This window comes from Rhea pennata, chromosome 20, assembly GCF_028389875.1.
Source record: "Rhea pennata isolate bPtePen1 chromosome 20, bPtePen1.pri, whole genome shotgun sequence".
NCBI classification, from domain to species: Eukaryota; Metazoa; Chordata; class Aves; order Rheiformes; family Rheidae; genus Rhea; species Rhea pennata.
In genome coordinates, this window is record NC_084682.1 from 6,722,815 (window position 1) to 7,002,581 (window position 279,767).

At 51.3% G+C, this 279,767-nt stretch overlaps 9 protein-coding genes across 16 annotated transcripts; 4 read left to right on the plus strand and 5 right to left on the minus strand.

Annotated features, from left to right (window-relative positions):
• Positions 1–2,631: 2,631 nt before the first annotated feature.
• On the minus strand, positions 2,632–5,482 carry MRPS17 (mitochondrial ribosomal protein S17). 2 transcript variants are annotated; one of them, XM_062592458.1, is made up of 3 exons: positions 5,426–5,482; positions 4,374–4,520; positions 2,632–3,051 (listed from the first exon to the last, which is right to left on the minus strand). In XM_062592458.1, exons 2-3 carry the CDS (start codon positions 4,494–4,496, stop codon positions 2,761–2,763), a joined length of 414 nt encoding a protein of 137 aa, XP_062448442.1. In that variant the 5' UTR covers positions 4,497–4,520; positions 5,426–5,482; the 3' UTR covers positions 2,632–2,760. The 2 variants fall into 2 exon arrangements, with proteins under 2 accessions (XP_062448442.1, XP_062448441.1); XM_062592457.1 differs by lacking the exon at positions 5,426–5,482 and adding an exon at positions 4,886–5,262.
• Positions 5,483–5,676: 194 nt separating this feature from the next.
• On the plus strand, positions 5,677–33,251 carry LOC134149406 (merlin-like). Of its 6 annotated transcripts, XM_062592497.1 has the most exons (22): positions 5,677–5,930; positions 6,356–6,411; positions 6,822–6,979; positions 10,042–10,281; positions 11,332–11,458; positions 11,774–11,888; positions 13,857–13,982; positions 14,359–14,481; positions 19,302–19,385; positions 19,994–20,062; positions 20,278–20,360; positions 21,589–21,664; positions 22,110–22,247; positions 24,018–24,092; positions 24,869–24,982; positions 25,435–25,557; positions 26,152–26,369; positions 27,273–27,375; positions 28,184–28,311; positions 28,906–29,056; positions 29,756–29,965; positions 31,025–33,251. In XM_062592497.1, exons 5-22 carry the CDS (start codon positions 11,361–11,363, stop codon positions 31,058–31,060), a joined length of 2,070 nt encoding a protein of 689 aa, XP_062448481.1. In that variant the 5' UTR covers positions 5,677–5,930; positions 6,356–6,411; positions 6,822–6,979; positions 10,042–10,281; positions 11,332–11,360; the 3' UTR covers positions 31,061–33,251. The 6 variants fall into 6 exon arrangements, with proteins under 6 accessions (XP_062448481.1, XP_062448480.1, XP_062448484.1 ...); XM_062592496.1 differs by having other exon boundaries at positions 5,677–6,411; XM_062592500.1 differs by having other exon boundaries at positions 5,677–6,411; positions 10,042–10,239.
• An 11,742-nt stretch (positions 33,252–44,993) lies between these two features.
• On the plus strand, positions 44,994–45,792 carry LOC134149453 (C-C motif chemokine 3-like). The gene is made up of 3 exons (XM_062592600.1): positions 44,994–45,127; positions 45,440–45,548; positions 45,698–45,792. Exons 1-3 carry the CDS (start codon positions 45,055–45,057, stop codon positions 45,789–45,791), a joined length of 276 nt encoding a protein of 91 aa, XP_062448584.1. The 5' UTR covers positions 44,994–45,054; the 3' UTR covers position 45,792.
• A 648-nt stretch (positions 45,793–46,440) lies between these two features.
• LOC134149592 (PHD finger protein 7-like) lies at positions 46,441–57,835 on the plus strand. The gene is made up of 9 exons (XM_062592829.1): positions 46,441–46,468; positions 46,621–46,712; positions 46,790–46,891; positions 47,208–47,332; positions 47,428–47,590; positions 47,682–47,788; positions 47,872–47,985; positions 48,094–48,212; positions 57,792–57,835. Exons 1-9 carry the CDS (start codon positions 46,441–46,443, stop codon positions 57,833–57,835), a joined length of 894 nt encoding a protein of 297 aa, XP_062448813.1.
• On the minus strand, positions 48,912–49,709 carry LOC134149494 (C-C motif chemokine 3-like). The gene is made up of 3 exons (XM_062592651.1): positions 49,576–49,709; positions 49,155–49,263; positions 48,912–49,005 (listed from the first exon to the last, which is right to left on the minus strand). The coding sequence occupies exons 1-3, from the start codon at positions 49,646–49,648 to the stop codon at positions 48,912–48,914; spliced, it is 276 nt and encodes a 91-aa protein (XP_062448635.1). The 5' UTR covers positions 49,649–49,709.
• LOC134149535 (C-C motif chemokine 13-like) lies at positions 52,695–54,710 on the minus strand. The gene is made up of 3 exons (XM_062592730.1): positions 53,883–54,710; positions 53,425–53,542; positions 52,695–52,986 (listed from the first exon to the last, which is right to left on the minus strand). The coding sequence occupies exons 1-3, from the start codon at positions 53,953–53,955 to the stop codon at positions 52,884–52,886; spliced, it is 294 nt and encodes a 97-aa protein (XP_062448714.1). The 5' UTR covers positions 53,956–54,710; the 3' UTR covers positions 52,695–52,883.
• Positions 54,789–55,652, minus strand: LOC134149534 (C-C motif chemokine 4-like). Its single transcript, XM_062592729.1, has 3 exons — positions 55,498–55,652; positions 55,239–55,353; positions 54,789–55,118 (listed from the first exon to the last, which is right to left on the minus strand). Exons 1-3 carry the CDS (start codon positions 55,598–55,600, stop codon positions 55,013–55,015), a joined length of 324 nt encoding a protein of 107 aa, XP_062448713.1. The 5' UTR covers positions 55,601–55,652; the 3' UTR covers positions 54,789–55,012.
• A 17,770-nt stretch (positions 57,836–75,605) lies between the features above and the next one.
• On the plus strand, positions 75,606–105,553 carry TMEM132E (transmembrane protein 132E). Of its 2 annotated transcripts, XM_062592373.1 has the most exons (10): positions 75,606–75,681; positions 89,713–89,790; positions 90,883–91,780; positions 92,059–92,199; positions 96,878–97,070; positions 97,404–97,547; positions 101,892–102,097; positions 102,827–103,106; positions 103,218–103,409; positions 104,011–105,553. In XM_062592373.1, exons 2-10 carry the CDS (start codon positions 89,775–89,777, stop codon positions 105,046–105,048), a joined length of 3,108 nt encoding a protein of 1,035 aa, XP_062448357.1. In that variant the 5' UTR covers positions 75,606–75,681; positions 89,713–89,774; the 3' UTR covers positions 105,049–105,553. The 2 variants fall into 2 exon arrangements, with proteins under 2 accessions (XP_062448357.1, XP_062448355.1); XM_062592371.1 differs by lacking the exon at positions 89,713–89,790 and having other exon boundaries at positions 75,610–75,681.
• Positions 105,554–117,273: 11,720 nt separating this feature from the next.
• LOC134149593 (PHD finger protein 7-like) lies at positions 117,274–184,677 on the minus strand. The gene is made up of 10 exons (XM_062592831.1): positions 184,596–184,677; positions 119,959–120,081; positions 119,506–119,597; positions 119,314–119,415; positions 118,940–119,064; positions 118,580–118,742; positions 118,391–118,497; positions 118,141–118,254; positions 117,630–117,748; positions 117,274–117,452 (listed from the first exon to the last, which is right to left on the minus strand). The coding sequence occupies exons 1-10, from the start codon at positions 184,675–184,677 to the stop codon at positions 117,274–117,276; spliced, it is 1,206 nt and encodes a 401-aa protein (XP_062448815.1).
• Positions 184,678–279,767: the final 95,090 nt, after the last annotated feature.

Sequence of the window (279,767 nt, forward strand, 5' to 3'; positions counted from 1 at the left end):
TCCCTCCGCTGCTCCCCACGGTTCTAACCCCCCGGCACAACACGCGTAAGGCACCCCTCCCGCCTTCGGGAAGGCTGGAGCATTCTTCAGCACTACTCGGGCTGGAAGAGAGCAACGCTCCCGGGTGCCCAAAGCAGCCGGCGTTTTCCCTTGCCCACCCGGCACGCAAGGGCACTGCCACCTCTGAAATCCTTCAGCTATAGTATCCAACCCCGTTGAAATTACCGGTTTAAACTCACTCCCGAACTTGCAGAAAGTTTTCACAAGCTAAAAAGATACACTAAGGGTGATGTCCCGTGCAAACCACTTACCAAGAAAGATTCCAGATGATGTTTTCTGAATCACATGCAAAAACTAGTTTCTTACTCCTCAAATTTTCACCCACATACAGTTGAACTGTTCCCTCTTAACCTGTTCCTGCCAGAGTAGTACTTAGCTTAGCTAAACGAGGTGGTGTGCTAATAATCGCTAATAATCAAATCATCAAATAACACAAACTTTCTTAAACTAAGCACTTTTGAAAGACATTACTAAAGGAACAATTAACACAGCAAGTAAGTTTATGAACAAGCCTTAAGTTTCTACATAGCGCATCTAAATGAGGTTTATAAAATTTCATTATGCAAATCCCACTGTCAGTCATTATCAGCACACACTGCAAGATGAATGGACACATGCAGTGTTCACATCAGTAAAATACAAAAATCTGTGGTGCATCTTTCAAGACCTTTTTAAGACTGACATTTAAAAATTTACTGCATGTGTATTTAATCACATTTTGATTTGAAGGCATGTTAAGATCACAATTAGAGGTAGCTAAAAGTTATTAATCAAGAAGAAAACTCCTGTATTTTGTGTTCCTTAGTTAACAGGACACTCACTTGTAAGTACTGTTCAGATTCCTTTACTGACTGCCTGGATGCAATTTAAATTTGTATTTTCTGCTGCCCAGGGCAGTGCTCTAGCCTAGAACTGATTTCTCTCAATCTTTATTAGGGATGAAATTCCACATGGTGGATTCACTTGAACAGCAGGAGTCCAGATTTTCTTCCATTTCAATGAGGGCCTTAATCAGCCAGCTAAAGTTACAAAACAAACAATTTACATAAACTTAAACCATTTCAAAGGCAGTTCGATAAGAGTTACCTGAAGTCATACACTTAAGATGTCTCAAAGCTGAAGACCAAGTTCACATTATTAAGTAGATAAGTTTCCATCAAGGTCTTACACCTCAGCTTATTGATCTCACTGAGAAATATGGTAGATATTAGTTGAGGACTGTGAGAAAAATAGTCTACCATCCAAAAAGGTAATATTTTGGTTCAGAAACACTGAAGCTTCCTTATCTCATTCTTCCTAGTCCAAATTATCTGAGTTCAATCTGACTTTGCCAGCAGTTTGGGGACAGCCGAAATTGCCATTTTGGGCATGTGAAGGAAACCAAAATAATTTACAGTACGCTAGGACAGTGATAAAGAACTTATAGCTTACACGTAGAGTGGTTCAGTTTCAAAAAAACTGAAATACTTCAAGTCATCAGCAGAAGAATTCTGTTCAGAAATTCTTTGTTCAGCTTATCTTGAGCAAAGAGCAATGACATAGGCAAGCACACACCTCTTCACACAGGATTCCTCAAAGCTTTGATATACCCACTCTCTTCCATTCAGGAGGGTGGTATTCCATCCCTGCAAATGCTGTGTTTTGATGCAAATTCCCTTTAGATCTAAATACAAAACCAAAGTTAGCTACAAAAGGCTACTGTAACAGTAGCATACTCTCAGTTTATGTCTGGGAAGACAGGACACATGATCCCCAGAGCTGTAGGAGGATAAAGTAGTATCTAATCATGAATTTCTATGGCCTTCCTGTTTTACATTACAGCATTCAGCAAATCAGTACCAGTCTATCTCCCCATGTGTTGCTTTAACTAGTTCTTCTGATGAGACTAAGTATAAGCATATTTACTTTCATTTTTTTAGCTTTATATTCTCATCACCTTCTACTTCTTGCTGGCAGTTCAAAGTTCCATCTCCCCCCAAACTGAATACTTTGGGCAAGTTACTCAGCTGCAAAGCAAGCATTTTTTTCTGAAATAAGAACATTTATCCAGCAGTTTGAGAGCTAATAGCCCTAAAGAAAGTTCTTAATTTTCCAGCCCTCACTGGGGCAGCTTAGCAAATTCGATATAGATTTCTTCCTGCAAAGGGAACTATGCCAAGCTACCCAAAGTTTATAACAGCAGTAAAGTGAGAATATTTAAAGGCAAGTGATTGTGTTTTTCTTAAAAATACAGCCATATGGTTTAAATGACTAGGAGGAAGTAAGGACACACATAGGTAGCTGGCTTTAAATTTTTTACACTTCCTTTCAAAAGTTTTAATAGCATTGTTTTAAGTATAAGCCTATGGACAAAAAAAAAAGATTGTCTGCCGTAGAGAACAATCAAATTCAGACCCTCCCCTTCCCCACAACTTAAACATTATATAGTTATATTCTTCTAAGTGAACAGCTGGCTTCTGAGACTATTAAGAGCTCCGGCAAAACTACATGCAAGAAGTAGTAGTGTTAACAACTGACACTTTCTCCATGTTTTCATTTAGAAACTTGAGGTGCTCAATCTATAACGTCCAGTTTTGGAAGCAACTATGTTTACTATTTATTGTGACTCCAAAGATCATTGAAACATTTTACATATGACAACAGGGCCCCAGACACCACTCACAGATCAGCTGAAAAGCCCCCCACATAAATGTTTTCTTTCTATTTGTCTGTTGAACGAACTTTAAGTTCCTGTAGTTTTTCACTTAAATAGGTAGTATCTGCCTCTGTCAGATTTTCTGAATCTGACAGATTTTCAAGGAACCTGGTTCCTGCACAGGGCTTTCCCGTTATTGGATCTATGACATTTCCAACCTTGAAAACAATTTCAGCCAGTTCGTGTTTTACATGCTTGCTCCTCCGCTCAGGCAAAGCTTTTAGAAGAACAATGTCTCCAACAACACACTGCTGCAATGGATCATGGGCAAAATACGTTTTTCGCTTGTTAAAGAACTGTGGAAGGAAGAGTAAACCTTGGCATTAGGTTTCAAAATAAAGCAATGATAAATATATTTTTAATACAAAATGAACTAGCTTTCTCTAATGAGAACTACAGTTTCGTATAATTATTTGCCTTTAGTTTTCTGATGAGCTCAAGTTTGGATTGTGAAGCGCAACCATGCACAGTGTTGTCTTTTCAAAGAAAGCACAGTATTACCACCCTCTCCTGGCTTGTATTTATGGCCAATAAGAGTTTGTGGAAAAGGAGGTGAGAAAGCAAAACTACAAAAAGCTGCCGGCAGTGAGCATGGGGATACAGGAAAAGATAAGCTCTTCACTTAACACAGACACTCTTTTCTAGCATCACCACTTTCCATTGGCTTTCTCAGCTTACAGTTCTTGTTTTGCCATTTTAGCCTTCTCTCTCTCTCCCCTTAGGATGCTCCACTTCCACACTGCTTCAGCTTGACTCTTCCAAGCTGAATAATCCAACTTTCCTGAACAGTTTATACTTCAGGAACAAGTATCAATTCTTACCCATTCTAACATTCTTAAAACTTATCAGTCCTAGGTAGTGTTGCAAAGCTTGTCATTTTTTTTCAATTTTTCTTGCTCAATTCATTTTTTAATGTAATGATACAGTATTTATTCTTATTGATACCACAGGATTCAGAATCTCTTCTTTAAGGAGAAAATCAACAGGTTCTTTGACTGGATAAAGCATTGGACTGGGATTCACGAGACCTATTATGCCAGGACTCAAAACCTTACTCTACCCCTAGCCTTCTGGTCTCCAAGGAGAAGTTATTTCACCCACCTGTGCTATACCCACCTCATCTAAAATTGGGAAAACATTAATTTTAACCTCTCTGCTTTAGATGCATTGACAAGAAGTTATAAGTGCAAGGCTCTTCTAGCACACTACAATATAGATTAAAATACTAAGTATGCTCATAATTATGCATACTGGAAAACAGCTAAAAAATATACTGGGAAAGTGTCTAGGTAATGTCAAATTTCGAAGATAAGCCATACTCCAAATTAATATTAAAAAAATTATCAATCTAAACATGAAACAAAGCCTTCTTTCCCAACCCAGATCAGAGTTCATTAAAAAGCACTCCAAAGAAACATTTAGCAGATTTTCTGTATTGGAAGTGACTGATAATACACTTTTCATCTTTTACAGTCACCCCCACAGCCAAATCATTATACAAGTCCCTCAGTGAGTTACATTATAAAGAGCTATTTAAAATTCCAAGAGTCAAATTAAACCTTCTCCCACATAGAATACAAAAATTATTTTTTAAAACATACTGTTAATCAGCTTTTACCTTTAATAAGTAAGGATCTAGCACAAGCCTTGTCACTCTCACTTTGGCAGTCTTCTGCATTTTGGTTCCTATTACTTTCCCCACTATCCATTTTGCATGGACAGCTCCACGTGGTACAGACATTGTTTAGATATGATCATCCAGTGCCTGGTAACAAGCAAGCAGATATGTTATTTTCACACACACACAAATCAGTATCAAAGTTACAATTTTCATTTCAAACTAAGAATTTAATCATATTTTTTGGGGGGGGGGGAATAAAAAGGCTGGATACAAACAGTTCAAACTTTCAAATACTGCACTACTTCAGTCTTGCAGTAATGGTATTATGAGAAGGGATATGAATATACTGCTATTACGAGGAAAAGTTACTTCAGCATGGCAATGACAATGGAAATAATAGTTTAAGATCTTTTTCCATATGGTCCACAAGATTTGTTTAAACCACAATGACTTTGTCACATACAAAAGACAAACATTTAGCTGCTGAAGTTTGTACAAATTGAACTCACACTCCAACAGTTGGTGTTATACATCAGCTCCTAGTGCAACTAGAGTTAACCAGACTGCAAAATGAAAGGGATTCGTAAAGCAGTCTATACTGACTTTGAAAAGTCACTTGCTTGTGTGCATACCACAACTACTAGTTTAGACACTGAAACCTAAATTAATGAAATATTCAATTTCTCTGATCTAACATTTATGCAACCACTTTTGAGTTAGCTCCTCCTATACAAAGAATTACAATAGTACTCTACTAATTTTGCCTAAAAAGGCAGTTTCCTCTATCAGCCTTGCAAGATTCGCAGTCAAAAGGAGGGATCTGGAAGCGCCCTCGCACTAGGGCTAATGGACAGCGGAGGGGCGAAGCGGCGGCCGCGAAGCGCCGGGGTCCAGCACCTTCAGGAAAGGGAAACCAAACAGGTCCGGGGCCTCCGCAGCCCTCTCCTCCCCCCGGCCCCGGCCCCGGCCCCGGCCCCGGCCCCGGCCCCGGCCCCGGCCCCGGCCCCGGCCCCGGCCCCGGCCCCGGCCCCGGCCCCGGCCCCTCTCACCGCCGCCGCGGCGCCTCACGGGCCTTAGCGAGCCGGAGGCGGAAGGGGCGGAGCCTCGGGCGGAAGGGCCGCGCGGCGGAGGGGCGGTGTCATGGCGGGGAAGGGGGCGGTGTCATGGCGGGAGGGTTTAAAGGCGCAGGCAGCCGCCTACGGTCGGGGCTGCTGCTGCGTCCCCTGCCCGCGTGGGGGGGGCGCGGGGGAGGCGTGGGGGCGCCTTGCCACCCGCGTCTCGTCCCCCCGTGGGCGGGCGGCGGCGCTTCTCCCCACAGCGGGCTGAGGGGCCCTGACTGGGCCCGCAGCTGGGGCCCGGGGCACACTGGGCCCCTTCCCTCAGGCCTCGCCCGAGCCTGCGGGGCGGCCGTGGCGCGCGTGGTGCGGTGCCTTCCCCCCCTTCCCCGTGCCGGTAACGGGTGCGAGCGCCGTGGGGCCCTCTCGCGGGGCAGCCCGCGGGGGGGGAGCCGCTTTTGCGCCTCGAATGAGGAAGGGGGTAAAGCTGTGGGGAAAGGTGACTTTTTTGTGGGTGGCTGTGTGTTTTCACAGGAATTCGTGCTCTTCTGCCCACAGTTAGATCAAGGATGTGTAAATGGGCTAAATCTGGGGGGATTTCATGTGAACCTACTGAAATTATAGCGTGTCAGAAATGGGAGGAGAACAGGCCTGTTGTCCTTGCTTACCCACCCTCTGGTAGAAATTCGGTTTAAATCTGTGTCTAAAATCAGCACCTAGGGAAATCTCTGGGTTGAATAATGGCAATAAGGGCCTTGGCTCGGCCATTGCACTCAAGCTAATGTGCTGCTAGCAGCTCCTGGAGGGTGCTGTTGCACTTTGCGCCTGTGACTTCAGCCTGGGGCTAGCTTTACATCTTTTTAACTTGTTTTCACTCACCTTTTTTTTTCACTTGCAAATATTTTGGTGCTGCCCGTTTTTCAGGCTCGTTTTCTTTAGGCGTTACTGTCCCATTGTCTGTCACCACAGGAAGAAGGCAGGTAGGAATTGTGTTTATTTAATAGGACAACACTGCAATTTTGCTATTTGAGGTGACTGGGTACGATGAGAACAAACTATTTGTATTGCTGGACACACTGTTGAAACAGTTTATCAAATACTGCCAAAGAGATTGTTTGAGAGTTCATTATCAGTTCTTAGAAATATGCAAGTCAGGGGTCGTGGTCTTGTTCCTGAAACCTGCGCTTCTTTTAGCGTCTTGCTGCTTGAATTGCAGTGGAGAGAAGTTGGGAGGAGTCTTGCCGGCACAGGCAGGAAACGGTTAAGAGTCCTTCGTATCACCTGGGGAAGCAATTCTTTGATTTTTCAGAGGGCGCTAACATGCTGTGGTTCATAGGAAACAAAGGAAAGGGGATCAACTATAAAAGTTGTTCTTGAATTTTATTTTCAGTGGCAGAACTTGTGAGGGGTGAACGTTGATGTCTGCTGAGAAATATGGAATTTTGGATCAAAAGAGATTTTATTTTCCTATGCTGGTTCAGAAAAGGATCTGGGAAGTAAGTCTGATTCCAACTGGTGACTTTAGGTAACTTCTTCTTAGTTTGAGAGGTAAGAAAAAATATTTATATCGCTGACCCATTTTAAAACAATGAATTAATTGCTTCAGTTGTTATTTAGGCAGGGCAGGGAACACAGGCAGAAGTATGAGTCAATGACTGTAAACAAGCTTACTTTTCTCCTTTATTGTCTGTATTAAGTTTAGTTGCATTAACTTCTGAGTTTAAGTATAGAAACTCAGGAGATAAAAGAAACATGACAAGGAAGGGGATCTTAGGAGTAGGAGTTACATTAAATATTTCAGTGATGAAAGGACTTTCAAATTGTAGCAGTGTCTCTGCTAATGTACTTTGTACTTGATGCATCATGTATCTGCTGTTGGTGCCACTTAAAGTGCTTCCTAAACCTTGTTTCATTAAACCACGCTGCACCCACAGGATTTATACGTTTCGGCTCAGGTAAGGACTCTTCTGGTGGGTGGACTGCCCCTGTGCGTGTACTGAACATTAACCTGGAAAGATAGACTGCTTTGGGGGCTATTAGAGAAGGGACTTTCAATTTCCACCACTTTCTAGCCTGTCCACTGCTAGGACTAAGGTTCACCTTAAAAAGTGATGCTGGCTTTGTGCATGTGTGTCAGAGTTAGAGCAGAGGTGCTTTTTTTCACTTGAGTTCGGCTCACTGAAGTGTGACTGGATGGTAGTGCCTCATGCACAATTGTTACTGAAAGTAAGTGTCCTATAGAGGAAAACATTTATATCCTATGCAGAACTCTGCGAACCATCAATTTACCTTGGAAATACTAAACTGAAAACAAATCATACTCTCGCTCTTGGGAAGGCTAATTACAGCTTGCTAGTCAAGGTATTTCTCAGTGTCTCAGCATCTGTGATGTACTGAAATCTGGAGGACTTATGGAGCTAGTGGGGGGTGCTGTTTTCATTTTCTTTCAGATTATACTTTCAAGTTAACAGTAGAAGTAAGTGATATCTAGTATGTGTTGTTTCCCAATTCGATAAGCTGTATGGTGCAGTGGTGTAGTACTGCTGCCCATCTAGTGCTGTTATGTAGATAAGCATCAGTCTTGGCAAGAAATGCCTTGCCAGTTCTTCTTGCTGTTGCCCGATGTTCCTGGGTTCCCTTGTACCCCCACATTTTGCTCTGATGCTGGTTTCCCCTTGTCAGGAAGGGCGCAGATTGTAATCCAGTAGGAGCTGGAGAATGTTAGTTCTTTCATCTAATGCGGACACACAGAGAGGCAGTCTTAGTACTGTACAGTTCCTGCAGGTTACATTCCTCATTTCTGCATTCTGATTACCCCATTGAGTAAAGCTCTTATCTGTCTCTTAGTTTTCATTAGGTGCTGAGGAAGCTGTGGACATTCACAGCTTCTAAACTATCAAGTCCCAGATTCTGGCTGCACAGGAATCTCTTTTCACCCCACCCTGTTTTGGATTAACATGTTATTTAGTAAGGTTATGATAACGTGCTGTGAGCTATTCCATTTTGCTGCCTCTGGATCTTGAGCTTATAGCCCTCTGGCAACTGCATAAATAAATCACGAACTCAATCACAGAACCTGTATCTTGAAACAAGTTGCATATGATTCACAGTTCAAAGCTGTTGTTATTAGCAAGAGATCTTGATAGTGTATCACTTTGCATTTAAATCAAAGATTGCAAACCTGAATTGCCTTATTCTGCAAGAATGTTCTTATTTGAAAAGTTATTTTTCTAAATATTTATGTGCTTTTGCTTATGTTATCAGTAGCTGGCATTCATTTAAACTCAGTGAGAATCTTTTTTATTTCTCTCCTAGTATTGCTGATTAAAATGGAGTATACCTTTCTTGGGAAAATATAATATTTGAAAATGTGTTTTTACTGTGAGACAGAATGTACTTTTCCATGGAATGGAAATTCTGGAAAGGAAAAAAAAAGTGCTATTGGCAATCTTGAACAAATTATATTGTCATTTCAACTGTGTTATACAGAGGGGGAAAAACTTCAAAGTAAAAATGAAGGGCTTTAGAGTTTTTTGTACCCATTTTCTCAAAATGACATTCTCTTGAAATAGTTCAGTTTTATCTGTTCAGCATTTTCCAAAACTCTTTGAGAGCATTCTATACTGTCCCTAACTCTAAGTTCTTGTATAATTGAATTGGCTAGTTCAAATTACATATTAAGAATAAACTCTGAACCTTTTTCCTTTTTGTCTTCAGCTTTTTTTTTTTTTTTTTTTTCCTCTGAGGAGAACTAATAGAAAGGTTTGTATCCAGTATTTCATAGTGGTTCATACTTTTAATACCTTAACTGCTGTATCCAATGGCACACTCTCTTTCAGTAACACTGCAGATATTGAGGAAAACTGGACAGGAAAGGCCTTTGGAATGTAATAGGTGAAAAATAATTTTACCATCAGCTTTGCAGCTTGCAGATCAGAGACTAAAAATTTATTGGAATAATTATGCTGCTGTTTTGGATACCTTCACGTGATACTCTGACACTCAAGGTTATTGCAATTACATTACACCATGCTACTATGGTGACTTGGATGCTTTCAAAATATTCATTTTCCTTTAATTTAAAATACCTTACGCAAATATGTGAATATTTAAATATATAAAAATGAGTATAGCATATACCGATAGAAAGGACCTGAGCTCTACTAAGCCATATGCCCTGAAATAGTCTCTAAATTATAGAGAAAAGGCACTCTGACGAGATCTGTGTTTTGCACTTCCCTAAAAATGTTTCCCAAAGACAAGGGGGTACTCTGGCAGTGAAGGTACTTGGTAGTGCTCTGGATATGTCTCCCTGAATCAAATTTTGCTAGGGTCTCAGAAGGGTCCTGGTGCAGGAGCAGGTACCCTCACATCATTCCTGATAGAGGTTTGTCTAACTCGTTCAGAAAGATGGAAACTGCATCCTCAGCTTTTTCCAGCATCGTAGTATCTTATTGATAGGATTTTTTCTCAATATGTAACCTTGCTGCAGTTTAAGCCTGTTATTTCTTGACCTGACTGTTGTGGTCATAGAGAGTGGACATTATCTTCATGTCTCATCATGCTTGTTCCTTCTCTATACTAACCAGTTCTTTCATTTTACCTCACAGACTGGGGTTTTTTAGCCCTTGAATCTCTCCTTTGGACTCACTCCAGTTAGCCCATTATCTTTCTGGAAGTGTGTTGCCCCAAACTGGACACAAGACTTCAGCAGAAGCTTTACCAGGGACTACTGGAGGGAGCGGACATCTGGCTGGTCTCAGTGCTGTCAGAAAGATGACTTTTCTCCTGAGCTTCTCCGTCTCACTGTGAATTGTCTCAAATATTTGTTCTGATACCCATGTGATTTGGTAACTAACTCATATGTTCTCTGCCTCAACTTCCCTACAAGTCAAAAATTCATACACATTTTTTCTCTTAGGTATTTGGGGTTTTTAGATGAGGGGGCAAATGCAAAGTAAGTGGAAAATACTCAGTATGCTTATGTGCCATTTTAAGACTCAGTGGAAGAAAGACAAGATATTTTATAAAATCTTGAAAGATTTGGACAAGTGGAACTTTTCAATTTAAACTGGAACTTTTATTTTGGGGTTTCTTAAGAAGAGATTGGAAGTCTGCCATGTTATAGTAGCTTTATTTTGTAGGAAACCAAGAATGCCTTAGTCTCCTTGTAGCCTTTATAGCTCACTGATATTAACTAGGCTGTGCAAATCTGAACTATTAATTTTATGAAAGAAAAACAAGAAAATTTTACAGCTTTATTTCCTATGCTCAAAAGTAAACATCTGAGAAGTGCGTAGTGCAAATTCACAGTACATCATTTAGCCCTAGCTTGCAGTGTTTGATTTGACTGGTATCCTCAAAACCCTCTGGCAATGGAACAAATGTGTTTTCATGCATTTTATTTTTGAAGGCATGCGGTCAATTGCATTTTAAAATATAAACTTTTTGAAGGAATATTTGGTAGGCCTATGAAGAACTTAATTTCACATTACAAGAAGTCCACTGGAAAAATCAGCTTTTTAAAATAGCTTTCATCATTGTGAGCTAGTATGCTCAAGACAGCAGCATAAACTTTGCTTAATTTCACTAGCATTTGTATTATTGTAGGGAGTTAAGATCCTATGATGTGGATAAATGCAACAGATTAGTTGCTCAGGGCGTCATAACTGATGGAAAAGGGTTGACGTAAGGATGATACCATATTTTTTTGCTATATAATGCAGCTGTCTGCCATATGTTTTACAAACGGTGCTTCCACTGATGCATTTGTTGCAGAGAGACTGCAGGAGGAATTTTGCTTGGATATGGGAAGGGGATGAGGAATGCCATGTTTATGTTGCCGTGACTCAAAATCCAAGTGTTACCTATGTGAAACTGTGCCTATTTATCTGTTACAGAGTTTCAGAGCAAGACACTGCTGAATTGCATGGATGTTGATTGTATGGATCACAAGGGCTGGATTGGAGGATCCCTAGATGTCCTCAGGCGTAGTGAGAGGCAGACCCCTGGATCTTGCAATATAAGGTCTGAATGAAACTCATTCTAGTACTGTGGAATTCCAGTGCTTATACAGATATGAGACAAAAAACAAGAATTATTTTTTGGAACAACTGTTTTTAAAGAGTAGATCCCCATGCTAAACTATATATATATATAAAAAAAATTTTAGATCCTTTTTTGTTTATGGTCAGAGCATCTTTTTGGATGCTCTAACATGTATAAAGACAGCTCATAGTGAAGGATGACTTTATACAAGTTTGGACTTATCCTACCTTAGAACTTAGCCAAGAAAATGTTGTTATATTTCCAGCCCTAAATGTAAGACGTGTTCAATTTCAGGTGTGGCTATCATAAGCTAAAAAATATGTCTATCCGAGGCCTGAAGAAGAAACAACCGAAGACTTTTAAAGTCAAAATCGTAACAGTGGATGCTGAAATGGAGTTCAGTTGTGAGGTAAGAGTCCTCAGCAGAATGCTAGAAAGAGATGGAGACTGCCCTTTGTATTAGCAAGATATAAGAGATATTCCAAAGATATTTCAAAATTCTGTAAAAAGCCACAGGTGGAGTTGAGGTGCTAGACAGTAGTTGTGAATAAAGGAATGGAATCACTAAAGGCTGAAGAGAGTAGTGGGTTAGGGGAGCAATTCCTTGCTCTGCTCGCTAACTTCCATATTTAGCTACAAAGTCTGTGAAAAATATCACTTCAGTTTGGTAGTACTAGCCTAAGTTATGTGAAGGCAGTACACTATTAGTGCCCCCCCCCCCAAAAAAAAAAAAGCCTGCATCTATCTTGGAATGGGTAAAAGTTTAAATTCTGTTTGCCTTAAAATCGATCCATTATTTTTATAAAAATGTGTCACACTATCACAGCACGTGATGCAGGGCTTCTTGTTTGTAAGTGTGCCTATTTCCACGTCGGTTTTTTAAGTGGCACGATTCTTAAGACACCCTCAATGAGGAAAATCTTATCAGAATTCATTGAAATATGTTGCTTGTAAAGTAATTTACCAAATGATACTTCCATGATTTCCATGGGAAATTTCTTCAAATATGAGTTTACCATTTGTAAACTCCAGTTTATTTCTTCAGCTAGAATGACTCTGGTTTTCTCTGAGCTGAGGAGAAAAATGATCCATGTGAATGGAGAAGCTAGCTCCTCTTCTATTAGTTATGGCTATCTAGTAAATTAGGTAGAGAAATCATGTCTGCAGAAAAATGTGGAAGAATACAAACATACCAACTGATCAATTGCTAAATGATTTGGGCTGTTCAGGAGACAGAGCTGTGTGGCTGATGAATTCCTGATCATTCAACAGAAGCAAAAAGATGTATTATTTTGAGAAAAGGAGCTGGAAAACTGAGGTCCAGTGAGACTGACAGCTTTAATGAGAGATGACTATCTCGTGAGGGGTTTAGTATTTCATTAAGTCCTGCAGCGACAGAATGTTAGTCATAGGCAGTGCATTTCTGTTCCTTATTGATCTAGAATACCTGAAGGCAGAGTCATGAAAATAACGGATTTGGAAATACGTTTTTGATATATTCCTTCCTGTGTTATCCCTCACTTCTCAAATATTGCTGTTTTCCTGAGATGATTTCCTACTTCCCATCCAAATACTGCCTAGAAATTCATTTTTTTGCTATTAAGTTTCTCAGTGGCTGCCCATGCGATTAGACAAAATCATGTTTTAACACGTAGCCAAATAGAAGAAACAGATGTGCAACCTCTTCTATGAAAAATGAGACATAGTGTGTGTGTGTGTGTGTGAAATTCAGGACCTTTAATCAAAATCTGTTCTCTATGGAGCTGAGCTAGTAAATTACTCTCATTCTGTATCTACCCCATCAGATTAGATCACTATTTTTTTTTCTGGATACAAAAAAATCCTGACTGTACTGTACACTAAATTTTGCTTCTAGAAGACAGACTCCTGTTCATTTAAATCAAAGTAGCATAAAGGCTTGGCTTAACACCAGTAAAATAACTGAGGTATGCAAAAGATGGATTTGCTTTATGATCGTTTGACACTTTTACTGTGCCCTGGCACTCCTTTAATTTCCCCAGGCCTCCTCTCCAGTCTTTCCAATTTGTATAGGCTGTTGAATAAGACTTTACAAATATTAATAAAGCCTTGCCACATACTTAGGAGATTATGATCCTGATTCCCTGTGCTTGTGAAAGTGCTTGATGCTGTGGTAAATGACTACAGCTGCTTTGTGAATGTGAGTGTGGAGGAGAGGAAGAAGAGACAGAACACCATAATTACTGCTCCTTTGCTGTAGACAATGGTGGGTATATTTCACTGAAAAGCTAAAGGTGAGATAAAGTAGTTCGCAGAGAAAGGCAAATGGTAGCCTGCTTTCCTTGCCTAAAATGTAGCAAATTCAAGACAAAATCCATTTTTGCTTACTTTCTTCTAGATGAAGTGGAAAGGAAAGGACTTGTTTGATCTGGTGTGCCGAGCACTTGGTTTAAGAGAGACTTGGTTCTTTGGATTGCAGTACACAATAAAAGGAATGTGCACCTGGTTAAAGATGGACAAAAAGGTATAGAAAATGAAGCGTGTGTGGGGAACACAACCTGGCAATTTCTACTTCTAAAAGAGTTGCTTTTTTTGGCTCAGGAGCTAAAGGAAGGTGTGTTAAATGACAACCCATAATTCTAGATGGTATCTCTTTTAAGGCTAAAGAATTTCATTGTTATACTGTCTGACTCTTTGTATAACATTTGGCCTGGAGTGTCACACTGATCACTGTTATATGGGCTAATTGTTTTTACATTAAAGCTAAACATTTGCCCTTCCTACTAATATTTGAAGAGGCTGCTTTAAGTGGATTATCAGCTGCTTTCTGATTTTTCTCTAGAATATTATTTGGAGACATTTCTGTATTTTTCTTGCTGATTTTATTTTTATTTAAATAGGTTTTAGATCAAGAAATCCCCAAAGAAGATCCCATTAGCTTTCACTTTTTGGCTAAATTCTACCCAGAGAAGGTAGAAGAGGAACTGTTACAGGAGATTACCCAGCATTTATTCTTCCTTCAGGTCAGGAACAGCTTTTTTTAACCACGAGTTCCTTATGTGTTCATCCTACTCCTTTTGTATTGCCTTTGATCTTGTTGACAGATGTTAGTCTCAGAATGACTCTGTCCACTTTAGCCATGTGAGATGTCCCTGTAAATATCTCATTTTCTAAAATACAAACATCTCTCCTGAATACTGTGGTTTTATGTGATATTAAATTGAATGTTGTTTTTGTTCTCTTGATTGCTTTACTTGCTGTGTTTGTGCTAGGAATAGCAGTCAAATTGGTGGGACCTGTAGCTTCATGTTTGCTCCTAACAGTCTATATTAAAAAAATATATCCATGCAAAGTTAGCACTGCTTGAAGAACCTTCTCTTCTGAAGCTAGTGGAAGAAGAAAAAAGTAGCAAAAATGAGTATTTTTGGAGATTTTTTTAAATTTTTTTAATTTTTTAATGCATTTTATGCCCTGGGCCTGACATTGATCAAAAGAACAGATCTGTTAAGCCAATTCATTCTGGGTTCCTCTTCAAATCTGAAACATTTTTAAGTAAAAAAAAAAAAACAAAAAAAAAAAAAAAAAAAAACTCCCCAAAACCCCCCAAATTTTGCTCTGCTTCATTAATTTAACATTTGAAACTGGGAATGGAATCCTCTTCTCCCTGTATCTGTAATTTGTTATATCTAGGCACTTAAAATATGTTTTCAAAGCTTGTTGGGATGGCATGGTACAGCTTTTACAAATTCTACAGTGATTTAGCACATAATTATGAAAGACAGGAGCACTGATTATTAGGTTACTTGAGTACAGGTGGATATGCAGAGGGACATTAATTTGCCAAGGTTCCCATTTTTTACTCAGGTTTGGAGTATGAGTCACGGAGATGAGTCAGCAAGGCTGGTCATAATCCATTTTGAATTTTGGGACAAGACTTTATATAGGTTTGGAACTACTCTCCCACTTTAAATCAAACAGTACTTCTTGTTGTGTTGTATTTCTGTGCGCTAACAGTTCTTCTCCATAGCCACGCTCGTTACCGATCCTGTGAGACAACACAGTGCAGTATTTGTGGGAGCTAGTTTCATGCTCGGAGGACAAGAAATTTCAGATTGATTTAATTTATTCTTTCCTTTATTTCTACTGTTGCCCAGACATGAAGGCTTTTTCCTCATATAATTAGAACACTGTGATCTACTTCTATCTTTTTGTATTTGTCACCAGCATTGTATTTTCTGAGGTCTATGAAAATTTCTGTCTTATGTTAGATTTTAGGTCATCAGTGTACCACTTCAGGGTTAACATAATGTGATGTAGGTGAGTTTGTTTGTTTTTAACGCCAAACTTCCTGGGTCATCAGTCTGGCCTCAGGCAGGTTCACTTACCCCAACTGTATTTTTTCTGCTAAACTTTACATATTTGCTCTTATTAGCTGTTTGTCTGATAACTGGACTAGCAGCAAATGTCTGTAATTTTTCTGAAGCAATTTAAATGAGACTGCATTTCTCAAGGTTTCTGCCCTAATTGATCCAGTGCTGAGATGTGTAAAAGTGAAGCTATCATTGCATCAGCCTGAAGAGTTTTCCTGAGCCTTGGACAGCTGTTACCTGCTCTGGCCTCAGCTAAGTTGGACGAAGAGAGGTCTTGAGAGTGTCACTGTTCTCTTAGACCTGCTGGTAAAATCTCTTGTGTAACCATTCCCTAACCCAGTTCTGTCAAAATGTACAGGATTAAAAAAGACCTGTTATTAGATGGATGAGCTATGTGCAGGAGTGACTACTCAAGCAATTATGGTGGCAGTTGTGAAGGTGGAGAAGACGGAAGGAACAGTGATAAGCAGCTGGGGACAATAGTTTTTCCCATATCAGCTGCAGCTGGAACAGGACCTGTGACTGCAGCCTAGCCCTGAAAACTCTGAAGCTCCTAAAAATAGTCCATGTGGTTACTGGGAGATCTTGCTGTGTATGACTGTAGAAGGCACGATCACTAGGAGACAAGGACTCAACCTGTCCTTCAGGAATCTGCATTTTGGATTGTAGGGATAAAAGATCATGTAGTTTGGTGTCTGTCCTGAAACATAGGTGTGTTCATCTAGTAAGTTCCAAAGGGGGTTGCAGATGGTCCCTTGTTGGTCAGCTGCCTGTTCCAACATCCATGCTAATCCAGCTTCTTTCTTGAGTTGCTGCAGAATCCTCTGCAAGTTGCAGCTTTCTGAGGGGTTACTTCTTTCTGGTAGTTTTCAGCAGTACATGTCTGTGCAAGCATACTGGATATATGGAGGAAAATTGGTCTGCATCTGTAAATGAGCACAATGAATACACTCATTCCCTGAGGAGGATGTTAGTGAAGTAATGAGAAAATGCTGTTGTTCCAAGGGTTAATATATGAGCTAGAACTTCATCCAGAACCCTTAACCACTTGGCAATTTGTTTCTTAAGCTAATTTTGGAAAGGAATGAGAGGGGCAGAACTCTTCCTCATCTTTCTTTTAATCCTGTTTTTTTGCCTTTGCTTTTCTTTTCTCCTTGAACCTGCCTTGACTGGCAGATACACAATTAGCAAATTCTTCTCATTCCACAGTTGAAAAACAAGACAGAAACAAATTTGAACTTGCCAAGTTTCCTGACTATAAGGACTTAAGATCACACCTGGATACTAATAGGAAAAACATGTACAGACATCTGGATGCTTACAGTTTTCAGTTCTACTGACTATTCAGACCTTTACATATTAATGTGGCATACCAGCTTTTTGCCAAACATGAATAAACTTAAGACTAAAGCTAATTTTTTTTTTCTGTTTAAAGATTAAATAATTTTCTCTTTTATAAAGGAGCATAAGAAAACATCCTTATAAGATTTTATTTAAAAACTCAGGCACATATATATGGGATTTATCTTAAGTTTTTCCTCAATTCTGAAAGATATCATTTGTACCATGGAATATGAAAGCTGCAGCTTTCCAATTTGGAAGAAAAATCTTTTCATTTTTTCCATTTTACAGCTTAGTTTTCCCTACACTACAACTCAAGTTCATATACTGTGCTCACCAGAGGCTAAATTTAAAAGAAAAACTCTTTCGGTTCATTTCAGTTCACAGTGCCTACAGTTCCAACTTGTATTTGTAGATAGTTCAGCATTATCTCAAGTAATTTCTTTCTTCCATTTTGAAAATGTTTAAGACTGCATTATGCAAATCTTTCTTATCTTGTGCTTGTTAATAGGCTAAATTCATTATATTTGAGGCAAGTTGTGAATATGATTTAGTGGGGTTTTTCTTCTTTCCTCTTAGTTTTTTGAGGTAGAAAACCCAGCAGGTATAAAGTCAAGCAACCTCTTATACTATTACACCTCTAATCACGGTAGCACCAGAGATTATTAAAGTTAAATGGTAAAGAGTCTTTTAACTTCTTTTATTCTCTGCTTTTGTTTTTAAGCCTCTACATTTTTTGTTGTACTTGGACCACAATATTTGAATAGATTCAGTGCTCTATTAGGCAGTTTCCCTTTGTGGGCTCTCCTTCATTCTCCAATACTGCAACACTGGCTTGTGAACATTGCAGGTCTGTTCTCATTGAGGGTTTACTTTCTGGACAGCTTGTAAACATCCTAATGTTTTCATCATAATGTCTCTATCCTTGGAGATATTCAAAACTCAGCTGGACAGGGCCCTGAGCAACCTGATCGGGTTGGACCTGCTTTGACTGGATGATCTCCAGTGGTTCCTTCCAGAAATTCAGTATTTTACATGTTGTAAAGGTAACTGTTTTTCAACAAAACTGCATTTTTTTTTTGTTGTATAGGCTTTTAGTACCCTTCTAAGTAGTAGGTCAGATCACTGTTTTGTGTAGCCTGTTTAGCACCATTGAATACAAGAGATTATGGTGATTTGCAGTAGCTAAGGAGCTCACCTGCCTTTTTTTAATGTTGAAGGCAAAATTGCTATAGTTTCATTCTGGGGTATGAGTTGGTAATAAGAGGGAGCATGAGAAAGGGTGTTTCACTATATTTGTTTGAAGGTAGTATGAAAAAAAAACCCTAATGATAAGACTAAAAGTTTTTCCTGATTTATGGAAAAGACATGTTTTTATTCTAAGCTGGAAATAATTTGGTTGAGAATGTAACAACTGATTGTTGTCTTTTCACTGAGTTGTCTTACTGAAATTAAAATATTTCTTTAGCTTTCGTGCTTATTTCCAGAACTATAATTTACAATCAGAATTTAGTATAACAGGTCTGTTTACATCCTTTAGCAGCATACAGAAGCCAGAAAATGCAGGTAAGTTTGTTTTGCCAAACTGGAATAAAGATTCTTTCACTGAGAGCTAGAATGAAGCCTCTGCTCTCTGCAAGGAGCATTTACAAGAAAGTACTTGCAGTAGTTTTTAGATAACATCTGATAATATTTTGCACTTATAAATCACCTTTATTCAAGGTGCAGTGCAAACATTAGGAAAACCTAGCTATCATAAATTAGACATGAAGGGCTATTTCAAAGCAAGGAGAAAAGAAAAACAGTGAAATGAAGTGCAGACAATAAAATTCATCTTCTGTAGCACATTCTTTTTCAGGATTCCGTATTTAAGAGTAGGGAGATAGCTGACTGGCATTTTTATGAACCTAAATTAAGATATTTTAGCTTTCAAAATTTTGGCTTTTCATTCAATATAACCTTAAGTAAAGATTTTCTGTGTATAAATGCTGCTTTATTGTTGCTGTTATTAACTCCTGATGACGATTGCCAAGTCATTAGTTTGGGCATGTCCAGTTTCATTTCAAGCCTGACATAAGTCCTGACTTTGAGCTCCTTCTGTAACTTGCTCCCATTTATTTCTTGATTTTTAGGTTAAGAAACAGATACTGGATGAGGAAATTTATTGTTCTCCAGAGGCAACAGTTTTACTGGCTTCTTATGCTGTTCAGGCCAAGGTTTGTGAATAATGGTACTCTTTACTTTTTTTAAATACATTTGCATTGTGTTAAGTAAAATGTGCAAAAGTGCTAAACTTTGTTAAAGAAATAGGTCATCTAGGAAGGTATAGGTACAGGCGTTAATAAGCATTGCATGCCATTATGAGCCACTGCAAGGATTCTGAGAAGAAGCTTGCTTGCTGTTTTACACAGTTCTGGAGACCTCTTTGGACCTAACCTTTTCATGAGGTTTCTCCTGGTTAATTTTCCTGTTCTGAAAAATGTCCTTGCGTACAGCAGGTGCTGATACCTTGAGCTCACACTTAGCTGCCTAACTCATGGTAGGACATAATGATTTAGGTATCTGTCAGGATAAAGTGAACTGATTGTCACCTGGAGCCAAACTCATACAACAGCTGAAGGCAAACACAAGCTCTTGGCAGGGATGGCCATCTGCAGCAGGCCTGCTGCAATAGAGGTAGATGAGCTTACATCCCTGAACTTAGCCCATAGCTCAGAGGGTGTGAAATGTCAGGAACTGGCATGAAACAAAAGCTATGCAGCCAGGAAGTTCTTCAGCATTCTACATCTAGTAAGCTGAAGTATCTTTTCTTTTCTTGGGACAGTATGGTGACTACGATCCGAATTTTCATGAGCCAGGCTTTCTAGCCCATGATGAACTTTTACCCAAAAGGGTAAGTCTTTGTTATGTATAAAAACAAATCTTTGAATCAACTCTTTAATGCATCACAGATACTGCTGTGGGATTAACCAGAGCATTAGAAACTTTGTGTTTGCCCTGAACTTGGCAAAATGCTGTGAACTGCATTGCTATATTTACATTCACTGAGAGAGGCAGCACATGTATTTGTATGTTCAAGGCAAAACAAACTTCTTCCCTTCTCTGTAGGTCCTCAGGCAGTATCAGTTGACGGCAGAGATGTGGGAAGAAAAGATTACTGCTTGGTATGCTGAGCACAGGGGTATTGCCAGGTATTGATATGATCTCATTCTTTGAAAATCCCATATATTTCAATAACCATTTTTTTTTGCTGTCTTCAGTAAAATTTGGCTTTTGTAAGTGAGGAAAGAGACACTGGGCTCCAAGTCATGCTTCTAATAGGTTCCTTTATTTCTAAGTTGGGGGGGCACACTCCTCATTCTGGGTACAAAGTGTCGTCTTGTGTAGGGCACCAAGTGCTTGTAAGTTGGACTTGCTTTGAAGTGGGCAGAGAAGCTGAGGGCTTGTGCTGAAGTTCATGACCTAGCCTATCTAGAATAGGGAGTCCTGTCCTGGCAGATTCTTGGTATGCCAGCAGAAAAGTTCCTGAGCACTAGGCTGACATTGTTAGTGCTAAGAGATTAGTCTTTTAAGGGAATCAGTTAAGTACCTGGAGTTGCTGGTGTCTGCCCTGAACTTTCTAGAACTGTATCAGGCTTTTCTAACCCTAGAACAAAGGAGGAATCTGATTATTTTATACCTTATGAAAGTCATGGCTCAGCAAGGTGTCAGTGCACTTAGCAAGGAACCAAAACAGTAGACATGGCATAGCAGTTCCAGGACTATGAATTTAGTGCCTTCCCATGCGGACATTCAGCTACTTCTAACACATTCAGCATGCCTGGAAATTCAACTAAAGAAGTAGGAGTTGTTGGCACCCAGAGGCAGCCTTTCCCAATCCTTCAGTTTGTCTTTGGCTGTTGTAGATGCTTCTTAGCTCTATGTTTTCTGAATATTTTCCTCAAGACCTGCTGGTGTCTTGCTTTGGAGGGAGAGCAACAGTGAGTGGAGAGGTTCTCACCTTTTGGAATCTGCCCAAACCACTGTTTAGAACTTGTTCAAGATTTATTTCTCAATGAACTCTACTTCCTAAAGAAAGTCTTCTATGATGTGAAGAAAAGGGGAGAGGAGGTTTCCAAGAGATGGTAATGATGGGGTGGCAAACCTAACCCACAAGGATAAGATTGGACTGGAATTTTAATGAAGATTGCACTATACATGATTCATGAGATCAAAATAGGCAAAGATTTACTGTTTTTTTTTTCTGTAGAGGTGCTGTTTCTATCACCCTGCTTACGTTGTTGAGAGCAAGGCAGCAAAATTAAAGAAAGTGCCAAGAACTATATTGTCTGTTCTTTTCTAAGTGGGGAATGTAGAATCGGCTAGGAGGGGAAAGGTTGGATAAAAATTTCCGAGTGTAATCACATTATTATTCTCTAGGGATGAGGCTGAGATGAACTACCTGAAAATTGCCCAAGATTTGGAAATGTATGGTGTCAATTACTTTCCCATTGCTGTAAGTGTTTTCTTTTAGCAATTTGCAACTGCTGTTGAGTATGATAGTGTCATTTTAAATTCCTCTAGGGAGCTTAGAGCTGGGACTCCTGGGTTCTGCTTTTCTCTGCCACTAGCAGGCTGTGTAACGATCACCCTGACACAGTTTACTTGCCTGCTAAATGAGTTAGTGAATAAAACAGTAATCTAAAATCTGTCAAAGCTCTTGGGTGGCTCTGGGTATGTAATAGCAGGAAGGGAGAGAAACAGTTTGAGCTGTTTCAATCAACCTAGAGGACTAGATCTGTTAGCTGGCAGTGACCACGTTGGTACTTCTGTAGAACAGATTATGAATGTTCTAAAAATACAAATACATATCAATATCTTAAAATAACTGGTTCTTTTCAGTGGTTCAGTGTCACTGTGAATACTCTTTACTGACACCTGCTGTGTGCTTTTTTGTTTAGCAAAATAAAAACCATACAGATCTCTTACTTGGAGTTGATGCCAAAGGTATTCATATCTACAGCATTAATAACAGGTTCTCTCCGAATAAGTCATTTGAGTGGAGCGCTATCAGAAACATTTCCTATAGTGAGAAAGAGGTATGATAGATCTAATATATTTTTTTATATGCAAAGGGTGTGGACCTGGGATTCTTGGAACAGGCTGATAGCTGTCTCTGTTTAAACAGTTTGGGGGGGAAAAAAACCTAGGGAGGTTTGTTACCAAACTAAAACTGGCAGACCTGCCTTTCAGATGTGCTGTATAACCTCAGTTTACGTAGGAGCCAAAGGCTGCTCTGAATTTTCCATACTTGTGCCATCTACTGTTCTGATTTCTTCCCTGCTGCTTGACCTCTACTAAGAGATCAATGCACTTGTTTTGCAGAAGATCTATGTTGCAAACACCACTATGGCTGGCTTCAGTCATCTCAGCAGGGATTAGATGGTCCGTAAGAACTTCAGTTTCATTTGCAGAAGCTATATTTGTAGATGATGTTTGAAGTACACTGGCAAGAGATATGCAGAGGGACATCTCTGGTTTTATGTCTGAATTCTACAAGTTTTATCAGTGCATGATTTCAGTCTTCAGCACAGCCCCACTATTACATAAATTTCACTCTGATTTCAGAGCCCATCTTCTACTCGTAAAAAGTAGAGCAGGGAGTTGGTGAAGTTGTGAGCCCTTTCAGATGAAAGGGATGTGGCTACATGGAAGGCTATAATCAGAAAAACAAAACCAGAAAAATGTTGGTACTGGAATACCTGGAAACTAGCAACCAAAGGACAGCACAGCCTGTTCCTTTCTTTCTGTGGGTCTTAAACAAATAATAAACCCAGCCAACCAAAGCCCCCTTGAGAGTTAGATTTACTGTCCAGAGTTAAATGTACATATATTGAATCAGGCAGGGCAATCTACAGGAGCGTTCTACCTTCAAATGGTTTTCTTTCCTTACATAACATTAAGCTTCCCTGCTGGTCAGTGAATAAACTGCTTTAATTCACAATTGGGAAGTTGGACAGCCCTGTATTAAAACTCTGCTGTTTTCAAAGACATTCACAGCCCTGCTTCTTGCCAGACAAACACATTCAACTGATTGTTGCCTACTGGGTGAAATGAGCTACAGTATGTTATGATGTTGATGCCTCAGATGGCCTGAAATTATATATTGCATTGCAAATGAATTATAAGAATAGAGTGCTAACCTGTGAGTCTTAAAGAAAGCTATTTTTTATTATGCAGCTGAACTGAGCTCAGCATAAGAAGTGAAACACTGAGCATTGACCTGGCAGTATGCAAGCCCTTCATGTCCTCTAAAAACATCTTGGGAGATAGGACTGAAAATTTGAGAAAATGGGAACTCCATGAGGCTATCTGATAGGAAGAGACACGAATGCTTTGGGCCTTTATGATGCATTTTATTTGCACCTGACATTATTTGAATTCAGAGAGGTATTTAACATCTCCCTGACTTTAAGAATATGACATCTTCTGGGGATTAATAATGTATTCTGCTTTCCTAAAAACCAGTGACTGTTCCAGTGTTCTCAGTAGTTTCCAGTGTACAGGTGGTAATATGAAAACCACCACCCAAACTGCTACCAGGTGTGGGTCTGTGGGAAGCATTGTCTTCTGACTTGGCCTACTACAAAAGCAGATGAGGAATGTCTGTAATAGAGAACAGCCCTGGTTCTGATTCTCTTGGGCAAAACACTTCTGCCTCGCTCTATCCATATATCTAATATAGGTTTGTAATTTCCTGGAGAGATGCAGAGAAGGACTAAAATTTGCATTAGTATTAATACTTTAATCTTTATTTTTCCTACTTTTTCCTGTGCTTCATTTCTTTTTTTTTCCTCTTGTCTGTACAGTTAACTATTAAACCTCTTGACAAAAAAGCAGAAGTCTTCAAATTCTTTTCCTCACAACTCAAAGTAAACAAATTGGTAAGTGTGCTGCTTTCCTCCTTTAAAACAGAGCCTTTTAATACTGAGTGATATGTGAGTAAGGACTCTTGTTTGCCTGTGAAGCCTGTGTAGAGGCTGGGAACCCTGAGTTTCAACGTGTTTCCCTGTTCTGTCTGGGAAATCAGGGAGCACTTGTTTGTCCTACCCTGTTTGGGTAGATGATGAGTGGAAAGTGAGAGGTGAAAGAAGGCTGAAGTTGCAAAGAGATCTGAATTTTCTTTGCGGTCTGAAAGGTTGGGAGGTGGCATCATATGGAAAGGTGCGAAGTCACTGCGGCATCTGCCTGTCTGACTGTGGGTTCCTAACTAGGTACCACTTCCTGTTTTCCAAGAGAAGCAACAGGAAGGGATGTAATCGACTGAAGTGTATCATCACTAACTGCTTCCTAACCCCACCGCTGGGGTTGGGTCATTTTTCAGTGTGCTTGTAGAGGGACCATTGGAGGTGACTGTTCTCATAACTACCTCCTGTGTATTTCTAGCCTAAATCAATTGCCTTTCCTTTTCCAGGAAATTAGAACCAGAGAAGGGTGAAGGACAAAGAATCCCTCTTCCTATTAGGAACTTTTCTAAACCATTACATACCTGGCTATGAGCCTGCCCTGAGTGTTGCTCTTTTCAGAAGGCAAAGAACTGCCAGCACTTGTGCTGAAGTCAGTGTCAGCTTTTGTCCTGTGAGACCTCCATGGGGCTCATAGCCCTCTGACTGGAGTACAAGTGTATCTCAGTCGTGTTTGGTTTGTTTTTCCCATGCAGATTTTGCAGCTGTGCATTGGAAACCATGACCTGTTTATGAGGAGAAGAAAAGTGGACTCAATAGAGATCCAGCAAATGAAAGCACAGGCCAGAGAAGAAAAAGCTAGAAAAAAGGTAGACCTCTGCTCCTCTGCTGCTGAAAATACTGTTTATTATTCCAGCTGGTGCTCTTGCTGTCCATGCATTCATCAATACGTGTATGGGAGGTGAGAAAGTGCAGCAGGAGCATGTGTGGGAACAACTTGTGTGTGTTTGTAGCATCCGAGAAAATAAGTGAAGTTTGTGATCGCTTCTTCAGTTCCACTTCAGTTCAGTTCCACAAAGATCTGGGGTACATGGCAGACCAATCCAGGTCTTTTCCCCAACAGTCTGAAATAACTAGTGTTACTAGTTAGTGGAGTTCAGTGCTGTTGAGAGCAGGTTGCTTCAGCATTGTCTCTGGTGGACTTCAGTCTACCAGTCAGAGAGCAGTCAGTTCCTCATTACTTGTTTGCTGTGAGTCCACTTGGCTGCCTCAGGATTCTGCTGCAAACTCACAAACTTTGTATTGCTCATTCTCTTTCCAGATGGAGAATCAAAGGTTGGCCAGGGAAAAGCAGCTCCGAGAAGAAGCTGAGCGAGCCAAAGAGGAGCTGGAAAGGCGTCTTTTCCAGCTGGAAGATGAAGCCAGGCAAGCCAATGAGGCCCTGGTGAGTAGCATACTAGTCTGAATGTTCCTGTGTTTGAAGGGCTGTCTTGGTTTAGAAGGTTTTTTTTCTTATGGCTCCCATAAGACAGCAGAAGCTGTGGTTTAGGTGAGGCAGGAGAGTTTTTACCAAGTGGGAGGGGGACATGTTGGAATACCTGGGAGAAGTCTGGTCTGCCTAGCCTCCATTTGCTGTGAACTGTTCTGTTTTCCCTGTATTTGGTTCACAGTGCTTTCCTCAGGCAAAGAGGAAGGAATGCATGCAGCATTAGGAGCTGAAGTTGGGAGAAAGGGCATGGTGCATATGGCCCTGACAGCTGAAGGGGGCAACTTTTGTCAGCATTTGGTTAATGTCTTTATTCAACACTGAACCAAATGTCTCTCCTTGCTTTATAGAGGTAAGAGGCAGGAAGGAAGATAGGCAATTCAGGAGCAGAGGGGAAAGGACAGATCCTATAATTATGTTTACTTTGATTTTTATTTTAAAGATTAACATTTTTATCCCTTGATCTCCTGGGGAAAGATGTCATCATCTTGACTGCAGGAGTGATTTTATAAATGCTAGACAGAACATCTAAGAAGAACTGTTTGCTCTTAGCTCCGATCCCAGGAAGCAGCAGAGTTGCTGGCTGAGAAAGCTCAGATTGCAGAAGAAGAGGCCAAATTGCTTGCCCAGAATGCTGCAGAGGCTGAGCAAGAGCGACAGAGGCTGGAGATCACAGCTCTGAAAACCAAGGAAGAGAAACGCCTGATGGAACAAAAGATGAGGGAGGCAGAGCTGATAGCAGTGAAGCTGGTGAAGGAATCTGACCGGAGGTTGGATTTGCTTGGGTGGGATTATCTGGGCCCTACTGAGATGCCTGAGTGGAGAAGGTGCTGCTCTTTGCAGAGCTCAGCCCAGGAGGGAAGGATTTTTCCCAAGCAATGCTTTGGAGTGGCTACATTTTCTTGTGTATTGTTTGTTGCACCTTGTACTGGTGGTTGTGATTCAGATCAATAAGAGTTTACAGAAGATCTGACAGTTTCAGAGATTTTTGTCATTAATGATCCACAAATACTGTGCTGAAGCATTTTCTATTTAGCATTATCAAAAGAGCACTGACTACCTAGCTAGCTAAGTTTAACAGTCTCTGTACACTGGGAATTGAGACTTTCATTAGTGCCAAGGTGTGTTTTCTTACAGACTTTTAAAATCATTGAGAAGCATAAACCACGTATGCTCCTATGGAATATAAGATATGTATAGACATATCTGTATGTGGGAGTTTGCATGTTCTGTAACTGTTGCCTAAAGATGCTGAGCAGACCAGTGTCAACACAGGATGTTTAACCTTGCTATTGAGAGCCTTTTGTTTGTTTTAGGATACTGCCAAAAAACTTGCCAAAGTAAAGAGCAGATATATTGTGCCTCTCCCCTTCTCAGGGAGGATCTCTGATAGCCTGGGGAATCTATATCAGCGGGATATATCCAAGCCCATGGAAATTAGGTGTAGGAAAAAAACATTAATTCAGCCAGTTCATGCAGGATTGTCCTTGAGAATGTGTTGTGCTGTGTCCAGTTTTTTTCCCCCATGTGATCATCCTACCACAAATGTTATTGGGGAGGAGAATCAGAGTAATGGACTTTGTTTTCCAGAAACTAGTGGGGTACATAGCTCAAATCCATGTGTTGCTTTATGCTCAAAATCCACCATCCATATCAGGATATTTGTCTTACAGAGCCAAGGAAGCAGAGCATCTGAAGCAAGACCTGCATGAAGCCAGAGAGGCTGAACGGAAAGCAAAGCAGAAACTCTTAGACATAACCAGGCTTAATTATCCTGTAAGTTTCTGTTCTGGTGGGCATCACTTCATCTCAAGGAATAACTGTCTGTTGTGTTTTTTTTTTTTTTTGTTTTTTTTTTTTTTTTTTTTGATCTGTAGCCCCAGTCAGACTAGGTAGTGGCATTCCTCAATCTGTGAAACAAATACACCTATTGAGACCAAATGGTGCTTGAGCATGGTGTAACCAGTTTGGAAATTGTATATGTTCATGTCAGTGCATCAGAACCATAAAGAGAATGGTTTAAATAAACAACAAAACAACAAAGCAAAAACAAACAAAAAACCCCAAACCCACACAGACTGGGACTAGTATCAGGATTTAGGGGGCAGGGATTGTTTTCCCAGCATTTGTGGCTTGTACTGACTCCATGTGACTGTTCCAGTGGGGCAATGTTTTGTGGGGGGGGGGGGTTGTATTGAACCAGCTGTGTTAGCCTGGCATGTGAAGAGCCCATGAGTCTGCTCAGGCAAAAGAGAAAGCTGTCTCCAGCAAGAAGGGGATGTCAAGGCTGCTGCTTCAACTACCTCTTCTACTCTACTTCTGCTAGGAATAGATGTCCATTCTCTGCAATAGATAAGGAACGTTGCAGCCAGGATATTTCTCTACTTTTGGATCTATGAGTCGTGGACTTCAGCTGTTCATCTGGGGGCACTCAGAGGGGGAGGGCTGCAGTAGCCTCTGTGCAGCTCAGAATCCATGGGGACCTTATGAAATGGCTCAGCATTGCCGTTCTTGCAGAAGCTGGGGAAGTAACCAAAAAACCAAGCAATCAAATCATTGTCAGTGCTTGTGTTGCTTCTTTCAGCACATGGTCAAGTACCCACAATACTCACCAACTGACAGCCGAGATACCAACTTTGAAAAAGGGTCCATAAAGCTGGATTTGAAAGACATCGACCTCAAGAGACTGTCCTTTGAGATAGAAAGAGAGAGGTATCAGTATGCTCATGGTATAAATAAATGGGAATATGTTAATATTGGGAAGTACAGAAAATCTCTGGGATTTGCAGTTTACCCTTCTAACAATTCAGGATGGCCTCCTACTTGTACATGTGGCTGGAGGCCTTCTACTGAGCTGATGCAGTTTGTGTAAGACTAGCTCTTTGCACCCTCTATAATGCTCTCTAAGACAAAAAGTGTCTGGACTTGTTGTGGCTTGATGCCACAAGAATGCATTTTCTCTGTGCAAAGTGCTATGCTTGAGTAATAGCATATGAGAGCATAGAAGCTTCCCTCTGGTGTTGAGGGACAGTATTGCTTTGCTGGTCTAGAAGGCAATTCTTGGTAAAGACTTGGAAAGTGTGTGAATACTGAGGGATGGGGCAGCAAATCCTTTTTTCTAGCGGGCCAGGGGAAGTCAGGTCAACAGGTGTCAGATTTGATTTTTTTTTTTTTTCCCCTCCTGTCAAAACGGCAAAATGAAGCAAAGAATTATCTCTCTCCTCCTTCCCTGCATACCTGTTCTTGAGCTCTGTCATGTTAACAAGCTTTTTTTTTTTTTTTTTGTCTCCAATGTGTGGACTGCAGGTTAGACTACATAGAAAAAAGCAAAAAATTTGAAGATCGCTTGAAAGAACTGAAGTCTGAAATTCATGCTTTGAAATTAGAAGAAAAACAGTCTGGGCTTTACTGTCATTGGAATGAAGTACTGGGATCCTTGGATCGCTCCTTAGGAAATGTGTGTACCCTAAACACAGGTTTTAGATATAGAAGCAAAATCAGAAAATGCAAGTTGATTGTATAAAATAAAGTGTCAGATTCTATTTGCAGCATGAACCATAAATGTTCTGAATATGTATGCTGAACGTAATTGCTATATTTCAGTTTAATGCAGATTCTTCAGTACTTTTGATAGTAGAATATTACAAGAGGCAATGAAAGCTTGCATGAAAATCTGGGAAGCTTTTCCAGGGTGGGATATGAGTATCACAAGCAAAATAATCATATTTTGCAGATCATGAAGTCATAGTAAGGGTTCAAGGTCTCAGAACAAACTAAGTATTTGTAACTTAATATACTTAAATGTAGCTTCTCCTAGTTTACTTTGCGTTATTATGCATGTGTTTTGGGGTTGCTATTTATCTGTTGCAACAATCTTGTTCTCTTCAGGAGTGAAGAACTAAAACAGATTTTGTTTGTAAGCTTCTTGTTGTTCTTTATAAACATTCCAGCCTGTGCAAGAATAGGATTGACTTTGGTTTTCAAGACTGCTCCACATCTAGCTAAAATGGCTATGAATTGTTTTAGAAACAGAAGGGAAGCTTGGAAAAAAGATGAAGAAAAACTTCATTCTTTGGCTATGCATCTAATATTCTTTTTGACTTAATGTTGATGTAGTGAGAGTATTTAAGTTTCCATGTGTTCTGTTCTCTTAAAGACCCCGTCATGGATGAAAACCTTTGAAAGTAGAGATTCATTGGATGTAAATCTTCAAAGACCTTTCCCTGCTTACTCGTTAAATACTACAAGCAGCTGGCCTTGTACCAACAAAATTCAACACACAGTGCCAGTGGAAAAGTCATCTTTTCAATCAAATTCCTTGATTGCTAACAGTGTGGGCACAGGAACCAGAAAACAGATTGTAAAGGTAATGAGATTCATAAGTAAATTTCCAAATGTTGACTAAAAGTTCGGAGTTCAAAGAAGTGAAGAATGGCTGGCCTTAGGGAAGTGTTTTGTCCAGCTCTATCACAGCCTCTCAAATGCCAAACAAGCATAGCTGTTAGACAAGTTTGGAGACGATGCACTGGATCACCATCCAGGGCTGTTTAGAACTTAAGGCCACCTGTTTTTTTGTTTCTTTTTTTTCACTTATGATCTAAGTTGCAATGCAAAGCTGTAAGCCTCACAATATTAAACAGGTGCCCATGTGTAGTAGAAAGATTTGTGTTAAATTATTTGTATCAACTAGGCTTGGAAAGGAGAATGTACTGTCGATATCAAGAGCTTAAAACAAACTGTGCCTAACTTCTCATTTTAAGGTAACAAGTGCATAGATTTCCTAGATTTTGTACAGTTCAATTCTAAAGTAATGTGTGATTCCTGTCAGTGAATCCTACAGAGCTAGTAAACTGGGGCTTTTTTTTTTTTTAAAAAATCTACTTTTAAACTTCACTAGTTACAGTGGAGAATCAAGTATGTATTTGAGAAGGATTGCAAGGATATGCAGCTCTTGAACAGTTAGAAGGAAATTAACTTTTTCTAGGCAGTGGTGATTGTGCAAGGTATTAAGTATAAAGGAAGCTTGATGTACTTTTTGCTATTCTATACGAACAGAATGGAGCTATCCTCCTTATCTGTATCACAAGGGTTTTCAGGAGCAGTTAGAGGCTCTAGGATGTAACTTTCAAGACTGGAACCTTCAGGGCTCAGAACTATAAGGGACTGAGCTCAGTGCAGCAGCAGGTGAAAAAACAGCTCTTCCTAGTGCAGGTAACAGAAGCAACTGTTTTAAGACCAACGTTATCCAGATAGCAGAGGTAAGACAATTTTTTTTTTCAAGAAGGAGAAAAAAAATCCTCAAGCTATTGCAGGGTGTCTGGCAAAAGACCCAGAATCAGAGGTAGAGGAAGAACTGGACAAAAGGGACTCCTTTTAGGTAGGAGTTAGGATGGAACTGATTTTTTCCTATTTGATTTGCACATAGGTTCAGCAGCATGACTCGGATGTGATCTACATTTGAAGCCTCTTGTTTCCTTACCAGACTGGTAGAACCTGGTGACAATCTGTTTGGCTGCTGCAAGGTGCACCTGTATGAGGACACTTGCACAACGTTGTGTGCTGGCAGGCAATGGCATAAAATGGTGTGTGGTTCTGTAGTTAGTGTGTTGCTATTCAGCTTTGAAACTGGCAGCGTGAGCTGGAAGCCCTACAACTGCCAGGGTAAAATAGCTAGTCTTTGGGTATAGCTGCAAAGAAACCACCCTGGAAGAGCATTGTGTTTACTTTTTATGCACTTTTGGAGAAATACTTTGTACTTAACTAAACCCTCCTCTCCCCCAGTATCTTTTCATGCTGACTATCAGTACAGTACAGTACTTGTGTAGAAAGGAGGCTAGGCAGCTAGTGTCTGGGGGAGATATTTGGGATGAGGAAAAGAAAATTCATATATGAGCCTGGTGCTTATCCACACAATAGATGAATTCAGTTTTCAGCCCTTTCCGTGGGGCATGACTCACAGAGCTGTTGAACGTTTTAGTGTTTATCTGCCAAATATTTTCCTTTTCCTCCCAAAACGTTTTTCTAATCACCTAATTGATTTGCATTTCCCTGCGAGAAATCTCAGCTTGTAATTCCAGGCATAGAGGTGGACATCTTCAAATACGTCTCATATTCCTGGGGGAATCCTTTGTTTGGAATGCACAGCTTCTGTTTCTTTCTACAGTTTCTGTCAGTATCAAACACTCTGTTGCTTGCTGCTCCAGTGAACTTTGCATACATTAACTTGTTTCCCAGTTCTGCGCAACACAGCTCCCAAATTAGACAAAGACAAAAGATGCTATTAGTGTCTGCTAAAGTTTGACTTGTTTCTGAGAGGTGCATGCAAGAAAATGTCTGCCTCTTTAGTGAAACCTACCTGCGTGTTCTGGTTTTGTGTTAATTGTCTTTCACCAATAAATAGTCAGTCTGAGGACTTCTGGGGAAGTAGATGATACATGGCTGTAGCTACAGTAGTAGCACAGTTGAGCGTGTGAGTTGTGATGTAAAAATGGATGTTAATATTCTTAAGCATCTAGTCCTAAAAGCGAAGATTAACGAAGATTAAAAAAATACATTTAATAAAAAGCTTCAATTTCTACATGCTAGTAGCTGCTTTGAGCTGAATAGCGTGTCAATACTGAAACAACATTAACAAGGCAAGTTTTGAACAAATGTGCGAATCTCCTGGGTACACATCTGCAACACTCTGAGAACACATTGTGGGAGAGCATCTGTAGCCAGCTCAGTCCTTGGACTTTTAACTGTCATGATAGTTAGGTGGCAAGATGCACATTACAGCTATTTGCTATACTGTCTTGTTTTGTTATCCCAGCCTTGAGAGTACTTGCTACCTCTGGTAGGCAGAAGGAGGGGAGTGTTAATTCTGTTCATGGCTCTTTTTCTGCTATATGACAGATTTGCAGAAAATTGACTATTCCATGCATGATTTCTGATCTGTCTGGGAAAGGCCTTTTGTGTGAGATGGAGACAAAGAGGGAAGAGGCTCAGTGCTGGGCTGGTTGCATTGACCAGAGCTTGACAGTGGTGAGGTAAGAAATGGTCCTAGAGGGGAAAAAAGCACACAGTAGCTCTGAAACTGGCATCCTCAGATTTTGAGGGAGGGAGGACAGATGTGCTGGGTTCTCCCTGTGTTCTCTTCCTGTTCCTTCTTTGTTGGTCTTGCCATAAATAACCAAGCTTGTGCCCTTATTCTGCTGCATGTGCTGGGGCTTCCCCTCACTGTCACATCTGAGCTGAGTCATGAGCAGTGTAGAGAAGAGAATTGCTCCACATTCATATTCAATTGATTCATTTCCTTGGCCTCAATTGGGAAAATCTTGTATGTCACAATGAAAACCAGAAGAGGCCCTCTTCTGTAGGGACATGCTGCTGTGAGCTTCACCATGAAGCCTGTCTGCACAAGCTGCCTTTGCCTTGCTGGTTCAGAGGGGTTCTTGCTCTGCATTGCTCTCCTGCAGCAGAGGACAATGCTCCTATTATATCCCTGATAGGTGGTGTTTGAAAGGTAACATGAAGGTGGGAGGCATTGGGATCTGCTGGAGAAATGCTTGTGGAACCTCAGGTGCACTGGGCTGTTGCTGGGAGGGAGCCTGCAGAGAAGTGCACCCAGGAATTAGGTTGCTTAATTCTAAAATAAATATTTGTAGCAATTATTTTCTGTAAGTCATTTCTTCTGATACGCTTGTTCTTTCAGTACTTGCACAATTAACTACTTTTCTCCTTAGCACAGCTGCACTGCCTGTTTTAAGAATGTGATGCTTTACCTGAAGTAAATGTGAGAAGCATGAGCCCTGAATTCCCCCCAAAGCAAGAAAGAGAACACATTATTCCAATCAATAACTGCAAGATATGTCATCCTAAAGAGCATGGTATTTATGTGAGGGTGCTCTCAGCCTCTTTGAATGTTTGAGGCCCAAGTACACTGGCTGTGGCGAAGGCCTGTGGGCTTGCAGGCAGCAGTCAGCAGATGGTGCTGCAATGCAGCTTTGCTCTGCAAGTCTGGCTGTGCTCCACAGCAGCTCGGAAAGGCTTAGCTGGGAAACCTGGGGTTACTCTTTGAGAATCTCTACTGATTTATGTGCTCTCACACTAGCCTCAGCTTGCTGATATTCTCTTCCTGGAGTTTAACCTGACACAATTTTTGATGGGGATTCAACATGTGTAAACTCCATAGTCTGAGAAGTGATTATTACACAAACAGCTTAGTCCCATGGGTATGAGCTTGCTCTCTGTGTTACAGAGGGAGCCTGTAATAGTCCTGACACATCATTGTCATCACCAGACTGAAAATAGCCCTCGGAGTGGATTTCATCAATGGCTGCCAGAAGCAATAAGACCCTACAGGTCTGGTGCTATTTGATATTTTCATTAATGCCATTTGAATCAAGCACAGGCCTGTTAAATTTGCAGAGGATGATGGGACGGTAGGGTGTAGTCTAAAGAGAAGATAAGGGAGGCCTGAAAACAGTCTGCAACTACGTAAACTGCTACTACGAAGCAGAAAGGCCAAATTCCTCCTGTGTGTCCATACGGGATAAGTTCTGATGTTCTAGTATCAGGCTGTAGCAAAAATCGGAAGACAAAACATTGCAGCAGCGAGGAAGTACTGGTAGATGGTCTGGAAAGGGAGGAAGTCTGCCATGGGGTGACACAGTGAGTGCTGATCTTTGGGGGGGGGGAAGTTGAACTCTTCCCCTGCCCCAGTTTCTATGTTTCTCTGAAAAAACACTTGCTCTAACTCAGAGAGGCTCTCCCTCCCCTCCTAAACGCCTTAGAGGGCAACTGCATTTTCTTGCTCAGCCAGCTACTCCTGATCTGAGTTGTAGGAGTGAGCAAAGGGAGTTTAATTTGTTAGGCTTTGCCCGCCAGACCCAGCGTCACAGAACCAGAGCTGTATCCAGCTCCTGGCTCATAGGCTAAAGCATTGCTATGCACCCAGTGCTGCCTCTCTGCCTGCCCTTGTCCCAGGGTCTGATCCTCTAAGACTACCACGCAGAGGCATCTCAGCATCCTCAGAGCAGCATCTCCACTCTAGGGCCCTGCCTGCTGGAGATGAGCTGGTCCTTGTTCACGTGGCCTGCATCTAGGATTAACCCTGACCGCGGAGATGGGTGCTGCGGTGCGGGTGATTGACTCCTGAGTCATCTGCTCCCTTGACCTTTTCCTCCCTGTACTGCTGTTTCTGAGGAGCCCAGTCACCAGCGGTGTGATGAGTTCACATCCTTCCTTTGCTGCTCGTGGCTGTAGAATTGCTCTCGAGCAAGCTGCCTCCTCCTCTTCCTTGCAAGTGTGCTGCTGTGCTGGCATCTCATTTCAGTGGCCAACATCTTATTGCTACCTTGCTTCTCTCTTGCCCTGTGCACTCTGAGCCAGGAGGGTCCAGTGTTGTCTCTTGTGGCCGGGCTTTTTATTCTCTGTCACTGGCAGTAGCCACCAACTTCTGCAAGAACATCCCTGGCACTCCTGTACAAACTTAAGGAGGCAAAGGGGCATGAGGCATGCTAGCCCTGCGTGCACCCCTAAGTCGCCCTTACCGTGTGAGCTCCCAGCCTGCCCCTCTTAGTGATGGGGACTGTGGTGGAGACAGCACTGGTGTGGAGACAACTGGAATATGTTACTGGTGCAAAAATCACAGATAAGATGGCAGCGGGAACCCAGACAGCCCAAAATCTAGGCTCTTAGACCAGTGTTGTATTGCGGTGGCCCAGCTTCTCACATAGGTGCTTGGTGATCTCAGGACACAAAACTCATGAAAGTGGGACCTTGCAGACTGGGGTCTGCTGTGCACATACTTCCCCAGGGGCCCGGGGTTGGAGCGCACAGGATGGGATAATACTACCCTAGAAAAAAAACGCATTTTTGCCTTTGTGGGCAGCAATTTCAGGAGTGTCTCTGATTCTAAACTCACAAAAAGAGAGCTGGAGCCCACCTCGAATCTGGAGAAATAGCTCTGTTAGGCAGAGGGTCTTGCCCTGTTAAAACAGTAGGATCATACCCTGGCAGGAGGCTTCCAGGAAGGAGCTGTCTTTTAAGGTTTACAATGTTGCCTGTGGTTGCTATTGCTCTAGGCTTGGCCACAAGAGCAAAACTCAGATGTGATAGCTTCTTATCTGCCAGGCCGTAAACCTCTGTGCCTGGAGACTCACGGAAGTAAAAATCAGCTGGAAAGCATAAGAGCTTATCCAAAGACAGAGGCTTCGTGACTGAGCTGAGCAGGGGGATGCTGTGGCTGCTGGGGTTCATGGGCTGGGGCAGATAGACACGCGAGCCCCAGAAGGACTGTTAAATAATCTTGCCTAAAGTGTGATTCAGTCCTGCACCCTGTGGTGGAAAGGAGCAAGAGGAAAGGACAGAAACTGGCCCCAGAAATAGTATTGTACCAGTAAATTCAGAAGGGAGATTCTAGAAAAAAAGAGGAAGTTAATAGAAAAAGCCTGAAAATTTCAAACAATCTTATAAAATTCTTTTGACTTAGCAGAGAGGCTGCCCAGGAGGTTCTGAGGGGGTTGCAGGAGGTGAGCAGAACCAGGTATGCAGTGGAAAACGAAAAGAGAGGAATAAAACCATCCAGTGGACCTAGAGGAGATCTGATGCAATCATGTGTTGCTGCAAAGGTGACCCTGCTCCCAGGAAGCTAGCCGCGAGGATGGTGAGCCCACAAAACAAAATGCCTGTCTTATGGCAGCAGGAGCTGCAAATGGTCATGAGTATTTAGGGGGCAGAAGTGACTGGACTGCAGGAGGCCCTACCTTAGCCCTGTACCCCTGGAGCAGGGAAAAGAGGAGCTGTTAGATATGGGAGTGTGCGCAGAGGATATTCTGGAGGAAATCTGTAAGAAAAAGAGGTCTTATTCAGTCATTCTAAGCCAAACAGTTAAACTGAGTGGGCCAGAAGGATTTCAGAGTGAAACAGTTAATTGCTCACCAAAACCCCACAACCACTGAAACCACCTCCAGTCCTGGAGGGGAACAAGTGAATCAAGCAATTGCCCTGGGAACAGTAGAGCAGGCAGCTGCCTTCTGCCCGGGTCAAATGCGTTTGTACAGCATTGTGGAATATTTCATTCCAAAAGAGCATTAGTGACACGTTTTAAAACAGGACTCTAAAATGTCTCTGTGAACAGGCTGTTTTCAAGACAAACCAGCCCAAATTCAGAAGGAAATCACATCTTTAAGCTGGCAGGCTTCTTAGGCTTGCTGGTTGGACAGTAGGACTAAAGTCCATCTTAACAGCAGTTGTTTTCTATCTGCCCTACTTGGTCTGGAAGCCTGAATAAGAAACCTACTGCTTTCTTGTGGAAATCCTATTTCCCACCTATTTGTATTCACAACCAGTTTTTAGCTATATATCCTTATACCAGCAGTGACCATTAGCTGAAATAGCTCTTTCCCACTCTTAGTTTTCATCTCCATGTTGTATACACATTGATAAGTCACGGCCCCTCTCATTTTCCTAATCCCCACAAAGCCGGGCTCTTTGCTGCTGCCTCCTCTCGCATTGTATGACGCTGGGGTCTCATCACAACCCTGTGATTTGTAGCACAGGTCTTCCTCTGCCCCAGACATTTCTAGCTGATGGACTCCCACAGTACAATGACTCTTCTTGTTATCTGTTGTCCCCAGTGGTACTATCTGCACTACTGGGTCAAATCTCTTCTTCAGTCCTCCATTACTCCAGTCCTCAAGGTCATTATAACCTGTGTGTGATATTCCAGGCTCTTCTAGATTGATGATAGCATCTCATTTTGCATCATCAGCGAATTTCCTTTGCATTCTCTTACTTTTTGTGCCAAGATCGTTAATGTAAATGTTAAGCCAAATCATTTTTTGAGGCAGAAACTCAAAGAACTGTGCTGGTAGACTCCCCTCAGTCTCACACTTCCCCTTTCAGCTGAAGCAATTACCATGCCTCTTTCAGGCAGCTCTTCACCCACTTTACATTTCATATGCCAGTCACATTTTCTCCAGCTTAGCTAATAATTTACAGTGTGGCACCATTTCAAGTGTCTTACTGAAGCCCATACAAGTGAGATCTACTCCATTTCCTTGGTTGCAAATATCTGTGAACTTATAAAAGGAAGCTATTAGGTTATTGCTGGCCTGCATCAGGACCAATATTGCATGATGTACTGTGGGTGTTCTGTACTTTGTGTGATGCCCTGAGGGTCTGGAGAGGGGGGTTTAGTGGGGGGCAAATGACTGTAAAACACAAGATCATTTAAATTAATCAGAATTGGAGAAGACTAGAGTTTAACTAAGTTAGATGACTGTGCAACATGCTAGCAGATGACATTCACTGTTGGCAAATGCACTCAGGAGTCATTTGAAATACTAATTTATATTTCTAGGATCAAATGAATTACAGCTACTAGGGAAGGAAGGTGGCCTGGGGTAATGTTTTAAATCGAGTTTAAGCCAGATTTTAAAGTTATCTGAGCTCCTGGGTATTTGGCCCATGTGACTTGGAAGTCGCTGTTTCATTCCTCTTCAGTGACATTCAAGTCTCCTAAATGCCATTTGCTTTGGAAAATGAGACTTAGCATCTCCTGATCTTTGACACTGCAAATCCAAGGATTAAGCAGAATATTGGCGGACATGAAGGATGGGACAGAAACTAGTTCTCCAAATGCCATAATGTTTTCATAGAAACCAGCCGGATGATATCCTCCAGGTGCCACATTCACCTCTGATCATTTTGACTCAGAGAAGGATAGAGGTGACACAGAAGACTTTGAGCTAGGTGATAAAAGTATTTAGCGACTTAGAGATGAAAGATGGAAAAGAGTGGGGCAAATCAGATGAAGAGAGCTTAAAAATAAACATTCAGCATTGATTATTTACCCTTGCTTGCAGGAGAAGAACAAAGGAACATCCATGTGATTTAAAGACAGAATCCATCCATTTAAAGGGAGAAACCATTTACTAGAGAGAAATATTTTGACACAAGACATAATTAGCATGTGAAACTTTGGCAGAAGGTCTCACCAAAGGCAAAAAGTGGAGGAGAAGAAAGACACAAGCAATTGCATGGCTATGAGATAACTCCAGTTAAGTAAGTTTAGATATTTTTTAAAATTATTTTTAGCCTGTCTTTATGGAAATAGGGCTTATGCAATCTGCTGTCTGGTGCAGGAAGTAATGATTGTGTCTACAAACTCTCAGTTGAAATCACTGCAAGCAAGCAACGTTTTTTTAAGGTTCTAATGAAGTGTTCACATGGACAGGCACAGATTTTGGCAGAGGCAGTAGCTGAAGCCTGCCAGCTCTGCCAAACTATGCAAAAGAGCTGCAAGTCAGTACACTTGGGAGACTAGAGTCTGTGCACCCTCATAAAGCCAAAGCAAGCCCTCATGAGAATTAGCCCCCAGGGATTTCTTCCAACTGAGGGCTGGGTGGAGACAGGGCTGCAGGTGCAAGTTATGAGGCTTGGGAGAGAAATGGCAGGATCTGGATGTGTGATGTAGGTGCTGACTGGGGGGGCTGGGACATAGCAAAGTGGGGTTCACAGTGTAATGAGAGGATGCCCACAGGCAGAGTGGAGAATACTGGCAAATGAACTTCTAAAATTTTTTTTTTTTTTTTTTTTTTTTTTTTTTTTTTGCTGTGCCTTGTGCTCTGAACCCTATTGTAGCTGGAGGGATACAGTCATACTGGCTGTGGGAAGCAGGGTTCTTCTCATGCAATTTTTTAAAAATTTATTTATTCTATTTTTTTAAGTGATGTATCTCCTTGTCTTAAGGAGTAGGGGATGCTTGTGGCTGGGGACTTGGAGTTGATGTGGAGAATCTGGGGGACAAAGTCTCAGTGGAAGATTCAGCAGCTATGAAGATGGTATAGGGACTGTTGGGGGAAGCCAAGGTTGCAGCGCTGTTTGAGAGCGATGTTTCTCAGGAGTGGTCTCCAAGCCCCTCAGACATGGAGCTGAAGGTAACCTGCTCTGTGTGTTCCCATGGTTTGGTAACTGTGCTGGCTGGATGGGTGGTGTCAGACACATCTGTCTGCAGGGTGAATTCACTCTTCTTTTGTTGGACCTCACCTGATGCTTTTCCATAGATGGGGGGGTATTGCCTGCAAAGGGTGATTGCCCATGAATGCCTGCACATACGGGCATACTGCAGTCTCCTGCATGGGGAAGAGGTTATTTTTTATTCCTTCTGCAATCTTACCTTCTCTTTAATTGTAAAAGTCACTCAAGTGGAGGGAAAACAGCTCTATCATTGGCTCAGGATCACAGGAAGATTCCTGCCTTTGGCTATGTGTCTTTTTGTGAGACGTGGCTCAGGATCCGTTCAGGGTGTTAGGACGATCAGGGATCAGTATTAAAAAGATATCAGTGAGGCTTGGTGCAGGAATTCATCCAGAATGTTGAATTGTCCCATTAAACAATGTACGCGAGGATCAGCAATAGTTCATGGTAGGGCCAGACTGTTTGGTCAGCTTTTCCCTCACAACCTCCAGCCACAGGACCCCTTTGCATATTTTTTATCAATGACGAGTGTCACTTCCCAGGGGGTTGTTGCACAATGCCCTGTGTCTTTCATTTCTTTCTGCTTGTGGTTTCCTCTTCCTCTATTTCTGTGCTTCCTTCTGTCTCGTACTGGCATATGGCAAAGGAAGAGGGGCAGTTGTGATCCCTTTAGCATGGCAAAATGCAGGGCCCGTGTGTCTGTCAATAACTCCCAAATAATATGCTAACAGTATCCCTCTACCCTGACCCTCAGTAAGAATCACAGGCTGCTTCCTGCTCATTCACTTCCTGCTCAGCAGGAATTTGCCCTCAGGGTAAAATCCTGGCAGTTGGGGAGAATTTCCTAAAGTTGGCTGCTGCCTTAGGTGATTATGTCTCTGCTTTCCTTAGTGAGCTTGGGGATCAGAAGCAATACTGTCCTCTTCATGATGACCAAGGGCATCCTTCATCTTCTCTTTCAGTCTGAATGAGCCCTGTGACACTGTCTGTCCTCCCGATCTAGACTTGGGGCATCCTTGTTGCTCTTCTCCAGTTTATCACCTCTTTTTGAGATGTGAAGCCCAAAGAGGCAAGTTCTTTACCAGCTGCAGCCAGAACGAGAGGGACCTTTCCTGTGGCAGCATTGTACTTGCAACTGAGGTCTGCTCTGACTGCGTGTCATTCCTGCTCTTGTTGGCTGCCTTCATGGTGCAGCACTTGGCATGGCAGATTGGCAGGGACATGCTTTGCCTTGTCCCCTTCTGCTTTGTCAGCTGCATGCTGTCGGTAATGACAGTCCCTCTGCTCTTTTAACCATGTTCACAGACCCTGGAGGTAATGTTTTTAGACCACAATTCATTTGTTTGCATGGGAGAATCATGCAGAGCAGTACCGAAAGCCTTGGATAATGCAAGCCTATTACCATGTTTGCTCATCTCTGGCTTTCTGGTGTATCTCCCACCCAATGTGAGTTGTGTTAATCACCAATGATTCAGAGATGGCCACGAGCTGTTTCAGAAGGGTGCTAGGGCAATCTTTGGGGCCTGCTTGTTTCACCACACCTGCCTTGTCTACCTTTTCCTTCCCCCTTTTTAATTCCCTGTTCTCACCCGTGCTGCTTACAGGAGTACTGAAAGCTTCACTGGGAAGTGCTTCTCATAAAAAGGCAATTCCCCCCCCATACACCTTTTGAATAACTCCTGTGTTTCTCTACTAGATTAGAAAATCGTCTGCTTACTGAGGTCTTCTACTGCAGGCAAATTAAAATCCTAAGTCATTTCTTCACTCTCCCTTTATTTCAGTTCCTTATATTTAATTCCTTAAACACACTTGAACACAAACTATCTACTTTTACTGAGCTGCAATTTGTTGCAATTCATTGAAATATCCTCCTCCATTCTAGTTAGAATGGAAAGTATTTCATCAGCATCCCGTAAACTGTCCCATCCGGCTCTGCTGTAAATGGAGAACTGAAAGCTCAGCCAACTGCTTCTGCAACAAAGAGGAAATATTTTTGCATTTCCATCAAAAAATAATCCTTGCAACTGTGAGAGTTTCTGTGATTCCTACCAAATGACAAGTTTTCCTCTGGTTACAGCTAAAGCCAGTGCTCATTGCCCATCACATTTTTTGCTGTGACAATTGCTTATCTTGCATCCTTTGGTTTCTAGTATCTGTGGGGGCATGGGATATTTCTTACCACTGTCCTGGCGTTTGCTGTTTTATGTTGCTGCTCTCCTGGCCATCCTTCGCTGGGCAGTTAGTTATCAGGCCTCCTATTTACCTGGAAAATTGTGGAGCCTCATGCAGGCTTTCTACATAAACAACAGGGTGATTTTACTTTTTCAAGGCAGGAAACACTGCCTCTGATTCTCTGTGCATAGAGTAATGCTAGTCATAGTGACTTCTCCATAAATTGCTTTGGGGTTGGATAGATGAAAATTGTGTCTCCGCTGGCATGCACTGAGGGACATTAAAAGTCCATCATGTTTCTGCCCGATGGACAATGAGGCAGGAGCAGAGCTGAGCCCACGGATGAGGAAGTGGCATGAGCAGGATCGCAGTTCTTGGACAGCTACATCCGAGTGGTGGTTTCGCTGTGTCAGATATTCGCTTTCTTCCAAAAAAAGGAACAGCTTCAGTTTGAGGAATTCCCAATCCTCTTTTCTTTCTGCTTGGGCAGGCGAAGGATCCCCCTGCCAGCCATGGAGCCAGCATCACCCACCGCCACTGGTCAGCCCCCGCTGTGTGTCCTGTGTCTCGGTTCTCTTGCCTGAACTCAGCTCGACTCTTGCTCACGACTGCTCTCCCCGGAGGTATCCCTCGTTGGCATTTGGGTAGCTCAGCATCTTGCAGTGAACCCCAAGAATAATTGCTTGCGGCCTTAATTGTGACAGCCTATTGCGTACTGGTGTGCTCCCTCATGCTTCTCTGCTGGACTAAACCAGTTGAACTGGGAGCTTCAAGTTTCCCAGACTTGTGATCCTCCTTGCTGCTGCAGATCTCACTTCTGAAGCTGAGCTGAGTATTGTAGCTCTGGCCTTGTTGGTTCCTAAGGGAACAAAAGCATCAGGTGCCTTAGACAGTCTTATCTGTACATACCAGAAGGAGATTTGCTTTTTTTCCTCAAGTGTCATCCTAAGGTTTACTCATGTTCAGGCTGCATCACTTACAACCTCCAGCCTTGCCTGCTGCTGCCACTCCCATTTTATCCTTGTGGTGACTAAATTTTTCCCCAATGCAACTGACTCTGTCCTCTTGCTTTTTGGGTGATCAGCCCATTTGCATGTGGCTGGTGGCTCCATTCCTGCCCTGAGCATTTGGAGCCTTCTCGTGTCAGACCCGTAGCAGAGCCAGGAGTCCATTTGAGGAGACTGGGTCCTATTGCTGGGCAGACAAAAGCAACTCTGGTGAGGGAGATGTCAGAACGAGGTGTTCGGAGGGCAGAGGTCCCTGCTGGAGGTGATGGTGGTGCAGCATTGGAGGTGGCATAAGTGCTGAATCCCACCCAACCCAACACCTGGAACAGGTCTTGGTGGGAGAGACTGGGTTTGCAAGCAGAGATTTGTAAAAACACATGAGATTTTTGCTGGCTTACGTCCTAAACCTGAGCTTTGTATGCAGAGAATGGCACTGACAAAAGAAAAAAAAATAAAACACCCTCAGGCAGGTCTTCAGTCTTCTGAGGAATCGAGCCCTTTCCTTCTGCTTTTCTCTATTCAGAGACGTTTGACTGGTAAGAGTATATGATGGCTTGAACAGAAATAGTTAAATCAAAGAGAGTAGAAGGGAGTTGGAGGGGTCACCTCTCTCCGTACCATCGTACCATCGTACCATCGCTCTGAGGCCACATCAGTGCTGGCTAGCTCCTCTTGAAGGTCTCCAATGAGATGTTCACACCTATTGTCACCTCTCCCCTTTTGTTCTTGTGAAAAGAAACAATCACGATCATTTGTCACAGCCCTACATCTCATATCAAATAAGTGTTATCTCTGAGGGACGCGTCCTTTAGATGTGGACCTTTTGGCAGAGGAAAAGCTCTCCAGCGAAAAGGACTTTGCAGGCAATATGAGGTTTATCCCCGCATATGAAATGGGGGAGTGCAAGTAGGGAGCATCGCCCCTGCCCTGCCGTGGGGATGAGGATGGGCACAGCTATTACTCAGCAGCTGAGTAAGCCAAACCTTTCCCTTGAATCATGCGTGGCGGGCGTTAGTCATGACCGAGGGATGGTCAGAGGGCAGGCGCTGGGAGGCAGGGAGGTTGTGTGGTGCCCCAGAGCTTGGCCCCAGAGCTTTTGTGGTACCCATGGGGCAATGGCAGGGCAAGTGCAGAAAAAAAAAAAAAAAAAGAGGGAGGAAGTTGCAAGTTTTTCATCTCTTTCTTACCAATGGGGCCTTTGGGAATTACTCTCGGGGAGAGCAGATGCAGCCCCTTTTCAGTCACGCTATAATCGCCTTGATGTTTCATCGGCAAGGCTGCAAAGAGCTGATCTCAGCAGGCTCCAGCAAACCTTGTCCTCCATGCAGCTCCTACTCTTAGGGCTCTGTTCTCTTCTCTTCCATCAATGTATTTTCTTCCAGTTCCAGTCTCTGAACAGAATTAGCCCCCAGAAGCAGTTATGCCCACTTGGGGAGAAGTGGGCAAGCCAGAACAGCTGTAGAGTAGTTGTCAGGAGGCTGCAGACCAAAACAAAATGAAAGTCTGGAGGTAAAGAGGTGGAAATCCTCTGTTCAGGCCCAGGAAGAGGAGGGTGGCAGGACAGGCTGCAGCCTGAACCCACCAGGACAACAGAGGAGTCCAGTGTTTCCAGGGCATTCAGTCCTTGACTTCTCTACAAGGTTTCCAGCATGAAAATATGCCAAGGACAAATGTGAGACCCCCAGGGAATCTACCAGGTCTTCCCAACCTGGTCCCTCCTTTACCTTTCCTTTCCTAGATGAACAACAGAGTATCACCGTTGTGGAGATGAATGCATATGCAATACATATTTTATAGATAATTCAGTACCACAACTCTAACAGACACACTGTAGCGAGGCAAGTCCCTGCGCAGGAGGTTGGTGGAGGCACTTCGTGGTCGCCCGCTTTGGATTTCCACCACGGAAAGCGGGCGGGAAGCTCTCCAAGCCGCGCCGGGTCTCGGCCGGCCGCGGAGGCCGGTGGCTTTCGTTGCAGCAGTGGCGCGGGCAGGGCGAAGGGCTGGTGTGCGGGCCTGGGGCTCTGGCTGGTGCCTCCGGGCAGGAAAACGGAATCCGAAAGTGGCAGAGCTGGGGCCGGCGCTTCCCCTTTTGCGGCTTCCTCGCATCTTGCAGCTCAGCAAAACGGGGCTCATCCCGACACAGCTTCCCCGGTACGATGTGCTCATTTTCTTTCTTTGAAACCTTGGGCCCGCCCAGCGGCTCCACTATAAGAGGGGGCAGCGGCCTGGCTCCGAGCACGAGCACGGGGCGGAGGAGAGCAGCCCGGCGGCACCAGTCCCCCTCTTGCAAGTCCCGAGCCCCAGCAGCACCATGAAGGTCTTGGTGGCCGCCCTGGCTGCTCTCCTGCTCGCCGCCCTCTGCTCCCCGGCCGAGGCCCATCTTGGTGAGTCGGCAGCTGCTCCCCGCTCGCGGCCGGGGCTGGGGCCGGGGCGGGCGATGCCCTGCCGGGGGTGCCGGGGCCGGGCGCACGGGAGAGCCCCTTCGCTGACGGCGGGGATGCCGGTGGCGCGGGGAGGGCCGGGAGCGGGCGACGGCCACGGCGCGGACGTCGGGCTGGGGTCGGGCGTGCGCGGGGTGTGCGCGGGGAGGGACGCGGGCTGGGACCGCGCGCCGCCGAGGGGCGGGCACCCCGGCCCGCGGCCAGCAAGGTGTCGGGGCTGGCCGGGGCGCTCAGCCCCTCCCGCCTCCCTCCCAGACGGCGTCCCCACGTCCTGCTGCTTCAGCTACCAGCTCCGACCCATCCCGCGGGGCCTCATCGCCTCCGCCTACGTCTCCAACAGCAACTGCACTCAGCCGGGAGTGATGTGAGTACCGGGGGGCCGCCGCCGCCCCGGGACCCTCCGCGGGCGCTCGGCCGGGAGCGGGGCCGGGAGCCGCGGTGGGGCCGGGGCACGGGGCCGGGGCGCCCGCGTCCCGCCGGCAAAGCCCGCTCACGGCCCTTTGCTCCCCGCAGCTTCGTCACCAAGAAGCAGCGGGAGATCTGCGCCGACCCCCAGGCCGCCTGGGTCCGGGCGCACCTCAAACACTTCCAGGCGAAGCAGAACTGACCCGGCCGCGACGGCGTCCCGGGGCGGCCGGCGGCCCCCGCCGCGGCGCCCGGCCGGCCCCCGCGCTCGCACCGCCCCGCACCGCCCCGCACCGCTAAAACTGTGTCTTTCTGGCATGGAGCCTTTTATTCTATTTAAGTTATTTGTGGTTAACTTAAGTTAAATATTTTTGCAAAAAAGAAAAAAGAGAAAATGCAAAAAGAGTTTTCCTAATTTAAGTAATTTAAAAGGTGGGAAGCTGCCTGTGGGTGAGGGTTCGGGCAGTCGGCCCTGCTGCCCCAATAAAACGTTTGGGTTACAAAGCGCCGTGAGTGTCTGTGTGAAACCGCCGCCGGAGCGCCGGCCCGGGGACGGGGCGGGGGGGACCCGGGCGCCCCGGGCTCGCCGCCTTCCTCCCCGCGGCTCCCGGGCCCAGCGCCGGAGGGGTGCGGGCAGCCTGGGGCGGCCCCGTGGGGCAGCTCCGTCTCTCGGGGCGCCGGGGCCGGCCCCACTGTGATGCGCGCCGGCGTCGCGCGCCGCGGGGCCGCCGGAGCGCCGGCGGCTGTGGCCAGCCGCGGGAGGCGAGCCGTGCCCGGCGCCAACGCCGCCGTCCCGCGGGGCCGCCCCGGGGCTGCCCGCACCCCTCCGGCGCTGCTCCGGGTCTGCCGAGATGAAGCGTCCGGCCCCGGAGGAGGAAGGTGAGCGCGGAGCACCCCGACGGGGGATTTCGGAGGGAGCGGGGGAGCTGGGTCCGGCTTTGCAGACGCAGCGCGCCGGGAGCATCGCCCGCCCTCGCGGCGGCCTCGCGGCCCCGGCGCGGTGCTGACAGCGCCGCCGTCCCCGCCGGCAGCGTGCGGGCTGTGCCAGCGGGCCGACCGCGACCCCGAGGTCTTTGGGCAGACGTGCCGGCAGGACGGGCTGTGCGTCCACGAAAACTGCCTGGTGAGTGCGCGGGGCTCGGCGCCCGGCCCGCGCCCGCAGCCCTCCCCGGGGACACACGGCCTCTTTCCCTCCCGCAGTACCAGGCCAGCGGGCTGAGCCAGAGAGGAGCCGACGGCGAGGGCTTCTACGGCTTCCTCTTCCCCGACATCCGCCGGGAGCTGAAGCGGGCGGCCCGGAAGGTGAGGCCGGGCGCCCGCAGCCCCGGGGCCTTCCCCCAGCTCGGCGCCTCCTGCTCTGCAGCAGCCCGCGGGCACCCGGGGGTGCTCCGGCCGGGGGCGGCTGGCTGCAGCCGGACCCTCGCGTGGCCAGAGAGACCCGTTTCTGCACGAAGCGGGCATCCGGAGGGAAAAACGATCGGACCGGTTCCCTTTGCCGTTACGGTTTTCACGCCCGAGGTTTTATGCTCAGCATCCCCGGGGTGGCAAAGACGCTCGGCGGAGGCGGCAGCCGGGCTGCCCGCGGCGCTGACGCCGGCCGCCACCGTGCCGTCCCCAGACCTGCTGCATCTGCCGGCGGCGGGGGGCCTCCGTCGCCTGCCGGGGCCGGAGATGCCCCCGAAACTTCCACTTCCCCTGCGGCGGCGAGCGGGGCTGCGTCTCCCAGTTTTTCGGGGAGTTCAAGTGAGTGCGGAGGGCGCCGCAGCGGAGGAGGAGGAGGAGGAGGAAGGCTGGCGCGGGGCAGGGAGCTGAGCGGCCGCCTCCGCCCCGTCCCGCAGGTCCTTCTGCTGGCAGCACCGGCCGGTGCAGCGGGCGCGGGCGCCGCAGCCGGGCCAGACCCGCTGCCTCGTCTGCCAGGAGGCGGTGGCGGGGCGGCCCCGCTTCGGCGCCCTGGTGTGCCCCGCGTGCCGCAGCGCCTGGTTTCACCGCGCCTGCATCCAGGTACGCGCCGCCCGCCGGCGCCCCGCGCCCCCGCCGGGCCGGGGGCTCCCGCGGGCCCGGGGCTCCCGCGCGGCCGCCTCTCGCCCCGCAGGGCCAGGCGCTGCGCTCCGCCTTGCACCACTTCCGCTGCCCGCTCTGCCGCGACGTGGAGACCTTCCAGGCGGAGATGTTTCGCCTCGGCATCAAAATCCCCGACAGGTGGGCGCGCGGCTCCGCGCGGGGAGAGGCCCCGGCCGGGCTGCCGGAGCCGCTGGCTCACTCCCCCGCGCCGGGCCTGCCAGGGACGCCGCCTGGGAAGAGGAGGGCGCCTTCGACGACCACTACCGGCGGCACAGCTCCTGCGACGCCGCGCGCTGCCTCTGCCCCGCGGGCCGGGAGCGGGCGGACGAGGAGGGGTGAGGCCGGCGGCGCCAGCGGTGGGCGCGTGCCCCGGCGGGGCCGGGAGCGGAGGGCTCCGGGCTGCGCCCCGGCCCCGGGCTCTCACGGCTCCCGCGCTCCCGCAGGCCCTGGCGCTTGCTGCTCTGCGACTCGTGCGGCTCCCGGGGCACCCACGGGCGCTGCGGCGGGCTGCCCGAGGCCGCCGGCACCTGGGAGTGCGGCGACTGCGCCGGCCTGGGCACCGGTGAGGGGCACGGGGCGGGGGGACGGGCGGACAGACGGACACCCTGGGGCTGCGATGGGGGCGGCCGCGCTCACCTCCGCACCCCCGCAGCCCCCCGCTAGCCCCCGGCCCCGTGGCACCCTCTCCGCCGGGACGACGGCACCGGGACGCTCGGAGGCCGCCCCGCCGCCCCCGCGGAGCCCCCCCGGCCTGCGGCAGGCACCTAATAAACGGCGAAAAAAAACACACGTGGGTTTGTGCTGGTGGCTGGGCTGCTGGGGAGGGCTGCTGGGGCCCACGGGGGCTGCGGCACGGGAGCCGCGGGGAGGAAGGCGGCGAGCCCGGGGCGCCCGGGTCCCCCCCGCCCCGTCCCCGGGCCGGCGCTCCGGCGGCGGTTTCACACAGACACTCACGGCGCTTTGTAACCCAAACGCTTTATTGGGGCAGCAGGGCCGACTGCCCGAACCCTCACCCACAGGCAGCTTCCCACCTTTTAAATTACTTAAATTAGGAAAACTCTTTTTGCATTTTCTCTTTTTTCTTTTTTGCAAAAATATTTAACTTAAGTTAACCACAAATAACTTAAATAGAATAAAAGGCTCCATGCCAGAAAGACACAGTGCAAGCGGTGCGGGGCGGTGCGGTGCGGTGCGAGCGCGGGGGCCGGCCGGGCGCCGCGGCGGGGACCGCCGGCCGCCCCGGGACGCCGTCGCGGCCGGGTCAGTTCTGCTTCGCCTGGAAGTGTTTGAGGTGCGCCCGGACCCAGGCGGCCTGGGGGTCGGCGCAGATCTCCCGCTGCTTCTTGGTGACGAAGCTGCGGGGAGCAAAGGGCCGTGAGCGGGCTTTGCCGGCGGGACGCGGGCGCCCCGGCCCCGTGCCCCGGCCCCACCGCGGCTCCCGGCCCCGCTCCCGGCCGCGCGCCCGCGGAGGGTCCCGGGGCGGCGGCGGCCCCCCGGTACTCACATCACTCCCGGCTGAGTGCAGTTGCTGTTGGAGACGTAGGCGGAGGCGATGAGGCCCCGCGGGATGGGTCGGAGCTGGTAGCTGAAGCAGCAGGACGTGGGGACGCCGTCTGGGAGGGAGGCGGGAGGGGCTGAGCGCCCCGGCCAGCCCCGACACCTTGCCGGCCGCGGGCCGGGGCGCCCACCCCTCGGCGGCGCGCGGTCCCAGCCCGCGTCCCACCCCGCGCACACCCCGCGCACGCCCGACCCCAGCCCGACGTCCGCGCCGTGGCCGTCGCCCGCTCCCGGCCCTCCCCGCGCCACCGGCATCCCCGCCGTCAGCGAAGGGGCTCTCCCATGCGCCCGGCCCCGGCACCCCCGGCAGGGCATCGCCCGCCCCGGCCCCAGCCCCGGCCGCGAGCGGGGAGCAGCTGCCGACTCACCAAGATGGGCCTCGGCCGGGGAGCAGAGGGCGGCGAGCAGGAGAGCAGCCAGGGCGGCCACCAAGACCTTCATGGTGCTGCTGGGGCTCGGGACTTGCAAGAGGGGGACTGGTGCCGCCGGGCTGCTCTCCTCCGCCCCGTGCTCGTGCTCGGAGCCAGGCCGCTGCCCCCTCTTATAGTGGAGCCGCTGGGCGGGCCCAAGGTTTCAAAGAAAGAAAATGAGCACATCGTACCGGGGAAGCTGTGTCGGGATGAGCCCCGTTTTGCTGAGCTGGAAGATGCGAGGAAGCCGCAAAAGGGGAAGCGCCGGCCCCAGCTCTGCCACTTTCGGATTCCGTTTTCCTGCCCGGAGGCACCAGCCAGAGCCCCAGGCCCGCACACCAGCCCTTCGCCCTGCCCGCGCCACTGCTGCAACGAAAGCCACCGGCCTCCGCGGCCGGCCGAGACCCGGCGCGGCTTGGAGAGCTTCCCGCCCACTTTCCGTGGTGGAAATCCAAAGCGGGCGACCACGAAGTGCCTCCACCAACCTCCTGCGCAGGGACTTGCCTCGCTACAGCGCCGTGCAGCATCGCTGTGTTGCTGCAGACCTGCTCTGCCACGGCCGAGCCGAGCGCAGCGGAGCCGGCTCTGCACCATGGCTCCCAGGCCCTGCCGTTACTGCTGGCAGTAAAAACATTACCACTCTTAAAATCCAGAACTTTTCCATCGTTTTTGCAGCCTGGGAGCAAAACAGCCCCTAAAGGTGGGTTAAGAAACAGAGCCAGTGGGGGAAGGTTTTCTTGGCCAGGAGGCTACCAGACTTGAAAGGCAACCAGCCAACAAGTATCATCAGGCCAGTGGAGTCCTCTATTAATGCCATCCCCCAGGACTGCTGCTCAGTCCTGACCAGGCTCCTTGGGAGCCTGCTCAATGTGGCTCTTTTTCACCACACCACAGGCACAGACATCAAAGAGCCTGCTGTGAAACCACAGAATTTACCACTTCTTGTCAAAGCAGCCCAGGAAACCTGCCCGCCCCTGCTTTGACAGCCTCAGGCAAGCCGGGGGATGCTCCTTGAGGTTTTGGAAAAGGTCACCATGGTGTGAAGGCCACGCTCAGCCAACGCTGCTGAAATGTGGTGGCTGGAGACCACAAAGGACGTGGAAACTTGAGGATGGTGGTTAGGCACTGCATGACTGCTTTTTGGAGGGAGAGGCCAGATTCCCACAGGGTTGATCTGTGATGACCAACTAGGATTTTCCCCAGCACTCTCAAGGCTAGGAGAGGAAGAAAGGTGGAAAGGACAGCCTGGGTGGTAATGCTGGGGCTGAGCTCCCTCCGCATCCCAAAGGCAGGTGCATGTGGGCACTCCATTGCCGGTGGGAACCCTTTGGGTTGCATCGTTTCTGAGGACAAGGTGTGAATTTTGGCTTTCTGCTCCTCTCCTGCACTTGTTCCTGGGTTTTGGCTCATCCAAGGGCAGCACTATCTTGGTTTCCAGATGTCATGAACAGGCTCCCAAATGGGATGGCTTTTGAAACAGTCTTGTGATGCGTGTCCTGCTTCCTGAGAGGGTATGAGTCACTTGAAACTACTGGTGCGGGCTGACCCAGCTTGCAGGAGCCTGGGGCTGGAGCTTCAACAAGCAGCAGTGGAGACGGGGAGCTCTGAAATGAACCTGAAAGAGCCAGCAGCCGGAGCTGTGTTGTGGGAAACTTTTTCCGTACTCAGTGTTCAATATGCAACATTTGTGAGATGGGATCTGGATTCGGGTTGCGAGTTTGCACAGAGATTAATCTCATTTTCCAGAGCCTCTCTGTGTATTTATTTCCAGAGCACTGCAGACCTTTGGGTACAGGATGTGGGGAGAGTTTGGTGGCTCTGGAAAAAACCTTCACGCCCTGGGGGTGTAGCGGTGCTGCTGGCATTAACATTATTGCTCCCTGCTGTCGCTGGGGCCAGCCCTGCACGGCACAAAGAGCTTCCCCACTCCGCAGGGACACCGATGGGTTGCTGAGGTTCAACACCGCCATGAGCAACCTTTGGAAAGCATCAACGGAGGCACTGCTTGGGACGGCGCTTCCCACCAGAGCCTGGTGCTGCCGCCGGAGCTGGCTCAGCTGCAACGGAGGGAGGGAGGAAAGCCAAGGCATGCATCTTCAAATACTTCCCTATTTCAGGGAAATCATTGAAATGAGTGACATCATGATCCAGTTTCCTTCACTTTTAGCAACAAACTGCTATTTTGGCTGTCCTGGCCCAAAGTAGGCTCTGATGTAAGCTGCAGAGGAAGCAAGAAAGTTCCCGGTTACCTCTGCCTGGAGTGGTCCCACTTGGGCACGTGCCACCCTTCCTCCGTGCACCCGACTGGAGCCATCGCTCCCACCGGGCTCAGAGTGAGCCAGGGCCGTGCGAGCCCCACACCGAAGGACGGCACTAAACCCACAGCGAGAGCTCACTGCGGGGCTCTGCCTCGAAACACCTCCCTCGGCTCGCCGGGGCCGTTCTCTGCCCCCAGGGAGCAGAGCGCAGCCATCACCCCAGGGCTCCCTGGGGACCAGGCTGTTCCTGCAGGACCCCCGAGCCCCTCCTGGCTGCCTTACCCTGCTCCTTGCCTGCAGCGTTGCAAAGCATCAGGCAGAGCCACATCCCTAAACCTCTGTCCCCAGCAGCCAGCATTTAACACCCTGCTCCTCTCCAGGACACCCAGCTGCAATGCATCTCCCCCTTCCAGCTGTGCTTCTCCCTTGGCAGCTCCAGCAGAGAGGTTAAGAAATTAAAAAGCAAAACCTCAAAAAAAAAAAAAAAAGGTATAAATAAGAAAAAAAACCAACCCCTGCACTAACTGCCTGCACCCGGCTGTCCCATCTCAATCAACACCCAAGGGCTGGCAGCTGTGTGGGGCCTCCTTAAACCCCTCACTCCAGGCAGGGAAAACCTGGGGACAGCTCTAAGCCTCAGCCTGATGCCCTGAGTTTGCAGAGCATTTCAGGTCTGTCTTTCTCTCCTCTGGCAGCACTACTCTCCTGAGGTCTCCTGGACTATTTCTAGGTCCCCATAGCAAGGCAAAGCCCTGGCATGAGCCCCCCTTTCCCAGGAGGGATGTGCATCTCCTTGCTTCAGTGCCATGGACACACAGGTCAGAGCAGTGTGGTTTATTAAATCAGTAGAGGACAATACAGTAGCTTTGAGTGGTGGGATGTGATGTGGCCGTAGGGGGTGAGGGGAGCAGGTGGGGCTTGCTCCATAGGTTAACAAGACAAGACTAAACATTGGAAAACACAGATAATCAAAGGCTATAAATAAATAGCACATATGCCGGCTGCTGCTTAAAGTCTGGGTGATGTCTGATTTCTTCTCTGTAGGAGGTACTTCTGGAACCATTCCACTTTGGGGTCCACGCAGACTTTCTTCCCCTTCGGCAGCTCGACGCTGGCAAGAGAGGGAGTTTGTCATTAGTTTGCAGGTCCTCTGCAGTGGCCCTGCTGGTGGGATGCGAGGCCATGCAGCCCCGGAGGCACCTCGGAGGCCTCCAGCTTGAGTCTTGCACCAGCAGCACCCCCCTCTGACAGCTCCTAAAATAGCTGGCTTTTAGCACCCTCTAGCCCTCCTTCGGTGATCTTTATCTGCTTCTTTCTCAGTTGACAACTTAAAACATCAAATTTGTTGGAATATTTGGCATAAATCGTCAAGGAGGGTGTCCTGTGTCAGTAGCGGGGCTGCCGCACGCAGCACTGCCCCTTTGGGGTGGCTCATCCCAAGGGCTCAGCTGTACCGGGACACTTAGCAGGGCTACCGCGGGCAGGCAGTGCCAAGCGAGGAGGAGCGCGGTGGCGGGGAGGAAGGCCGCGGCTACCAGGGGATACTCACATCACGGCTTTGCGGGTGCAGCTGGGTGACGTCTGTCTGTAGCTTTTGATGAAGCCTGCAGGGATTGTGCCTTGGAAGAACATCTCCGGGAAGCAGCACGTGGTGTAGGGGCTGCGGACTGAGAGGGAGCAATGGGGGTTGGTGCTGTCCCGCACGAGTCACGACCTGAGTCGGTTCTCTACCCATCCTCCTTGCCCAGAGCAGCTACAGCCGAGGGCAACGAAAAGCCAGGGTCTGGCTCTACTGAAACCACGCCAAAGTCTGCTTCCCCTCCGTGTAATGGGAACACGGCAGCCCAGGCAGCTTTGGACACCCTTCAGCAACCGAAACCTGCAGCCAGAAGCAGGCGTTCAGGCAGTTCCCCCTTCCCTCACATCCCTGTCCCCAGGCTGGAGGAGTCTTAGATGGGACGGGGGCAGCCCGCAAGGTATGAGAAAAGGCTTTGAGTCAGTACTTACAGGACTTGCCCTGGGTTTCCGTCAACAGTGCAGCAAGAAGCAGAGAAACTAGGGCTAGGGAGAAGACCTTCATGTCCAGGCTAGGTCTCGGCTGGCTTCAGCAGCAAGCAGCTTCTTGCTGGCTTGAGGTCGCTCAGACCTACCTGCTGCTTCTTGCTGTGCCTCTGCGTTATATAGCCCTCAGTGAGGATTTCCATGACTGCTCTGGACTCTCCCCAGTGGAAGAACCACTTGAAGTTATAAATGCCAACTGATAAATGGAAACTTTTTGTGGTCAGCACCTCTCCAGCCCCTCCATGCTCCGACCTGCAGCTAGAAGGATGCTGGAAAGTCTGGTAGCAACGCCACAGCCCTGCACCACAGCGATGCTCGGGGGCCCGCAGTCTATTTTGGGTTCAGCTGTTGCCACTGACAAACCACACAGGATGATGCTGGCGTCCTCGCTCGCGCTCGCGAAAGCCCCACGCGAGTCTATTTGCAAAAAACCCACCTGCCAACCACCCCTCCGTGATGCCCATCCTGCTCGCCCCGGCCCGGCCCCCGGGCCCCCGTGTCGAGCGCCCCCGCGGCGCCCGTGCCCGGCTCCCGCCTCTCCTCCCCGGGCCGCGTCCCCGAGGGGCCTGGCGAGGCGTCGCTCCGGCGGGAGGTGACGGGGGGTGGGTGGGGAGGACGTGACTGAATTTTGGCCGGGGGTCTCCGTCCGGGTGGCGGGGACGGACGCGGAAACGCGGCAGGCCTCGTCTTTGCAGGCCGGGCGCCGACCCGGGGCCGGCGCCCCCTCCGCAGCCCCCAGGGACGGGCTCCGCTCCCCCCTTCGCCTCCCCCCCCGTGCTCCTCGTCGGCGCTCGGCCGAGGGAAGGCGGCGGCGGCGGCTCCCGCGACTCACAGACTTGCCCAGCCGGAGGGTTGCGCGCGTGACGCGGTCTTTAATCCCGCTCGTCGCGTCGTACAGGCAGCGAGCGCGCGGACGCGGCTCCTTAGCCCCCGCGCCCGAGCGGGGGGCGCCGGCGGGGCGGGCCGCCCCGGGGAGCGGGGTGGGGGTCCCGCCTCGGCCCCCCGGCGCGGGGGGAAGCGAGGGAGGCGGCGCGGCGAGGGCCCCTCTGCTTCGGGGCCGGCGCGCTGCCTCCCCTCTAGCTGGGGATGGAGAAGGAGCTGGCCTTGAAGGTCTCCTGGTACTTCTTCACCCAGGGCCTGCCGGCTTGGGCGCAGATCTCCTTGCCGTTTTTCACCTTGAATCTGGCGGAGGGCAGACGGGAGCGGGCTCAGCGGGCGGCCGCAGCGGAGCGGGGCGCGGCGCCGGCCCGCGGGCCGCGGCCGGCCGGGCGCTAGCCCCGGCGAGGGGAGGCGGGCGCTCACATGACGGCCCGGTGCGGGCACTCGGGGCTCGTGGCGTAGCAGCCCACCACGTTGTCCTTCTTGATCCTCCTCATCTGGAAGTTGAAGCAGCACTTGTCCGGAATGGCCGGGGCTCCTAGGGGACGGCGGGGGCTCGGCTCGGCTCGGCTCGGCTCGGCTCGGCCCGGCAGCACCCGGCCGGACGCCCCGCACGAAGCGGCGCCGGCCCCACGGCCCTCCCCGCGCCTCCCCCCCGGGGCTCGCCGCCCGCCGTGCTCACTCTGGGCCAGGCTCCGGCAGCACAGCGCAGCGAGGAGGAGGAGGAGGAGGAGGAGGAGGCGGAGGAGGGCGCCGCTGCCGCCGGCTCCGGCTGCCTTCGCCATGCCGAGGTGCAGCTGGGCGACGGAGCCGCTGGGAATCCTCGGCCGGGGCTGCCCGGCTGCTTTTATCGGGGAGCGTCGGGCGGCAACCGCGTGGGAAAGGGGAGGACCTGGTCCCTGGCCACGTCCCAAAGCACAGAGCACGGGGGATATCGGTTCCCTCCCAGAAAAGCTCCAGGATGGAAAAATCCCGGCTCCCAGCTGGTGCTCTCGGCCTCCTGAGGGGCTCGGGCTCTTCCTGGCTGCTGGCTCCAGCGTTACAGCTGGTGGCCGGGTCGCACTCGAGGTCTCAAAAAGCCCTGGAGAAACCGCTGCTCTCTAGGGGGAAAAGGTGGAAAAGCGGTTTTTATCAGGACAAAAATTTCCACTGGAAACACCACTTTGCATTGTTTTTTGCACATATTTGGGACTTCTGGACGCTGGGAGAGCCCGGGGGCCAGCGCCTCTGTTCCCCCCCAATAGGCCCCCCAGGCTGGGACAGGCAGCAGGTTCGCAGCTGGGCTGGGCTGAGCAAAGCAGAGGCCAGTTTGGGGCTTTTCCAGCGGATTCTGTCTGTCTGCAGTTGGCCAAAGAGCCCCCTGTTCCCTGTTCCCAAACGCCTCCTGGGGCGCCCGGCGCAGCTGCCGGGAACCGGCGCAGAGCTGGGACCCGGGTCTGCGCAGCAGCGGTTCCCCGCCAGCCCGGCTGGCCGGGCAGATCGTGCTCCGGGGAGCGGGTGGGAGCCCCATCCGGTGGCGGCCTCTTCTCTCCTTCCTCCGTTATTGCAACTGCCTCCCCGAGCCCGGCCGCGGCGCTGCGCGGGGGCTTCAGTCCCGGCGAGCGGGTTTCAGTGACCCCTTCATCTTGGTTTGTGCTTCCAGCTATGTTCCGGGAAACGTTTTGCACCAGTGGGGCCGCTTCGTCGCCTACCAGCCGAACGGCCGAATCGGGGAGCCCCCCCCCGACCTCGGACGGAGGAGGACGAGGGGCTGGCGGAGGCCCCCGGGCCACCTCTGCGGCGGGGTCGTGCGAGTGCTCGCGTGTGCCTCCCTTTCCTCTTCTCCAAAGGCGTTTCCCAGAAAACAGCCTGGCCTTCTGGCTGCAAAGAGCTCCGCTGCGGGGATGCGAGCGCGGGGAAGGGACGGCGCAGGCGGCAGCACCGAGGCTGCCGGGGAAAGGCCCTTCCCGGGGCGAGCGGGGCGGCTGCTCCTCCGCCGCGCGGGCTCCGCTGGGCGCCGGGCTGCCTGAGCCGTGAAAGCAGCCTCGGGGAGGGGGGGTGATCCTGAAAAGGGTTCGGTGGGGCTTGCTGAAACCCGCCCCAGCAAAAACAAGCTGGGGAAAATATAGCCCCCCCCAGTCCTCCCTCTGCTGCGGCCATGAGCGGCTCCTCGCCCTGCGCCCCGGGCCCTGCGGGGATTGCACGTGCCCTGTATACATATGTATTTCCCCCCGCCGAGGCCCTGCTTTGCCCCGAGGTTCGCCCACCCCTGCTTCTTCCTCTGGCCAGCGTGACAAGTTTGCATTCCCCCGATGTGGTCTGAAAAAAATCGTGCAGCAGGGTGCATTGAACCCTTAAAACTGAAACAATTTCAGGCCGGGGGAAATTTAGTCCCCAAATGACAGCTATTTTCCTCGCAGTGAGAAATAGTCGCGCAATCTAAAGAATGAGGGGTTTCGGCACTGGGAAAGAGCCCGCTTCCAGGTTCCCATGAAAAATGCCTGGATGTGTCGAGCTGGGGAAATCCAGGGATGATGTTACCAGCACCTGCTGCGTCCATCCCTCCTGCGGCCCCTGCAGCCGGGGGGCTGCAGCCCCCGGCGCCCACCGCGGCTTGCCAGGAAAACCCTCCTGGTCCCGCCGGCGGCCCGGGGAAGCGGCCACGCTCCGGGTCTGGCCCTGGCGCTTGCTGGTGGCAGGAGCGGCGCTGGCAGCCTGGACGCCCCTGGGGCTCGCTCGGAGCGGCGCCGGTGGAGACGGGAGGCAGCTCGTCTCGGTCTCAAGTCATCGAACTGTGGGGAAACCACCGCTTCCGTGGGGAGTTTGTGTCAGTGGTTAATGACACTTGATTTTCTTTTTTAAAAAGGAGACACAGCCTCTGCTCTCAGAGCAGCACGTTGACCTGGCTGCTGGATCGCCGCTCGTTACGCTTTTCTCCCCTGCATTAAACGCACGTATTCCAGCGCATCCGTTTTCCGGGGATGCCAACCACTCGAGCTCTGGCTGTCTCTTCCCCAGCGCGTTTCCCCCAGCGCCCGTGAGGCGTTCAGGGTCCCCGTCTCCCTGCTCCGCGTTTGCACAGCTCCGACAGCTCCGAGCGAGCGCAGCAGCAGCCGCTGCCACCGCGGTGTTTCCGTCGGCGGGGCCGTGCCGGCTGCCGGGGGCTTCCTTCCTGCGGCGCCCGGCGCCACGCTCGGGCCCCAGAGAACTTTGCAAACTTTGCAAACTTTGCAAACTTTGTCTTTTTTTAAGCATAACGCGGACGGGCTCCTCGGGGGCCCGGAGCGGTGCGGGGGTGCAGGATGAGGGGCTGATCCCTGCGGAGCCCCCCGCAGCAACGCCCCGCTCCTCGGCCACCTCTGCATGGGGCGGCTGCTTTGCCGGTGGGTCCGGCGGACGGTTTGCGCCCGCTTTATGGAGGCTGCGGCTCCCTCCTCGTTCCTCTGCCGCCTCCGGGGCAGCACGGCCCCTACGGCCGGTGCCTCCAAAATAGGAGGTGCAATCGAATGAGCTTTGCCAGGTCAGCTCTGTTTTCCCCAAAGTCATAAGGATTCGCTTTTAATTCTTTGTATCTTGGCTAGGCCTGTGATCAGCTTTGCCGGCGCCTTGCCTCAGCTGATAACTGCTTAATAGCTGGGCTATTTCCTCTAAGTGCTGGCACGATCCTCGCCCTTTCCTGGCCTCCTGGGATTTTCCCTGCTATTTGAGGATATGAGCTAGATTCGACCGGAGGAGGCTGCCGCGAGCCAGGACCACCCTCGCCCGTCCCCAGGAGCAGGCTGATCTGGGTCGTCCAGCGCCGCGGCCCCCGCCTCCGCGGAGACCGGCCGCGAGCCGCCCTTCCCCGAGCGCGGCGCGGACTTCTGCCCAGGGCTGGAAATTGCCCCCACCCCCAGGAATGTGTGATCTCGCCCCCAAATCTGCTTGCTCAAAGCTGCACCCAGTGGGGGAGGAAAGCTCTTCCCACTCTGCATTCGCAGCTCGCCCGAGGTTTCCGTCCGCCGGCACGTGCGCGTGGGGTGAGAGCAGGCCTTCCCCGTCTCCCGCTTCCGAACGTCGCTGGAAACTGAAAACATACAGAAATAACAGGGAACAGATGGCTTAATCTGTGTCCAGGGGAACCCCACCGACAGCGTCGCGGCCAAGTCCCAATTTAACAAACGCTAATCACAAGCGAGTGATGTCGAACGTATCGCTGAGACGGGCTCGGGACAGCCGGGAGCGCCGGCAGCGCGACCCTGCTTTCCCCGGCGCTCCCCATCTCGGGGTGTCCTCGGCTGCACTCCGCTGCGCCCGGGGAGTCCCCGGCACGCCGGGCCGTGACTCATTTCCCATGGCCTTTGAGCCCCCGCCAGGATGCGGGGGGCTGAGTGGGCAGAGCAGCCCCGGCTGGCAGGGTGACTTTGCACCAAACTCCTCTGCTCGCGATTAAGATCAGCGCTGGGCTTTTTAGAGCCGAGCGCTTTTCTCCGCCGCTCCCCAGCCGTGCGGCTGCCTTTGCAAGCCACAAGATTCAAGCTTGCAAAGCTTAAAGCCCCAGCATCGCCCACCTCCCGGCCTCTGCACCCCGACTCCTGAGCCTGCGGTCGCACAGGCTTCATGCTTTCCCTGCAACTGCAAAAAGCAAGAAGCAGCCTTTATCAGCGAAAACTAGGTAAAAACAGGGAGGGAGAACAAGGTGGTGCGGTTCCCTCCGTGGAAGACCGGGCTGCTGCTCTCAGCCGCGCGGTGGGATGCTCCTCGCAGCCGGGACTGCCGGGCCGTCAGCCACGCAGCTCGTCTCCTCCGCCTGAGCCTTTTAATTCAATTTGTGATCCAGAGATCTGTTGACATATGTTTTCCTGTTCCCAACTGGTGTCTCAGCTGGAGACATCTGTGAGTCCTGACCTTCGAGGCCGAGCTGCGACTTAAGCCCTTCCTGCTCCCTTTTGCAGTCTCTAGCAGTCTCCGCTGACGTGAGTTTTGGCAGCGCTCGAAGGGGCTGAGCGAGCCCCTGCCCCTGCCGGAGCTGCTCCTCCTGGCTCTAGTGAGTTCTCATGATTTTATCAGGGCTTGATAAGATAAGATAAAATAAAATAAAAAAAAAGCCTTTCCCCACCTCCACAGCTCTTAGGAAAGAGCAAACAGGGACGGGGGTTTGGCAGAAGCCGCGGATGCCAGCCCCGAAGCATGTAGGCTCCTCAGGGTTGTGTCTCGAACTCAGACCTCAAACTCGACCCTTCTTCGGGGAAAAAAAAAATCACAGCCCGGCTCTGCGGGCCGAGGGGACCGACCCGCCGAAGCACGAGCCCCCGGGGAGGCGTGCACCGGCGGCGAAGAGGTGGGTTTTTCTGAGCTGGGCTTGCTCACCGCGGCGCTGCGGGAGCCGCGTGCCGGCATCTCAGAGCAGCAGCCCTCGGCGCGGCAGAGCTGAGCGCCGGGCCCCCCGAAATACCAGCTGGACTGAAAATAAAGGATTTGGGCTGGTTTATGGGGAGCTGTTGGGCATTTGAAGGGAGGGGACGCAAGACTGTGGTGGTTTTCCCCTGTCCTGGCCGGGTGGGACATGGAGGGTGGTCGCAGGGGAGATCCAAAGCCCTGATGTTTTTCCTCCATTTGGCACAAGATGTCAGTGCCGCCCAAGGAACGGCCGCCCGCGCCACCCCGGTGCCGTGCCTCCTTCTCCTGCCCGTCCCTGGGGCCTCCCTCCCTCCCGTCTCCCCTCCCGGAGGGTGCCGGGGTCTGCGAGGCCCCACGGGTGTCCCTCAGGACTGGTGTGGAGCCCAGCAGGCAGGGCCAAGGGGGGCTTTTCCGGACGGAGGAGCCAACGGAGACTGCAGCAGAGCTGCCTCTTGGGAAGCCAGAGCTGATCACGCCAAGGCAGAAAACTTGGCTGCCCTTGGAGGATGTGTGGAAGCTGATATCTGCTCAGAGCCTGTCAACGTGCCACGCACGGTGCTTGGGGCCTATGGAGAGGGCAGGGCAGGGCCCAAGGGGGCTCTGGGGACTCCCGTGTGTGGCCGCATTTGGTGCGGGCTCCTCTGGACCATGCAGATGAGCCCTGCCTGGAGGCAGAGTGCGGGAGCCACCCTTTGGGAACAGGGCTGCCCCAATGTGATCAGTGACCTGTTCTTCTGGAGCCCATCGCTGGACACAACAGCCCCCATGGGAGTCGTGCAGACAGGAGTGCAGGACCACTGACTATGCTCAGGAGGATGGAGAGGGACTGAAGAGCATCTCCTGAACATGTTATCTGCTCCGCAGCACCTCCTGCTACCAGCCACCCCTGGAGGAGCCTCCACCAGCTCTGCCCATCGCCTTTTGCCGGTTCCTTGGCAAGTCTGCTAACCACCTTCTCCTTAACACTGGTGATTCTCTACACCTTCTGGGAGGACACACAAGATAGGTCCAAGTCAGCGATGCCCCATTATCTACACTGCAAGATGGTCTCCTGAAGCTCCTGAGGGTCTACATGTGGCTCACACATGCTTGGTAGGAGCAGAGGCAACAGGCTTGGTGAGGGCTTCAAGTCATGGCACCACCAGGACGCTACGTTTCCCAGCTCCTCTATACCCACCTCTCACTTCCTGTGGCACCTTCATTGCGATGTTGTCCTTCACACCACTTGCCGTCAGGGCTGCCTGAGGGAGTTTGTCGAGTACCAGTGCTCCGCTCCCAGCGTACCTAATTAGCTTTGCTTTCCACCGAGGGAATGCAAAGCAGCCAGGATTGCTAATGGCAGGCATCTCCGATGTTCAATATTCCTGGATGGCAATCAACATAAAAGAGAGGGAGAGCATCTCTCTGAGGATTTGGTGACCTTCAACTGTGTTCTTCAGCGCAGGGAGGATCAGACATGAAATGTTGGGCTCTGTGTGTCGGGGGGGGCAGAGATTAGATACTGAGCACAGGAGAAAAAAGAAAAAGAAAAGGGACAAAGAAGAAAAATATGCAATGAATCAAAAAAAATAAACTCCTCTAAAGTCACATGTGGAAAAGAAAAAAAACCCCTCAAAACAGTGTTGACAAGTCTGGAGGCTTCTGGGACCTTGGATGACCAGAAAAATAACACATCAAAGACCTCACGTATGCTTGAAGACAGATAAAAACTCTGAGCCAAAATGTTCTATGAATATTTAACTACCATCAATATTTAATTAGCAGATAGAGAGAGATTAAGAGCAAAGATATCCATACTCCGTGTGCACTCCATCGCTACCCTGCGCCTACCCCGTCATGTCACTGCCGGGCTCGCGGGGGCTCGTTCCCGCGGCGGGGGCACGGCGCTGCCGCCTGGGTTTTGTGCCTCAGTCTCTTGTTTGTGTTTGCTGGAGGGCGGAAAATGTCCCGGCACAACGGGAATTCCCCCCTTTCCCGGCTCCTGCCTTCACCTGGTGACTGCTGACAGCCCACGAGGCCAGGAGAGGCGAGGCTGAGGTTTGAAAAAGGATGAACGAAGCACGTGGAAGGAGATGCAGGCAAAGGGGCCAGAGCGGGGCTGGACCACGGCTGAGGACGCCGGGTGCGAGAGCGGGTGCCCAGGGCCTGGAAGGAGGGCGCAGCCGGGCTTTGCTCTCACGAGGAGACAAGCCCTCGCTTCCCTTGGCTTTGGGGAGAGCCGCGGGGAAGAGCCAGGACTTTCTTTAAGTGAATCCCTCCATTAAAAAAAAAACCCCAACCCTCTAACTCACAAAACATCACTCTGCAACGGGCCGTGATGCTCTGCAGCACGCGCCTGTCTGTTAAGCTGCTCTAATTTAATAATAACCACTGTTCAATCAGAGATCTGCGATAAGGGCGTTTGGTTTGAGTCCCTGGGTTTCGTGGAGGAATTCAAAGCAGTGGAGGGGGGAAGCAGGAGATTCTGCTCTGATGCCGGGGAAGATACCTCTCCGTGGTGCCCCGGGGAGGACACGGCGCTTCGGAGCCTTCCTCCAGCAGCTGCTTCCCTCCTCCCCAAAGCTTCGGCTCTTTGAAGGCTCCTGAACATGATTAAAAGAGAAGCTTCAAAAAAGAAAGGAGATAAACTGCACTAAAAATCAAGGGAAGGAGTAAAGGGTGGAAGGAAGCGGGGGGGAAAGAGCTTGAAAAAATAGGACCTTTTAATCTGCCTTGCAGCCGGGAACAGCCCCATGACCAATTTCCATGGGAATCAAAGAGACAGCGAGGCCCTTTAATCAGCTTTTTTGATGGAGGTTTTGGGAGCACAGAGGAGGCGGCTGGCCAGGGATGACGGGCTGGGCACACGAGAGGACGGTGGGGAGGCAACGCGGGTCCTGGAGGAGCTCGTGGAGGAGCTCCACGGGCCAGCAGGCGCGGGCCAACTCACGGCTGAGCGCTGCGCGTGAGGCTCGTGTCCCCTGTCCCTCCAGCTCGCCCGTCCTTCCTTGCCCCAGCATCCCTCTCTTTTGGCTGAAATCCCGCTAGGGGACCCTCACAGGCCGCGGGCGACTCGCTAGGATCGGGGCTCGGCGCTCGGGGCGATGCAGGGAGCGGAGGGACCTCTGGGGCCGAGCGCTGAAGCTGAGCGCGGAGCGAAGGCGCCGGCGAGCCCCGGCCTGGGAGCCGTCCAGGGCGCCCGTCAAGCGACTCGTTGAGCGATGAAGGATTTACGGAGCCAGCAATCTGCTCGTGGGTATTTTGCCGGGCAGCAGGGGGGAGGGAGGCTGCATGCCTGGAATAAACGGCTCCCCGTGCGCGGCGCGGGGGGATCTGATGGGGGTGTCAGTCATCTCAGCTTGCCGGTGCCAATCCGCTAAAGAGGAGCCCGCGCAAGTGCCGTTCGCCGGCAGCGGGGGAGCCAGACGGGGGGGGGGGGCAGAACGACCCGCTGCGCTCCTGGCGGCGGGAGGAAACGAGCTGGGTTTATCCGAAAAGCACAGAGCGAAGACACACGGGGATCCCGCTCGCGGCCTCCGCTGCGCCCCGCTCCCCAGGCTCGGCAAAGATGGCATCAGACCGCCATGGGTCTGAGGCTTTCTCATTGCAACGAGCCGATATTTTTGCCCGGCGATGTCCCCCCCACCCCCCTATCCCGAAGGCAGGACGCACGGACAGGGACAGCCCTGCGAAGGGGGATCTCAGCAGCCGCGATCCTGAGCGGGCCGCCAAGCAAACCGCCCCGTCGCACCAGAGCCGGGGCGGGGGGGGGGGGGTGGAAATAAACCTGGTTATTTCGGTGCCAGGGGTCCTGGGGTCCCGCCACGGCTCAGCGCGGGGCCAGCGGCCCCGCTCTGCCCTGCTCCGCGGTATTTCTCTCCCGGGGAGCTGCCTTAGCTGGAGGGGGACTGGAGAGGGCAGTAAAAGCCAAGCCGAGCCCCAGCCGGAGCGGCAGCCGCCATCTCCTCCGCACGCCTGCAGCCCGCAAAGTCCCCGCAGCTCGGCGGGGCCTCGCCGGCCGCAAGCAGACGAAGCCCGGGAGAGGCCGGGACGGTGCTCACCGGGACGGTGCCTGCCGAGACGGTGCTCGCAGGACGGTGCCCACCAAGATGCTGCCCGCCAGGATGGTGCCCACCAAGATGCTGCCTGCTGGGACGGTGCCCTCCAGGACGGTGCCCACCGGGATGCTGCCCGCCGGGATGCTGCCCTCCAGGACAGTGCCTGCAGGGACGCTGCCCGCCGGGACGGTGCCCGCCGGGACGGTGCCCTCCAGGACGGTGCCCGCTGGGACGGTGCCCGCAGGGACGCTGCCCAGGGTCTCGGCCCAGCTCGGGGCTCTCCCCGGGGTCAGCGGCGGCGGAGCGGCAGGCTGGGAGCCGCGCGCAGGCACCTGGGCAGCGGGTCGTGTCTGGAGCGGGGAAACGACCGGACCGAGCCCGGCAGTGCCAACCCCTCCCCATCCCTCCAACGCCCCCAGCTCCTCCGGGCTCTCCGTCCCTCCCCAGCAGGGATTCGGGAGCCGGGGCGGTGCCCAGAGCCAGGGCTGCGTGAGGAGCGGCGGCTGGAAGAACCAGCAGGACGTCGCCGACCGCCACCTTCAACGGGCGTTTCGGAGCGGACGGGCAGGCACCCCGGAGCCGAGCGGAGCGGGAGCGGGGCCACGCCGAGCCCCGGCCCCGGCCGGCGGCGGGGTCAGGCAGCAGCCTGTAAAATCCCCCCCTCGCGCCGCGAGCAGCCCGTTGGCGGGGGAATCGGCGGCCGGGCCCCGCCGGCGCCGCGGCGGGGGCGAGCGGAGGCCGGCCAGGCCTCGGCGGCCGCGGCGGCCTCCGTATCTGGGCCATTCGCCACTCGAGACTTTTAGCGCCCCGAGCAACGGCATGTACTGCTGATGAGTTCTTTCTGCTCCAGTAATTACAGTGAGGAATTTGTCAGAACGAGCTTTCTAAAACCTTCTTGTCTTGTTCTGATTTTACCTGGAGTGTAAAAAGTCATTAGTATGGTAAAACGGAGGCTGTGCTAAGCCAGCAAGCCATCCAGATAACACGGGTTACATCCACTCCACGCTCAGTATGCAAAAAACCAAACCAAAACAAAACCCCCAAACAACAACAACAAAAAAACCCGTCTGGCTTTATTTTTTACCAAGATGGGAGTTTTCCACAGTTGAAATTATCCAGCAGAAGGTGGCAGGGCTTGTGGTGTTTAGAGCACGAAACCCCTCGGCTCCGCTAACCCGCCCTTCCCGAGGCAACGCTTCCCGCGGGATCCCACCGCGGGAAAAACCTGGGAGGGTTCCTCCAAAAGCCGGCCGGATCAGCATCTCCCCGGCGAAGCCTGCTCCAGGGTTATTAGCTCCAGGGACGAGCACAGCAGTGGAAACCGCCGGCGGATAACGCTCCTCGGAAATTACCCCCTGCCACGGCAGTTGCTTTGGTGCAGGGCGGGAAAAAAATAGCTGTCGATCCTCTCCCGGGGGCTGCAGCGGCGGGATAGCTGCGCTCCCGGCTCATCCAAGCTCCCCGGGGCTCCCCGTGTCCGAGCGCGCTCCGGTTTAAGGGCTATTAGCCAGGAAGCCTCGAGGGGGAGGGCGAATTGGAGTGTTTTTTAAAAAAGGAAATACTTCCACCTGGAGGGAAAAAGTCACATTGGGCTCCAATAAAAGCGTTTTGGTTTGGATTTAATCAAATGCTAACTTTTTAGAGGGCCGGAAAGGAAACCCTTTGGTGGGGGTAATTTGGGATTCAGAGTATTTCCAGCATTTTCTCGGGCTCAGTGAAACATCCCTGAAGGCCACTTCAAAGAGAAAAAGTGATTTCAAGGCAGAACGTTGCTTTCTGGCGATGCAATATCCAAGCATTAAATTTCTTCCGTTTTTTTTTTCCGTTTTTGTAATGAACATCTTAGCAAAATTAGATCAAACGCGTGTATGTTTTTGGCAACACCGGTCCGTCCTTTTGGGCCGGCAAACTTGGGGAGGGGGGGGTTAACCTGCGGTGGTCTTCGCCGGAGGCGGGGACACGAGCCAGGCGGCGCGGTGCGGGCGTGGGGGGCCGCCTGGCATTTCTGTGCCCGCACGGGCGTCTGGCCGGCCGCGTCCCCCGGCGAGGCGGCCCCGGCGGCCCCAGTGCCCCCTGCACCCCGATCCCAGCCTGAGAAGCCCCAGCGCCTGAGATTCCTCCTTTTCCCCTGCTTTTTCGCGCCTGTCCCGAGCGGCATCCCGCCGCCCCACTCCGCTCCCGTTTCCCAGCCGCGTGGGGAACGGGTGGTTTCAGGTCGGCTGCGGCAAGCAGGACACCGATTCAAGGTCGGCCGCCAGCGGGGTTGGCCAAAAAGAGGAAAACTAACCCCATTCCGAGGAGCCAAAGCATCCGACCGCGCGTTCCCCAAGGGGGATTCTCTTTCGGAGCTTGCTCAGCTCCAACGGCGAGAGCTCGGCTCGGAGCGCGTGGCGGGAGCGGAGCCCCCGGCGCCGCGCGCCCGTCTGCGGGGTGCCCTCGAATCGGCGTCGCGCACCCCGGCTCGGCACGTCGGTGCTCAGCCCCGTGCCGGCGGGCTTCCGCCGGGGTCTGCGCCGGCTGCGAGCCGGCGGTCATCAAACACAGGTTTTTACTAGCAGGGAAGGGAGCCGCTGCGAGTCTTGCTGGGGTGAGGCACGTGCAAGCTCTCTGGAGGGGCTCGGGGCACCTCAGGCTGGGCGCGGAGCAGTGGGGAAGCGGGGGTTTTCCACCACTCTCTGGCTATTTTGGAAAAGGGAGAAAAGGAATCTGCTCTGGGGTGGGTGGAAACTACTGCCCCTTCCCCCCGCCAGCTCCTCAGATCAGCAGCAGGTTGAAAAGCAGAGGGAAGGGGGGTCAGCGGCTGGCCTGGAAACCCCTCCCCGGCACAGAGCTGCAGGATAACCTCATCCCCCACCCCGCTCCGTGGGTGCACCTGAGCCCCGGCCCTAGCTGGAGCCCACGTACGCATATACCTGTATATAAATATATATTCATATTTGTTCCTTCCACGCTCTGCTTCTCCCTGCAGGGGTGGTGAGAAGGGCCCTCGCCGAGCGAGGGCCAGAGCTGGATTCACCAGGGCATTTCCTGACATGGGACAGGAGGGGAGGAAAAAAAAAAGGCTTGTAAATGTATTTAATCTGTGTTATGAAAATCTATGACGCCCTCAGGCCACTGGAGCTGCCTGGAAGCTGAACGGCAGCGCCAGACTGGGACCTGCTAATGCACTTGATGGGTTTTTTTTCCCCCTTTTAATGCTCTCTCCGCCTCCCCCTCGCCATGGACATCCCTGGAGCAGCCCCCTAATGCGACCAGGCTCCGGCGCTGCCGGGAAAGGGTTCGCCGCTTCGGCCCGTGCCCCGCGGGGAGCGGCGCTCGCCTGCGCTTGTACCAGGGTCCGTGCCGGTTTCCCCAGCCGCGGGAGTCAAAATCCAACCGGGAGTGGTGGTGGTGGTGGTGGGGGGGGAGCAAAGCTCCCTTCCAGGAGCACCGGGTCTTTATAAAAAGCCCCTTGAAGCCGCTTTTGTCGCTGGTCGGCTTGTTGCCCCGGCCAGGCGCGAGCCGTGCAGCGGCGGCGAGGCAGCACAGCTGGCGTGCCCAGATGTTCCCCTTTTCGCCACGGTCCGAGGCCGCCGCCGGGGCGGTTTAACATCCCGGCCAGTCGCTTCCGACCCGGGCGAACACGGGGCCGCAGCGGAGGCTTCAGGCTTAAGTGAAAAATTGTCTGCTTTTTAGTGGGATTAAAAATAGCTCGCTAACTCCCTGGCCGGCGCTGGCCCGCGGGGCTCGCGGCTGAGCCGATAACGCCGGCGCCGGGGAAGGAGGCGACGGAGACGGAGCGGGCACGTCTCGCCGCCCCGGCCGAAAACGGGGCTCCCCGGGCACCAAAGAGGTGGAAAACTGAAATGGAGGTGCAAAAAGTAGCGTTAGCGTGATGATTAATCAAAGATAATTAATTAAGGGGAGAGGGCGGCTTGTTTGGAGGCTGGCGGGGCGCTCGCAGCCCTGCCGGACCCGCTTTCCGCGGGAGGCGGCTTCCTGCCCCGGAGGCCGGTGCCGAGTGCCGGTGCCTGCTCGGGAGCCGAGCGCTTCCCCCGAGCCCGTGCAGCACGTCTCGCCAGCTGCTGGATGGCGAGCGTAAATCTTTCAAGGCTGCAAATGCCTTTTTTTTTATTATTTTATTTTTTTTCCCTCTCTTCTGCGTGAGGAAAATGGATTTATTTTGCCACCCTCTTCAATGTCACTGGTACGGAGAGCCCAGCGCAGGCGCAGGCTGCGCGCCGCAGACCCCCTCGCCCTGCACGGCCTTTCCCTGCCTCGGTTTCCTTGCTGATTCCCTCTTTTTGGTGAGTTTTCCATTTCGCTCCCCGCTGTGGGCCGGGCTGCAGCACCCGCTGCCCCCCCCCGGCACCCGCGAAGGCTCCTTCGTGGCCGGGCAGGAGGAGGAGGAGGGTGGCGGCAGCGAGGACGTGGCGTTAGCGTGACGTTAGCGTGACATTCATCCGTCTGTCTCCGGCACACGCGAAACGCGAGGGTTTGGGGGGCGTTGCGGGAGCCCCCAGTCCCAGGGGGGAATTTGCCTTTAATTTGCTTTTAAAGCCCTGAGCTCCTGGAGCCTGGGGATCGGGAGAGCGTCTCGGGGCTTGGATCTTCCCGCTGCTCCCATCGGAACTTCCCCGTGCGGCTTTTCCCGCATGATCATGCTGTACGTCCACAGCTATTTTTTAAGCGGCCTGGAAAATACTGGGGTCCCCCCCGGCCTCCCGCAGCAGGTATCGGAGAAGCAAGACCAGGCTGGGCCACGCTTGCAGGGTCGACGCGAGGGCTGAGCCGCCAGCGCCTTTTAGCCAAACACTGAAATCATCTTTGGCCAGATACCGTCAAGGTCAGAAATATTTCGTTCAGGAAAGTGCTGAGCTCTAGAAAACGTTGCCAGGAGCCTCGAACGCCGTGAAGTCGTCAGCGCAACCCTTCGCTCCCTGCCCTGCCCCGCAGAGCCTGGCGCGCCACGATCTTTCCTAGTGGAAAAACTTCGGTCTTTCCTGGTTATTTCCCATCCCCTCCCTCCACGTCTGGGCGTTACGGGGGGTGGTGTCGTTTCGGACGGCTCCTGCGCTTGGAGCGGGAGGCTCTCGCGACCCGCGCGCTGTCGCTGTCCCGGCTCCGGCGCTGGCTCGTGTCCCCCGACCCTTCGCGTGGGTTTTAACGCCTGTTTTTGCAGCAAGGGAGCCCGAGTCGCCTTCGGCGAACGCTTTGCTGCAGCTCCTTCCCCGCACCGAGGCCCTGGAGCAAAACAAGCCGCTTTTTTTTGCTGCTTCCCGACACGCTTTGGGCAAGACGCAAATCCTGCTGCCTCCTGCATTGCCCCTTCCCGCTCCGGGGCTCAGCGCCGGGACGGTTCCCGTTCACGGCTGAGACCCCGCGGCCGAGCCTCCTCCGGGCTTGGAGAAGCCGAACGGCACCGAGGGAGCGGCAGCCGGGCCAAGAACCGCAGCAGCCCCCTCCGGCCCAGGGCCGCCTCACCGGCGGCGCCGGAGGGGTTAATCCGCTTTGCGCAAAAAAAAAAAAAACCCAGACGTTTCCCCGAACGCCGCTCGCTCCATGTTACTGAAGGAGCTCCTGAAAAATGCATGCCCCTAAATTGTTTTCCAGGGGGTTATTTCCCCCAGGGGAGGCCAGGCACAGGCTGGAGAAGGGCCGGAGCAGCTGGAATGCCGGGCGGGAGCTGCTAATGGCACGAAGCAGCGGCCTTCGCCCGGCCCCAGCTCCAGACGGGACGGCGCGGGGCTCCCCGGGGACGAGCTGCCCCAGCCATTAGCGGGATCCCATCAGGCCGGAGCGGAGCCGGCGCTGAGCCGCGGGCGTTAGCGGCCGCTTCGGCGTCACCCTGCCCGCGCGGGGCTGGCGGGGGCTCTCGGTGCTGGGGTCGCCCCGCTGCGCCCGCCCGCCCGCCCCGCCGCCGGCCCCGAGGACTCGCGGGCTGCTCGGGAGCGCGGGGGGCTGGAGCAAACGCGGGACGCGGCTCCGCGGCGCTCCGCTCTGGCTCGGCCCCGCCGCGGGGAACCGAGCGTTCGCGCGAGCGGGGGCCGCAGGCTGCTCGACGGCGGGATCCCACCTCCGCTTTTGGACAGCCCCGAGAGCCGAGTCTCCCCGGGGCGCGCGCCGCTGGCCGGGCCAGCCCCCGTCTTCGCCCTCCTCTTCCACCGGTGTCGGCAGCAGCAGCTACGTCTTGTTTGCAGGGCGAGTGACTCAGTGTAAAATCCGGACAGCGTCTTCTCAGGCGTTTTTTCCTGCCCTTAAATCACCGACGAACGAGCCGGAGAGCCTGCAGAGGGTCCCGGCTTGCTGCCGCCGTGGCCGGCCGGCCCGGGGGCTGCCGGGGCCGCGGGGCGCTGCGGGCGCCAGGGCCTGGCCCGGGAGTGTTTTATCCCCCGTAAAACCAGCGTTTAGCCCGGGCAGGGGGGCTGCCGGAGCCGGGGGCTGCCGCGGCGGCAGCAGGCAGGGAGACGGGCTGGATGGACAGACAGAGGATATGTAGGGGTATGTAAATATGCATGTGTGTATATACACACGTACATGTGCATATATATATATATATATGGTATTTGCACGCTGGCTGGGTGCTGCCGGTGTCGGAGCCGGGATCCTGCATCCGACAGACCTTCCCCCCGTTCGGCGCAGCCCGACGTTCCCGTCGGCCGGACCTGGGGCGCGGGACCTCGCTGCCTTACCCGGGCTGGGGCGGAGGCGGCCTCGGGGGGGGAAATGCGGGGTGATTTGGGCCAGATTCCCGCTGCGAGGGGACACCGGCGCTCGCCGTGTCCACCCCAAAAGGAGCTGCCCGAGCCCGCGCGGCCCCTTGTCTGATCAGGCACCGGGGCAGGCCTAAAAGCCTCCGGAGAATTAAACTGCCCGAGCCGAGCCGAGCCGAGCCGAGCCGGGGAGGACTGGGAAACCAAAGCAAATGGCCTTTCCTCCTCCTCCTAAGCGCTTTTTCGCTGTCCGTCTTTCCTTCCTGGCCAGAGAGGCCGGGGAAGGGGGAGGGAGCCGGGGAGCGCCCACGAAACGCCCTTTCCCACCTACCTTTTCCCTCGCCCCCAACCCACAGCTTGGATTTCGCCTCCTCCTGGCTGGAGGGAATGAAAATATTCCCCCGAATCTATGCGGCGTTTTTGTGTTTAAAAAAAGAAAACAGAAAGGAAAGAAAAAAACCTGCTCTCGCTAGCCTTCCTGGCTGCCAAGATAACCACCCCCCGCTAAACAGCGGCTGTAATTAGGTTCCTTGAATCCCCGGCGGTGGAGAAATGTGGCATTCATGAATTTTCTGCGAGGATGCTGGACTGATCCGTTTAAACACGTTATTGAATCGTGCAATGATTGCTCTCCCGGGCGCCGCGCACGAACAGCCCCGGCCGGCCGCCTCCGCGCCACCCTTCCTGCCCCGACGAGGGCAATGCCGAGCTCGGAGCCGGCTTTTATAATTTTCTTTTTTTTTTTTTTTTCCTTTTTTTCTTTTTTTGCTTGGGATTGGAACAAAGGATGAGAATGTCGAAATTTCCCCCCAGGGTAAAAAAATTTGGAAGGGGGGGTGGGAATCACTGCTGTAGGCTGAGACGTTTCCTTTCAAGCCCTTCGCTCCTCTAATAGATCCGTAGGGTTTGATGCTCGTGAGGCCGTTTCATTTCACCCATTCCCCTGCGCCGAGCCCCAACAACTTCAATAACGTTGGCTTGTTATATCAGATAAAATATTTAAGGCACATAATATAGCCTAAAATTAATATTTTAACAGGATGTAGAAGTCGAGGCAAAGCTGAATCCAAACAGTAAAACTGAAATGAAACATTATTTTTTTTTTCCTCTCACAACAACGAAATGGTTTGGCGCGACGGCTTTGATTCGCCCTTCCGTTACTTTTACACGCTATTAAAATATTCATTTTAATATTATAAATATTACATTTAATAACTGCTGTGCTGCTAAGATGTTTGGGGCGCTGGAAAGTCAAAACAATTAGGCGATTCGCCTGCCGGCCGCGACCGCGCACCCCTCTGCGAGCCAGCGCGCACTGAGCTGGGCAATTAGCTAGAATAAGGGTCTTTTTTGCTTTAGAAATAATAACTTCAAATTAATTTATGGTGAGTGCCGGATTTCTATATTTATGGTGCTATCAGAACGACACAAAGCAAATTGGATGATCTAAAGGTATTTTGGGAGCTGCTTTGAAAAGGAGGGAACTGATAAATGGTTTTAATCCTGCTCCGGGGTGATCAGTCCGGCACCAACGCTGAGCTGGAGAGCTGGGCCGGGGGTCAGCGCTCCGGCCGCTAACAGGCGGCCAGTGGCGCAGGGACCCTCTTTTCGGCGGAAATCTTTCCGATTTCCTCCTCTGCCGGCGGGATGCGACTCCTGACAAGTTGCAACCTTTGCAATAAATCACCTGTAGCAGCACGGATGCTGCAGCCGACGCTCGGATGAGGCGGCTCGTTCCGACCTTGCCGGCGTCGTCTTTGGCTAAACCCCCCCCGTGATTTGTCCGCGGTGCCTCCCCGGGCCGGCGGCACGAGCGGCAACCCCTCCGGCGGCGCCCGCCCCGTGCCTTCGGCCCTCGCACGGGAGCGCGGTCGCCCGCTCCTTCCTGCCCCGGCCCCTCCGCCTGCCAAAGCTGGAGCCATAAATAAAATCCAGCCGGGGTAAAAATACTTATTTCTGTAACGGTTGAAAAATATCCTAGTGGCAGTGCCAAGAAACTGCCAGGAACGCTGGGGAAACGCGGGAGGGATTGCACCCAAACACGCCGCTGCGAAAGCTCTCGCCCGTCGGGAAGGAAACGCTCCGGCGCCGGGGCAGGACGCGGCGGGAAGGGAAGCGCAGCCCCGCCGCGGGAGCCCGCGGGAGCCCTCGGGAGCGCCGCGACGGCGGCCGGGGGCGCGCGCCCCTCTCCCCTCCCCTCCCCTCCCCGAGGCAATCAGCAGAGTGGTTAATAAATCAGGAGGTTTTTGCGTCAAGCAGCGCCGCACGCGGCCGTCGCCCGGCGCGCGCGTCTCCGCCGCGGCCGCGGCCTTTTCCGCCTCCGGGGAGCGATGGGTCCCCTTTGCCCAGGACGCCGGGACTGGGGCTTTGGGGGCCCCCGGGGCGGCAGCACCCGGGAGGGCTTTGCCCGTCCCCGTCTCTGGTTCTGGGCATCTCCCTTACCCCCACCCCGAGCATCGCTTGCGAAGCACCGCCCGGCTGCGCCGTGTCCCGTGACGCCCAAAGGCGCTGGGGCGCGTGGGGGGCTCGGCACGGGGTGCCCCCCCCCCAGGCGCTGCAACGAGCCGGCCGTTCTCAGAGGCGTCGTCGGCTCCCGTCTCTGCTCAAGGTCAATAACATTAATTGCCATGAATTATTTTGGCATTAATGGAGATGTCATATGCACTTCCACTATAAACGAGGCTTCCAGGATGAACGCGCTGGGCGGCATTTCCCAGTGCGGGGAGACGGGAAACTGCGCCGCAGCGGAGCGGGAAGGGCGAGGGGCCGGAGGGGCCGTGCGGGGTCCCGGGGGAGGGCAGGGAAACCCACGCGTGGCGCGGGCACGCAGCCGGGAGACGCACGCACCGCGCGGTGGGCTCGCTGGCGGGGCGCGCAGCGCAGAGCCGCGCAGAGCCGCGCATTGCCGCGCAGCGCCGCGCAGAGCCGTGGCCCGGCCTGCGCTTTGCGGCTCCGGCCCTTCCCGCAGCGCCGGCCTAACCCTGCGCCCCCCCCGCCCCCCCGCGCCCCGGGCGCTCCCGCACCCCTCCGCGCCGGGCGCGGGCAGCGCAGCCGTCCCGGGGCGCAGCTTCAAAAGCGCTGGTGCTGCCCCCCCCCCCGAGCCCATCCCGGCAGCCACGGCGGGATGGGGATGGGGATGGGGATGGGGATGGGGATGGGGCCCCCCCGCCCCCTCCCCGCCCGCCCGGAGCAGCCCGTATTCCCGTTACCTTCCGGCGTTAGCAGCGGCGGGGCCGGGCATTGCCCCGGGCTCCTCAGCAATGAGAGCGCCGGGGGTGGGGGGGAGCGGGGGGCACAGCGGGCCTTGCAGCCTCCCACCTCCCCCCCGCACGCCGGGGCCCTGGGGGGGGGGCGGGGGTCGGCTGGGAGCCTGCGCGGCGGGGGGAGGCTGGGGAAGGGGGCTGCGTTGCGTTGCACTGCGTTTAATTGCCTCGCGTTGCACCGGCGGGGAGCGCGGCTCGGCTCCGCTCCCTCCTCCTCCTCGCCCAAGGAGGAGAAGGAGGGAGGAGGAGGAGGAGGAGGAGGAGGAAGGCACCTCCCCCTCCCGCCCTCCCCGCGCTGGCACCCACCGGAGCCCGATGCGGCTCCGGCCGGGCGAGCGGCCACGGGAGCGCCCAGCGGCGGGGCCCCCCCGCGACGGGCAGGGCCGACGGGCTGCAGGCGGGGGGGCGGGGGGGGGGAAGAAGGGGGCAAAGCCCCCCCTAAACTTGCCGCTTTCCCCAGGGTTTTTGCACCCCCTCCCGCCTTTATTTTCCTTTGCAAGCGGGAGGAGGGGGCACCTCTCTCCTTACCCTGGGGGGGGGGGGGTCGTAGCGGCGGCGACGGCGGGGAGCCCCCCCGCCCCTCTGCACGCTGACGGCCGCCGTCGCCCGCTTGGAGCCCTCGCGGGGGACCGGGGGGGAGCGGCTCCCCCCGGCTGGGGCGCTCCGCCCGCCCCGCGCCCCCAAACTTTGCCTTCGGATGCAGGGACTCTTCCGCTCGCCTCCGCCGCGGTTTTCTTCCCGCTGATTAATTGCATCTGCCTGGGATTAATTACTCACCCTCCTGCTTTGGGTTTTTTCTTCCCTGTTGTTCGTTTGTTTTACCTTTTTTTTTTTTTTTTTTTTTTTTTTAATTGAGAGGAGTGCTTTCATTCTTATGTTTTTGGAAAAGCCGCTTGGAGCTTTTTTTGCTTTTTTGTGCATAGGGGTGCTGGCGACCTGCTAGCCCTGCAGCATCATCCTTGATCAGCACATCCTTTTTTTTTGGGAGGGGGGGGTGAGGAGGAAGTTACACGTGCTTTTCTAACCCCCGGATCCTGGAGGAGGAAGAGGAGGAGGAGGGGGAACCCAGCCCCCCCTTCCCCCCGCCGCCGCCTCGGTGCACCCCAGATGCTGTAGTTTGCCTGCAGGCACTGGGGGGGTTGCGGCAGGCTTGGGGTGCGGGCTGCGGAGGGGTGGGGGGGCTGGAAATGGGGTACCGTGCTCGCTGAGCTGGGGGAGGCCGAGAGCTGAGCCCCCCAACCTGAGCCGGTCCCCCCCTCCCCCCCAAGAAATTCTGCCAGTGGCTGCTGCTCCCGGCTTGCACGTGGTTGGATTTAGGGGATTTTTGTGATTTTTTTTTTTTTTGGTGCTCAGTTTGGATTTTTTCTCCCCACCGGGGGTGGCCCCAGGCCTTGCCCCCCCTCCCCCCCGCCCGTTGCGGCCCCCTCGGCGCCCCGCACCGCAATGGCCTCGCTGGGGAGGATGCACCCGGGACCGGCCGCGCTGCTCTGCTGCCTCTGCTCGCTGCTCGTCGCCGGTAAGACACTGCCGGGGGGGGGGATGTCTGCGTGTCTGGGGGGGCTCTGCACCCCGCGGCCCCGGCCCCTGCAGCCCCCCGGCCCCTGTCACCCCCCTCCACCTCGCTGCCCCCCTCCAGCAAAACGGGTGAAGATTAGAGTTTATTCCAGGCTTAATAAAATGACAGATTGTGCTTCTGAGCGCTCCTGATGGGCTGTTTCCGCGGGCAGGGAGGGGGGAAGGAGGGAGCAAGATGGGGAAGGGCCTGGGGCTGGGGGGCTCGGATCCGGAGAGCCCTCCCCTCCGCACCCCAAACTGCCCATGTCTCTTGCTTCCTTAATACAGAGATGGATTTAGTGTAAGGATCAAAGTCTTTATCTGCTATTATCCGCTGGCTTATCCCGCAGACCCGGGGGCGCTTTCGGAGCGGGGCTGGGGCGGGGGCGAGCTGGCGCCGGGGCTTCGTTTCGGGGTGCGCGGGGAGGGCTGCGGCCCGCCCGATCCCCGCGCTTGGCCCCCCCCCGCCTGCCGGGCCCTTCACGGAGGGGGCTTCTCGCTCGCAGAGCTGCCTGCTGCCCCCCAGCTCCCGCCGTGGCCTGAGGAAGAGGAGGAGGTGGGGGGGCCCCGCTCTCCTGCGCTCACTTTCCCTGAGTTGCATTTCAAATCGCTGCCTCTACCCGTGCGATGCGGCAGGGCCGGCGGCGACACCCGCCTCGGCCCCCTGCCAGCCCACCCATCCGCCGCCGGAGCGGTGCTGGGCCCGGATCCGCCTGGATCCGGGAGCCCGCCGGAGCCACGCGCCAGCTGAGCGGGGTCCCGGGGGTGGGGGGATCCTCCGAACCGCAGCGAGGAGCGGGCAAAGCCGGGGCTGAGCCGGGCCGACCAACACCGCAACTTTATTTAGGGTCTTGCGGTGTGGCGGATGCTCCCCCCGCCTCCCCTCCCCGTTATCCTCCAGACAAGTTGCTCGTCGGCTCCGTCGTCGCGGCGGGGTTGCGCTCGGCTCCGCGGGAACAACAGGTAACGGGATTCCCGGGAAACAGGGTCGCGCTCGCGCTCTCTTGCGTTCGCCTTCGCGAGACTCGGGCAGGTGGGTCGCGCTGCCCCGTCGCGGCGGAGCTCCCGAAGGCGTCTGTCGGCTCCGCCGGCGGGCAGGCAGGGGGAGACGGGAAATCTCGTTATGCAAACGATTAATCAGAAATTGCTCGCCCGCGCTGGCAGGCTGCGGGCGGAGGGGACAGAGGCGTCCCCCGCTCCCCGCGCCCTCCCGGGGCTCCCGACGGGGCCCCACTCCCGTGGTGGGATGCGGCGGCCCCCTCCCTCCTCCTTGGGGGGCTGCGGCCCACCACGGTTTGGGGGTCCCTGCGGCGGCTAGGAAAAAGGGGGAGCCGAGGGCTCATCGCGGGGTTTTGGGGACGCGGCCGGAGCAGAGGGTTTTGCTGGTGCGGCGAGGGACAAGGCGCCTGCCCCAGCCGAGGGACCAGCATTGCCACGCCGGAGGGGCCGCGGGGGCGTTTGCTGGGAGTTTCGGGCTCTTTGGGGGATGCAGAGCTGCCCTCGCCAGCCGCTTTGGCCTTTCCTGGGCAAACGAAGGTCTCGGGCGAGCTGGAGAAGGAGGCTGAAAGCTCCTGATGCACCCGGCCTTCCTTACAAATCACTTGGGCTGGCCGCTGAGGTCGGCTCGTGGCTAATCAGCGCTTTTCTCTCCCGGTTGGGTGGTTTTCTTTTCTTTTCTTCCCCCCCCGCCTTTTCTCTCTCCTTTTTTTAATAGCAATCCTTAGTAACAACTTCGCGCCCTTTGTGTTTTCCTGCCAGCTCCGGGAGCCCCGGGAGCTGCTTGGCTGCCTTCCCCGCATCAGCTGCTTTCAGAAAGGGGCTTTTTTGGCATCTCCGGCTGGAAAAGGAGCCCGGCGTGGCGCTGGCCCCGGGGGCTGCACAAGGCCCTTCCGGAGTGACGTCGCGCGGGAACGGGCCCCGGCGTCCGGGGCCGCGGCTTGGCGGCGGTTGGTGGCCGCGGCTGGGCTGCTGGGAGCAGGGCAGTTTGCCCCTGCGCTGCGGGTTGCATCCGTCTGTGCTGCCTGTTGAGCCTCTTCCTAGCCGCCGTGCCTCGGTTTCCCCTCTGCTTGAGGCAGCACCTTTGGGCAGGGGGGTGCAGGACGAGGCCCGGGCCCTGGCGGCCCGCGTGCAGCTCCGTCCCGCTGCAATGCCAGCGGCTGTGCCGCGTCTCCGTTCCGGCTCGGAGCATCTCCGGGCTGGGAGGGCCGCGGCGGTTGTCCGTGGGCACCGGTTGCCCTTGCGCCGGCCGGCCCGGCATGCAGCAATGCTCTGGGATTCGGGGCTGTGATTGCGGCTTATTCGGAGGCAAATCTGCAGGGGATGGTGGGGGAATCGCTATTCCTGCCGGGCGAGCACAGCGGAGCTCGGGATTTTTTTTTTCCAGGCCAGCAGGTGGAGATGTGCTATAAACTTGGTGGCCGAAACCCCGCGGGTGAAAATGCACCGGGCGTTTACTCATTTAGCAGCAGCCGTCCCAGGCACCGCTCGCTCCAGCCTGGAGCGCCGAGGGCAGAGCATCCCCTGGCCCGTCCCGGAGGAGGCAGGAGCGGGTTGCTGCATCGGGTGGGATCCGGCCTCCTCCTTGCCCCAGGCTGGGACCTCGTGGCTGTGTGTGGTCCGTGGTGCCGTGCGGGTCCGGGAGGCCTCGGGTGTCCCCAGGGGCCGTGCTGGGATGGCAGGGCAGCGGGTCCCCCCATGCAGCACCCACTGCTGCTGCCTACAGCTGCATGTCCTGGTCCCCCCACAAATCCAAGGAGCAGCGAATGGGAAGGGGGTCACGCAAGGGCACCCTGGAGCTAAAAGCCAGAGGTCTCTGGCTTTCGGCTCCAGGGTGCCCTTGCCTGACCCCAGCTCTTTTCTGCATCCCCCCTAGCTGGATAGGAGAGAGAGAGAGAGGAAAAAAGATGAGAGACGTTATTGGCAGCACAGTAGAAATTCTCCAAGCAATAATTTTTGTCCGGGGAGCCTTGAATTTCTAATGTGAGTTTAAATCCGAGGTTGAATCGTTGCCTGCCTTCGTGTTCGTTTTTGCAGCCTAGCAACAAGTTGGTCCTTTTAAAGACAAAGTGAACATTAGAGTCGCGGGTGTGTTTAAAGATGCTTTAGGTGCCTTGATGCGCTCCGCAGGAGCTGCGTTCTCGCACATGCGTGTCTGTGCATGCGCATGGTTGTGTGCACGCCTGTGCGTGCACGGGGCTGGGCACACCTGCGGGTGTGTGCCGGAGTCCTTTCTCCGGGGACCAAGTGACCATTTTGCAGCCACGTGCATGCCTGCACCGCTTTCCCCCTCGGGCTCTGCACTTGGTTTTTGGCAGCGAGGGCTTTTTGCTAGGCTGTCTTTGGCATTTGACATCGCCTCCGTGCAGGTTTGCAGCACTCCCCTCTGAATCTTGCTCTGCCAAAACTAGCCGCAGCCCCACGCCGCTCCGTCACCCTGCGCGATGAAGCCCTCAGTGGAAATGGGGCAGGGACAGTGGGTGCCCTGCTGGCTACCAGCGCCGTGTGTTGGCTGTGATAAGACCATGCCTCTTCCAGGGGCATCTGTTGACCCTGCAGCTGATGAATCAGGAGATGAAGCCCCTCTGGCCCAGTTCATCCCACCTGATGCCAAACTCACCAGCCGTCCTGGTCCTGCGGGATTTGGCATCCGTTCGTGTCCCCAGCAGGAGCTGGGTGCGGGCCATTGCCTCCTTGCAGCCTCCCTACGTGCTGCTCGCTGGGAGTGACCTTTCCAGCTCCAGCTGCCTGGGGGCACCCTTGGGTGCCCTGGGGGAAGCTGGCCCATGCTTTTTCCCCAGTGGTGCCATCTCCTGGCAGCTGAGCTGGCCTAGGAGCAGCCACATGGCAGGAGGGGTTTGGACCCGGCCTCAAACCAGCCACCCTGGCAAGCCCGTGGGAAGGCAGGGAGACAGGAGGAAGGGTCCCATGGGGAAACCACAGCAATTGCCCCCAGCGCGCTGGATGATTTTGGAAACTTGGCCGTTTCTTACTACTACTATTTTTATTCATCCCATTGTGACCAAATTCTGAGTTCCCTCCTCGCTCCGGCTCACTACAGGAGGCTGTTAAAAAAGAGGAGGAAAGGGAAAAACAAAAGAAGCCCAATCCCTGCACAACATTGACATTGCACGGGAGCATCTCTGCACCCTTGGGGGACCTGGTTTCTCCCTTGGTGTCCACCTCCTTCCAATCCCCCTTGGAACAGGGCACCCAGCATCACAAGCAGGGTTAAATGGAGGGACTGGATGGATGTGGCCTATTCCTGGCAAATCCGAGGAGACAAATGGTGAGGGAAAGATTGTTTTCATGCCATAACCTGATTTTCAGCTCCTGTAATTGCATCACCAAAATAGCATGAAATTGGAGGGTGGAGGAATCTGCTAACGGCTGGTGCGTTCCCCTCCTGCACGCGCGGCGCTCGCTGCTGCCGCCGTACCACCGTCCCATCCGTCTGCAAAAGGTCGCTCTTGCTAATCTAATCGGAGGCCGTTATTATTAAATACATGGCTCTGCTAACGAGTGACCACCTAGAGAGCGGGGCAGACGGGCTGGAGACCGAGGCGCCAGCGGTGACTTCCCAAGCGGTGGTGGGGCCTCTCGGCCGATTCCGGCCAACGGGCGGTGGGTCGGAGACCCGCGCTGCCGGTGGGGTGCAGCCCGGCCCGGGGGGTTTCCCAACCATCGCGTCTTCCCCCAAACCATCCCCGTTTGGAGACGCGGAGGCTGCTTTCTCCACGACCGCTGCCTCGGGTTTTGTCAAGCTGTTGCTCGACTTGTTGCTGCCGGTAGCTGGGCTCGCCCGGCGCGGCGCGACGTGCCACGTTTCCGCTCGTGACCCCGGTGCCTGTTTCACCCGCCCCTGTTGGGATAAAAAGCCCGTAGCTAGCTGGTGTGTTCTCCCTGGGAAGATGCTGTAATCGAGGCAATTCTCGATTTTCTTCCTAGACGAAGTTACCGTCCGCTGCCCGGGAGCGGTTCCCGCTGCTTGGGCAGTGTTTGCCATCTCTGGATTTTCAGTAGCTCCTCTAGAAAGGCAACGCGGCTCCGGCCGAGGCTCTGGCGGTCGGGGAAAGGCCCCGGCTTGCTGGTTCTTGCCCCTGGCCCATCTGCGAGCTGGGAGAGGGGAGGACGAGGACGTTTCTCACCCTCAGGATGCCAAAAATGGGACTGGCTTGCGTGGGGAGCTGCCCAGACCCTGCAGGTCTTCAGCTTCCTCTCTGCTGCTAGGTCTAGCAGAGCCAGCAGTCCCTCGCAGGCCTAGCAAAAGTCAAGAAATAATTCCTTAAAAAAAAAGAAAAGCTACTTTTTTTCCATCTTAAAAATTAATAAGATTGAAAATGCAATACCCTCTGCTGACAGCTATGCTGTGACTGTTGGATACACTCCTCTCCGGGTGCCAGCTAAATTAAAAAAGGAAAGGGAACATATCCAAGTCATGCATGTTTCATGCCGTGGCAGCTTTAGCAGGCAGCGAACTGCTGAGCTGGTAAAGTCACCGGCTAAGCGCACGTCCCCGGGGCTGGCACGGGGGCTTCGGGCGGCCGGCGCCGGGAGGTGAAATCCCGCAGGTTTGTCCTGCCCGGCGTCTCCCCGAGAGGCTGGACGTGATTGCGGCACAGCAGCTTCGGTGGCGCGGAGAGGCGGCCGAGGCCGGGGGGAGCCGGCGCCTCGGAGCGCCGCGGGAAGGGCGGAGGGTCTCGGCGCTGCCGGGATCTGCACGGGCGCTGCGAGGCTGCTTGCAGGGAGCTCGCCCAGCCCGCGCCGTGCCGTGCCGTGCCATGCTGCGCGTTCCCCAAGCCGGGCAGAGGCACGTGGCTGGGGGCTCGTCACCCCCGAAAGCCCGTGGACGTTCGCGGTCGGGCACTTTCTCTTCCCCCTCCCTTCAATTCATTTCGTCTTCCTTTTTTTTTTCCTTCCTCCTCCTAAAAGGCCCTTTGCTCCTCGTCCCCCCGACCTGTCCCTTGGCATGATTTGTGGAAATTGCTCTGAAGCAGCTGCCGAGGAAAAGCCATGCCTGCTCCGGGAATTTACGGCGGGCTGCGCCTGTGCACGGCACCTCCCGTTTAGGCCTTATTTATTTATTCCTTTAGGTTTCTTTCTTTCTTCCCCCATTTTAATAATTTCCCGGGGGAAACGCAGGCTGCGGCGCTGCAGGCCTGACGTGCCTGGCCTGGTGCGGGGACGCCGGGCTTTGCAGCGGGGCCGGGCTGCACCCATGGGTGCTGCCCTCGGGCCCGAGGGCTCTTGCGCCGGGATGCTCTAGCAGAGGCTGGTTTGGGGCAGAGACGCCTCTTCGTTGGCTGCTGGGAGGGGATTTTTGACCGTGCTCAGCCCTAAAGTGAGGCTTTTGCTGGTGCCAAAGGGGAAACAGCGATGCCTGTAGCGGGCCCCGAAGCCGGACGCGGTGCAGGCGCACAACCCTGTATCAGACACCGGAGAATCCACACAGTGCCAGCGCTGCATCGCACGGGAAGCGCTAATCCGCTTTTCCTGGCCAACACCAACTCGATTCGCGCCCTGGGATGGTTCGGGAAGCCCCAGCCGGGTCTCCCGTCCAGGGGATCGCTCCAGCCCTTTCCACCGCGGGGTTTTCCGGGGTGGGGGGTGGCGCAGAGCCGGCGTTTCCCTGCCGCCCCTCCGGGACCCGGGGCAGGGCCCGGAGCGTCCCATAGCTCCCCGCGGGTGCAGCCGGCGTGTCTCACCGCCGCGAGCCGGCGGAAGGTAATTTTACATTTGTAACAATTATTCACTTAATTGAGCCCCAATTAGCTCGGCCTGGCGAGGGAAGCGCTCGCCGCAGCAGCAGCGTCGAGCTCGTTGTCTTTTATGTTGCAGAAAACAAGTTTCCAAGCGTGTGGCTCATGCCTCGGTTTTGTCCCTCGGCCCGGCCGGGTGCCTGAATTCTGGGTGGCTGGAAAAGAAATCCCACCCGGGGCTTAAACCGGTGCCAGAGCCGCCGCTGGGGAGCTCTGGCGAAGAGCGCTGCTCCCTCCCCGCCTTTCCCCCTGGCTGCCTCCGGCGGGACCCGGACCGGGACCGGGAAGGGTTTGAACCTCTTGCGGAGACCCCAGAGACTCCCTGCTCCCTCCCTTTGCATCCCTCCCCTCGCTCGTCTGATTTTCCAGCGCTTTTCCAGTTGATCTCTGGGATGGCAGCTGGGATAAGTGGGGATATATGCTGCAGGAGCCCCCCGCTGCATCCTGCAGGATAAGCCGGGATAAAGATCCCCCCCGGAGCGCGGCTGAAGCGATCCCTGAGGCAAACAGCTGGGGATGTGGATCAACTAGAGCTCGGCGCTGCTGGATAACGGGGCAAGGGGAAGGAGAGGAGGCGCCGGCGGCGCGTTTTGGCCTCCGAGGGAGGGGTGGCTCGGTTGGGGGGTGGCCGGAGGGGACCACGAGAAGAGGGGAAGGCGGCCGGGAGCGTGGTGGGATGGTGGTGCCCTCCTCCGGGGCTGGGAAACAGCCACGGGAAAGCCCTGCGAAGGAGAAGAGGGGCTGCTCCGGCCTTAGGGATGCGTCCGGTCTCCTGGTGCTGTCGAGGAGAATCGAGGTGGAACAGAATAGTGAAATCTGGTGTTAGAAGGCTCCTGCCCTGTCCCCGCGTGCCCCGGGCCCGGCAGCGCCGGCGGACGCAAGAGGCTCAGCCCCAGCTGGCTGAGTGGCTGCGGCCGGCGCGGGGGCACATCTGGCTTGGCAGATGTGGCCGGCCCGGGGGGCCCTCGCAGCCCGTGGTGCGTCTCTGCCTCCTCCTCCGCTGCCCTCCCGCCCTGCGGCTTGCGCCGAGGGAGCTGAGAGGGTTAGCAAGGATGGGGAGAGGTGGAAATCCCACCCCGGCCCGCGGCTCGGGTGGTCCTCACCTGCGGCCGGTACGGGGAGCTCCCGGGGGGCCGGAGCAGGGCCGAGCATGGAGACCTGCTTTTCGGTGCCGGAGCCGAGCTGTGGAGGGCGGACGGGCCATATGGTCCTCCCTGCCCCGGCCTAATAAACCCCGGGAATGCGGGTCAGGCGCCTGCAAATCCTGTTCGCCTCCACGAGCTGATGCAGGCCAGGACTTAACCCCGTCTCTGCCCCCAGCCCCAGCCAGATGTGGGGGGGGGACAAGAGCCATGCCCCCTGCCCGGGTGGCCTGGAAATCAGAGCAGGGGCTGGCGGCGGGGCGGCAGGGTCCCGCGAGAGCGTCCATGCACCCCTCCGTCCGTCCCCTACCCTTCCTCTGCCTCTAGCTCTCCCCTTGCTGCTCGGCTGCTCTGCCCAGCTGCTCTTCTCCATCCTTCCACCCATCCGTACACCATGCGCGCTTCTGTCCGTGCATCCATCCATCCATGCATCCATCCATGTACCTGTGTATCCATCCTCTGCCCCGTCTGCTGGTTCATCTATCCTTATCCACCCTGTCTTTCTTTCGTGCTGTCTATCCATCCATCCATGCATGCATCCATCTATCTCCTTCCTCCAGCTTTTCCTCCCTCCGTCCCTCTGCCCGCCAGCTGGCCGTGGCGGTCTCTCCGTGGCCATGGCAGTCTCTCCGTGGCCGTGGCGGTCTCTCCGTGGCCGTGGCGGTCTCTTCATGGCCATGGCGGTCTCTCCGTGCTCCCCAAAGGGAATGTCCTTGTGGGGCCCCATGGTAGTGAGGGGACTGCAGGTCTCTGCCCCAAACCGTGCGCCCAAGCCCTGGCACATCCCTCCCTCCGCGGCGGGGTGGCTCCGGGAGCCGCTGCCGGGCCGCGACGCCGGCAGCGCCTCCGTCCACCTGGGGCCGGCCGGGCTGCAGGCTGCTCGGTCGGACCCTCTCCGGGCAGGAGTGGTTTACGGCCGAGGAGCGGAGGCGCCTGTCCCGCTCCCCCCTCCAGGCGACAGATTAGACCATCGTTTAAATGCGTTTTGTCTGTGGAAGGAAACAGCCTCTTTGGGTGCCGGCAGCCCAGCTCGCGCTGAGCTGATCTGCACCGCACTCGGCTCGGCCCTGCCGCCTCCTCTCTCCGAGCCGGCGGCGCCGCTCCGTCCGTGCTAGTTGCGGCTCGGTGGCGGAGCCGCATCCCGCGCGCGGGGTCCGCGGGTCCGGCGCCCGGCTCGGCGCCTGCCCCGGGCTGCGGCGAGGCCGGGCGGCCGCGGAGCCGCGTGGGCGACGTGCGGCCCCCGGCGCGGGGCGGCGGGGGTTGGGGGGGGTTAAAATGTGCTCGGCCGGCTCGAAGGCAGAGGCGAGTGGGAACGGGGGGAAGGAGCGAACCGAGCGGTTCGTTGGGGTTTGTGAATGTTTTTGCCACTCGCTTTTCAGTGAATAAATGCGTGTCTAGGAAAAAAAATCCTCCCCCCCCCCCCCCTTCTTGGTACTGCCAATGGCAGGAGCAGCCGCGGTTGCGTAAACCCGGCCGGGCACGCAGGAGGGACATCAACCTTCACGCCTGGCGGCAGAAAGCCACCTCCGCGAGCCGGAGGGGAGGAAAAACCTTCTCCCGAGGACGCTCGCTCTTGAAATCTCCGGTCGGTGGTTTTGGGCACCTTGCCGGGCGAGAGACCCTCCGGCACGGTCCTCGGCAGGTTTCTGCCCCAGACCTCCCCGCTGCCGTCCTCTCCTCGCTCTGGTTCCGGCCCCGTCTCCCCAGGAGCGTCCGCCCCGTGTGCCCGCTTCGTGCCGCGGGGTGAGCCGTGCCTCTTCCTCGCCCGCTCCTGAGTCAGCTGGCGGCCTCCAAAGAAAAACGCTCCGCTGGGAGCCTCCGGGAATGCACCATAAAGCATTTCTATGTACTTGCTACCTATGTCCGCGAGGGGGTCACACCAGGTTGCTCAGGGCTTTTTCCACCCATCTCCATCTCCATCTCCATCTCCATGGATGGAGATCCCGCAGCCTCCTGGGACAACCTGCCCCGGTGCCCGACTGTCCTCGTGGGGAGGCAGCTCCTCCCAATCTCCAGGCGGAGCCTCTCTGGATCCAGCTTGTGCCTGCGGCTCCTCATCCACGTGCCGCGGGGAAGCGCCCAGCTCCGTCTCCGTGATTGCTCCTGGTGCCCAGACGCTGCCCAGGTTTGCTCCGCTGGCGGATGCTGTAGGTTTAGGTGACGAGGACTCCTCCGGTGCCGATGTTTTGTGGTTTTCTGGTGGATATTTCCACCCTGGCTTGGTTTCTGCCCAGGGTCCGAGTCCTCCTTGGGGTCTCCACCTCCTAGTGCCCTTCCTGCAAACTGTTCTGGGCCAAAAGCGGATGTATTTGGCAGTCCTTAGGTTGTGTTTTCAGATGCTCTCTCTCGAGGAAACTGCTCCTCACGCCAGCAGGGCGCTGTGCTGTGAGTGCTGCCATCTCCTTCCTTCATCCCACCGGCTTCATGCAGCCAAAACAAAACCCCTCTGTGTGAGTGCTGCGGAGAACAGCAACAGGCTTCCCACTCGGTGCAGGGGTTGCTGCAACCCAGAGCATCACGGCTGTGCGGGCTGCAGAGCCGGCGCAGGAAGGGGCTGCACCCATAGGTGCCTTTCAATGCCCAGAGCCTCTCCCATAGCTCCTGGCTTTCTGGGAAAAATGAGAAGGGAAATGGGATGGGGTGATCATCCAGCGGATTTGCCTGGCCTGGAGGACATCTGGCAGGTGGCAGCTGCCGGAGGACGTGCCCACGGCGCGGGTGGCAGCCAGCTCTGCGGCCGTGCCGGGTGCCGGCAGCGCTGTGCCGTGGGTGCCTGGCCCCGGGGGATTCGCCTGCCTGGCTCTCCAACAAGTTTTATCCCGGGCAGCGTAACTGTAGTAGCTGTTCGTGCTCATATCGGCTGCTAATCCTTTTATGAGCCTTTCTAAGCCGCTTAGGTGCGCCGTGTCCGGCAGCGGTACGTTCCCCGGTGGATCAGGGGGTCCCGCGTCCCATCATCCTTCCCCGGCGCTGTGACCGGGGGCCCTTCCGGACGGCAGCGGGGCGGCGAGGTACGAATTCCCCCGCCTCGGGAAGCCCCCAAGCCCTGGCGGCTCCGAGGGCAGGAGTCCCTGGCTGGCTGTTCGCGCTTGCCCATGTCCCCGGGTGGGAACCGGGGCGGCGGAGGGGCTGGCGGTCTCGGACGCGGTCCTGGCTCTGCTCCTCGGCGCTGCGACTTCCCGCTCTCTGCCCCCCGCGGGGACACCGTGTCTCTGCGCGGGGGACGCGGCCCGTGCCCCAGCCCGTGCCCCGGCCCACTGGGACGGCTGCCCTGTTCTTGCCGTGGCGGAAGGGCGTTTCTCCGTGGGGCAGGGCTGCAGGGGGACTCAGGCATCCGGGGCCCCACTAGGGAAAGCGGGAGGGCAGGAATATTTTAGGTTCACCAGGACCTCCAGGGCTCCAAGGGGATGGACCCCACCGTAGGGACGTTGGAATCGTTTTCCCGCTCCCTTGGCCCTGCTCTCCAGCTGCACCCCTGCCGTGCAGCACCGCTGTGGGGCACGCCGGGCTCTGTGAACACCCAGCACCCAGGTCTGTGCGTTGGAGAGTCCGGCTCCCCCCAGTCCGGCTTGGCGCTGTGCCTGTGCGGCTGCGGGCTGTGCCCGTGCAGGGGCCGGGCTGGTGGCTGGGGTCTCTCCGTCGGCTCTTGGAGCTGGACCACCTCATGCTGCAAAGGGTGGAGGGCGCGAGACGGTGGCTTTGGAGCAGGTCCCAGGCTCGGGGATGCTCGTCCTCTCCGGTCCTCGCAGCGAAGCCCCCCGACCTTCCCCAGGCGCCTCCGGCACCCTCCTCCCTGCCCTCCGTCTGGCCCTGCTGAAGCTTCCAGACAGGCACCTGGGAGGGGGGAGAGCCGGTCCCCGGGGCTGAGCCGTCACATCAGCGTCTTCCTCCGCCGCTTGACATGTGTAATTTGGGATGCTGCAGTTGCTGTTGGGAAGCAGCCGCTGAAGCCACTTGGGACCGGTCTGCAATCAGTGTTGGGAAACGAAGGCGCAGGGGCTCCTTGTCACGCCGGTGCTCAGAGATAGAAGCGGAGGGAGGCGGGGGGGAGGGACCCAGGAGTCCTGGGAATTGCTTGCAGTCATATCAGCTGCAAAGACCTTGAGACGTCTTACAGGTGCCTGGAATATCAGTTTGATGTTTAGACTGGGGCCCAGTTCAGCCGGGTATTTGCTGCTCTAACCTGCTTCCAGCCGAAACAGCCGTGGGCCCGGGGGGATGCAGGCGTGAGCAGCTCAGCTGCTTTACTTGAGGTTGCTCAGGAGGATTCGTGTCAGCAGTGAGATCAGTGTGTCCCAGTTCCCTGCCGGGTGTCCCCAGCTCGGGGCGAGCCTGCCTCCTGCCCTCCTTGGCCTCCGCCAGCCTTCAGCTGCTTCGCTTGGGTTTCTTGCAGCACGGTGAGTGGCCACAGGCATCCAGCCCAGGTGAGGAATAGCTTCCTGCTATTTTGCTTGCTGCATTTTCTCCCCTCACCCTGAAATAGGAGCAAACCCCAAAGATGCAATAGTAAACCCAAAGAGAGGCTGTGCCGTCGCTCTGGGTGCCCTGTTCCTCGGCGCGGCAGTGGTGTTCAGGCTCTTGCCCCTCCAAGGGGTGGCTTCTGTCTTTGCAGTTTGCAAGGAATCAGCCTGTTTTACTTTGCAGAAAAACAGCTGGTTCCTGCTGTAGCACAACGACATTTGTTGTAGCAGCTCGCAGCATGCGTCTTCCGGAGCCCGTCCTTTGCTCCGGTCGTACAGCACCTAGCGCTTAGCATCAGACTAGCGTTTCCCAGCTGCCAGCACAACATGTGCAACCGTTCAGCCCTGCATTAACTGCATTACAGAGCATCTGCTTTAGCAGAAGTGTTTTCACAGGTCTTTATTTCTACTTCCCTTAAATGGCTGCAGTCAAGTCTTGCTTGGTCCTGCTGCATTTGCAACCAGAGCGCGGGGGCATTGGGACTGGAGTAGGAGGCGATGGAGAGGGAGAGCCAGGGAAAGGGGACCAGCCCTGCGGTGGAGAGAGATATTGGGGTTGTGTGAATACAGGGCTTGGAGGGACAAGGGTTCAGGGCAGCATCTGCCCCCAGGAGCTTGTAGCCAGCAAACTGGCTGTGGGGGACCTGGCCTCACTGGCTTGGTGGGCTTTCATTAATAAGGGTTAATGATCAGAATGAGGGACAAAAGGGAGGCTTGGATTTCCTAAGGGCTTCCAGATCCCAATGCTGCTGGCATTTGCTCAAGACAGTGTGCATCCTGTGGCTGGGGACATCCCTGTGCTGAAATGACCACAGCATTTGGCCGAACCAGCAGAACTCTGGGACCAGACCTCACCTCCGGGCTTGGAGCTGGCAGAGATTGCCCTAGCAAAACGCCTTTGCCAGATGCAGTGGAGAATCTGCTGGTGCAAGCAAGAGGACATGAGTGTGGAGGAGGGGATGAAAGGGGTGCAAAGAGCGTGCAAAAAAGTGAAAAAAGAGATGGCTCCTGTAAGATTGACCCATTTTTACCCCTTGGTGGGGAGAGGGAAGGGCTGTCCCTGCTTCATGCGTGGGAAACTGAGGCAGAGAGCTTGGGGGAGGAAGCTGGGACCTAACCAAGCATTGCTGGTTCTTGCTGGAGTTTTTATTTGCACCTATGGGATAATGCTTTGGCGTTTTACAGGTTTCCTTCCTACAGCAAATTTAGTGGCTTTAGCTCTACTCATCTCCCTGGGGTTGCTCAGTATCCTCCTCATCAGTTTTACGCAGGGCTGCGTCCATGCCCGGAAAACCTGGGCTGGAGGAGATGGCGGGGGGCGGCGGGGGCGGCAGGAGCGGGCTGGACGGGGCTGGGAGCGCGGGGTGGCACGGCGCCCCGGGCCAGCGGCCGGACACCCGCGGGGACCCGGCTGCTCTCAGCCCGTCGATCCGCCTTGGTTTTGGCATTGGAAACTTCGTTGCTGCTTGCTTGCCCTCGTTAGCAAGGCTCGTGAAGCGGGGTCACAAGTCTCATGAGAGGAGGATCCAAGCTGTCAGTGGCCGAAGCGGTGCTAATTCTTGCTGTTTAACTTCGGGGCCCAGTGAATAGCGGGGAGACCGGACATCTGTGTTAAAAACCCTTTTTCCCTTCGAAGGGGACCTGCCCCCTGGGAGATCGCTGAGCGCTCGAGGCAGCTCTGCTCCCTTCCTGTAGCTAATGGAAGCAGGAAAAGGTGAGTTTTAAATGCTTACAGACTGGATTTTTTGGGGCTGTCGGCTCCCTCGCCATGCCTGCTTGCAGGCGAAACAAATGACTCGATGTCCAGCCCGGTGGGATCTGCCCATGCTAATTGCTGGTAACGAGGTGCTGATGAACGGCTCCAGCCTGCCGGAGGGATCTGGTCCCCTGGGCCACCCCGGAGCATCCTGCTTCGGCCACATTCATTTGCGGCACTGAATTTGGGCAGCTGTTTTTGTATCTTTATTTCCTTGGTGAGGGCGAAGTAGATTTGGGCTCCGGGAGGACTGGAGGCAGAGAAACCAAACCCAGTGTTTTATACTTGAGAAAAACAAGCCTGAAGGGCTTCTGTTCCTGTGGGTTATTTCTTTCTTCCTTTCCTCAGGCTTTCCGACTTAAAGAGAGGTCACGTTTGAAGTGCTCAACTCTCAGCACATGTGTGATATGTGGCGATGGGGGTGCCTTCACCTCAGCTGGAAGGTGCTGGGCTTGGTGGGCCAGACTGGGACACGTGGCTCACGGCCCAGCAGCTCAGCCGGCCCCGGGTGTCAGCACTCCATCAGCGCGTCCCACCACATATGTGCTGTTTTGGGCAAGATCCAGCCAAAACATCTCCCTGCAAGATGGAAAAGGGTCGGCTGAAGCAGTGATTTAGCTGTATTGGCTCTATTTTGAACGGTCTCTCTTGACTCTAGTGCCAAGCCTTGGTCTTTGCAAACCTGTTACCCAACGTGCAATCTCAGGGAGGGTTTTTGCAGGAGACAAACCCAGCCAGACTCCCTGGAGGGCCTTTGCCATCCTTGCAAGCTGGCTGTGTGCTCATACCACCGCATGGCCTTTTTGGAGGGCGGTGCTCGGGCTGGACCCGCTTCCCTATTCTCTGCTTGTCCAGCAGAAGCAGCAAGCAACTAGGAGTAGTCAGTATGCTCAGATGGAGAAGGAGCTGCAGGGAGAGGTTAAAACACCCCGAATCTGCTATGGGGCAGGCTGGGATCAGTCTGGGAGGTAGCTGTAAGGGTATGTCCAGAGCTGAGGAGGTGTCCCGGGGATGCCCCGTGCTAACCTGTGCTCTCCATCCCTTCTGCAGCCCAGACCAAGGGAGCAGCACCCAGCCCAGAGCCCGTCGAGCCCCCCGGTGCCGCAACGCTGCCGGTGAGCTACCGTCTGTCCAACACCCGCCTGGCCTTCTTCCTGAAGGAGGTGGGAGCCAGCCCGGCTGGCAACGCCAGCGCCCTACTGCAGCGTGCCGAGCCCTTCGTCGTCTTCCAGACCAAGGAGCTGCCTGTGCTCAATGTCACCCTGGGGCCCTTCAGCACAGGGCTGGTGCTACCCAAGGAGCAGCTCCAACCCTCCAGCACTCTGGAGATCCCTGACCGCCTCACGGTCAACTGGAAAGTGCGCGCCTTCATCATCCAGCCCCGGGTAGTGGCCAGCCAACCCGTGGTTCAAGTGCTCTTCTACATTGCTGGCCGGGACTGGGATGACTTCGATGTCACCGACCGCCTGCCCTGCGTGCAGCTTCACGCCTTCCGTGATGCTCGTGAGATCAAGAGCTCCTGCCGCCTCCGGGGCAGCCTGGCAACGTGTTTGGTGCAGGCTGAGCTGCCCCATGCGTGGTTTGGCCCTTCAGCCATGCCACTGGGCAGGAGGAAGAGCCCAGAGAGCCTGGATGTGCCGGGTGAGAGCCAGCAAGTGGAGCTTTATTACACCCTGCACGTGCCCACTGGTGCTGGCGAGTGCCTCGGTGAGACATCACCGCGCCGTGGGGCCGGGGCAGCCAGGACTGAGGGCCCCACACAGCACCCCTTGCTGCGTATTGGCAGCATCAGCCTGCTGCAGCCACCCACCACCCAGCTGATGCAGGAGCACCGGCTGGATGGCAACATCTTCATTCGCTTGCCTGACAAGCCCCTCAAGCCGGGGGAAGTGCTGAGCATCTTCCTATACCTGATGGCCAACTCCACGGTGGAGCACTTTACACTCAGGTAAGGCCTAGCCCTGCTGGTGTGGAGCTGGCAGCTGGGAGATGCTATGTCCTCTTGTCCTGCTGCCAAAGCAGCCACATTTTGGGGTGATGGTTGCTTTGGCCCAATGCAAAGTCTTGTTCCTGTTGTTAGTATCTCACCGGGATGTGAAGAAGGGAGAGAGAGGACAAGGACGGCGTATTGTGCCTCAGAGCTTAGGCTATCAGGGCTATTTGTTGCCCATCATACATGTAAAACCAAAGCTGCCATCACCTCGTCCTGACCGTCGCTCTCCACAGGGTGAAGGCCAAGAAAGGCGTCAACCTGCTCACCACCAAGTCGAGGAGCCTCCAGTGGCTGGTGACCTCGGAGCTGCTGACAGGCGGCAAGCACTCCACTGCCACCGTTGATGTGGCCCGCGTGGATGGCACTGGGCCGAGGTAAGGCCTGCTGAGGACGTTTGTCCCTGTGCTGTTGATCCTGAGCCCTCATGGAGCCACAAGCACCACAGGAGAGAGTGGCTGGGAGGACACATGCTTTTGCTTTGGTGCTGGGATTTGAGATCCCCAGGCAGTCTGGTGGCCTCCTTCACCCTGGTCTTGGGAGGGGATGCTGTTTTCAGCGACGTTGGGGTCAAAAGTTTTCATTCGGGCTAATGTGGATGTTTTTAAGCTGGAAATCAGCTTCTGGCCTCTGCTTAGGCAGGAATGCTTGGATATGCCATGACCAGGGCTTGTTGCCTGGAGGCCAGCAGTGCAGGGACAGAAATGTCTGCGTCCAGGTACCCTAAGCCCAGCTGTGGTTACTGCGGGCCACAGCTCGTGGTTTCTCACCACCACGGTTGGCCAGCTCACAGTCCGCCCCAGTGCACACATGAGCATGCTCTGGGAGCTCAGACAGGGTCAAGCCCTCCTACAAGACCCCAGGATATCTCCAAAAAAGGTTCTCCAGGCTGCATTGCTTGCTGGGAAGCCCCGACCTGTTGGCCTGGAGGACCTCAGCCCGTGGAGATGAGGCAGAGCGTTTCCCCTTATTGGGAAGGTGACAAGGGCCCGCGAGGGGTGGGGTGAAGCATCATACTCCAACCCCTCTCCAGGCTGCAAGGAGCTGCCTCTCCCCCTCCATCCGTTCCTCTCAGGCAGTGAGCGGGAGCTGCAAGCGCGGCTTCCAGGGGACCTGCTCTGTTCGGCTTCCTCGCCCCGGGCGCACGCCCTGGGAACACCTGATAAGCTGCCGTTGGTGGAGATTTTATTTTCCTTTTAATTGAGAGCCGAGCACAGGGGTTCCTGGGGAAAGGGGGTGGCCAGGTGCTGGGGAGAGATTGTGCAGCCTCAAATGCAGACTGATGGCCGAGCCGGGAGCAGGGCAAGGCCAGGGGTCGGTCCCACACCAGCGTGGGACAGGGGCATAATTTTGTATGTACTTTTTATCTTGGTCGGCACCTCCAGATGGGTAGAAGGCGTGCAGTGAGAGGGGTTTCTGGGCCAGAGCTGGGCAGGATTTGCGGTTGGGCAGCTGGACGGTGCATGGCAGCATTGTCGGGTACCATCTGCTCCATGCGCCCAGCTGGGACATGAGCAACATGCTGGGTAAGGCAGTGGTGATGTCCTTGCAGATGCACCTGGTCTGCGAGCTGGTGTTGCATGGCCATGCCAGATGTCTGTGGGCACATCCTGTGGATTTGGGGGTGAATCATAAGGCCACAGATCACCCAGTCCAAGATGGAAGTATATTGATTTTAAAAAATGTTTAATGCTATGAGAGGCAGCAGCTCTTCCTTGACTATCCCGGCCTCTCTTGGCATTCCCTCTGGGGAGGAACAGGAACAGTCCCTAGGCAAGGTCCACTCTGGGCCCTACGGTCAGAAAAACTGAAATTCATGTTGAGTTAAGGCAGTTAGGCTGCTGTGAGAAGGACAAGCATCCCACGAGGAGTGCAGACCAAGGTGCCACCTGTAAGACGTGCAGAGCTGGCTCTCCTGCTCTGCTCACACCAGGCTGAAGCGCAGTCTTGGCACTTTGAGAAAGGCTTAGGTTGGTTGAGGATGGTCCATAGGATGGAAATGAGGATAATCTAAGGGAAAGAAGACCCACAAAGACAGGTTAAAAACTCGGAGATTGATTAGCCTGTGGAAGTGAAGGATGAGGATAGTCTTCAAGCACAGGACAGCATAGGAGAGGGGAACCTCTGCTCCATGCATCCATGGGGAAGGAAACAGTGAGCAAAGAGGACGTCACTGGGTCAAATCATGAACAGGAAGGACTGTGATGTGCTGGAAAAATTGTTCCAAGGTTGTGACATCTCCATCACCAGACGTTTTTAGGGACTTGGGAGATAAATGTCTGCAGGAGCTGGGTTAAAGCGAGTTGATTCTGTCTGCTGAGACACGGAGCTGCCAAAGCTGCTCCCACGTGCGGCAGGGTGAGCCAGCGTCCCCGTTGCCCGAGGGAGAGCAGCTCTCTGCACGTAATGGAAGAAGCTTTACAGCTGTCATATATTCCTGCAGCGAGGCGAGGCGAGGGGAGGCGAGGGCTGGCCCGGGGAGCGGGAGGAGGCACCTGCCTTTTTCCTTTCTCCCTTCCCTCCCCCCTCTCCGCGTCTGCTGCAGATTAAAATCAGCCTTGAAAGGTTAGAGACGGCAGATGAATTTAAAGTGATTACAATCACCTTTTAGACAAACAGCTCAATCAAATATTAACGTAATGCAAAGTATGAATGACTCAAACCCGTGTTGCCCTCCGGGCCTCGCAGCACGAGGAGTTCGCCCTGGCGTGGTCCTTTGGGCTTGGCACTGCCGGCTGCACTGGGAGATGATGCTCCCCTCATATTCTCGCAGCCTCTGGCCGTTCTCAGCCCAAGGCTGGCATGCTGGAGGCTGTTTTGGGGTCCGTAGCAGGGCTGCTGTGACTTCCCTGCGCTCCCCCAGAGTCCATTCAGGCCAGTAGCATCCTACGGCGAGGAGTCCTGGGGCTGAGCTGCCTCCGGTGTGAAGCAGCAGCTCTGCTTCGCCTGCAAACCTGGCTCTTCCCAGCTGCTTTTTGTGCTGTGGTGTTGGAAGAGCAACCCAACCCCCTTCTCCAGTCCGAGTGGGCTTGGCGGTTTCCCTCGTACCCCTTTAGCTGTTTCCTTTGCAGGACAGCCACGGGGAGCTCAGGCCTTGCCACGTGGCAGCAATCCTGTGCACCCATCATCCTTGCCTGTGCTTCCCCATCCCTCGCCTCCAGCAGACCTTTCTGTCCGCTGCCTGGTCCCCCTTTCCACTCAGGGCAGCAGTGATCCAATGCCATGTCCTGGAGTAGGCACTGAATTGTTGCTTTCCTTTTTTATTCTCCCTTTCACTCATTACATATTTATAAGGGATAAACTGAGTGTATCCAGCACCCCCAGATCGATGGGACCTTCTGGATCACTGCTAAATGATGAGACAAGAGCAGGCTCCAGTTTCTCCTTCCTGGCCCTGGCAGTGTTCGTCTTTTCCTTGCCTCCCTCGTTCCTCCCGCACCAGGGAGCCTTTCGCTGGCTCTGCCCAGGGCTGCACATCCTTTGTACCCCCCTGAGGAGGTCCAGTTGCAGGGGAGGGCACTAGGACTGTCTGTCTCGGTGGGCAGAGCCCTGAATGCCCCTAGGAATTTGCAATTCGCACAAAGGTATGGGGCGGGGGGGGGGGGCAGGATTGCTTTGGGGAGAGGAGCATCACCGGCCGCCAGCGAGGGGTTAACCCCGCTGCTGCTCGCAGCCGCAGCGTGGCTCCGGCCCTCGGAGGGGGGAGCGGAGGGGGGAGCGTTTGCTAGCGTGTGCATCAGCTGTCCTGCAGCTGTCGGCTTCAGGGATCTGGATTTGCTGAAGGTTGGGTGTAAGGGCATGTCCTGGACAGGCTGGGAAATGCACAGCTTGCAGAGCGTTTCCTTGTGAGAAACACGTCTGGAGTTGGCTGACGGGCTCTGGCGTTACCAGGAGTGCCTGTAGGGAGCCTTCTGCCCCCCCCCCCCCATTGTTCCTTAAGGAAAACTGCCACTGTGCTGGTGCTGCGGCAAGGAGACCGCATCAAAGTGATGCTCTGTGCTTCCCCTCGATGGTGTCTCCATCGCCTCCAGTCCTGCCCCCCCAGACGAACATGTGGTTCACGGTTTGGCTGCGGGTTTGCTCGTGTGGTCTGTTTTTCTCTGTGCGTTGCCAGTAACGTGCTGGTGCCCCTGCAGCCGGGGAGCTGCCGCCGTGGCTGGAAGGGGGCCGCAAGCTGCAGCGGGGATGGACGGGCTGTGCATGGGCAAGCGGCTGCGCGCAGCAGTGTCTCGCCAGCAGCGCTGGGGAGCTCGCTGGGGCAGCTTGTGCTCCGCTGTGGGGATCTGGCATTGGGAAGCCGAGCTACAGGCAGGGTCTCGGATTTCAGCTGCCAGGCTCTGCACGCTCTGCGCTCCCTCCGTCTGGGAAGGGTTGACTTGCAGGAGGCAACCAAGGAAGCAGCGCTGCGGGAGCGCCTCTGCGGTGGTAAATCCAGCCTCGCTGCCGGGAAGACGCTGACCGGGAGACAAGGGCAGCCCCCAGCTTGCCCCCGCAGCCAGGCTGCTCGTCCCCCGGGGCTGGCTGCCGTGCGGCCGCGGTACAATTAACAGCGTTGGTCAGGTCCAGCACAAGGTGCTAATATATCACTGAGCAGCCTTTGGAAAGAGCATGCTTTAGCTGGCCAAATTTTTCTTCTGTTGAGGAGAGGCACGACAAAAATAGGGACTTTCTTTTCCACTTCTGGTTTCCATCGAAGTGGTCCCTGGCAGAGGGCAGAGGTAAAGGTTAGATTTTGTGTCTTTGGGATCAATAATCAGTGGTGAATTTGCTCTTCCTCTGTCCTGGGTTTGGGTTTTGGGACTGTGCCGTTTCTGGGGTGCAAAGGACGTGCTTACATTGCAGTGGCGGTGGCAGCACGGGCCCCGGTTCCTCTTGCTGGCTGAGACGGGCACTCCGATCCGGAGCAGCTTGGACCTGCTGGAGATGCTCTGCTCCGCATCGCTAGACGGGACTGTCCGTGTGTCCTGCAGGCTGGCTCTGATCCCGGGGCACCTGCGGGACCTGCCCCGGCAGGCGCTCAGCTGAGAGCGTCCCCCTCCTGTCCCCCTTGCCCAGGGATGGGGACTCCTCTGCTGAGATAATGCAGCTGGATTTCGAGATGGAGAACTTCACCAGCCAGTCAGTGACACGCCGCATCATGTGGCACATTGATTACCGGGGCCGCAACCCACCGCCCGACCTGGAGAAGGTGGTGACAGAGCTGACAGTCATCCAGAGGGACATCCGGGCCATTGTGCCTCTGGCCATGGTGAGTGGATTGAGGGGTCCTTGTATGCTCCCCTCCTGCCAGATGCATCACCCAAGGGTCACGTGCTCTCCAGTATGCCACACACCCCTTCCAAGCTCTTCCCCATTCCCTCCGTGGAAAGGACTGCCAACTTTGCTTTTTTTTCAATAGCGTTCATGGAGGCCAACCCCTCCTGCCTTGGCAATAGGTCTCTATGTCTATATATCCCCACTGACCCATGGGTCCCTTCTCTACCTGCAGGGCCTGGGTAGGAGATGAGCTGCCCAGGAGCTGTCTCCTGGGGGAGGTAGACTGCCCGTTAGACTGATGTTCTGCTTTGCACCTCATCCCCAGGACACAGAAATCATCAACACAGCCATCTTGACAGGCCGGACAGTGGCCATTCCTGTGAAGGTCATTGCGATTGAGCTGAGTGGCATCATTGTGGATGTCTCAGCCATGGTTGAGTGCAAATCTGACAATGAAGACATCATCAAGGTGGGTGTATGAAGGGAGCTGGGGCTGGGCTCTCCTTGGTGTTAGCAAGGGGCTGAGTTTTTCCCAGTGCCATCAGTGTAAATAGCAATGCTGGGACTGGTGGCCAAACTGAGTGTTGGTGCTGGGATGAGGGGACCTGCCTTGCTTTGGGTACACAGGGAGGCTCTGCACCCTGGGGATGGGTACGGCCCTGGGCAACCTGCCATGGGAGAAGGCAGGAGGGTGCTTGTCTCTACACACATTGCCCTGTGCACCCCACAAGCCCACCTTGTCCCAGACATAGTCCCATCTAACATGGGAGTGCTACTATGGGGATCCCCCCTCACTCTGGAATAACTCCTCCCGTGCCCCGGGAGCAGCTCCAGCTGAGTGCTGGCATCTCCTGCAGCTTCAGTCCAGTTTTGCCTTTCCCTGGCCTCTGTGAGGAGGAAGAAAAGACACTCAGGCACTGCCCCCAGAGAGGCTGTGGGATGCTCCAGCGCTGAGCATGCTGCCACTAGGCAATGGCAATAACTGTGGGTTATCAAGGCACTTATTACTGATAAGGCAAAATATTGTCATCTTGCAGGGTAAACAGCATGTTCTCATTAGCTGCTTTGCTTGTGCCTCTGAGTGTCATTTATTTCACGTTAGGACTGGACTCTAGGCTCAGCTCCGGCTGGCCAACGTTCCTGGCACTGCAGCTCTCCCCAGGTGCCTGGGGAGCAGGCGCTGGATGCAGGGCCCCGATGCTGCTGGCAAGGGGCAGGGCTGGCTGCATGGGGCCAGGGCTGGAGTTGACTGGAGGAGGGGTCTGGGGCCAGCGAGAGGAGCAGGAGGGCTGTGTGGGAGCACTGGATGAATGCAAGGGTGTAGCTGTCTCCATAGGGAGCATCTGCCCAGTCATCATCTCAGGTGAGGAGCATTGTTCCTGCCATCCATCCATCTGTTCATATATATTTTTCTCACTGTTTGTATCCATATATCCATCCATCCATATTATTCTGTCACTATATCCATCCGTCCATCCCCATCCATTCTTCCCTGATTTCCTCTATACCCATTCCAGCCTTCCCATATGCATCCAGGCAGTCAGCCATCTCCTCGTCTCCATATCCATCCATCTCATTTGTTTCCCTCCCCTCCTTTCCCCTTGAAGGAGCTGTGCCAGCTACAGAAGCAGGGGACTCACGCTGGAAGTTGCGGCTCCTCTTGTGTCCTTCAGCCCCCTTCTCCCCTTCCTCATCTGCGTCTGCCATGGGTGCTCTCTGAGCTGCAGTGGGGGGCTGGCAGCTCTGCGGTGGGCAGAGCCCGGCTGGCTGTGGCCCCACTGCACGCACGTTTGTGCTCGGGGGCTCGCTCTCCTGCGTGCCCAGAGAGCCCTATGTCGGCCTGCAGGGAGCTGGGGGGCCCATGAGCACCGGGCGCACGGGGGAGGACAGCTGGTGTCACAAACTGTTTATCCAAGTTGTGACTATCGCTCCAATCCGTACGATTTACAGTGCCGAGGTCTAATTTATGGAGATCGGTCCTCTGCAGCATGATTAAACACTGGAGCAATAATACACTTCAGGATGGACTCCAAGACACTTAAACTGTTTAATGTGCTGCCTTTCTGCTCATAAATCTATTTACACACTGTCCCCAGACCTGGGGGGAACAGACACAAGAGCACAAACGGGGATGAATAATACATGGAGGAGCCCTCCAGCCCCACGACTCCCTCGCCTCCTGCTTTCCATTTGGAGCCCCTTGCAATTTCTTGCTGAGTTATTTTGTGTTTGTGCTGGAGATTCGTTTCCGAGGGAGCTTTCAGTCACCTGCTGAGATTGGGGAGTATGATTACAGTGTCAGGGCTGTAAACCTGTTACATAAATCAAAGCTTACATAGTGGGATCTGGTATCTGTTACTGTAAATAATTTAACATTAGGGAGAGCTGGGGAGCGGGAAATGGCTGCTTCTCCCCACCCCATCTGTGGCTCGGTAAGCATGCAGTGGTTGCTCCTCTGTATGACATGAAGAGGAAGCAACCTGGACCTGCTTGGCAAAGGGCAGCACGGGTGCAAGTGCCGTGGATGAAGGATGGAGGGAGAGTTCAGATGTGAATTGTAACCCTCATCCCTTCCACGGTGGCAAATGGTGACTCGTCCCAGAGAGGAGGACCTGCTCTTTCAAGGTATCATAGAAATAATACCCCTTCCCTGCCTGCACCACGGCCTCAGGGACTGTGTATGCACCCAGGGGACCTGCAGAGAGAGGAGGGCCACCTCTGCCTCCAGCAATACTCAGTGGGGAGATGCTCAATCCCACCTGCTATTTGAGCCTTGCTTAGGAGCCCATCATCACCCTCATGTATCTGTTTGAAGACCTGCTACAACCACATCAGCTTGGTGGCCTGGCTGCAGCTTTGGGATCCCTGATCATCCCCTGCCCACCACAGGGAACTACTGGTGAGCAAACATGGGATCCCATCAGCTGTGGTGGACCCTGAAGGCCTTGGAGAGGATGCATCATCTCAGTATTGCCTTTCAGTCTGTAGACCATGCTGACAGAGCTTGGCCCAGCTTCTGGCCACAGGAATGGAGCTGTTGGTGCCTTGGCTCAGTGCCCAGGGAGACCTCAGCCTCTTGCTTACCGATGTCTTGCTGTGAATCCGGGAAGTATCTCTGAACAAGCACTCACTTCATTTAAAAGCTAATCTGCAGTCACTCCATCATCAGGACAAGCCTGGTGTGCTGGTATTTTTTGTTGTCGTATTTTTTCCCCCAGCCAGTTGAAAAGCAAGCGGCCCCCAGAACAAGGCTGCTGGGGGGATTTATTAGCTAAGGTAATGCAAGCAGCAGCCCATCATATTTATTGTGATAAATGGCACAATATCCAGAGTACTCCTTTGCCGGGGGATTCACCCAAGAGCTCATCTTTATTCAAAGGCTGCCCTGCCAGAGCTGAGATTGTTTTTCAGACATGCTGAGCTGGTATCCATCTGATATGGAGGCAATGAACAAACCCTCCTGCACTGCACTTTCCTCCTGCCATCTGGTGAGTGGAGACTTTTCAAAGAGCTCCAGTCTGTGGGCTCAGTGTCCTTCACTGCTTGTGTGGTCCTGACAGTTCTGTCACCATGGGGAAAGCTGGCAGGTGCTGTTGGCCCCAAGGGACCACAAGTGCACCACAGAAGGGCCCGACAACCCTGAGCTCTTGTAGAAATCAGGCTCTGCTCAAAAGCTCTAAAATACAAAGTTCCTGCAGATGAATGAGTGTATGTCCCCAAGGATGAAGCGGAGGGAGACGATACTATCATCACCTTTGTCGTCAGCTAGCATACGGCATGGACTCAACCCCTTATCAGCCATCAGAGAATCCATATGGGAGAGCAGCTCGTTGGAATCAAGAAATATCGCTGTTGAGATGCTCAATACAACCGAGAGCGTGCGACTGTGCTGCCGAGGAAACATTTTTTTTCCTAGCTACAAACAATTCAGACACAATTCTTAGTGCAGAGGTGAGAGGAGGTCAGAGTTAGGCCTGGGGCTGCTCCAGATGGGAGGTTTAAGCCCCCCCGAACTGATTCTCCTTCCAAACCCTGCTGGGAAGGAAGAGATGCTGTTGGCTCTGGTGTCCTAAGATGAAACACAGGTGACGCTTTAGTCGCTTCCTCTTATCTCCTTAATTGGCTTGGATCGGTTAGTAATAAATGGCCCTCACAGGACATATTTGTTTTATAGCAAATTTAACTAACAGCATTTGCATAAAAAGGAATTTAAAAAAAGAGGGAGAAATAGAGAAAATGAACAGTGGAACTCAGCCAGACTCTTCTGAAAGTTCTTCCTGGTATTAGCATGAGTGGTGGGGATGGGACCACGGCCTCCCTCTGTGACACCTGGGCACATGGCTGGTCTATGCTTGTTGCCCGCAGTTGCTGAGTGGTGATGGAGGAACTTTTGGGGCTGATGTCCAAGATGAGCAATTCGCAAGCCCTGTGGTGCAGGCCGAGTCGAAAAGGCACCCGTGAGTGCTTCTAACTTGAGCTTTGTAACAGTACAGTTAAGTGCAGGAGCCGAAGTAGCTAAAGCACCACGTGAAGGTGCCTGGAGGGGCTGAAAGTGGGCCAGGGCTTGCAGAGCAGCAAGATCAGAGGAAAATATCTGTTGTAGACCTTGTTTATGATGGTCCACTCCTCTGAGCAATGATACTGAGGAGGAGAAGGCATCCCCTCTCCTGGGCAGGCCTTTAACTGGGTACATGCCTGGTTCAGTCTTACTCCCCTAGAATGTCTCAGCCCTCTTAATAGCTCCTTTCTAGTATCTGTGTGATTTCTACAGGCATTTTGCAACCCCCCTCTTCTCTCTGTCCCTCTCTCCTAGGTCTCCAGCAGCTGTGACTATGTCTTTGTCAGCGGCAAGGAGTCACTGGGCTCCATGAGCGCCCGGGTCACCTTCACCTACGAGCACCTCTCTGCCCCGCTGGAGATGACAGTGTGGGTGCCCAAACTGCCACTGCACATTGAGCTCTCGGATGCCCGGCTGAGCCAAGTGAAGGGCTGGAGGGTGCCCATTCTGCCAGACAGGAGGTGGGTGCTGTGGGGGTGCACATGCATGAGGTTGCATCAGTGCCACAGTGCAAGGGAGGTGTTGACAAGCTGGAAGAAGTCCATGAGAGGACCATGGAGATAGTGAGGGTACTTGGGTGTGGGATGCACAGAGAGGCTGAGCCAGCTGATCTGTTTAGCCTGGAAAAGATGAAGTGAGGAGGCAGTTAATTACCCTGTTCACTACTTAATGAGGGGGAGTTTAAATATGATGGAGTTAGACTTGCCTCAGAGTGAAACAGCGGAGATTATGGGCACAGGTTGCAACAAGGGAAACTACTGTTTGGATGTAAGGAGAAAAAAATCACAGTGAGGGTGGTCAAACCCTGGAACTGATAGGGAACCTCCATTCTTGGCAGTGGGTCAAAACTCATCCGGATGAGGCTAACTCACTTTAAAACTAGCCCTGCTTTGAGGTCTAGAGACCAGGTGGTCCTCCGAACTTAAATTATTCTGTGGCTCTCTGCTGGTTAGTGGGCATAGCTCCAGGCTACCCACTTTGCCATGTGCCAGTAAAGCCCTCAGAGACCTCATGGGCAACAGATGTCTTTTTGGCCAGGAGCAACCAGTTTATTTCCCTACTTTGGGAGACCCTGCATTTCTCTGCAGTGTCTTACCCCTCTCTGCTTGGTCACCCCTGTCCTCCACCTGGGGGCTGAAGAGTCATGGAGGGGGCTGGCGGTGCTCCCCACCTGCTCCCATGTCCCGCAGGTCGGTGCGGGACAGTGACCATGAGGAAGATGAAGAGGAGAGGAAGCAGAGCCGAGGCTGTGCCCTGCAGTACCAGCACGCCACACTGCAGGTCTTCACCCAGTTCCACACCACGTCAGTGGAGGGCATGGGCCAGGTTGTCACCATGCTGGGACCAGACTGGCTGGTGGAAGTCACCGACCTGGTCAGTGATTTCATGCGTGTGGATGACCCGCGGGTGGCCCGCATGGTGGACAGCTTCACGCTGGCTGGGAGAGAGCCAGGCACCACACTCTTCAAGGTACACCTAGGCCACCTTCTGGGTGGCTGTGCACATCTCACTGGCGTGGGGGAGGAGAGGACCAGGAGAGAGAGAGGTCCAGGCAGTGACGGGCACCTTTTTCCCCTTTAGGTTGTGTCCCCACTCATGGAGGCGGTGCTGGGCGAGACACTCATAACAGTGGCAGATGAGAAGGTCAGCATCACAGACCTGAAGGCCCAAGTGGTCTCCAGCCTCTCCCTCTCCCTCCACCCCAGCCCTGGCAATAGCCACACCATCATTGCCAAGACAGCTGCGCAACAGACCCTCAGCTTCTTCAAGCAGGTGAGGCAAGGGGTGGCAGGGCTGGCCCAAGGGCTGAGGGGTCACACTGTGTGTGCTGGTGCTTGGGGCAGCCCATCATGGCACTCGGCGTGGGGTGGGGATTCCATTCGCAAACCACTTTCCCAAATCCTGCCCACAGCTTCAGAAGGGGAGCCTTGGAGCTCCCCTTGATCCCTGAGCCTTTGCTCCACACTGAGCCCCTGGCAGTGATGGTGGCAGGAAGCAGAGCTCAGGAACTGCCATTTAATTTAGCAGAGAAGCAACTGAGTGTCCGGACCGTTTGATGCCAGGAGAGAGGGACCCAGAAACCTGCCTGTGCCCTGTCCCAAATCCTTGGCAGTCTCTTTCTAAGAGAAGGCATTAAGAGGCATGATCCTGCCTGAGGGATTATGCAGATAATGGGAGGGAAAAAGGGATGAAAAGGAAAAACCAGGTCAAAGTTGGAAGGAGGAAGACGAATTGATAAGTGGATGGAGGGAAAGAAAAGGAGAGGGATAAAGGATGAATAGCATGGATGGAAGGATGAAAAGGAGGGAGGGATGGATGGATGCAGGTGGGCTTGCATCCTGCTGGGCAACTGTTGGCTGTATTGGTCCCGCAGGAAGCACTCCTCAGCCTATGGATTTCCTACAGTGATGGCACCACAGCACCCCTCTCCCTCTATGACCCCAAGGATTACAACCTGGTGGTGACCAGCCTGGATGAGAAAGTGGTCTCAGTAACCCAGGACCGGGCCTTCCCCTTGGTGGTGGCAGAGAACGAGGGGTCGGGGGAGCTGCTCCGGGCTGAGCTGGTCATCTGTGAGAGCTGCCAGAAGACCAAACGCAAGAGTGTGCTCTTCACAACTTTGGCCAGTGTGCGGGTCCACTTCGGCTCTGAGGAGGACCCTACCTATGACTACGACCATGTGCCGAGCAAGCCAGGACTGGCGGGGCGGGAGGACACAGCAGCAAGTACCACCCTGCGGGCAGAGGTGGAGAGAAAAGCGGAGCCAAGTGAGGACAATAGGATGTCTAGCGCATCTCACCCCACCGAGGACTTCCCCACCATCCCCACTGGCTTTGTTCAGGTGACCAGGGGGCTGACAGACCTTGAAATAGGCATGTATGCCCTCCTAGGTGTCTTCTGTCTGGCCATCTTGGTCTTCCTCATCAACTGCATTGTCTTTGTGCTGAAATACCGGCACAAACGCATTCCACCGGAAGGTCAGACCAACATGGACCATTCCCACCACTGGGTTTTCTTGGGCAATGGGCAGCCCTTGCGGGCTCACAATGACCTCTCCCCCCAGCCCGAGAGTCCTGGGAATCCCCTGGAAAATGTCCAGACATGCTGCCATGGGGACCACCACAGCAGTGGGAGCTCACAGACCAGTGTGCAGAGCCAGGTCCATGGCCGCGGGGACGGTTCCTCGGGGGGCTCCACACGGGACCAGAGCGAGGACCCACTCAACTCGCCCACCTCCAAACGGAAGCGGGTGAAGTTCACCACTTTTGCCACGCTGCCCTCCGACGAGCTGGCTTACAATTCCATCCCCATTGCCGATGAGGAGGACTTGGAGTGGGTCTGCCAGGACATGGGGCTCCAAGACCCCGAAGAGCTTCACAACTACATCCGCAGAATCAAAGAGATCGCTTAACGCAGAGGCAGAGGGGACGGGGGGAGGGAGGGTGCCACCATGCCACGCCACGCCATGCCACACCACGCCGCACCGGCTGCTTCCTGGAAGGGCCGGCGACCCAAATTTGGCTCTCGTGTGTGTTCTCTCTTTTGCACATGTCACATCCTCTTCACCTCGTTTGAATGCACCCCCCCGGCTCTTTTTTCTTTACTTGCCCTTTACAGTTTTATTTTTCCCAAGGAGAAGCACTGAGTTTACGCACAGATAACGAAGCCCATCAGCCCGCGGGCAGCAGAGGGAGCGCAGGGGCCAAGCTAGGGGTGGAAAACGGCTGCGGCTGAAACCTCCGCGCGTGTCCCGCGGCGAGCGGCTCCAGGCCCGGGCCAGAAGGACGCTGCCGCGGGCCTCGCAGCGGGATGTGGAAGAAGGGAGGTGCCACGGCCCCACCGGGAGCCGCCGCGGGAGAGGAGCAGGGTTGCTCGGGGCTTGGCGGAGCTGGTCCTTGCACCAGCGGAGCGGGAGATGCGGTCCGGGGGGGGGGGGGGCGGGGCTTCTCCGTTGGGGCGTGGCCTCCACGTAGGGCGGTGGCCTCTAAGGGGTGTGGCTTCCCACGGGGGCGTGGCCTAGCCCGCTGGGGGCGTGGCCTGTGCCCCCCCCCCCGTGCAGCCGGCCGGGCCGGGCCGGGCCGGGCCGGGCCCGGAGCGGCGCCGCGCACCCGTTGGGTGGCTCCCAAAGGCGAACCGCGACTGTCTTTGCTTTATTTTGTTGCACAATTTAGGAATTCAATGTACGTTCAGGGATTTGCCGCCCTCCTTGGCTCGGCTGCGGGGGCGGGCGGGCTGGGCATGGAGCCCGGCCGCCCCCCCGGCTGCGTGCTGGTCCCTCCCCGGGCAGCCGGGCCAGCCCTGCCGTGGGGTTCCCTGCCTGGAGAGAGCGAGGGCCCAGCTGCCTGCCCCGCGGCTGCTGGGGGGCTCTCAGGGTGCCTGGCCGCACCGGGAGGGAAGGCGGCGAGCGGCGGCGCTGGGGCATCCCGTCGCCCCGGGGAGCCGAGCCTTAGTCCCGACCAGGACCAGGCCTGTCCCAGTTCTCCCAGCGCCGGCCCAGTGGGGCTGCCTGGCGCGAGATGCAGCCGCCGCGGTGCCTTCTGCCTGCCGTAAACCACTGCCTCCCGCTCGCCTCGCTCCTGCGGCAGCTCCCCAGCGTCCGTCTCCCGCCCGCCCGTGAGCCCGGGGCTGCCAGGCTGGTCCCGCGGCCGGCGCCGAGCCCGGCCCTGCTCGGAGCATCCTCACCCAGGCGTCGCCCTGCGGGTCCCGCCGCGCCTGGCCCCGCGACACCCAGGGCGGGGGGAGGCAGAGGCTGGCAGCGGCTTATTTCTGGATTGGAAGTTACCCACCACTGTGTCTAATTTTCTTTTTCTTTCTTAAATAAAAGACTAGAAAAGAAAAAAAAAAAAAAGAAAAGAAAACGAAAAGCCAAACCAAAAGGCACTGCAGCACTGTGATGGGCTGTATCTGTTTGTCCCCACGCCCGGGCTTCGGATATGCACCCGTCCGGGGCGCAGCCGCTGCCCTGAGCCCCAGGGGCACCGCTGCGGCTGACCCGGCGTAAGTGCACGCAGTGGCCTCGCCACCGCCGCCGGCTGAGCCCCCTTTTGGGACCCCCCCCCCCCCCGGGAGCCTTTTCCTCTTCGGAAATCTGGGGCCGTGCAGGGGTCGGTGCCACGGAAGAGACGATGGTGCGGCCACCTCTCGCGCTGATCCCCGTGCCTCGGTTTCCCTTGCTGGAAAGCAGCAGCCTGTGGCAGCATGCGGTGGTGTGAAAGGCTCTTTAAAGGGTTTATCGTTTTCAGGCTATGAAAGTTTCTCCCCCAGCGGCCTTAAAACTTACCAGTTAGCTCTATGCTGATTTTATATATACGTGTATATATATATACATATATATATATGGGAGAATTGAGATATGCTCAAAGACCAGTTACATTTTACTGTGCCCTGTTATCTAAAGGACCCAGGTACGACTGAACAAGCCACTGATCTAATAATAATTCTAAGCAGTAAAATTAATACAGCCAAATTCCCTGCTTGGAACTTCTAAACCTCATCGTTAAATTAACATATATGAATATTTGTTAAAAAAAAAAAGGAAGAAGAAGAAGAAAAGGAGGGGGAAAGGTAAGAAGCGTGTATAATAAAATTTTATAATTGTAATAAGACATGCCAGCGCCCGACTCCTGGTACCTGAATGCGTCCCCAGGGCTGCGGAGAGGTGCGGGGACAGACCCGGCTCGCGGTGGGGCCAAAGACCGGCTGGGAGGTGCGGGCTGGTGCCTCGATGGGGCAGTGCAATGCGGCCCAGCCCCTCCTGGCCCCGTGGCTGAGTCTCTGCGGGATTGTGCCCCCCCTCTTTTTCTTTTCTCGTGTGATTTTTCTGGGGCCGGATCCCCGAGCCGTCCCCTCCCCGAGCAGCGCTGGCTGCTCTCCCGCTGCCTTCTCCAGGGGCTGCAGCCATGGCCCAGGATCTGACACCGAGCATCAGCGGCAGTTTTCCAGCCCATCAGTTCCCATTTCAGCTGATAGATAAAGTTCAGGACTCCAAGAGCCCTTGGGAAACCAGCGCCGATGCGTCAGGGAATTTGAGCTGCTCGCAAGCGCTGGCGCCCGGCGTCTCTCCTGCCGGGCACGAGCGGCCGTCGTCAGCTGGGCTCCGGCAGCGCCGCTCGAGCTGCACGGCGCGGCGCCGCTTGCAGTGCTGGTGGGGACGGGCGATGGGCTGGCGGGGGGCCAGATGCTGGCAACGGCTCGGAGAAGTGCCTGGGAGAGAGGCTGGCTCGAGAGAGGGGCTTCGCTTTTTAAAGATGAGCGCGTCAGCTTCTCTGCATCTATATCACTATCCTTTTAGCTCTATATAAATATGTATGTGTATATGCATGCATATACACACACTTATCTCTCTATATATATCTATATAGGAGAGCACGTGTGCATGTGTGTGTATATATATATATATATATGTGTGTGTGTGCGCGCGTGTGTGTATATATATATATATATATATATATGCACATATGAGTGCACGCTTTAAGGATTGATGCAAAGGGGCTTGCACAGACACACACATGTTTGTGTGTGTGCATATGCATGCACCTGCATATACACTTACAAACACGCACACAGGTGTTTTCCCCTGAGCAGCACCATTTACAGGAATCCTTAAAATGCACCCCGAGCATCAGGAACGCAAGGTGAAGCAGCTCGCTGGAAGTTTATCTGGGCTCCTAACTCCTCCTAAGTTTCTCAGGGAGGAATCAGTCAAAATTCTGGGGAATGAAACCCAGGAAAATGAGGCGGGTTTTGCATGGACGTGGTAAAGTCCTGAGGACTGGCATCTTCCCTCTCGTACTCCTTCGGCTCTGGTTAAAAAAAAAAGAAAAAAAGAAAAAGAAAAAAAAAAGAAAAAAAAAAGGTCCTGCAATGGCCAAAAGTCACTTAAGGAAAAGAAAAAGGGGGAAAAATAATTAAAAGGAAACCTCTATATCAGCTCCCTTCTCCCTGTGCCCTCTGTTTATTCTATGCTGCCTCTTTCCTGTTTAGCGTTTTACTATCTGCTCCCAGCAGGCAGGGACAAATTTGCATTTTAATGTGGTGTTGTAAGGCTACACAAAACACCTGTGACTAGGCAGTGCCCAGGGATGCACGCTCCCTTCTCCCTATTTATCAGCTCAGGCATTTGCCTTTTAAAGAGATGCTTAGTTCACACCCCTCCAATCCTACCACCATCCCATTAGCTTAATATTTTGCTTAAAAAAACTGATACACTAATAAAAAAAAACAAATTTCATAAAGTATCCAACCTCCCTCATATGAAATAGTGAGAATGGGGAGGGAGGAAAAGAAATAGAAATACACCTCCGCCAGCCTCTCTAAAGAGCCCCCCCCCCTCCAGTTCTCCTCTCCTCCCTGCTGGATGCATATCCCGGTGGTGCCAGGCCTGACGCCAGGGTGAGGGGCTCTGCACCAGACTGGGTGTGTTAGGCAATGCCCCCATGCATGGCCAGTGAAGGATGCTCTCCCAGAATGCTCCCATGCTGAATTTGACCCCCAGGAATGCATTCGGTACCAGCAGCCCTTGCTGTCCCCAGTGTCCCAGCCAGCAGCCTCTTCCTCCTCCAGGCTCTCCTCCAGCCCAGCTCGGACCGGGCGTTTGGCGGAGGTGTGGGAAGGGGACACCCCGATGCCGTGCACGGTGCTGTCCCCCGTCCTGCTCGGGACAGGATAAGGCTGGCTGGGTCCCACAGCTCCCCACTGCAGGAGAGGTTTGTCTGCTGGAAAAGGGAGTTTGCTCTGCTTGTCCGGGGAAGTTTATTTAAAGCAGGATCTGTGCATTGACGCCTCTCTTCACTGCAGGATTTGCACTGCAGCCGGGATAATTACGCTGGTAATTGCACTATTATTTCTGGGGTCCATCACCTGTGTTTTTGCCTGGCTCAGCAAGGAGGGATGAAGCTCAGCCTGGGGCCAGGCGAGCTGCAGGCAACTGCTCTGAACCTCGCAGGGGCCTGTGTTATCTTGATAAAGGAGGAGGAGGAGATCTCAATGGCTACCAAGGCCCAGTCATGTTGTCTGGGGACTATCCAGTGAACCGAAGCTTGGTGCTGCTTCACATAGGGCCAGCAGCAGTGAGAAACTTGGAATCCTCTTAGCAAAGTTTTAGATCCATGAAAACCAAGGACTCAAGGCAAGATGCCCAGGGATGAGGGATTCCTAGGTCTAGAGCCTTGCTATGAGTTTTCCAGCATGTTGTAGGAATTTCCCAGGGCTTTCTAGGGACTGCAAGATCTGGAGCCCTTCTGAGAGATTTCTAGGGCTTTCAGGGACTCCTCAGTCTGGAACCTTGCTAGGAAATTTGCTGCTTTCCAGGAATCCCCTGATGCTTTCTAGGAACTCCACAATCCAGAACCTTTCTGGGCTCTCCTTGTATTTTCTAGGAATTTTCTTCCTTTTCAGGAGCCCATTGCCAAGCTGCAGGAGTGATGTTCTGCTGCCTCTAGAAGGAGGCTGGTCTGCGAGTAGAGAGATGTCCAGCTCTGGAGAAACCTCCCCAGCGCATCCTCCAGCTTCCCATCTCCTTCCCCTGCCCCACACGGCAGCTGCAGTGGACGCAGTGCCCAAGGGTGGCAGAGAGAAGAGGACTGAGCTGGCCGGGCAGCTCTGGGTACTCCAGCCCTGCTAGCCCGTGGCACCCAAATTCTGCTGCAAAGAGTCCCTCCGTGCCCATGCCGAGCACAGACAGCCACCCTCAGCCAAAGCATCTCATTCAGAAAATCGCCTGACCTGCATTTGCAGATGTCAAGAAATGGAGAATCCATCACTCCTCGGGTCCGTCTGTTCCCATGGCAAATTGCCCTGCCAGCTAATAAATTGCACCTAATTTCTCATTTGAATTGCTCTGGCTTCAGGTTGCAGGCAGTGGCTCTTGCTGTATCTCTCTTTGGGAGGCGAAAGAGGCCCCGGCCCCCACTTCTGCTTCGTCGGAGAAGGCAAGAGCAGCAAACCCTTTCCGTCCCCCATCGGCAGTGATTGTTTCCAGCCTGCAAGTCATCTCCGAGCGTCCTTTCTGCCTTTCTTTGCTGGTTTTCCAGCATCTTGAAAACACCGCCATGGGCACACGCAGCCGGTGGCCTCCAGCACCGTGTGTTTTGGACTCACCTCTCCTCTCCGCCTTCGCCCTCCGGGTGCCCTGCACTGCCGTGGTGCTCTGCGATCCGTCTTTGCTGCCTCTCAAGGTCAGCTCCTTCATCCCCCCTTCTTTTCTTATGGTCTCTCTTTTCTTTCCACGGGACCCAACCTCCTCGTGCACTTGCATTTGTACGTGCACTTAATACACACCTTTTATGCTCTGTCTCTACCATCTGCTCCTGGGCTTTATTGCAAACGGGACCCTGGAAGGAACCAGCGGAGCTGCTTTACGTGGTGACAAGCAGCCCTATCGCTGAAACTCGCCTTCAGAGCTTTAGCAGTCCAAAATTCTCCATCTCTGACCTTCCTCCTTTCAGCTCCCCCAGCACAAACTGGCTTTTGAACCAGACTGGGTGGGTAGGTCTGGAGACGTGCAGTGTCCCAGGGCTGAGCCCTTGACCTGCTCAGCACCTGCAGCAGCCCAGCACCCTCAGAACAAGGACAGCTTTGATGAATTTCACTTCAAACATCTTGCAGTTTTTCGTGAAAATTAAACACCAATTTGCCTGATTTTGCATTTCTGTTTTCTAGACTTCTCCCCACCCCTCCCCCCCAAACAACACTTCCTTCCTCCCTGTACTATTTCATCCATGGTTTCCCCAGTAGGTAAAGACGGAGGATTGGGATGTGTCCTCAGCCTTTTTGGAAGTCCGTGACGTTCCTCAAGGCTGGGCATGGGCGCAAGGTGACCGCAGCAGAAACTTGGAGACACGGCGGCATGGGGCCATCTCGCCATTCCCACTGTGGCCCCCAAGACCCTTCCTGGGAAAGCACCTCTGGAGCAGGAAACCTCTGCCAGCGAAGCGGTGCCTGCCGGAGGAGGCAGCTCGCCCGTCCCCGCGCTCCCGTCGCCGCCCCGGCCATGCGCCTGGCAGCTGTTTCTGCTCCTCCAAACCCTGAGGTGGGATTTGGGCTTTCAGTAAACTGCCTTGGTAACCATCTTAAAGATATTATCAAGATGTCATTAGGAGAGGCAGATCCATTTGAAACGCTGTTGCATTTTAAATAAGCTTCATTGCTTCCCGTAATGTAAAACATTCCTTTTCATTTCACTGAATCAGCACTGGGTGGAATAATTTCCCTGCCGTTAACTCCTGCAGCGCTTGCCCTACCTGCCAGCGTGCTCACGCTTGGTAGGACCAAGCGCGGCCGGGGTGGCAGAGGAGCTCATCTTCTCTGGGAGTTCTGCTCCGGCCAACTCTGCAGCACTGCTGGAGGCGAAGCATCGACTATTCTGTGTGATATCTGCCACCAAGGGGAAGAGCCCTGGGAAATCCCTGCTGGGACAGGCTCCTTGCGGTGCAACGCATCCAAAACCAGTCACCTTCAGAAGAGACCTGCATCCAGCTTGGATGGACCGGGTTGTAGGCATCCTGCTCCTGGAGGAAACACACGCTGTGTGTTTGATGCCACATACAGACCACGCAATGGCTCATTCGTTATCACTTAGGAAATACAGGCACCGAGTACTGATGGAATAGTCGTGGACTGAAACCCAGGGATATAAATCAGGACCAAGGTGCATTTTTTTTCCCGCAGATTGACTCAAAACACTCATTTAGCCCAATTCCCTACACTTGATGGCCAGAGAATTTAACCTGCTGTCCCCTGCAACGTGGTTTTCAATCATAATGGACCCCTGTCAAAGGCAATCTCCATCCTTTCAAGCACAGCAGTGGATAAATCACGCTGACCGAACCAATCAGTCAGACTGCGGGATGTACCTCACTTGGCAGAGCCACGTGGGGCCCACCAAGATTTCAGAGCTGGCCTTTGGGGGATGGTGAACTTTGAGAGAACAGCAAAAAATTTGGCAGCGCTAAAGTCCCAGCCTGCCAGGTGGCAAGAACGACTATGGAGGCTGGCGGGGAGCCAGCGGCCATCAGGGCAAATGGTTTGGTCTGGGCTAGAGGAACGTCTCTCCCCCTTCAAATGTCCCCGAGGCTCTTTGCAAGCAGCTGCAGATGCTGCCTCCCACCGCTGCTAGTCAAGGTCCTTGGCCACTACTCGGAGGGCGCGGGCGGTTAGCCTCTGGCAGGACCATGGCCCTTTCACTGGTGGCAAACCCTTGAAAGCACAGATAAGTTCTGGTGACTGGCCTTATGCCTTTGGACATTACTGCTACCACGTTACAATCCTGTAGAAATGGCACAGGATTCAGAGCCCCAGCTGTCAAAGCCCACAGGAAATGGCTTCATCCATCTCTCCGTGCCTCAGTTTACCTTGTCCCTAATATATCTTTCTCCTACCAAGGTGCTGGGTGACTGTACCTTAGTACTAGGCTCAGGACTCTGATCTCAGGTGCAGCCTTCAGTGCTAATTCATTAATCAAGTACTTAAAATGTCAACTTGAGCATCCATGACCTCTAAATGTGACACAGTTCAGCGCTCAGACCACCACGTCTGTGCACGTGGTTTCCTTCTGCCTCAGCAGTGGGCTTTTCTGCAGGGGACCCCTCCAGCCCATCCTCCTACCACTCACTGTCTGTGCTCTTCCTGCCTCCTGTCCACCCTACCTCAGCCCAGGAAGAAGGGCTATTGAGTTTGGTACCCTCTCATGGGCCTAAAGGGTCTAATTTTCTCTAGTTCTGTCCCTTACAAGATGCCTTCTAGGATGGTTGGAACTACATCTCACCTTACCTTGAAGGGAATCCTTCGCGGTCACAAACCCGCGCACAGCTTCAGCTCCGGCACTGCTGGGTTTGTTTACCGGGGAGCTGACGTCTCTGCATGCCAGGACGCTATCGCTGCCCTCGGCCTCGCAGGGGCTCGTGCCTTTCGGCTCCCCATCTCCCTGGAAAGCCACGGGTACCCTGCGGGGCTGGGCAGAATATCCGGGGGCAGCGCGGCTCGCAGTAACGACCGCAAATCCGATTACCCAGGGGTTAAGCACCGCGCTGATGAAAACGGGGGGGGGTTCAGACTGCTGAGCCAGCAAAGGCTCCGCACCGATCAATGCCCTGTAAATAATCATCGGGCTCGTTCTCGGGAGCCTGTTTCTTCCTGTTTCGGTAGCTAAATACATTCAGCCTGGCAGGACCCCGCTGAGCGGATTAATACACATTGCCTCAGTTTATGCCTCCGTGGGGGTGTGTGCACATACCGGTACTGCCTCTCGCATAAACAGTTAAACAAAATCAGGACTAATTGCTGCTCGCATTGTGCTTGTAGCCAATATCGAATGATCCTGGGACTGCTTAGTAAACGAGGCGTATTCTCAGCATTGTAGTAGATGGAAAAACCCGTCATTTCTAGATCGGTGTAATCCAATCATTGGTTTATGGACTGAGAGCTCTCCGGGGAATGTCAGAGATTCAGTAGTCGTCACCAAGTGCTGGCTTCTGCACTGGATCGACACAAAGGATGGACAAAATCACCCCGGCAGCTCTATCGATTACACGGAGGCACCTGGAGCGCGGAGTGTGGGGTGATGCTGGGTGCAGCTGCTGTGATGCCAGGGCTGGCCTGCACCCGCTGCCAGCCCCTCACCCCCTGCAAAACCCACGAGAGCGGCTGATCCACACAAAGCCCCTCAGAATGGCCCAGACCAGGTCCAAGTGATGGACCATGGGCTGGGCGGTGTGGAGCTAGGTTGGTGAGCACTGCAGCAGCGCCTCTGCACCAGACCAAGCGCTGTGGGCAAGAGGAGCTGAGTGAAAGCCAGGTCACGCTGGGAGCGCCTGGCAGCAGGAAGAAAGCAGATGGCGATGGTGATGTCTGGTTTAACCATGCTGAGGGTCGTGAGGGCAAAGCTGGGTGTGGATTCTCTAGGGGCTCATAAGGGTTGTGATCCAGCTGCTGCCTTCCGCATGGAAAGAACCTGTATCTTCCCTACATGCCCACCCATTTCCCTTCAAATTGCTAGTGCTTCCTCCCAGAAAGACCTCAGCCACCGTGTTCAATCAGACCAAAGCTGACCAGTAGATTCAAAAACTACTAAAAACCGAGGCAGCTTGATTGGGAGACAGTATACTCCCCTAAACTACATCTCTCCTCCCCAGATGATTACAAGAACCTGTAAAGTGCAGGTTGCTCCACTGGATTAGGCTTGGAAAATATTGCCAAATAAATAAGCAGGGAAAAAATGCCGAACTCCAAACGCAGGCAGAAGTGACAGTGGGAAAAGAGTATCCTAACAGTCATCTTGTTCACAGCTGCTCAAAAAGTCCTTCTGCAGCTTTGGAAGGATTCCTTGCTGCTCACAATCAATCACTGGATGCAGTTCATCTTGGTGACATTCAAATCCAAAAGGGTAAATGCTTCCAAGCAGATAGAGTGATGCAGAAAACAGATTCAGAGGTGGAGATGACCTCCTCGTGGAGCGTTCCCATCTCATCCCACCGTAGCTGCAGAGGAGAGCCGGGCTGGGGCTGCTCCTGACTCTGCTCCCCGTGTCCCGCTGGATGCTGCCAACCCATCTATTTGCTGCCTAAATAAGCACTAATACCCAAGAGCTCCGATGAGGCTTTTCATTAGAGCTCCCAGACGACCGCTTAATTTCAGCTTAATAGGACACATACTGTATCATCAGATAAATAGGTAGGACTGGCTGGTAGGAGAAACGTGTGCTGCTGGGAGCCAGGCTGGAGGGAGATGCTCCTTGGTTCTTTAGGGGACAACAGGCTTTTGGGGGTCCCTGCAGTTTGCACCCTGTGCAAAGCCTGTGCAAGCTCCTTGGCTTCATTCCTGCGTCACTTGATCACTTGTGTCCGAAAAAACATTCCAGGAGACAAAGGACAGAAAAAAACACTTTCAAACATAAAAATATTTCCCTTTGACGTGTTTTCTTGGCTTGCAATAAGGTGCTTCAATCTTTTGATCCAAAGTTTCTTCCCCTTCAACGTGTCCTTTGATTGCATTTATTTACTTTTTGCCTTAAAAAGCTGGAAATCAACCCAAGAGCTTTTGATTTTGATTGGAACAAAGCAGAAACACAGATGATGTCTCTGGGCAATTATTATTTTTTTTTTCTGAATTGCTCTGGAACTATGAAGGAGAAAAGCCCCAAATAAATCTGTTGTTGGCACAGCTGAGGAGGAGACATTTTGAGTATGGAGGTCTCCAGGTCGTTTTTGGCCTCAGCTCAGCTATACCACCAGCTACCAATGCCAAACAGCACCCTAGGGAAGCGGAGAGCCTGGCTGCAGGTTGGTGTGCAGGTGCTCAGGATTTTTGGCATGGGAGCAACTCTATCATTGCCTCGCTGGCTCATCAAGAGATAACATTGGCATTGATTTATTTTTTTTCTCCCCGATCAGCTCCCCTCGTCAGCAACATGATGGCTGGAGCTCCACAGAGGGCAGCGTGCCTGCCCCACCGCCTGCCCCAGGGAACAAGCTGGCTCCTAACAGGAGAAGAAACGTGTCTCATAGTGTCACATCCATTTGGGGGGCCACCACTGGCAAGCAGCTAATTTGCAGATGCAGCCAGGCACCTGCCCTCTGAAAAAAACAGACCTTCGGGGCTCTTTTTAAGTTGCAGGCTTATTTTTGCTGAGTTGTTTCCTTAGGATATCGTGCTGGGTTTTTGGCTTGGACTTGCACTTGCCAAAAGCGCAAGCAGATGGGTTTGTTTCTCTTCCATGCTAGTCTGGCCTTCAGGACTAAAAAGAAGGATTTCCCAGCCCTCCTTCTGTCAGGCTGATGAGCCAAGACCTGGCTGATCTGAAGTGCTCATGCATTTTTCCATTGGCCTCACACCCATGCTCAGGATCCCTCGGGAGGCCAGGTCTGACCTGCTCGTGCTGGGTCCCCTCTGCAGACCAGCACGTGCCAATTGGACTCTGTCCCACATCACATCATCACAAGAGGCCACCCAGGACCTCACCTTGCTCAGTTCTGCTGGCACCAGGATAACCAGGCAACACTCTTTCAACTATCGGAGTGAGCTGGTCCTGGATCAGGACATCGTGAAGGGGATCACAGTGGATTCGAAATCTGAAAGCTGGATACAGACTGGTGGGCTGGCAGCGCCAGGCTTGGAGGCCATGGGGGATTTAACCGCCCTTGCTCCCCGCGAGCGGGCAGTGCCACTCTTGGATGTGGATTGAGCAGGGCTCCTGGGAGCGATCGCTAAAAGGAAAAGGGGGATTTCATTCCCTTTCCGTCAGCGGGGGGTAGGTGACTGAACGCGCTCTGGAGCTCGGCCAGAGACGCGGGAGGGCTCGACTGCAGCACTCGCAGCCCTTCCCTTTCCAAAGGGACCAAGGGGCCCTGCCTCCCCCGGGGCCGTCCCTCCCTCTCTGCCACCAAGGCCGGACGCGGGTGGCCAAGGCCCACCCGGAGCACGGAAGCTCCTGGGCAAGGTCTTGCCAAGAGGCGCCGACACCGCAGCCCCAGCGCCGCCCTCCCCCAAATCAGCCCCTGCAGAGAGGCAAAGCGGGCGCAAGCCGAGGAAGGAACGGGGCAGCTCCCAGCGCAGCGGAGATGAGCCAACAGCTTTATTCTCGGGGGCTCGGGGTGCCGCTGCCATTGCTCGGGGCTGCCGCACGCCCCCTCCGGCGGAGTCCTCACGGCCGCCGGTAGGGATTTTGGGAGCGGCGGGCTAGCCTGGAGCGGCTCGGCCTTCGCTCCGGCCCCGTCCCGCCCGACGGGCTGCGGGTCCGGGGAGCTGCGGAGCTGGAGGACGCCGCCGGCTCAGCCTGGCTGCTGGTGCTGGGGGCGGCCGGCTCCGGCTGCGCGCTGGAGGCTGCGAGGGGAGGCAGGAAGGTCAGCAGCACGGCCCCGGGGCTGCAGAGCCCCGAGCGGTGCCCCCGGCCCTGCCGCAGGCAGAGACCCTGCTGCAGCGCTGCGCTGAGCACCCGCTGCCAGGCCTGGCCCCAGCCCCAGCCCCAGCCCGCGGGGCCCTGGCCGCGGTGCCTCTTACCGGGGCCCAGGCCGGCACACTCGTCGCACTCCCAGCTCACGGCGGCGTTTCCCAGGCCCGAGCAGCCCCGATGGGCCCCTTGGGCGGCGCAGGATGAGCACAGCAGCAGCTCCCAGCGCCTGGCCAAGCAAACGGGTTGGTGGCGGTGGTGGCCGGGGCTGCTGGCCGTGATGCCAGCGAGGCCCCCACGGGCCGAGGGAGCGCAGCAAGGCAGTGCCCGGCACAGCTCTTGTGCCAAGCACCGGCTCCCAGAGCCCTTGGGGAGACCAAGAGCCCATGCAGAGCTCTAGCAGCACCCACCACTGCTTGCAGGACCCCTCGGGCTGCAGCACTGCTGCGGGTACCCCCTTTGCCCAGGCAGCCCCACGGCCCCCCGTGCCAAAGGGCTGTCCCCTTCCCTCTGCCCCCTTCCCACCCGGGTGTCCCTCCACCTCCCCGCTCAACCTGCCGACACCAACGGGACAGCAGCCGTGCTGCCCCCCGCTGCAGATCTGCCGCGTGGCTGACGTACCCGCTCGGCTCTGCCTGCTCCCTGCCCCGTGGGTGAAGGCACCGGGCCGCATCACAGCGCCTGTGCCGCTGGTACAGGTCGCGGTAGCGGCCGCCTTCCTCCCACAGTGGTCCTCTGCCGCAGAAGGAAGGGAAAGTCAGGAGCCTGCCCTGGCCTGGCACAGGCCACCACGGCCTCGGGCCCCTGGGGTGACACAGTGCCGGCACCCTTCTGCCTTGGGAGCGGGGAGCATGGGCAGCGGGGAGCCAACCTGAAGGGGATGGAGATGCCCATTTTAAACATCTCTGGAAGAAACCTCCTGCGGTTCTTGCAGAGCGGGCACTGGAAGCAGGAGACTCCGGCGTGCACGGCCTGTCCCTGCAGGAGACAAACAGGCAGCGTCAGCGGGGCACTGTGGCTGGCCCCGCCGTGCCCCTGGCGCCAGGGAAGCGCCCCCGACCTGGATGCAGCCCCGGTGGAACCAGGCCCCTTTGCAGGCCGGGCACACCATGGTGCGGTACGAGAGCTGCTCGTCCACGGGCTCCTGGCAGATGATGCACGTCGTCTCTGGAGTGGGACGTGCTGGCACTGCCTGCTCCGGACGGTGCTCCCAGCAGAACGACCTGGCGGGAGCAGGATAGAGAGGGGCGAGGTCGGGAAGTGCGGAGACCGCGCACTCTGCCGCGGAGGGGGCGAAGAGGGGGCGAAGGAGCCCCCCGCGGCCCGATGCAGAATGCCAGGACGCTCGCTCGGCTGCTCGGCCGGTGCTGGCACGGGGCGTCGTGGCAGGGACCCCCGGCGCCGGGCCGGCTGCCCTTACCTGTAGGGCCTGAAGAATTGGGTGACGCAGCCGTGCTCGGAGGCGCAGGGCAGGTGGAAGGTGCGGCTGCAGCCCTTCCGCTGGCAGCTGATGGCAGCGCCCCGCTCGCCGCACACGAAGCAGCCCTGCGGGGAGCACGGCAGAGCCGTCAGGCACGTGCCTGCGCCTCCCCGGCCAGCCCCGCTCCTCCAGCAAAGGCCCAGGGCCCTGCGCCTTGCTGCCTCCCAGCCCGCACAGCCGCCTCCCGCGCCAGGTCGCTCCCGGCAGCGCTGCCAGAGCTGCTCGGAGGCACTGGTGGCTCTTGCCCGTGCCCCAGGCCAAGCTGCCCCGAGCCTCCGCACACACAAACCTCCCCATCCCCGGCACGTCCTCACCTTCTGCGCCGCACTCTTTATTTTCCATTTGATGTCCACGGGGAGGAATCCGCAGATGCCCTCCTCCCTGCTCCCGCGCTGGTGCAGCCAGCTGGCAGAGAACTGCAGGACACAGCAGAGCCGGAGCTCGGGAGGTGGCCGAGGCCCGGAGCGGCGCTGGGGCCGAGCTGGGGGACCCCCGGGCACACTCACCAGGCAGTTCTCGTGGACACAGAGCCCTCTTTTCTCATGCTTCGGCCCGCAGACGTCCGCGCTGACATCTGCGCGGCGGCACAGCATGCAGGCTGCAGGGGAGAGAGCAAATGCCACGAGCACTGAGCAGCCCGCCAAGGCCTGGGGACACATCCCTGAGCAGCTGCCCCCAGGCCCTGCCCTGGCCCAGCCTCGCCAGGGGGGACGGTCAGGGCCGGAGCTGCGGCAACGGCGCGATGGGGTTTGCAGAGGATGGGGGCACGGCCGGGACAGGGGCCCGGTCGGGCGCCCGTGCCCAGCCTGGGCAGCCCAGGCTCAGGAGAGCACGGGCTCCGCAGCGGGGCACTCGGGCAGCTCCTGCCTGCCCCTGCCACCGCTCACGGACCGCTCCAACACCACCCGCGCCGGGCAGCGGGCTGCCAGGAGCCGCGGGCAGGGGCCCGGCGCCCTCACCCTTCTCCTGCGAGTCGGGGGCCTTCCTCTTCATGGCGGACACGGGCCAGTGGACAGAGCGCTTTGGAGAGTGCCGGGCACCGCAGCCCCGGGTTTTCCCTTCCACGCGCTCCTCTGCTGACCCTGCGGGAGAAGCGGGACCACAGCGAGTCTCCAGCGCGGCACCCCGAGCCGCCGGGCAGGGGCACCCCCTGGTCCCCGGGCAGCCCCGCGCCAGCCCCTGCCTCCCCTGCCCGCACCTCCGCAGGTAGCTCGGAGGTGCTGCCTCCCGACTCAGCTCCTGCCCCAGCCGCCCGCCCTTTTCAGCCCACCGGCGGCGGCGGGTCACAGGGCCCCGCTGTGATGCGGGGGCAGCGCCGGGGCTAAATGCGGGCCCAGCGTCGCGGGGGCGGTGGGTGCCGAGGTCTCGGCCGGCCGGGCAGGGGGGCCGGCGGCTCCTGCAGCCTGCGCCTCCAGCGCCCCTGGGGCTGCTGCGGGCCCGGGGCAGCCGCGCGAGAGCCGCGGTACGGGCAAGGCTGGAGGGCACCTCCGGAGAGCATCTAGCCCAGGGCCCCCCGGCTCAAGCGTGGTCACCGCGAGGAGGCTGCTCCAGACGTTCTCTCCCGTCTCCAGGGCTTTGGACTCATCCTTCACAGTAAAGATTGGGGCAGCGAAGGCATTCAGTCACTCTCCCTTTTCTGTGCCATCCTTCACCAGGGCCCCTGCCCCATTCAACAGCCGACCCACACTTCCTTTGTCTTCTTCATTTTTTTTAAATTTCATTTTTATTTTTTACTGACGTATCTAAACAAGCCCTTCCTATTTTCCTTGATAATCCTTGTCAGAGCGAACTCCAAGATGAGCTTGGCCTCCCTAGGCCCATCCCTGCATATTGAGACCACATCCCTGCCTTCCTCCCAGGTTATCTGTGCCTGCTTCAACCTCCCATACACTTCCTTCCTCCGTTAAAGTTTTGCCAGGAGCTCCTTGTTCGTTAATATGTGTCTTCTGCTCCCTCAACGTGGTATCTTACTCACTAGGATGGACTTTCTATAGCTTGGAAAAATGATCATTTAATATCAATGAGCTATTTTGTGCCACTCCTCCTTCTAATGCCCTATCCCATAGGATCCCTGGGGGATCCCTTCCAAGGGATCCCTGAAAAGGCCAAAGTTTGCTCTCCTGAAGTCCAGGGTTGCAATCCTGCTTTTTGTCCTGTTCCTTCCACCCAGGATCCTTAACTTCACCATCTCATGACCCTAAATGAGGGTCAGCTGGAATGAAGACCCGGAACACCCTTTGATGAAGAATGACTGACAGAGCTTGTTAGCAGCAGCTGTACCTTGCTAGAGCTTCCCAGGAGAAGGTCTCCTGTAGCTATCCTTACGTGGCTCTCCTTAGCTGATAGCAGCAAGCACCCTCTAGTTCCTCAGAGGGTTCCCCAAAACTCTCCACAGCCTCCAACATGGTTCACAGAAGATCTAAGCAGAACCCAGAAAATTCTGCACAAACTGCTGCATCCATTGGCTGCCTCTGTTAGCAGCCTTAACCTGGTCCCTAATCTCAGGAGCTGCCTGAACAGGAGCCCACCAGCCCAATTTTTGGCCCAGAGGCAAAAATTGTCCTAGGAGAAATGTTGGTGCAGCCCTGCATTTGTTTTGCCTTGTCCTTTGCAGCCCCACTCTTCTCTACTCACTTTGTACCTTGCTCTTTCAAGACAGATGGAGGCTGGAGTTGTCACCCCAACTCTCCTGCCAAGGCTAGATAATGCTCGATATAGTAATATAATATAGATAGCAGAGCATTTTACTTTGGTATTTGTGAGTAAATATTATGAGCACTGCAACTCATCTCAGTTTCAGTTAGGCTAAGTAGAAGTTATGGGATTATAAAGTATTAGAGATATAAGAGAGAGAGAGAGAGAGAGAAGTCAGGGCTTTCCAAGGGGTAGAAGGTGAGAAGACACGACTTCCAGGCCATGTTTCCACAAAGACTTATTTAGACTGAAAGAAGCTGACCTGACCACGCGTGACTGCATTGACTTACCTAGATGAAGAGACCGTACTTTGTGAATATACGGAGGGGACAAGCACCCTCCTTGCATTTCTCTGCCCTCCTTATGGCAGTTCCCACACGCTCTTGAAAAGCAGTTGTTGACTTAAAGTAAGCGCAGCAAGATCTCTGCCCTAAACGATCATTTCCCTATTAGTGTATCCTTAAAATCACATTTACTGTTGATTTCAGGTATCTGTTTTACATCTGGTTTTATTTACTTTCTATACTCACCACAGCCAGAAATTTTTTATATCACTGCAGCACACATTTGCCATGTCATCTCTGCATTGTATTATTTTTTATTTTGGCCTTGTGGCCTTGAACACAGATTGAAGTGATAAGTAGAGATAAGTAGAGATCTTTTTATCTGTTAGTGGGGAAGCTTAGTCTGTCTGGGGCAGCTTCCTTGAGCTCTTATGTCTTCCCAGCTAATGGCTGTGGTCAAAAAGATGCAGGTATCTTAGAAGTTGTGTTTTAAAACCCCACAGAAGTGGATTCCTGTTGCAAGGGTTCCAGAAAAGCCTTCCTCATGCTTTCAGGACAGCTGTATTTCTAATTCTGAAGACTTGACTGCCTTTCTGGGAATTTATGAAGTTGCTGGAACCCTACAGCTAAACACTGCAGCCTAGAGCACATGGCACCAGGATGCTTTACCATCCTTCCCTAAGGCTGTGCAAGTAGCCATCCTCCGGGAACATTTTGTTTCACAGCTCGTTGATGTGGAGATAGAAATCTCAGCCTGATTACAGATGAAATTTCCTTTTTCCTTCTCCAAAAACTCAGTATATCAAAAAAGGCATTTTTCCCAATCTTGAGGCTCAGTTATGGCAGAAGACACAAATCCAAGGAGACTTTGCAGCTACTGAAAAAGCTGAAAGAGGAAATACCACCTTCAGGCTACAAATCTTTGACCTGTCCAACTCCCACTTCAGACCATGTCAGCAAAAAGAGGAGAAATCTTTGAACTGGAAATGAAAATGAAATGAAAGAAGCATTTAGCTTCAGGTCAGCCAAAACTTTTTGCTTTGACAATTCCTAAACATTTGGATTTTGGCCTTTTGTTACTTCTGGCTGGGAGAACCTGGGTTTTTCGGGGTTCCCAGTGAAATGTCATGTAGCACCAAAGGTGAGTTTTCATTTGAGAACGAAAACCTTGCTAAAAAAGTTTGGCAACATTTTAAAGAATACACATTTCTGTAACCAGGGTCCCTCTGAGGGCCCTGGGCTCACTATGGGGACCATCTGCACTTGGGCTTCACTTCTAGAGGAGAGATGTGATGGCTAGTGCTGGCGTCTCTGCTGCATTTCCCATCAGCTGCTCCACAACTCTTTGTGTCCACGATATGCCATCATTGCTATTCAGTGTTGGAAAAATCAAGCCCATCCCTTTCTTTCCCTTGGATCCACCCTGGGGTCTTCTGTCTCACAGGACCTGCTGTGCCTCAGCAAGGCCTCTGGGTCTCAGCCTGATCTGCTGCTCCCCACTCCATTAAATCTGGGTTAATTCCAGACAAAGGGAACAGAGACCCTCTTCCTCCTCCCTAGATCATACTACACAAATCACAGCCAGACCTCCACAGGGGTTAGACATATGCGATGTGATGAGTGATGGATCCAGCAGAGCTCCAGCCATTTCTCTTTATTTTTCTTCTCCTTCCCCCCCTTCCCCCTTTACCACCATTCCTAGCACCATGTGATCTATTGCAAGATAACGGCTTCAATTGCTCCAAATTGCTTATTGAGGACTCCGTGGTAAATCAATGATTTTAAATGGGATCACAGAACAGCAATCCTAACAACAGCAGAATAAAAAAAAATGGTGTTCACCAGCAGAAAGGGAAGGAAAAGTGTCTGGGCTGATTTCATTCATTCTCTGCTGCCAGCGGGAAGCTGGTAGAAGGTCTGGGGCAGTGACGGGCACTGGAGGACCTGTGAGCGTGGGTTAAACAAAAGTGGTCTATAATTCCAGGCTGGAGTTTGCAGCAATGTCCTGGCTGCCTGGGTGTTGGTGGTACCAGCCCTCGTGGTGGCTCGCTTGGCAGGGAAACTGAGGCATGGATAATGGCAGGTGCCTGATCCAGCTCCGTGGGCCTCTAGGCTCTGCCTCTTACACTCTGTGATGGCAAACTGGACTAACGCCCTAGTGCTGCACACGTCCTTACGCACAGACGCACGTGGTGGTACCTGGCTCAGTGTGTATTTGTAGCCAAGATGCAGACAAAGTCAAGTTCAAAGAGAAGCTGCTGCTCATCTCCTCTGAATTTAGTTTCTGGGTGAAAATGTCCCCATTTGTTCAGAACAAACAGCTTGTCGGTAGCTACCGAAGAACATGAGTTATCATGTCCTTAAATAGCCATTTTCTTGCTTTTAAGAGTTTAGGTTCTCAGAGTGTGTTAGTGGAGCACAGAACTGCTGTCACTTAGCAACCTCCCAAGTTTTGAGAATGTGAAAGGAGGTGGGGGGGGTATTTTTTTTTCAGGTGCTGGAATTTCCAGTTGTCTTGGTCTTGAAATTTCTGTGTGCATATCCACGAAGAGAGACAAAACGAAGACGTGGGCAAACAAAAGCACCATTAAAAAGTCTGCAAACGGATGAATGAACACTTCAAGTTGTTCTCTCCCCTCTGAATAACGCATTTCATTTCCTGCATTAACTACACCTGCATCTGCATGTTTAAGGCAAGAAGTGGCCCTGCCTCCGTGCAGGCCAAGTAGCCAGCAGGAGACATGCTGGCTGGAGGGATGGATGGAAGGACAGATGGGCTTTTTGGTGATTTTGCCACCCCCATCCTTTCTCTTCCCATCCAGCTCTGTGGGTACTGGGCGATGGCCCGGTGCAGCATAGGACTGAAAGGAGGCTTAAGAGATCACAGGAGAAGTTTCTGTTGCTCTCCATAGTCATTTCTCATCTTTGCCACCCAAATTTGGAGCTTTCTCCCTCCATGCAAGGTTGCTGCAAAGAGACTGGAGGAGGGAGACTTAAGATCAACACATCAAAGCCCGGGAACAGGCTTTGGAAAAGGCTGTGTTGGTTCTGGAGTGGCTGGGGCTGGGGGAGTAAATTAGCTCCAATTCACTGCAGAGTAGGATTAAAAAGCGAATCACAAACTGCACTGAGATCCCAGAGCACTCATTTGGGCTCATCAAGAGTCTCATGTGGGCATGGAGCAACATCAGGATGGGTTTCACTCGAGGAAGAGAGAAGCTGGAGGGATTTTAAGATGTTTGCTCTGGGATGAGCTAATTCACACCAGGGCTTCAGGCAGTCCAGGTCAAAAGCGAATGGAGATGAACCTCCCTGTGTTCCTCTAGAGATAAGGCCGTGTCCGCTGTCACCAAGCCAAAGCACACATATGGAGGAACAGCAGCTAAGCAGATGCAACGCTGGTGAAACTGCCCCCCTGAGACATGCGGGTAAGGGGTAGACAGTAGGAACTGGAGAGCTCCAGCAAGGATGTTCACAACCATGGGTCAATCAGCGCTACCCTCCCAGCTCCCTTCAGCTTCCTGCCTGCTGAGTCAGTCCTGCTCTGGTACATCCAAGCAGGAGATGAATCAGTCCCACGCTAAATGAAGTGTCTGAAATACGGACCTCATTCTGCTTTAATAGGCTGCTTATTATATTGAACAAAATGCTAACCGACCTTTCCAAATACAGATGGAATGGGCCTGGCTATTGAATACGATCAGTATCTATTATGTATTGCTAAAGGATGTTCCTAATAATTAATTGTTAGTTATTTAGGAGGCGAGATCTTGCCCATTACACACAATGTGCAATTAGCCATATTTAAAAAGCTCTCTGCAGGGCTAGATTTAGCAAACTCATCCCACCCTGAACGGCAGCTGACTGCACGCTTAACTTTAAGCAGGTCCCGTCGTCTCACTGACTCCAGATTAAGCATATGCTTAAGTGTGTTGCTTATTCTGCATTTGATTTATTGACAGAGTTAGTTAAAAATGTGGCATAGCTCTGCTTGCAGTTTAGGTTTTGGAGATCTGTCCAAGAATAATTTTTATGATCAGACACTTAGGCAAAATATAACTCAGTTACAAAGTGACACTATAAAGCCATCAGTGCTGTGGTTTTCATATGGTGGCTGCATGTGGAAATCTCAGCATGGGCCTTCTCGTGCAAAATCACAACCTGACTCTGCAGGTTTCCTCAACTCCCCTTCTGGGTGCCTGAAGCCAGACCTTAAAAATGGGATTTGAGGGGGCAAAGGACGTTAGTGCTGACCAGAAACCGTCCTTGCGATGCGCTTTGCACACACAAAATTCAGTGCTCTGCCCAAAGAGCTGGGCTGGGAACTTCTAAGGACCACCAAATGCCACGTTTCCTACCAACGCTGGAGGCTCTGCTTGTGTTTCTGGCCTGATTGAAACGAGTGTTTTGCCCATGGTGGTGAGCAGGACTGGTCCCAGCCTGGGTCCCTCTGAATAACACTGCTAAAACCCACCTTGGGCAACTCCTTGAGCTGCTGCTGACAGCCTGGCCAAACTTAGCAAAGTCTCTTCTTCTCACTTTCTTGCTCTCTCCGTCTGTAAATACTCAGAGATAGCAGCCATAAAAGTACCTTAGAGAGAAGGCAGCAGTAAAATTACATCAAGCCTAGCGGCTTAAACTGATTGAAGGACGTACTTGCCAAGCTGATGGAGCTAAAGCAGTAGCAAAGATACAGGAGCAGCTGACAGAGGTGACGGCGAGCCAGGAGACACAGCAAGGGCAAGAACCATGCAACGGGCACGAGGAAAACCCCAAATCAGCGGCGCCGATCCCATCGGGACAGAGAAGGAAAGGGAGAAAGCAGCAAGCGCTGCAAGGTCGCGGGCTGCTTTCGGGAGCCGAAGGCATGACTCAGATATTAGCGGTATCTTTAAAATAGTTAAAAAAAAAAATAACGTATTTTTTTTCTTCTGTATGTCTGTCCGCCTACCTAACACACGGCACGGCTTTCCGGGGAAAGGGGCAGCCGTCTCGCCCCATTACTGTCCAACCCCACTGCAGACGGAGCAGCAGAAACCAGGGAGCGGAGGAGCGCGGCCCGCACGCACGCTTCAATTCAAAGGCTGAGATGAGCCTGGGTGCATTTACCCTGACCCGCCCCGGCACCTCTAATTATTATTAATGGCTGTGATCGTTATCTGTGGGACTCTCCCCGTGCGCGGGGGCCAGCGCTGGCCGCACGGAGCGCTGCCCCGTGCCCGGTGCTGGGGGCCGGCGCTGACACCGATAATCCATCACGGCTGCTGCTGCTCTTCGCTTGCCGGGAGCAGGGAAGATAAAATGCAAGGCGGTGAGGGGGCCTGCTTTGCTCCAAAATGGGATTTTTTTCCAGAGGAGACAAATACATGTGCCAAAAGGACCCTGAAGCCCTTTACGTCGCGCTTTGGCTGTGCTTCCAGAGTGGCTGGAGAGAAGGTGAAGGGGCAGGGGGTCTTTTGACCCAAACATACAGAGTTAAAGGCCAAAATCTTGAGCAATGTGTGTCTTAAGGGCTCTAAACTGTCTCAGCTTCCCTGGCCACAGAAATCAGGATGTCAAAGGGATTAAACATCTACTTTCGCCCGTGAGAGATTGCAAGCAGGAGAGAGAGGGACGAAGGATCACATCAAAGTCTGAATACCTGCTCCTCCTGCGCAGAGCTGCCGCAATCCTCTGCCTTTTCCAGATCCTCCTTCCCTCCACGGACGGAGCTGGATGGTGCTTGAGCTGCCTTATGCCTGGCTCCGACACACGGGCTCGGGCACAGGGTCGGTATAAAAAGCGCTTGAGCACCTTTGCATCTGCCGGGCTCTCCCGCCTGCAGCCCTGGCCTCCCGGCTCCGAGGGTCCCCTCGGGAAAGCGCAGAGCCTGAATACGCTGGCGTTGCTCAGTGCACGGCGGGAAGGCTGCAAATGTCGCCGGGGAGGCAGGGAAAGGCGGACCGGCGAGCTGCTGGGACCTCGCCTGGGAGCGCCGCGCTCCTCTCCCAGCGGCCGGCAGGCGCCAGGGCTGGGGTTTGCACAGCGGATTCGTGCAGCTGTGCACAGCTAGATCTGCTGTAACGTGGAAACGAAACTTCTGGGTTTTTTTTTCCACCGCCCTCCGGGCTAGTTTGCAGCCGGATCCGCTCCCTGACCGCTGGCTCGCACCTTCCCTGGCACAAGGGAACGGGGGGCAAGGAGGGAGCAGGGGCAGGCAGCGGGGAGGGCAGAACCGCCGCCGCCGGCAGCGGGGCGTTAGATCAGCACGAGCCGGTCCCTGCGTGTCCTATGGGGTTGCCTTCCGCAGCAGTCACTGCTGTTTGCCCGGGTGCAGGGAGAGCCGGCAGGACCGCCACGCCGGGCGAGCGCCGGCCTCGCCAAGGTGATTTTTGCTCTGCGGAAACGCACGGCAGAAGAACGTGGCCTGTGAAGTTGGCTGGCTGCAGAGGAGTTTTACCGCGGGCATGGTGCTGGCAAGATGCTATTGCAGTACCCAGAAGGGCTCTGATGATCGGGGAGGAAATAAAGGCAGGTGTCGTGAGCGCAGCCTGAACGGCTCTCGAACATTTGAGCTCATTTCTAAGATACCTTCTGGGTTCATAATGAAGCGCAAGGTTATGCTGGACTCCAGTAACAACATAGCCATGGTAATATGCTAATAAATGCTGATTTAAATTTGACGAAAGCCAGGAAGAATTATACCCAAATGTATTAATTAATCTGATTAGGAGGTGTTTGAAAAATTAAAATGCAAAGTAGAAGATGTAAGTAGCAAAGACATTTAAGGAAGGAGAGTCTTTGAAGCCCTTCCCAGGGAGATGTGTCTGGATTCTTACACCAGTCTACTTCCACCAGGTCGCATCAAGGCTGAGCAGGGAAATAGCTGATTTGATGTTAGCACTCAAGAGCAGCTTCTTGCTCCTCCTTTCTGCTCGGAGTAGCCAGGGACTAACTTCACAGTGTTCATCCTGAAAGGAGCCTTGCAAAGAGAAGACATGAGTTAATCAGGCCTGCCTGGTCCCAGTCCAGTCTGCAGTGATGGATGGAGACGGGAGCGATGTGAATTCGGAGCTGTGAATTAGAGCGAGCCCCTGAGCCTGGATCCCTCGTGGTCCTGGGGAGTAGCAGGACCCTCCTGCTTTAAGCATATTTCTTCCTCCACTGGATAGGGCAATATTTCTGCAGAAGATTTTACCGGAGGTGGTTTCCTCTGCAGAGCAGTTTGGGTTGAACAACCAATGTTTTCCACCTTCCCTTCCAAAAAACAGCATCACACCAAAACTCCTGCCCCACCCCGGGCACGTGGAGACCTGGCACGCAGCATCGCAGCCAGAGCCCGCTGCAGCCGAGACCTGCGACCGTGACTAACGCGGTCGGAGTGAGAGGGCTGGAGCCCCTGGGAGGACAGCGAGGGGCCCTGGCCGGCAGGATGAGGCTTTCCTCGCCCCCCCCCCCACCACGGCCAGCCCCCGTGCCAAGGCGGGAGGCGCGGCGGCTCCGCCGCGGGCGGCACCGCACCGCCGAGCGTTTCGCTGGGCTCCCCGCGCGGCGAGCTGCTAATCGCTGCGTGCTGAGCACAAAGCTGCAAAGCAAACTTCAGCTCGGCACTTCAATTTGTCAAGGTGTGATCCGACTGCCTGCCTGGGAATTTGTGGCCAAACTCCTCTCCCCAAGTGATTCAGCACTGGAAAACTTGGGTTTACTGTAAATACACTGACAGCTTTTGAAATCACTTACTGCGCTGTCCAAACGCATCTCCTCCAGGGAGTAACAAGATGCCTCTCCCTGAGAAGTGCATTGGTGCTGGCTCTCAGTGCAGGGAGGAACGTTTTCCCCAGGAGAGGAATTGTTTTTCACGGTGGATCTCAAATCAGTGAGCTGATGGCCAGGCCTGCCTGATCTCCTTCTTGCTCTCTTTTCATTATTGATGTTATTTTACCACTAAATGTTCCAGTCCAATGTTTCCTCCACCCCCTCCCCTCAAATTCTCTGTATCATGCCGTGTGCATCAAACTCATTTTTCAGCCGCTGAATTGGGGCTGATTCTTATTTTCTGATGTGGGAACCTTTTGTGCTGACATTTGCAACCTGAGATGTAGACTGTCACCACTTATTTTCTAAATGAAACATGATACTTGCCCCTAATCACCTGCTTCTGGCAGCTGGAGGTTCAAGAGAGCATTGCCTAGGGGCTTTAGCCCCTTTGCACATTGTGAGGGATAGACATGCTGCCTGTTCACCCCTGGGGTCCCCACTGGTTCAGCACCCATGCCTTGAGCCCTGTGATTAGATAAAAACTCCTTTGAAACAACATCTGGAGGTTTCTTACAGATCTCAGCTAAGAAATGATGCTTGAAACTGCCTGCAACAAAAGACCCATGTGGGCAATCTTGCCAGATTTCAAGCTGCTGTTCTGTCTTGTTGATCTGGATGTTGCTCTCCTCTTGTTTTTGAGAGCTTTCAATTAGAAATCAGGGTGTCAAATGGGCAATTGCAGGTACCATAACCAGGCATGGCCCCTGCCTGGCTTTTTGAGCTCCAGCTATGAAAACACAGTGCCACGGACAGTGAGTCAGTAGAACAAGCCTCAGGGAGCAGAGATCCCTCTGCAGCAAGACTAGCATTTTGGCACCTTGAGGTGGCCTGCAGGTGACTGCTCAAGCAGCCTTGCTTGGACAATTTCTGACCAATTTCCCTGGTGTTTGCAATTAGCAGCCCTCACCAGGTGATGGTAGATCATGCCAATGCTTCATAAAAGGTTTCCCTCTCCCGTGATGGCAAAGGTTTCTCCTATCCTACTTTTCCTCCTCAAAGGAGACGTGCTCTGAAGCATCTCTCTGCTGACCGCCCTCCCGTGCGCCGGCACAGGCAGGCACAGAATGGAGATGGGGAGCAGGGAAAGGATTTCCCCCAGCTGCTTTCAACTGCTCCTCGCTCAGGCACGCAGGCGCCCGCTCCCCATGTGGGCACACATCGATGGGAGCAACCCTGTTTAGCACCAGCATAACTGCTCCTCATGGCAGCTGAGCCAGTGTCGTGGCTGTGATCCTTCCCACCTTCCCCAGCAAAGCCCGGCGCTGAGCCTTGGCTGATAACATAAAGAGCCTCCCAACATCGACTACCCTCTTTGCAGTGATAAATGCTCTGCAATATCCTGGGCTGTCACAGCTCTAGACTAAAGTGTGGAGAAAAAGACCCTGAAGCCACATCCCTTGATCTGTCAAGGCAGGATTTCAGCTAATGGGCTATAATCATTATTCAGCAGTTTGTCCTCTTAAATCTGTCTCTGCTCTCTTGCCTCCCTCCTTCCCGCTCCCAATGGCGGAGCAGAATGGAAAGATGTTTGCCCCAGGATGGCTCACACCTATCCCCGGTGGGAGCAAGACATGCTGGTAACAGCACCAGCTGCTTTTGGCATATACTAAAAGCTCCCAGTTCAAACACAAGCACTTTAACTTGCCGTTCCCCTGTTATCTTGAGGAGGAGGCTAGATGTGATTTAGGGGAGTCTGGGAGATCAAGGCATATCTTGGCTGGCCTAGTCTTCTCTTCACCCCTTGTGCAGCACTGACCACCCTCCTCTTGGTGGGCAAAGGAGGGCTAAAGCCCAGACCGAGGCTATGAGGGGATCAGGGTGAGAGCTGAGAACTGAAACAACTTTCCATGATGGACATGACCGCTGGGCATCCTTTCCCCAGCCCTACGTGGGGACCATCAGAGCTGGCTGGAGGCTTTAGGTCTGCAGGTCCCTTGTATTGACTCTAGAGCTCAAATCCTGCCTGTATTTGGACAAGCAGAAGGGATGATTTGTCCTGTTCTCCACTCCCTAGAGAAGGCGTTTGCCTGAAAAGAGGCTATTCTTGCTCTTTGCATGTGAAACATGGAACAACACACATTCCTCAAATTCCCTTCTTTGCCCCAAAGCCACAACCTGGCCTGCAGGACCACTATCGTCCCCAGTAGCAGGAGCACTGGGGCTTGGGAGATCAAGGTGTGCAGAAGAGCAGAACAAAACAACATCGGTTCAGTAGAGTGCTCTGCAGAATTACCCCACTTCATCCAAGTCACGTCTTGGAAAAGTTCAAAAAGAAATGGAAAAATCTCCCCAAACCATATAGGCCAGTTTCTAAGGGAAAGATTTTGATTCCAAGTGACTGCTCCTTTGGAAATTTCCTCCCACTGTAGGAGGAAAATGAACAAAAATGCTTTTCTAAAGAAAAAAAAAACCACACAGAAACAAAGCTCAGATCAGACCCAAAACACGTAATGGAAGCAGACACAGTCCCCCCGCCACAGCTGAACTGACCAATTGTTTCAGGTCAGTGCAAAGCAATGCAAGATCTTGAGCATGGCCAGTGCTGGACGTGCCGGGCCATCGAGCCGACGCACAGCAGCTCGTTGCCTGGTCAAGCCGAGGAGAGAGCTGAATCTGGAGGTGGTGGATTCAATAATCTATCAGCCATCCCAGCACAGTCTCTGCAGCAAGACTTTAATAGACTTATCTTTACCATAATAACGTATTTTATTTTTCCAGTGCACATTCATTATTCACACACTTATTTCCCCAAGGATTATGTATGTTGCTAGAGCTCTGTTCTCTTGCCTTATTTTCACTATGTCGGCTCTGGTATCTACTGATTTTTACAGCATTGTCATCTGCAAATAGGCTTCTATTTAATCGCCAAAACTAATAATACGGCTCAGTGGAGATGTCAGAGGCAGGATGCTAGTTTGCTTCCTAAGTCCATCAGTTGAAAAAGATCAGCTGTTGGCACACGAGCATCCTGCATGAAATGAGTTGGGGGGGTCTCAGAGCAGCGGGGTGGGGGGTGCCAGCAACTTTGCTCCCAGGCGCGGACTTTTAGCAGGCCTCCCCAAACCCACCACCCAGACGGTTACTAGACACCGGCTGGGCCTCAGTTTCCCAATTCTACACAGGCAGAATCCCTCGATTTATAGGCATGTTGTACGTGATTTGTGAATGTTTTTGAACTGCTCAGGTACTCCAGAGAAAAGCTCAGCAAAACAACCCAGGAGGAAAATCAGCAGTTTTGCCATCAAAGCTGACTTCGAGCAGGGGAGCAGGAAATCAGAGCTGGGATGACTCATGGCACGAGGGCAACTATTATTGAGCAGCAGCTCATTAACTGGGGACTTTCATGTGAGCGAGGTGAGCGCTGGCGTAGTGGGATGAATAACAACTGCTCTGCAGCACCCAGATGGGCTTGCAAGGCTGATTTTTGCACAGCAAGGCTGCATTACTGTGACTTTGGCAGCATTATTTCTGGCATTTCCTGATTTCCAAGTTCTTGGTGTGTTAAAGTGAATAGCGTTCCCTTAGTGGGGGTTCACCATGAATCAACTATTCACACCCAGTGAGCCCAGTGCACACCAGCACTCGTTGAAACACCCTAGTACTTGTACACACAAAGCTATTGCTCCGTGTACGGAGCCTTCCCCCGTGCACGGACACAGGTACGTGCGCTCAGAGGCATCAAGCCGTTGTGCTACCCAACAGTCTATTTTTGAGCTGGATTTTGGCTCTTTTTGGAATTCTGGTATTTTGTGAAGGACGGTGATTTAACCATACTGCTTTACTTCACTGGCAGAGGGGGGTTAATTTACACTGAAGGGCGTGAGGGTTCACGTTTGCACACGAACCTTTCCACGTCACAACGATGCAACACAAACACTACATCCGCAAGCTGCGAAATAGCCCGAAAGCAAAGAGAGATGCTTCTACTTTTTTCCCCAAAAATGTTTTCTAGGGCTGAGATTAGTCACGTGCTGGATTCAGGGCTGGATCTCTAGGCAGCCGAACGGAGCTCTGCCCCTTTATCGCGTTCCCGTCCCCTTTTCTGTTCTCCAAACTTCGGCCTTGCAATCCAGACAGTGATGATGGGCTGAGAAAAGCGAAGCCTCCAAGCATGCAGGGAGAAAGTTTTCCTCATAGCTGATGTAGTTTTTTCCCCCATTTCCAGGCTCACTCAGTCCTGGGGTCTCAGTTGCATCCAGGGGGTCCTGTCCTGTCTGCTCTCGGTCTTCATCATGAACCAAAGTCACAGTCCTCGCATGCCACCTGGCTCCTCTTCTCTAACGATTGCTCCTAAATCGTGCTTCACCCTGACCCTTCATCTCCCGGATGCCTTGCTCCGCACCTGCAAGCCGTCCCTTTCAGCCAGTGCTTCTCCCCAGCGTGCTTCGTGCTCAGCAGCAGTAAGTGATGCTCGCACGTAATCTCTCACCCATGTGTTATTCTCCCCACGTCCCCGCGCTCGCTCCCCATCTTCAACAAGTCATAAATAAGGCATAAGGCCCACTAAAAAGGGAGAGAAAACATTCAATCTTCTATTCTCGTTTGCTGCAAAGTCAGCATGGATCTAGCTGCTTCAAATTCCTCCTCTGGTCTCGGCCAGCTGCTCCTGCCAACCCCGGATGGCGGTAGCAGGGCCAGAAAGGATGGGGGCTCCACAGAGCCTGGAAGGGTCCATGCACAGGTGGCCTGGCCACTCGTCTCAGCCACTGCTCCCGTAGGGTTAATGCTATAAAACAGTTTATCCTCTTACTCCTCCAAAAAACATGGTCTCCTTGCAGCTGTTCGGGGGGCTCCACAGCACCTGCTGGACAGCACTGAAATGCCCCATTAGGCAGCTGAAGAGCCCTCTAAATGCAGGTGCTGCCTGGGCTCAGCACATTGCAGAGCTTATTTAGGAGGAAAAAAAAAAACCCAGGTTTTTCTAGTTAAGACCCATTTCACCCCTAGTGAGAAATCCCAACACAGAGGGCATCTCCCACCTAGCACGTGCTTGCAGCTGAGCAAAGCTTCAGGCCGCAGCGGGGTCTGGCCAGGAGGCTCTCACGTGGCTCGGGGACCCGTCACGTTTCCTGCCAAGGCCAGGGCTCCTGCGGGAAGGTTTGTTCAGCAGCGCTGGGAGACTCGGAGCCGTGTGCCAGTATCCTCGGGAGAGAGCAGTCTTTAGATGCTGTTCTCTTCCGGAGAGCTACCGTAGCGGGCTGCATCACTAGTGTCCCTTGGCGGCTCCCGACTTAATTTGTTGAACTCCTCAGAAACAAAAAAGTGCATTTTGTTTCCTTTAAGCCTCGCTTCCTGAGGAAAAGAGGTTTATGCAACCACACTCTGCATGCCGCAGACAGTCATCATTTCTTCCCTCATTTTTATAGCTTATCAGCCAATTTCAACTAAATTTGACAGTAATAATAGGAATCTGAAAAGAATTATGTTCCTACAGGCTTGGTAAAACTTTGCAGCCTGGCAGAGGAGTGAGAGATGTAATTAGTGGCCCCGCTGAGGAAAAGGCTGCGTGCGAATGTTATCCTTACCGGGTATCAGAGAATCTGCAGGAGATTAAGCCTGGGACTCAGTGGGGAAAGCCCGAGTCAGCATCATGCCTGATTGAACTCCCGAGAATCCACCTGCAAGGAAACACCAGCTGGGAAGCAGGTACTCTGGGGTCTAACAAGGCAGGTTCGTAAAAGGTAGCTTTTCTTTTGCCTGCCTGGGACATTCAAACCATTGCTCTCCTGTGTGGATTCTCTGGTGCCTCTTACAGGGTTGTGCCAAGCTGGCAGCCTGGCTGCAGCGCAGCTGCGCCGCCAGCCAGCCGCGGGAGAGGAGCCCGGGGGAAAGCCAGCTTCGCTGGAGCTGCTGCTCGGGCCACGGCCTGCTGTTATTCTCCTGCTTTTTAATTTTCACCTCTGAAAACAACCCTCCAACAGGTGGTGGTCTCAAAGCTACCTCTGAGGCTTGTTGCTTTGCAAAGCACCAGCAGGAGCATCAACCCCAGCTCATGCACATCTGCACAGACCAAAGGTTTCCAACTAATGAAACGACCTAAGCGAGCCTTGGTTTTGCAGTACAACCACCCTGCAGGGCAGGTCTCAGCCCTCGCACGGTGCTGGCGGCCCCGCAGGCACTGGGGCAGCTCGGCTCCTGCCCCCGCGGGGCTCTGGCTGCAGAGGGGGTGACACCTCCCCAGCACAGATGCTGCTGTGGCCACGCTTAGGGACCCAACATGCTTTTCCTGCTGTTTTCATTTAGTTCTGACTAGGGATATTGATGCATTTTACATATATTTAATCTTAAAATATCACTTCTTACACTCAAAATCAAACTGAGCATTGCTATTACAGCCAAGTACTTCGCTTCAACCTGCGATGTAAATACCAATCTGAATTCTTAGGAGATTTAACAGAAGGGCTTAATTCAAACCTAAACTTTAATCTGCCCGACAGGTTTTCTTTTCTCTTATAAAAAAATTGCGTGTCTTAAGCAGAGAGTGTGAGCGCTCTTGTTCCTGAGCAAGTTTAAAGAGCTTTTCTTCCCCCCACCAAGCAAAAGCAAGGCAGCAGGACACTTCCCCGGGCCGCGGTAGGCGGATCTCCGCTGCGGGCTGCCGGCGCGCCGCGGGGTCCGGGCACCTCTCTGCAGCCAGGCTCTGCAGGGCAGAGACGACCCCGCAGCAACCGACACGGCAAGTTTTTGGCAGCCCGGGGAAGGGGGAAGCCATGCCCTCGCTTCAGCTCTCCTGCCCAGCGTTTTCCGTGGAAACGCATCTGTGTAGCGTTGCCGGCAGGCGGGCGGCGGGTTTTCTGCCGTTCGCTCCGAAGCGGCGCGCTCGCCTCGCACGCTCCTCCCTGGGGGTTCCTCGGCCGCCGCTTGCCCCCGAGCAGTGGCAGCTCTCCGCGGGCAGCGCCGAGTCCGCCGAGAGCGTTCAAAGGCAGGGGCAGGCAAACCAGAGCGCTCAGGCCCGCAGGGGCCAGAGCCAGGCAGAGGCCTGGGAGCTGCGCTTAGCAGTGGGGGAAGCTCGCCAGCAGTGGATTTGGCACTCAATTATAAGGAAAAAAAAAAAAAAAGCAGTAAAAAAAATTCTGCCTATCTCCCAAATCGCTCCTGTAATAGCCATATCAGCTCAAGAGAAAGGTTTTGTTTGCCTCCAAGATTAAAGGTTTGCCTTTCCTCTCCCTTCATGCTCCTTATTTCAATATCTGTAAATGAAACTTTTGCCCTGACACATTTTGTCTCATTCAATTTCTTTTGCATCAATATGAAATAATCTGCCAAAGTTGATGGCTAGTCCCCGGGCAGCTTCGATTGACCCCAGAAGCACATTTTTGTGATGAGGAAAGTTTGCCACCGCCAAGCCTACAAGGAGCATCGCAGCACGGCGATGGAGCAAAGACCCCAGAGCTGTTGCCAAAGCAAAGATGACGCTGGTTAATCCTGCGATGAAGGCTCTGATACCCCGGCTGGGTGCTTTTTCTTTTCCTCCAATAATCATTTTCTTTAGCAAAAGACCAGAGAGGGGACAAATCCAAATGTGAATGGGACAAATTCAACAGTTTTGGCCCCAAGTCCCTTCTGTGCCCAGCTCCACCCTCCCCAGTGCTCTCCAAAGAAGGGGCACCATGGTAGAGCCGGGGGGTCAGGCATGGCCGAAGCCTCCAGATCCTCGGGGCCTCCACTTGTGCTTTACCTTTTCACACAAACAGAATAAAACACCCAACAGAAAACAGTCACAAGGAGAAGAATAAATAAATCAAAGTCCTGATGCTGGAAGGCAGGCAGAGCATGCAGAAGCTGGCACAGCAGAGAAAGGGGTGGGAATGAAATAATTAAAGGCAGAAAGAGTCAATGTTACAGGAATTATTTAAAAGGCAGAAGAAAACCATAAAAAAGGAGGGGGGGGCAATCAACCCTCTCTGGGGGGGACATTGGAGAGAAAGTAGGCCATTTGCTAAACAATAAAAGGGATGAAGCAGATGACGACTCTAAAATGGCTGAAATGCTGAACTGCTTTTAAAAAATCTGCCTTTATCAAGAGAAACGTGGAAAAGTGGTTTGGACAATTAGGAAGTAACAAAGGCCCCATAAAAATAGCTCCGGGGGAAAAGAAACATTCAGGAAGCGGGAGCGTCTGGGAAGCCGCTGATGGAGAGCACATTAAGGGATTAACTTATCCAGGGGCCAACTCGCCACCGGGGACGGAGCACAGAAGTGACACAGGAGCAGGGAGACGCACACGCCTGCGGGGTCTGACTCTGCCCTGGCGCTCAGCCCCGGCCCTGCTCGCCTCCCGGGCGCTCTGCCATTCTTTTGAAGGTGCAGAGATTTCAGGTTTGGTCTCCAGCCCAGGAAGAAGCAATAACACGGCACAGGAACGAGGGGGAAGAGGAGAGGCCATCGGATGCACACGAGCAGCACCTTGCCTTCTGCCTTTTAATGGAAAGCCTGAATTAAAGACAGCAAGACAAATCCTCTCTGGATCTCAGGATGTGATATCGCTTCCCGGGCTGAGGGGTGGGGTGAGATGGAGGAAGGATGGAATTAAATTTCAAAAGAGAAAGTTAAAATTGAACGTCTGAATGGAAACATTGCTCAGAGTAATTCCTTGCTCAGCTGGGAAACAGCCCCAGAGGGTGACTGCAGATAATGTCCGATGGCACCAGCTCCATGCACCAGTAATGCCAAAGCAAGGGCTGTGCCAGTGCCGGACACCTAAACCTCAGGAGCTTAACAGGAGCCAGACACTCTCCAAGGGTGGCTTGGGCAGGAATTGGGTGCTCTGGAGAGGAGCAGCTGCTGTGGCGGGGGGGGGGGGGGGGGGGAAGAGAGAGAGGAAAGAAAAAGGGCAGCAGAGAGGAATCGCTCTGCAGCATAGATTTTCCCAATGGTTTTGCTTTGCCTTATGGCCACCTGGGCTGTTTCCTTGCAGGGGAAAGCAGCAGCAAGCAGGAGGAGATGGTTTGCAGCCCCAAGGGACCTGGAAAACACATAAGAGCTCAGGGCTCAGAACCCCATCTTGTGCCTCAGTTTCCCCACAGAGGATGCAGAGAAGAGAGGCCGGTGCCCTCCCTCTCACCTTTGCCTGTGGTCTGCATGCTCCAGCGAAACAACTGCCTTAACAGGTCAGTCCAAAGGCCTGTCCTTCCCCAAATCCCATCTCTGACAGCCAGCATCCCCAGGTGAGGGGAGCTGGGGCCAGCCCAGCCCAAGCGCTGCAGCCAAAGCTCCTGCTCAAGAGGAGGGGAGCACATGGCAGCCCCCGACAAAGGGGAAAAGCAAGGTTGGGGGAAGGCTCAGCCTGATGCAGGTCCAAGGTGCCAGCACCCCAGCATTTCAGAAGCACATTTAGCACCGAGATTTGAGCAAAAGGAAACAACCATATGAACCCTGGCAGCAGGACAAGCCCACTCATATTTTTACTGCATTTTTTCTTAAATCACCATCTCCCTGAATCATGCAGTTTGCAGTGAGACCAAAGCATTGCCAACATCCCAGAAAAAGCTTGCCCCCACCCCCTGCAGCCCCAGAAGGCTGACAAAAATAGGCCTCTGTTACCAGAAGAGATGCTGTGGCTGCTTCTTCTGCCCCAGATAGTGAGCACACAGGCTTAGCAGCTTGGAAGCACTATGTTCCCAAGAACATAGCCCCCCAAAGAAGGATTTGTAATGCCAAATCAACCTACCTCCACTCAAAAGCCCAAACCCAGCTACTAGCCCTGGGACCCCTTTTATAGGGAGCTACAGGCCAGCCCAGCAGTGCCCTGATCTGGCCACAGCCCATCACCTGGGAGACAGTTAAATACATCCAGGTGAGGCTCAACCTGGCCTTGCACTTAAAGGACCAGTTTTCCTTGGAATAACCCTTGCCCTATGTGAATATAGTGATTTAAACTGAGTTTGTTCTTGAGACTGAGCAGGTTTTATGTTCTGCCATGTCCTGGCTTTGCACTGGTGAGAGGAGAAATCTGGCTTCATTTCAGAGCTGGAAATTGAAGTCTTACTCACGGCTGGTTGGAGACCTTTTGCTAGCAGAGCTGATGGTCTCTGACTTCAGCCTTTGATATCCCTCCAGAAGGGAAGAAGCAGGAAAAAAAAAAGTGACAAAGAGGACAATAAACGAGGGAAAGGACTTCTCCAGGGCTTTCTGAGCAATGGGCAGTAAGGCAGAAGGGGGAAGGTTGGGCACCACGAGTGCTGGCTTTCTCCTGTGCCTCTCCGAATGCTGCTGGTTTTGAAGCCGCAGGGTCCCTGTCACCCCCTCCACCCTCGAGACGAGAGAGAAATATCCCTGACTCCAGAGCAGCAGCTCCAGTTACTGCCTGCCCACTATTCCCCAGCAGGGGCCAGTGAGCTGGGGGAGATCCCTGGGATCGCTAATGAATCTTTTCATGACCCAGCCTGGGGTTTAAGGGAAAAAAAAAGGGACCATGGCTCCCAAGCTCACCCTGAGTGCTCACCTTTCCTCTTCCACCGCAGTGGCAAAAATTTATCTTCCCTCCACCATCAGGTGCTCTGGAGCAGTGGCATGGGGGGATAAGATTTGTTGATCCCAAGCCCTTCTCCCAGATTAGCTAGTCCAACACTGAGACCAACCAGGAGGAAAAGGTGGGACAGCAGTTCCTGCTGGCGATGCCACTGCAGGCACTGACTTGCTGCTGGGAGAAAAGCAAACACAAGCCCTAAGATTGCTCAGATGGGAAACAGGCAGAGAAGGGCTCTGATTTAAACTGCAGGAACCCTGGTTCGAACCCCCTCCACTCCTGAATCAGCCCCCCAGCTCTCCTGACAAGGGCCCAGGCTGCTGGGTTGGAGGACAGGTCTTCTGCTATTGCACTGGCCAGAAAGTCCATCAGGGAGACAAGTTGAGTCTCATTCCCGCAAAGAGTTAGGAGCCACATTTTTTTTTTTTTTTTTGCCCCCCAAAAATGTTGATCTTTTACATGTTCTGTCGCTAAGGCATTCAGCAGTCTGTATGGAGTAAGGATCACCACAAAAGCCAACCATGAGGATGCAGAATTAGGACCATGAGAAGATATAAACACTAGCCCAGGAAAGACAGACCGCAGTATATCAGCCCTAATAATGCAAAAACTTTGAGGAGAAAACTCTCTGGTCTGGCTGGGAGAAACAGATGAAGGACTTGGACAGACATCTTCAGTCCATCTCTCACACTGCTGCAGAACATATTGCCAGGGAAGAAGTAGGCATCCAGGCTTGCCATAAGCTCTGGCATGGGGCTGTCCATCCATCGGCTGTCTGAGACAGGCAAGTCCATAGACATAGATGCAGTTTCATGCAGAGAGAAAGAGAGGGGCCCTGTCTCTCCCAGAAGGACCGCTGGGATGACAGCTCTCTTTAGACCTTGATCCCAGCACAAATCTCTAGGCTACTCAGGACTATATGAAGCAAAGGGGATCCAGAGCTGTCATCCTGTGGTAGGATTCCTTGGCAGCAGATGCAACCCTTGGTGAGGACGAGGAAAGCTGCTGGCCACAAGCCACAGAAGCACAGATTGGTGTCTAGTAACAAATGCCATTGCTCCATGAGGAAAAAAATGATACATTCAAGTAGAACAGGGGAAATTGGCAAAAAAGTAAAAACTGAGGCACTTAGCACAGTAAAGCGCTGGCACTGTGAGTAACTTGCCAGAAGAGGTAGTATTATGGTTGGCCTGGCAGAGCATTCAGGTGTTTAGTGGAGCAACCTCTCTCAGCATAAGACACAGTGATGCTGAGCTGAAGTGAAGGGCTGATGTTCAGAGGAGTCAAAGGTACTTTTTACTTAAATCTGGGCAGTCAAATGTAAAGGCAGGATGGCTACTGGGCACGTGATTACTGGTAGCAGCTTAAATGTGATGCTTTTAGGGGAAAACTAAATGGACTACATAATAAAGAACCAAAATTCAGCTTTCCCAACCTTCCTAGTCAATTTTTAACAGAAATAAATGCCATGAACTCTGCCTGTTCTCCACACACCAGGATGGATGGTAGGTCTTCACTGTTTAAGCCACACCACCCATGTAGACAAAATAGTGGCTCAACCAATTCTTGGCTTGGGTTTTATTCCAGGAAAGTGGAGCATCACCTCGTTCAGGGAAGCACTCTCAGGAACTCATTTCTTAGAAGTGCTTTGGAAGATGCAACCAGGCATGAGAGACCAAGCAAACTGGCCTCTGTCGACAGCAGCCATCCAACAGCCAGAATAGGCTTTCAGCTAAGGAAAGCTTCCTAAACACACAGCTCTGATGTCAGCACTGTCAGAAGAGATGTTGTCAATGGTCTTTGCATGTATTATTACCTTGTAACACTGTACAGAGGTTGGTGGACCACGTGAAAAAAACATCACTTTCCAGAAGAAATAACATCGGAGATGGGAAAAAAGCAGCAGATTATACTGATATGTATCCACTGATTTTATCTGACCTGGGCAAAAATGAGGTTCTTCTAAGAAAACACGGCTCTGTAAGAGGTTTGGGCAGTAAAGTCACACCCTCTGCAATACTACGATATACCCTAGTTTCTAAGGAGTTTGTGTGAGAACTCAGATAAAGTAATGTTGATCCATCTCCTCCCTCAGAGCATCTTTTTGCTCACATTGGTTAACTTGGTTCATTCACCATTATGCACTAATTGCTGTCACAAGCCTTTTTTCCTCAAACCACCACCAACGAGAAACACAACAGTGCAGACCTACAAGCATGTTTTTAGAACAGTTCAATCTCCAGGGCTGTAAAGAAAACACAGAGAAGTTGTTCTGATAGCTCCAATCCAAGGAGAGGAGAAAGGGGGAGCAGGAAATGTGATGGTAATCAATAGCAAAAGGGTCACTGTTGGATGGCAAGGATCCCTTGGGAGCAAGCTGCCCCATGGCTGTGGCTGGGATGGGTGCTGGCCTCAGGCTCAGAGAGGAGAGAGCAGCTGAGATCTTTGCTAGTAGCCACGGCCAACAGGCTATGGCCAATTCAAAGGGCATTGGGAGCTAGGACATAGCAGAGTCTGGGTCCAGACAGAGTCTGTACCATTAGGACAAGATATAAGATCATCTGGAGGGTCTAGTGGCCAGATCCACTCCTGAAACATGAAGTGACCTCAACAGTTTGGGCTCTTCACAACTGTGAACAAAGCTACATCTAACGTCTTTGGGAGAATACAGCCAGCCTCAGCCTGAGTCTCTCTGGGCTGCAATAATTAGTGATGCAGGTAATTACATCTTTCATTTGCCCACACAGAGCATTAGCCTAATGATGTATCTCAGAAATGACGGCACCTCCTTGGAGCACCAGTTCACATGAAGGCAGGTCCCAGCCCCACCTTGAAACGTCAGCGAGGGGCCACTGCCACCCCCAGACGAGGCAGGCTGCTGTAGAGGTGACCAACCGCGGTTGACCACTTTGCCTAATTTAGTCTCCTCTCTACTGTCTGCATAGCTCTCATGAGCTCAGTTGTTCCTCACTGCGACCTCACTGTTAAGACCACAGAAGCCATCTTGGGGCAAAATGACAACCGAGCTGATTTGTTAGCAGCAATGTGATGTCTTTAGGTAGGATGAGGTTTAAATGGAGATTACGCTTTTTTTTTTTTAAGTCAGAAGAATAGGGATGCAAGTAGGAGGCAAGTAAAGATCTTCATTCACACCTTTTCCACCGAAAGCCTTCCCAGGCACCAATAAAAGATGCATTTGAGGCTGTAAATAGGTGAAAAGAAGGATATTTGTTTCACTCCATTTTTTTTCTGGAGTTTAAGTTTTTTCCTGAAAATGAGAAACGGCACTTGTCTGTCATTCAGTGGTTTGGGGCAGTTTGCAATAGCCAGGTCTCAGCTCAGAGCTAAGGCTTTTGGTGAGGGACAAGCTCGTGGTCTCTAAGCTGCAGAGCTGCAGGCAATGCTGAGAGAGGCCATGGGAAAGGACAGAGATGAAGAAGGTGCTGAGACACCACACTGGTGGGTACGTGCTGTTTCTGCTGTTCCCAGTCTAGAGCCTACGGGCTTTTCCTGCCATGAAAAGGTGTCAGATCAGACCCCTGCCACCACTGCTTTCTTATGTCTGATGGAACTTGACCAGCAACATCAGATATCCTGCACTTTGTTTATTTAAACAGAGGCCAAAGAGACTAATAAAAGGAGCGTGCTGCTTCCCCTTTCCTGTCAAGGAGAGATCAGATCTAAGAATCAGCCCTTGTACTTTCCCTTCGTTGAACCATTGCGAATGAGGACTTGCAAACTGCTTTTTAATTTGCTTTGATGTAGCAGTGCAAGGCTGGAACCACAGGTTGTGGGACTCATTCCTGTGGGAATCACTCTTGTGTTTTTTCCAAGTGAGCTCCATTTGCTTGTGCATGAAAAGGCAATGCTTGAGCAGTCTGCTTTTGCCTTGGAAGAAGGTGCTCTCTTAAAGAAAAAAAAAAGAGAGAAAAAAGAAAGGACTCAGATAGCTTCTAAATTTGGTAGAATGTCCCAGGAGCCCTCAAAAATCAATGAGAATAAAATAGCAGGAGTGGTGTTCACAGACTGCACTGGGAAGGACTGAAGAGGGTCTTTCATACCTGACTGGAGAGTTAACACATTTGGATTTTTTACCTCATACTGATAGGGACTGAAAAGGAATCATGAAGAAGCTGATTATTCACGAAGGGGAAAATTCTGTCCTTTCAGTCAATACTGGAAATTTGAGTCCATTCGAGAGCATGGAGTAATAACACGATGTATAACAGCAACCCGAAAAAACAAAACCGTAGCAACATTTCCTCCCTACATATTCGATGGCAAATTTCCTTCCAGTTCCATGAAAACAGAGCACATGCATTGCAGCAGGGAACAGAATCATGGCCTTAACCCAATGTGTAGAGAAGATTTCCAAGAGTTAAAAAACAAAGAGGAGCAAATGGAGACGTCAGCCCTGCTCCCAGCACCATCTATCACAAGGCATGTGGCAGAAGATGCCTCCCAGAACGCCCTGGCTTGGCAGATGCTGACTGGCTTCTGACATCGCTCTTCCACCCATCTCTCCCTCACCATATGGCTCTCCTACTCTGGGTCCCAGGAGGCCCTTTCCAACAGCTGCTCTGCTAATGACGCCTTATTAATAGCAAGACTCTGGAAGGGCACCAATGATGTCCCTCTTGAAGGTGAATCTTTTAGGAGTGGATTTGCCTTAGAATCTTCACCTTTACACAGCCCAAACGACCTCTACTGCCAGCAGCGATGGTTGGGACTGCATCACTCAACATGTGCTGAACGGCTGGCATTTAGTGGCCAATGAATACATCATTTTCCAGCTTTCCTAGGCCTCATATATCTTAGTTGCAAATATCCCAGTGAAACTGCAGCTAGGCTGAAGAAGGCTAGCCACGAACCAGGAGAAATATTTTGGTGTCATCTCCTTCCACACCACCAGCCAGCATTCTTGCATTGTCCCCTGCTGGGCGAGAGCTTGGGATGAAAATTGCTGGGACTGTTCACTTTGCTAAGCCATCAGCTCAGGTCTCAGACTTTACAAAACACTTCTACATCTCTACAACATCTTCTTTAGCTCACAGAGATATACAGAGCTGATATGGGGAATCATATTCCTGTCCAAGCAACATGTTGTGTGGGCGATGGGTCAAAGTGAAAGAAGTGATGGGCAATACTTGACTGTGCCCAGGACAGAGCAGGGAGAAGTTGTCATGGAGTGGTCAAAAGGACTGTTCACAGAGCTTTAGTGCTCAGCTGATTTCAGAAGATCCCAAATGAACCATGCCTGGCAAGCCCCAAGCAACATGGGGTAATCATAGCCCCCCACACTCAGAGAAGAAGGTGTGGGAAGCCATGCTATAATGAACATTATTAATTAAATCCTGGGGCAGCTGGGGATAGGTGCAAGCAGACTGCAAAGTGATGAAAAAGCCCACGGTCTTCTCAAGAGATGTTGTGTGCAGTACCTACTGCACTGGCAGTTTTGCAAGCTCTGGATTTGGGAGATACTTCAGCATTTTTGGAGGACTGTTGGAAGAATAAGGCCAGTGGTGCAGGGGATGAAGAAAGGGAAGGTGAACCAACATCAAAGATTCAGTTAACCCTTATACAAGCAAAATCTAGCAGCTGGGCAGAGGTGGGACAGCACCATTGGGCAGGGTCCCACCAGTCTGGACCTGGATGCAGAAAATGACAATAATATTCTTTGAGAGCCCTGGCAATCAGAGCACCCTGGATGGAGCATTTCTGTTCCTGGTGGCTTCCCCAGGTGCTAGTGGTCTGCCTGTGGCACCTTTGCCACCTGCCTACCCTGTTCTCGCTCACCCGCCGTGGCCCTCGCTGGCCACGCCAACTGCTTCCCACACAGCCTCACTGCAGACAGACAGCACAGAGGAGAGAACGGTGCGTAGGTGTTGGGGGGAGGGAAAAGTGTCTCTATGAGAAACACTAGCATATGGTGACTCTGTTCCTGGAGGCACCAAAAGCCACAGCCATTAATCTCTATAAATAATTTTAGCCGTGAAGCCTTCAACGGCTGCTCCCCCCAACTCTGCACAAATAAAAAAGGAAAGAAAAAAAAAAGCTTTGTAAAACAGCATTCACGAAACAGCGGAACAGCCCTCCCTCGTCTCAAAGAGACCAGAGGACTGGAGAGCAATTAAGTGAAGCAGCTAATTGCTAATGAGCAATAGTGTTTCTCTGATGGGGCCACGGGGGCTCTCTCTGCAGAAGGAGTGCTGCCAGCAAGCCAGCTAGCTTACAAACTGGGATCTCAACCTGGTCCTCATTCCCTGTGGATGCGGTTGGGCACCACAAGTGTGCCATTCCTTGGGGAGATGCCTGCAGGGGCATCTTGCCCTTGCAGGCAAAAGGAGGGTGGAGATGGTTGTTCATCTGGTAGGGTCAGGAGAATGAGTTATAGAAAGTCTGAAAATACTCAGTCTGGGGGCAGTCACTGCACAGCAAAACTGAACACCCTGATTCACACAGCCCTGGGGCTGTGTGGGAGCAGGCCTGGCACAACGGGGGCCAGGAGACCTCCAGGCTCTGCCCCAAGCAACATCTGAGCAGACAGTGAGGGTCCCCCGTCCAGATGTGGTAGGGACAGTCCCCAGGAGACCCGGTCATGTCAGGCATGACAGATGCACTCTGGCCTTTCAGAGCTGTGTTGCAGGCTTGGACCCTTCAGCACCCCAACGAGAGAGGGCAAGAGGGAGCACCCATAAATAAACGCCAGCTGAGCGACCCATGCCCTTATGCACGGAGCTGTTAAATATCACACGCGGGGAGGGAAAGAGAGAGAGGGAATACATCACCCGCATCACTTCTCCAGTCAATTACTGCCTCTGCCTTTGCCCGGCTCTGTCATTCCTCTTGTCAAGACTGTGACTGCGAGAGAGGAGAAGCGTTTGAGTTAATCACGACTCTTCTCCATGCACAGATCAAGGCAACAGTGTGTGCTAACATCACTTGTCTGCGGCGCATCCCAACCCCTGCCTTGATGCGGAAGAAAGACGACGGGTTGTGGCCCTGCTCCATGACTTGAAGACACCTCCTGACGGCAGCAAGAAGGGCCAAGCTGGCTCCTGACATGGGCAGGGAGTTGCTGGCAGCTGCACAGTCCTGACCCCAGCAGCCAATTTGCACATATGTAAGCCAATAAATACCTGTCAAAATCGACAGTGCAGAGCTAATTCACCTTAGTACAAAACCTGGCCCAGCATCTCCAGGATAACTGGGAAACAGCAGCTGTAGCACCAGACCTCAGTGCCAGGCATCCCTTAAACACCCTGGACCTGGATCCCCAGATGACCCCTCTCTCACCCACCCCAGCGCAGGGACAGCGTTGCTCCGGGAGCAGCTCTCCCCTCGAAGGGTTAACACAGGAGCCACCTAGGGTGATGCAGTAACAAATTTCACTTTGCTCCTATTTGTAGTTAAAAAAAGCACTAATTCATTCTAAATCTGCCCAAAAGAGCCTTAAGTGGTAATACGCCGATAAGACGACTTTATTTGGCTTAGCATTTAGGAAGTTTTATGTGTGTAAATGGGTGAGGATATCGCAAAGGCTCATTTTCTCTCTCTCTCCTTTAAAGCAGGGAGCTGTCTGGCTTCCCTTCTGCTCTGCCGCCGCCAGCATTTATACAATATCCCACCGTTTTCTCCAGACCCTGGCACTACTGCTTCCTCTTTGGCGGGGATTTATTGCTCAATTCAGGACAGGCACCTGGCGTGGGTGCCAGACAGGCTCATATCTCAGGTCGAAATGAGAAAGGGTTTTCCTTCCCTCCCCTCAGGAAAGGTGCTGCCCAGATGTGATAAAAGGTGAAGGGCCAGGCTGAGTGTGAATTTGGGGTCTGGAAGAGTGCTGCTTGGTGACATTTGGGAAATAATAAGCTGCTCTGAGCCTACATGTGTCTTTGTGTGCACGTGTTCCTGGGGATGAACAGGGTGGACCAACTTCTGGTGGGATGCGGGTGGTGAAGGGGTGCTGATGTTGGTAAGCGTGCCCCACACAGGGTGTTCAACCACAAGGTGCACAACCATCAGCCCGCAAACCCATGCCACGCAGGTTCCCGTAGGCCAGCCCCACAGCCCTGGGAAGAGGTGCCCCTTTGGCAGCCCCATCCCCATCCTCATCCCTCGGCCTCCAGCTGTGGGTGCACTCATCGTCTGGTTCTCCACGGCATCGGCATCGCTAGCCTTTGGCCTTTAATTAGTCCTAATCACCTTGATGGGGCTGGGGATCTGATTTCATCCGGCTTGAGTCACCAGAAAGCCATCTGACAGCATCACCTTTACCAACCTGGCCACACTCTCCTGCTTCTTCCAGGCAAACTTTCCACTCCAGAGCCAAATCTCATGCAAAACTACCCATTAGGCACAGAGGTTTCTCCTCCTGCTCCCTTCGTTTACTTACTGGGTCACGGTCTAACTTCCCAGCAGTTAATAAGACTCATGAAGTGTTCTTGTCAAAGGTTAGCATCACTGTGAAGAGACTGATCATTAGGCATAGGAAGCCAGCTAAAAGAGAATAAACACCGCCGAGCGGTACTTGGGCCTTGTGAGATTTGGCACATTTCAAAAAGGTCACTTATCAAATAAATGAGAGGAGATGAGAAATTTCAGCAAAGTGTCCCCGCTTCTTGGAAACGTCTGATTGAGCAAAAGGCTCAATGGGTTCTGAAATGGGCTCTGTTATCTTTTGTCTGTCAGTGTCTGGAGTTAATTTTTGCTCTCTGAATACGAACGTGCCGGCAGAATTGAGAGCATACGCCTTCAGGCTAGGTCTTTGCCAACATACAGACGTTATTGTGCAGCTTTAACACTTATTTCTATGGAGTTCATTCAGCAGGTAACAACAGTAATGATTTGTAGTTAACTGGAGTCAGTTAAATGGGTGCAAACAGCTGTTTGAATGCTTGTATCAATGCGAGAGTCATTTATTCCAGTATTAAACAGGATTAACTGGCGAATGTCCGACAGAGGTGACAATTAGGAGAGTTCAGTTTCGGCAAAGTTTCACTAGAAATGCACAGCAACGTTTCTGGGAGAAGCTGAAATGTTTCATTTTGATGCTTTCAGAATAAGATATTTCACTTCAGGACACTCAGACTGTTCCCTTTGGATCATTTTTAAGTGAATTGTTTTGACTTCTTCTTAATGGAAGATTTTTTAAAATAAAAATTGTCTGTCTTTAAAGAAAAAAATAAAAGGATAAATGCACCCAAAAATGATGTTTACTGGGGGTAAAAAAAAAAAAAAAAAAAAAAAAAAAACTTTCCCACTGATATGCAGTGACATTTTTCATGTTCTTCCCTTCACATACTCCCCAGACATCCCACACCTTGGAAAATTGCTATTTTGGGTTGGCATCAGCCAAATAGATCAGCTGAGCACGCCTTTATTCCTACAGCAACCCGAAAGGATGACAGACGTACGTGAGGAGAATGAAGCTGGAGCGAGATGCCGCCGGGACATCACGCAGTACGAAACGGCGTGGGACTGAAGCATCCCAAGCAGGGGCACCTCTGCCTGCAGGTGACCTGGCCCTGACGTGGCTTGTGGCTGCCGATCCGGCCACTCCGGCGGCATGGAGCAGCTTGCTTTATAGGGAATTACTTCTAAAACACGTAGTCATCCCATTCAACCCTGAAAAAATTGAGTAAAGCTCCCAGTGGACGCTAGCATGTTAGCTATCGCTTGGGGAACGAACGTACTTCTTGGCTGCCATCAGGGATTTCCTTAAACTGCTTTATTGGGATTGCAAGCACGATCCCACGGGCATACTTGCAGCTTCAAGGCTCTGTCAGTCTTGGGATGAGCTGACCACAGCCTCAGAGTAAGCTGGGGGCTTAATAAACACACAAAATGCAAAACAGAGCCGAGCTGAGACACGGCAAGTGGAGTTTGATGCCTGCCCCGAACAAGCTCTGACAGCCCAGGAGGAATCTGGATGACTACAGTTTGGTTTGAGCATTATTCCTATTCCATTTAGCTAAATAAATACAAGTCGGGTTTAAACTAATTTAATCATGTGCATGTGGCCAACTTGCACAGGCTACAGCAAATCATAATTTTTATTGAACTGGTGCAACTGTCTGCTACAGGATGAATTTTCAGAGGGCCTTCTACCTCTTTCAAAAGGGCCAGTGACTAATGACCTCATGCGGGGAAACGACAGCAAGGACCAGAAAAGAAGGGCAGCAGTGCAGCCAGTTTTCCAGGAGCTGCCTAAATCCACAAGTGTCTTGGGCTGGCATTAGTGTCTTTTCAATAGACTTTTTGGATTTGTCTGCCTTTGGGATTTTTCTAAAAATGTTCAAAAAACCCCCCCAGATAATCATTTAAATAGCAATAATGTGTCACTATTAGATACATAACTAAACAGATCAACATATAGGCATGACTGAATATTTGTATTTGCGGAAACTCCCTTGCTCCCCTGCTCAGGGCCATCCCAACGCAGACGTTTGGCAGCGAAACCTTCACCCTGAGTGGCTCGGGTCCGGTGAAGACGCAAGCGGCCAGTCCGTGGTCCGGCTGCACAAGCAGACAAGCCACGAAGCCACGGCACGGCCGCTGGCGCTCGCGGTAATAATCCAGCGCTAACCTGATTACGCGCCACGCTGTTACTCCTGTTTGTTTACTGCGGGAAACTTGTCTTTACAGCTCCTGCTGGGGATTAATTAATGGTTATGGCTTCTGTGACCCTGTGATTAACTCATTTTCATATAAAAGCTTTAAGACCAAACGATGTAGCTTCCCCCTGCCACACACTCCCACCTGCTATGGCCTCAGGCAGTAAGAACTTGGTTTTCTTTCCCATTTTCTGCTTTTCCCTACTTTTTGCACATCCAATATGGACGCAGAATAAGAAAGGTTTTAAGAACTGGAGTTGAGAGCAAAGCCCAGCTCACCTTTGGCTGGGCACAGAGATCTTCACAAGGATCTCCATGCCGAAAGCTGGCCAGATTTTTAAGGTTTTCTATCAAAGGATCCTACTGCCTTAAGGAAAAGGGTTGGTGTTGCCATAAGACTGCTGCAACCTGGAGCAAGACTGCAGATCTGCAAGACACCTTCGCAGTCTTCTGATGACAGGGAGCGCTAATGCCCTCCTGTCTGGGTCACCTGCAAGCCAGATCACCTAGAAGACAAGGATCAAACCTTCCTCCTCCATCACAAGGCAGGACCTTCGCCGCTGGGTGTAGAGAGATGGGGAGATAGAGGGGTAGTGTGTGCATGGGTTCATCTCCCCTTGCATTAACTTTCTCCTGGACATCTTCCCTGAAATGAGGAAATGCCCGTTCTTCATATTCCTCTCATGTAGCTCTCTCGCAAAGACCCAAATCCCCTCCATGTGCCCCTCTTTCCCTCCCTGGGCACACTGGGGACCCTGGGGTGATTACCTTGGTGCTCTCCCCACGCAGACCCCTGTATCTATTGTCCAAGCTGATGAAGAGTGCAAACCCCATCCACGACAGGGCTGGAGCCTGGGTTGTGCAAAGGCGAGAGGATGGGTGGATGTAGACAGCGCTGCTGACACTGCCACCCCACTCACCACCTTTTTCAGGGGAAAAGCAGCATAGACAGAAGTAGAAGTTGCATGGGGACTTGCTCTTGCTAAGAAGCCTGGGCTGTAGCCATGGGGACTGTGCATGAACCCTCCCTTGGGGAGCATTTTGAGATAGCATGTCCTGCTGAGAAACCACCCTTCATCAAAATCAGAACAGAAAAATTGCTTTGGTGTCAGGACATAGTTCATCGCTGTGCTCCGAGGAGCAGGGTAACTCCTTCTTGTCTGTCTGGCAGGACAAATAAACACAGCTGAGATCACACAGGTGTGCTTGTGCCAGAGCCCTCAGCAACACAGAAAAGGCTCCCTTCTGGGATACAGTGTGAACCCTCACTGCCAAGGGATCCACTGGAGGACCTACAGAAAGCCTGCTGCCTGCTGTGCCCACAGCCCTGGTGCCCATCCCAGAGGCCAGGGGCTGCCGTGGTCCTCATGCCTGCCAGAGGGCACGGAGCTCCCACTGGGTGCCTTCACTTCCCAAGCACCGAGGACACCCAAGACAGAGGGCAATGCTGGGAGAGCGGAGACCCATCACGGGGCGACTCACTTCACCCATCTCCCAGCCGAACCTGGACTGAGGCTCCCTCCCCTCCACGTCTGCAAGATTGGTTTTCAAAATCTATTCAGAAGCTGAAATTTGTGGCCTCTGCCTAATCCAAGCTCCTGCGGGAGCAGCTGCCTTGCCTCTTGCTGCTCCCTCCTCTCCCGTAAAACCATTTCAATCTGAGATTACTGAGTTAAAACACTCAGCTGACAGAAATAATAAGCACTGTGCAGGCAGCCAGGAGCCAGGGCTTCCCTCTTCCCACACCCTTAATCTATTTTTCAGAGAGAGTCTTCAAGCAATTTAAGCTTCCTCTTCAAAGCCAAGGAGCTTTAAACTTGGACACCAGAGTTGTCCCTGTTCAGCTCCTGTCCCTCTGGCTCCCAGCTCTGCTCCGCTCCTGCTCACCGGCTCAGGAGAGCCAGGGCAGAAGGGAGAGACAGTGCAGGGGGGAAGAGCCGTGATTTCATTTCTGAACCAGGTGGGACAACTGGAGAGAAAGAAGTAGGGGTCACACTGCGAGAGAAGCAGATAGTGGCAATGCATACATGGAAAATGTGACTATGAGGATTACGGGGCTAAATCCTGGCATCCTGCGTCAAGAATGGTTGCAGGACACTGAAAAGCAGCAGACCAAGGAAAAGGCTCCTTGCACCGCGGTAAACAGTCCTGAGAGCTCCCCAAGCCCCACTGTCTCGTCTCATGTTGCAGAGCAGTAAAATCAGATTAAGCCATAGGTAGACTTATCTCCTTCCTCTGATGGAAGGGAGGAGAACTGGAAATGTGGTTTCGATCCACACAGCCCACCATATGTGAGCCCAGCACATGAGGAGATAGAATAAAGAAACATGAGAGATGAGATTAAAGAAAGCAGAAATGAGAATAAAGTTTAACTAAGCATTTATTTCCTAATTTCTCTTAAGTGTCAAATGGCTCAAATTGCTAGAGGGTTTCTTGGGTTTTATTTTGTTTTTTAACATTTTTCCTCCTGCTTTTGCTCTCCCTCTTTATTGGTTCTAATTGTGTCATTAGTAATTAATGACTTTGGAGGGAGACATTTTAATTAAAAGAAGAAAAAGAGGAAAGCTCTATCGATACACACACATCATTCCACCTCTTGACATGGCCAGGACTTTACTGAAGCAGTTTTTCTCTTTGGCAGCCACAACAGCAAGGGAAGGGGCCAGGGTCCAGCCTGGAGACATCTCCACTGTGCTGGCATACCATGGTCTGGAGAGCTTGTTTCCCCCTTCCTCCCCTTCTGTGGCAGGGAACTCTTCTGCACTTTGGTCAAAGTAAGGGGGAGGGTAAATTTTGGGAGGGTAAATTTTAGCTCCAGGAAAGAGATGTGTGCAGGTTCACACATAGAAGTCAGGTTGGATGGTGCAAGACCTGGTCTAGGCATAGCTTTTCCCCATGGAGACCACAGAAAAGACTGCAGGTTCACTGGGTCCCCTCCAAACATCTGGAGAATTTTCTGGGTGCCCACCCCTTCTTCTGTTCCACTGAGAAGCCACTATTTGGACCACAGCAATGCCATGATGTCCCCACTGCTGGTGGTGGACCCTTTTCCCAGCAGCAGCACAGAAACGTGGTTATCCTGGAGCCTCCCAAAGCACTGCTTGTGGATGCATCTTCGGTGGGGTTGGCCTCTTGCATCTTAGCCCCTGCTCAATAGCAGGGATAAATCTCTGCCTCTGCTCCTCACTGACATGAGCTGTCCAGCTCCCAGGAAGGAGGTGCATGAAAAAGCACGTCCTATCTCATCTGGCAAATGGGTAATTATTCCTGCTGCCGATGCTTGCTGCTCCGTCCAAGTCGATGCAGTGCTCCATTTGTCATTGTTTGCGAGAGCAGCGAGGGAGGCCACGGCGCTGAATGCGAATTGATCGCTTGGATGCTGGCCGGGCTGGGCAGGCAGCCTGGGCTCCTGGTAATTGCAAATGATTCCTTTAGCTTTGGTAAGTGGGAGAGGCGTGTGCCAGGGTCATGAGCACCCTGACTCTGCATTGAGCAGCTCCGGAGCCCCTGGGAGAAGCCAGATGGAGCTTTGCCTGCATCTTAGCACCCTACAAGATCAGGCCATTCCTTAGGGAAAAATGCCCCAGAGATCACAGGAACTGAATCACCCTCCAGGATCTCCCCACACCTTCTCAAATCATCGACAGGCTTTGGTCTTATGGAGAAAGCTGAGGAGAAGTTTCTGGTCTCAAAGCACAACCAGGGCCCCAGCTCCTCTGGAGCAGCACCTTGCAGAGCTCATGTTCTAGGTAAACCAATTTTCTACCGGATCAAGAAAGCACATCCTACCCTAGCCTTCCTTCCACCTCTCTTTCCTTTCTGCCCATTTTTTATTTTTGAAACTCTCTGGGAACCTCACATTAACTGCAGCTTGAAGAAAGTAATCAAGCTATTTCTAGGCAGAGAACTAATTTAATGCATGGATGACTTTAGCTCAAAAGAAGAAATAAGGACAATCAGGCATCCTAAGGGAGCAGAATAATAGGGTAATTTGCACAAGATGAGGAGAAAGGGGGAAAAAAGGGCCACTAGTTCTTTTGCATAATCTTCTTTATAAATCTTCCTCTTTCCCCTTTTTGCCTGAATTTCCCAGGCTCTTAGCACTCAGGTGTGCTGTGTCACGAATGATGACAGAGTTTTGCGCTTTTGTAAGGCTGAGAGCTGAATTTAGCAAAATGCAATTTCTGTGACAGTTCTCACCTGGGTGGGAGGTGGCTGAGAACCAGTGCAGTTTTGTAGCTATCCCGGGGTGCAAAGCATGTGCAGCAACGCTCCAGCCCACCCTGGAGACAAGGCAGGGGGAAGGAGGTGGGACTGGAAGGGAAGGGAGGACTCAGCTCAGTCAAAATGTTTCTCTCCGATGGTGAGACTCTCTAATATTTGGAACTGTCTTACTAGTGGAACAAAAGAAATGTCAAGATGAAAATCATTTGGAAGCAAAAATTTGAAGCTTTCCCTTCCAAACATGTGGGAACAACGATGTTTTCATGTTACCAGATGTGATATATTCCACCCTTCCCTTCACCCTCCCAAGCAAAACTTGACTGAAGGCAATACTTTCCCCTAGGAAGTTTCCATTTTGAGAAAACAGCCTTCCCTGTCAGTAAAATCGTTCCCACTGAGGATTTTCAAGGAGTATGTGAATCTACGGGGAGGGTCAAGTGTGGTGAACAATGAAGCCAGTGTGGCAGGAGTGTGTGGGGAAATGAGCCCCTGTTACTGGGCTAGACAGTGCCCTAGGAAGGCATGGACCCATCCAATCCTGCTGGAGCTGGAGACCCTGGTACATCAGGAGACACCCTGGAGACATCCACCACAGTTGACCCATGTTGCATGGTGAAACATAGAATCACAGAATCATAGAATCGGTAAGGCTGGAAGGGACCTCTGGAGATCATCTAGTGCAACATCCCTGCTCGAGCAGGGTCACCTAGAGCATGTTAGACAGGGTTGCATCCAGGTGGGCTTTGAATATCTCCAGAGAAGCAGACAAAGGGCTCAACTGGGATTTGAACCCTGACCTCTCATACCCTAAGTAAGAATCATTAATTGCTACAGGAAACTTTTTCACCTCTAGCTTGGATATGGCAAATTTTACTATGAAAGGAGATGATTTTTCCCCCCTATTCTTGCTTTTCTGCTGGATCAGTTCCCTTCTTGGAGCAGGTTCCTGGTCTGCCACATCTTTCAGCAGCCCTATGCATACGGCACATCTGTGCCTTGAGATTACTGGCTGATGCAGAGTCCTTCCTGGCTTTCTCTTGGTAACCTTCACCTGAAAGTGAATGGGACTCATCCCCTTTGCCAACAACTGTGATCTCAGGATGGCATGAAAATCATTACCAGATTTCTCTTGGGCAATGCAAGCCTCGCCAGTGGACCGTGCAGAGCAATTATCAGAGTGTTTGGGGATTTCCTGCGCTGGTGGCAGGACAGACCTCCTCTTGATAGCTGTTTGAAGTGCCAAAGAGCCCTCTTGACCCCAGGTAGCATGTTGGGGTGGCAGAGCTCAGGGTACAGGAGTTTCAGGTCGGCTCTTGTTGCTTGTAGCCAGTGCAGGATCCACTGTAAGGAGGAAAGAGCCCATCCTCCTCCTTATCCAAGGAGCTCCAAGGAGCCAGGCCCAGGTTTCCACTATTGACCAGTCAACTTGCACCTCTGCCATGCCATCTGCATGGGGCCTGCACTGCTCCATCTGCATTGCATTGACTGAAAAAAAAGTAGGTCAGAACCCCATTTCTTGGTTGTTCTGCACTGGGTAAAATGACTGGAGCCGGCAGCTTAATGGATAGATCTCATTTGTAAAATCACCCAGCACAGAAATGTGTACCTGCAGGGCAGAAGCTTGGTCACACAGAGAAGAAAGGAGTTTCGATCCCTTCACCACCAACGAATGAAAGAAAAGAGCATAGTTCTTTCCTCCTTTCTCCTGTTTTCCTGTCCTTTGTGTCCAAGGCAATGTGCTGCACAGGGAAAGCTCTCTGACTGTATTTCTAGACATGCTTTCTCCTCTCTAACTGTGCCATAAGGAAGCAGGAGACAGCTCAAGCTCGCTCAGGGATGGAATTGAGTCTTCCAAGCTTTACTCTGCTGGGCTGGTGGCTAGAGTTACAGCCAACCTGAGGATACTCTGTCTAGGGGCAGCTGCAGCTATTTGGATTGGGGGGCTCTGCATGTGTGTGATGACAGTTTATTTATTAATTAATTTATTGCTCCTTTACCAAATGAAATTGAGTGGAGACAGAAAGTGCATATGGGTGAAGCATTTTTTCTGTCTGTGAGCTCAGCCCATGCTGGGGCAGCAGGCGTTTCAAGGCTGCAGGGGATGAATGCAAGAGCTGGCGTTGGCGTTGGTGTCGGTGCCGCAGCATGGTGTGAGTTGCCATCACTCATCTTCAGCTCCACCCAGGGACTCTGAGAGAGCCTGCATGATGCTGTTCCCAGGCTGAACTTCCCCAGATGAGATGCACAGGAAATTCATGGGGCTACTGATGTGGTGGTCTGTTGCAACCCCATCGTTCTCCAGATTCCTCTTCATAGCATGGGCAAAGACGTAAGATAGGGAATCTTCCCTCTCTCAAGTGAGGAACCACAACTACAGGTGGAGACAATCCTGACCTGACCTCTCCAAGCTGATCAAAGAGCTTGGTGGGAGGCCACATTGCTGGACAGGACCTCAGGGGCCTGGAGAAGAGAGCATCCAAACACAAGGCTTGTAACAAGCCCTGCTAACACAGGCTGGGGAAATGCCCCTATGGACAGAAAGTGAGAACACAGCAAAATAAATGTAGCATCTTATTAGTAAAGGACATCTGAGCCTCTAATTAAAATTTGCCTAATGACCTGGCTTCTTCGTCATTTTCACTATCAGAGACATTAATTTAAAGTGACAGGTACTTAGGCAAAGACAAAATTAATTTCTCCTTTAACAAAAATTAAAGGGGCAGAGTATCTGCCTGGCAGTACCCTCAACCAAGTGTCCAACTGATGGAGGAGGTTGATGCTGGCATTGCAGAAGGTGCAGCCCCCTTGGGTTAGTGCTTACAAAAGACCCTTGCAGGAACTTGAGGAGGAATGGGCCTGAGGACCACCTAGATGCAGCCCTTGGGGGCACCAAGAGGGATGGAAGCACCTCACCTTGTATTTCTGTGGAGGGAAGAGTCCTTAAAAAAGGCTCCAAAGGGGCCCAGATGATGGGATAGTAATTAAATGGAGACCGAGCAGAGGGCCCAGCCCCACCTTGATTGGTTTGCTGATGTTTGGGTAAGTGTTGTCCTAGTGTTGCCTGTGAAATGACTCTTCCAGCAAAACACACACAGATAGCAGTGTTTTTTCTTAGTGGGTATTTTCTTAGGGGAAGAAATAATGACCTGCAATCTTTCCCCCAAACTCCTCACATCTGCTCTGCTCCTATTCTCTATCTTTCCACTCCAAACAGGACATTTTAGGTTTTTCAGCTACAGCTCTCTTGCCCAATGTCTCAAAAAACCCCGAGCCAGCTACTCTTCTCTCCTCCTTGCCGCCAATTTCATTTGCAAACAGAACCTCATTTTACACAACCGAACCTGGCTCAGCGAACTCCATTTCCACTCCCTTGTGTTGCCTAGCCTGACCCACATTGACAGAAGAAATCCAGAAAGTAACCTAACTGGCTCCCAGTGGTCCCAGAGGCCATTCCTCCGTGCTCCCCACAGACACTGACCCATGCACGTATCCCTGCGCACAGCTATGGAGCCCTCTCCACAGCCCCAGGCACTGCAAGCCCTCTGGCTCTGCCCACACTCTTCCAGCTGTGGATCCATCTGTCATAGCATGACTGAACTGCTAAGATCTCTGAAGAGCTCCCATCTCTACCTTGTGGCCGTGCCCACAGGCTGGTGATGTTCCCTCGTTCCCGGCCCACCTCCTGCCTCGAGTAGCTGCAAAGCCAAGGCCAGTGCAGCCTTGGAAATCATACATTGCAATATTCCTCTCCATCCCTCTCTCTCTGCTAAATCAGAGGCTCCGGTGGATTTAGTGTTCAGTGTTTGTAGTCTGTACCTCATCGTTCATGCCACATTGATTTTCAATTCCAGCCCTGTAGATTATTTAATTGGGCAGATATCCCCTCAATTTTCTCCTCCAGCAATATTATTGATGGCTGAAGTCTATCCATTTCTTTGCACAAGGCTTCAAAAGGAACCTGTTAACAATTATAACAACAGTGAAACAGTTTGCTTTTGATTGTACTTCACAGGCCCAAATCTCAAACAATCCATTAAACTCATCTTGGAGGTATTAATTGTCTCAGGTTCAGTCCAGAAATAGCTTGTACTGCCCTTCTTGCTGAAATCATTACTCTTCCCCCTCTACTGCCCTCAGCCAACTGCTTTTTGAGTTGTGAGCCAGACTGGAGGACTGTGCCCCCATGCAAATCTCCCGGCAGGAGCTCACAGCACAGGGCTGTTGTGGTCAGCAGTGGGCCCAGACTGCCGCTCACATAAATCGAAATAGCCCCGCTGCACCCAACTCGTTGGATGGGCCACAGGGGCAGGCGTCACACAGCATTGCTGAGGGCAGTGGGACAGATCCGTGGCTCAATCAACACCGTCCTGTTCAAGTCCATGTAAATCTGCGCAGGATCATTGAAATCAATAGGCCAAACACACAGAATAAATCACTGCTGCAGCTCTGAAATCACTGAGCCATGGCCAGAGATGGTGAAGAGAAACACTGAAATGTCCCAAATTAAATGAGCAGGGATCTGTGAGGGTGTTTGTCTACTGTCATTCTTTCTGGCTTCTTTCCCTGGTCAAGCTCTAGCCAAATTGCTGCATTGGGAATAATATTTACTGGGCATCCTGAAGTTATAGCAGTGGAGGGGGATGTGTGAGATGCAGGCTTGAAGCCTGTTGATGGTGCTGCTCATTCAGCCAGGCAGGACAGACCACAACCCTCCCCGGATCGCTGAGGGATGAAGATAGGTTCAGGCTCACGGAGAAGGGGGCCATCAGGAGGAGATTTCTGCTGCTAGAGTAACTCTGCTGCTCTCCAGCTTTCTGAAGAAGGAGCCCAAGGAATAAGTTTTTTTCTCTTTAGCCAGAGGCTGTTCTGGCCTGCGGGGTATGAAAGTGGGGAATCAGTCCCCCAGCCTTGTTGCAAGGGGTTTTATTTGGAGCATATTTTGTTTTGTGTGAGAGTAAAAGATACATCCCTGGGATAAGTCGGTCTCAACTTCTTCTGTGCCCAGGATGGTCATGCTTCAGCAGGAGCACTGTCTCTCACCACTCAGGTCCCAGAGCTGAGGTTCTCTCCTGGCTCCAGGAGCACTAAGGCCCATCCCGAGAGGCCTAGCTCTCCTCCAACATTGCAAGAGGAGCTCTGCTGCTTGGGTCCAGAGCTTCTGTGCAGAGCTGGGATTTGAACCCAGAATGTTTGAGGTTCCTGACTACTGAAGAGAGATCATTTTAAAAAAGAATTTTATTTTTCCTAAAAGTAAATTGCAAATGATCATTTTGATCACTTCTCTGATGCTTGGTGTCTTCGAGAAGAAACATTTTATTTTGAGATTTATCTTTTTCCTTAATTTTTGATGGATGCAGTTTCACCCTTTATACTATCTGAAAATGGATATTTTACTATAGTATAAAAGTTCAAATTACATGAATTAATTGTATTTAAATATTACACTGAATATTTGATTTGTGAAGAGGAATAGTAGGTGTTGGACGTGAATGTTTAGGCTGTGCCCGTGTGAAATTAGTCCATGTTTCCAAGCTGAACTCTCAGGTCAGAGCTTCTTGCACTTGACTTTTCCCTTCCCTTCAGCTATCAGGTTGGGATCTCCTGCCCAGCCAGTTCTCAAACTTCAGCTCAAGTTAGGACAAGACTTTTTTTCCCAAGGAAGACAAAGCCCTGGAGACATCAGTATCTGTGACGGAGATCCCAGCAAATGTGATCAGTAGATGTTAGTCCTCAACGGCTCCCTTTTCTTTCATTCTTTGCTACCTCCTCCATGCCTTCCTGCAGATGCCTGGAGAGCAGCAGGTTTGTGGCTCCCTCAGGCTCCTAATCCTTCCTTGCACTGTAATTTCACCCAAGCTAAAATCTCAAACCTGACCAGCTCACACCAGCTATCTCACCAGTTCTGTGATACTGTTTTCTTCCCAACATGATGTCCCCAAGGCCACAGGCAGTGGGACAGGGGATGCAGCTCTCCAGGGCTGCCATGAGGCAGAGGAGCACATGTCTTGGCAAGCAACACACCACAGAGAACATTCCTGTTTCTACAACTAATTATTTTCCGGCTGTTGGCCGTGCAACATCTCGTTAATCACCCAGAGGTCACAGCAGTGATTCTTTTCATATGAAAGCTGCACCAGTAATTTCATGTTTTAAATCAACTCTGGGAGCCCACTGCAAGTGAGTCTTTACTGAGGAACAGAGTGTAATACATATAATTAAGCATGACGTGGACAGTCAGACAAGAGAATGAGGAGGCACTAAGGAGAGACAGATGGTCAATTTGGACACTCGGAGGAATTCCCTTCTCCTTGAGGGTTTTGGAGAAGGAGGGAGGAGATTTGTTGGCACAGCACAGAGAAGGACGCCGTTGTTACCTGCACGCTGCGGGGACTAAGCAAAGTGACACTTGCCAGCCTCAGCAGGGTGTCCTGACTCAAACACATCCGCACACGCTGTGTCAGACTATCGAGAGTGGGAGGGAAGGGAGAGCTGGAACACCAAAGGGACACGGGTACCAAAGAGCCCCCAGCATCTTGCCATGTGCATGTACCGGCTCCATCCATTGCACTGTGCTACCTCTGAAGGCGTCTGACCGTCTGCACAAGAACGGGTGCTGGTGCTGGTTAATAAATCATTGTGGCCTCACATTGCCAGCCACCTCCTGCCAAGACCTGCTGTAAGAGGTGAGAGCAGGGGTGGTGGGTGAGTGAAGGTATTAGCTGAAGAGGTGGAGAAAGGGGGGAGCCGAGGACTGCAACAACCTCGAGGTGACTCAAGACGGAGGTGTTTTTACAGAGAACACAGCATGAGAAGCTTGTTTGCCATCTGCTCCCGATTGCCCCGCATCCAACGAACCAGTGCGCTGCTCTTTCCTCTATGCTAAAAATATCCACTTAAAAAAAAAAGAAGAGACACAGAAAAAGAAAAGATAGGAAAATGAGAGGAGTATAAACAAAGAATCCATGGAGACAAGAGGCCTAATCGAGCTCTTCCCACCACATCAGCCCCCTTCTCCTCCTTCCCCTCACTTGCTCTGTGTCTCTCTAACATTCCAGGGCACAAATATGCTATTAATGGTTTCCTATAACCCTGGAAGCAGACACACACATGTCCAAACGCACACGCATGCACACAGACTGTCTGCACTGTTCTTTAACGGCTCTTTGAAAAGGGAGCTGTCCCTCTGGCTTCCTGGCAGTGAAGCTGCTGGGAGGGAGGCCTGCTCCGAGGGGACCGAATCAATCCATGGCAGGAGGTGTGAGAGGGGATGCAAATCCAGGAGGGTTTTTTTCATAAATGGGAAGGAGGAAGAGCCCTGGGGAGGGTGGGTTAAGCGCTGGAACTGGGAGCACGTTGTGCCCAAGTTGCATTATCAAGCAGGACCTCCTCTCCTCCCAGGCCACTCGGGAGCAGAAATGTGGGTGCCCTACAAAGGGAGCTGCTTCCCTGCAGCAGCAGATGGCCTGAAGTGCAACCAAAGGCCTCTGCAAACCAATTCGGGACCATAACAAGAGCCAGTGGGTAGTGCAATAGGCTCTGGGCAGGACACACAAACTCTTCCCTCTTCTGCCACAAATTGGGGCAACATGCTGTTGGCTGGCTGAGTTCCTGCTTCCCTTCCCATCTTATGCTCATGCTCTCCAAGGTAACAACCACCTTCTACAGGGCTGGTAGACAGCACAGAGCACCCACAGGCCCCCGCTGCAGCACCTCAGCTCTGTGTGCTACCACGTCACTCCAAGAGCCCAGCAGCCATGTGGGGAGGCTGAGAAAATCCTGCTGGAATGAGGTGCACAGTGGCTCTAAGCTATGGAAATTCTCCTTCGTCCCTGGGCAGAGAGAAGTGATAGAGGCAGAAGAAAATGAAGGAGGGAAAAAAAAAAAACAAAGAAAAACGCTCTTTCAGGGGAAATTAAGTTGGACTTCAAATTTACAGGGTCTTCACTTTGTTCTGATGATAATGAATAAATCTCTTCCTGGCAGTTATATTGCTGCAGAAGTAAGTACTGGTTAAAAGCACTTTTGGAAACTATGACTTTCATTTTAAAGCTGCCACAATTTATATTTAATTTATTCATTAATTCATTTATTTATGCTACTCAGGTACAACCCTCCCATCTCTCTCCTTTCCCAGGATTCACTGAACTGTCATTCCGACCCAAGACAAGTTTCCACGAGGACATGGAGGCAGGTGCAGGACACATTTGCTTGTGAATGTCTTGGCTCAGCATCACACATTCCCCTCCAGGAAATCTAGCTTAGAACCACTTTACCAAACTTCCCCTGCTTCCCAGGCCCGAGGACATGTGCCGAGGTAAAAGGCCTATGGTGGAGTCAGCAGGGACCACCTCTGACAGCCACAGGGCAGATGTTGCATCTGATAGCCCTCCTAAAAGCACTTTGCTACACGTGATCTAGAAAATGGATTTTTCCCCTGCATGACAAGAGGAAATCCCCAGTGACCCTACTAACCCGTTTGATCTCTCTCTTGCTAAGGATCTCCCTGTTGACATGGAGCAAGCCCATGCTAGTGGCATGCATCTGCAGCCACTGAGCACACGAGGCTGGAAGAGCTGGATAGGAGTTTCCAGTAACTCTAAAAGCAGGCAACCAGGACCTTACCGCATTCAAGAATGAACTAATCCATGAAGTTTGGCCAGTGTCCATGCTGGAAGACACCCATTCTTGAGGGCTATATTCCCCTCCTGACCCTTCCCAGCCCTATTCCTTAATAGCCTTGAAAGGATGAAGTACTGAACAGCAGCCAAGAGCTGGAGGTGAATGGCCCATTACCTTGATTAACCAGAGAGACAGAAAACGCTGTGGCTTGCAACAATTTTACCTCCTATAGGTGCCCCTCGCCCCCCAGCTTGCATGATTGAATACAAACCCCATCGCCCTTCCCCACACATGCAACCCTTGTTTTTCACAGCCCCTCTCACTGTCAGATTGCAAATGTTTCAGTTCTCCTTGCATCCAAGCTTCCTTCATAAGAGCCTCTGAAATGTCATTGCTCTGCAGTGTGTGTGTATAGAGGGTTTAGCAGGTCATGCTGGTCAAGTCAGGCCTTCAGGAACCAAAGTGGACGCCTGTGTTACCAATACAGCTCATCATCTTCCCTGTCTACTCTTTAGGGAAACTGCTGGTCCAACACAAAGGCAGCCTTCCCTCTGTTGTTTCTTGCCAAGAGGCTAAATCCATCTTTGTTTTCATCCTTCCCTGTGAGGGAGAGCAAAACAGCTGTTTTTTAATTTCTTTCCTCTCCCCTCAGGATACCACGGGCTTAGAATAACTCCCCAAATCTAATAAAAATTTCTTAATTTTCCAACTTTGCCTGGATCTCTTCTACATTCAAATCAAGGAATGGTTGGTGAGTTTTACCCAGCAGCTCGTGGTCAGCATGAGCAGCAGGTTGCAGGGACACAGCTGCATGGCAACACGCAGGCACATTATAGGAGTGCTGTGCGTACTTCATCTAGCTCATTTGGGTATGCAGACTATGGGGACTGCATATTAGGTATGCAGTGCATGCTCCAAACCCGAGCGTGTTGCAAGGTTTGCTCCTGCTTCCAAGACATGGGCAAGCCCCACTGCCCACTGCTGCTGCGATACCTGGTGCTGGCTGGGCTAAGAGCACCTAAATATGCTGCTGTGCACAGCCGTTACACCTGTGTCATGGGTGCAGCCCTCTCAGCAAGCGGCAGCAAGGTCCCATCCCAGCGATGGATGGGGACACGGCATCCTGCTAGCACTGCATGTACATGTACACATGGCCCATGGCATCTCTGCAGGCACAGGCAGAGCTCTGTAAAACGGCATTAGGCTGGCAGCAGAACCCAGAGCCTTGGGGAGGTTTTAATCCAGTCCACGTGCTGCAAGCTGGGAGCAAGATCACTCATCTTGCCGCTCCTGCTGATTCCAGCACGCATAAAAGCTCCGTAATTCCTCCTTTGTCTGAGAGTAACTTGACTAGCTCACTCCTTCAGAGCAGATTATACCTACATGCCAGGAGGGACCTCGCTGAGCCTGGGGCCGGGGAGCGGCAGGGGACTCTGCCTGCCCACAGCGACAGCAGAGGGGAAGAACACTCTGGTTTGACATAAAGGCCTGCCAGCCCCTTTCCCCGCTGTGATGCTGATGCTACAGGTCAGCAAATCCCACCCTTACAGGCCAGGCCAGCGGCGTTTCTGCAGGAGGCACTTGCTCAGGTCTGCAGCCGGCGAGGCTCCACCTTTGGAGGGCATGTTAACTGCTCTGGTTTCAGCAGGCCCGGTCCCATTTCCACCTGCCTCTGGCATGACTTTGTGACCTGTCTCCTCCTCGCTCCTCAGCAGGCGTCTCCAGATAGACGCCGGCTCCATCAGAGGCCGCGGAGCTGCTGTGCTCACGCCTGCAGTAGGAATCCAAATGGCTCCCGTAATTTATATGGCAGTTTTCATTACTTCCCTTCTCCAAAGACTTGTTCAATAAATTACCAGTTTATGAATTCCAAAGTGCTCTGTGCAGCACTGAACAAAAGGGAAGGGAAAAAAAATACAGTCCAGACCAGATCTAATGGCAGAGCTTTTCATCCTGGAAAGAAAGCAGTTACTAAAATGATATCCCTTTTCCCCCAAGTGGATCACATGGCTTTTATGAGCTGGAGGATAACAACACCCTCAGTGTTACTGTTATACCTAGAAATACCAGTAAGATCAGGGTATAGGAGCCCCCCTGTTCCCACAGTGCTGCCTGGTCAGAGCACAAGGACACCGCCTCCCTTGGAGAGCTGACCGCCCCAAGAGGCAAGTGCCACGAAGAGGAAGTCTTAAGAAAAGGTTAAGCACAGCCATAAAGCTGTGGGGTTTTGTACCCTCCAGGAGGCTGGATTTGCTTTAGCAACACTCCTCTTGTCCATAGGAGACCGGGACCCTGTTCTCCTGTGAGGGAGGGAGAGCGTCCCCTGCAATCAGCACCCACATAATGCACCTGTGCCTCTGCCCACCTGTCCATAGCTGTCCTTCTTCTGGATGAAGCCTACACTAATTCTCGTAAATCACACTGCGCGCGAACTGGGAATGGTGGTGGAGGAAGAGAAGAGAAGAAGAAATGGGGATTGATATAGTCACTAGACCATTATGAAGAGCTTGGGAGGAACAGCAATGGGGTGGGCAAAAGCAGCTGTCTAGGAGAGCAATGGTGGCAGGGTGGAGGTAGCTTTCTGGAGAGGCTGGGATGTGACTGTGGCCAGAGCTGCAGTCTGCCCTTTTGTATCCCCAGCTCATCCATAGCTTTGCCTCCAGCCCTGATTCCCCTCTCAGGCTCAAAAGCAGCCCTGGGCAATGCACAGCTGGGCTCAGGCACAGAAGTAGAGGCTAGCAGGAGGCCACATGGAGGGACTTTGTTGATGCTGCCACCCATGAGCACTACTCTCCTGCAAAGCAACAGCAAGGAGCAGGGGGGAAAGGCAGGTGAGCAGTCTAGCTGAGAACGGCCCCGCAACACTGCCGTTGGAGCCCTTCCACTCAGCAGGATGGCAAATGGTGTGTGTGGGGGGGTGGAAAATCAATAACCACCACCCATCGTGTCTCCATCTGCCGTGATTTATGGCCCTGCTGAAAGAGCTTGTTGTCGACAATTATTGGGCAGTCAGATCCTATTTGCCATGATTTCCTTGCCCTTCCCTTCCACTCGGTGTCCCCAGCAGGCCCTGTCCTTCAACATGCCTGCAGGCAGGGCTGTGAGCAGCTTCCGGATGCCCAAGGGCTGTCTCCCTACTATGCTCAGGGCCATGATGGGACTGTGATTGCTTCTCAAGCCCAAATCTGACCCTCCAACACACAGGCCAGAGATGGGTACAGTCCACAGGTGGGGAGCAGGGATGTGGGCATCTTGGCAGCAGCAAGGGAGAAAAGAGCAGTCAGTTGGACTGTAAGTAAAGCCAACCAGAAAATTATATTTTGCACTGAGCTGTTGAAAAGTCAGCTTTATCTCTCAAGAAACCATAAGCTGAGCATGGGAAGATTTCCTTTCTAGCCTTCTTGAAAAACTTTTCAGCTTAATTTTGCTCTTTTGGCCATTTCTTTCATAGGTCATACTGACCCAAAAGGTCAAATTGATCCAGTCAACCAAACCTTGTGAGAGCAAGAGCTTGTTGGATGAGTTCCCCGAGATATGTGTTTCAGTTTCATTATATCAGCATTTCTCCAGTGGAAAAAAGTTGTGTCAGAAAATAATCAAGTGCCCTAAGAGTCAGCAGTCTGATGCCTTGATCTGCAAAGTCCAACTTGGCCACCTTCTGCCACCCTGAGCTGAACCACAGGCACCTCTGTTGGATTAAAGAGCCCCCTCACCCACCTGAGATGTGTTTCCTGGCCTCTTGCCCATGTTCTTGTTCTCTAATGCTAGAGCTGAGATAGCTGGCCCTGAGAATTGAACAATTTGTGTTGTCTTTCCAAGGAGATGCTTGTGTTTGGCTAAGGAGCTCCTGTGCTTCGCAGGCAGGGCACAGATGAAGGGCATGGGGTGAAGGGAATTGTCCAAGTCCTGGCTCAGCTCAGTGTGGACAGAAAAGGATGGATAACCTGGATTGTTTGGGCTTAAGTAAGTACAGAATAGTCTGAAGTCTGTGATAACTATTAAGAGCTGCTTTGCTCTGGTGGGGTTGGACTACAGAAGCTGGAGCCTATGGAAAGCTTTATTGCTCCCAGTGACAACCCTACTTCACCAGAAATACAGAGGGGAGAGAGAACAGCTGACAAACGCTTGGAGGTCAGGGCAAATCATAAAGATTCCTTTAACTGTCATTTTGCACGGCCACAGTGGAGCTGAGGCGCTCAGATGGAATAATGGTTGCAGTGCAACACAACTGGTGCACGTCTTCTCCTTCAAAGACCCCTTGCAGAAAAATGCTCTGGAGGGAATGCACGTAGCGGATAGGTAAACAACACAAAGAGGTGTGACGAGGAAAGTACTGGTTTCACCAAACAGAGCAGGGTAATTCTCCTTGTAAGAAATGCTAGGAACACGGGGACCAAGCCATGACATCTTCATGGAGCAAACCTCCTCTACTGGAGAGGAAGCAGTAATAATTTCTGGGTGACCTCAGCAATTTCTAGGCTGATTTGAAAGGAGAGCTCCTGACAGACAGCCACCAAAAGTTCTCCACAGTCTTCCCAAAGCAGCCTTGTAGCATCCCCTCCTGCCGGGAGGGAGGCCATTTCATAGCTGCTGAGGGCTGCTGGACATCATCTGCTCTGCCTCAGCCATGCCAGAGGGAGCTGCTGAGAACTGAAGTGAGAACAGCTGCCAGCTCTCAGGCTGAAGGCACTGGGCAGCTGACAGAGAGCCTCCTGCCCCCCTTCCCCTCCATGCCTGCCTGGCTCATCCAAGTACACCTTTCTGAGGCCAAAGAGGTCTTCACACCAGCTGTTCAACCCCTATAGCACAGTCAAGTTGACCCTAGGGACTCACTCCACCAGCTGGAGATCCAAAAGCCACATGTCAAGCTAAATATCTAAATATTTAATATCTAATATATGCTAAAGTTGGGGGTGGATTCTCCAAGTTGGCACATATGATCCTGGAAGGATATCCAATAACTCTTTCACCAGGGATGTAAGAATGGATGTTTCAAAGAGAACCTGCCCCCTGTAGCAGCCAACAGCTGATGCTCCAGGAAATGTTTTCAAACAAGTTAGGCATATGGTCCAAGACACTTTCCCATGACTAAAAGCTACGGGATTTTCTGAGCAGGATATTGTCTCTTTGTGTATAACAGCCCTCAATGAATATTTCTTCCATTATTTTTTCTAATCACAGAGAATCTGTGTGACCATTTTACACAGCGCCCTGCAGCAAGGAGCTCCTATAGCTTGCTACAACCTGTGAGAAGAATCATTTCTGCCTGTTTGGAACCTGCCAACTTCCAGCTTTGTTTGATGCCTCCTAGTAATAACAGAGATTGGTTCTGATTCACATTCTTCAGGATTTTATGGAATTCTTCCATATTCCTCCTCCTCTCCAGCTTTATGCCAGACCGAAGAGTCCTAGTCTATTTAATCATTTCCCCCTGTGGAAACCATCTTGCAGCTCTGGTCATTCTGCTTGCCCTTCTTTGTACCCCAGTGGCTAAGGCTGTTTGATTGGCCTGTAAGGAGGATCTTTTGGGACAGAGCTCAGGACAAACAGATCTACAGCATGGTCCCACAGCCCATCTATTAGCCAGGAGTGATTTGCAGGTCTTCTTCTCCTATCTGTATTCCTGCTGCAACAGAGATAATTGCTATCTCCTTCCTCACTTCCACAGCATCCAGACATCAATCATTCCTCTGTATAAGGCTCCAAAAATGCAAGAGATGGATATACTCCATGCAGACATGGCAATCCCCTGTTCCGGGAGTCTGGAGAACAAATGCTGCTTGCAGCAGTGCAGCAAGCCTGGATGTGAGAGCTGGCGAGTTTATCTTGAACCAGTCAGTCAATGTTTAATTTTAGTTTTAAAAAAAGGATATTATGGAAGTCTGATTGCAGAAAACAGCCTTGAATTGAATATTTTAACCTAAATCAATTTGTGATTAAGTGAACGAACAAACGAAAATAAGTCTGCAACCGAGGATCTTGATTCCAAGAGCAAACACTGAAAAACAAATGGAATTGGTTAGTGAAGTCAGCTTGATATGGGTCATGAACATGAATATTCAGGATGTCTGGAATTACATCAAGCAGAAAGGTGGAAGAACTGCAAGAAATCCCACGCAAAAAGAACAGATAAATAAAAATAAAAGCTTTCAAAGGAGCACTTCCAAGGCAATGGGGTGAGTAGTCACTATAAAAAAGGTGGTAGGAAGAAGCAGAGACCCCACACAGACTGGAAGAGATGAGTCCTGTAATATTGAGGTCATAGAGGCCACAAAGTTTTCAGCAAAGTGGAAATTGCACAAAGTCAAGCTGAGTTACACTTTACAAAAAGGTACTGAAACAAATAGCTAGTTATATAGCCCCAGAACCTTTCTGGCTTAAAGAGAGAAATAACTAAGGTTGCTATGTGCGGAGAATGGGGAATGATTAAAGGATAACTCAGGGCACATCCTAGCATTATTTGGCCTCCGTTTTCTACAAGTATGAGTTTGCCCATGGAGCCAGAGGAAGGAAGGTCTAGAACTTGAAATTAAGTCCAGAGGTAGAAGAGACGTATAAAGAGGTGGGGTAGGGAAGTGAGAGAGAGAGGAGTGAGCAATTCCCTGGAGTGCTGAAGAACAAGCAAAGAGAAAGCATTTCTGCTAGCAATTCATTTTATTGCTTCTAGACATTATTGGTTTGGAGTATAGCATTTGTGGGGGCTGTATTTAAACACAAGATACAAGCCCATTAAGCTGGTAGAGGATGAGATTCACAGCAGATTCAGACGACAAGATTAATTGTAGGCAAGAGTATGTAGGGTATAATGTTACAAGGGCTTACCAACGGGAGATCACATCAGATGAAGTAGATTACTACATCCTTTTGTCTGTAGGATGAACTGTTTTATCCATCTGGACAGAATTAAAGCACCTGAAGATGAAGACTACAGGAATACACAGAAGAAATGTTAAGTGAGCTAGGACAGAGAAAAGACAGGGAGAGAGTAACAGCAGAAAAGATCAGCCACAAACTGGCCTCCAGAAGGGATCTGAGAGCCAAGGCAGTTCAAAATTTCCCCAAAATTGGCTTTCCTAGAAACAGATAAAACGTCATTCAAAACCTTAATTACCCAACAAGTGGAGTAAATAAACAGAGCACTACTGATAAGACACCTGTATTTCACATGTGGCAGTAACCTGGGACATCTGCAACTGATATTTACATGGGCAGTAAACAAGGAAAGACTGTAACTATAAAAGGAACAGAGTGAACGTTTAGGTTCCAAACTAAGTTTTGCTTTAAGAAAGTAATATCCAAACATTTAGGGAAGACATTTCATGGACTTGACATCAGATAACGCTTCTCAAAGGTTTCAGAGCAGCTGCAGATGGGAGCCTCTTCATGACCACGGCACTACCAGAGGTCATTGCCTCCATGTAGAAAGCCTTCTTTTATCTGATCATTACAATAAAATTCTCTCAATCTGTCTAAGCCATACAGTGAGACCAAATCTGCTCAATGCTGTTAATACAGCACTTGTCACCTGAGGAAAACTCAGCTGAGATTGGTTACAAAGCAGGAAGATGGGATATTGCACTGCAATACCTCAGTACCCTAAAACTGGAATGAAATTCTAGTATAACAGTACAAGGTATAAGGCCAGATACTGGATTAATAATATTCTTCTCTGCATTTTTGCCAGTCCCTCAGACAGAGGGCCTGCTTGATCAAAGGAGGATTATGATACAGCTGTGCCATATGGCTGTGAATGAGACCACTGCAATCTGGATACACAGAGAAGAGCAGCAAGTCCAGCAAGGAGCACGAGGATTAATGCCACTGTATGGAGGAGACATAACCTGGGATCCGGCCACCTACGTTTAGGAAAGAGGGAGACCACAACAAAGGGAGCCTTCATTAGAAAAACAAAATCCAAGAGGAACTATCACTGTCAGCTATAAATAAATCACGGTCTAAACACACAGAAGGGAGAAAAGCTGTTTAAGCCAGAAGACAATGTTGGCATGAGAACAAATGGGCAGAAGTTGGCTGTGAATAACTGTAGAAGGAAGCATCTAACTGTTCCAGCAACCCAGCTTTGTGGTATTTCTTGCAAAGACTCTTCCTGGAAGAGCCAGCTCGTGTCCATACACTGCTGTTGAGGGCAGGGAGGGTGCAAGATGAGCAGCCATTCTGGGTTAGGGCAGCAGATGCTCTTCTCTGCAGAGCAGAGGGGCAGCGCGGCAGCAGGTCCACAGCGCTGCTGAGTGTGCCGGGTGTCATCCACAGTGCCCTCGTTCTCTCTCTGGCACACGTGCCCCAGGCTCCCAGCCCCGCTCCAGCAGGCAGGCTGCTGTGCACAATGGTCCTTCCATTCTCTCTCTGATGTTCCTAACAGGATTAGAAGAGTAAACCCAGCATTTTCTGGACTAGGCAGAGCTGAGACTGTGCTCTTTAACAAGGCTGATACTCCTGGCAGAGGGCATGACCACCAGGTCTTTTCTCTCCTGCTCTAATCCTTGCAAACCAGTCTCACAATTTATATTTCCTTGTGCCTGCTCCAATTGGATTCTCAAAGAGCCATGTTGCTAATAGCCTTTCAATAAAATGCATTTCACGGTGTGAAAAAGTTCTCTTTGGAGTGGGCAAGAAGTGGCCTAGCACCTCGAAATCCTGAGTGACTTTGGGTGCTCCTCTAAGCACAGGGTTACCCAGCGGTAAAGACTACCAAGGAGCAGTTCTGTGCCTCTCACATGGTAATCTACAGATAGGGTGCTGCCTCCAAGATTTCTGGCTGGCTGGCAGGAAGACAAGTGAAGGCAGGGAGTTCTTTCTCCCCATGTTAAATCTTCCTAGGAAAGCTGCTTGGCAAAGGCCAGTGTTCGCTGTGCGTCGATCAGAGCAGGGGGGACACTGCGTGCCAGGCAGGCCAGGTCTTACGAATAAGATGCAGAAGGACACCAAGGAATGGAGGGGAAGCCTGAATCATCTTTTTAAAGAGTCTCAATAATGTTCAGTTAAGCACTGAAGCTTTCAGAGCTTTCAGGTTTCTTAAGTCCCTCTATTACAGGTCTAAAGGTCCACCAAGGTCATTTGGTTGCTTTTTGCTTGTCCTCATGCATTCATGCTTATCATTGCACCCTCCCCGTGCCCATGGAAGAACAAGCTTCTATCCCATTTACACACGCAGCCACCATGACGTACCCATGTCTGTGCGCACACGGGCATGGACACCCACAGGAAGCTTTTGTGCAGGTGTGTGTCTTTCACAACAGCTGCTGCTCTGCTAAAAGCAACATCTGCTTGGCTTCAGTCTCCCCTCTGTGCTCCTGTTCTGGCAGACGTAGCTATGGAAACGCAGCGGACGAAGGGAGGTGGGAGACAGGTTGCTTGGCAACGTGAACACCGGGCTGGACCGCGCCGCTGACCCCAGGTCCAGCAACTTGAGAGGGTGACCAGTGCTCATGGCAGTGCTCCACCGTTCAGGGTCAGAAGAGGATCACAGGAGCGTGAACCTACCCCAGTGGGAGGTAATGGGGTGACTGGCTTCCACAGGTGCCCCAGTGGCAACACACTGGAGGTGTCTCTCCAAGGATGCTTCACTTGTCCGAGAGCGGCTGGATCGCTCTGCTCCCATCCCTGGGCCTGAGAGCAACTCCTCCTGCGGAGGATGCACTTCGCGTGGAGGCCATTGCACCAATGCGCAGTTAGATAATTGTTTAATCGTCTCCTAAAGAGACTCAGGGACGTGACCCTGCTGATGCCTCGGGCTCTGTTCATACACTGAGTGGCTAGAAACAGAAAGGCCTCACAGAGTAAAAAGCCCATTACATTTACCCCGTCATCTCCTATGTGCCCCACTGTTCCTCGGGGCAAGCGGGGAGAAATGAACCAAAGCCAAAGCCATGTGCCCTGTGGAGCCAGAAGGGCAGATGAAGTGTGGCTTATCTCATCCAGAAGTAAGGGGGAAATACCAGAAGAGAGGAAGACCCAAAGACTTTGACCTGGAAGAGCTGTTTGGAATGGGATGAAGTGGGACGTGGAAACAGGAATTCTGTATGTGGGACCCAGAGCACCTCAGCACCCAGAAATTCACTTGTGCAAATTGGCTTTTTTTCCTTGGCTTTTTTCCTCGTATGTTTTGGCGGTATGTGATGTGGACTGAGACGTTATAAGAAATCTGCAGATGCTATAGGAGCTACCACAACCTTCCCCTGCCTCCACCTGCCTGCCATGGTCTCACCAGTGCAACCTCCACAACCCCCTCTCCCCATCCCTGGTCCACAGAAAAGTTTTCCGCAAGAAAATGTGGGGCCCGGCTGAAGTGAGCAGTGAACAACCCAGTAACAGCTGATAGTGCAGGTGACTGTCAGATGTGTATCCTTCAGCACACAGTCTCATCTCAAACAGATGAAATGCGAAAAGGAAAATCATTAAAGTAAGAGAAGTCAGCGCTTGCAAAAGCCATCTGAAGAACAAGACGATCCAAGATTGCCAAGAGAACAGATAAAAGCAGTTATTACAGCCCACCAATATGTGCATGTGATAGAAATGAAGATATGGTCAGTAGATAGTCAGACACACACACACACACACAACCACCTGCAGACTCCAGCAAAGGCTTAGTGACAGGTGTGGATTACATCCTACAAAATTAGATTAGGAATATCACACAAAGTAGGACAGAGAAATAATTTTGCACGAATATGCACAGAAGAATGGGGTGTACAGAGCATGCAGCTGGAGAACTTAGCAACACTGACTCTGAGGCCTTTTTGGCTCTGGTACAAGGCAAGAAAAATACAAATAAAAAAGCATGTGATAAAGTATGCATAAGTCTTACTAGGGTCAGCAGAAACACAGAGAAAAACAGAGCTGACAAAGTGGGCCCAAGTGAAACTACATTTCAGAAATAGAATATGGAAGAAAAAGAGGTGCTGCCATCACAAGCAGCAGGGTACAAAAGACAGGGTTACATGCCAGTGAGATCAGGGAATGGTAGGTTTTGATATGGCTATAAACATGCTAGCCCAACCAAAACACTGCGTCGGCAAGTTTTAGAACCACTCAAGTAGACAGAAATCCTGATGACAGGGAATCCATAAAAGACATGTCTCAGAGTGGAAGAAAATAGAGATTTCCTAATGTTTTTGGAAACAGAGGATGTCTAAAGAAATCATCCAAACAAAAAGCAAGTCAGCTGAAACCGTCTCATTTTTTGGCCCAGCAACGTATGTGCCAAGTAGCAGCAAAGCCCAACTTGAGGGGAGAACTGCAGCATGCGGGGACTGAGTGGCTGGGGGAAGCTGGTTCAGACTTCAGATGTTGCCCTACAGTCCAATGTGTCCCATGGCACCTTGTGCTGCTAGGACTAGAACTAGGCACTTGCTTTTCACGGCCAAAGAGCCCAGGAGTCACTGGGTCTGGAGTATCTCCTCCTAGTGCCACAAAGCTGGCTCCTTGGGGTTAGCAGGGGGCTGCTGCAGACACAAGCTGATGTTGCAACCCATAGACCATTGAATATTTCCAAACCCACTGGGAAGAGGAGGAATTATTGGCCTGGTGACCAGCAAGCTTGTTTCTCTTGCAGCTCTGTGTCCCAGCTCTGGCTTTTCCCCAATGCTCCTTCTTTTCCGCAGGGAGAAAAAGGGCACATCCCACACTCTCCTCTTCCACCAACACCTCAGAGCACCCTGCGGCTGCCTGCTGTTGCTCAGTGGCAAGCCTCACTCTCGATGCACGCACAGATGCAGAATCAGAGATTGCTGTCCCCAGGGAAGCACTCCTGACAAACGTACAGCTTCTTCTCTGCCAAGTACGCTGCAGATGATTTTACAAGCTGCAAGATGGAAGCGGAACATAGGCCTGGTGAAGAAACTCTTGGAGCCTAGTCCTCCAAAGCAATTTTAAGAGGGGACAAAGCAAAACAGGTGCTGAAGATGCTCTAAATCTGCAGTGAATTACAGAGACCTCTTCAGAGAAAGCAATTAGGATGAATTGCACAACCCAAGTCACAAGCTCTTCTGGCTATGAGAAATTTTGGAACGGGGTAAAAAAGAGTTGACTCCAGAGACAGGATTGAATGGAGGAAAGAAAGAGCGAGGCCAAAGAAAATGCAACTGAAAATGCTGAGAATTATAGGAAACTCTAGCAGGGGCTTTCAGTGCAGTGTTATACGGCAGAGAGGTTACTGCCCCTAAAAATGAGCACATAAATAGACAGGATTGAGATAGCTGCATAAATGTGAAGCACTAGAGGCAGAACTGTGAAGGACCTCTGCTCATCTGGAATCCATCCAGAAGGGCCAGCCCACAGCAGACAGATGAACTGCTCAGACACCGAGGAAACCGTAACCTGTGAACAGCTGATTATTACCGTCCTTTTTTTTCCACAGATGACTTCAACATGAGTGCACAACAGCCAGCACTGCGATGAGCCACACTGTTCCCAAGGTGCAATGGTACTGATGAACCTATCCCAGCAAGGGGACAATACAGAAGACACATAGCACAGAGCAGCTGTATTACTTACAGGCCACTGGACTCACTTAAATAGACTAACTAATAGCTGGGCAGTGACTAAACAAGGCTGCTAAAGACACCAGTTGTGCAAATTCAGTGAGACTCCACAAGCCCCCGGTGGGGCCCTGCTGGTTACAAGCCACAAGCAAAACCAGGTGATTGCACGGGAAAAGACAGGGATGCTGCAAGGACAGAAATGCCAGCATTGCCCCTTTTCACAGGAGACATCCCTTTACCGATACCTGGGCAGCTACAGGTGTTCAAGTGAACTAGCAGAACGGGCTGCACTGGATGTAACACGGGCAAGGAAAGGAGCCTTCAAGTCAACATCAGATCCCGAGAATCATTTGTTCACACAGTCTGCAAACAGCAAGCCTGAACACCTCAAAATGCAACCAATTATTTAGCTTCAGGACCCTGCTTCATTGCAGCTTATCCAAAGACCCAGGTGAAGCCTCTGCTTGCCTTTGCAGAGCGCGTCACGTGTGTGTACAGAGAGATAGCACAGACCCCTGCTCTCCTCAAGCACAGGAACAGGCTCCGGGATCTGGCTCCTGGATGCTGAGAACGGCATCTTAATCTCAACAGTCTTGTTAACAAAAGCCCACGTGAATTTGCTTTCTCCTGGTTTCTCTTCCATATAGCAGTCCATAAAAACATAACAGAAATATGGGACACGGCAGGGTCAGCAGGGGTGACCAGTAATGTGTCTGGAGAGCAAGCGTGTCTCAGGGAAGAAGCATGACAACAGCCAGCAGAATGCTGCTCTCCAAAGAAAATCACTCATTTCCAAACCCCTCCCTGCATACTTGGGCTTTCAAAAGTCACTCAGATGTTTCAAGATGGGAGTTTTCCCCTGCTAAAACCATTTAGGTTTTGGAGTATTGATTTCTGATTTTTTTTCCTTTAGAAAACCTGAACGCTTAGTGAAACGCTTTTTTGGAAAAAGATTGCTAAAGAGTTGATCGGTGACATTCTCCTTGCAACACACAAAGATGGGGAAATACTTCTTGCAATGCTTCTCTTTGGAAAAATAAAATAAAATAAAAGGAAACAGCATCAATAGCAGCTCACAGTGTTGCTTTTTTCCCTTTCTGAAAAGCCATTTCATGAATTGCTGGTGGGATGAGGATATATAGGCATGGTATGATGAGTCCTTAAAGACAGATGAAAGGGCAGCCATCCCCCCACATGAAAGTAGTTCAAATAAGCAGCTCTGGATGCTCAGCTAAGAAAGGTTAGATAACTTCCCCCATGGCTTGTGGACCCCATCTCAGCTGTCTGAAAGCAGTTTTTTGGAGATTGTCTTTGCGTGAGCAATTGCCCAGCACAGAAGGCCTTGACCTAATTTAATCACCTCAGGCAAGTGGTAGTGCAGGAATACTGTGCTCCGCATCTTCGGGGAACCCAGTCCAAAGGGCCACCAGCGGGTTTCTGGGGAAAAGCTGCATATGTTTTATTTATTTGCATTGCAAAAAGAGTTTTTTTGTGGAGGTAAGCAGCTAATTGAGTTCAGGTTCTCCAACTAATGAAGAAATGAGCTGAATAATTAATTATTTGCAAGTAAATTATTTATGGTCAGTTGTGATTCCAGTGTAGAAGCAGGGGACTCGGAGGGTTATTTATTTATTTTCATCTTAAAAAAGAATAATGCATGTAATTCTGTGCTGCCTAGCCCCTCTGAATTACAGCTACGATGAGAAACAGGCGACTCCAGAGAAATCAGCCCATTTGATTCCAGGACTGCTTCCCAGGGGCATGGGAACGGCTGCCTTTGGATCCAAATTTCTGGGGCCGTGTAAGGCCGTCCTCTGGGCTAGCCTTTCTCCGGAAGCCACGCAGACATTAAAGCTCCCTGTCCCACGTACACACATTGCACAACAGACAATTTGCTCTGTCCCTGTTGTTCTCATCTCTTGCTTTTCACACGTTGCTCCCAGGCCTGACCTTGCAGCTTGTTGGAACAATTCACTTGACCTGCTACCACACTGGAAAATGAGCCAATAACCACAATAACAACGATGATCATTATACATAATGCTTGTTGCAGTCAACAGACAGGCCTGCTGTGGAAAACTCCCTGTAGTCACGGAGAGGCTCAGATCCAGGGCACCGAAATGCCTGTTGCCCTCCCACTGAGGCCATCACCTGCTGGTGTCTCCCTGAGGCAGGAGCATGAAGACAGCCAGTTCTCAGGATTGTAATCCTCAGCCAGCTTTCTAATGAGTGCCAGCACTGTGGAGACTTTATTTTCTTTTCTTTCCTGGAAAAACTGACATGTTACAAGTTCCCAAGGCCTCTGCCGCACTGGGGAACTGACTGAGAGCACCTCAATGAGCCCTGCCTTTTCCCTAGCCCTTATGAGGCAGAAGAGCATGAGAACCTCACCAGTGTGACTTGGTGAGTCAGTCTTCTCAGCTGTCAAATTAAGTAGGTAGTGTAGAAGAGGATATTCGAGAACTCAGTAGATGTTTGGAAAAGGGGACAGCAGGCTCATTTCAGACCCAAGCCACCTGATGTGGCGGGTCTTTCCCAGTTGTGGTCTAATTCTGATAATTCAGAGAAGAAAGCTGTTCTCCTTTTTCCTGCTTCTTCCAGAATAATTCTTTAAACCAGTTGTTATTTGGGAAAGGAGGCACATGCAGGCATCTGGCTGGATAATTAAAATCTCTATTTCCATTACAATCATCTTAGTGTCAACCTTGGGTTTCTGCCTTGGTCTCTTCACAATCTGTGAAGGACACAGTCAAGGAGAAGTCAAGATCTGCAGCCCCCAACACACCCGGCTGTGTTATACCTCGATCACTCATTCTCACAAGAGAACTTTCTCTAAGGACAGGATCTGAATCATCTGTTTGGAAAGCATGTGTAACCTCACTAAAAGCCTTCAAGCAACAGCAAATCCAGCCCTTCCCCAGGAACGGTATCTGAGGATTCAGCCACCTATTCCTCCATGGGAATGCCCTTTCCCACCCCATTCTGTGCACCACTTGCAGTGCACTGGCAGAGATCTTATCTTTGGTTAAGATATCAAACGACACTGGACCAAGAAGAGATCCATGGGAGATCCTTATAGAAACAGAAACATTCATTAATTCCCCATTAATAGCTGCATTTTGAAAGCCATCCCAGCAAACAAGGACCCTTTAGTGCTCCAGAACACATTTAAAGGAAACAAATAGCCAAAGCCAAAGGTCTTGAAGAAATCCTAATACATCCTGGCCATGAGGATGCCTCAGTATCAGAAGTAAGAAAGACTCCACTCCTGTTTGATCTGCCCTTCACCAAACCACGCTAACTTGCACCAAAGGTATTTCCAGCTTCTGCTCCTATGCAAATAGCATTCCTAATTAACTGTCATATAACTTTGCCTCAGAGTGACCTAATTTCTTTCTGAAGTAGCGTGATGATACTTCAGCCCCTGGAAATTTCCCACTCTTCAAAGACCTGGGAGAAAGAAGCAGCAATTTGGTAAACTGCTTGGCTGGTTCTTTTAGGACTCTAAACTCCCAGTTGACAAGTGTTAGATACTCTCCAGGCTGCTGCACAGCCTTTGTTACAAATGGCAGGTTTTATATTCCAGCCACAACATAGTCTCTAGTAAATACATCCTCCTGCCTCATTTCTTCTGTATTTGGAATATCTATGGAGCGTTTCTACCTTTTCCACTCTGCTATTTAAAATTTTACCATCTGTCTCTAGCAACAGAGAGCCATTTTTGACACAGAAATAAATTCCCCAGTATATTTAAGTGCTTTCTTATTGTTTATGACCCTTGTGGTCATTCACAGCCCATTAGTTTCTTTGACTTCCACCAACAACTACCTGCGTTTTTAGGCAACATGTCCTTTTTTAGCATTCACTAGCATTTGTTTGTCTTCTTCCTCCTCCCCACACCTGTGCACTATTAAAGATTCAATAAAAAGCCCAGTTTCACAACTCTTCAAGTATATCACATTGGTTAGTGCTTTGTCCTGTCATACTGGCAGATCTCACAAGCTAGGCAGGGGCTGTAATCAAATTATGCTCATTCTTACTTCAGGCAACCATTTTTTTTTTCCAGTCAGCAATTAATGTTTCTCTGTCTGTCAGGAAGAGGTTTATTAGTGAGATCTGCTGTGGTGGGTGCAGGCCCTACGCATTATGAAATCATCCATTATTTCAATTCAGTTCCAAGTTGTTTTGTTCTTGATGACATGAAGTGTTCCCGAAGTCACTCCTCTTTCTCCCTCAACTCCTGAATCATCTTCCTAAAGCTTGCAAACAGATGGTTCAGCAATATATCCTGTTCTCCAGCAAAATCTGATAGCATTTAAAGAGCTTCTTATGCATTTCCCAACTTTTTAGACCCTCAGTCTGCAGACCTTTGGGCTTCTGTACATCTGTGCACCTCCCAGGTCTCACCCTTCACCACATTTCACTCCTGTTCTGCTGCCACAGGTAAGCTGAGGTCATTCCTTTGAATGCGCTAATAAACACAGGAGACATTCAGTCAACTTCCACTGCTAGTCCTTCTCACAACCAAACAAAAACAACTATGTTGGTCCTCATATTTAAGCATATTAAAGTCCTCCTCCTGTGCTCCATTTCTATTTGAATTCAGACCTTGAGAAGGGCATGTGCATTTGTGTATTGGTGGTCCTGGTTAATATAAAATCCTCCTACAGTTAACTCAGAAGATTAATACTTCTTCTACAAGATGGAGGCCACCAGAATAGCATGCTCCAATCACCTCTATGTAGAGAAGAGGAAGGATGGAGCTAGGATGCATAGCAGGAAAGATTTATAAGCTGCAGGACAAAGACAGACAACTATACCTCTACTCTCCATCACTACTCTGAGGAGGCAAATGACCACAGCAATTGTTCAAGCCCAATGTATATCCCACGTTCCTCTCCCAGCATCAAGGCAAAAGCCCTCTCGCAGAAAAGTCAGGCTATTATTTTTCCCTATTGTGTCAATAGTCTTTTGCAGAGAGCAGGCCAGAGAGGACCACTGTAAATCATACTTGATGGAAAATTCCAGGAGTGGAGAGGCTGATTTAGGATTTGCCACTTACAAGCAAGCCAGAGGCGAAGTTCATAGTTCTGTGGAGTTGTCTTTCAGGATTTGTGCTAGTGGCTCTGGCTGATGTGAACATTGCAGTGACTGCAGCCCCTCCACATCCCTGGGATCAGGCAAACAAAACCCATTTGGCCCTCACTTTCTCTGATGAGATTGCCACAGATCCAGCAAGTTCCCATGTGTGCACAGACTCTTGGAAACTTGATTCATTGTATCAGCTGGGCTAGGAGATGCTGAAATGGGAGCAGGGGTTGGCATCAGCCGTGATGTGACTGGTAGGTTTGCATCAACTCTGTGAATGGCTGTCAGTAATGCAGTTTATGCATGATGTCTTCACATCTCCCGTAACATATCAATTACTTTCCAGAGCGGGAGACTGACATAGCCTCTCCTCTTGATAAAAGTCCTTATCTGGGTCACCCTAGGTTCTTCCTAATCTATTCTCTCTGGGGGCATTCAGTGATATCCACTAACCATGCAGTAGATAAGAGCACAGACGACCCCCCCCCAAAGACTATGTACTGAAGACAGAGAAGAGCTCAGGTTTTGCAATGCTGCTTGCCATGCATCTGCATCAAGACAGATTTATAACTGAGAAGGAATCCAAGCTCCTAACCCAGCCCAACATAAACCTACAGCAGACAGGGCAGGCAAATCTAGTCTAAAAGGACTATGATGGAGGGCTTCCTTGCAAAGAAGCAAATTAGAAGCACCTAATGGTTAATGCTCTCATTTCTTGTTAGAAAGGCTGTGAGATCTATGAAGCGGCCACACAGCCAGAGGTCATCTCAGGCACGGATCTGAAAAGGGCAAGAAGAAAGAGGAACATCAGAAAGAGTAGCAGGAGAGTTCTGGGGATAGAGCAAAACCAGAGAAAAAGGAGATAGTGATGAGAGAACGAATGTAGCAGAGGAGCACAGACAGGAGGGGAAGTGGAAGCCTAAGTAGCAGTGTACTGTAACGGATCCAGGCTCACATCGTGTCAGTGCTCCAGCAGCAAGGGCTGGCACTGAATTAACGTTGCCAGGATCCCCAGGAAGGGGCTGTCAGCACCAGCCGCTGAACCGTTACTGTGATGAAATCATCTGGGGGGGGGGGGGGGGGGAATGCTGCTGGGAATCAAAACATGCAAAGCCTGCTTGCTCTTTCCAGCCTTCCCAGTGGGGGAAGAAAATACCCTAGTCCTGATTCCTCATCTCTCACAGCAAGGCAGCACAAGGGACAGTATGCTCCTGGACTGGCCCCTCTGCATGGGGAATAGAGGCGCAACATGGGCTTGGGCGCCCATGACACCCAATGTGAAGCTGGTGCCAAAGCAAGAGCTGAACACCCCTCCGCCTCAGGGGCCCTGTCTGAGAAGACACCAGTACTGGGAGGACCTCAGGGTGAGAAGTCTAACAAAGGTACCAGCTGAACAACTCTTCTTTCCCAGCCTCCACAGGGGAAGGCAACAGGACTCACTCGTAACCGAGAAGAGCCCAGGGAAGGTGCAAGACTAACTACTACGTTCACTTCTGAACTGTGCAGTGCCTTTGTTGGATGACTCCAGGCAAATCCTTTTTCATGTAGTGCACCACTTACAAGCTGAGATACCTATCTCCCTTTCCTCCATACAGCAGTGTTTGTTTAATACATTGGACAGATACCTTAAATATCTTTTCTAGTAGGAGACAGTTAGGCTTGTTAATTCTCAGATGCAACAGGCACAGCTTAGCTACCAGACTACCTGAGTATCTCATAATTTCCTATCTGTCCTCACAATCCCACAAAATGCTTTCAGATAAGGAAGGCAGGCCCAAAGACTTTCCGCAAGTCTCAAGAAACCTGGGACTGAGCACAGATATGCATTTAGTTTCTCCAGTTTCAAGCAAAGGGCTTTAAACATTCAACAGCCCTTCTCATTTGGCTCCCATCAGCTGTTGGTAGCCTGCCCTTTGAAGCACTCCAGTAGTCCTTGCCAATGGAAGAGGTCTGCAAATTCCTTCCAAAACAGCAAGGAAGGAGGCTCTCATCATCTATGGCATGACCTCACAGAGATGTGTAAGCCACCAGTGACCCCTCCAGGCCACCTGGGTATTGCAGTGCTTTCACAATCAACCAGCTAGTCCATTCTCTTACTGCCCCCAGTGAAATGCTTAACCAAGAGAATGAAGAAAGTCAGCAGTTCGGTGGGTTTTTTCCCCTCTGTTCTTTAAGTGATTGAAGTGCACTAACAGGCCAGCTGAGAAAGAGACACTTGAAAACAACTTGAGTCTAGTTAAAGCTGGTTATCCATCTTGATTTGCATAATGGTTATGCAAATGGCAGTTTGCATAATGTTCCTATGATCTACAATCACGTTAGGCTTTTATTGCATGAAAAGACCACAGAGAAGAAATTGAACAGCTGTCTGCTCTTCCGATGGCCACTCGGACACCACTGGGAACACACGCCTGAGACGGAGGTATTTCCATATCTTGCCTACAGTTCTTGATCTCCTGCAGAGGCTAAGTCTGACTTTGCGATTGCCCTTGGGCAACTTCTGCCTTCGCACTCCAGAAGGAGACACTGGACTCCAGCTCACTTTTCCTTGGCAGTAGTTTCTCAACTGAAAGCACAGGTGAATTTGTGGCTGTCTAGTTCAGTATGCCATGGACTATAGCCACAAACTCTCTCTCTCCCTTTTATGAGTCCTCTGCTGAAAGTCATGCTTTGTGAGGCAAAACCAGCTAAATTTTGGGACAGGAAACCTCCAGCTCCACCAGCAGGTCTCACTCAGTGCTGCCCCTCTCTGATTCATTACAGCACATTTGAATCAGGTGCCACAAGCAATCAAACCCAGCCCTGCAGCACTGCAGGGAGAGCCACCCAGAAGCACCCTCCACCCCAGCACCTGAAATCAGCAGACACACCACCAAACTTGCAAGGCCCAGCTGGCTCTGAGGGCTCCTCACCCCCAAGTCCACCAACCACCACCTGTGGGCCCACCGCCAGCCCACAACAGGGCCCTGGCACACCGCACCCAGCTCCAGGCTCCACAGGGACCCACAGCTATTGGGACGAGACCACTCCGGCAGGCGCGGGCGCAGCACCCTGCCGCTCCCCGTGGGGCACAGGCCCCACGGCAGCGCTCGCAGCCCTCCCAAGAGCAGGAGCAGCGCGGCAGCAGATATCCCTGCAGCAGCCGCTCCGCAGAAACGCGATGAAACAAAACTACTCCCACCCCTGGCCTAAAGCGGAGAAGGAAAGTGCCGAGAAAAGGCCTTTCTGAAACAATTTAGCAGGTGAAAACAAGCAGCCACCCCAACAGCCAGCCCCCAACGCCTGCCCCAGCGCCAGCCGGGCTCTTACAGCGGCTGCGCCTGCCCACAATCCTTTGCGAGGTGGGCGGGGCCGGGTCTGGGTGATTGACAGCTCGCACGGGCGCCGCCATGGCTGCGTCCATCTTGGGGCCTTCCCGCAGCCTCCCCTTGGCGGGGTGGAGGCGGAGCGGGCGGCGGAGCGCGCCCGAGGGATGTTCGCCGCCTAGTTAAACCCTCGCCTGCTGTAAAAGCAGTCGCAGGAGGTGGAAAAGGCCTTCGGGCGGGGAACCATCCATCCCCTGGGAAAACACTCCCGGCCGCCGCCGGTGCTGCCACCCCTCCGGGCAGCATTCGTCCTGTGGAAAGGAAGTCTTTGCTGAAGAAAGAGAATGAATAATCTCACGCACACACACAAAACAAGCTAGCCGAGCACTAAATAAAAACAGAGAAGAAAGGAATAATGAGTCAACTCTCATGGTTTATGTGAGCGGCAAAGCCGGGGAGGAGGGATAACCGGCAGGCAACCCACCCCCGGTGCGGTTGGGTTATCCCCCTGCAAGTGGGTTCTCCAGTTGCAGCTGTCTGCCGCACACCAGTGCGCGAGGTTCATATCATCCTGTGTGCCGCTGTCACGAGAGCCGACGAGACCCACCAAAACAGAGCCCCCACGTCTGCCCGCCAGCACCACCACCTGCGCGCTGCTCACCAGCCCCTACATCCCTGACTTAGGCCTTACGTACCCTGTACGTGCTAACAGGCTACATTGCTATCACGTCCTGTCCCTTCTCAAAACGTGCAGTTTTACAAAATAATAATAATAATAATAATAATTTTGGTGCGTCCATGGGAAGAAAAGTTTAAAATTCATGAGAAGTTTGAAAATGTTGAGATATTTCATGTGACTACTGTTTAGAAATCTGAAAATGAAGTAAAATCCTTTCCCTATTGGAGTTAAGAGGAATGGTTTTATTTGCAGAAAAATACAAGGGTTGGGTTTTTTTTGCTTTACCAAGCACAAACAAACCCATCAGCAAATAAACAGGAAACACCAACACTTTTCTTGCAGTGTGGACCTAGGAACTTCTCCTCACTTGATGCTTTGCTTCTGCCAGCAAGACCAGAAAGGGTCCGTTCTTCCTCTGGGCCCACCATGCGGTCACTGCGCTGACACAATTTTGAGCATAGTGGCCTCTCCCAACCTGGTCCCGGCCTACTGCTTTGCTAAAACAGCAGCTCTCTTTTACCACCATTATGAGTAGTGCCGCATACAAACTTATTCTGAACCTGTTACTCAAATGCACCCAAATCTTTCAGAACTCATCAGATTTTCTGAATGACAAAGAAGCTGTTTGTAGGGTGGGGGAAGAAGACTCCCTTGGAGTCTAAGCATTTTATTGCAAAACAAAATACTTCCAAATGACCTGTAGATTTTGAAACGTTCTTCCATTCTATTCTAATAGAAGAAAAACCCCACACAGTCAAGACTGAGACAAAACTTAAAATGTTGCATCAAGCAAAAGGTTTTATTTCACTGTGCAGCTGTTTGTGTAGATTCACACCCACGTAAATGCTTCTCTGCCATTTTTGAAAACGAGCACCCAGCCCTAATGACATGCTCTAGGCACAGCCCTCTGGCCCTGCTGCTCTCCAGCTGCACCTTTCCCACCACGATGGACGCCCAGTGTCCTCGCTCCAGTGAGAGAGCTAGGAGGTTTGTATCTCCTCATACATCAAGGTTACTACAACTATAATAAATGTAACAGGATGGTAGCAAGCATTCTGGAACCAAACCAAAAAAAAAAAAAAAAAAAAAAAAAAAAAAAGCACTTCTGTGATCAATCCAAAACTTCTGGGATGAAAACTAAGGTGCAACATGAATTGGCTCTGCTTTGCTTCAGAGTGAGCGAGAGCTTCCTGCAAATGCTGAAAGCCGAGTACATTTAGTAATAAAGGACGGGCTTCTCGAGAGAAGTTATGCAACTGAGGAAGAGGGGAGGCTAATGGGCTCTCGTGGTCTCTCCCTGCCTTAGACATTCCTGCGGGAGATATATATAGATACAAACAACACTGATCAAAAAGAGGAGAGGAGAGAAAAAGCTCCCTAGCTCAGGATTATATTTGGGTTCAAATCCCAACTCTAGTGAGAACTTAGTTGTTCAAATAAAGTGGAGCAGCTTCAAAGGAGACTGTGGGAATCCACCTGTGGCTGCAGGCTGCAAGACCCTTCCCCAGACTCTCCCGAGCCCCCTGCTTACTCTGCCTCCTTCCTCCGGAGACAGCAGCAAGCTCGGCTTCACAGCCAGACGGCATCCAGCACTGAACCTGCATCTCCTGCTTCCTGGCAAGTAGCCAAACTGACAGCAGGAAGGAGAGAGATGGAGAGGGAATACTGCTACCACTGTGAGGATTAATATGCACTTCCCCTTGTGGCTACTACCCAGCAGAAACTAATAATCTAACTGTTCAACCCCCATTTACAAGGCAGCTGAAGCTGTGTTTTTCAGCAAGTACACGATTCAGAATCCAAAACAACATAAAAGTAAAAATGGCTTGGTTCTAGACTGCAGCTCCCTCCCTGAAACGGCTCCTTGTCAGCAGTTTACATACCGGTGCGATATGGGTGTCAAATGCTGAGTGACACAAAAGCTGGAAAACATGATAAGGAGATGCTGCCACGTTTAATAACACGAAACAGAGCCAAATGGCTGGTGCGGGCACCTCTTAACGCTTTGTTTCCTTCTGCAGCGTGGCTGATCACCAGCATACCTGTGTGCAAATGCTGTTCTCATTCCTAATTATTTTTGGCTGCGCCTTTCCCAAGGATGAAGGTTTCAGTGCATTCCCAGGCAGTTGGACCTCAGCAGCAGCTCATCATCTTTCAGGGAGTGATGATGGTTTTGGACATGTGAGGATCCCTTTAGGTCAAGGACAGACTTCTCGGAAAGGAGCGAGAACGAGGACCCCTTCCCACACCTAGAGCAAGCCCAGGCTCTCCGGCATGTCTCTGATATCCAAGCATCCCCTTTCAGCCTGTTCTCCCTGCTCCCCCAACACTCTGGGTGTCAGGGGGACAAAAGACAACACTGCAACCCTTTTCCACCCCAATTGCTCCCAGCTTGGCCAGCTCCCCTTTGAGCACTGAGCTCAGCTCTTCTCTCCTCGTATTAGCAGCATCTTCTGCCCACCCACCCTGACAAAAGCCTAGCCTTACTTAAAAGCTGTGCAAACAGGACTGCTGAGCTCCCCAACTTTCATTGACAGCAAAAGCTTTATTTATTTATGTTCTACACAGCACCAAGAAGCCACTGGGATACAGTAGGTTTATTTTTCCTAGGGAAAAGACAGACCATGTATAAATTCCTCAGCAAGGATAGCAAACTAAATAAAAAAAAGAGAAATATGATGTCAGAGACAGGAGCTTTCTCTCTTGCTTTCTATCTCTCTCTCTTGTTTTGTTTCCTTTTCTTAATGGTGTCTTCAGCATTGACCTGTTTAATGTTTCTGATGCTGTTCTGGTGGAATTTGTAGACAGTACAAAAGGGTAACCATTGATGGCTATCAGAGGTTAGGTTCAGCCAGTGGAAAACTGAGGTTCTTGGGAAGATATTTTATTCATACAGCTCAGCCTGACACGTGTGAGGCTGCTGAGAGGCAGATGGACCCTGCCGTGGGCTTTTGCTGGGAACACGCTGGAAGGACATGTTTTCTTCTACATGACTGGAAGGTGCATCTTGCTTGGTTGATCATAGCACGGTGCCCCTTGGCAAGAGGTCATGCTGGAGAGCCGGAAAAGTAGCCAGAGAGCTGTTGCTGAAACATCATGCAACGAAACTGTTTCAGAAGCTAGCTAGATCCCCCTGTGAGACTGCCACCAGGGTGGCATGGAGACCATAGAGGTCTCCATCCACCTCTTGGAAGGATGTCCTGAGTCAAGGATCTAGCTGCATGCTACTGAAAGCAACAAGGTCATACAATCATCTCTTTCATTAAGGTATCAGCCTCCATCTTAAAACTGCATAGGTTGCTTTCTTCCTCATTTCTTCATACAAAATGTTCCTTACTCCTCCCAATTTTGAGCTTAAATGTATTACTGCCTAGTTTTTATTGAGCTGTTCTTCTACAAAGATGGTGATGTTTTTTTAAACTAAAGAAAACTTCTCCTTCCTTGATGTATTCTTAATGTCCTTTTTAACAGACCAAGAAAGTCATTCTTTGCGTCTTCTCTCATCAAAAAGGTGCTCTGCTCCCTTAAGCATCATCATAGTCCTTCCCTACCCCTTTTCTGTTTGAATTCTCCTTCAGCAGGAGACTAGAAGAGTAGAGAGTATTGAAGATAAGATCCCACCAGTGATTCAATCAGAAGCACTCATCCTCCCTTCTCTACCCTGATGGTGCTTCTCTGCACTGTCACTGATGCATTCCTAATTCTTCTGTTGAGGTCAGGAACCAAATTACTAAATTGTCCTCAGGACCAATCATCTTTAAGCCAGACACCATTGCATTCAGCGCAGGAAGCTGTCAGCTCCTCTTTAGCAAGTTCTTTATGCACTGTACCACTCTTCCATTAATCCCTGTCCTCATTAATAATTTCCCACAAGGCGCTGTATCAGACACCTTACTGAAGCATAGACAGAAGAGATCTACTGCATTTCCTATGTCCAGCACCTAACATGAGATGAGTCTGACATCTCCTGTGCTGCATTTCATGTCATTTTCTATTTAGCTCTGTGTTTTTAATGACTCTTTCCCTCCAAATCTGTTCTAAAGCCTTGTATACTCTGAGGGCTAGACTAAGTGCCTGAAGTTGCTCAGATCGTTTATGTTTCCCTTTCTTAAACAGAGAGTGAAATCTGTATAAGAGCTTGGGTCAGTAAGCATAATATCTAGAACCATAAATTCTCTGCTGCTCCCGTTATATGGAGCCGTTATATGGTTCACAGGGAAGGTTAGGAGTGTCCAAATGGGGGACTGTCCATGGCAAGAAGAGTCTTGGATGGGGCTGTATTTGGGTCAGACCAATCCATTGGACTTAGCATCCCGGTTGTGACAGTGGCCAAGAGCAGATGCCTGGAGAATGATTACAAGGACAGGGCAGGCATCAGTAATACTTCTCTTGCTTTCAGGGAAACAAAACCTTAAATCAGAAGTTATCTCTTCACTCTGGGGCTTATCAGCTGGTAAGCTTACCAGAAGGGCTCACCATGATATCCCTCATCACCTTTTGAATCCACTTAACATTATACAGTACAGTGTACAGATCACATCTGTGCTGGGAGGGTGAATCTGGTGGAAGTTACAAGATGTCTGGATATAATAGGTAGCTTAGCTAAGAAAGGAATGTTTTTCCCCTGGACACAGAATCTAATCTAGTTTTACTTGATTTGGCAGCAACCTTTTGAGCTAATCTTTAGTTCAGGATAACAAACTCACTGACAAGAGTCAGAAATGCTCCGAGTAAATTTCCTGGAAAACAGAGGAGGGCTGTGGTGCAAATGTTGGAAGGATCTTTTGCAAGGTGCTTTTGATGATTATGAGCAGGAGCTGTTTTCTAATACCAACTGTAGACCTGAGTATAACTTTCGATAAAGACTGAAGTAGGTGCAGTACCAAATTTGCAGAGACTATTGTTGATTGAGGAATGTGCAATATAAACACAATCTTGTCCTCAGAAATCCTGCATGAACCTGCAAGCCCAAGTCAGCTAATGTTTTGTGGCAGCATCCTCCTGGACTTCATGGAAATGGCTACAAAAAGCTGAGGCTGTTCAGGGTCAAAGAAATTCTTTCAGTCCTTTCCTTGCCCCTCATCTTTGCTTCCTCTTTCCTTCTGAAAGTTAGTGAAATATTCTTCCCTTGAACTGCCTTGTTTGCAGCATAGTGAGATGAGCTCCTCAGTGTTTTGAGAAGTTCTCTGATGGCCAATACTGATGGAGCTTGGAAAAGAAAAGGCTTCCCAAAGATGTGGCACTTGGCAGGTCTTGATATTGGACACTGCCTCTCAGCTGTCTGATCCCTCCCAGGGGGTCTGGCTGAGACCAGAGTAGACAGGGGACCTCAGAGGCTGGGGCAGAAGTGGACTCTGGGCCAAGCAATTCAGGGGCTGCCAGTAGTGGGGAAGGGCACACATGGACAGAGAGGGAGAAGAAACGAGGAGGTTGTGCTGACAAATCTGCTCAAACAGTGGAGCTTCAAAGCACATGACAGAAAAACCTTAATCTTTGAAGGAGAGGGGTGGGATTGTTTTGGAAGAGGACACCAAACATGGGCAAGACCAAACTTACCTTCTCCAACCTCCTGCCTTGCTCCACGTTGTATTTTCCCGGCTCCATGCCCTCAGGAGGTGGGAGCACCTGGATGCCTTATCACATGGGTGGGCATCTCACAGGCACCCTGGGCAGGTTTGTAGGGAGGAGACAGGAATACTCCTCTTTCCTTGAAAAGGGTAAATTTCCTCTCCCCCAGGATTTTTTAGTATCTTGAAATATCATTCAATGTTTCTCCAGAAACCTCCTCTCTCCCACAGGGGAAAAACAAAATATACTACAAAACGCACTAGTCTGTTGGGAACTCTCTTGATAGGTGAGTTTTAACCAACACTTGTTTAAATTTCATCTGTCATTTCTGTCTCATCTCCATCAGTTTAATAGCCTACCCCAAGAAGGGATGAACCGTCTGTCTTCGAGCTGAGCCTGCCTGGCTCCCGCAGCCTGTGGGAATTGCTCCAGCAGCGCCGGCTGGGCTCCTGCCTCCCCCCGTGCTGCCCACCCTTGGAGGCAAAAGGCCACAGTTCACACTCAAGTGCCACAACCCAGATTGAAGGTGGCAGCGCTGTCACCCCCATGCCATCACCTTTCCCTTCCCGGCCCTGGCAGCAGCCTGGCCATGGCAGCAAGCCCAAATACCAATGCCTGGGACGTGGGGAGAGCTTAGAGGAGGTGGCAGCTGAGAGGAGCGATGGCGATTGGCTTTGACGACGCTTGGGGAGCCGTGTAAGACAAGGAAGGCCAGAGGGCAGGGGAACGGGGGACGGGACGGCGCTGGCACGCGAGGGCAGACCCAGGGGGAGGAGACCTACAGCTGTGCGATGAAATCAGGGCCTTGCCTAGTGAATCCCTAGCAGAAGGCCATGGGGATTTCAGGAGAAGATAGCAGCATCCTCCCTGCTAATATCCTCCTCTTCCTGGCCTCATGGCCAAGTTATCCACCCTGGTGCATTTGTTCTTCCTCTTTACTTTTCTTTCTGCTATGTCTGGGTGGCAAATAAAAAAATTAAATTCACTTAGTCAAAATGCTCCCCAAAATGAACATTTTCTATCTCTTTCCAATTTTGGTAATAGCTTTCTTTACCCCCCCCCCATAGGAGATTTTCCCCTACCCTGTTTTGTTTTACTGTATTTTAAATGGGAATCCCTTTTAATTAAACAAAAGGGAAAAAGAAACCCTTCAGTCTCATTCAATTCAAACCAAAATGGTCTTTTTCTCTTTCAAAGAGACTCAAGGTACAGTTTAGGCGTGGACTCATTTCATCGAGCGATGAGAACATCTGAAGTAACAGAAACAGCTTCACGACAGATTTTCTTATTTCCTCTTGACTACTATTTCACAAAGTTTGAAATCTCCAATTCACAAAAAAAAAAAAAAATCCTTGAAAGAGCAGGCTTTTGCCCAAAAATGTGCAAAAGAAAACATATCATTGAAAACCTTCCAGCCTTGCACATAAAACGTCTCTTCCACTCCCTCAATCTGTGTTACTCCTGCTGAGTGTCTAAAAACAATGCAAACTGGTTTTGAAATGTGCAATAATAATAATAATAATGCGCTACACACAAACAGCAAAGTTTGCTCAAAAGAGCAGATTTCTGCTCCAAAGGAGCAGATTTCCTTCCTCCTCTGCTAATGGCACCCGTGCACCGCGGCAGGCGCGGGCAGCACGGTACGGCGGCGCGGTGCCAGGGTGCAGCGGTGCACGGGGCCAGGCCGGTACGTGGCCGCGCGGGTGCCCCGCGTGTGCGGACCCCAGGTGCGCGTTTGTGCCCTACACAGAGATGCTGGCTTCCAGGAAAAGGGGAGATGATGTCTCGGACCACGCTGCGGAGGGAGGCAGCAGAAAGCGGCTGCCGGGGCAGCGCGGCGGCCGGCATGCCGGTGCAGGTCCTGCTCCCAAAACGGCTCCGGTCAGAGCGAGTTGCTCCACGTCCCTGGCACGTCGCCAGCCCGACCAGCTGCCTGCGCACGGCTGGAATTAGATATGCCAACTTCAGCCCTCACTAGAAGGCCTTTTCCGTTCCTGATTTCTCCAATATAATGGAGCGAAAGTCCTGACATGTCAGAATGGTCTTTTATTATGATTCATTTATGCCATTAATGTAATATTCTCCTCTTAGATTGCTTTGTTATGTATTAATATTTTAAGAAACTTGGCATTTCTTTTAGTTCTTCATTGTCTAAAATGAATTCCAAAATCTACTTGACAGGATTTTGATAAATGACAATATTTTTAGCTGTGATACGAGAGACGTGTTTTTAAAATATCTTATCGCATGCATTTATCTTATTTTTATTAATCTCTGTCTTCCTAGTTATCATTTTGTTTTTATTGTAGGCTCATTAGTGCTTGCTGTAAGTCTGATGTACACATAAGGCATTCATTTATTTCTTGTTCTCAGCATAACCACAAATGGCAAAATAAAACATGAATATAGGAAACTCAAATGATCAGTGGATGTTCTGGTTTTTAATAAAAAAACACCTCCAATGAATTGTGTTGCTGAGACCGGTGGGGCATTATTATGTCCAGACTATTTTAGAGATTTGAAAAAAGATATTAAGGATTCAGAAAAGAGTTACGGGAATGAACCTGGAGAAAATGCTACGAAGCGACACCAAAGAGCCTTGACCTATTTGATTTATCAAAGCCATCAAGAGCTGTGTAAGTCAAAGTGCCAAAGAACCTCCACAGGGAGAAGATATTAAAGTGCTTTTTAAACCTCACAGAAATGAGGCTTAACAAAACCCACCACCTAGAAATATCACCTGGATACTGCAAATCAGAAATAGGCAACACATGTTTTTAATTGAGTGGCTCAGCCTTGACAAGGTGTGCAGGACCCCTTCGAGCCCTGCATCTCCCCATAGTACTCTCCCACCGGGACCAGGAGCCCCGGGCAAGGGTGGGTAGCTGCGGCCAGCTGCGGCTAGGGAGAGTTTATTCATTCCCAGTTGAGCAACACGGAGTCTATCCACCGCTGTGCTTGGCTGGAAGCGCACGGATGAGTTATCCCCAGCTTTATATAACGCGATACTACTGCGAAGGTGCATTAGTCCAACACAAATTGCTGGGCTTGGGGAAAACCTCCAGTTGGTGTTGCATGAGTCAACGCCTTCATTTAATGGTTTTGGTTGCCCTGAAAAGTGGATGAACCCTATTCTGCACCCTATTCTGGAGGAGTTTATTGTGCGAATAGAAGGGGTTTCCATCTGGCTCTGTCACAAGCCACACAAGCCCCTGCCAAAGAGCGGGGTGGTGATGAGGAGCGGACGGGCCGGGACATCCTGCCAGGGAAAAGCCCCGCGTGCGAGGCCACCCCATCTCATCACCACGAGCAGCGGCGACGACCCCGCTCGGCTGATGAACAGGAGTCCTTTTCCTCTAGAAGCATGATGGATGATCCCAATTATATTCTTCCAGCACTGATTTAATGTAACGTTTTATTAATAGCAACAATCAGAGGAAAGCAAACAGCTTATTCCGAACACGCCATTCGCTTCCCCACATTCAGCTACTCTCCGAGGGCCTGATGCCAAGGCGCACGGGTGTAGGGACGAAGGGGGAAAACAACCACGGAGCAGGGAAACGGCTCACTAGAACGCTCCTGACAAAATTAGCACAGCCGTGACAATACTGTCTTCGCCCTCACTCTTTGTGGTTGATTTGGAGGAAGCTGCAAATCGCTGGTTCGCTTCCTGGGACGTTAAAAGCCCGGCCGGCGCTCCTCGCTGCGACGGGCGAACGGAATCCGTGGGTCTGCGCTGCTCTGTTGTTAATACTCTTTCTTTACGAAAGGAGCACGAGGAGGAACGCAGCAAGTCCATCAGAACCGGAGCCGCTGCACGGAAAGCCTGGGGCCGGCTCCTGCCTCCGGGCCCCCGATCGGGGTGCCACCGGGCTGACCCGGCTCATCCCCGCGCTTGGCACCTTCCTGGGACCGAGCCCTTTCTGAGCTTGTGGGAAAACCGAACCAAACCACGAATTTCGCTCACTCAGGACTCCCAACCCAGGGATCCTTTTCTTGCATGTCCGCGAAGCGGGCCCTGCTCTGCATTGCATTCCCTCTGCTGAGAAAAGCTGGGGGAAGCTGGATTTTCGGAGGAGCCGGGTGCCGGTGGCGCTGGCGGTTATTGCTCCCAGGTGACCAGGAGGCACCTGGCGCTGCTGGCGGGGAAGGTGGATATGGGCGAAATGGAGGCAAGCCCGAGCGCCCTGGCCCCACCCGGGCAGGGGACAGTGCCCTCACCCGTACGTACCCTCATCCCAGCCATAGCCGGTTGCTGCTAACGCCTCTCCCTGTGCCACACTTGAAAGAAAACATAACGCAAATAGCGGCCAAGCCACCTTCAGGTCAGACATGCCCATGCCAAAGCCCATCCTCTGGGTTCTTTCATCCCTCAAATCCTCCTTTTTTAGCAGCTCTCCATCATCTCCCTGTCTACTCTCAAATTTTGAAGCCTTGTTTACTTATTTATTTATTTGATTGCTTGTTTTAATAGTAATACAACCCCCTCTAGGCCAGTGGTGATAAACTCAACGGACATGAGCTTTATTTAGTTTATAATTCCAATTTTTGCTCCTGGCTCAAACACAGAATTTAAAGTTCTTTTCAATCACGAGTGCTCTACATGGTGGCTAAATGATTTCTTTTCTCCCCAGAGAACCGTTAATCAGGCACATGATCTAACATCTCTCTCCCTCCCTCTCAAACTGTTCTAGTGAATTCTTAAAAGAAAGGGGTGGAAAAAAAACGAAAAGGGAGAGGAAGATTAAATGGAGCAGGTGTCACATTTATCTTATTTCCAGCGCAAACACAATCAACAAGTGCCAGGCTAAAACCAGACCCTAAACAAAACCTGCAAAATGTTCTCTAAATAAATGATTCTTCGCTCTCCTCTGTTTGTTTTTAATTTGCAGGCAGCCTCCGAACGCTTCTGCCAGGCAAGAGCGGCTTCGGGAACGAGCTCAGCCGAGCCGAGTCCCCGGGGGAGGTTCCTGCCGGCTGCGTCCCCCCGTCCCTCTGCTTCCCCCTCCAGCCCCGAACCACCTGGCACCATTCCCACCGCTCCCCGGCAATCCGGGAAGCTCTCCGGCTGTAAGAGCCAGCGCGAGGGCTACGCGTACGTCCCAATTAGCCGCCTGCTGCGGGGAAACGCGGCTCTCGCAGCTCGCGGGCCGGGAACTGAGCGCGCACGGCTCCGAGCAGAGAGGCGGCCCCAGGAGGTTTTCTGAGCACAAGGAGCTCTCACAGCACCAGTGTGAACTCCTCGGCACTAATCAGACACTCCAGATGTACCAAAAAAAAAAAAAAAAAAAAGTTGTTTTTCAATTGAAAATTAGAGATTTCAACAAAGCAAGCCTTTGTCAAAAATGTTCAACTTTCTATGGAAGGGCCAAAGAAAAAATTCAGACCACACTAACAGGAGAAGAAAACCATAAAAACTCGTCTCCGAGTCAAAATATTTGACTCAGTGCTACAAACTGAAAAGGAAATTATTAGTGAAGCTTTTGTTCAGCTTGGCATCATCTTGAACTACTGCAGTGCCCCACAGAAGCTGCTGTTTGCACCTAGTGACCACGTTTCTACTGGGTGCTGCATTTACAGGCCAGACCACCTCTATTATATATAACCTACTGGCATGATATATATATATATATATATATATATATATGTATATATACACACACACACAGGTCCTGTAGGAGCCGGGGCTCTGCGGTAGGGAAAGTGCCATGCGGCCCAGGCGCTGCAGCGGCATCCCCAGCCGGTGCGCACCTGTGTTTTAATCCTGAGTCCGGTCTGAGGGTGCTGTAAAGAGGTGGCAGACCCTGGAAAGCCAAAGCCACGCGGAAGTCTGTCCATTTTGTCTCCGGTTTCTCCGAGCAATTATGAGGGCAGCGTGTGAGCCCATGCAGCAGGGGCGAAGCACGGTCCCTTCCGTGCACGTGCCATGTGGGTCACGTCATGCAGAGGGCATGATGCCTCTCCCCCTCTCTTCCATTTATTTTTAATATCTCAACTGTATGCAATGCAGAGGGGCAGGGAGTTCCTCCTGGATCCCCAAATCCCATTTCCACAGGCAAACGATTCATAACCACGAGCTGCTCTGAAAACCGTGTAGGTGCTTCAGCTGGAGACACCCCTACCCAGCCGGGCTAGAGCTCCGCGGCTCGCTCGCAGCAGGGAGAGGACGGGAAGCCCCAGGGTTGCCCTCGCGCGCCCTCCCAGTGCCTCCCAGTGCCCTGGAGCGGCTGGCCAGGAGCAGGGTGAGCTACAGCGGCACTAAGATGATTTCGCTTCAGCTGCAGGATGCGAAGCAGATTTCCAGGAAACCTCTCAGGAGAACGCAGCACCCCCAAACAGTACCTAACTTAAAAGCAACACGTTCCGTAGCGCAGGCAGATGCAGGGAGCGCGGCGTCAGGGAAGGCGTGTATCTGCTGATCCGCGGAATCACCCACGACCAGCACCAGGACGAAGGATTCAGGAGGCTGCCTTGGCAGTAACGCTGTGTTAGAGCTCCTTTTTCAGCTGGGAAAGAAAAAGGTTATTCCCACAGCTCCTCAACGGGCAGCTGATCAAGCCCTTTGTGGATCCAGGGTCTGATGGGCAACGTCAAAGGAACCTCAATGCTTAGGAGATGGCCTGTGCACGGGAAGACAGGCTGCGGATCCAGTCTCTGTCCAAGCTGAGGAGAAGAGTCCTTTTATTTTTCAAATCTTTAACAATATGAGGCTTAAATCCCGGGTCAGATGATTGCTAAGGGACCACATTCATTACTATCCCCTGGCAGCTCCGTGCCACTCTGACGGGGCAAAACAGCCGTAAATCTATCCGAAAGGATTGCTTTTGGCCATTTCATTTCGCATCAGATGCAGCAGAGCAGGAAATTGGACCCAGAGTTTTCCTTCTTCCTCACAATACACCAAAACAAGAGAAATTTGGCCCCAAATGAAAAAGTGAGGGGAACATGGCAGTTTTGATATAAAGGCAAGGCTGCCTGTTCTGTTTGATACAGCCACCCTATAACATAGTTACAGTAATTATAATCAGGCAGAGTGTGGCCTGGCAGCAGTCCCTGCTGTCCCTTCTCTGCTGGGCAGCTGCAATCGACTGCTCGCGCCAAGACTCCTTCTCCAAGACTCCTCCTCGCACCGGCCGCTTCCCCAGGAGTTCGGGGGAGCGCAGAGCTCCCCGAAGCTGAACGCAGCCATGGCGACCAGGCTGAATTTCACCTTCCCCCAGCCGTGTTGTAAGGCTGAAGCTGAAATGCAGGGTTTCCATTTATAACCGAAACGTACTGTGCGAATCGATGCAAACAGGCAGCCTGTTTGCAACCACGACGCAAGGCTTTTGTTCTGCCCCAAGACTGGGAATTTCTGCTAAGCTTTTTTTTAAACATCGCGAACAGCTGGATGTTGCAGGAGATGGAAAACGCAGCCTGGGGCCGCCAGCCCGGGGCCGCGCGTGCCCGGTGCCGCCGTCGCAGTCGTGCCGGGGCAGCTCGCGCTGCTCCCCGGGCTCAACGGCAGCAGCTTGTTCTACTCAGTGCCCGAGGTCCCTGGTTCAATACCCGCCGTGTCTCCAAGACGGCAGCTGTCACGTGTCACTGGTTTTTACACAGGCAGAGCAAGGGCTCTCAAAGGGTTTGTGCACTTTGGGTCACAAAAAGCTGGTGGAATTCAACCCGGGCATCTCCCCTCGCTTGCACGCAGCCTCCCTCGTCCTTTGACCCACGGGACCGCAGTATTTTGCAGTAGGGACAATACAGTAGCCGGCTGGGGATGCTGTCGCGGGTGCTGGCCCCCCAGGTGTTGTGCTTAAGGGTTCGATGGCAGCCAGAGCAGCTGCTGCCGTGTGTTATTCATGCACCTTGTCTGGCGATGGAGAGTAGTTTTGGGCCAAGAGCGGAGGAAAAGGAAAAAGCTGTCATTTCTGAGGCACAGCATGCCCTGCTTGTGGCTTTATCAGGCTCTGGGAAGCAGTCAGCGGGGTTCTGGCTGCCCTTCCCTGGGCTACAGGGTGGTAACAGCACGGATTTTCATGCCTCTCCCCACCGTGCCATAAGCTGCCCTGTACCACATGCTCCAGGTCTAAAGTCATGGCTCCCAAGTGAGCCAGAGCATGTAAATCCTTTACGCCGCATACGCAAAACACTGAGTGTGAGAGTTTCCCAGACCAGCAGGATTTATCCTTTTCCCTGGTCCTGCCCACTGCCAGCCCATTTCCATCCCTGTTGCTCTCCTGTACATTCTCGCCCCAGCTCCTAACAAGCCCTGCTGACAAACCTCTCCCTTGAGCATCATTCCCTGCCAGATATTTCAGTTCCAGCCAAACTTGCCTTTCTTTGCCAATCTTTGGCAAAGAAGAGTCCTTTTATTTTCAAATCTTTAACAATATGAGGCTTAAATCCTGGGTCAGATGATTGCTAACTGCTTTGGCAGTTCCAGCCAAACTTTGCCAATCTATGGCAAAGTCCCACTTGTCCCTCCAGCCAGCAGGGTCCGGGGGATGCGCTACTTGCAAACTCCTTGTTTTGTGCTTAAAAGCACATGGCCATGGGCCTGTGGGCAGGAAAAGATCCCACAAGATCCCCCGGGATCTTGCTCTGCCATGACTGATAGTAACTCAGAACATGCAACTCAACTCATGGATGCATCATGCAAGGGGACCAGGAAGGGAAAGAAGCCACTGATGCTCTAAGTGCCTTATTGATTCAGCTGATGCTGGCAGAGCCACACAGCCCATAAACTGTATGATTACATTTACAGTTATGTTCTTACTAAGCGAAAAGCAAGGTGGAGATTACCCATGTAAAGGAGGAGGAGGAGGAGGGGAACACAGCAGCAGGACCCTAAATCCTGGGGAGCTAATGAAGTCAAGGGTGACGAGGAAGAAATCCTGCTTCACCTGTGGTGGTGAGCTCCACCACCACTGCCAGCTCCAGGATGCTGCCTGGGTTTGAGCCCCCTGGACACCTCCTTTGCCCGCTCCATCTGCGCTCCAAGCCGGACAGGGCTTCCCAGCTAGCAGGGCACGCGGATGGCAAAGGCTCCGTTCTGCCGCAGCCTCCAGCCCTCGTTAAACCTCTGCAGCAGAGCCCACACTTCCAAAGTCAAAATGTTCCGTGCAGGGGGAGGTTGAGGGCTTAACAGGAGAGGAGGCAGGAGGAACTAAAGTGCTTTTATAGCAAAAGATGTTAATTGCTTGATGAACTCTTGTTGTACAGCGTTGCTGGAACGCAGCCACATCCCGGAGGAAAGATGTTTGTCCCCGCACAGAAGCCCGCGCTGCAGAGGAGAAGTGAGCTGCAGAGAAGCGCCAGGAGCCCCCTCGGCTGCGTTTGGAAACTCTCCGATGCCATCGGCATTCAGGCAGCCCCTTCACGCAAGAGCCGAGCGCCCCGGGGCTGCTCGCTGCGGCAAACCCGGACCCTTTCTCAGCAGCCGCTGTGCCAAAGCCCCTCGGGGGCACAAAATAACCCCGGGGAGGGTAACACAAGCAGGCTGTTAGGATGTGGGCAAGGTGATGTCCTGTTAGATCCAGAGGAGAAAAGAAAGCTTAATGGAAATCGGTAGCAGGAGGTAAACAGTCCTCGCGCCTTGGCAGCAGGTTGCCTGATGGAGAACCAAGCCGCTCCGGCTGGCGACAGGCTCGGACCCTCCTAAAGCCGATTCCACCTCTGCGGGTCTCACCAGCCCCGTGAACGGACACGGAAACACCACGGCTCGAGCCGGCAGGAAGGTCGGCACGGAGAGGAGCACACGAGAGCGTTCCCAGCGCCGCAGCCCCCGGCAGCTCTGCCCAGCCAGCTCCTTCCCCCCCGCAGTGATTACCAGGCCCCGGAGTTCGCAGGGGAGCGCGGTGCGGCGGCCGCCTGCGCGGGGATGAACAACACTTCTGCGATCGCGGATAGCTCACGACAGAATTAGAGACAGCCGCATGTGGAAACTGTGAAGGGTGTGAATGCACCAGAACAAAGGAATTGTGTAGAAAATAAAGGTAGTTACAGTTGCTTCAAAACATTTTCTCAGCAAGGGCTCAGGGTTTTTAATCAACATTCTTTCTTTTTTTTTAATTGCAAGTTCTCTGTTCTGCCAAACATTTGCAGAAGGAAAAACAGACTAAAGAAAAGAGAGAAAAACAGTTTTAGCTGCCAATCTGTTGCTTGCAGAGCCATGAAAAGCACCCTGAGAGAGAGATGGACATGTATTATAAAAAAGGGAAAGGATTTAGTGCATCCTCTATGCTGAAAAACCTTTTAAGGCCCCTTCCCTCCTGAGCCCTCCCATGTCCCTAGCAAGCTTTGAGTCATTAAAAAAGAAGGTTCCAGCTTGTACCAAACTCATCCTAAACTCCCTGCATGCTCCTAAAAGCTTGGGTCACCCCTTCTCTCTCCAAGAATTTATTCCGGCTTATGGAGGCCACAGTCCCTGACTCCCCGCCGGCTCTGGCAGAGGCTGCTTTCATTACAAGCAGCTAATGGGGCTCTGCCCTCTGGGATGCTCTGGTAACGCTATCCCCAGCTCAGAGCTGTTCTTCTCAAAAATTAGTTTTCTTCTGAAATGCTTCCTCCTTGCTCCATGCCAGGAGTCTAGAAGCGGTACAACTGCCTCCAAAGTCACAAGATTTCACAACCATTGCAAAAGGAGATGTTCATTCCTCCCCGCAAGCTGGTAAAATCTGCATTCCTTTCCACTTGCTCTCTGGCTGTGGAAGAACTACATGACTAGAAACACATATTTCTCCTCCCGTTCAGGCAGGGACTCTCAGGGAGCCCTGCGATGCCCAGAGCTGGCTGTTCAGGCCAACCAGTAAGTACGAAGAGACTTGCCATAAAGCTGCCAGAGGTGACAATATGGGGTTGTCCTCAGTGGAGGACAGCTGAGAAGTCTAAGCACACCCTTGCCTCAGTTTTACTAGGCCAGAAGACCACACATGAGCCTAAGCACAGGGAATTCTCCTCCCTAAGGCCACACGGGCAGAAGAGCTAAGATAATGATACAGACAGATAGATAGACGGATAGATAGATAGACAGAGATGTATGTACACATACATACACATACGTGCACTTGCCAGGCTAGCTGAGGCTCAGAGCAAGGAGAAAGCTGCCAGCCTTCCACTGCCTCACCATGCAGGGAAAGAGAGTTAGAGGGGCAATGAGGAGGGAAACAGAGAAAAACATCCTCTAAAGCTTGTTTTTAAGACATCCTTTCCACCCAGGGGCTTGTTTTAACAGCCCATGCTGCACACTAGATACGTCCCCTTTTATTTACAATGATTATTATGGGCTGCTGCGGGATCCCCCGGGTCCCAGAGAGGCAGTGCTGGCTGCTATTAAGGCATTTTGTCTTTCTCTAAAATCACATAAAGACCTTCCCTGTGCTTCTCCCGCTGCGCAATAAAAAGCAAAAGACAATCCACGGCTGAGCTGGCTGCTCTGTAGCTGGATCAGCAAAGCGCCTTGTTAGGCACAATAAAGTGTTCTCCTTAAGCCCAGGATGTTCACGAAGGCCAGGACAACCGGGTCAAGCCAAAAGGAATCACACTTTGGGGGAGGACTAGGTAGTGGTGACCACTGACGCCCGTGAGCGGAGAGCCACGGGGCAGACATGGGCACAGACATGGGGCTTCAAGTTATTTCCCTCCTTCCCGATCCAAGCGAGGCCACAAGGCGATGAGATCGGCTCGCCCGGGATGCGTCCCCGTCGCTGAGCGGAAAGCTGCCACGCGAGGACGCAGGGTGGAGGCTGGCACTGCCAGCGCGGGTGGCAGCTGCGGCTCACCCAGCCCCTCTGCGCGGAGCCTGCCAGGCTCCAGCTCCAGCCTCGGCTCTGCTTCCCCCAGGCAGGAACAGCACAGTTGAGCGCGAAGCCGGGCCAGACAACAGGCATTTTGGAAAATTAATCACTCCAATTGAAATGTGATTGATTGAGGATTGAAAACCACAATCCAGCAAACCCTGGAAAATGCAATAGTCTAAAACCCTATTAATTTTTCATGTTCTATTTTTTTTCTCTTTTCCCCTTGTGGAGGTGGCTTCATGCCAGGATGTCTATGTGTAAACAAGTCAGCTCTCTCTCAGCTGACTTGGTGCACCAGGTCCAGCGAGGTTTCAGAGAAAGCCTTGCTGCAGTGCCCCCTCCTCCCCAGAGCATGGACTACCTTTCCTTGCCTGCTACCCATGAATTGAGCTCAAGAAATGCATTAAGAAGGAGAAAATAGAAGAGAACATCCTCGTGGCACTAAGCTCACTAGATACCAAACCGGGAAGTGGCAGCCCTGCTCCTCCCTGTCTGCAAATATGATAGCAACGGTAATGCCAACAAGCCCATGCATCCCCTCCGGCCACACAGTAGCTGTGGAGCCCCTTGACATTCAGAGCCGGGCAATGGAGAGGAGCAATTTGCTCAGACATCAGTTTTGGTGGTGGCACCTCCCTGACATTGAGGATCGTCCTCTAATGTAATCAGTAGATCAGTGCCCTGAAACTAAGAGCAAAACTTAGCGCTCAGCAAGTCATCTGTAATCCTGAATGCAGCACTACAACCATTTGGTGCAGCAGTGAAACCAGGATGTTGCACACTGCACACAGAGAGTGCCAAAAGAATTGATGGAAAATGTGCCTTGGTTTAGCTACTCTTTGAGCCCAAAGCTCAATCCAAAGCTACCTGTCAAGTATTTTGCCATTTGAGCAGCTATGTAATTAGCAATGGATGCAAGCATAAATTGCAGCTGGCTGCCTGGTGCTATTAGTGCAAAAATATTTCTGTTTTTAACAGATCTATTTTGATTTCTGGCTCCAAAGTGAAAATATCTCTATTTGTTAAACATTTGTTATTGGTCTAGGTTTGTGGAGTTTTCTCTTTTTTTGACATAGTGTCAACATTTCTCAAGTGGGAAATAAAAACAACATAGTTTAGTTAAAAAGAAGAGCAATTTTCTGCCAGCAGCATCAGTGGAAAGGTTTCATACAGGCCCCTGATGAAGAAATCTGAACACATGCCATCAGACCCAAGCTCTGACCTCTTCCAGTGGTCACTGCTGGACTGGTTTCATGGGAAAATGAGGCCTGTAAAATCACACCTTCTCTGCATCGGTTTGTTGCCTTTCCACTATCAGTCCTCTGGCATAGCTGGGCATATTTTAAGCACAGACAGGATGAGATCTTGGAGATACTGGGTTCTGACAAACTTCTTGAAAATTAGAGTCCAGATCTGGATACTTTTCATTCTCCAACTGAAGAAAAGGTGCTGAGCTCTTATTAGACACAAAAGAGTCTCAGATCGATGACAGCCCCTGAAGTGTCCCAGCTGGAGGGCAAACCAGCAGGAGGAGTTTGCACCTTCCCTGGCCTAGAAGTCCATTAGCAGAGCTCAAAATCTAATTTGAGCAGGAACAACAATTCTATCATGATTTGTATGAAGTGCCCTGTTTTGGAAGTGCACTGGTGTGACCAGTATGATGGGTGTTTCCCACTACAGCTTGGAAAATGTGTCCAATGTCAGGCCAGCCCGGAAAACTCAATAAAATGAGGAAAAAGCAAGGGATCTACCTTCAACCTGGGGCCAGAATGCAGCTTGCGACTGGGTTTTCATTGCATTTTTTTTTTTCTGTGGGACTGTGGGGCTTGATTTCCTGGATTTCCACAGCTGAGCGCTGTGTCTCTGCTAACTCATTCTGTTCCCCGTATCTTGGACAAAAGACAAATCAAACCTGGCTGTGGCATTAAGGCCCTTGCGCATCCATCACAGAGCTGGGTTCTTCCAGCCTTTATTAGAACCGTTTATTTATGTCCTGCTCTGCCCCGAGAGCCTTTCTGAAGTGTCTTTGCTGTCTCCGGCAGCTCCTGTTAAATCTGGAAGACAAAGCATTAGCTCTCTTCGTGAGGGATTTTTATTTTTAATAAAACTTGCTTGCGCTGTTCCCCGAGGGACTTGTTGAAGTTGCTAAAGTCAAAGATAAAATGTTCTAGTTGCTGTTTCCTGGAGAGCGAGGCTGTGTTTTCCCGTGAAACTCTCTTAATGAACATCTGTAAAGGACAGAGACAAGACCAAGCCTCCACGTGTGGTCCAAGTACCTTGGATACACAGATGGATACATCCAAGTCCATTCTTTCCAGCTCTTTTTCTGATGATTTCTAATAGGCTGAAACAAAACTCAAGTTGCTCAAGGGAGCAACTTGAACATGGGAGAAAAAACAGAGATGGTTTTGCCTTCATGCTTTGTGGATGTCTTGCAGCTCCCTGCTTGATCTCAGAGCCTTCATGGGGCCCCTTGAGGAGATTCAGTCCCACAGGACTCTGATGGTGCAGAGGCTACATCATCCCTATGCCAGGCAAGAGACAAGCTCCCTGAATCAGGACCAACCACATCATGAAACATCACTGTGAGCAAAGACAAGCCCATGCTCAGCGGCAGCTTAGCTCTTGGTTACTCATCAAGGCTAATTAGCTTATATCCCATGCTGGGCTAACAAGGCCGTGCTCTTGCTAGTCTTGGAGCTAGCAGTTGCTCAGGGGGTCTCTACCCTGCATCATGCCACGCTGGAGAGACACACACTTAAAGAATGCCATTGCATGGCATGCCCTTGCATGACACTTTTGACAGGGAGAAAACGAATTTTATCCCCATCAAATCCTTGGCAGAAAATGTTGACTTGATGCCAACAAGAAAGAAAACCTAATAAATGAAAGGAAGCATCAATTTCTTTTGGACGGTTTGAACTGTCAATGTTTTCTGGGTTGAAAGTTGACTTTTTATTATTTTTCAAACTCTCTTCCTCTGCTGGGACCAAGCAACAATCCAGTTAGACATCTCTCCACCAGTAACCGTGAGTCCGCACCATGAGTAGCAGGGTTAATATTGCTTTCAAATGAAAATCACATATCCCCAGTGCCCAAGGCAATCAGTAGGTTGCTTGGTTGGGCTGCCTCTCTCGAGACACATGCAGTCTCCCCTTTCAGCAGCAGGTTGCCATATGTTGCTACCATCTCCCCTCCATCAGGCTCGGGGCACTGGCACCTGTGGAAGGAGCCTGGTCCCCAGAGGCGGGCGCATGCCCCCACGGTTCATCCCCAGGGCCGCTGCAGCCTGTCGGACTGCGAGTATTTCAGCAACCAGCTGAAAAGCGCTTTCACCCTCCCCAAGCCACCCATTACCAGGAAGGAGGACTTAAAATGAAAAATCACATTTTCTATGGAAAACAGTATTTTACACACAGATATAAACTAAAGCTCAAACCCAATTTTCTATTCAAGGAAAAGTTTTGATAGGAAGGTTTATTTGATCTATTTCAAACTTCATATGACCCCCAAATCCTAAATTACAACCCCACTGAGACTCCCCGCGCAGCTTTGTACACGTCCCTCCTGATCCTAGGAGTCAGTGCAAAAGCTGGGTGGAGAAATGGCTTTCTTGGCACCCAGATCTCTTTTCTGATTATTATTCTGGTCATTCACCCACTTTCTCTCTCAGTCTTGAGGAAGGAGCAGTGATTTTGCGAGTTGGAATTTGGATGTTTTCCCAGCCTTTTTTTTTCTTCCCCTCCTGTTAATTAAAACTAATAAATCTGCTCAACAGAGTTTGCAGAGCGGGGGGACAAGGTACAGTTATCTTGACACAGCAAGGCCATCTTGCTCGTTCCTCCACACCTCTTCCTTATTTAATTTATTCATGTATTTATTCAGTGCTTGAGCCCATTCCAGAAATATGCTGCTGCTCTGAATTTCTCGTCAACGCTACACGCCTCGCTTGTTCTCCTCACTTTCACAGGGAAGCAGTCCCACGGGGCTAGTAATAATCAACAATTATCATGGTATGCTTCCCCAGACATACTCATAGGTAATTCAGAGCAACCTGGAAGCAAAGGGAGCCCAGGCTAGCCAAGACCTACACGGTCTCCTCCTCCTCCTCTCGTGCCGTATCCTCCAGAGTGCAGAAGACGATCAGGTCTTAGGTTTTGGGGCACAGGCAGCTTAGCACGGTGCTCAGAGGAAGAAATGTGGTCTGAACTCATTCTCGCCTCAAGGATTCACCAGGAAGGGTGGAGAAAAGAGGTCAGCTGCCCACGTGTAGGTGTCTAACGCCACCAGAGACATTACGCAGACCACCCGGTCTCCCCGACCGCCCCGAGAGAGAACCTGGCTTGCACCAGCCAGCCCTGTGAAGACAGCCCGGATACCCCAGGGCACCACGAACAGCTCTAGATACCCATGTCCAGGCACCTGAATTACTGCCCCACATCTTTCTCCAGCACGAAAAATGCTTCCACCAAGAGGACCCAAGCAGCGCCCGTTTCAGATGCCGGATCTGAGGCGGGATTTTGCCGGCGGTGCTGCCCGCCCTTGGCTTCGCGCCCGACACGCCGAGGCCTCCTTCCCTCCCAGAGGCGTCGCAGCTGGCCGTCGGCGGGAAGCGGGCCGCCGGGCCTCCCCCCTGCCCCGCCGCGGTGCCGCGAGGCGGGCCGCCGGGCCGGGCCCTGCCCGCTGACTTCCGCCGGCAGCAGTTCGTGCAAAACGGCTTCGCTCCGGAGCGCCGCGGGGCCGGCGGCCCCGCGGCTACGGCCGCCAGCCGGCCCTCCCGCGCTGCGGCCAGCCCGCGCGAGGAAACCAGGACGGGCGGCAGAGCGAGCGCCTGCAGGCCCCTCCGACCGGCGCCGCGCGCTCGGGAAACGGCGACGCCGCGGCGGCCTCGCAGCGCGCTCGCGTCCCGCCTGCCCGCCCGACGCCGACGCCTGGGCAGGACGCCGCGCGAGGGTACGCGCTGCCGCCGGGACGGGGCCGAGCCCGCCCGCCCGCGCGCGAGCAGAGCCCAACGGCGCGGCCCACGCTCTGGGCCCTCTCGTCGCCCCTCTCCCGCGCGGCAGGATTCGCGTGGCTGTGGCTCCCACCGCTTTGGCTCGCTCCGGGCTGTTCAGGCAATATCTTAACGCTCTTTCGGCCCATTTCACCCCCGGAGCTCAAAGCACCGCAGAAGTCCTCCAGTCCTGCTTTGCAGAGGTGGCAACTCAGGCAGAGGGCAAGTGACTTGCTCCGAGTCGCCCACCAGTGACCAGTGGTAGATGTAAGAACTGTCCCCAAGACCCTGAGTCCTAGTTTTACACTCCCAATGAGGTAGCACTGGAAATTTTTTTATGAAACATTTTTTTTCTTCCTATTTCAAATGGCTTTTCTGCAAAAACTCAAGGAAAGAAACGGAAACTTTGACTTTTGAAAGAAAAAGGTATTATTTTCTTTGCAATAAACCCCTTGCCTCAGTTTTTCAATGAAAATTTCCAATATATTAAAAATGCTGAAGTGTTTATTTTAGAAAGTTAGTCGCCGATTTTTGGAAACAATCCCTTTGTAGAGGAAGCTGTTTACACAGACAACCACAATCCTTCTCTCACTTGATGCAGCATCTGTTGTAGGAGAGAGCTGAAATGGCAAACAAGCTCCCTCTCAATCCATCACCCAGACACAAGGAAAGAAGAAGCACTTAAGTTAAAGGACAATATTTCCGTAAGAGCGGCTGGGCCACAAATCAATTCACACTGGAAATCCGGAGACCATTTTAACCAGTGCAGTGGATTCCTGGAATGATCCTACGGTGGATTATTCTTTTTAAGATGGAGCTGGAACAGATGAGTAAATTCATGAAGAATCACACTTGGTGGAGCTGTCTTTGACGTAAATGAATCAGAAAGGTCTGATTTTATGTTTCTGTTTCATGCCAGAGATCTCTGGGCAGTTAGAGCTCTACTTAATGATCCATGGAAAGTAACTTAAAGAACATTTGCTATTGAATTTCCTTAGTCTTTCCCATCCTATTTGCATTTAAAACTAGCTTTCAGACGCTGTGCGTGGGACAAGACACATTTCTATTCAATATCCGTCCAATTTTCCCTTTTGCAGATTCAGGCTGGCTGCGCTGATTGCTATTGATACAGATGGAGCTGCTTGAGAATTCAGTGTTTTCTTGTACGCTGGCCTGGGGAATCTTAGAGGGAAACAGTTGTCACAGTACTGAATGCGCTGGTAGAGCCAAAACATGGTAGGGCAATTGATCACCAAGAAAACAAATTATGAGAAATGGAGCGGGGGGGCAGGTGGATGGGTTCGAATCATTCCCCTTTCTTAAATGAGGGCAAAAAAAGAATTTCCGGGCAAACCATGAGCAGCTATTCCAAAAAGAGCCGAGCTGAGGAAGCAAGAAACATTGTGCTTTGACTATTTCAAAGCATTTTTCAACCTGTATGGCCTTCTTATTAAGATGCTCCTATTTTGTAGAAGAAATTGATTTAAATTTTAGAACAGCAGGAAAAGTCACTTTGAATTTAAAAAGAAGGAAAAAAAACATTTGAAAATGTCAGATGAAGAGGGAAAGCTATCGACAGGCAACGCCGAGAAGGCTGAAGCCTCTTTCACTTAGGCTTTACTAAACAGAACAACTGTGAGTTGGCGTCTGGCACAATTAATGCTACGGAGTAAGAAATCAGGCTAAGAAAGGACAGAAGAGTTTGGAGAGCCCTGAGCGAAGGCAGACGTGTTTGCGTCGCTGCAAACAACGCAAGCGCCGTCCTGGGTGCTCGGAGAAGCTCCGGCGGTGACTGCAGAGCCAGCGAGGTGGTATTTGAGAACGTGACGCTGCAGAAATGCAAAAAAGGGCAGATCTAACACCTGCCTTCTAAAAAGGGAAGGGAGGCGAATTAGTATGCCTCGAATTTTCTGAAACACGCTGAAAGAAAACAAAGTCTATGCCAGCACCTGGAAGAACACGGGAAAATGAGTAACAGCCAAAACAAATTTGCAAAGAATAAATTGGGTCAAACCAATCTAATTTCCTTCCACAAAAGGCTGGCAGGGCTGGGGCCTGGGGGACACGCAGGGGATGTCATCTATCTTCACTTTGGTAAGGCTTCTCAAACTGTCTCCTATGACATTCTCATCAGCGCGCTGGGGAACGGCTCTATATTGCAACGTGGCTCTACCTGGAGAGGGACTATCCACGGTTCCCCGTCAGGAAGGGGGGATGCATCTAACCGGGGTCTCTCTTGATTCTGGTACTATTCGATATTTCACTTAACCTCCTGGATGATGGAGGAGGGGAGACGTTTATTAGATCTGCAGAGGGCTCACCCCACAACAGGCTACCGGCACTTTGGCAGACACAAAACCAATTTCAGACCAGACTGGGGACCCAGCGATGGGAAATTGGAGAATTGGCCTGAGATATCATAAAGCTGATGAAATTCAGGGAGAAGCAGCACAAGTCTCGACACCGAGGCCTGGCCTAATCGCTCACACAAACACCAGATGGGTGAGGATGAGCTGGGCAGCAGCTCGGCATAAAAAGATCCAGGGTTATATTTGATCAGCAGGGGAACAGACTATGGCAATAAAAGGCAAACGGCTGCCTGCAGCGCTGCCTTAGAGATGGCTTGGGAAGAGTTTTCTCTGGGATCTTCTGTCTGGATTTTCTGATCAGTCGTTTGGGTTCAGGAAAGCCAGCCTTTGCTGCTGCTCATTTCGGTTTGACTACATGGATATCTCCGCCAGGAAGTTTCTGATCAGCTCTATTCACCCTGCGGAGCAAGATTTGCATGCTGCGCCCAACACGCTCCCCCCCCCAGCTCTTTTGACTTCCACGCAGAGCCAGGGATTAGTATCCTCTCAACACCATTTTCAGAAAATCGGTAAATTGTGCTTGCGTATTACTGGAGGACAGAGTCCCAGACCGGCTGGGGGGGACGTGGTGCGCCGGGGCTCCTCTGCCGGGCCGCGGGAGGAAGGAAAACGCAGCCTCTCCGGACCTACGTGGTGGCTTTATCCATTAGCAACTCTGCTGTAAACATACACAGAGCGTAGTAACTGTGCACGCACAAGAAGGCTGCTGCTAATAGATCGGGCTGCTTGTTGTTACTGTACTAGGAACGTCCTGCTAATTTTTTGTTTCGCCAAATTTTCCACTTGAAATACGAGAGCGGAAACGCAGCCGTGAGCTGCATGAATAAGAGCGGTGGAGCTGCCGCTCTTCCTCCAGCTCCGTGGCACCGCTGGGGACACCCAGGGGACCCAGGGGCCCCACGGCCCGTCCCCACCAAGAAGGATGCGCGTTTGGGTGCTGGGGCAGAGGCTGCTGCTGCTGGCTGGCCGCCGAGCAGCTTTTGCAGGGCGCTCTGGGTCAGTGGTGCCCTGAGGTCTCTGTGCTGTTAAAAATGAAAAACCAAGTAAAAAAAACACTAGTCAAAATCAACATACAATCCAAGCCCTAAAAATAAGGAACGATGCCCCCAGTCCCGGGAGAGAGCAGCTTCTTCTGAGAGAGAAAGTAAGTTGATAACCAAGCAAGCATTGCCATTTTTAGTGGCGTGGTGGATGAGTGCCAAGGTTAAAACAGCAAATGCGGTCCGTTCCGCTCAAAATCCAAACTCTCTGCTTCCCAAGCGCACCCTCGCCCAGCTGTGTTTCACGCAAAGCCCTCGTCCTCCGAGCAGTGGGGAGGACCGGGGCAGCAGAGCCGCGCTAAGCCGCGCTGCCGCTCGGCAGCAGCCGGCAAGGAGACTTAAAGGCTATTGCGGAGAAATCCTCTAAATCCGTCCGTGCAGGGTAGGGACAAGAAAAGCAAATGGGTATCTGGGAAGCGTTTTGACGCTGCGAAGGCGTACGGATCGGAAGGGCTGCTGCGGCTTTCCTGGACAACTTTAATCACGTTGTTGCCCCAACCCCTGAATCCTGCTGCCCCCCAAGCAGGCAGAGGCCCCAGCCGGCCCTGCTGCAGCCCGTGCACTGCTGGGGGGCAGAGGGGGGAGTTTGGGGGCCAGCGGGGCGCCTGCGTGGGCTGCTCCCCGAAAGGAGGCAGCCGGGGAGCTGGGCGAGCACGCGCCAGCCTGTGGCTGCTGACGGAGGAGGAGCGAGCGAGCGGCAGAGCCTGCAAGTGTTTAAACATGCAAACACAGAAACTCTCTTAACAATCAGCACGGATGGAAATATTGATGGTTGCATTAAAAGTAAATATATTTTTAATTAAATCATTTTCCCCTTCGCCATTCAAGGGGCAGGAAAGCACTCATAAAATTAACTGCTGCTTGGATTTTTCTCTCCCTTGAATTTTCTCTCTCTCCTCCGACACATGCACAATTTCCCCCTTTCCCTTCCCACCATCCCTACCCAAGGCACCACGGTCTTTTGGCTCTTTAACCCCTTCCTGGCATGCTGGCAGATGTCAAGGTTAGAGCAGAGCCGCTCATTTTCGCCTCCTCTGTCTCTCTTTCTTTCCCTCAGTCCCCAGCTCAGGCACTGCTCTGAAGGGCTCATTAATCAAAAGGCAATTAATTCCCCATCACAGGGGCAAATAACAGATACAGACGTTCAATATCCTCCTTCTTCCACACTCGAGTGTTTCTCTGATTCCTGCAAACTAAAATAAAAAGAAGCCAAAGCAAGAAAACACCAAATGATTAAATGCTTCATTAACATCCCGCAAGGCGGGTGGGAGGGGAGAGAGGCCCCGGCTTATTTATCTCTGCCACCAAGGAGACAAATAGTTTGGAGGGGCCGAAACGATCGCCGAAAAGAAGCGGGGTGCAAACCTACGGCGAGCACGGCACGCAGGGAGCCGGCACGGCCGCCAGGCGGGATGGGGGCAGGCCACTTCGCCCTCGCGCCTGCCAGCTCCTTCTCTGCAAAATGAGACTTTCCCCCCCCCAAAAAATAGGAAAAAAACCCTCTCTCCTGCTTTCCCCCTTCGCCTCAGGCTGGGAAGCCTTTGCCTCCCTCCGTCTCCCCTGCGCCGCTCCCAGCACAGGGCCCTGATCTCTGGCAGGACCATTACACAGCACGGCAGCAACCCGCTACCCTTAAAATACAACCGATGAGCAGATTCCTGGTGCGGAAAGGAAGCTATTGCTCATTTTAATTTTGCTGCTGAGAAGTCAAGCAATCCCGGTGAGTTTTGATATATAAAGCTGTTGATCCACTCAACCTTCGTGTCCCGTTCAATTAGCTGGTGATCACTGCCCATAGAAAAATGAAGAGTAAACTATGATACTAGTTCTTTAATCACTGAACTTATAAAAAACACCGGGCACATGATTCAAATGCTCGGTTGGTATCATCAATCATGGTTTGTAGCGAAAAATAATTTTATATTATTAAAGCAATTACCATGTAATCATTTATGTTAGCAAAAATTCATTAATCTTTATTCATTATTCAATCAGACCACATTTTAGCCTACTCCAATTTCAAAGTGGTGCAAAAAAAAAAAAAAAAAAAAGCGAAGTAAGTGACAAGAGAAAAACTTTTTATAATGCTAAACTATAAGGCCTGGCCTTAGAAATGAGCTTGAAATACAATAAATGTAAAGGCATTTGTCTGCAGGAGGCACGGGGAGAACACCTTCATTCCCATCGCGTTTATTTGCTACTTTTCTCAACCGAGGGCTGTTTTTCCCAAGGGCTCAGCACTCGCAACCTGGAGCAGATCTTTTCCCCCCTCCTATTCAGCCACCTGAGCAGGGCGCCAGATTGCGCGCTTGGGAAGCCGCCGCTCCCCGGGCGAGCCTGGCGGGCAGATCGGCAGAAATCTCAGCCGCGTTTAAGGCGCGCAGGGTAACGCTGCCCCGTGCGCAACCCGCCGCAGAGGCCGCCCCGCTGGCGGCTTGCAGCCTCTGGGTCCAGGCTTTGACAGCCAGCACGAAGCCGCCCCCCTGGAAAAGCAAAGCCGTGTGGAAAGCTGAGCTCTGCCAATCTGGGTCAGGCTCTTATCTGCCAGCAAGCGAAAAGAAATTGGCTTTTTTTTTTTTCTTTCTTTCTTTTTTTATCTTCTGAGATGAGTGAAACAGCAGTGCTCATTATTATAGCTATTTTACTTTAATAGTTGAAGAGGTTAGCAAAGATCTTTTGATTTTATTTCCATGAATTTATCTTGATAGTTTTTCCTACACGGGGGAAAAGAAGTAAAAAAGCCAAGCAAGCTTCTCCCAGGGGACGGCGCTTGCAGGCTCCTCGGCACGCCATTTACCACCTGGGCGGCTACACCCTCGCTAGGGTTTGTGAACAGGTTTTTCTCGAGAAACACAAATTTGCCTTCAGAGCCTCTCCGCAACGCGGGACGGCAATGTTAAACGTTATTTTGCAGCTAAGGGAGCATAAGCCGCTTCCCCAAGGTAGCTGAAGGAGCGCGCGACGGATCCAGGAATAGGAGCTGGCTCTCCTGCTTCCCCCTCCTTCCCCGGCACGCTCTGAAGTCAGGTTTCCCACAAAACCCAGGGCAATGACACCCCTCGTCCGCGCCAGGGCGTCCGCTCGGGGCCCTGCCCGCCGGGTTTGGCACCGGCCGTCCCGGCACGGCCGCCGCCCGGGGCTCAGCGCCCGCCCTCCGGCATCCGGGTCGCTCTCCGTGCCCGGCGGGCGCCGTCGAAGAGCGACCCACAGCCCTACAAGTTCCCCTTTAAAATCTTTGTGCCGTAATTCTGGGCTCAGCTCCTGCCTTTTCTGCGTCACTGTGAATTATCCCAAACTGCCGGGGAGATTCAACCTCCCTCTGCCCAGCTGCAGCCCGCGGGGCTTGCACAGCGCTTCGTGCAACACAGTCAAGCATCTGTCGTGTTTGCCTCCAGCAGGCAATTAATAAATTTATTAATTGCCCCTTTTCCTGGCTTTGGGGCTGGCATGCAGCCAGCGACCTCTCAGCCGCCTTGGCAGCCTGCGGATGCTTCCATACATTTCCAGAGCTGTCGGCCAGACCTCTCCGAGTGTTACCCCTTTCCCCATAGGGGGTCTCCACCTTCTTTTCCTCTTTTTCCCCAAGGCTGTCAAATTGCAGAGCTCTTTCCTTGGCACGTTACTCAGTTTGCATCACTGTGATAAGAAACTGGAGGAGGAGGAGGAGGAGGGTTACCCGGTCCCAGCATTTCCATCTTCCCTGCTCTTTTGGCCCCCCTGCAGCGACAAGGGAAGTCACCCAGCTCTCCCCAGCGCGCGCTAGCAGAGCGCCGCAAGGTCCACAGGAATCACCAGTTCAGCGCACGGAGCGTTTTGGCTCCCATCACCCCAAAAGTCACGATGTGGATTTACGTGGCAGGAGAAGCAGCTTCACTGGATGCAAGAGGCAATGCAGCCTCGACGTAGATGAGAAGAAAAAGAGCATCGCTCTCCTTCGGAGCCGGCAGCAGGTTGCCATGGGGAAGGCGTGGGGGGGTCTGCAAAGGGAGCAGCGCCGATGACCCTTGGCTAGCGTTCGCCCAGGGCCAGCGGCTGCATTCACAGCCTCCCCGGGCGCTGGGAATCCGCAGCCTCGCTCCCTCGCCCGCCTGGAGCGAGGCGCTGCGCAGCCCTGTTGCGCCTCTCGCTTCCAAACCTGCCTATCATCAGGCCTGCGGCTCTAAGCTTCTTCCCAGAGCCAGAAGAAACCTCTAATTCGCTATCCCCAAGAGCCTGGCATGGCACAAAAGTCACCGAGTCCCTGCGGAAATGCCCCTTTGCACTAGCAGTGCCGGGAGCACCAGGAATTTGCCTGGAAGCGAGCCTGCCACACGGCTCCCAAGCGCGGACCTGCAGCAGAGCCGGGGCCGCCGCACGCGCGAGCCTGCGCTAGCGCACGGGCACCTGCCACTGCGGCAACGGGCCGATAAAGCGCAGGCCCAGCAGATCCTCTCTCTTCCTCAGTTTTGGCAACGATTCTCCAGATGATTTCAGGGGCTTTAACTACCTGTTCCTTTGGTTTCTGGGAAAACTATGAGGGATGAAGGCTGAAGCCCTGCCTCTGCCCAGCGCCTGGAGACCCTGAGACGGGCCGCACGGAGCAGCTTACGGCCGGCCCGCTTGCGGACGCGTGCAGCGAACCACACAAAGCTGCAGGCACTGGGAACCGAACACAGACAAACCCGTAACGTCCGGAAAGCACAGAAATTCAACCCAGCCGGGGGTACAAGGCTTTAACGTGCAGTGAAACCACCTAATGCACTAGCAGTTTCCTGCATGTCCCTGTGCAAAGAAGCCTCCTGCCTGGTGCAGGGGCCGGGAGTGCAGACCCCTCTGTGCCGACCGCTGGGGGAACGTCTCAGCCAAAGCTGCTCCTGGCATTTGCAGATTATTCAAAAAACCTCTGTCTCCAGCAAAGCACCTGGAGCCGGACTCCCCTGCCCGTTCCTCCCTTGCAGTTCCTTCCACAGGCCGCCCCCCCTGCACATGGGGACGTCCCTACGACACGTGGCCAGGACATCTCAGAGGGAACAGGGCCGTCTGGGGCTGCCGGGCATGGCTTTTGCTCAGCATGGGGCTGAGTTGGGCTTCGAAGCGGAGGCGGGAGGTCTGACCGCAGTCACATCTCCCATCCATTTTGCAGGCTTGGTTTAGTGCATCTGTGGTATGCTCTGGAAGCAGCTTAAAGAGATTTTGATAGCATTGCTGGGAGAAAATGAACTTGTTAATGCTGCTATTTGCTGCAAAAAGGATTCACGCCCAGAACACTTTCTCGCAGCAATGATCATTTTTAGCTGGGAGAATGAATTAGCCTTCCACTGAAAAGCTATTTACATGGGGAAGAGGTCAGCCAGGAGCAGCAAGGCGATTATTTGGGGGTGAGGCCCTGGCCTAGCCTTCAGGAGATGCAGGTTTAATTCTCGCTTTTAATTCTCGATTTCCAGCGACCTTCCGCACCCTTGAAATCTCTTTGCCTCGGTGTCCCGAGCTCGAGCAAGTAGGGGCAGCACCCAGCACAGGAGGCCCCAGGGGCATCGCAAGGGTTTTAAACACACCCACAGATAACCTGCTGCTCCCATCTTGCTAATAAAAAGGCCGGGTTTATTCTGGCAGGACCGGTTCATTTAACGAAGAATAAACTGAACAAACCGGAGGCTCTGCCTGTAGGGGCCTAATTGCGTTTTGGCCTCGCTGATGCGATCAAGGCGGCGATGCTGCTTGCTCCACTCATCCGTCCGCGGCACGCGCGGGCCTGGACCCCCGCGCGGGGCTGTCTGCCCGGGCCCTCGAGCAGGGGCACTGGAGCGGTTCTGGTGCTGCCCGCTGCAGCGGAGCTCAACCAGCAGCTGCCCGAAGAGCCAACGCGCACGGGGCAGCCGGGGGCTCGCGCCTCCGTGCCGTGCCCAGGCCGAGGGGACCCGCAAGAGGCAGGGCCTGGAGGCTCCCGCAGCGGGGTAACCCCGCGGCCCCGACCCCGAGCCCCTCCTGCCATCGGAGGGGACGTGCTGCTGCGTCGCAGCATCCCCCCAAACCCGTGCTAGCACACAGTGGAAGAAATCCCAACCCGGAGGACGGGCTCGCCCCGGCAAGGAGGCCTCTGCAAGGCGGGAGGTGCAGGAGCCCGGGACAGACGTCGTCCTCTCTGCAGTCCAGCCCGGACCAGCGCCCCGAGCCGCGGCCAAGACCGGCTCCTCCAGGCTGCTCGGGATGAAACCGAGCTCTGCACTGCCTCTCCTGCCACACCAGGGAGCCCTCGTTGGGCTGTAAGCAAACTTTTCTCAACCACACCATTTATTTCCTTCTTCAGCTTCCTGTGTTACTAATTATCTGAAAGAGATTGATAAACCCGCCAGTCGCCGCTCTGGTTACAGGTCACTTACCGTGGTAATAAGAAGTGCAGAAATCAATAGCCATAAATAGCGGTTGGGAATCAAATTCCCTGAACAGTACTTTAAGTGAGGAGAAGGTTTAATTACGCAGTCATCTGGCTCCCGTTGCCCTGGAGGAGCAGGACGGAGGTGACGGGAGCCCCAAGATTTCAGCCCTTCCTTTCTTTTCCAGCCAGGCTGGAGAAGTCCATGGGGAAGGAGGGACACTGGGGCCTTTGAGGCTCTTCCAAAAGCAGCACAGCTTCACACCACATTTAGCTGCAGGCAGGATTTTAGCACTGCCTGTGTAATCCAGAGTGAAAGCTGTGTGTGATTTAAAAGCAGGCTGCTGCCAGCCAAGTAGGAACAGGTGGAAGGCATTAAAAAAAAAAAAAAAAAAAAAAAAAGTTAAGATTCCTTTTTTTAAAAAAGCAAACAAGGGCTCAGACTTGGGACTGACTCAACCATACGTGCTCTCAGGGCTCGGGGATGGCCCGCAAGGCACAAGGAGGAGGCTGTTTGCTCTCGCAGGGATCTGGGATCTCAAGGCCAGCGAATGAGCAGTTCCTCTCCTCAGCCGCCTCGCTGTAGCTCCACGGTCAGCATCAGGCTTTGCCTTGAGGTTTCCACCAGTCATGGAAACACCTGCCAGATAGGTTAAACTGGGAAATTGGGAGCATTATTTTTTATTGTTAAACTACTGGAACAAGCCACGGAGGGGAGCAAGGGCTTTGCCATGAACGGGTAACCGGTGGCCTTTTGGGCAGAGGTTCAGGGGCAAGGGAACCCATCCAGCCCGCTCCCCACCACTGCTCCAGAACAGCCAGACTCCAGCTGCAGTGGGGAAAAGTTGCGCCCAAGGGAAAATTACTGGCAAAAAAGCCAAGGAAGACCGGCAGCGTTCACGTTGTAGAGCGACCACTTTTGCCTCCAACATCCGCTCAAACAGCCGGGCCCGTGCTGGGCTCCAGGCAGCCCTGCTCGGCGCCCACGGGAACCGGCATCGCCCGCTCGGTGCACGGGGCTGGTGGCTGCAGCAGGGGCAAAACGACACTCGAACCCCTTAGCGCCCGGTAGCTCTCCCTCTGCCCTGCACCGGCGTGATCGCTCCCCAGCGGGATTCGGGAGGTACTTGCTCCAGCAAAACGCACAGAAACACAGCGAGCGAAGTGGGGAAATGCGCCCGCGTGAGTCCCTTGCTTGCGTGCAAGGATGCCGGGGCTGGCTGCTCCTCCGCTCTGGCCCGCTGCTTCGGGCTGCCCCCTCGCCCTGGGGACAAGGACACGGGACAGAGGACCCAGCTCAGAGACGGAGGGCTAAAACGCTCTTCCCTCCAGGAGGAGATCCCTCTAGCTATCAGAGTATAAATATGGTATAAGATAAATATTGTCACGGCACATTACCCTGGTCCTTCCTCACCAGCACTCATCGCAGACAAAGTTATGCATCTATTTATACGTGTAGATATATCTAATTAGCCTATATAAACTGTATATTTAACTCTCTATTGTGTATATTTAATTTAAATGCAGCTAATTGCCTTCAGTAAATATATATGGGGATTAACCATATTGAAATTATATTTATTGGTAATCTCCTCAAAAATAAACACACAAAATAAAATAAACACATAAAATAAAAGCAGACAGCATCACGATTTTTATGTTTGGTCCTTGCAACTGTACCCAAGGTTAGAGTTTTGCTGGAAAAGCGGATCAAGGTTTCCTCGCACCGCTGCACCCCTCCTCTCCCCAAAGACACCCCGGGGAGACGGCGGCTCGCCCCGGCCAGGCCAGCCCTCGGCGGCCTGCGGCGGGAGCGAGGTTTTGGCCGGCGCCGCTCTGCCCGCGGCGGCTCGCTAAGGCGGCCGACAGCTGGCCGGGCAGATTGGCGATGGGCTCCGGTGCCTTCCACCCCGCGGTCACCGGTTCGAACGCGGCCCCCGCCGGCCCTGCTGGAGAGTCATTACCGCCGAGCAGATGTTCGACAGCGAGTGCGAAACGGGCTGGGGGGGCCCGGCCAGCGCCGCGGGCGGACCCCCGCTAGCCCCATCAGCCGGAGGCCACGGACGGCCGCCCCACACCACGTGCCCCCCGCCCAGGGCTCAGCCCCACGCCGAACCCGTTCGGGGACAAGGTTTTCTTCCAGCAGCAGTAAAATTCGCTCTCTAGGAAAGGGTATTTCAGCTCTCCAACCTCATCCTCCACCCCGGAAAGACGTGCTGTTTGGTGCCTCTGTTATTTGCCCGAATATTTGGGGCTCACGGTCCTACTCCAGCCCACGGGCGCGAGAGGGATTTGCATTCGGCACAGGGAAACCCGTTCGGAGCAATGCTGCCTGCGGGGACCGAGATGGTTTTTAGCCTCCATTACAAGACGTTTTACACAAAAGGGTAGAGAAGCTTCTGCCAGGATCGGTTAAAGCAAAACGGTGCCATGTAGCAGATTTCATAGAGGGTTTAGTGTGCATAAGACATGTGGGCCCCAAATTAGTCGCTGACAATTCAGGATATGAAGAGTCCCCACGCTGGTCCCTTGGATCGTCCCCTGGTGTTTCTGGTGTTAACAGGAAAACCCTGAAAATGCTAAAACCTGCTATTTCACAGTTTTGCAACATATCAGTCTCGGCAGCCCTCCCTGGGGCTGTGCTGCTAATTATTTTGTTGTGATAATTTTTGTCCTGCTCCTTCACACTGGCAATGAGCGTGCTGGGGTAGAGGGGCCCTGCGGAGACTGCAGCCTGGATCCAGAAGGGGCCGTGGGCCTTGACCCCTGCCATAAATCCTCAATCTTTTTTTTTTTTTTTTCCAGCAAGATGCTGATTTTTATCCACCTGCTTCAGATCATTAATTTATTTAATCCCACGCATCGGCAGTTCGCAGGCCTCTGGCGTTGCGGGGAGGGTGAGGTAGGGGAGATGCTGCTCCCAGACCAGACCAAAGGGCCTTGCAGAGCCCCTCTCTGCCCCCTGCAATGGCAAAGTCACCCCCCCCGTCGCTCTCTGCCCTTGCTGTCCCCCTTTCTGCCCTCTCTTCCCCTCTCGAAACAGGAATTGAGGAAAACAGGCCTGCATCCAGCCATGTTTTCTTTCTTTTCTTCCCTTTTCACCACTTTTCCCTGCTAGGTGCCTCTCTTCTCTCTGCAAAGCCCTCAGGAAAAGGATGTGTTGACTATTTTGAGCCCATATGTTAAATTAATGTTCTGGCTAGTGGCCTGGACCCTGGGTTAATTAACTGGAGCAAAAGGCAGAGGAAAGATCAGCGCTTCACCAAACGCGCGCGCGTGCACGCACATGCTCCTGCGTAGAGCAGCCCCGTCTGGCAGCAGGACAGATGGCTCCTGGGCCTCTCCTCTGGACTCGGAGACCTGTCTTTGGGAATGAAACACAAGCAAGATGCCAGGGATGATTCAAAAAGGTCACCCCGGTCCAGACAGCTGGAGGTGGTGCTCCTGCCGGGAGAGGCCTCAGGTTGGATTCGGCACTCACTAGGAAAGCATCCCTCCTGGATCTCCCTGGTCGACCCACTGTGCACCTGCATTCACTTTCCTTGGACACTAGCAGCAGCCGATTCGGGGCTATTTTCCCCTGGACAAGCACCTCTCTTCAAGGGGCAGGTGTCTCACCCATGCAGCACCTGGCTTCCAGCCGCGGGACTGAGCCGGTGCTCTAACTACCGGGTGATGCTGCCCTCCTCATCCTCACCATCCCATCCTTCCACCCTCCCTGGACCAGCACCACTGCCACTTGCATACAGAAGAAGCTCATGTGTTACTGTGTGGCCCCATGCAGTGGTAAAGAGCCTCCTTCAAGCCTCCGAAGCGAGCTGCAATAAAACTGATCCATCATTCATGGAAGCCTCCTCTCCCTTTGGACCAGAGAAACTTGTTTGGCAACAAAGAGAGAGAGAAAAAAGAAACCCTTGGATCTCTTAATTTGACAGGGCTGGGAGCTAGCAGATGAGTATCTTAAATAACTAATGGTGACTCAGAGGAGCATTAAACAAAGATAACATTGTCACTTCTTCTGTGTTCCTCTTTTGTTTCTCACTCTTCAGCTTTCCTGCCGATTTATTATCTCTTCAGTTTTCCTTCTGATGATCTTGTTACTATGACAGGATGTATATTATCTTTGGCAGCCTCCTCCAAATGTATGACCTGTTGTATCAACGCACGGCAGGAATAAACAACACGAATGCACATAGGGGAATAAAAGCACCTTGCAAAAGGATGCAACTGCAGGAGGAGGGCTCCGTTTGTCAGCTCATGGGTTTCAGTGGGTTAGGTGTGTGGGCTCCCTGCGCTTGGCGTATGCGAGGTAAGTATCAGGTCTCGGTGGGAGGGTTTCTCTCTTCCACTAGCCAGTCTCCAGTGTGGAGAGTTTTCTAAACCGCAGTCCAGCCTCTGAGCCTCCCATTTCATAAATTTACTGTGCATTGCTAAATGCTTCCTAAAGGTCTGTCCCAGGGGCAGTTGTGTTGTAGGGGGCAAGGGTGATTCAAGTGCTGTGTCGCACGACATCTGCCGTTAAAGGCAGCCCTAAGCAACAGGGAGACTAAATGGCAATATCAGCAAGAGCCACTGGCAGCAACGGAAGTGCTCGCGTTCAGAGCATCACTGGCATCATTGGCTACAGTGCTGTGTTGATTGCAAGGTCACCATTTCATGCTGTTGTTTTGGTATTCCAGGGCCTCTCAGCCACAGCTGGAAGTCTGCAGCCACTACCCTCCAAACACTGCACAAAGCCAGAACTCAGTGAGGTGGTCCCAGTCTTTTCTTACAATAAAACACATGCAACAGTGGAGATCACCCATTTCACGAACGGATTATCTCCTTCCAATCCAAAGCTCATTGCTCCCAAGGACCAGAGATATTCAGTTCCAAATTCTGGGCTGATGTGTTAGCAAAGCGGAGGCAAGTGGTAAGGCTTGGCTCTGCAGAAACTTGTTCAAAACTGGGAAGGGTCTGGATAGAAGACTCTGATCTGGTCTATTGTTTTGTGTAAGTCAGAAGAAAGCCTTGGTGAAGTAGGAAATCTAATTTGGAATTAACTTGGGATCAAATACAACCCCCTTGGTGATTCTAAAAGGCCAGGTCAGTCTAGGGGAAAAATGCTTGATGAACAGAGCCACCTCAGACTACTTTGAAGAGAAGTGCCACATGAAACTTTGATATTACTAAGTATTTAATAGATCTAATTTACAAAGCAGTGTTGCTTCCAGATCCCAGAGTGCTAAAAATCCTGCAACCTATTTCTTTACTACAAGAATCACTTCAATTCATTCATGGGTTTTAACGCAGCAAGCTGTTTAACAGCTGCAAGAAATGTTTTAGGACAGGAAGCTTGAGCCCTGCAGGAGCGTACCAGGCTCTGCAATACCTTCAGCAACCTGGAGGGTTATGTCGCCCTGATACGACACAAGGCACCAGATTATTTTCAGTCAGCCTGCTGGCAGCCTTACTACAACACGTGAAGAAGTCATACAGATCCCTGTTCACTCAAGAGCTATCATGAAGCAATCTCTGCTCCAGACAACTAAAAATCCCAAAGGTTGTCAATAGAGGCAGGGGCACAGAAGGAAGAACCCGCTTGCTTTGATACCACACAATAAATCAGTAGTGGAGGTGGGATTAAAAACAGATACTGTCCACGTTGTTTGGTCCGAGGCTGGCCTGCCTGCTAGAAGAGGGGAACCACTTGCAGCCTATAGTCAGGCTCCATCCCTCCCAAGTAATTCATGCAGGCTTTCGACAGCCTCTGGGAAACTCCTGCTGGGCTGGGAAGCGAATGGCTGGTGGTATGAATACTTCTGGGAAGTGGCTTCTCATTTCCCCCATTTGGAAAGGCCAAATAGCCAGCTGCGAGCAAATATGCTTCTATCATGTCACTAAAACACAGGGGTCCTTTCGGTGATGTCTGCATGTCTGGCCACGTGACAGAGGGAGCTGGGCATGTGCTGACAGCTGTTATCACATCCTTCGGTGTGAGCAGGGATATATCCATTGTGTGACCAAAATGCAAGTGTCCTCCGATTTCTGATGAGACTCGTGCTCTCCAAGTGACATGTACTGTCCATGTTTAACCAGATGATGGTAGTATTTCCAAGTCAGGTGGTAGGAAGTCATGCTGTATGGTCCTCAGATCCCCCTTTCCTGGTCCAAAGGTTGTGTACAACATCTCAGCAGTGATGAAGCCACACTGCATTTGCACTGGTGCTTCACAAGATCAGAATTTGGTCCTTTGTGATCTGAGGCCCAGAATTTTGCCCCAGATGGCAATATGATGTCACAGTGGCACCATGCAATCCCTCCTCATATTCCCCAAAGTCAGGCTGGACTGCAGCCAACCCCTTGCAGAGGGGTTCTGAGACTTTAGCTGTCACGCAAGACAAAACAGAAAAGCACCCGGGATTTTGGTGAGTCTTCCAAGAAAATCAGAATCTTTATAGATGTTTGACTAGCTTTACCACTGAAGGTGGGTCCAGGGAGCTCAACAGTGAATGCAGAAAATTCTCCATGCAACTAGATGGCCTCATGTGTGAGTTGCTCTATCTCCAAGTAGTGAGCAGGACTTATTCAAATCAGCTCTCATTGACCCATCTCAACTTCCCTGAAGACAGATTTCTTGTTGAGTTTTTCAAACTGCTGCTTGATCAGAATCACTCTCACTGCAGCCTTTCTTATTTCATTTTGGGTTTAGAAGATCTTGGGTTTGAGTCCATTTATATTGACCATTGGAAACAACTTTACAGACATTGATGACATTATCTCCACATGATCTGCTTCAAAGCCTACCTAGCAGCAAGGAAACCTTCTACTCCTCCCCTGTTGAAAACAGCTGTTGAATAAATCAAGCCAGAACTCCTCCTATGGCTTCCAACAATTGTGCAAGCCTCCCACCTTGTTTTCCATGCAGAAATTTGTTTAAATTTTAAAATTTACCTCACTGAACCTAACTGGAAATAATTTGCCTTTTACCCTGGCAAATCTCTTATTTATGAAAGCTGCAAGCATCCACAAAGAGTTTACACATGTACCTTGATCAGTCAAAGACAATCCCTTTCAGAAGCTTTCTCAGACCAGTGTCTGAATGTACTACATGATAGAGCCAGTTAAAAGAAGGGAATAAGCATGTTTCACAACAATTAATGAAGAAAGAAAAAGACTTCTCCTTTCATATCCAATGCTTATGAAGAATTTCAAAAAAAATTCTATGCATGCTGGAACACAAATAAGAAGATAAAAGAAAAAAAAACTGCTCTGCCCAGTTGGATTTCATTTGACCAAAGAACAACCTATTTTCTCATGATTAATTCTCCCTACTCCCTCTGTTATCCTAAGCTGGAGAAAGCGAAAATATGAAAGAAGTGGAAATAAAAAAAAATCACTGCTTTTTTTACTTCACCAGATGTACTCAGTTTGCATCTTTTGAAAGTGGAAGTAAACCCATATTCAGTGCAGGAATGGGATAGCAACAGTGAGGAAATGGTAAGGAATTCAGGAGACTTTCCCTGTGACTTTCTATTTCTCTGTTTTTAAGTTGGAAGTACATCCCAAGGCAATTTCATCTGTATTTCTTACTCAAAAGAAGGTGCAAGAGCAGGTATGAGGCATCTCTGCCCCTGAAGCCACTGCCAGGGGTTGCCACCTGCATTGAACAGATTGTTGATCTGCTCCAGGATGGTGAAAAAATCTTTGGGAGCAAGTTTTGATCCTTTGTAGGAGGCAAGGCTAAAAGTTTGCCAAACTAGGCTGGCTGGAATGGTCCCTGCCTCTGTGATTAAGGGGATTCATAAATATTCAACATTTCTTGGCAGCTGGGAGTGCTTCAGTTGTTCTGAGTATCTCAAGGGGGATGGGAAAGGCAGAATGAGCCTTAGTATTTCTGACACCCCGCAGAGACAATGAACCAGGGAAGGAGAGTGCTCATCTTCTTGCAGAGAAGCATTTCACATAGGGTGATTTTAATAATTCAGCCTTCAACTGGTCTGTTTAAATGTTTGATGCCTGCAAGTTGTGCTTTAAGATCAGGCCTTCAATGAACCTAAGGAGCTGGACGTTGGTTGGGTGCTATCTACCTTCATTGCTGGTGGTTTAAACGTGTTATCAAAGTACAGCCCAAGCTCAAATAAGGGCACAGATTTCTTCCACACAACTGAAATACTGGAGCTCTCATGTCATGGAAAAGTTTCAAACATCTTATTTTGGTTTGTATTTGGAAGAGAAAAAAAGAAAGAATAAAGTAGTAATGATGAGTAAAAATGTCAAATTCCATTCAGCTCATATTAGAGGTACTAACCAATGCCCTAGCAAAATGGATGGGAATAGGGCAATGACCATCAGCACAGAATGGACCACTGGGGCCCTGCTCCAATCTCCCCTCGCCACAAACCATACTGTAGTTAGGATGCTGGCCAGTCTGAGCAGCACTGTAGTAGCAGAAGGCCCATGGGCATCCGTAAGCAGGTCCTACAAGTGCAATGATCCCACTGAGAGATTGTCATCTTGTGTATTATTCCTGAGCACATCTAAGGTAACAGTCCAGCTGCTGCTGTATTCTGCTGGGAGAAGACCTAGTCCCTTTGGCAACCTCATCGCTCTGTTTACTGTAACTGGGCATTCAGACTTTGGACAAAGGTGCTTTTTCCAGATTTCTGGTCAGGCAACAAGATACAAGACCTCCTGCTTTCACACAGGAGTAGGATGTGGAGTTAGGATGCTCAGTCTGCTTTGACCATTCTGGTGTTGGCCATTCTTACAGAGAGAAGATTGTGCCAAAGGTATTCTGAGTGAGGCCAGGTTGGGAGATTGTAGCAGTCTGGGAACTGCACCACTGCCAGTTCTCCCAGCTATGGGCACGCTGCCACACTCAGAACCTCTCCATCCCACAACTAGAGTTTCCCATCAGCTATGTTTGCGAGAGACCCTTCACTTCCATATCAGATCCTGATCCCGTAAGCCCTTATTCTAAATTATCCATGAAATGTGTGGGCATGAGTAATGCATGAGATGAATTATCCATAAACTGGGTTGGTCGCCTTCTCTCTCTGTCAACTCTGTAGGTTTCTGCCAGGTATCAAAGCGTAAGGGAGGAAATGTAGGCCTCATAGCTTTTTTCCCCAAAGAGTCTGCATTTTACATAGCCTATGAACACAATCTGGGATGGAGCTTAAATATTCAGTGGGTCATGAAGGAAGAACAAAAGGGGCTGATCTAGAGTGCAGAGGATCAACCTTTCCCTGAAGATTCAGTTTCAAATCCTAACCCATTCAGTGGTTTTTCATTCCTATGAAGAGAAATAGCTCAAGAATGATGAGACAACTTGCCATTCTCTGACAACACACTCCCACACCCAGGCTGGTGGCAAGTGTAGTCATCTGTAAGTGGATCTTGAGATTCAAGTCTCTTGTATATGACAAACAGAGCAAAGTCTTAGCTTAATTTTAGGTGGATGTCTACTTCTGCCTTTGACCTGAATGTCCATGCTGGAGCTATGTTACTGTTCTTGAGGTAAATTTTGTCAAAATCGCTCTGCATTGGGAAGGGAGGGTAGGAGATCATTCTTAAAAACAAAGTTTCTCTGTGCAAAAAGCTGTTTTTTGTTTTTGTTTCTTTTTAGATAATTCCTGCCCAGCTCCATCACCTTACTGTCCTGAAGCCAATCCCTAGGCAAGGCCACCACAATGTCGGCACCAGCTCCCCAGCGAGCACGGCAAGCGCTGCCCCACTGTGCAGCCAGAAACCTCTCCCCCTTCCCTGAGCGCACCCTCTCCCACACGACCAGGGCCATCAAATACGTCTTCCTCGACGGCTGTCAGAACGTCGCTTCATCCCGCACCACAGCCAGTGGGGGCAGCCATGAAGTCTACAAGGAGTCCATCTCCTGCCACTCCAAGGCAAAACGCATCCCCAGGGCAGCTGCGGACTGCTGGCTCCCCCTCCCCAAACACCTCCCCATCTTCCATACCCTCCCCGCACACCCAGAGAAGCCAGCCAAGAGTTTGGGGCACTCTCTCACCTCCAAGAAGAGGCTGCCAGTGTTTCAGCAGCTGTGCAGGGAGGCTGTGCCAGCCATTGCTCTTGGAGATGTGTATACTAAAACCTCCAGCCAAGAGCTGAAGGACCTGTCTGATGCCAAGGCACTGAGGGAGGGAAGAGAAAGGCTGGAGGCTGAGGCAAGCAGTGACGTACTCCCCCTGCGACATGGCACAAACTGACTCTGAGATAGCTTGTGAATAAACCATGGGATCTGTGATGTCCGTACGTTATAAGGAGGTCATTGGAGATGTGGGCCCAGCTCAGATTCATTGAAAGCTGAGGGCTAGTAAAATGGGAGGAAGGAAAGGTGTGATATGGCTAACTGGGATACACCTTCTAGGCAGAAACACCTTTCTCTTCTGGATGCCTTATACAGTAAGACACATTTTATGCCTTATACAGTAGAACACAAACAGAGGGAAGATTGCACAAGGGTGGCCATCCAACCCCATTTCATTCAATCATCTCAGCATGCTAGAGGTAAAAAAAACTTTCCTTCTCCACATCCGGAAATGCAGCAACATCTCTTACACTGACGCCCCGAGCCCCTTCACTGAGCATTCTCTCCAGCTGTTGCTCTGTAGAAAAATATACGAATATAGAAAAAAACATTGAATATATATAGGCTGTGACAGAGCAAGTCTCAAACACTACATGAGAAAACAAAAATCATGAAAGGGAGAAGAGAACAAACAAGAGATCTCATGTAAGAATGCACAGGAGGGAATTTGGGAGATTTTCAATGCTTAAGTCTAGGGACAGGAAAATGGTGACGATTTACCCCACAGAGAAAAAGAAGTAATAAAGATAACTACATTCAGTCTTTTGGGCATGTATATCACTCTTGCATATGCACATGATACAAAGTATTTACATCTGGAACATCACAGCTCCAGACCTACAGGCACTTTCTGAGTGGGAATGTCAAACCAACCTCATCAGAAAAGAGGAAGAAACAGTGGAGATCACAATGGCCCGAAGAGCAGTAGGATGCTACTTAAAGGACTTCAGAGGAAACAGGACAATTTGAAAACAGGAGGAAAACTAGATGGGGAAGAATCCTGAGATCTCCACAGCCTTGGAAACAGACAGTGTTTGGGGACTTTGAAGGAAGAAATGACGAACCTCCCCTAACCTAGAAATAGAGAACGAAAGGCCATGTTACCTGCCAATGGCAAAAGGACTCAAGTAATATCTTGATGGGTCTAAGTTAAAAGTAATTGAGCCCAAGTCCTTTACCCTGGGCTAGTGACAGTGGCAGAAACCCACTGGAATTCATTACAGATGCCAACACCAAACAGGAAGGCGTTCAAAGAAGGGAAGTTTGAGTGACTGTCAGGTATTCTTGCAGTTAGCCAAGGATGTCAAGAGGATCCAGTTCAACAAGCCCACCAAATGCTGATGCTGTGAAGGAGGTTTAAGGGTGTTGCTAATCTCAGAAGAGTACTTTAAGAAAGGGACCAACAGAGAGAAAAGGAGAATCATATTCATGATGACATGACGAAGACATGGAAGTCTTATCTACTTCCACAGCATAAGGAATGAAGTCAGACTAGCCAAGGAAAGACTACAGAAACAAAATGGGTTAAACCAACAAAAACAGAACTTTTGGGGGGAAGAATTCTACCACGAGCTCTTAAGTCATGCTGGAGACCGGGTTTAAATCTCCCCAGTCAGAATGGGACTGAGTCATCACAGAGACCTTAACTTTTGAGGCACAGATTGCAGAGCAAATGTTGCTTATTGCAGGCACCACTTATTTCTGAGCATGATAATAAACAGACTTTGTCTCCAAATGGTTACTGATCCAGCAAAACGCAAGGCTATTTTAGCTGCAGTTTAGTGAGTGTGAGGACATTACAGAAAAGGTTGACCTAGAAAATAAACATGGATCCAGTGATCAGAAGTTGATGCCATTTAAATTAAATGGAAGGAGAAATTAAAACAGGTCAGTAGCTGAGGTTATCTGCAATGAATTAGCATACAAAATTACCAGCATGGCAGCAGAGAATTTTAATTCATGTAACAAACTGGGAGTGGAACCATATGCCTTGCGTTTACCAAACATAGCACCCACGCTTAAGGAAATGGGGCAAAAGTAATCCTGACAGTTATGGATCCTTTATTCCGACCTTGACAGCACGCTTGGATTTCTAGCCAATATGGGAGATGAGCAGAGAATGAAGTCCAATGTAACATACTTTCATGGAAAACAAGTCATGCCACGTTGTTAGTGACCACACCACCCAATAGCCACAACCCGAACTCATGGCCACGCTCCACAGAAAGGATCCCAACAACATGCCAAAAATCAGATCAGGCTTGAAATAACAGCCCAAGCTTCCGCCCTCCTTTGAACAGCCCAGGAGCAAAACTGCCTCCACAGAGTTAGTGCCCTTGGCAGACAGTCACTTGGGGTGGCTACTCCTGTGATGAAAATGAGATTCTCTGACAGACCTTGAACTGAACCACAAGGACATCAGTCTGGAGTCTGGACCTGAAACTAACTGGCATCCTTCTTTGAGGAGAAGACCAATTCTTTTAGATAAGAAAAATCTAGTACATCTAATCCATGTGGGCATCAGCATAAGCTCTGCAGTAGAGAAGATAAGTTCAACAATCAGTGCAAATGGGGTTCACCAGACTCCGGCCAAGGGACATGTCTTAGGCATTTCCATTGATGGACCTGGCACACAGAGACATACTGGATTTACAAAGACTGCTAATGTCCCAAAGCTGAGAGGAACCTATGCAGAAGACAGCTGGAACATCTTGTGGGAGAAACTAAGTGACCTTGAGAAACAGCAATGGCACATATCTCCTGTAAAAGGAGTGACTGCTCTAAGCTAGGAACTCATCCACTGGAAACAAATGAGAGGCAGAAATTGCAGAGATGAATTTGCCAATCATGGACTGATGATAAATCCCTGATGCAATGTGGCCCTGAAAAAAATAAGGCAAATATGACAGTAGAAGGGTCAGGAGAAATATCCCTGTAAGGAGACCGTTTCCATCATTGCACAAAGCCCTGAGGGGGCCTCACTTGGAGTCCTGTTACAACTCTAGTCTACCATCTCCAACAAGGCTTAACTGAAACCAGAGCAGCTGGGAGAAGGGGTGGGATGAGGATCAGAGACCTCAAGAGCTTGGCTCATTCAGCCTTGAAAAAAGCATACTGCAAAGCAAGGGGGATGTGACTGCTGTGTGACCCAATAGCTGAGAGAGGAGTGTTTTGGAGAGAAAAGTTATTTGAAGCTGGCATTAAAGAGATGAGGATAAAGAGCCCAAGGACTTGTTTCAGCCAGAATTAGAAAATCTTTTGCCATTAGAGGAGCAGAGCAGGGGGTACCCACCATCCCACAAGAGCAAAGGGTGAGAAACTGAACAAAAGAACTTGATCTGTTTAGGAAGGGGAGGACATAGCCAGTACCTATCAAGAGGAGTTTTGACTTGATGATCAGGAGATTCTGACCAGCACATGATCTCCCTGCCTCTGAAATGGCCAGTTACAAGATTCAATTTTTTTTGGTAATTCTGTCATGTTTGGATGTATATTTGGGATGTGCCTCCCTCTAGCCTGAAATTTGCTCTATATACTAGGTTTTCTCATCCTGAGAGGCAGTCCTTTTGGAGTCTTGCAAACTGGATGAACTTTCCTTCCATCAATAGCCATGTGAAAAGCAGAGACAAATCTTCCCCCCCCCCCCCCCCCCCAAAAAAAAAAAATCTAAATCAGAAACCTCTTTCTAGATCTACCAGCTGGCCAGCCCAGCCTCCTCTCCTCAGTGAAGTGTTAGCCTTGCCTACATAAACAAGTGACAGAGAGCTGCTCACCCTTTACAGCTTGATTTAGGGAATGAGTCGCTCATCTCTCTCCACCACAGCATAGAACAGCATAGAAGGACAATCCCCTCTACCCCACATTTAGGTGGTATAAATACAGCTCATGTTGCTTTAGGTGGCTTGGTACCCTTAACTATATTGTCCCTGCATTTCTAGTTCTAATCAGACTGGTCTGTAAGAAAGAAGAGACAAAGCCACTTCTCCTGTTCTCTGCTGGGCATGTGAGCCAGCTCTCCCTGCAAATCTCCTGGCCTGAAGTGCATTTGCTTCTCTGTTCTCCATGACGGAACTGAAATCCTAGCTTTCCCCATACTCAGAAAAAACTCACTTTTTATCCTACCAAAATCCTTTTCCTTCTGCCAGGACCCAGTCCAGTGATACTTTCTTCCTCTCAGTCACTGCTTCCCAACCTCTGCCAGCTACTTCCCTCTCTTTTCATATAATTCTTTTTTCTCTGCTTTTCTCCCCCTTTACATTCTTCAACACTCACTACCTTCCCACCATCCCCCACAAACATCTTCCACCCCCAGGGTCTCTGCAGGTGCCCTATATATGTGTGTGAAGAGCAATCAGAGCCTCACCTCCAGTAATTGGAGTTGACTCTCCACAGCTGAGAGATTAATTTGATTTCTGCTGTTCTGCATGTGAGGGATGAGCCCAGGAGGTGAATTTTGCCTGAATGTAACATGCTTTGGTGTTCAGGAGATGTTACATCACACCACGGAGATCAGAAGAACCTAACAGGGGCTGATGTAGCATCACAGGCAGAGACCTGCCTCTGCCTTGGTTTCTGCACCTTGCGCTGAGCTCCTACTCTCCAAGGGGGAATGTTTGTCCAGCCCCTTGTAAATGAAAAGCACTGATTGCTCTGAAACTATTTTACTCCTCTAGTCTTTGTCACTGACAGGAGTATGACAGAATTGGTGCGCAGTGCAGGACTGCTCTTTGCAGTGCATCTTAACCATTTCATCACTGCATCACTGCAGACACATGGCCATGAACAGAGAAGGCCTCTGTGGTCACAGAACTTTGCAGAAAGCCACAAAGTTTCAAGAATAAACATAGCAAACGGGCACTTGTGCAAATCTCTGTTGGCTTGTATATATGTATGTGACTGTATTTTCACTTCCAAATGCCCCTGCAAAGATGGCCTCATCTGTGAACGTGCGCAGACAGACATCTGAGTGTGAATAGCAAAAGGTGTTTTATTAGCATGCCTTTGCTCATGACTGTCCACCAAGCAAGTGTCTCAGGGAAAAGCAATTCACTTTGCCCCATTCAATAGCATCCACTTGTGGCAGGCTGGCTCCTGAACAGGTCTGAGATCTGTATTGGGAGGAAAGACCTATTCCCCAGAGGTGCCATCACATTTAGGCAGGCGATGGTGTGTGCAAAAACATGTTCATCTGTGAATACCAGATCAAATCATCGTCTTGTGATTACTTATATGAAGATCTGTTTGTAGATGAATTATCAACCAGCCCAGAGCAGAGCAATGGAGCAGTCACTCCACCCAACATGTTAGCAGCCAAGCCAACAGTCCACTTGGGATAGTCATTAACAAATTAACTGATCACCCAGGTCCCTCCCTCCTCCTGGGGGCACCGTGTGCCTTGAAACTCAAAGCAGCAGATTTGCATCTGCAAAGGAGGCTTATGGGGACAACCACATCAGTTCATCAGCAGCAGTCAAGGACTGGCTGGTCAGAAATCAGTGTTGGACAGGGCCAGGACAAATCAAACTTGCAAAGTATAATCTGTAAATAAGAATAGAACAGAAGAAAGACCAAAGAAAGGAAGGGAGAGAGGCAGAGAGAGGGAGGGTAAGATGAAATGAGGAAGTGAAAAAAAATTAACAGCTTTCTTTATTCCTTTTCATTTATAGACAATATTATGCTTCTGCACAGAAGGACTAATTTAGCCCTCTGCAGAGCCCCAGTGACCCTTTCTAATAGAAACCATTTAAATCTTTAAACAATTTACATGAAAATGTAACTTTGCTGCAAATATATTTCTTCCTCCTCCTGCTTCCATCATGAGTGCAATCCTTCAAATCTCTGACAGCTTCCATTATCTCTTAATGAAGTGAGTGCATCTTTCTTAGGAGACGCACTGGCCCCGAGGTTAATCGCCGAAACAAGGTTCACAAATAAAAATCAGAGGAGGGAAAAGAAAAGGAAAAGAAAACACTTAAAACAGCTCAAAGGAGTGACTCCAACACCCAGAGCCTTGAGGTCCAGGAAGAGAGTGCTCAAATCCTTCTAGAAGGCCATCATGGACGGAGGAGTGACTCTATCCTTCCATCACATCTGCCTTTAGGAGACTCCTGAGCCGCTCTCGTGGGGCTTAGAGCATGCAGATCCCCCGCTGTACCCGATTCCTTACCTGTGCCAGGATGGCACCTTGCCCAGGCATTTCAGCACGGTGCCCAAACCACTGAAGCATGGTGGGCTCTGAGACAAGGAAGGAGCCACCAAGGCAAGGATGGAGAAAGCAAGCCCTGAGGCTGTGAGGAGAGGGACAGGAGAGAGAGGGGCTCAGATAAGGTGACCTATTTAAAATGCCAGCCTGGGCCAGGCAGGGCGGGTGGGAGCGGGGCTGCAAGCGTGTTCCCATGCACTGGGGAGAGATCGCTTGTGGCACTGACTCGGGTGTTCCAGCACAGGCACCAGAAGACCTCCAGTCCCCTGGCACAGCCTTCATCGTTGGATACACCAGACTCACATCCAAAAAGCCCACGGAGGATGGCATCAGAGTTACCTTCAAAATCAGGCTCCATTCATACAGAGAACGAGCTGAAAACAGGAGTTCAAGAACATCTCTCAAAGCATACAGGATTCCACAAACTCTCACAACATGTTGCTAAATATATCAGGAGAAATCATCTACAACATGCTCACAGGGACAGGCTGGGATGCGGTGACACACAGATACCCTGGGTGCTTGTATTTTGCAACACGTACTTCCAGCCTGAGCACCACATAAATACAGACTTTACTGTGTATACGCTCAGTGGAGAACATATGAGCCTCTGGGGCTCACGCACAGGCCATCACAGATCTTGGGATTCCTCTTTTACCAGAGAGCAGTAGAAACTAGGAAGGCAGAAGAAAAGGTGTTGCTCCGGGCTAGCCCTCCATCAGACGCTCCCTGCTCTTCTCCAGGCTGGAGGACCGCTTTGCACAAGGCTTAGTGGGGATGCCAGTGAGGTTTAAGAGAGACGACGTAATGAAAAATAAATGTAAAGGGCTGAAAATGAGGAGAAAAAGACTGAAAAACTATTGAGCTGACAGAAGCCAGTATGCAGAAAGGGAAAAAAAATCAGGGAGGTCTCAAGGGAAAGCAGATTCACAAGAAGGGGAACTACCAACTTGAACAGAAGAAAGATGAAAGGAGAAAGTAACAGCAGAGGAAAATAAATAGCTATTTCTAGAAAAACAGTAACGTTTGAAATATTCTGGGCCGGAAGGAAGAAAAAACCCCAGGAGTTAACAATTCTAGTTGTTAAAGCTGCTAAAATAAAGAAAATAAAGAAGGAAAAGGAAAGCACGAACACAAAAATGAGGAGATGAGCAAGGCAGGGAGCTTTTCTTTCAGCGGCAGCTTGCTCCTAACAGTGCGCTCCACTGGGTCAGCGTGGGACGAGGCAGCCTCAAACCATAACGCTGTATCTCTCTGAACAAAGTACCATTTCCAAGCATGGTATGTGAACTGATATTGCGGGGCCTCTGCACATGCTACATCACATTTCCTCCAGGCCAAAGGATTAACGAACCTTTGCCCATAGCTAGCAAGTATTTAAGTCCTGGCAAAGCTTACGCAACTTTGCTGCTGCCCCAAAAGAGCCAACTCTGAAAATATACAAGAAGTCCATCATCTTGAGGAAAGCCGAAGTCTGTGAAGAGACAGCACCAAACGTCTTCTTTATCCTGGGACTCTGCACTGCTCTTGGTTTCTGATTCTTCCTCTCCCACTCTCTCCTCTAACCCAACAGAGAAAAAGCCACACAGAGATGCACACGGGGCCGCGTGCTCTCAGCACGCCACGTGCCTCATTTGCCAGGTTAAAAGCAACTCTTCACTGATTAGCCTGGAGAAAGAGCATCAGAAAAACACCGCTCATCTCCAAATGAGACTGGGATGGAGGGAAGGTGTGAACATGGCCTTGGCTGTCACCAGTGAGCCGGGGGCTCGGTGACCCTGCGCCCCAGCGCTGCAACCTGTCGGGCTGAGCTGCGGATGGACACATCCGTCTTAAATCAGATCCTCCAGCTGCCAAACCTGTGGCCCTTGGGCAGGGGATGACAGATCTCCTTGCTGATAACTGCACAAGACAGCTATCAATCATGACTAAGTGGAAGCAAATCAGTCCTGATCCGTGCAGGGAAAGCCTCGTTTGTCCAGCGGATGTCAGATATAATGCTAACTCTGATTCACATCTGCTGTGACTACTGGTGTCCAACAGGTCACCCAGGGCAGGAGAAAGGTGCACGCAGAGAGGCCCAAGCACCGGTGACACTGCCGAGACCCCACCTTTAAAGGCGATACAGCATGGGGCAAGGGTGGGTGGCACCTGGGGCCTCAGGAGGGCCCGTGCTCGCGCAGAGCTGGACACCGCCGCGCGGAAGGGCTCGCGGGGCCTGCGGGCTGCGAGAGAAGAGCCGGCGGGACCCAGCGCGGCCGTGCGCGGGGAGAGGAGGTGCTCCGCGCGGGGCAGCGCGGCGGGATGCCGCCTCCTCCACCCCTCCCCGCTCACTGCCATCGCTAAGCACGTTTCCTCGCCGCCGGGAGAGGCGCGAACGGCTCCGCTCGGGTGAAGAGGGTGGTGGAAGGCCAGCAGGACGGCGGGTAACAGCGGCCTGTCAGGCCCGAGCGGCGGCAGCTCGGCAGTCCTCTCAAAACAGGGCTTTTAGCCAGTCCCTGCCTCCCGCCTTCCTCTCTCCCCGTCTCGGCACGGCGAACGGGAGCGAGTTAACCCCGTAACCTTTAATCAAGGGCTTGTGTATACGGAAAAGGATTGATGGAGCTTGTCTCCCCCATGGCCTCGCACCACGGCTCCGATTACACCATTAACTCCCCAAGCTGAGCGCCCGGGCTGCTATCGGCAGCCAAGAAATAACGCTCCTGGAAACCGCATTACAAAAAAATCACTTGGAAGCAACAGAAACGGACATTTTCACCCCGAGGCGCCTGGGAGGTCCAGGAAAACCAGGAAGCTGCCAACAGGAGGGAGAGGTGGGGGCTCCGCTTCCCCTGCGGGAGGTTGGGCAAGCTGCAGCATATCGGGGGCAGACGAAGAAAACACATCTCCCAGAGTGGACGATCTGGGGGAAATCCCGCCATCCATGACCGGGCGAGCTGGTAAACCCAGAGGTTTGCAGAAATGTGCCCCAGCCAGCTGGCCAGGAACAGACCCAAGCCCCAGGTCAGGAACGTTTCTGAGACCTCTGATGCTCTTCCTCTCTGTTTTGAGAACTGAGCAGTTTTTGAAGGGTTTTGTGTGGACAGAAAAGAGAGTTCTCCACCCCAGAACACCTGCTGGATGCAGCTAAGATGTGAGGTTCATGGGGCTACATGTGGCGACAGGGAAAGTGGGAGCAAGCATCTCATGCTGCTGGTGAAGGGCAGGACCTGACTCATTTCAACCTAAGGACAAGTCAACTACCAACATCAGCCAGAACATCTCCAGCAGGAGGAAACAAGAAGACTTTTTCTTCAACATGAAAAAAGCTCTTTAGCCAGGTCTTCACACATTGCATGGAAGACAGCTGATCAGAGTCTGACTCCAAATTAAAGCGGCCTTGCAGCTGCATCTCCTACCACTCGAGTGAGTGCTGGGATTATGGATTTTGTGGCTGTTTTGCGGTTCTTCTGTTCTTTCCGTTCTTCTTGATCTGGTGACATTTCTGGCCCAATATCTCTGCCCTCCACGGAGGGAAGCTCTTCCTCCTGCCTCCACCAGGCACCCCCCACTCGCACCCCCTGGCAGGACCTGAGCCCTGGGAAGCGGGATGCTACTGACACCCAGTGGCTCTGTGCATCTTGCAGGAGGGGACTTGTTCCTTTGCCCGTGCAGAGGCCACGTCCATGCTCTCCCCATTGCTGGGCCCTGGCCTTTCGCTGAGATCTGAAGGCCTTCGGGGACTCACCTGCAGAGGGGAGGGTTGGAGCCCCCACGGTGCCATGCATTTGCGGCTGGCACGCAGACCCCAAGCGTGGCCCCCTGCATGGCGTGGTTTGTACAGTGTGGCAAACTGGATGCAGATGTTGGAGTGGTGAGGGGAAAAGCAGGGGCAGCGTGGAGGGTTGGGGCCCCCTATTAGTACCGCGATGCCTGCCTTGTACCACATGGCCGGGGAGACCCTGCGCAGCCGCCTCACCTGCGTCCACCTCCGCAAACAGCTACGTATTTTTCTTCTACAAGCTCATATGTGCTAGATAAATGCCCTAAATTGCCATAGAAATGCTGGAGAGTGGGAGGAGGAGAGAGGTAGGGTTTAATTTCCTTCGAGAGGTTTTGGTTGCTGCTTCCCAAATCCCCTTGTCAGCTCCGGATGGTGAGCTCTGACCTCTGCAGATTGTGACTACTGCAGGGGGAAGCACTGGGATTTTGGGAAGGAGCTGCACAGGGAAGCTGCCCGGATGAACTATCCTACGATAGCTCTGCTCACAAACATTTTGACTCTAGGCAGTGAAGCAGATCAGAACTGAAAGTGGATTAAACTAAGTGAGGAAATGCCATTCGCATCGCAGACGAACGCTGTCTACACAGGGAGCTATTTTAGAGCATCAATGGGGCTTTTCAATCTGCTCTGCACATCATTTTAGCCCCAAAGTAAAGCAAGCAAACAAACAGCAAGGAAAAATAACAACAAAATTGTCTGCATTTGGCACCCTGCAGTGCTGAACTAGAGAAGATACAGCCTCTGACCTGAGGAACGGCAACAGATAAGACGGACATGGAATGCAATAAAAAAGGGCTCAGGAGCAGCATTTCATTGCTGAGAAACACAGACATTTTCTTACTGCCCTTCACACTGAAAGCTCTTGTTTGAGCTAGGGTGAGCACCCAGAGACTGCTGAAACAGAAATGCATTTTTAATTGTTTGTTTGTATCAATTGCATTGCATTTAGAAGCTGCTGCTGCTTACAGGAGCCAATCGCACTGAGCACCGGGTAGGAGAGTGGCAGCTCTTCAGGTCAGGGACTAAGTGAGCATACGCAGACTGTGAAGGGCCGTGACATACCTAAGGAAGACTATCTCAGCATTTCATAGCGTCCTGGCCATCATCCCTATGGGATCAGAGAAAGAAGGCAAGCTTCCTCCGCAAGCATATAAATCAAATGGTGGGTGGAGAAGAAGAAACGGAAGGAATAAATGAAAATCACTGTGGCCACAGCACATGGGCTGGCCCACAGATTTTATTTGTTTGTATTCCTTCAGAAAGGGTTTGTGGCTGATTAAAACAAGATAAGGGAACACCGGTTGAAGATAAGGTATCAAAACTGGGCTACAGATAGGGATGGTGGGCAAAGTCTGGATGTTCATATCTAGATCCTACCTTTATACCTTTGTTTCCTCCCCTCTCCTAGGCTAACTGGGACTGGGGGAAGCCTCCACACACCGTGATCTGGGAAAGGATTCAGCAGTGTCCAGGGAGTGCAAGTGAATGCACTAGATGAATTAATGCATCGTTTTCATCTGTAATTTCTCAGCCCAAATGAGCCTTGTTGGCATACACTCGCACGCACGCACATCCAGCTCTGGAAACAAACTGGCTGATTATCACCAATTCTATTATCATTATTATGGGCACGGACAGCAGATCAATGTCTACTCAGTAAGGCAAACCTGGGTGTCAGCCTCTGCAACGAGGCCTCCTTCCACTTCCGTACGGACCTATGCATGTGGGGTGTCTCACTGCCAGATGGACCAAATTGAGAAGCAAAGGAGGTGTTGATCTACTTCTCTTCCCCCCAGACGTGATGACTGCTGGTGTCTCAGCAGCAGAACCCGACTCTACCTGTCCCTTGGCAGAGGGGTGAATTACTTAAGTGTAGAAAAAAGATACATCTCCCACATTCACCTGTGCCTTAGCTCATGGACCATACCCCAGCGGTGAGTACGAAACTCCTCTACTACCCAGCCATCATCACATCCCATGCACACTTCTCCAGCCTGGCTCAGTAAGCACCTTGTGTCTGAGGGATTAAAACATGAAGATCCTGAACTACTCTTTCAGCTGGCCCTGTCCACCTTTTGCAGTCTCCAGCTCTGTGCATTAATAAATAGCTCTGCCCTGTCCTCCTGCTCTTCTCAGCTCAACACTTTCTCAATAGCCTTATTTCTTCAGTTTGTTTTGTTCTGTGCAAATGTGCCACAACTCTTTGCTCCTATTTCTTCTGCACAAATTGGTTTTCCCTTGTACATTGTAGTGCTGAAGAAAGAGCAGAAGAATCACAGCCCGGTCTCATCTCAGACTGGCCACTTTCGCTCTCTCCTAGTGTGCATTCAGAGGCAGCAAGCAGGGACAAAAGCGAGGACAAAATAGCAAGTGAGCAATGGCTGCTTCCCAGAGAGGCTGAGGATCTTTTCAGTGCCACCACCCCAGCCACAGCGAATGACTCACTGTTTCAGTGGTGAAACAGCTTGTGAAGCTAAGAAAGAAGATGCACTGAATAAGTGAGTGGTGTTGGAGATGTGGGGAGAAGGAGCTGCAGGCCCTTGCCCATCACTCCCAGCTGTGCACCTACCTGTTGGGTGCCAATGAGTTGCTGGTATCAAAGTGATGCAAGGCAGGAGGTGAGGAAGGTCCTGGAGACCCCCGGGGGGCAAAGGCGGAGGGAGGGCTGTCTGCAGTGTCTCTAGCTTGGCGCTATCCCTACAAGACCTATGGAGCGGAGGCAGAAAGACCTTGTGCATCAGGCCCTGTATGCGGTCTCAGACTGTAGTTATGGGAAAACTCAAGGTCAGCTTGAAATCCCCACAGAGACGTGATCGGAGTCTCTGTGCTGCTCTGAGCAGCTGTGGAGTACTTTTCTTTACTTGGGCTGACTCATCACAGCGCAGGGACAGTCTCCTCTTGGGGACACGGGGCGCCGGGAGCTCCAGGCGCGGACGTGGCCTGCGCTGGTTTGGACACCTGAAGGGCAGGAGCTGGATGGGCTCAGCGCCGCCACGCTGCCTGAAGGCACCGTGCCCAGGGAGACCGCACTGCTGTAGTCTGGCCAAGGGGTGACGAAGTCGTGAATAGCTTAAGCCAGGTCTTTATCTGCCAGGATGAGGCAGGAGCTCCTTGCCAGTTAGCGATGACACAACACATCATTCACGGCTGTTCCCAGGCGGGAGGAATCCACGAGCGCAGCTAAAACCCAGCGGCCACTTGCAGACGTGACCCTGAGGGAGCCGCGCGAGCAACGCCTCCAGCCACGGAGGTGTAACCGTGAACACACGGACACGTGTGTGCTGCTGCAGAGCGGGCAAGCGCTGTCCAGCCCACTGCCCTGGCCCGGTGCCACCGCTCCCAGATGAGACACCACCACCCTGCGTGGTCCAGAAAGCCGCAGGAGGCTACACACGAACGCCTGCCGTCTACCGACAGCACAGCGCATCCGACACTGGCGCTCCGGACGTTTCGGCTCGCGGCCTGGCCCGCATCCAGCTGCTGAGAGCTGAGATATTAGCTCCAGTCAGATGCGCTTGTAGCTGGCCTTTGGATAACATTTGAGATACTGGTTTTCAGGCGTCTGTGCAATTCATTACCCTCCAAATAAACACAATATGCGTCACACCCCAGGGCAATCTGTGCACCAGTAAATCCCAATCCTTAATCTCCAAAAAGCTGTAAAACCAGTAAGCTGTCAGTGCCTACATACTGAGCTTTGATAGCCCCGAGATCACTCTGGACATCACGCTGGCTCCACTCTGCGACATGGCCTTGGACAGGGACACGGGGCCTGTCTGTACTGGCGAAGGGTTGTAGGCTGCAGGAAGGGCAAGTGGTAACTGGCTCTGACTGCTGAGTATCACGGGTTTTTTTGGGTTCATAAAGGTGTGCTCTGGAGCCCAGAGGACAGTGCGCTGGGTACGGTATTTTCTACCTCTGAGAGCTGGGCCACGGCAATGCGCGACGCGCAGCTCAGGCTCTCGAAGGGGTGTCCTGGGACACGGTGCTTTTGGAGCCGAGGATGGCAGGGCTCAGCGCTCAGGCTCAGTTGCTTGGAGCACAGCACAGCTGCAGCACAGCTGCTGCAGCACAGCACCTTCTCCAAGTGCACTGAAAACAGGAAGGGAAGAGGTGGAACTGGCTGCAGACATCACAAGAGCTGTAAATCCAAGATACCACATGCAGTCGTGTAGTAAAGGGGAAATGAACTCTGCAGAACATTTCCTGTATTCCAGGCAAATTTTCCCCGTGGCCCGGAGCACAGCCCCGGGGAGCCTTGGGGGTGCTTCGACCCCGTGGTGGGCCTGGACCGCCCCAGGCTGCTCCCTGCCCCGCGCGTGGAGCTCCCTGCCCGGGGCCAGCAGCCGCCCATGAGCTCACGCTGCCGCTTTGTCCAACGCAGCAAGAGGATTTAATGAATGAATTAATTTTGCTCTCGACTGGGTGCGACGTGCATTCAAAAGCTAGAAAATAAATGTTTCCCTTTCCTAATTTATCGTGTCCCTTTTGATTTGTCATACACACCAACACACACATACAATCTCTCTGTCTCTCTCCCATCAAGCAGGTCCTTGATTTTCCATCACCACAGAGATAAACAACTTTCCCAGCACAAGCCAATATTGCTGTACCACGTGTGTTTCCTTCCACCCATATCCGCTCTCCCTGGCACTGTACAGCACTGGCTGCTGCCAGGGAGCCCAGAACTGACACTGCATCACTTCTGTGGGTCATTACAGCCAGAGACAGCCACCTCCCTCCTTCTGATAGCAGACTCTTTTAAAATTTCCCTCTGAAATGTATTTATGTCCATTTTCTCCTATGACAAATTTATATTTAAGCTTCTGTGTCCTACTCCCACCACAGTGCTATTCACTGTTTTATATATATATATATATAGAAGTAGTAATCCTGTTCCCACTCAACTTCTGTTTTGCTCAGCTTAATAAGCCAAAAGTCTCACTGCAAACATGCTTTTCAATCCTCTGGCCAGCCTTTCTTCTGCTGTTCCAGTTTCTGGATGGATGCCACAAAAATGGTGATCACGTTGTGAAAAACCTTTAACAGACTACTTTTAAATGAACACATCCAAGCTTGTTGTTCTTTTTTTTTTTTTTTTTTTTTTTAAAGAATGTACATGAGATGATTGTGAGATGATTGTAATTATACCCCAAACCGGGATGCAACCTTAGCAGGGTGCTGTTTTCTGTTGGAAAACCTCTAAGGATCAGCGGATCATTTTGCTCAGGTCAAATCTAAGATCTCAGCTGGACAAATCCTGGCTTCTCCACTTCCTAGTTTGTTCCCTGCACATTAGGGAATCATCATTCCCTTTCCTATTCATTGTCCTAAATCATCCAGGAGACCTTAAACATCTTCTGTCCTGGCCAGTGGGTAATATAAGCCGTGTACAGCTGGGCTGGAGACTGTGCTTCCTAGCAGGGACTCCCAGCCCTACCATGCTCTGTGAACCTAGGACCTAGCTTTACTGGGTCAGTAAAAGATCTCCTACAATTTTCCAGCGCCTTTTCTTAGCAGCCATCAAAGTCAAGCTCTAAACCTCACACATTTGCAGGTAAACCACTTCTTTGCCTCATTCAACTTCAGTCTTGCTATGCATTCAGTTCTGTGAAGCCTGGAAGTCAATTAGAGCCATTAAGAGTATTGCCACTGTTTTAAAAAAAAATCATTTAGAATTATTTCTTCCATGGCAGACTTAGAAAGCAGAGCAGCATTTGAGTGGTTAAGTGTAAAGAATCATCTGCTTGCCCAGCGATGGAGCTTCCCAGGATGGAGCACAGAGTGTAAGTGTGAGAATTAGCACTTGCAATCCCTCTCATAATGAGAGGCCATAGGCAGTCTACTGGAACAATCTCTCTCCCTAAAGTGTCCCAGACACAAAGCTGCTCTGGAAAGCAAGAAGCTCTTTAGGAAGGAATAATTGTCAGAATTTGCAAAATCCATCTTTTCCATTGGTTCTGCAAATCCATTTTAGAATTTGCAAATTTGTTCTAGGATTAGATTAATAGGTTTTGTGATTTACAAAACCTTTTCTTCTCTCTCCCCCTCCCCTTGACTTTAAGAAGCAATCAAAGAATGTAGCTCAGTCCAGGTTTTAAAAGTAATAATTTCTCAATCACAGCCTTGCTGCTGAGATGTCCTAGCAGGTTTTGGTACACAAGAGGGGGAAATTTCCCATCCAGAACATCAAGAAATGCCAGTGCTGTATCCTCCTTACAAACTAGACACTGATTCTGAGAAATATTAGACCTAATCCTGATGCCTGCTAAGAAACATCTTCCTGAAAGAAAGCGCATGCCACCTTCAGCATGCCAAGGCCAGTGAGAGAAGCTGAGGCTTTACTTTGAATTGCCTACAAACACAGTTTCAGCCATACAGGGCCAGAGCAACCATCTCCAAAGTTAACTGCCTAGGAGAAATGGAGGAACATGGTGAGCATGGTGTGCTATTATCCAGAATATCTCACAAACTCCAACAGTTTCAGCTCAGGGACTTCCTGAGCCAGTGATGGTGGGCTGGTATCCATCAGTTCTTGAGGGATTTGTCTTCTGTGTCCATGGCCAGCTGTGCCTTGAGAAAGGCCCTCTCCTCTTGGTTGTATAGGGGTCCAAGGGAGATGATTCATTTCATGCAGAAGTCTACTTTTAGTGTCTACAGCTCTGCTGGCTGAGCATCCCTTTCTGTCCTTGGATATCCAGGTGGAACCAAATGGCACATTAAGACACGAAAGCCACAGTGAACCTTAACTCACTCTGGGACATATGCCTGGTGAACCCGCTGAAGCAAATCATTTATCAAGCTCCAATAAAAGGTCCCACTGAGGAGCCCCAAAGACACTGTCGCAGCTCCACTTTGCTCAGTGTCCACATTTTTCCCAGCTTGCGCTGATGTATTCTTAATTAGCATCTTAATGTGAAGAGCATACGCAATGAAGCATGAAAAGAAAATCCCCATCATTTAAATTCATTAACAGTCATTGAAAGTCTTCAATGCAGAGGTGGAATTATCTCTGAACTCCTTCTGAGAGACCAGCTGTGCTCACTAAACTGTGGTGGATGTTGCTACACTGGTTTATTTATTTAGCTGCCTCCAGGAGGTTTGATCCCCTAGAACACTACAGATTGCCCTCGTCACATCCTCTGGGCGTCTGTGCCAGTGTGCACGTACAAGCGTAACCACAGCCATCACTATGAGTCCAGACACAGAAGCATCGTTCACATGTTGATCATGGAAACTCTGCCAGCACATCCCTCCTAAGGATGTTTACCAGTCATGTTTGCCACAGGAATTATCCTCTCTCCAGTATTTGCTCTTTTTCTTATCCTTGCAGTGGGGAATACCTCCAGCAGCTACTGTGTTTCCATACTTAACCCCAGAGTTGTCATGATTTTCAGGCAATAGATGCAGATGCTATGAGAATGCCCAGGCCAGCTGTGTCCAGGGTGCATCCGCACGCTGGGCTTGCAGGAGGGTGTGAGAGTGAGAGCAGGATGTGCCCACCCAGGTGTGTCTGTGCCCAGATGTGTCCGGGCATGCGGAGCATGGGTTCATACCTTGTGCTCCACTGCAGAGTGGGATGCGTTTGGCAATGCAGAGCAAGGGCTGGAGTGACTTCAAGAGACACAACATGCCTGCCTTGCTCTGGGAGAAAAGAGGGAAGGATTAGCTGTGCCAGCGCATTCCCAGTATGTAAGGTGAGCAGGGTCTGACTGTGCAAAATTCACTGTGTTGGTGAGGCAGAATTTCTTCATCAGCTGGAATAAGGGAGCACTTATTTTTCTACTCTACTATCTCAGTCTTCTGTCCTCTTCCAGTTTGCCATCAGCCTCTGCCATCACCCCAACAACGGGCAGTGTTTGCAATCACCTGACTCCATTCCTTGGTCCACCAGGCTTGCACAACACCTCCCACCGACAGTCCATGAGCTGGGGCACAAATACCTGATTAATGGTGGAGTAATTGAGGCCACAGGTCTCACAAGTCATCACACAAGATACTGGCTTGGGTAAAATCTTCCCACGTAGGGTCCTCCCCATAATGTGCCTGACAGAGGCAAAGAGCTGGTCGGATGTAAGGTGGGACTGGGAGATGCTAAGAAAAGCTAGTGCCAGTAAAAGTGCTGGAGACTTGTGCCACTGAACATGCTGCGGCCTTTCTTTGTATTTTGTCTGTCCTGCATGTTTTGCTGGAGACAAATTTTCAGAACCAAAAAGGCAAAGGCATCAGAAAAAGCTAGTCTAGAGCAATTACAGTGAAGGTCTCATTTACAGGAGAAATCCTCGTTGAAAGGAAAATGGGCTTATAACCTGGAGCAGACTAGTCCATTTTAGTGTGTTTGAAGCTTCTTGAATTTCTTTCATTCAGCTAAGGACAAGTTTTATAAGCTAAACACAAATTAACTGTTAAAAAAGAATAAAGCATGTTCAAAGGGGTTTGAGGTAGTTTAAATAAATTTGATCCAGGTCCTATTTGAATTCAGTTCGTGCCACTTTTGGAGTTCCTGAGGTGGAACCATTCGTGGAAGGAGAGAGTAACAAACCAGGTAAATCCAGAAAGCCCATCGAAATGTCAAACTGTCCACACGTATGTATTCTTGGAGGTCAGTCTTCATATGCAGGTTACAATCACATCATCTTTCTAGTGACAGAGTTGCAGGAGGAATGACAGGAGTGTTTGAAAAATGCAGTGGTTTGAGATTCTTTCAGCCATCTTTAATAAATGATATAAAGGACTTTCTTCCTCTGTGCCAGAAGCGTTTCACACTGGGTTTCAAAGAGATCTTTTATTTCCAGAATATGAAAATAAAACCTTTTTCACTCGAAATACTGTGTTTAAGACCACATTTGCCTCAAATTAATTTTAAAAGTACTTTTAAAAGTGGGGAAAATGAACCTAAATGAAACCAAACCAAACAGGAAGTCATTTTATTTTGAGTTGTGCAAGCTCTTTCACTTCACCTCATGGGTTTTGGTAGAGAAGGTGCATATGATCCTTTATGGCAAGAGGAAAAAGCAGACAAACTTTCTACTTCAGGCTACTCTCCCCCAAAAAATCTCATTCTACATTTTTTCAGGTTAGGCAGTAAAATGAAAAAGCAATTATTCAGGCAGTTCTCATCAACCATCCATTTACAAGTTGTTTATAAGTGATTAGTCAGTCTTAGATGTGTGTCCCAGACAGGAGCAGCATGTGTTTATTAAAACCATCAGGAGAAGGTGTTGAATGCAGTCGTAAGCCGTGGTTGAAAAGAATCAGTAATCCCTGCAGCTATTGATCAGTTCTTTAACTAGTCCATATTTATTACAATATCTCTTTATGGTGTACGAATGAGTATTTATGAATAGACCTATAATGTAAAGCTGAGTTCTTAGATGGCAAATTCAGGTCCAGATCTGAAGTACTGATAAATTTTAGCTTGATCTTGTCTGGATCCCAAGACATGGGCTGTCTCTGGGAGGTGAGGCATATTCATCTCCAGGCCCCCCCAGGACAAAGCTGCAGAGTATTTTTCATCCAGGACCGAACCCTACCGGCTTCTTAGAGATGGAGCCATCACGCTCTTTCCCATGGAGGTGACTTTGGTAAAATTACCAGACAGTCCTTAGTATAGATTTCATGGTCCTGAGCTGAGGGTGAGCAACATGTTTATGGAAAGACCAGGCCTTCAGATGCTGCTCAATAAAAATGGGAGGATTTATTCCGGCAAATAATTCAGCCCACTAATTCTATTTTCTCTCTCCTACTCTCTTGCCCTCCCTCTTTTTCTTTCTTTCCTAATAGAATAACCAAACGACAAGGACTGAATTCTGCAGTAGGAGATTTTTCAGCTCAGGCCTCCTCCCAGGATAATCTATTATCTTCACAAATTACTGCAGACAGTTCTTTATTGTTTAAAACCTTTTATCCAAATAAATGCATAAACCTTTTGGAAGGGAAAGAGGGTGGGGAGAGACGAAGAGAACCAGCAATTTAACTGCAAACCTCCTTCTCTCATTGACTGTTGTGTGCTTAAAAAGAAAAAAGAAAAATTAAAAAAGAAAAAAAGACGAGAGGAGGAAAAGAATGAGCCCAGGGGAACAGAAATTGGTGATCTGCAATGGATTCCATTAGCGTTTCCCCCTCTAAATATTACCCGTGTTTGTTCTCGACAGCTGACGAGTATCTCGCTGTGCTGAGATTGAAAACTGATAAGCCGCGCGGCATCCACCCCGCCCTGCGCGCTCCCCGCTTTGGGACAGGCCCCCAAAGGACAGGCTTCCGCGGCTGCTGGGCGACGCCACGCCGGGCACCACCGACCCGCCCGCGGGCACTGCGTGCCGTGCTACGCCAGGCCCTCCGGGGCGGGCATTTCACGAACGCAAGGGGCGAGAGCAGCCGCCTCTCCCGTCCCCGCCGGGCACGCTTCGTTAGCCTCGGCAGCGGAGGGGCGTTGGGGCCGGCGCTCGGGAAGGCAACGGGCGGGGGGCTGCGGAGCTCGTCTCGGTTTGAGGGCAGAGCAGCACAGCGCTGCGTGGCAGCTTGTCGCGTTGCCCACCCGCCGCCTTCGGCCTCCAAGGGCACGCGGAGGAGCGAGGCAGCCTCCCGCCTGGACCACCGCGCGTGCGTCTGCACGTGTGGAGGAGTGTGGCTAGGAGAGGTCTTCAGGATTTTGCTCTCCATGCATTGCCCAGGGAGAGGCCTTTGCTTGGACGTTTGCTTTTTTGTGCCCATTTCAGAGTCAGGGTGAGTGGGTGAGCTGTGTTCCCTCTCGGGGACCAAGCCAAACAGGTGAAACAGCAGCAAGATGGGAGAAGGTGGAGGTGACCTCCTGAATCTTTATCGCAGCCAGTCACCCGTCTCTGGATGCCACATGCCTGCATTCCTCCCCCAGAGCTCCCCAGGCGGAGCATGGCTTGGGTCTGGGGTACAGGGAGGCGGCAGAACTGAGCTACTTGCATTTTAGAGGAGGGAAACCGAGGCAGAGAGAGGCCTTTCTTTGGTGAGGACTGCAAGACTTGCTACACAACATTCCCACAGGATCAAGGCTCCTGCCAGTGCTCTTCCCCCTTGCAGGACCGAACTGCAAGGGACGTGGCTGGTTCCTCTTTGGGACCATCGCAGAGATGGCCATTGATGAGTATCTTTGTCCAAGGGCTGGTGGCAAACTACCACCAAGTCCATGACTTTGCTGATGGAGCCACTTGCATCACCTTTTCTTAGCACACCCAGGACCACCTGCCCAGTTTGGGCATCCTAGCTATCACTATGGCAACTCAGGGCTCCCTTGGACTAGCTGCGGACCAAACCCAATTTCTCCTCTTCTCCTTCCTCCTCCTCCTCCTCCTCCTGCTCTCCCAGACCCAGACAGAGCCTCTGCCACAGCCTCAGGCTGCTCTTCCCCACCATGGTGAGCTGGAGGAGCGGGGCCAACGCTATCCCACGCAGCATCAGGGAGGTGAGCACAGCGCTTGGGCGGGAGGAGACAACTTGCAGCCATACGCAATGAAGATGTTGCCCAGGAGAGCAACTCCTCGTCAGGCCCCTGCGCTCTTTATCAGCGAAGCCTCGTTCACTCTGACAAAGCACGGCTAATGTGCTGTTTATTACCTTTGCGGCTGCATTTGGACTGTCAGGACATGAAGAAATATCCCCAGAATTAACAGCAACATAACAGAGGGAGAAGAGCCAGGGGAGAGGTTAAGGCAAGTGCTGTTATCTAAGAAATAGGCTCATAAACCCTCTTCACTGAAAACGGCTTGTGCTTAGACGGCAGCACCCCTGCTGGCACCCAGGGAAGTACCGAGCTTCATCCTCTCTGCTGCAGCACCCAAACACGACGCAGGCTCGGTGCAAGCACCGCTACAGCGGGAGTACTGGGCTCTGCTCCCTGGCCACCTTAGCCTTAACGGATGCTAATGCTGCGGCCATCAGGATATGCCTAATCCCACGGGCCCAGAGAGAGTTAACATAGCTCCTTGAAGGCCTGAGTTGTCCTTTCACATGTACAGCACTTAATACGAATTAGCCAGGCTAATTCATCAGCACCTAGTGCCAGGAGCAGTCTCCTGGCACGGCACAGGCCCAGCTGTGCTAATGCAACGGCCCTCAGGGCACCAATAAGCAGCTCCTTGAACACACGCACTGGGCCAAAGCGTCCCAGGAGAGTATTTCAGCATTGCCACTTCCTATATTTTTAGCTTCTCCTGCAGAAATACCTGATGTGCCCCCATGTGTGTGTAGATGCACGCATGAGTGTGAACCTCATTTATTTCCGTGCTACTCAGGAGAAAGTTTAAACTCACAGTAAGTGAGATTAAAGACTGGAGTAAAACAAAACACAACTGGCTGACAAGCCCACAGCCACCAGCCAGCGGAGGCTTTATGGATAAGGAAGTGGGGATACTCACACTGTGTTCCGTGGGGTTCAGAACAGCTCGGAAACCTCCCCCCAGCATCGACTGCGTCTGCCAGATACATCACCACCGCAGCAAGGCAGCTTTCTTGCTAGTTTTCAAGGTTGGAGAAAAACACAAGTGTATTTAACTCCTGGGCTGGAGAGGAGGGAGCCCCCGGACTACAGGCTGACACGCTGAGTTGAAGGAGATGCTACCTACTCCACAAAGCAACTAAATGCAATGGAGACACTGCAGGAAAGCAGGAAGGGTCAAGCTGAAGGGACAGGATAGAGAACTGTTCAGCTCAGGAGAATGTCACTGGAAAATTTAATTTATGCAGGGTGAGGCACTGACACACCATCCTGAGAGGGGCTTGCCGGTGTAGGACCTGCAGGAGCACAGCAAGAGGGCAAGATAAGCTCGGTCAAGTATGCAACATCTAAAATAAAATAAGCCCAGCGCTGCTCACAGATCTGAAGCTATGAAGTCTCAAAGCTTTGAATTATCCTGCTTGGCCACTATACACCCACCCTACGTGGAGAAAGCTCCCCACCTCACAGTGAGTGTTCTGGGGCCACCCAGCCTCTGTTTGCTGGGATCCTCGACAGAGCCGGTGCTGCCTCTGCCTTTCACAGCCAAAAGCAAGGCCACTAAGTCTTTACAGTGTCTCCTCAGTTCACGACCTTGTGATCCTGTGAAAGGGCTATGAGCTGCACTGTGCAACCCCAGTGTTGCACAGTGGCAGGAATACAAGCTGAAGCTATAAAATGCATCAGGGCTTAGTGTATTATTGCTTCCAAAAGGATCTGTACATGAACTGTAGCAAAAGAGCCTGGAAGGAAACAGCAAGGAGTCTCTCCACATCCAACAAGCAGTGAAAAGTACTCTGCAGAGCTAAGCTGATAGAGCTGTTCCATTTGGCATCAGGAGGAATCTCTTTTTCAACATCCCCAAACCATGAGCTTGCCACCTGCACAGGTGTTTTTTGGCTCAGGCTTTTGTTTTATCTAGAAAATCAAGCAGCATCAGTGCAGACATGGATTTGCTGCATGCGAGCTCTGCCAAGCAGGCTGGCAGCGGAAGAAGCAGGCAACACATCCTCAGCAGGAGCACACACTCTTCTTCGGCCAGCCGAAGAGCACACACAGTTCATTCCAGCCCGCCCTGCATCTGCCTAGGTCTCTTGGCGATGTAGTGCGGCCCGGATCAGCAGCGAGACATCTACAACCTGCTCTTGTCCCTCCCTTCTGCAAAGGGGCTGCCACCTCCAAATTGCCTTTCACGTAAAGCACATCACTAAGAGCTGTGCAAAGCAAAGCACTCCCCCCCGCCCCAACACGGCTCCCACTGCACAGCAGCTCAGGGCCGCGCTGCGCTAATCCTCTGCAAACAGGCAGGTTTTCAATTTGCTTTTAAAGCATCTCTGAGGAAGGAGTTGTCAGATGAGAGTTCCTTAGCTGAAGTGTAGTGGAAGTCAAACATTTCACCTAGCCAGAGCATTCGCTCGAGCCCTGCAGTGAACAGAGCGGCCCTCACGCGGTGTGCACTGCCACTGTGTCCCCACCAGTTTGGAGAGGACAGCTTCTGGGTCCCCTGCAACAAGCCACAGACTAAATTGCTCACTGCCTTCCTTCTGCCAAGAACGAACTGGCTCCATGGTAGAGGAGCGCAGGAAAGCCATACCAGACCTTTCAGTGTCAATCCAGGATGGCACAAACTGGCCATGGGAAGACTGCTTGAGGCGTGTCCCACTGACGTACAAGAGAGAAGACAGTTCTCAGTACACACTTCCTCACAGCCTATCTCAGCAGACGCCCTTCTCACCTTCACTCCAGCACTGCAGATAATAATCCCAGTCATGGTCCCAGACCAATACCCATCTCAGGACTCTTCAACCAGCAGGTCATTTGCCCTTCACACCTCCATCACAGGACCTGCGATGGGGATGGAAGGAGGCAGCACAAGTAACATTTGCTGGTACCTGCAGCAGTTTGGCCATTCCCACGTTTTCATGCCCAGGCATAAGCAATTTCAATTTCATTTGTTGCTTGTTGTGTTGGAGAGATGCAACCTGCTCCCCAGGCCCCTGTGTGCCAGCCACAGTCTGGCGGAATAGAAATGACCAATTAAGAGATACATGGTTTCGTGAGGCCAGAGGGAGAAGCACATCCTGGAAAAGAGGGGAGAGGTGGTGTCACCCAGTGGAAGAATGACAACATGCAGCGGGGGCTGCTGACTGATTGGGGTCTTTGCAAGTGTGAGCCTCTATTTTTGTTCTTGTTCATTGCATGCTAGGGGGACAAGCCAGAAGAAGTGGGTTTATGCACAGAAGTTGCTTTGAGAGTCACCTCCATATCGCAGAAGCCAACAAGAACAGGCTCTGCTGGCCTCTGCGATGTCCAGCCAGGCTCTCCACAGGGCTCTCCGTGCCTCAACACCGTCTGCTCTGAGGACTGGGTTTACAATCCCCTTTCCGCTCCTGTATCTTTTGCGCAGCAGTTCTCTGAGCTGTGTTGCCCTGTGGGGCAATCCAGCCATGAGGAAGGAGGCCCCAGCACTCTGAGCTGTCTTTATACCAGAAGAGGCTCACTTGCTTGTTCTCCAAACGCCACGTAGATGCCTTCTGGAAGTTAAGGGCTGCCTCTGTCTCTACGTCCCTCTGGATAACTCATATCAGCTGTCTCCCTGCCACCCTCCCAGCTCTGTGTTCTTAAGAGTTTTATCAGGGACCCTCACAAATGCTGAAAACTGAAGCAGCATTAGCATGTTAAAAGCAATCATCAGCTGAATCCTTTGATACTTCAGAGCTCCTGATCCCTCTGTCTAATTGAAATCACCTAGATTAGGTGAAGACTTGTGAGAAAACCAGGAAGATCTCTAGAAATTCAGGGGTTACTGCGCAGGGAGGTGACTGACGTGTCCTCTCCTCTTCCCTTTAACTGCTATTGCTTTGCACGAACATTATCGCTGGGCTCCAGAGGCTGAGAAGCAGGCATAGCATCTGCTCTGCTGCTTTTGCCATGGAGGAAGTGGGATCCAGTGCGGGGCTGGGAGCTGGGGCTGACCCAGCAAAATCCATGAGTGTTGGCCTCATCCACCACAGGCAGCACCTCATTGGCAAGCGAGCCCTTTGGGTCCTTGCAGACCCTGCGATGCTCCCAGTGTGTCCCAGTGGGTTGGACCTACGTGGAAGGCTGCATCCCAGGAATGGCCCCCGGGGGTCAGTGCTGGGATGAAACCTTCTCCAAATGCCACCTCACTGAGGGCATGAGCTGAGCTGTCAGAACAATGCAATTAGCCACTTAATTCTTAATGTTAATTAACTTTTGCGTGCTCTTGCACCTTTGTCAAGGTATTGCTCTGCTCTCTGGGGTGCTCTTGGGAAAGCAATTATGTGCTAGTTACTCTGCAATTAATTACAGCTTTAAAAAGACTGTGGGAGGGCACTTCTTCCTGTTTGATCTTGTAAATGCTTCATTAAAGGCCCAACAAGGAATAGGCTATTCCTGTAGTTGTGCTCACCTGTCAACTCGGTCCTTCTCTCCTTTCAGAAGGCAGTAGAGGTAGGTATTTACACTTTGTTTCAGAAAAGAAGAAAGACTAAAACCTGTGGAGTTCATTTGGTATGAACCTCACACACCATCTCAGTTGCTTTCCCCTCACTACACAGGCTGCTAAAATTAACACTGAGAATCTCTGTTATTAATAGGGAAGGACAGCTGATACTCTTTTAATTAAACAGCTTCGGAGTAAGAAGGTGAGACTGCAAATGAAACGTAAAGTTTCGCAGACAGTGTCTGCTCACCTGGAAAATGTTGACTTGTGATCCATAACCCTGGGAACATTTCAACTGAAATGTCTGGGGTCAAGCGCTAACCATACTCAAGAGTAACTTTCAAACCAAGAAATGGAAACTTTAGGACTAGCCATTGAGTAGTGTTTAATGAAGGATGTTGGGGCTTTCATTATTTTAAATTAAGCCATCAGAGAAAAACGATCCTGTTAAAATCTTCTCAGAAGAAGTGCCATTTCTAGAGCCTGCTCTAATGAACAGACACAGCTCAACTATACAACAGCTCCTTTGTTTTCTGCATTCTCACCCAGCTTCACAGTGAACTGAGCAACACCCGTCAAAGAATGCATTAAACGAGTAACGGAAACGGCTCCGTATTCTGCAGCAAGGAGCAGAACCTCATCTCGCGTACATCGTGCTCCTCTGAACAAAACACCTCATGGAAGGTAACTGCAGTGGACAGGATGAGGGGCTACTGGCTGCAGAAAGTCCTATACAGAAGGTCTCTGTGGGCCAAGGATCCTACCACCCAAGACTCTCCACCGTGACAGCCTTCGACCCCACGCTCCTGTGCACACACCCAGCCCGTGCAGGCAGCGTCTGGGCCACACAGTGGGCTTCTGCTCTCCAGCTGGCGCTTCCGCTCTGAGGGGCTGTGCCTTTTCACCAGCATCCTCCCGGGGAGCTGGGGGGGATCGCAGCAGCTCAGAAAAGCTTCTTGCTTGGATTATTTTGGACACTGCTAGCAGCTGGAGTGTGTCGGAGGTGCTATGAAGCCTGGAAATAAAATGAGGGAGGGAAAGAGGAAAGAACAGACGAGGAGAGAAAGTAAAGAGCCCATTTACTCAGGGCTGCCTTTGCTGTTTCTGCATCTCTTAGCTTATCTACCGGATGCTGAAAAATATAGTCTTTGTTATGATAATATTGTTCTTGTCAGCACAAATGGAACGGCTGTTCTCCACCCTTCCCACCGCGGGCTGCTTCTCACATGACTGGAAGCACCAAGTCTGCAGAACAGATGGGGCCATTTCTACCCGCTCAGCCTGTGATTGCGGGGACGTTTTGTCTTTATTTTAGCTTTCTGCTTTCTTTCTCTCCCTTTGAACTGATGCTGGGAAAAATGAAAGGAAGAGTGGAAAGGAAGGAGCATACGTACCAGGGAAGCCTGGGAGGTAGCCGGGCTGCCGTGGTGCTGCCCGTCCCTACGGGCAGCGCTGGCTGAGCTCCCTCCCAGGCGGAGGTGGAAGGAGAGCTTTGCCCTACGGAGAGCCAAGAGCGGGCGGGAGGGGAGGATGCTTGCCCCATGCGACATCTGACAGCGTAAGAGGTCTCTTTGGGCTGTCAATAATACAGAGGTAACATAGGCCGTTGAGGGTTGAAATCCTCCCCGCGTACACAGAAATGCTGTCCTATCAACCCTGCAAACACAATAAACCTCGTGCAACGCCCCGCTGAGCAATAGGGCACCCCCCTGAAAACCGACGGGTCTGTTCGGCTCTGCCAGGCACTCTCCAGCCCTGTGGCTGCGAGACATTCCTGTCCAGCTCCCCCAAAGCCCCACAGTGAGCACAGTGTGGCAGAGCGCCAGGGAAGATAAACGGGTCTCATCGGGACTTAACTCCAGGAGAGAATCAGAGATGGTCTGTAAGCATGCAGGCTTTTACCACGAGAAGGACAGGGGTTAATACAGGGCTCAGGGAGTCTCTGGGAAAGACGATTTGAGGCACAGTCTGCTTTCAACATTCATTAGCAGCCTCGTTAATCTACCCACCTTCTCCCCTCTGCCATAACTGCATAGGGTCATTTGGAGCCTGCCTGCAAGAGACAGATCTAGTGCTGGCTCCAACAGTTCAATCCAATTGCAAGTAGATGCCACAAGCTAGGCCGGCAACCTGGTAACATAGGGGCACCCAGCCCCATGGAGAGGGCCATGCCCACCTCCTCTGTCCATCCCCTCCTCCTGGTGCTCCTTCCCCATCAGGGCTGCCTGCACCAGGGAAGCCTGCACGCCTGCTGCACATGGGGCGAGGATAAATGGGAGTCGTCAGTCACCAGGGCTGTCAATCTGTCAAGTCACATCAGGTTTGCCATAAAAGACGTTTAAAAAGAAAATTGACATTTTGTTTTATGGCGCCGCAATGTAATGAAAAGGGAACACAGGCTGGAGGACCCATGCTTCTTGCCTGGCTGCTCAGTGGAGCTGCACAGGATGTGTTCTGCTCCCAGCACTGAGCAATGTCTCTTCTTTTGGAGACTGGCGTCCACTAGGATGTCTGCTGTCTCCACGGATGAAGGTCATCCTTCGACACGAAGGTTATCCCCAGTATGGACTGAGAAGCTGCTCAAAGCTTTGCAGCAGCACAGGCAGAGCTGAGATCACTGCTCTGCTGACAAACGGCACCTTGAGTCCATCCCACTAACTGAAACCTGTGTCTTACCCTAGGACAAGTCACAGCACATCCTACAGTAACTCATTTGGAGAGCAGTAAAGTTGGCGGAGGTGGCTTTCCTCCTGCCTGGTGTCTCACAGCTTGGCAGTGGCTAGCGAGGCAGAGATGCTGACTGAGCCTTTTCTCTTACTTCGGGCAAGCCAATGTCTAGCTCCCAAGTGGGTGCTCTGGTGTCTAATAAAGGTTGAGCATGCCTTGCAGCCTTTCATCCTTTACCTCCTTTACCCAGCCATCTTACACCATTTTTACGGTGGGGGACTCCTGAGGTTGCATGTTCTCATAAATAATAATAAGCCATAAAATATGGGATTTATGGAGTACCTTTCACTTGGACACTGTCATGTACTTTATAACTATTAATGAATGGAGCTGTGTGGTGCCCAGCGAAATACATCAGTCTCTGCACGTTGCAGAGGAAAGTGAGGCATGGAGGAAGGCACCAATCCCACGGAAGTAGCTCAGCCGGCCGCGAGCAGGGTTGCAAAGGGACCTCCCAGTCTGCCCTAGTTCCTGCTTCCTATATCAAGCTGTAAGCCCAGCTGACATCAGTGATGTGGAGGATGATATGTCTATGGACTAGATTTTCATCTGCTCTTTTCTGTTTTGCCACCCACTGTCGCAAGGCCTCCCCAAGAAGTCCCCATCCCTGGAACATGCTGCTGCACCAACACAGGCATTTATTCCAAAAGATCCTTCCACAACTCATTTCAAGCTGTAGCTTTTGTTCCTGGTCTTCAGCTTTTAATTTTTCTCTTCCTTGGCTATTAATTAATTCTACAAAGCACTTTGGGATACATTTATTACGAACGACACAGTAGCAAATAATCTCTCCAGTTTTATTACTGTGTGACTACAGCAGATCGCCTGCTGATTGATGGCTACTTATCTGAGCAGGAGACTGACCAGCAGCCAGTGTGAATTAACCCCTCATGTCTAAGGACATAGGTCACGTCAAGGAGTCATGCCAGCTTAATGGAAATCTGGGCACCATCCAAGAGGACTAGAACGGCATGTTCTCGGCAATTTGCTTCTTTTCAGGACCTGATGTATCCTGGGAATGGGGCTAAAAGATCTGGTGCAAAGAGGATCCGTGGGCACGTAGTGAGCTGTCTCACATAACCCTTTGGGTGCTGGGTTTCATGCCTCTGGCACTGGGTACGGCACATACACCATCTGGAAATAAAATAGCTGAAAATGCTATTGAACCACGCAGATTTCTCCTGGCTCAGTGCAGAGGATATTGTCAGTCGGGGTGAAGGCAGTGTTTGCACAATGAAATATGGAAGTCAGCATGGGTGGGAACCAAGCTGGACATGAGGTGTGCAGGTCTAGAAGAACAAAGGTGATGGTGGACAAATTTAACTGGGATTTTGTTAGCTCTATCTGGGAATAAATTAGCAGAACTATCTGGAAAAGGGACACGTACTTCTGTGGTTAAGAGTTTCTTCCCGGTTATAGTGTCCTGATGTTTTACAGCAGGGGCTGCCTCTTAGGGTGCTCTGCTGTAGGGACTTGCAAAGGTTGCAAGGTGCTGGGGGACTTGCAAAGGCTGCAGGTTCTGCTCCCCTCTAGCTGAAGAAAGACTTAACTACTGATTGCTGGATGCTCTGAGCTCCTCTATCTCCTCACATTTAATGCCCTTTCCAGCTGGTGGCACCCTTCATAAATGCCCACCACGCAGCGGCACCGAGACTGGCAGTGAAACACCCTGCGGCGAATGCTGGCCGTGCAGGACTTCAGGCCGGGCTCCCAGCCGCGTAGTTCTGCCAGGACTGAAACCATCTTTGGTGAGCTCAGAAGCAGAATTGTTGGCAACTGACAAACTTCACTATTGCAAAGTGGATTTAAGGTAGCTCAAGGCTAGACAATAACTGAGAGGGGTTTATAGGCTTTAGGTTTTAACTCAGCCATCTAAAACGGCAACCAAGCACCTCAGTCCTCCAGCAGGTTTGATTCATTGTCTCCTGTACCTCAGTTCTCCATCTACCTAATTTAATAAATGGAAGGATAATACTTTTCAGAGGTATAAAGAGGGCAGATTCACAAAAGAAGCTGAGGGATTCGGATGCAAATTTTGCAAACCCAGTAATCATCTCACAGGGATGAAGACACCACATTCTTACCTTGATCATGAGAGATCAAGACAAGAAGCAATGAAGGCCCCAAGATTCAAATAAAAAGTTCCTTCAGCACAGAAAAAAATGAAGCTAAATGATCATCATCTTGATAGTAAATCTAATTAGGGCTGTTGCTGATGGTTTCCTTTGATTTCCTGAAGCACTTTTTCAGGCAAAAGGACAGATGTCAAGACCAACCTCTTAAATATCATTACCAAAGTAAGCATGTATATTGGGGAGCAAAAACTGTTTATGTTCTTGCTATTTAATGGCATAAAACAATGCACTTTACAGCAACTATTAGCTGCCTAATGGCATCTCATCATTCCTCATATCAGTTAAGTGACAGATGGAGCTGACGGCATAATTAAGGCACTAAGAGTCTCATAAATTACAAAACTACCACTGAAGCACCAACCACACCGAAGGAACCATTGCAGATATGATGTATGATGAGTGTGAGTGAGGAGTCTTCATTATGTGACTGAAACAAAGCTATTATGGGCTTTGAGAGAGCTGTGAAGAAACCTTAAAGTAGTCACACTGCATCACTAATGAGACCTGTTCTGTTGCCATTTGGCCAAGTTCCTGCTAACAACCAAGGGAGGGTGGCACTGCCCTTATTTCATTGAGAAACACAGCATCTGCAGTGGCTTAAATGGTTGCAAATGCAAATTTTCTGTGCTGGAGGTAAGGGTATTTTAGCAGGAAAAATTTGCACTATTGGAGTAGTAGCTGCAAATGGGACTCAGCTAAAGTGGCAACACTGAGTCTCTTCTCCACAATCTTCCCATCAAACTGAGGTAGCAGCTCTATGTCTTTCACTCAGCTTTACTAAACTGCGTAATTAGAATGGCATACTGCAGATTTTGCACATGTAGCTTTTGTATTTCTTGATTCACAATAAACAAACCCTTTATATTGCTGGTTGGACAGATCTTGTGGCAGTGGAGCAGTTTTTTGGCAGTGGTGAAATTTCTAGCCCATTACAAACCTAAATGAAGTTGTTCTCTTTTCACTTCATTCTGATTTTCTACCATATGTAAAAGGAAAATGAAATACCGAGCAAAATCATCATCGATAATTCTGACAGCAATTTTTTGCTCTTTCTGAGACGTGAGAAAATTTGAAATAACAACTTTTCATTCCACTTCAGGAAAAAATCAAATTTTGCATTATTGGAACTCAGTATTTTGAGGAGCAAAACTGTAGCAGGAAAATAAGATGTGGCTCTTCTGTCTTTCTTCCTCCCTTTGCCTCTGCCTGTGACCCCGAGTGTTGAAGCGATGGCAATAAGGAGCAAGGAATCCACGGGATTCTCACCGTTGTATTTCCTATAAACCCCAAACACACCACATTGGAAAGCAAAACCTCAGATCACGACCGCTCAGCCGTCTTTCAGGCTGATTTCCATCACGCCTCTTGCTCGCTCTCGGACAGGAGCCCACGACCGTGCCAGGCTGGGGGACGGCGGGCTGCGGACCAGGCTGCCATCGCTCACAGCCGCCTCTTTCAGGCTGCCTGCAGACTCAGGCACCTACAGCCCGTTCACACTGTACCGCTCGCCTTCACAACCACAACTGTTACTCCTTATTCCCAACTTAAAGCTCAAACAACGGTGCATCGGACTTTGAATGTCCACTGAGATAATCCTTTGGATACTGCAGGCCCAAGGATACGTGAACATCTCCCTCCACTATACAGAAAACAGACATCATTCTTCTCCAGCTCCTCAAACAGTTCTACCCATCAAACTGTTGGTTTTGGGGGAAGAAAGCCTTGTAATTGATAAATTATAGGCTTTTATTTTTCAGCCCAACACTGACCTGCAATGATACAGTGGATCCTTTTATCAGAACATTATCCCTTTGACTCTTAAATGAATTTAATTTTCAAGACTGAGGGTAGGGGAAGAGAACTGTCCATGAAGATATTATTTCATCGGAAAAAAAATCACACAGAGAAATCTGTAGCTCCAACAAATAGAAGCACATTAAGGCAGACAGTGAATGATGTGAATTTACCAGGGAATTATACGGAGAGTGTAGGGGAAGTGGCAGAATTTACATTTGGTGCCTGTGTTTATTGCTTACAGCTGAGCATTATAAATAATAAATTGGGTTCTTACTGCCTGTGCTATAAAGTTGTATTTTTCCCCTTCCTCCCCCTCTTCAGATCTCACGGATTTTGTGACATGTACAAAGTACCCTGGAGTAGGAGCCGAAGGAAGTGATTTGCTAGAGAGCGGGAGAAATGAGGGGTTGGGGAAAGGAGGAAAGAAAGGACTCACAGAACAGTGGAGAGAGGAAGAAAAAACACATTTTTCAACACGGAACTTCCTGATAGATGCCCTATCGAGACGTGCTCCTCAGGGACTTTGGTTTCAGGAAATGGCTCTGAGAACCAGGTCCTCTGAAAGCTTCCTCCATCAGACCTTCCAAACAGCTGGATCTTTTCAGCCCTGTGGCCTCGGAGGCTGGTCCACTGGCTAATGGCCCCATGAGACCTTCCTGTTCCCCAGTCCCCCTTGAGCCCAGCTTTGAGCTGGTGGAAAATGAGTGCAGGGAACCCTCTTGCGATCCCCTGCCTGGGGCTGGGGGCGAGACCGGCAGCGTTTTTTGACATCCAAAACCACCTTATAAATGAGCCCAGTGATTTAGAGCTCAAGACAGGGACGCGGAGGCTGAGGCGCAGCAGGACAGAGCAGCATGAGAAGCCTACTCAGTCAGCACACATGGTTGCACTTGCACTTGTGCAAGAATTCCAAGAAGGAATTCCCGGATCCACACTTCTCCAGGGAAGAATACATTTGCCATCGGTCATTGGAAACTCCCCAACCGCAGCGCACAACAAGGTCCTCCAGCTGACTTCTCCAGCCAAACCGTTTGCCTTCGGAGACGGCGAGCGGCGGCGGGCGATGCCCTGCCTGGCCTGGGCACCCGCCAGCACGGCCCCCCCGTGCAGTGCCCCAGCAGGGAGCTACGCAGCAGCCACGCCGCAGGGAGCGGGCGCAAGGCTGCTGCGGGGACCTGGGACCCGCAGGCAACTCTGCTCCACGCAGGCCGCGATGCAGAGGCGGCGTCTGCAGCCTCGTCCTTCGTCAGCCTCCTTCCTCCCTTCTGCTTCGTCTTTCCAAGGGGCAAAGCACATTTGGGAGCCACAATGTGTCCACTGAGCTTGGGCTCAGCGTGCTGAGGAAGGACCAACGGAAAGGATTTCAGTTTTAAAAAAAATGGTGTTCTGCTCTCGTGAATGCGAAGGTCTAACAGTACCGGGGAGACAGCCAGGTGCAATGAGAAACGCTCGCTTCCCGCACGTCCAGGGAGAGCAAGCTGACGGGCAGCTCGGCCCCTCGGCCTGCCCGCCCTCGCCCCCGCGGGGCTCTGCCGCTTCTTCCCCTCTCTCAGAGCAGGCCGGAGCTCAACCTTGCACACCTGTGTTACGCTCAGGGTGACCACGGCCCTGCTCGTCTGTCACCCCTGCTCAGCCGTGCCGCCTTCTTCTGCCCCTTCTTCCTCTTCCAGCCTGTTACCGACCCCTCCTCTCGCTGCTTCGTCTCTCTGCCTTGCCGACCTTGCCCCCTTCCGCGGCTCTGCCCCAGCCCCGAGCCTGCCCTTTGGTCTCTCCGGCTCACCGGCGCGGCCTCTGCTCCCGCCAGCTCTGCCCATCGCGGCGCGCTGCAGCAGCGAGGCCACCGCAGAGCTCCCGCAGCAGCCGACAGCAAGGTATTTTCTTTCTTCCCTGAAGCAAGAAGGAGAAAGGAAATTCAATACCTATTTATTTCCACTTATTGTTTGCTCCTCTAGCAGAGGTGCATTTAGAAGGTTTAATCACTAGGCAGATCACTTTGCTTCCTCACGGAGCATCCTTCCTGCTGCGAAACCCATCACGTGTTGTGTTCAATTGCTAGCACAGTCTTCACAGAGTGAGTTTAGAAAACGTTTTCCTGACCACTCTTCGTCTTGGGTATTTAAAGCTCCTTTTCTTTGTGATTCTCTGGCTGTCCTCCCTCACAACTCTGTTTTTGTGTGTGTGTGTGTCGATCCTGCATGGTCCAGTCTAAAGCTCAGTGAAATCAGCTGATGGATCTTTTAGTTGGCAAAGTTTTGGGCTCAAACTCTAGAGAAGCCAGGACCTGAGACCAGAGCAAGCTGCGACAAGTGTGGGCAGGTTGAGACCTTGCTCAGCACAGCAGATTGCTGGCTACTCTCTCCTCACTACACTAGTCTTTTTCTGGTTCAGAAGAAAGGAAAAAAAAAAGAAAGAAAAAAAATAAGACCCTAAGAATGAAAACCCATCTACCTCGATGCGTAAGTACTATCCCCACAGAAAGAAATTACCCCCAAACTAGCAAAGACAACTCTTTCAAGAGTTACTGCACAGGTGATTCATGCAAGTCCAGTAATGCCTGGCACATCAGAAAAGCATCCTAGAAAGCACGTTTCCCAAGCACAGTACATCTTGTGATTCCTGGAAGTATCAAATTCACTGCATGCCTAGTAATTACCGAGTATATACATTTCTCTGGGGGAGATCCCAGGGAGAACAGCACAACCCTGTGTCGCAGAGTAACATTTTCCTTCCACATCTGCTTGGGGCACTTACTAACCCAATTCAGACCCAGAGCATCTGTCTGACCCTTCCACATTGCAGTGGCTGGACTTGATACATGATCTGGGAGTGGGTATGTGCCGGTAATGATCTATTTGGACACTGTGTACCCAATTACAGGCACTGTATATTGGCGACACTCCTAAGGTCTTGGAGATTGTTTAATTAATTACACTGTAGCATTTCATCTACATTCATTTCAGCAGCTCTGGCCAGGAAAATAGCTTTCTCTTTTTCACTGAAAAGGGGACAAAGCTGTCCTGTGTGAGAGGCCTTTTGTTAGAAGGATTCCTTTTAATTTATCTTCTTTTTGCTTCCAACAGCATTGAGAGGATGCAATCAGGTTCATTTCAGGTAAGAAATAGGAGAAGCTGTGGAGGACAAAGCTGTCCAAAAACCAGGTATGAGAACAAGCTGGTAAAACTCAGGAGCATGGTTTGTCCCACAGCTAAAGGTCTGCAGAACATAGCAAGCAGAGAGACTGCAAATATGGGCCAAGAATTTATAAAAAGCCCAGAACCTGGAAGCCATTCAAATCCTTTTTTTTTTTAACCTTCTCTTGCCTTTCCTTTTCCTCCTCCCAGTCTTCAGTTCATATTGTACCATGGAAAAAGCTACAACCATACTGAGGATGGAAAGCAAATGCTTTGTCTGGGTTTCAGGTTTGCATTCAAGAGCCTGTGATTAAGTCCTTCATCCCCATTAGAACTTACGGAGGTTGGGCTGAAAAACATCAGACTAAGACAATTCATAAACCTGTGTCAGGTTTATCCGCATGCTAGTTCAGTCCAGTTGAAAAAGCGAAGGTGTAAAGCAGTATCTGCCCTCTCCCCACCAAAAAAGAAGTCTGAGACATTTTACTTTGACATTTTTCACGAGGATCACTCTGATTTTTCAGCACACAGGGCTCTTTCTTTTTTTGAACATACTTCATTATATACAAGCATCCTCGAAAGGGTAAAACACTCCCACTTTTCATTTGGTGTTGAACAAAGCATTTCCCTTAGCCCCAAATGAAACCATTGCTGATTTCTCCATTCACTAAAAACTCTAAACAACAAAAGAAAACTACCCACTCTGGCTTGGTCTGAAATGAATTCATTTCCCAGCTTGTTTGGGAACCGCAGGTGTTAGAGCCAGATTGCAATGCAGGTAGCAAATGAGTTCATCAGACTTTACTTAGCAAAAATTCCACTCTGGACTAAATGAATTTGGTCCTGACTCCTTCAATAGTCAGCCAAGAGCAGGCAAAATCCTGACAGCAACAGCTCTATGCAGTGAGCCTTGCCTGCGGGCTGCAAGAGTTGGACTGGGAATTTCTCTTGCACCAGTGATCCCCTACGGTCTGAGTTATTCCCCTTCCAGGATTTAGGAGAGGGTGACTGAACCCTGTACATAGGAATGACAAGCTGCCCCCAGGAAGGGGTGTGTGCACCACACTTCAGATCAGCTCCTCATCTCATTAACAAGAAACACAACCAGCACCTTGTAATTGGTGCGTGTCCTAAACTGCTCTGCTCCTCTTTATTAGCATCTTGGGCTTTCTGCAAGCAAAAAGGAGGAATAAACAAAAGGTAGAGCTCACAGATACGCCTCACTGGCCTCGCTAAGTCAACATGACCTCCGCTTGTCTGTCTAATGAGGCAACTACATAATTACAGCTGTCTTACAGAGAAGCTAGTAAGTCCCAAGTATGCGAGATGTCACTAACTGGGTGGAACATGCAAGAGGAGGACTGGGGAGAGAACTGGGGAGAAGAACATGTGGCCTCCATCACAGGATCAGAGATGTTACGGTTGCTCAGGGAACTGCAGGGGGAAGCAGGAGGGGAGGAGGAGGAGATGGTGGGTTCGATGACAGCCACTTCTGCCTCAGAAATTGGTCTGGACTATGAGATCCACTGGGACGTGGACTTTCCTTTTTGTCGTTTATGGTTAGATCCATCACTTCTAAGAGGAGCCATCTAAAACGCAGGTGTCTAAGCTCCCTTTGCAAATAAAGGAGGGACTCTTCCTTGCAATGGACATTTCTACAAGATGGGGGGGTGACATAACTCTGGAGAAGGTGCTTCTGCCTCTCCACAGCCTGTAGAGGAAGCCTGAGGACTTCCTCAGATTTGAAGTCCAGATAGCTTAAGAGATGGCCCATCTAGCTAGGCATTTTGAGCTAGAAAGCAGCCTCATACAGGAAAACATCTTTTAAGAACAGCCCTTTGCATTGCACAGCCCCTGCTCTCCACTTCCCTCACACAGGATTTTGTGGCATTGGGATAAACACACTGAAATCCTGCTGCAGGAAAACACTAAATAACTGGAACACAGACATTATGGAAGCAATGAGAAGGTTTCGTTACATCATGGGACATCTCTAAACCAGAAGGACCTCTGACTTTCATGGGGTCACCTCCCTCCTGTGGCAGCCAGACCCAAACCCTGGAGCTCACGTTCTGCCTTCCTAGGCGGGAGCTGTCATCCCATCACGGATGAGTAGGGAAATGTGTGTGTAGACAGCACGATGGTGCCGGCAACCCTGCGACCTCTGTGTACTGCCAGCAGTATCTGCTGTTTACGTCTTTGCCTTTCCTAATGAAAGAACTCCCAGATTTGCACGATGCAATTTATTTGCCTGTTTTACAAATACACACCTCTTCCCTCCTCCCTCATTCTCTCCTTCCCTGAGATAATATTGACACCAATATCCATAAAAGAGAATATTAAAATAACCTCTTCCATTACATCCTAATTTAACCACTTCCCTGTGTTGCACGACACACCTGGCTGTCGTTGTCTGTTTGTAATGTGCTCCTTCATTCCTTCCTTGAGAGTCCCTCTATTCCATCAAATTCCTTCTCCTTGCACACTAAGCTGCAGATTACTTTTTCATAAGATGCAATTTCACCCAGATCTCATTACTTACTCTCTTAATGTATTTTCTGTATTTGTTTCATCTATAATTTCTCCTGTGCTCTGTTCTGCTGATAAAATAGTCAGTTGAGGTGCTTTGGAAAGCAACTTGCTGGAGTGCATTAACTACAATTCTTCTTATTTATGATTCGATATGCATTCTCGGTGCCTTCAGCCTGCCAGACAGAATTAGAGCCAGTGTGTGTATGGTGCAGAAAGGACCCTCGAACGTAGCCCTCTTGATTTATTAACATCTATTTGATAGTGCCATTTGAGCTAGTCAGGAAAGAGGGGCAAGAGGAGGGTGGGGAAGGAAATTCACTCAGATGCCATGTTTTCAAGCCAACCTCAAGACTCCAAAATTTCATGAGGATGCTGTAGCACTTCAAGGGAGGAAGAGTTCAGTGTGGACCTGCTCTCCTGCTATGGTCTCCCTGTCTCTCCACATTGCACAGCAATGCCAATTGCAACGTGCTGTTGGACATGGGGTCCACCTGGGAGCCTCTTGCCCGAAGAAGACGTGAAGGGCAGGCTGCATCCAAACCACAGATCTTGTCCAACGTTGTCTCAGCAAACCCAAATGGAAATTGTTCCATTATGTCTAAACCACAGCAGTTGTAGACTGGACATCTTCCACTTTCCGGTGTTCTAGAAAAAAACTGAAAGCACCTTTTTGGTGGAGAGATGACAAAGATCAGGAAAAAAGCTCTTCACTGAGAAAAAAAAAATCACCAAAATTTTTAAATGAACCATCCTCATTGTTTAGGAACTGCAGTCAAGCACTGGGCTGTGCTGGACACACTTAGAGCTATGGACCATATCTTCCATCCCACCTTCACACAGAAACAAGCTTTCCTCAGGCAGCCCCACTGAGACGAGCTTAAGAAGACAACAGAGGAAAAGGGTAGAAGAACCGAAATGTCTGTGACATCAGGGAGACAGAAAAGATTACGACGTCATTTTGAAGTTGAAGATAGTTCTAGTGGCAGGACAAGGGATCATAAACATCCTTAACAAATCTGTGCTGCAAGCATAGGACCGCCCTTTCTTCTGGACTGCATTTTAGGGAGAGGGAGGCCTTGATGCTCAGCAAAGGGCCCTGCCCTGGGAGAATACTGCTGGTCCTCAACACATGGGCTCTGCTGCCTGAGGCAGCCCTGGCTGTTGCCCCCTTCAAGCAGGAGACTGGGTTTGGTGACGCTCCAGCTCCCTTTCAGACTATTTTTCTATGGCTATTTCCCACTTCTGCTTCATCTGTGGTATAGGAACCTTTTTGCTGAGGACCAACAGGCCTTTCATGAATCTTTTGGTTTAACATATCCCTGCTCTATCCGGAGATAATATGGGAAAACCTGATGCCAGTAGGCTGGCTGAAACCGAAGTGTGAGCTTCTCCTGTCCCCAGGACCACAAGTTGGCCATCACTGCAGTAATGGGTTCAGTGAGGCATTTCCTTTCTAGGCAGCCAGACTGACATCTTTCCGTGTGATTTTGAAGGTGTTTTGCTCCCCCCCAAAATGGGTACAAAGCCCACATCAAGCAACACAACAGCTACAACCAAGAGCACTCTTTGCTCAGGGTGCATTGGCTCATCACCTTGATCATCACCAGGTAAATCCCTCAAATATATTTCAGTTGCACTTGGATTATTTAGTCTTTGTTGGGTTTATGTGAGAATTGCTGTCAAGCTTCTATACTCAGAGAAAATTTAAACCCAGTGCTGGTTTGCTCTCTTCCCTTATTTTCAGTGATGGACCCATGCCTGTAGCAGACAGCAGCACTGCTAGTGACAGCCAAACATGTTGCAGTGTCTCTGTATTGAGATATCTAACTGACAGGGGAGTGTAACAGAACAGCCTGTTCTCAAAAAAGAGGTATTTGCCATAAGAGGCTTAAAGTGCGAGTTTGGGGTCTGGCCTGAACTCAAACCAAAAAGGGAAAAAAAGAAAACCCTGTAATTACAGGCAATTTTTTTACTCCCTAGAAGATTAACAGGTCAGGAGAAGAATTTAAGTCTCCTTCTTTCCTGAATTCCAATTTAATAGCAAATAATCCTGCCCCTGAATGCAAAGAAAATATATTACCCTAGGGAATTCTGGTGAAGTTCAAAGGAGGTCAGACTACAAAAAGGTCAAAAATTAAACAGACAGCATTTTGTGACAGTGTACAGAAAATAAAAAAGTGATCTGCCTTCCTTTCCCATACCCACACTCCCCCGTACCACCAAATACCACATATATACCCCCTCTTGATTATTCCGTGACTAAAATAAGAGTCTGGAGTCGATAACACTCTTCACTCTTCAGTGATGTTCAGGCACGTGCACCATTTTTAATGTGTCTGGAGGGAAGATTTTATTAAAGAGGCAGTGCATTAAAAATATGCAAATGCTCCCAGTAACTACACAGGCCCATGAGGAAGCCAGATGAAATGTCATCCCTCCTTTCTCCTCCCCTCCCCATTTTTATGCACTAAGATGGTTTACGGCTACTCCTGTTTTATACTGTAACTGGGAGCATGGCAGATACCTAATCTGTTTGGAAATAATTGCAGCAATAATGATTATTTTATTGGGTATAACTATGTTCTAAAAAAAAGGAGACGCTGCAGCAATGATATGCCAAGAAAGGGAAAAGGAGAAAAGACGTTCTGTGTGTATGTATGTGTGTGGTTTTATGCTCACATATTAGCACGTGTGCTGGCAGGTGCAGGGTGAGGCACGTGGGATGCAGGTGGATATGAGAGAGCACATGAGATGGGCGTTTTGCTGAGCATGTAACGGACTTACACGGAGCATGTGCCTAAACGTATGTAAGTGCAAACGCGGCTGGCTACACCTCTGTGCTCCTGTGCGAGGTATTTAGGTGTGTACAAATATACTTACCATGAGCATAATTGGATTAGCTCCTATGTCTAACAAAGACTCTTCAAAACTAGGTAGATTTGCAAGTAAGAACAGTCACGACAAGAGCTGCGGGACATAACAAAACACATCTCCAACGCCCATTAGCATCCAGTTGTGCTGTTCAAAGGTATAGTTTGCTACGCTGGTATGCCAGGGAAAGAGCTCAGTGACAAAGGGATCTCAGGTGGCACAGTCAGACGCAGCAGATGGGATCTAGCCCACTTCTGTGGATGTCTGGTTTTTTAAAAAAATATTTTCTAAGTTTCCTGGGAATCAGGAACAACTCTCCCCTTCAGTTCAGTCTTCTATAGCTGAAGAAAACATCTCAACAGAATCATGAATCTCTGATTTCCTCCCTTTCCCACTTCCCTTGAAACTCATTTGGGCTATTTTGCAGGCCAAGAGCAGTTCTTGGAGGACAACGGGGCTTGGATAGCTGCAAGCGGTGCTCCTAATTGGTGTTTGTTTCTGGCACTTCACCCCATCCTATTCACACATGGACTCATCTCTAAAGAAGCATGTTCTCTGCAGTAGCGACTTTGTGTTTATAGCACATCCTATGCACAAGGATCCAAGCTGTCTGTGACCTCCAGACAGGACCATAACTCTAATATTAATTGCTCATCCTGAATTTCTACAAATTTCTCCTTTCCAGAGTGCAGCAGGAGTGGCTGGGGGGAGGAGGAAACACCATTAATTTTCTATTTCTCTAGATCTCCTCTTTGAAGATTCGCCTTAAGGCAGCTAAAAGTCATAGTGAGATGGACTCTGTGGTCTTAATCCCAGAGAAAATGCATCTTTCAACTTCTTTTTATATTTTCTCAACCTTCCCAAATCCCTGCCTAATACTAAGCTTCAGAGAGCTTTCTCTTTCACATGTTTTCTCCGATCTCCCCATTCCTCCCTGATCCCCTCTCCCTTCAGCTCCAGCCGTTTAGGCTGTCACAGCAGAGCTGGACTTTCAGAGGAAGCAAAGCTCAGACGTCAGAAGAAACATCAGTGCGGCCATGCAGTCCTTCTCTAGCTGCAAGGACTCAGTGGGTCCTGCATGAAGAAAGGACAGGTTCCTACACGCTGCAGCATGTTCATATCCAGCCCGGTTTGATGGCGCTGGCTCCAGATCAAGAGGAACTATAACACACATCTTTGGTGGATGCTCTCTGCAGACCCCTTTGCCAGGGGTCATGCAGAGAAGCTGCAGCAGGACTCAAATTCAGGCCACCTTGCATCTTAGCTCCTGAGGCCTCATGGAAGGCAGTCAGTTCTTCTCCTTCCTCCCCCTGGTTGGAGTGTATTTTCTTAGGGGTATAATCAGAGACGCATCTTAATTTGCGGGCCATTTTGAGAGATCCAGCACTCATATCCAGGAGCAGAGCTCAGGCAGAACTCACATTAGGCCAAGTAGGAATTGAAACTGAGATGCCTTCTGAAATCTCCTGTGTGAAAATCAGGTATTTCAAAATGCAGTCTCCTTCCTCTACCCATTAGTGGGAGTTCTTGCCATGAGTCTTTATATCAGGGGGAGCAACAGTATGCAAGAAGTCTGAGCAAATTCTGGACAGATGCAAGAGAGGTGCAGGCTCCCACAGGGATGGTGGAAGCAGCAGGTGATACCACCAAGGACCAGGAATTTTGTTCAGCGACCCTGAGCCCTGCAGTACTCGCATCGGCAGCTGGTCTGCTCTGGGGATCCTGAGCTTCATGTCCAGCGTGACTCTTGGAAGTGAGTCCCCTTCCAGAAAAATCTTTGATTTTTAACTGCACTCATCGAGCAGTTGGTCACGAAAGTGTCCTAAGCACCAAGTTCTGCCTCTCCCTGAAGTTTAATGGGTAGTTGCAATATGTGCAACCCAAATCACTTCTACAGCATCTATTTATCTCTCACAGGCTGTAGTTGTTAAATCTCCATAAATATGTTTTCTGTCATCAACTGATGCTTAATTATTATACAATAACTATCTTAATAAACTGGAATGGAGCCCTTATTTGAGGCACTTCATTTAACAGATGAGACACCATCTTTCCTCCCATAAATCTTGTAGAAGATCAAAATGTCAGAGAGTCTTGAAGTTGTCACAGGAGGTGAAGCTAATGTTTGTTTACAGGCAAGGTGAACACCTCTACAAAGTCTCCTCAGACCAGCATAGAAACACTTGTTTGAGTTTATGACAGTGTTTGGAGCCCATCAGGCCAGAACAATTTGACAATTACAATTTTCACATGGTTTAGATGTAAATTGTATAATAATCAACATGGTGCAAAGAAAATTCGGGGAGCAGAAATGGTCAGATGATTCAATCTTAATAGTCCTTTCCAAAGAGGAAAATCCCTTTCTGTCCCTAAATCCAGAGAACAGTTTGACACAGGGTGTATAAACAAGATGTGACATTTTCTGGGAGCACTAAAAACATGAGAACGCTCGTCTGGGCTACTCCAATACACATTAACCGGAGCTTGTTGCCTGATGTCATCTCCTTTCATCTCAATTAACTTCCTTTCCTTTTTCTTCCTCTCAACACTCAATTAAAAGTGTGACCAGAAGTTAATTACTCTAATTCAATTTAGCTGCAACTCCTGTGGGGAAATAGAGAAGAGAGTGCAGGTAAGAGGCTGGAGAAAGAAGCAAAAGCAGAAATGTCGTTGTGGGGGCTCCTGAAGAAAAAGCAGATCTTGTGAGCCTTAATTGTGCTTGCAAAAAGACACCCAGCACAGCTTGCTCGTGCCTGGCTGACGGGAAGTGGCAGTGCGCCGAGCCCGGGACGCGGGTGTCTGCTAGCAGGGGGAAGTGCGATTCCCAAACAGTCCTCCCATGGGAGGAGCAGTAAGAGCTACCCAAGAACAGCAGGTAAAGAGGAGGACAATGGCAACGGATGGACGGATGGACAGACAGGTATAGACAGACGGGTATATACAGAGGCTGGCAGAGGGCTGTGCATAGGGCTGGATGGATAAAGGAACAGACAAATCAGGAGTAAGGGATGAAGCAGCAAGTCTGACTTCCCTGGAGAGCTGTCCAAATGGATTTTGCTAATTAACTTCCTTCTCACAACACCTTGGCAGGGTTGCAGACTAATTAGAAACCCCTCTCCTGTACTGGGAAGCTGTCCTGGCTTGGCCACTCACGGCCGCAGCCCTCGGATTGGGGACATATGGCAGCTGAATGTGCCAGACAAAGCAGCATGGCATGTCGGAGAATGGCGGCAGCTGGGAATGAGCAGCCCGGCTCAGCTGCAGCCCCCCTCGAGTCTGCTTCCCTCGCTGCCTGCAAACAAAAGGGCCTTGAGTGCAAATCAGAGGCACTTCTCGGCAGCATAGCTGGGCCAACTTCAGTCAGACGTGGGAATCAAGACACCAGGCTTCCAGGTCTGTACAGGTCCCTCCCTACTCCTCTTAGTCTTGAAAACCAACACAAAAATGTGTCGTAAGCAAACTTAGCTACTTCTCCAGTCAGCCCTGGCCACAATCATTAGTAAATAGATGGAATAATATTCCCATCTAACACTGACCTGCAGAACTCCTCGAAAATCACAGTTTTTCCTGCTGAGAAGTGCCCATTTCCTCCTATTCTCTCCAATAGCCTTAATCTATCACAGGGATTTTAACTTGCACCCCCCGGTCACCATGTCGCCTTGACAGCTTTCTGTCAGGGTCTTTATCAAAAAAGGCTTCTGAAATTCAAAAAGAGGAGTGTGTGCATATATACTCTCTCATTCCCTTTTATCCACTGGTCTCTTAACTCATCCAAAAGATTTAAGCAGGTTGGAGAAACATGATTTTCTACAGCAGAAACCATGCTGACTGTCCCTTGTCCTATAGAAAAGCCTAAATATAGACTCTGAAAGCCCCTGCAGCTGGTTATGGGAACACAGCCAACCTACTTTGAAGTTGTCTGAGACCTGTGCAGTTCCCAGATGAAGGGCTGGCTGGCTCTGTCAAAGAAAGAGGTAAATCTTTCAAAGATGTTTGGAGATAGCAAGAAAGATGTCAGTGGCCCATAGATTTTCCTTTTCCTCCTCCTTTTCTTGGATTCTCTTCAGCCTCTTTAGCTCCCTGTCTCCATCAGCTAATGCTGCCAAGGAGTTAGGCAGTTCTGGACTACACCCACTCGGGAAAGAGACATGGGAAGGGCCAGATGTCAGATGGCAAAGAAAGATACAGTGACAATAAAACGTGACTGTCCTCAGCCAGGTGCTGCCAGGCCTTGGGACACAGCCCATGAACATGAAGCTACACTGTGGCTTGGAGGTCCCAAGACCAGGGTTTGGTCTCGTTGAGCCAACTTTCAAGCCATGGAGAGAGCAAAGTGCTGATCCACTGCTGACCACCTCAGATCAGGAGAGAGCAGCAGCCACGTTCTTTGGACTAATCGATGGCCGTGCATCACCCGCTTGCCTTGTGGCTCACTGCCCCCCCACCCCCAACTCCTCGGGGAATCTGGATATTTTGCCAATTTAGTTGTCTGCAGACTGACTGTGATCACTCCACATGATCGCTCAGAGTCTACTGCTGTACAGGTGTCCTGCTTGAACAGAGCAGGGGGCAGGCATGCAGGCTCTTTTCTTGCTGCTGGCTTCCTGTTCTAGCTTGCCTGTGCTTTGCCTTCCGTCCTGACAAAGGCAGGGTATCAGGATCTGCCGCCAGAGAATAGCTAAGAATGGTAGTTATTATTGGGTCCTCCGACCAGTCAGTGACACATTTGCCAGAACAGCACACCTGGATTAAACTTCCTTCTCTACACAGAGCTCAGATGTCTCTAGGATTTGCAATCCATTTTCTTAATGCAACTGCTTGACAGTTAAATCCATGCCTGTGCCTATTAGGGAAATGCATGTGTTATGAGCACCATGAATTCAGGCAGCTCCGTTAAATCTACTTGATATATTCACTTCAACTCTAACCCTCTCCCCTCGACAAAAAAAGTTACCTATTGGCCAGCCACTAGAGCTGTCAGCTTGTGAAGGATAACGCCATTATGGGACTAACGGAGAGCAAAACATCAGGGAAAGCAGGCTCACTTCACACTGCCTGCATTAGGCACGGGGCAGCTCTGGGAAAACAGCACTTCTGCATCAAGTGCGGGGAAGCTTAGGAGACATCAGGCTCCACACACCGATCTGGAAGCACTTTGGAGACATTCGCTAATGGAGATTATTGCCCTGAGGGGAAATGAGAAGGCAAGAAATGCAACAGCTTACATCTGCAGCTGATTTTAAGGCACTGGAGAGAGCCCTAAATTGGCTCTGCCTGAGCCAGACCCAAAGTAGAATAGCTGTGTGGGCAGAGCTGATGAGTGTGACAAGTGTGCCCAGAGCACTGAGCAAGGGACCCTCAGCCCACGGCCAAAGCCAGCATCGCTGAGCTATGGGCCCATCCTAGGGAATTTCAGGACTTGTAGTTCAGTCTCTGGGTCCTGGCTCCTCGCTTGATCTTGGGTTGCAGGTAGACCTTGTAAGGACTCCAACATGCGGCTGGTGCAGGCCAGCTCCAGCTTTGAATTGTTCTCCAGAGAATTCTCCAGATAAACTTCTCGCTCCTGTTGTTGGCTCTAAGGAAATGAACTTCAGCTATTTGCCATTTATTGTTGAAGAGCAAGATGCAACAGTGCAAATAATCCTTCCTGGAGCATCCACGCATGTCCAGACAAGTAGGTGGAAGAGAAAGACAGAATTTTAAATAGAAGGGAATTTCCCTGACCAGAGAGCATCCAGATGATTCCTTCACGACCATGGACTTCTAGGACTCATTTACAAGCTTTCTAGGTCCCTGCTGCCATCTGTTCCAGGGCCTAAATCAATGTTCTCAGATTTTCACCAAACAGTATCATGGTTAAGAGATGGCTGAAATCCCTTGGAGGCTGGCTGGAATGGGCCCACATGTAGCAACTTCTGCACAAGTCATACAACCGTGTCTTGAACAAGTGGGCTGCCCATCCCACTGCAAGCTCTCACCAGGACTGGGATTTCTGTTGTTTCCTTCTTTCTTTCTTTTCTTTTAACCTTCCTTTGAGCTCTTGCTTGCTTCCTCAGCACCTAGTGTAATTGCCTGCAGTCTCTGAGGATCCTGGTGAGGATTTATGTAACACGGCAGGCAGCAATTTGAAAGGCTGCTTTTGGATATAAGAACTTAATGCTATGCCAGCCTTGGGGAAAATGAGCTGGAATCCTTGGGAGGGTTTCTCCATGTTTGTTGCACGCTGGTTAAGCGAACGGCTCTGGGGCAGCGCAGGTGCCTCGGAGCTCCCACCCGGAGCTCCCACCCTCTGCCTGCACAGAGAGAAGGGGAGGAAGGAAGAGGTGTCTTTAGGCGAGTGGCTCGCTCCTTCCATGTCTCGTTATGTTGCAGCTTTATCCAGAGGGGGATTTGGAGGCAGCCAGCAAATACTCAGAACTCCTAAGTAGTTCTGAGAGGGGAGCAGAGACAGCGGGAGTGTGGTTATTTCTCCACCAGACCGCACGGCTTTGCTGAGGTTTCTTTCTCTGCATTTCTGCTCGTACCGGGGCCGAAGAGCCTCCCGGGGTACCTCCACTTTCGGGACTGCCCTGTGAGACGGCAATCAGGACTTTTGTGCTCTTAATTATTTAGGGGAGGGATCTGGCTTGCGATGGCAGGGGGGTGCTGTCGGGAGGAAAGGCAGAGTAGCAATGTTTTTGGGAGGCTCCTGCACGGGAAGGCTCTGTAGCAACACCCGAGTGCTCTGTTTTGAGGCGAAGCGTCACCCGGTTCTGCAGCAGAGGCTGCGCCTCGCGGGCGACAAAAGCACAGCTCCGCTCCCCAGCGGAAACCGTCCCCGGCTCCCCAGCCAGCCAGCCCGACCTGCCGCCACCTCCTTCTCCATCCCTGCCCACGTGGAAGTCTCCAGCAGAGACCTCTTCCGGGGCTTTCCTGAGGGAAAACTGTGCTTTCAGGAAGGCTGAAATTTTTCATCTTAGCTTTCTCTAAGTTAGTGTTTATAGGGTTTTTTTTTCTTTCAAAATCCCATTTAACTTTATTTATTTTCCAACCAGGCTTCTGAAGGAAATAATGCTAGAGTGAATCTGTCCATCTGTCAGTTTGTCTGCCCTCCTCCCCTCGAAACTTTTGAACTCATTTCAAGTACATTTGACAGAGAGTTAAGGGCCTTAAAACTCAGAGGTGCCAACAAGCAAAGAGAGGATACAGAGCTGAGCAGAGGAGAGATGCTCTGCTTGTACCATCTCTGATCCAGCCATTAGAGGACCCGCATGGGATAAAGATGCAAGAAACTAGACACGTCATTCAAGGGAACAATTTCTTTGTTTAAAAATTGATGTATTTTAAAGGCTTTTTTTTAGAAGATAAGAAAGTGAATAACCTTAGAAAAGTTGTACAACCTGGTAACTAAATAAAACCTTGCACTTCCAGACGAACATCCAGCTTCAGGTCGGCTGGGGAAGTCCTCCCCACGCACGTCCTGCTGGGGCCCGCAGGGTCCGGCTGCAGCTGGAGCCGCTGTGCCCTGAGCGAGAGAGCTAGACGACGTGGCGTCACGAAACCGTGCCGGCCAGCCTCACTAACTCCACGCTCTCCTCGCATTAACACGATGGCTAGTTCAAGACCTGCTCATCTCGCCCGCTCTGCCTGGTCCTGCAAGGGGGCTGAGCTGCCGGCTGGCCGCGCATGGCCTGGCCCTGCTGCGCTGCTTCCCCAGTCCTTCACGCTTACTGAGCCAGGAGTGAGCGCTGCCAGCAGCATATAACCCTCCCAGTCCTCGCCCTGCTCCCTCTCCTCCCCACAGTTACGCTCTTGCTATTGCTGTAGCCCGGGGTCTCGCATTTCTTCTCTTGAGCCACAACGTACCATTTAAACTTCCCCTCGCAGCACCGGCAGCCAGAGCTTGCCCAGGAAACGCTAGTGCTAATGCATAGTTTGCAACATCAAGTAAGCACGTTGCCACTTTCCTTTCTCATCCTTCTTGTATCTATACGGAAACAAACAACAACAACCAAAAAAACCCAAGTAAATTAACATTACAGCTGAGATTTTACATGCACAAAAGTCAGGAATTTCAAAGTTACGATTCCCCCTCCAGCTGTAATTCTGGCACACTGCACATATATATTAAGACATTAAAGTTAGCCCCATAAACAGTAATACAAAACACTACACGCACGCATGGGGGCCAAGCTACGATGGCCAGGGGAGCCATAATTCTAGCTAGCCTGACTTCTGCGCGTGCATTTCTCCCTCAAAAAAGGAATAAGTCAGCTCTCATTTACTTGTAATTCAAAGTTCAGGATGCTGAAAGGGAAGAGAAAAGAGAGATTGTTCTGCCTGCTGCTTCTTCCTTTTTTTTATTGCACAGGCTGTTGTCTAGTTGCTTGCGATCAATGCTCTGCCTCTGCCTGACTTCGATATATCAGGAGAGATCTCAGATTTCTGTTCTCATCGTCTCCTGCTCTCTGAAGCACCCCAGCAAGGCATACGCACGCAATAGATAAGGGATAGCCTTTGATTGAATTTGCTTAATTTATATGAGTGATGGGACACAGGAGGAATATTAAAATACAAATTAGCAGCTTCATATTTCATATGCATTGAAATTTCTCCAGCAGCTAATGAGCTGCTGGAAACTTATCTGCCAAAGGTCTCTCCCTAGCCGTATCTATTCACTTTTACCCCCCTGAGAACCTCAAGAACCTCAAGGAAATGTGAGGAAAGTTGATAACTGAGAGCTACAGCTTAAGTTCTTAACGGGACAACAACTCAGATCAGTATGTTTAAACAGCTCTTCCTGGAGCTGCCATTGTGAAAGGGTTGTATCTGGAAGGCACAGAAGGATTTTTGGAGCTTGTAACTACCTTCATGCCTTGTAGAGCATGATGAAGAGGAGCTTCCTAGCGTGAGGTGCTGGCAGGGAAACAGGCAAACTCGTTCCATCATGCAGCGGCTCTGCTCCCCTCATTCAGGAGCTGGGCCACAGAAACAGGCTCATTTCACGAACTGGGAGAGACACTGGCCACTGCGGGGCACAACAGCAAAACCTCCCTTGGCACCAGCAAGGGTCCCAGGCACGCTCCTGCTGCTTGCTCTAACTAAAGGGACAGAGGTTCCCACTTGCAAATCCAGGCAGAGGTTCTGCCTGGATGACTCCACCAGGGCATCTTATTGCCTGTCTATGTTGCAGTCTGCAATTACACAGCATCTGCAGTATTTGGGCTGTCTTTCAGCATACAGTTGCCAACATAAATGTGACCCATCCCTTCTTGTTCTCATAGGTCTAGTCTGGAAGAGGCAAGTTTAAGATTTGCTCTAAGGGCCTAATCTCACGCTTGCAGATGGTGTCTCTCTCAATTCAGCAGGGCCACACTCATATCCCACACATGCAAGTGGCGATAAAGTGCCATTGCCCATAGGAGTATTCTCTGGAAGTTCTAAGTAATCTGGTAACCTCCCTCTTGCTGGATGAGATCCTGAGTTTGTGTGGAATACTTCATTCCACCATAGCTGGTTAGATCATGGGACAGGAAAGCCAAAGGCTTCTGTAATAGAGTGGTCATCCTTGTAGGCTGTACATGAAGGGGTGGAGAAGGGGCACAGCAAAAGGACCAGTCATGGTGCACTGCAGGAGGGATGGGAAGAGTCTTCCCATGGAGCAAGGGTACAGATGCACAGGTACAAACAGGAGAGCTCTGAAGAAGCTCCTGCAATGCTAAATTGCTCCTGCAATGGAGATCATTAGCTGAATTTGCACAAGAGATCTACAAATAGACCTGACTTTGAAATAGTCAGTAAGAAATGCCTACAGGTAAATTAAATCAACAAGTAAAACCAACCTGGAGGTCGAACTGACATTGTATGTTTAAACTAAGTTAAGAAGAGCCTTGTTGCTTCTAAATCTGGAGTTTTGTCTCTGGTAACAGCTACGTCAAATAGAAGTGAAGAAATATTCTACTACTGGGATTTTCAGGAGAGAAGCGGCATTTTGAAGTTAGGCCAATAAGTACTTGAATTCTTTACATCAGGCCACAGTAGCCGTCCCTCCTGGAGAGGCTCCTGAGATGATTATCTTCACTGAGCTAAAGGCATCAGTAACAGGAAAACCTGATTTGCTTCAGAAGAGATTAGATATGGTTCAGGCCTTGCTGGCAGTGAAGAGGCACAAGGTAGAGAATATTCCCCAGAGGCTCCAGGCAATAGACGCCTGAGTGACGGACTCGGAGGGGACACCACCTTGCTGTGATTTATTGCTGTCTCTTACAGGCTTAATGACAGTAAATGGTTGGCAATACAACCTGGGCAAACTGAGGATAAACACAGAATAAGGAGGCTACCAGGAGCTCCAAACATTGACAAGCAGTGGGGAAGCTGGAGAGACAAGTTGTACTTCTGCATTCGAAAGGCCTGTTGCACGTGGCAATGTGGTAATTCAGAGTCAGCTCACAGAGAGGTGTTGCACACTGTACTAGATCATTTCCAGAGTGAGGAGGGGGAGAGGCTATGGTCAAAGTGAATCTGAAATATCCCATGGCCTTTCTGAAGAGAGCAGCTGCTCCACTGATGTAGAGTGAATCTGAAATACATCATGGGTTTCCTGCAGAAAAGGACCGTGCCCCTCATGCAGCTGATTACCCTGTCCCCGTCAAGATGTCAGCAGAATGGCTTTCACTCCTTCTTGCCTGCAGAGATGATGTATTTCGAAGAGCAGGTAATAGCCCTGGCTTTCTGGCTCCTCAACATGTTAGGCCCTAACAGTAAACTAGGAGTAGGACAAATTACACCAACATGTTTATGGGTTTTCATGGGTGAATAGGGCTGTTATGGACGTCCTGTTCACACACGTGCTAGTAAAGCTGACTCAAACATGCAGAGAAGCACAGAGGTCATATCGATGAAGAGAGAAGATATGTAGACAGAAGCGATCCTGGCTTACCCTGTTCTCTCCACCGGCCAGGGGAAATCCCTTCCAGCACACTAATGGCTCAAACCCTTCCTTCGACAAAAAGAACTAAGGAACAGTTTTGCAAGAGCATTCTGCTTTCCTCTGTTTCCCACTGGAGAGCTGAAAAGCTAAGAAACAGCGGAAAAAAAGATCTCCCTCTCCTCCCAAGTAGGCACTTACTGAACTCCCACTGCCATAAAGTTCATTTTGGATGTTTATCGAAAGCCTATGTTCACCAAAACTTTTTATATTGTTTTGGAGCAGAAGGATCTGGCTGGATCAAAGCCT

What these genes read in the sequence shown, in the direction of transcription:
- TMEM132E (XM_062592371.1), top strand. Translation starts at nt 75,627, where the DNA reads ATGCACCCGGGACCGGCCGCGCTGCTCTGCTGCCTCTGCTCGCTGCTC. An exon ending in CTGCTCGCTGCTCGTCGCCG is followed by an intron (nt 75,682 to 90,882) that starts GTAAGACACTGC and finishes TCCCTTCTGCAG; the next exon opens with CCCAGACCAAGGGAGCAGCA. An exon ending in CCATTGTGCCTCTGGCCATG is followed by an intron (nt 97,071 to 97,403) that starts GTGAGTGGATTG and finishes CCTCATCCCCAG; the next exon opens with GACACAGAAATCATCAACAC.
- LOC134149406 (XM_062592496.1), top strand. Translation starts at nt 11,361, where the DNA reads ATGGATGTTGATTGTATGGATCACAAGGGCTGGATTGGAGGATCCCTA. An exon ending in TCAATTACTTTCCCATTGCT is followed by an intron (nt 21,665 to 22,109) that starts GTAAGTGTTTTC and finishes TTTTTTGTTTAG; the next exon opens with CAAAATAAAAACCATACAGA. An exon ending in GTGAAGGAATCTGACCGGAG is followed by an intron (nt 26,370 to 27,272) that starts GTTGGATTTGCT and finishes TTTGTCTTACAG; the next exon opens with AGCCAAGGAAGCAGAGCATC.
- LOC134149494 (XM_062592651.1), bottom strand. Translation starts at nt 49,648, where the DNA reads ATGAAGGTCTTGGTGGCCGCCCTGGCTGCTCTCCTGCTCGCCGCCCTC. An exon ending in CCCGGCCGAGGCCCATCTTG is followed by an intron (nt 49,264 to 49,575) that starts GTGAGTCGGCAG and finishes CCTCCCTCCCAG; the next exon opens with ACGGCGTCCCCACGTCCTGC. An exon ending in TGCACTCAGCCGGGAGTGAT is followed by an intron (nt 49,006 to 49,154) that starts GTGAGTACCGGG and finishes TGCTCCCCGCAG; the next exon opens with CTTCGTCACCAAGAAGCAGC.
- LOC134149534 (XM_062592729.1), bottom strand. Translation starts at nt 55,600, where the DNA reads ATGGCGAAGGCAGCCGGAGCCGGCGGCAGCGGCGCCCTCCTCCGCCTC. An exon ending in CTGCCGGAGCCTGGCCCAGA is followed by an intron (nt 55,354 to 55,497) that starts GTGAGCACGGCG and finishes GCCGTCCCCTAG; the next exon opens with GAGCCCCGGCCATTCCGGAC. An exon ending in TGCCCGCACCGGGCCGTCAT is followed by an intron (nt 55,119 to 55,238) that starts GTGAGCGCCCGC and finishes GCCCTCCGCCAG; the next exon opens with ATTCAAGGTGAAAAACGGCA.
- LOC134149593 (XM_062592831.1), bottom strand. Translation starts at nt 184,677, where the DNA reads ATGGCGGCGCCCGTGCGAGCTGTCAATCACCCAGACCCGGCCCCGCCC. An exon ending in CCCCGACTCGCAGGAGAAGG is followed by an intron (nt 119,598 to 119,958) that starts GTGAGGGCGCCG and finishes TCTCCCCTGCAG; the next exon opens with CCTGCATGCTGTGCCGCCGC. An exon ending in TAAAGAGTGCGGCGCAGAAG is followed by an intron (nt 119,065 to 119,313) that starts GTGAGGACGTGC and finishes TGCTCCCCGCAG; the next exon opens with GGCTGCTTCGTGTGCGGCGA.
- MRPS17 (XM_062592458.1), bottom strand. Translation starts at nt 4,496, where the DNA reads ATGTCTGTACCACGTGGAGCTGTCCATGCAAAATGGATAGTGGGGAAA. An exon ending in TAGATCCTTACTTATTAAAG is followed by an intron (nt 3,052 to 4,373) that starts GTAAAAGCTGAT and finishes TTCCTTCCACAG; the next exon opens with TTCTTTAACAAGCGAAAAAC.
- LOC134149535 (XM_062592730.1), bottom strand. Translation starts at nt 53,955, where the DNA reads ATGAAGGTCTTCTCCCTAGCCCTAGTTTCTCTGCTTCTTGCTGCACTG. An exon ending in GGAAACCCAGGGCAAGTCCT is followed by an intron (nt 53,543 to 53,882) that starts GTAAGTACTGAC and finishes GCTCCCTCTCAG; the next exon opens with TCCGCAGCCCCTACACCACG. An exon ending in TGCACCCGCAAAGCCGTGAT is followed by an intron (nt 52,987 to 53,424) that starts GTGAGTATCCCC and finishes CTCTCTTGCCAG; the next exon opens with CGTCGAGCTGCCGAAGGGGA.
- LOC134149592 (XM_062592829.1), top strand. Translation starts at nt 46,441, where the DNA reads ATGAAGCGTCCGGCCCCGGAGGAGGAAG. An exon ending in CAGTTTTTCGGGGAGTTCAA is followed by an intron (nt 47,333 to 47,427) that starts GTGAGTGCGGAG and finishes CCCGTCCCGCAG; the next exon opens with GTCCTTCTGCTGGCAGCACC. An exon ending in TTCACCGCGCCTGCATCCAG is followed by an intron (nt 47,591 to 47,681) that starts GTACGCGCCGCC and finishes CTCGCCCCGCAG; the next exon opens with GGCCAGGCGCTGCGCTCCGC.
- LOC134149453 (XM_062592600.1), top strand. Translation starts at nt 45,055, where the DNA reads ATGAAGGTCTTGGTGGCCGCCCTGGCTGCTCTCCTGCTCGCCGCCCTC. An exon ending in CCCGGCCGAGGCCCATCTTG is followed by an intron (nt 45,128 to 45,439) that starts GTGAGTCGGCAG and finishes CCTCCCTCCCAG; the next exon opens with ACGGCGTCCCCACGTCCTGC. An exon ending in TGCACTCAGCCGGGAGTGAT is followed by an intron (nt 45,549 to 45,697) that starts GTGAGTACCGGG and finishes TGCTCCCCGCAG; the next exon opens with CTTCGTCACCAAGAAGCAGC.